At 31.7% G+C, this 239864-nt stretch overlaps 34 protein-coding genes and 4 pseudogenes across 53 annotated transcripts; 18 read left to right on the top strand and 20 right to left on the bottom strand.

Annotated features, from left to right (window-relative positions):
- Positions 1 to 722: 722 nt before the first annotated feature.
- Positions 723 to 27700, bottom strand: LOC128396169 (homeobox protein DLX-1-like). Of its 3 annotated transcripts, none has more exons than XM_053356708.1 (4): positions 27549 to 27700; positions 27076 to 27376; positions 26525 to 26709; positions 723 to 2547 (listed from the first exon to the last, which is right to left on the bottom strand). In XM_053356708.1, exons 2-4 carry the CDS (start codon positions 27368 to 27370, stop codon positions 1732 to 1734), a joined length of 1296 nt encoding a protein of 431 aa, XP_053212683.1. In that variant the 5' UTR covers positions 27371 to 27376; positions 27549 to 27700; the 3' UTR covers positions 723 to 1731. The 3 variants fall into 3 exon arrangements, with proteins under 3 accessions (XP_053212683.1, XP_053212684.1, XP_053212681.1); XM_053356709.1 differs by having other exon boundaries at positions 723 to 2111; positions 2202 to 2547; positions 27076 to 27698; XM_053356706.1 differs by having other exon boundaries at positions 27076 to 27697.
- A 9764-nt stretch (positions 27701 to 37464) lies between these two features.
- On the top strand, positions 37465 to 38624 carry LOC128396186 (NADH dehydrogenase [ubiquinone] 1 beta subcomplex subunit 3-like). Its single transcript, XM_053356726.1, is given in 4 exon segments — positions 37465 to 37882; positions 37981 to 38152; positions 38299 to 38381; positions 38384 to 38624. Coding segments are annotated over 3 exon segments (348 nt in total). The 5' UTR covers positions 37465 to 37882; positions 37981 to 37994; the 3' UTR covers positions 38491 to 38624.
- Positions 38625 to 38746: 122 nt separating this feature from the next.
- Positions 38747 to 40876, top strand: LOC128396162 (GPI transamidase component PIG-S-like). Its single transcript, XM_053356700.1, is given in 3 exon segments — positions 38747 to 39299; positions 39302 to 39586; positions 39652 to 40876. Coding segments are annotated over 3 exon segments (1677 nt in total). The 5' UTR covers positions 38747 to 38935; the 3' UTR covers positions 40680 to 40876.
- Positions 40877 to 41108: 232 nt separating this feature from the next.
- LOC128396181 (transmembrane emp24 domain-containing protein 5-like) lies at positions 41109 to 42958 on the top strand. The gene is made up of 4 exons (XM_053356722.1): positions 41109 to 41424; positions 41579 to 41699; positions 42250 to 42395; positions 42473 to 42958. The coding sequence occupies exons 1-4, from the start codon at positions 41227 to 41229 to the stop codon at positions 42707 to 42709; spliced, it is 702 nt and encodes a 233-aa protein (XP_053212697.1). The 5' UTR covers positions 41109 to 41226; the 3' UTR covers positions 42710 to 42958.
- An 837-nt stretch (positions 42959 to 43795) lies between these two features.
- On the top strand, positions 43796 to 47739 carry LOC128396151 (uncharacterized). Its single transcript, XM_053356689.1, is given in 4 exon segments — positions 43796 to 44524; positions 44594 to 45864; positions 45867 to 47249; positions 47340 to 47739. Coding segments are annotated over 4 exon segments (3216 nt in total). The 5' UTR covers positions 43796 to 44030; the 3' UTR covers positions 47408 to 47739.
- A 52-nt stretch (positions 47740 to 47791) lies between these two features.
- Positions 47792 to 50171, bottom strand: LOC128396188 (leucine carboxyl methyltransferase 1-like). Its single transcript, XM_053356728.1, has 4 exons — positions 49045 to 50171; positions 48485 to 48753; positions 48201 to 48410; positions 47792 to 48124 (listed from the first exon to the last, which is right to left on the bottom strand). The coding sequence occupies exons 1-2, from the start codon at positions 49737 to 49739 to the stop codon at positions 48492 to 48494; spliced, it is 957 nt and encodes a 318-aa protein (XP_053212703.1). The 5' UTR covers positions 49740 to 50171; the 3' UTR covers positions 47792 to 48124; positions 48201 to 48410; positions 48485 to 48491.
- A 177-nt stretch (positions 50172 to 50348) lies between these two features.
- Positions 50349 to 51446, top strand: LOC128396259 (procathepsin L-like; annotated as a pseudogene).
- A 3-nt stretch (positions 51447 to 51449) lies between these two features.
- Positions 51450 to 53810, bottom strand: LOC128396176 (uncharacterized; annotated as a pseudogene).
- A 1076-nt stretch (positions 53811 to 54886) lies between these two features.
- Positions 54887 to 57013, top strand: LOC128396170 (NIF3-like protein 1). Its single transcript, XM_053356710.1, has 7 exons — positions 54887 to 55103; positions 55208 to 55327; positions 55398 to 55484; positions 55555 to 56120; positions 56186 to 56300; positions 56368 to 56506; positions 56583 to 57013. The coding sequence occupies exons 2-7, from the start codon at positions 55232 to 55234 to the stop codon at positions 56855 to 56857; spliced, it is 1278 nt and encodes a 425-aa protein (XP_053212685.1). The 5' UTR covers positions 54887 to 55103; positions 55208 to 55231; the 3' UTR covers positions 56858 to 57013.
- Positions 57014 to 57724: 711 nt separating this feature from the next.
- LOC128396159 (actin-binding protein WASF3-like) lies at positions 57725 to 62717 on the bottom strand. The gene is made up of 4 exons (XM_053356697.1): positions 61447 to 62717; positions 60184 to 60432; positions 59385 to 59506; positions 57725 to 59292 (listed from the first exon to the last, which is right to left on the bottom strand). The coding sequence occupies exons 1-4, from the start codon at positions 62564 to 62566 to the stop codon at positions 58918 to 58920; spliced, it is 1866 nt and encodes a 621-aa protein (XP_053212672.1). The 5' UTR covers positions 62567 to 62717; the 3' UTR covers positions 57725 to 58917.
- A 91-nt stretch (positions 62718 to 62808) lies between these two features.
- Positions 62809 to 64722, top strand: LOC128396189 (transcription factor TFIIIB component B'' homolog). The gene is given in 3 exon segments (XM_053356730.1): positions 62809 to 63439; positions 63554 to 63921; positions 63923 to 64722. Coding segments are annotated over 3 exon segments (1305 nt in total). The 5' UTR covers positions 62809 to 62940; the 3' UTR covers positions 64361 to 64722.
- A 1057-nt stretch (positions 64723 to 65779) lies between these two features.
- On the top strand, positions 65780 to 67026 carry LOC128396178 (uncharacterized). Its single transcript, XM_053356719.1, has 4 exons — positions 65780 to 65998; positions 66070 to 66202; positions 66268 to 66407; positions 66488 to 67026. The coding sequence occupies exons 1-4, from the start codon at positions 65950 to 65952 to the stop codon at positions 66910 to 66912; spliced, it is 747 nt and encodes a 248-aa protein (XP_053212694.1). The 5' UTR covers positions 65780 to 65949; the 3' UTR covers positions 66913 to 67026.
- A 1594-nt stretch (positions 67027 to 68620) lies between these two features.
- LOC128396260 (uncharacterized membrane protein DDB_G0293934-like) lies at positions 68621 to 74734 on the top strand. The gene is made up of 3 exons (XM_053356816.1): positions 68621 to 68869; positions 68932 to 70081; positions 74589 to 74734. The coding sequence occupies exons 1-3, from the start codon at positions 68621 to 68623 to the stop codon at positions 74717 to 74719; spliced, it is 1530 nt and encodes a 509-aa protein (XP_053212791.1). The 3' UTR covers positions 74720 to 74734.
- Positions 74735 to 104897: 30163 nt separating this feature from the next.
- LOC128396153 (homeobox protein 5-like) lies at positions 104898 to 112449 on the top strand. Its single transcript, XM_053356691.1, has 5 exons — positions 104898 to 104938; positions 105174 to 105198; positions 105531 to 105729; positions 107025 to 109756; positions 110540 to 112449. Exons 1-4 carry the CDS (start codon positions 104913 to 104915, stop codon positions 109211 to 109213), a joined length of 2439 nt encoding a protein of 812 aa, XP_053212666.1. The 5' UTR covers positions 104898 to 104912; the 3' UTR covers positions 109214 to 109756; positions 110540 to 112449.
- A 3956-nt stretch (positions 112450 to 116405) lies between these two features.
- LOC128396157 (phospholipase DDHD2-like) lies at positions 116406 to 118783 on the top strand. Its single transcript, XM_053356694.1, has one exon. It carries the CDS (start codon positions 116635 to 116637, stop codon positions 118771 to 118773), a length of 2139 nt encoding a protein of 712 aa, XP_053212669.1. The 5' UTR covers positions 116406 to 116634; the 3' UTR covers positions 118774 to 118783.
- Positions 118784 to 118904: 121 nt separating this feature from the next.
- On the bottom strand, positions 118905 to 120717 carry LOC128396165 (cytochrome P450 2J5-like; annotated as a pseudogene).
- An 89-nt stretch (positions 120718 to 120806) lies between these two features.
- Positions 120807 to 123568, bottom strand: LOC128396156 (general transcription and DNA repair factor IIH helicase subunit XPD-like). The gene is given in 3 exon segments (XM_053356693.1): positions 120807 to 121292; positions 121382 to 121986; positions 121989 to 123568. Coding segments are annotated over 3 exon segments (2277 nt in total). The 5' UTR covers positions 123427 to 123568; the 3' UTR covers positions 120807 to 121058.
- A 92-nt stretch (positions 123569 to 123660) lies between these two features.
- Positions 123661 to 125006, bottom strand: LOC128396183 (uncharacterized). Its single transcript, XM_053356724.1, has 2 exons — positions 124744 to 125006; positions 123661 to 124633 (listed from the first exon to the last, which is right to left on the bottom strand). Exon 2 carries the CDS (start codon positions 124622 to 124624, stop codon positions 123980 to 123982), a length of 645 nt encoding a protein of 214 aa, XP_053212699.1. The 5' UTR covers positions 124625 to 124633; positions 124744 to 125006; the 3' UTR covers positions 123661 to 123979.
- Positions 125007 to 125152: 146 nt separating this feature from the next.
- On the bottom strand, positions 125153 to 128949 carry LOC128396154 (uncharacterized). Its single transcript, XM_053356692.1, has one exon. It carries the CDS (start codon positions 128821 to 128823, stop codon positions 126532 to 126534), a length of 2292 nt encoding a protein of 763 aa, XP_053212667.1. The 5' UTR covers positions 128824 to 128949; the 3' UTR covers positions 125153 to 126531.
- A 275-nt stretch (positions 128950 to 129224) lies between these two features.
- On the top strand, positions 129225 to 131460 carry LOC128396161 (negative elongation factor B-like). Its single transcript, XM_053356699.1, has 3 exons — positions 129225 to 129367; positions 129510 to 129864; positions 129947 to 131460. Exons 2-3 carry the CDS (start codon positions 129510 to 129512, stop codon positions 131305 to 131307), a joined length of 1716 nt encoding a protein of 571 aa, XP_053212674.1. The 5' UTR covers positions 129225 to 129367; the 3' UTR covers positions 131308 to 131460.
- On the bottom strand, positions 131421 to 132147 carry LOC128396184 (SWI/SNF-related matrix-associated actin-dependent regulator of chromatin subfamily E member 1-like). The gene has a single exon (XM_053356725.1). It carries the CDS (start codon positions 132047 to 132049, stop codon positions 131525 to 131527), a length of 525 nt encoding a protein of 174 aa, XP_053212700.1. The 5' UTR covers positions 132050 to 132147; the 3' UTR covers positions 131421 to 131524.
- A 192-nt stretch (positions 132148 to 132339) lies between these two features.
- Positions 132340 to 134465, bottom strand: LOC128396174 (serine protease 30-like). Its single transcript, XM_053356715.1, has 6 exons — positions 133681 to 134465; positions 133480 to 133580; positions 133296 to 133402; positions 132949 to 133223; positions 132716 to 132867; positions 132340 to 132649 (listed from the first exon to the last, which is right to left on the bottom strand). Exons 1-6 carry the CDS (start codon positions 133982 to 133984, stop codon positions 132488 to 132490), a joined length of 1101 nt encoding a protein of 366 aa, XP_053212690.1. The 5' UTR covers positions 133985 to 134465; the 3' UTR covers positions 132340 to 132487.
- A 2898-nt stretch (positions 134466 to 137363) lies between these two features.
- Positions 137364 to 139526, top strand: LOC128396173 (2-oxoglutarate and iron-dependent oxygenase domain-containing protein 3-like). Its single transcript, XM_053356714.1, has 3 exons — positions 137364 to 137872; positions 138466 to 138763; positions 138850 to 139526. The coding sequence occupies exons 1-3, from the start codon at positions 137499 to 137501 to the stop codon at positions 139288 to 139290; spliced, it is 1113 nt and encodes a 370-aa protein (XP_053212689.1). The 5' UTR covers positions 137364 to 137498; the 3' UTR covers positions 139291 to 139526.
- A 1-nt stretch (position 139527) lies between these two features.
- LOC128396150 (putative uncharacterized protein DDB_G0277255) lies at positions 139528 to 165573 on the bottom strand. Of its 2 annotated transcripts, XM_053356688.1 has the most exons (4): positions 165346 to 165573; positions 162588 to 165008; positions 142476 to 142862; positions 139528 to 140951 (listed from the first exon to the last, which is right to left on the bottom strand). In XM_053356688.1, the coding sequence occupies exons 1-4, from the start codon at positions 165383 to 165385 to the stop codon at positions 140329 to 140331; spliced, it is 3471 nt and encodes a 1156-aa protein (XP_053212663.1). In that variant the 5' UTR covers positions 165386 to 165573; the 3' UTR covers positions 139528 to 140328. The 2 variants fall into 2 exon arrangements, with proteins under 2 accessions (XP_053212663.1, XP_053212662.1); XM_053356687.1 differs by lacking the exon at positions 165346 to 165573 and having other exon boundaries at positions 162588 to 165126.
- On the top strand, positions 145776 to 148193 carry LOC128396177 (trypsin-1-like). Of its 2 annotated transcripts, none has more exons than XM_053356717.1 (4): positions 145776 to 146285; positions 146448 to 146808; positions 147144 to 147549; positions 147763 to 148193. In XM_053356717.1, exons 1-4 carry the CDS (start codon positions 146231 to 146233, stop codon positions 147943 to 147945), a joined length of 1005 nt encoding a protein of 334 aa, XP_053212692.1. In that variant the 5' UTR covers positions 145776 to 146230; the 3' UTR covers positions 147946 to 148193. The 2 variants fall into 2 exon arrangements, with proteins under 2 accessions (XP_053212692.1, XP_053212691.1); XM_053356716.1 differs by having other exon boundaries at positions 145778 to 146285; positions 146445 to 146808.
- On the bottom strand, positions 151139 to 153308 carry LOC128396171 (leukocyte elastase inhibitor-like). Its single transcript, XM_053356711.1, has one exon. It carries the CDS (start codon positions 152523 to 152525, stop codon positions 151284 to 151286), a length of 1242 nt encoding a protein of 413 aa, XP_053212686.1. The 5' UTR covers positions 152526 to 153308; the 3' UTR covers positions 151139 to 151283.
- LOC128396168 (myb-like protein AA) lies at positions 156696 to 160757 on the bottom strand. Its single transcript, XM_053356705.1, has 2 exons — positions 158371 to 160757; positions 156696 to 158274 (listed from the first exon to the last, which is right to left on the bottom strand). Exons 1-2 carry the CDS (start codon positions 158374 to 158376, stop codon positions 156934 to 156936), a joined length of 1347 nt encoding a protein of 448 aa, XP_053212680.1. The 5' UTR covers positions 158377 to 160757; the 3' UTR covers positions 156696 to 156933.
- Positions 165574 to 170938: 5365 nt separating the features above from the next.
- LOC128396167 (proclotting enzyme-like) lies at positions 170939 to 173432 on the top strand. The gene is made up of 6 exons (XM_053356704.1): positions 170939 to 171184; positions 171405 to 171905; positions 171996 to 172075; positions 172165 to 172452; positions 172532 to 172795; positions 172867 to 173432. The coding sequence occupies exons 1-6, from the start codon at positions 171103 to 171105 to the stop codon at positions 173026 to 173028; spliced, it is 1377 nt and encodes a 458-aa protein (XP_053212679.1). The 5' UTR covers positions 170939 to 171102; the 3' UTR covers positions 173029 to 173432.
- Positions 173433 to 176523: 3091 nt separating this feature from the next.
- LOC128396163 (serine/threonine-protein kinase WNK3-like) lies at positions 176524 to 179372 on the bottom strand. 2 transcript variants are annotated; one of them, XM_053356702.1, is made up of 2 exons: positions 179215 to 179372; positions 176524 to 178821 (listed from the first exon to the last, which is right to left on the bottom strand). In XM_053356702.1, the coding sequence occupies exon 2, from the start codon at positions 178750 to 178752 to the stop codon at positions 177091 to 177093; it is 1662 nt and encodes a 553-aa protein (XP_053212677.1). In that variant the 5' UTR covers positions 178753 to 178821; positions 179215 to 179372; the 3' UTR covers positions 176524 to 177090. The 2 variants fall into 2 exon arrangements, with proteins under 2 accessions (XP_053212677.1, XP_053212676.1); XM_053356701.1 differs by having other exon boundaries at positions 179069 to 179357.
- A 1429-nt stretch (positions 179373 to 180801) lies between these two features.
- On the bottom strand, positions 180802 to 191854 carry LOC128396192 (inositol hexakisphosphate and diphosphoinositol-pentakisphosphate kinase-like). 9 transcript variants are annotated; one of them, XM_053356735.1, is made up of 14 exons: positions 191613 to 191854; positions 191413 to 191544; positions 189934 to 190442; positions 188506 to 188609; positions 185548 to 187018; positions 184657 to 184779; positions 183981 to 184102; positions 182877 to 183908; positions 182502 to 182633; positions 182178 to 182370; positions 181716 to 181919; positions 181512 to 181598; positions 181351 to 181440; positions 180802 to 181248 (listed from the first exon to the last, which is right to left on the bottom strand). In XM_053356735.1, exons 4-14 carry the CDS (start codon positions 188533 to 188535, stop codon positions 180971 to 180973), a joined length of 3762 nt encoding a protein of 1253 aa, XP_053212710.1. In that variant the 5' UTR covers positions 188536 to 188609; positions 189934 to 190442; positions 191413 to 191544; positions 191613 to 191854; the 3' UTR covers positions 180802 to 180970. The 9 variants fall into 9 exon arrangements, with proteins under 9 accessions (XP_053212710.1, XP_053212711.1, XP_053212708.1 ...); XM_053356736.1 differs by lacking the exons at positions 189934 to 190442; positions 191413 to 191544; positions 191613 to 191854 and adding an exon at positions 189391 to 189409; XM_053356733.1 differs by lacking the exons at positions 189934 to 190442; positions 191413 to 191544; positions 191613 to 191854 and having other exon boundaries at positions 184678 to 184779; positions 188506 to 188927.
- Positions 191855 to 191998: 144 nt separating this feature from the next.
- On the top strand, positions 191999 to 193198 carry LOC128396196 (uncharacterized). The gene is made up of 2 exons (XM_053356743.1): positions 191999 to 192158; positions 192287 to 193198. Exons 1-2 carry the CDS (start codon positions 192113 to 192115, stop codon positions 193045 to 193047), a joined length of 807 nt encoding a protein of 268 aa, XP_053212718.1. The 5' UTR covers positions 191999 to 192112; the 3' UTR covers positions 193048 to 193198.
- Positions 193199 to 194215: 1017 nt separating this feature from the next.
- LOC128396194 (flotillin-2-like) lies at positions 194216 to 197465 on the bottom strand. Of its 2 annotated transcripts, none has more exons than XM_053356740.1 (7): positions 197170 to 197465; positions 196953 to 197034; positions 196620 to 196834; positions 195948 to 196508; positions 195025 to 195215; positions 194795 to 194941; positions 194216 to 194692 (listed from the first exon to the last, which is right to left on the bottom strand). In XM_053356740.1, the coding sequence occupies exons 1-7, from the start codon at positions 197216 to 197218 to the stop codon at positions 194657 to 194659; spliced, it is 1281 nt and encodes a 426-aa protein (XP_053212715.1). In that variant the 5' UTR covers positions 197219 to 197465; the 3' UTR covers positions 194216 to 194656. The 2 variants fall into 2 exon arrangements, with proteins under 2 accessions (XP_053212715.1, XP_053212716.1); XM_053356741.1 differs by having other exon boundaries at positions 194216 to 194674; positions 197170 to 197462.
- A 131-nt stretch (positions 197466 to 197596) lies between these two features.
- Positions 197597 to 198501, bottom strand: LOC128396197 (mpv17-like protein 2). Its single transcript, XM_053356744.1, has one exon. The coding sequence runs from the start codon at positions 198209 to 198211 to the stop codon at positions 197624 to 197626; it is 588 nt and encodes a 195-aa protein (XP_053212719.1). The 5' UTR covers positions 198212 to 198501; the 3' UTR covers positions 197597 to 197623.
- Positions 198502 to 198731: 230 nt separating this feature from the next.
- On the bottom strand, positions 198732 to 199972 carry LOC128396195 (UBX domain-containing protein 3-like). Its single transcript, XM_053356742.1, has one exon. The coding sequence runs from the start codon at positions 199874 to 199876 to the stop codon at positions 198815 to 198817; it is 1062 nt and encodes a 353-aa protein (XP_053212717.1). The 5' UTR covers positions 199877 to 199972; the 3' UTR covers positions 198732 to 198814.
- A 1138-nt stretch (positions 199973 to 201110) lies between these two features.
- LOC128396068 (TBC1 domain family member 2B-like) lies at positions 201111 to 206764 on the top strand. 6 transcript variants are annotated; one of them, XR_008326759.1, is made up of 3 exons: positions 201430 to 201845; positions 202236 to 206402; positions 206458 to 206764. XR_008326759.1 is itself a non-coding variant. In XM_053356588.1 (2 exons), exon 2 carries the CDS (start codon positions 202236 to 202238, stop codon positions 205059 to 205061), a length of 2826 nt encoding a protein of 941 aa, XP_053212563.1. In that variant the 5' UTR covers positions 201111 to 201270; the 3' UTR covers positions 205062 to 206764. The 6 variants fall into 6 exon arrangements, 3 of the variants coding, with proteins under 3 accessions (XP_053212563.1, XP_053212564.1, XP_053212562.1); XR_008326761.1 differs by having other exon boundaries at positions 202236 to 206257; XR_008326760.1 differs by having other exon boundaries at positions 202236 to 205186; positions 205261 to 206764.
- Positions 206765 to 207329: 565 nt separating this feature from the next.
- On the top strand, positions 207330 to 209249 carry LOC128396069 (ceramide-1-phosphate transfer protein-like). Its single transcript, XM_053356590.1, has 3 exons — positions 207330 to 207814; positions 207912 to 208090; positions 208396 to 209249. Exons 1-3 carry the CDS (start codon positions 207687 to 207689, stop codon positions 208740 to 208742), a joined length of 654 nt encoding a protein of 217 aa, XP_053212565.1. The 5' UTR covers positions 207330 to 207686; the 3' UTR covers positions 208743 to 209249.
- Positions 209250 to 211327: 2078 nt separating this feature from the next.
- On the bottom strand, positions 211328 to 212897 carry LOC128396065 (uncharacterized; annotated as a pseudogene).
- A 511-nt stretch (positions 212898 to 213408) lies between these two features.
- On the bottom strand, positions 213409 to 228425 carry LOC128396261 (serine-rich adhesin for platelets-like). The gene is given in 15 exon segments (XM_053356817.1): positions 213409 to 214451; positions 215276 to 215350; positions 215436 to 215615; positions 215688 to 216886; positions 217343 to 217441; positions 217760 to 218025; positions 218118 to 218786; positions 218825 to 221098; positions 221101 to 221288; positions 221320 to 222270; positions 222273 to 225227; positions 225320 to 225520; positions 225600 to 226367; positions 227755 to 227796; positions 227945 to 228425. Coding segments are annotated over 15 exon segments (10149 nt in total). The 5' UTR covers positions 228045 to 228425; the 3' UTR covers positions 213409 to 214269.
- Positions 228426 to 239864: the final 11439 nt, after the last annotated feature.

Consider the following 239864-nt stretch of genomic DNA (forward strand, 5'->3'; position numbering starts at 1 on the left):
AATCGTTGGGCGCGAATCTAATTCATTCATGATTAATAAATCATCAAAATGATTATCTCATCTAATCAGATTAACTATTTTCATGAGATTTAATTTTGTTAATCTCTCATTCAAATCAATGTTTTCATCATCATTTACATTGTTACTATTCAATTGCTGTTGTTGTTGTTGTTGATTTGATTTTAATTACAATCAATTTGTGAATAAATTATGCTAATTGTTGTTGACTTTTTTTTTACTCAACTAATTATATTTGGTACCTTTGTTGATTTAAATAGACTCGGATAATTAATTAATTGTTACTCTGTTTCCCACTTGATGTCTTAACTTTGAAAGTGAAACAAAATTACATCTAAATTGTTACAATTAATTATCTCAGGTAATTATAAATTCATTGTGATCATTTTTTTTTCCTACTTCATATGATTAATTAGAGTTATGAATTTTTGATTAATTAACTAATTAACTTTCTTGCTTTTGATTGATTTGTTTACTAATCATGTTGACACAATCAAATTTCTTGATTTTGTCACCAATTGATTGTTGATGTTACAATCACGTTGCAATAAATATTAAGACAAGACAATTTGTTAATTGTGATCAATGATTTTTGTGTTTATTTTAATTTGTCTGAATTCATTAATTAGATCGCAATTGTCCAATTAATTAGTTAATTGTTGGTGAGAAAGAAACAAAATACAATAAACAGAGAGAGAGAGAGAGAGGGAGGGAGAGGCTTATTTACTATTTATTAATATATAATTAAATTGTTAGATTGAAACAATTGATAAATTGTTAACATTTAAGGTTTGATGTTTTCTTCTGATTGTGATTTAATTTGATTGTGATTATCAATTGCTGTCGATGTAATTAAATCAGTCTCTCTTTAGATATCATCTCTTTTTCTCACTATTGGAGAAAAACATTGAAACTTTTGATTGTGACAATTAAGTTAATTGTTGCTGATTCCAGGATTGCGAACAGGTAAACTTTTGGTTGAGTTTGTAAAAGTCAAAAATAATCTTGGATTAATCTGTTGTTGATTGAGGGGATTATCTTCAAAAAAAGATTAAGATTAGATGAGAGGTTTTGTTTTTCGTCTTCGTCTTCATTGATTGTGTACTTTTTATCATTTTTGCAGATTAACATTGATGAAAATGGATAATGATGATGGTGATGAGGATAAAAATGATGAAGATAATAACTCGTTTTTTATAATTTTCCATCAGCAAAAGTTTTGTTTTATTTTTCCAGCATCGCTTGTTATATAATTAGATTTTTGAATTAATCTCTCTCTCTCTCTCTCTTCTCTTTATCCAGTTGGAAGAGATTAAGATTAAGGAAATGAAGAAGCAAAAAAATTGTCTTTATCACTGATTATCAAGCAAAACAATCAAGCCTACAATTTAAAAGATATTATCATCTGTTTCTAAGGTAAATGATGAAGATGATGAGGGATGAGGATGAGGATGAGGATGAAGATGATTTTTAATAGTTAATCAGACAACTTATGTTAACACTGTGATAAGATGAATGAGGTTGTTGATGTTGATGATGATGTTGTGTTGATGTCTTAGGATCAATTAGTTGATGATGATGAAGATGAAGATGATATTTTGTTATAAGCTAAGCTTTTTGTATTGTTTTGTATAATGATGATGATGATGATGTTTTTTGTTGATGTTTGTTGTTGTCGCATCTTGTGTATAATCAATTAATTGGAAGGGGATATTAATAAATTGTATTGTTGACTGGTTGATCTGAATGATACCAATAAGGTGTATTCATGTAACCATTGCTATACATTGCTGGAGGTGGAGGTGGATAAGGTATGCCCCCAGGGCCTGTTCCTCCCAAGGAAGATGTTGATGATGAAGATGAAGATGATGAACCCAGGCCCACACCGACCTCTTGTTTAGGTGTTATCTGACCCATTGAAGACCATGAATTGGGATTATTATTGTTATTATTATTGGCGGTGTTTGAAGGTGTCGATGGTGATGAATGAATGGTTCCAGGTGAACTTCGAGCAAGATTTGATGGTGTATTAAGTGGTGATTCTTGTTGATAAACCGGAAGATTCGGTGAACGAGTCAATACAGGACCGGAGGCTGAAGATGATGATGAGGAGGAAGAAGATGATGAGACTATTGAGGAAACAAGTGAATTTCCTAGTGGACCTATTGGTCCATTTATATTACCATTAGGGTTTCCACCGCCACCACCACCTCCAGGATTTGAACCTAACGATGAATGTAACGGTGTATGGCTTTCATTTGGTACTTCGGGTGAGTGCTGAGGGATAAAAGGTGAACCAGCTGATAGACCAGCTCCTTGTTGAGTATCAAGTGATTGCTGTTGATTTGAAAGAGTTTGTTGTTGAGCTTGACCTTGCTGTTGTTGACCTTGTTGACCACCTCGACCTCTACCATTTCTACCACCGCCACCACCACCACCCTGGGCACCATTAACTGGCCCTGGAGGGCCATTCATAGCTTTCGCTTGTTTCTTGCATTTTGAACGTTTATTTTGAAGCCAAATTTTTACCTGAAAAATTATGGAAAAGAAGAGAATTTTTTTCTATTATTATCAAAAATTCGATAAAACTTTTTCATTAGAACTTTTTTGTTTTCATCTGATACAATGAACACTTTGATCTTTAATCACACTTTTATTATCTTATTTGTTTCATCTCTCAACATGAAACCTGAAATGATTACTGATCATGAAACTGAAATCATGAGATTATAATGGTTCTTAATCCGATCAACTGATTCAACCAATTTTTATATTCTCTTTACATGATATTATTCATCATGTTATCGGAATTTGTTCACAAACGGATTAGATTAACATTTTAATACCCAAAGTGATTAAGCATCATTTTTTTTGCTCTTTACTCCCAGAAATCACTTGAAACCATCTATAAAAAAAGAGCCATGATCATGATGATGAACATCTCAGATCTATACCATGAAGGTTACTCCTGGTCATCATCATGAAATTCACTCACTTTCTCCCTGCCTCTTTTTTACCTTTATCATGTTTCGTTTTTTTTGTTCATCATCTTCACTTTATCAGTTCAGTTGAATCTGAACATTGGTGAGCAAGCGCATGTAAACATGATGATCATCATGATAAAGATGAGAAAAAGAGATAATAATCTGAGAGAAAATGATGGAAAATAAAAACAAATAAGCGACAGAAGATCATGATAATCAGGTAGATTCATTGAGATTAGAATTTCAAATAGACACATGATAATGAAACAAGAACATGATGAATATGAAAAAAAAAGTCGAGAACTTTCATCAAACTGATTCACTTGAATGAACCTCTAATTTTTTTTGCTTTTGTTTTGATTGATTGAAAATCTGATAAAAATTGAGATTATCAATAGAAATTGGAAAATATCGTAACTCAATTTTTCAATATTCATCATGATTATTATTATTTCGCCATGATATTAATCATGATTAACTTGGTGAAAGTTGTAACAGGACAAAATGTAGGGAAAATGAGAATGTTAAATTGCTGATGATTAAGTGGTTTTTGATTATTCAAACTGCAATAACAATCAGTTAATAAGGTAGAAAGTAGTAATTGTAATCAGATGAGAAAAAGAGAAATTATTAACTTTTCCAATTGAGAATTAATTATTATTTGAATAGTGAATGAAGAAAAAAAGTTAATACAAATCATATTGAATTAAAATGTACTGATTGTTTGTTGTAATCATGATGAAATTGTTCAGTTAAAATTGAAAATTAAATGAAAATTTGTTTCATTTTTTATTCAGTTTTCTTTTTGTTATTCGTTGTACATGATTTTCATGATATTATTTCAATTGAATTGTAACTGATTAAGGTAAAAAACGTTATCTCAGGTAAATGGATAAAATTGGGCGTGGTTGATTGATTTGTATCATAATTGTATGTAAATGATGATTGGTGAAAGTCATGATGAAGAGATAAAATTAATGAAATTGAATCAAAGAGAGAGAGAGAGAGAGAGGGGAACGTAAAAAGTTCTGATTCAGTTTTCTGAGTAAAAATTGAACATTGAGATTTTGATGACGAGATTGTGATGATGATGATGATGTGAATATATAACAGGGATGATAAACTTGTTTGATATTTTTGTGAGTAAATTAAGATAATTGAATAATTTTTGTTCTTCTTCTGTGTTTTCATTAATCGTGAATCAGATAAATCATGTTAATAGTTGGGGATTGATGTTTGATTCATGGGGATACCAAGAATATTGTGACATATTGTAACCGTTATGAATTGTTTCTTGCTTTGGAATTGCATGTTGACCCATATTCCAATTGGTCAAAGGTGGACTTGATAAGGTTGGTGATGGACAATTTTTAATCATATTGTTTGGACAATCATCTCCACCACCACCACCACCAACTGAATTATTACCCATTAAAGGTGATGAGACACCTTCATGCATTTCAATCTGTGAGGTGGGTGTTGTTGCTGTTGATGCTTGAGATATTGAAGTGTTTCCATGAGGTGGTGGTATCAAAGATGAATTATCACCACCACCGCAATCATCGGTCATTGAAGACCCACCGATACCATTATCATCAAGTCCAGTGATACCAAGACCACCACCAAGATCACAAGATGAATTCCCTTGGCTGTTTACCCCGGAGGGACCTGAACTTGAGGCTTTAAACATCTTCTTAAATTTAGATCGTCTATTCTGAAACCATATTTTAACCTGAATATGAAACCATGAATGGAACAAGGAAGAAGATGAAGAAGATCAATCAATCAACAGACAACCAAATAAAGAGAGAGAGAGAGATGGAAGAGTGTAAAATGATGAGTATCAAGTGAGAGAGAAAGAAAGAAAGAGAGAGAGAGAGAGAGTGATGAAGATGCTTTTTTTTGCAACTTTTCGAATGAAAAAATAATGATCAAAATAAATAGAATATCAAATTAGAATTAATTATTTACATGTAAATAATATTAATAAATAGAGAAAAAGAAAACGATAATGACCAAAAAATTATCGAAAATTTTTTAAAAAATTATTGGGTCAACTATTTACTCTCTATCACCACGCCCTCTGGTCAGTAAATATTATCTATCGGCTCGATTTTATCAAGTCAATATTTACTATTAACATCATTATTATGCAATAGTAATAATAGTAAATAATATTGATCGATGAAAGAGAATTTTTTTTTCTCTCTCTTTCTCTCTGTCTTTATCTTCTTATTTCTCTGTCTCTTGTCGGTGTCTGTCAATTGTTTGCATGCCCAACTTTGATTTACCTCTGTGTGTGCGTTAATTGTAACAATTAAATTACAACAATCAGTAAAATTAGTTCAATATGATTACAACTTTTTGTACTTTTGTCAATCAATTTTTAGTTTGGTTCCTTACCTGTCAGGTAAGGTAATGCTTAGTTTGGTGCTAGATGAATAAAAAATGTGTCAAGATGATGAAAATTAGCAGGGTAAGATTAGCATGATGATTGATTAAGATGATGATAAAAAAATTGGTGAAAGTTATGATTGTTGAGAAGGAGAAAGAAAAAAAATTCTGATTCCAACAAATGATATGAATTGTGTATTTGTTTTGAATTTAAGATGATGAAAAGATATGATGATGATGATGATGGAAAAGAAGAGGATGGGAAAGGTATGAAAAGATAAACAAAAACTCTGATCATGACTGAGCAGAAAAAAAGAAGAAAAATTCATGATGCCCACAGAATTTTAATTCAGCATCTTTCATCCTTATAATCATAACTCTGAACTCATGCCTCCCATTCAACTCCCCCTTTCATATATCAGAGAAGAAGAAGAAAACTAAATAACAAACAACAAAGTGACCTCAAGGCTCTTAGTGTGTTGGAGCATCAGCACATCAAGATGCATGAAATCAAGAAGAAGATGAAAAAAAGATGAGGATGATGAGAGAAAGAGAGAGAGAATGGCAAAAACGCATCCAAACCACATTTCTGTTTTTTCATCCTTCTGAAACCGGCACATTGAAACATTGGTCCAAGAGCAGAAAAAAGAAAGAAAGAGAGAGAGAGAGAGATTGTATTCTCATCATGCTTTCTTAGTTTCTCTCTCTCTCTCCCCTTCCACCCTCCCATCATCATCTATTCAGAGTCTTGCTCACTCAATATCATTCAATTCATATTCTCTCTCTCTCTCACACGAAAAAACAAAGTTTGACTTTACTAAAATACTTAACCTATATAACAAGGCACTATACTGAATCAAGTATAAATGAAACCTATATAGAAAAAGTGAGCTCAAGAAGATAAGTGAGAGAGAGAGGGAGGGAGAGGTAGAGAGCGAGAGAGAATGAAAATTTAAGAAAGAAACTCAGAATTTCATCTTTACTTTTAACAAAAAATCATGGAAAAAGTTTTAACGTTACAAAGTCTTTCCAACGAATGACAAAGATTTTCAAAGATAAATTGAAAATAAATTGGACGAAAAAAACGAACTTGGATGATAAGTGAGAGAGAGAGAGAGAGACAGACAGATATGAGGATGGAAGCAGTGAGAAGATGATGATGATGCTGAAAGATGAAAATGTAAACAGAGACAAAAAGGTAACTTTTCTCTTTCTCTTCGAATTAGTTATTTTTTGTTTGTTCTATTCTCAATTCAATTGTTGTTATCAATCTTATTTAGAATATAAAAATATTAACTTTTTTACGCTTCTTTTTGTTATGTTATGTTCGTAAAATAAACTGTCTCCTTTTCATGTTTCCCATCATCATCATCATCGTCCAGTGAGAATGAAAAACGACAACAACAAAAAGATGATGATGAATTGAAGATCGCGTGTAGATTGATGCAGTTATGTGAATCGTGAAATCTACTTTGCGCATCGGAAGATGAAGGATGATCAACATTTTACCTTAAAATTAGTTTAACTTTTTCAATGAAAATTAGCCTCAAGTGATTATCTTTTTGTGCAACAATAAAAGATGAAGAAAAGAAACCAAAATGAGAGAGAAAGAGATGATCAGCATAGATTGACACGGAGAGAGAGAGAGAGAGAGAGAGAGAGAGAGAGAGACTACATTGTTTGGAGTGTTGCTCTCTCATCTTTCTGTCTCTTTTTTCAAAGAAAATACAGTTAATCGAGAAGACAGAAATTATCTTCTCTTTATTATCCTTTTTTGAGAGAGAAGAAAATGAAATAATGGAAAAGCCTTTCTCTCTCTCTCTCTCGTTACTATTGACTTTTCTTCATTTCTTTTTCACAAGTTACCTGTTCATGATGATGATAATTATGATGATAGAAAATGATCAAGGTATTTTCTACTCGTACGAAAATGAGGTAGCTTGTTATTCACTTGTTGCTTCAGGTTGGTTTTCTTATTGTTCTGAAATATGAACACAAAAGAAGGAAAAATGATGGCGAAAAGAAAAGTTCTAATCCAAAGTTTTTCTTATTCTTTTTTTTTTGTTATTCTCTTTTTCTCTTCGAATTGAAGGAAAATTTTCATCTTCTTCTTTTTGTTTGTGTGACTTTTTTTCTCTCAAATTATGAAGAATAAAAATGATCATCATGATGATAATTAAAGAGAAAGAAAAGAATAAGAGAAGATTGAAGAAAATTCTATTCTGACAATTTTTTTCCTTCTTCAGAATAACAATGAATTAATCATGTGATTCAACAGCTCCAGATAAAATTCATGCATAAAATTTTCTCGTGTACAAGTTTATCAATTCAATAGATTGTTGTTGTTGTTGTTACATGATGAGGATGAACCATGATGATAATGATGATAATTATGCAATGTCACTTTTTTTCCAGGTAAAAGGTGGAAAAGGTAAATTGTGCAAATGAAATGACCAAGAGGGAATGAAATGGAAATGAGGCTCAACATGAGAAGACGAAGATGATAAAAATAAAAGGTATGAAAGAAGAAGATGAAGATGATGATGATGAAGGAGAAGGAGAAGAAGGAAAAATGAATAAGATGTAGCAATGGGAGGGGAAGATGAAGATAAACATACATTGAATTTCAGAATTGAAGCCGGATGCAAGTTTGGAATAAAGAAGAGGATGATAATGAAGAGAAAGAAAAAAAAAGGAAAAGATGAATAGTAAAAATAAAGAAGAGAAAGAAAGAAGATTGTAAGATGATGTTTAGAGAAAAAGAGAGAAAAAGATGAAGATGAAGATGAAGATGATGATAGAGATGCTGTGAGACTGTGACCTGTAATTTGACGCGTTCCCGTTTCGACTTTGCCTCATTTCGTAAACAAAATTTTTATATCAAACGTTTTATCCTCTTCATGAATAACCTTTACTTTGACCTAATCTCATTAGGTGTGGTCAACATCAGGTAAACTTTGGTAACCCATTGGGTTCATCATCTTTGACCAGAAACAGAAACGATTGACCCAAACTTGTTGACAATTCAATTCACTTCTGTTATCATCATGGTGATACTATTCATCAATCTCAACCCTTCACTTTTTTTTTGCTGTTCCACCTCATGGTTATTGTTATTGATCACCCTGAATTCATGAATAACAAATTTCCAGATGAAACTTTTACTCGTACAAAGAAAATCTATCAGATTACAAAGTTACGAATAATAAAAAAAAGTTCTGACAAAAAAAAAAGTTTTTCTCTCAAATTTTCTCCTCATTGAGTTTATATTATAATATTATTCGTATTTGTATTCTTAATCAATATTCATGGTGGAAAATTTTCCCCATGAAGAAGCAAAGAAACAAAAATATTGAAAACATTGTTATATATTGACAACAAGAGTTATAATAATAAGACTCACACACATCACAGGTAAATATGATATTATAAGCAAGGTAACAACAATAAGAAGCAATAATAATAACAAATGAATATAATATGTTTGGGATAATAAAATCATGATTCTTAGCCTGAAGTCTGAATAAATTCCCATAGAAAAATGAAGACAAAAGGAGGTGCTAAGGGTCAACCTTGACAACAAATAAGAATGCAAGAGATGCAACAAAGAGAGATGAAGATAAGAAACCAGAGAGAGAGAGAGAGAGATGATAAGGTAGAGAAGATGAAGACAAGAATAAGAGTTTGCATGTTTTTCATCATCTTCTTTTTATATATAAACACAGTTCTCATCTCCTCCTCTTCTTCATCTTCTTTTTCTCTTCTTGGTCTTTTTTTCGTTCTTTTTTTCTACTTTTTTTTCTTATTCTTATGTCCGCCTTTTTTTCCTCTTCTTTCATTTCATATCTTCTCTTTTTTTCATCTTTCTTTCGTTTCTAATCCCCTCCCACTCTCTTTCCTAGTCCTTCATTTTTTGTTGCTTCTTTTCTCTCTCTCTCTCTCTCTCTCTCTCTCTCTCTCTCTCTCTCTCTCTCTCTCTCGATACATTGGGAATCTTTTCTCTCTCTCTCTCTATCCACATTACAGTCTCTTTCTTTTGATTTTCCTCTTATTTCATCATCGCCATCATCATCCACCTCTTCATGTCATCACCATGATGACCCTTTTGCCAAAAGACAAACCGGAAGTTGTGAATAGAAAAGAATAAAAAATTTCCTCTCAACCTCAACTTCACCTTTTGTAAACCAATAACCAAAATGATTAGTTAATTAATGAATTGAGTAACTCAAATGATATCAACTGATACAATACAAGGTTAATAATTACTCCCTCGAATAGTAATTATGTTAATTGTTGTGAATTTATTAACATTCAAATTGATACATAATTCCATTCTCAATGGTTTGTTACCTTCAAAGCGAAAGCACAAAAAAATCTGAATAATTAATCAGATTAATAATTTATGGTCTCTAATTGATTAAAAGAAAAACAATTCGATTCGAAACTTAGAACAAAACAAAATATCAAAATATCGAATCGGATAAAATTGAACAAAATTTCTAATAAAAAAAAAATATTGAAAGAAAACTATTCATTCAGATTAACGATATTTCCTCAATCATACAACCTGAGGATTTACCTTGATATTTATCAGTAACAAGATGATAATGATAACACTCCCTCGACTTGAGAGAGTCAGCATTTAATGTATTGATAAGATCTCATAACAGAGCAAATTACCTTTATCATCTTTATCATCCTTATCATCTAGCTTGTCTTCACCATAATGTACCAAGCCCCTTAAGGCCAAATACCTGGATAATAACGATAACAATAATTGCTGAATTTGAGAGCGAAACAGAAAATGATTGAATTTTTTACCATTTAGCTAAATATTTAGCCTTAAATTAAGCTCAACGATTAGCTTGGTAACCGGAATCATATCTTAGCCTTACCTTGTCTGATTATCAACTGAAAACATGATAATCATTTGTTATCGAATTGAAACTTTCAATTTTTCTTCTTGATTGTAATTTATGATTTTTACTCGTGATAATGAATCAAGATAAAGAATCTTAATGAGTTAGTTATTAATTTACTCTTCTCAGTCTGAGAGAATCAGAATTCTGAGTTTTGTTATTTTTTTTCGAATCGATGTTTCTTTTTTTTCTTATTATTATTATTAACTTTTTTATCTTAATTGTAACAATTTATCATGATAATTATGAAATTAAACTTCCATTGATCTTAATTAATGAATTTTACTCCTTCTCCTTCATTTTATTTTACCCGCAAGGCTAATTTTGATAATAATAATAATCATAACGATGATGATGTATGTTAATCAAAAGTGAGCATATTTTTTTTTATGAATGAATCATGAAATTTGATTGTGTCACCTGATTAAGATTTAGCTGAGATAATTATCAAACTCACCTTGATGAACAAAATAAAGTATATATAAATTAATTGATCAGGGGGGTGAACTAATGACATGATGATAATAATAGTGATTATGGTGATACAGTTTAACGATATTAAGTAAAACAATTAATGAATAGTAAGAAGAAAGTTGAATCAATTAATAGTATTGTAAGAATAAGTTATCAATGAATTTTGATCGTTCTCATCAACAAAGGTAAGAGTGAAATCTATCAATGGAATTGCAATGTTAAGGTGATTCTTTCTTTGAGTAAGAAAAGTGAATTCTATTGATGAATATACTCAGAGAATCATCATCTCATCTTCATCTTCTCCAATAATCTGTAATTATAGTGAAGAGAAAGAGAGAGAGAGTAAGAATGACGATGATGATGATGGCTTCTTTTTCTTGTAGAAAAAAAAAATCTGGTTCTTAATGGTTTTTTCACGGGTGGCGGATTTCAAGGAGCAGAGGAATATCCATCATCATCATTGACTCTTTCTCTTCCTTCCTCATCATCATCCTCTTGAAAAATATATGTATTAGAATGAGAGTAATATAAAAAAAGGAGATACTTCAAGTTACAACATGATGAATATGATTTATCATAAAGATTCTGAGAGAGAGAGAGAGAGATGAACATTTTAAAATAATCCAAGCAAGAGAGTGGGAGGAGGTGAGTTTTATGTTGCAATATCATTTCAACCCCACTTCTCATCATCATTTCGTCTTCTGTCACGTGAACAGTCATCACGATTTATATGATATCATTTCTATGAGAAAACCTATATGGTTCTATTTTTTGCTTTTCTTTTTTATCGAATATGTACTTTTTTCCCTCTCTCTTCATTTCCATCCTCTTTTTATTCCCCATATATCATCATCTTCTTCATCTTCATCATCATTACCATTGACTTTTGACTTGAAATCATTTAGAGTAACTGACTTTTATTTTCTTCACTTCATCATTTGACCTCCTCCACCTACTCCTTGTCCTCCACCCACTTTGACATTTGCCTATTTGCATAAGACGAATCAATATTATTAATAATATTATCTAATTGTCTCTTTCTGTCAGCATTGATTGTTGGTTTAAGTGCGCGTGCAGATAAACATAAACGCGTGTTCCAGATTTACCGTTATAATGATAAGGTGATCCACATTGTTATTTAAACAGATTAATTATCCAATATTATCTCAAGGAGGATTCAGGCTTGTTAATGGGAGAGTGAGTGTGATCCTACCTTGAAGCTCACAGAGTTTTTTTCATCCTCTAAGATGAGATGATGATGATGATGATGAAGATGAGCCTTAATTTAACACATTAAACTGTAAATTTTAATTATAAATCATCAACTTTAAACGATAATTATATCAAGTGAACCAAAGCAACCTGATGATAATACTTGTTAATTATTATCATGTTAATGATAACAATGAATAGTAAATATTAATCAACTTTTCTAACTTTAAATTGATCAATTAATTTGACAAATCAATTAATTGTCTGTAGTAAATGATTAACAATATGATAATAATAATAATAATAAAGGGATAGTCAATGGGGTTTTCATGTTGTGGTGAATCAATGATTTTTTTTTTCTCAATGAACTGAAAACAAATGTAGTAATTACCTGATTGTAGTAAATTGTAGTTGATTAATTGTAGAGTCATTTTATCATTTTGATTTACAATGATAATGATGATAACAATATCTCTTGGGTATTATTATTATTGTTATTGCTTACTAAATGTACATCAATCAATTTTGATTATTTTTGATTGTTGTTGTTTGTTAAGTTAATCATTAGAGTTGATGATGATATTGATTTGATTGAATGATTGATTATTGGGATGAAAAAAAAGTAAACACATCAAACATTAAATTGTTATCAATGGTAAAAGGTAAATTGAATGAATCAATGAATGAAAGTAACAATAACATTTATCATTATCTTTTATCATCATCATCAACCTGAGCATCTTCATCTTCATCTTCATCATCATCATATCACCTTTGTTGCTACTACTAAATATGATTTTAAAGATGAAAACGTTTTCATTGAAATGCTTTGATTCACATTGATTGTATTCAATTGATTGTTAAGAGAAAAGTTAATTGTAATAAGTATTATATTTACATAACAGTCAACTTTAATTAGCTTCATTTTTCATCATCATTACAATTAATTGTAAGATAATGATGATGATGAGTTTTAACACTCCATGGGGAGTTATCATCATACAGAATGAGATTAATCAAATCAAGGTGAGTGATCAAAATCTTATCATCATTTAAGTATTAAAAGAAATGATGACAACCGATAATTATATACACACCTTGATGATGAGGACAATATGATGATGATGATGATGATGATGATTATCATCATCATTTGTCTTGTTTCATTTTCTTTTTCGAATTTTTTTTTTGGAATAAAAAATCAATCAATGAAAGTGAGGTGGAGATTTATCTTCATCATCACTAAATTAATTGCACTTGCATTCAATGTTACATTTACCACCCTCAACTTACTGACCATTAGTGACCACACAATCTCAGAGATTTTAACAGGCAAGTTAAGCTCACACCCTGTTGATCAACAAACTCAATTTAGTTTTTGCAGTAAAATATTTTCACCAAAATGATAATCAGGAAAGTTTATCATCTCCTTGTCAATCATATCAACGGTAACATCAAGAAACAATTGATAAACACACAGATGTTCAGGTAAATGAAAGAGAACAGGTAAAAATGTAAACAAACATTTTGGGTTAACAGCAAGTCCAATACATTTAATTGCAAGTCTACAGTTTGCGCTCAAGTCAAAAAAGTGCTTCTGTCCAGGTAACTGCAAGAGTTTGCACCCTGTACAGGTAACTTTTTGCAAAAAGTTTTCTTCTTGCAAATATCAATAGTTATTCTGTTTGCAGGGTGGTGATTATAAATGAGAATTGTGAATTAGAATCAAAAGTTCAGGTAAGTTTGTTACCTTTCTCTCAATGGGACAACATTGAGAGTCACACATGAGAATAGATTTGTAAACATTTCGACTTTTTTTTCCCGTTTCTTTCAATCAATTTCAGTGAATAATATTTTCCATGTTAATCTAATCGGAAATCAATTGCATGTAAACTGCTTATGGGTCATTGATTGTTACAAGAGGCCGGAGATCAAATTTTAAGTGTTTAACCAAGTTAACATGATGACCATTGAGCCTACTATCAAAATCTATTGACCTTTTGTAATCTTTTCCATCTCTCTCTCTCTCTCTCTCGGTCTCTCTCATCATTTCAATCACTGTTATCATCACATTCATCATCTTCTTCCTCACCAAACCAACATAAATCACAGTAGCAAATGATGATGATGAAAAATAACTCATGTTAAAGTTGCAATGATAAAAATGATGAACATGATGATGATGATACAGAGGGGAAAAAGAGGTGAAACCTCTTAGAGGATAGAGTGAGGGAGGGAACGATGTTACATCGAGTATGTCTTTCACTTTTCAATATATAAAAGCAGTAGTTTTTTTCCCATAGTTTCATCTCCATCCTCATCCTCATCCTCATCAGTAAACTCATCTCTCTCTCTCTCTCTCTCACGCCTACTTTTCCTGTAAAGATTCCTGTTCATCCTCTTTCCTCCTTATCCCTAAAGACACTCGCACATTTATTGATACACAGCATCCTCATCATTTCCCTCACACAACCAACACTCTCTCTCAACTCTTATACTCAACAGAGAGAAACAAAAACCATTCAATGTTATATTCTAAATCTCTTGACAGTTCCATGGACGCCCACAGAAGCATCATGATCCTTTCATCATCTTCATCTTTATCATCATTCTTAAAGATGCTCAGAATTTCATCTATACCACTTCTTTCATCTTTAATTTTCTTCTTCTTCTTCTCATCCTTCCCTTTTTTTCTCCATCAATTTCTTTTCATCCTCATTTTTTTTCTTCTCTCTTTTTTTATCACCATTATCATCTTTTTCCTTCTCTCTCTCTCTTCATATACCTATAGAAAATTTTTCCATCTTCATCATCACTCCTTTTCTTATACAATTTGTTATTCTCACTAAATAGATATATTCATATAGTACAGATAAACTCACATTCTGTATGAATACATATCGTCATTCATCTTGTAGCATATTATTAGAACCCGTTGAGCAGAAACTTAAATGCTTTTTATTTTTTACTATTTTTTTTTATTCTTTTTTCATCATAAAGAAGTTTTGTCTTCATCATCATCATCACCTCTTTCTCTTTCTCTTTCTTGCTTCCCTTGCCTACCTTTCTCTCTCTCTCTCTTTGCTTGTTAATCACGTTTAAGGAAATGATTCAACGCTCCGTCAACTTAAAACTAAACTGGCCTCAACGGTTCCTTAGGTATGAAGACAGGAAGAAAAAGGAAGATGGAAAGAGAGAGAGAGAGAGAGATAAAGAAGAAAAGAAAGAGATATCATTTTTTTTTCTTTACTTTCTAGTGTTGCACCAAGAGTAACATGGGAACGTGAGCTAAGCCTCTAATCTAACTGAGTCTGGCGAAATATCATCATTATCATCTCCCGCGCTTTCCTTGTATCCAAAGATGATCAAGATGAAGAGAAGACAATATTTAATGATGATATGCTTTGTTAATCTTGATTCTTTTTCTTTTTCTTCTTTAAGTAATGCTCATTGAAGAGAGAAAAGGATGAGAAGGGAATGAAGGATGATGATGATGGTGGTGATTATCATGGTATCTTAATATATATAAAGAGAAGGGGACATTTTCTTGGACACTCTAAATATTAATCAAAGTATTACAACAACTAACCTTGTGAAAGAAAAAGACTAATTATTCAAACAAGTTTATTCGAAAAAAGAACTTACTTCTCCATCATCCCATCTCTCTCACTCTTTTATTTTCTATCATTCTTCATTTCCTTTGCATCTTCATCTCTATTGTCTCATGTGTCCAGTGTCCAAAAAGGTGAGATGATAAGAATCAAATGGAAAATTTTCCGCATCAATCGTAAAGAAAGTTTGAAACTACAAATGAATAATCATTAACTATGCAAAAGGAAAATAACTGCATCATTAATAATCAATTTCATCTCTTCTCCATTATCATCATCATCATCATCATTAGTATTTACCATTAGTAATACAATTATCAATTACTTTTCACGTCTCATCCTCTTTATCACCTTTAAATAATCACTTTCAATGGTGGTAAAAAAATGAAACTCCACAATTTAAGTTAATTAATATGAGAAGAAAAAACAAAAAATTATCATCAAACTGAATTAAACTTGCAAATTTCATCTCATTTTGACAGTTCAGAGTTTCACCCATGAGAGACATGAGATCACAGAATCATCATTATCATCATCATCATCCTAGAAAATTGATTCTTCAAAATTTTCGATAAATTAATCGATTGAAAGAAAAGAAAACTGAATCAGTTTGGAATTTTTTTTTCTTCCATGATAAAGATGAATTTATATTCTGATGCAAAAATATAACTTTGGTTTTCTTTTCATCTTTGAAAGTTTCATGATAATATGAGAGAGAGAGAAACATTATTTTTATCATCTTTTCATCATGTAAACAAACAAGAGCTCACACCATGATAATGATAGTCAATTGAATCGGAATTGAATTGAATCAATGGATGTGGGTTTTATCATCAACATCTGATTATATTATCAATTGATGGAGATTAAGATTAGGATGAAAAGATAACAGTTGACAGTAGGTATCAATGAATCAACGTATTATTATCATGAAATGTTAAAGTTTATTTTTTTATCAATGAGATGATGAGGATTTATTTTTATCTAAACTTTGAATAAACATTACGATTTTTCAATCTTTTAACTTTTCCTTTAAATAATATCAACAATTGACAACAACAATTTACGATGATTAAGATCAGTGTAAAGATTTAAATTATATGATGGTCAACACATTTTGATTAGTTAATGATGGACTTGGGATCATCATCATCATCATCAATGTGATGGGTCAAGATTAAATAATTCAAGTTATCAAGAGGGATGATGATGATGATGATGTTGTTGTTGTTGATTCTGAATGAAGATGAGGATGAAAATTATGATCAAGAGGAAAGTTTTTTTTTTCGTATTTCAATTGAAACTAAATTAAGATTTTACCTGAATAAATCTCGAGAGTTACTCTTGATTTGATTCATCTCAATCATTTCCTTCATCATCATCATCATCATCTTTTCATCCTTCACCTGAATCAGAAATGAAGACTCTTGCAATTATTACAACTTCATTGATCAGATTTCCAAACATGAACTTTGAATGAGTTTCAATCAGAATTTTGTTTTTTCTTTCAACACTAATAAAGATCAATGTTTATTTAATCAAATCAACACAATTTCTAACTGTAAACTGATCAGATCAAATTCATGATTGATTATTGATTTTTAATCAACTTTCAAGATGAAACATGAAAAGATAAGTGGTTATGATTGGTTAATAAGCGAAAGAAATAAAAAAAAAGTTCATTTTCATTTTCTCTCAATTATTGAATTTCATTTAACATTTCATTCTGAAAAATTATCGATTTCGTCCTAATCATCATCGAGTAAATATCAAAGTGGTAAACGAATCAGGCTAAGGTCACAAGTTAGGGTTCACCGTGGGTAAAAGTCTTGACCTGATTGTACCTAATGGACAATCACCGATTAATTGGAAAACCTTGTTTACCTTGATCGATAGTTTTTCGTACGTTCTAACGATCCTCCTAACGAAACAACAATAAGATGATTACGTTTATACACAAACGAAAACCCAATCTACTGATATCATTGAATTGAAAGAATCTCGAACTTTTTTTTTGTTCTCAACGAAATTTCAAATTCTATCTCTATCTCTTTCTCTCTTTTATAATATGATATTTTAATAACTTTTCCATATTCTTGATCACCTTGGAATCTACAACTGTATTCAACATACTCTTTTTTATATATTAATCGTTTTTCATCAGAACTTTTTTTCTATCAAATTTTATTTTTCCATCACAATTAAACTTGTAATGATATTGAATCAGCTGATGTTTATCTTTCGCTTTTCCTTTTGTTACAATTATCTTTTGTTACGATTAACAAGGTAGAAAAACAGAAATGATAATGATGAGGATGATAAATTTCTCATCATCATTTCTTTTCTTTTCTCTTCTTCATCTTCTTCTTTTCATATATTCGGTGGAAGAAAAAAATAATAATAAAATGATAACAGTTTTTTTTCACGCTCATATTCACACATAACTTCCCATTAGCACCTTTCTATTCCTTGTGGCTTCATCATCATCATCGTCATCATCATAATTATTATCATCATCATCACTGAATGTAAACATATAATACAGGTAACCTACTACTCCACCCCCACCTCCCATTTGGATGAGAAAGAGATGAAAAACAAAATAGATTGAGTTTTTTTTTCTTCTTTTGCATTCATGATTTTGGTTCTTTTTGTTACAGAAAAAATGTATTTCTCATTGAAATAATTCTCAGCTGTTTTTTATCCCATCAAAGAGAGAGAGAGAGAGAGAGAGCTCACCAGCTACAGCTCACAGAGGAGCAGTCGAGGTGGAAGGAGGCGGTGGTAGTTGCTGACAGAGAGTGGGAGGAGATGTAGGAGTGAAAATGAAGACAGACCCAGATGAAAATATGGACAGAGAGGGAAAACTTGATCATTAGAATAAATTTGATGATAAATGTTGCGATTTCTTAAACAATTAGAGCGATCAACATGATGATTATTAAGAGAGAAATTGAAGAATCATCATCATCATGTGAGTCAATTGAAATTCAGTGTGAAATCTGTCAACTGAAATAGGAGAGAGAGAGAGGGATACAGATGAATGATGGAAAATATGAGAAGACGAAGAGGAAAAAAATATGAGAACAGAAAATCAGGTAAACATGATTGATGTTTATTTCTAGTTTTCCTTCATCATCATCTCCTCCTTTTCTTTATCCTTCATCATTTTTTATTATAATTCATCATCCATACAACTCTGTCTCTCTCACCATCAAATTTCATCATCATCATCTTCAATACAGTTATCCAGTTAATCTCTTGAAAGTTGAACATTCAAAATTACCAATGAGTTTGTTTCAGTTTACAAAATGATATTTACACTTTAACCCTTTTTACCTTTCAGAACTGACCTCAAATGATAATTACAAGTAATGAATATAATTACAGTTGTTATCAATCAAATGTTGACCTTGGTCATTTACTGTTGTTTAGCATTCTGATGATAAGCTTTTGTCCTACTTTTTCAACCGGTTATCACCATCATCATCATTTACCATCAATAATATTGCAAGAAACCAACGTAAAAGTGAAAACTCTGATTCCAGGAATTGTGATCAAGTAAGAAAAGGTATCACACCATCAATTGGAATCTCAATTGCTCATCTTCATCTTTTACTCGTTTCTTTCTTAGGTAATGAAAGGAGTAACGAGGAAAATGATTGTAGGTGTTAAAGGTTACCGATTCCAACGAGAAAATTACTCAATTTCTTGAGAATTTCATTTAAAGTCAAAGCGAAAAAGAACAAAAAAATTGTTTAAATTTCATCTTCTTCTTTTTCCAGGTAACTTTTTCCTTCAACTAACCAATTAACCTCAAATCTCTTGAAAGGTTACATGGTATCGATTATCATCTCTGTACCTGACAAGGTCATTTTCCAGGAAATTATTACCTTTACAATTGAACAATTCAATTGAGTTCACAAATATAACTCACAACATGAAAAACGGAACAATTAACAACCAAACTGAGAATCATTGATGAAATTTTAAAGTTCATCTCATTGACAGAACTTTTTTCGTTCACCTAATTAACCATGATGATATTAATAATATAATTAGTAGTAAATAAGTGGTTACAATTATCAGAGAATCAGGGTTAACACTTAATCATCGTTGATGATTGTTAATTAATCCATTTTAAAGTGAGAAGTAACGAAATAAGATTTTCGAGCAAAAAACAGTTCGATTTAAAAATGTTCACGGAAGTAAATGGATGGAAAAGGAAGAAGATGATTGAAGAAAAAAATTATTCCAATTGATTCATTTTCGTCAGTGTCACTTTGTGTTCATGAGATTATCTCATGCATGGTAATTGGTATACATTTTTTTCATCTTATTGTAAACAATCAACAACTGATCTGAAGATCAACTCACTTACTCTCTCTCTCTCTCTCACTAATTCGTAATTCTGATGAAAAAAAACAAGGTAACTTTTTCCGATTTACTGATCCACAGCATCGACAGACACTACATGAGCTTTTTTGTCATCCTGAATATCATGAAATCTTCAGAAAAACTCACTTTCTAAATCTTACAGTTCAATCCTTTCTCATTAAGCTTGTTTTTCATTTCGAAACCATGAATTGTATGAACAAGGAAAATAAAAAGTTCTGATGAAAAACATGCTCTTTTTTTGTCTTTTTTTTCATTCATTTTCAGATTATCAGAACTTTTTGGAACTTTTTTCTTCTCTTTCTTTCTTAATCTTAATCTTCATCTTCTTCCAGATAAAATGAAGTTTCAATTCTCATTATATATCAACTATTTTTTTTCCTTCTACTATTCATTCATTTCCGAGTTGGCATCAAGTTAAATCAATTCATTTGTTGATTAGCTTAATTTACAATTTACTTTGATTATCTCATTTTAAGAAAATGATTAAGATAAACTAAGCATCGTTCAGATTAACTTTAATTGTTTTGACAATGAATCTTGATCAATCAATGAAAACAATTAATCAACTATCATTAGGATTAAATAATTAACCAACTAATTTTAAATAACATTGATCATCGATCAGCTGATTTTTTTTCCGTTACAATTTGTCATCAAAACAATTAAATCCCGACAAGAGGATAATCATCACCAGTAAGATTAACACAATTAATAGGAAATACAAAGGTAAACAATGATGATGAAATTGTATCAACAGGTAAAAGTGTTAAGGTAAATTTATGATTAGAGATTCAGTTGGTGAGTTTTCAGAACTGATTTATTGGAAATAAATTCATCAGGTAGAGACTAATTGATTCTGATTCGATTGATGTATTGGAAAAATTCATTCTCGTACTGATCAACCGATTCCCAACACTTTTGCTCTGAGCTTTGGAATCAGTTAACTGTTACTGAGCTTGCATGATGATATTGTCAATAATATTGTTCGTACGTTTCATTGAGGCAAATAAAATTGTTCCCAACTCATTTTTCCCCCGATTTTTGTTACCTGTCTTCTTGAACTTCGTTAATAATGATAATAATTCAACATGAGAACATTTCGTCAAGCTTGAAAAGGTATTCGTGCGAATCCTACCAATAGATTTACTCACTAATGTAAACTTTCCGCTAACATGCTGATGCAAATTCATCGACAGAAGCAACAAAAATAACATTAGCTGTGTTTTCATCGTTGCAAAGGCGTTTGTTGATATTATTTCAACGCCTTTTCTTGCAAAACCCAAAATGAAAGGTGAAAAAAGCAAACCAAATGCCTGCAGATCATTTGGTTGACCAGAGGTCAAATGGGCTATTATATGACAATTTAGAGGCAAGAAAACAGATCCACAAGCTAAACTGGTCATTAGAATTATTATCATTCGATGAGGAAATGATTGTGATGATTTTTCATCGAACTTTTTTTTCTTTTGTGTATAAGAAATTCAGTGAGAAAGGTAAGAAAGAGTGATATGTTTCTGTTTACTCTGATTTTCTGTTTTGTATATGTTAGTTTGATATCTTTTTTTAGATGAAAAAAAAACAAGTCTGATGTTTATTTGTTTCTTGAAAGTTGAAAGCAAAAAGAGAGTAACAAATATCCCTTTTTACTTGTAAACTTCATCTTCTTTTTCATCTTTACTCAGGTATTGATCGTACTCACGATGTTGCAGTAAACTGGAAATTCAGTCGACTGTATACAGGGTAAGGAAAGAAGAAGAGAGAAAGAAAGTAAGAGAGAGAGAGAGAGAGAGAGAGAGAGAGAGAGAGAGAGAGAGAGAGAAAGATTCAAGTGTGTGTATGTGCTAAAGTGAAATGGGTAAGGTAATAATGGAGGAAACTTATCATCAGAAACAATATTGGAACCAAATTTTACGCTTCAAAAAGTTTTACCAATACATTTATACTGAGCTAATACTTAAGCTCAAGATAAGCTGAGCTAATTGCTGATAAGAACTGGATAAGATTGGATAAAATAGTGAGAGAGAGAGAGAGAGAACGATATAAGATGTAAGAGAGGACAGGATACAAAAAGTGATGATAGAAAGAGAAAGAGAGAAGTTGAAATATTTGAAATAAAAATTGAAATCGAAGTCACAAATTCGGTGAAAGGAAAAAAAAAAGTTGAGAATAGAAAAAAAAGGTTGTCGAACTGAACTATCACAACGAACGTAACGTCACCAACGTTATAACGTATTATCAATGTTTTAGACCAAAAACTTAATTTTATCTTCCGTTTGGTTCATACAAAAAGTACACAAACGGATTAATACGATTTAGAAAGTCGAATGAGTCGAGAAGAAGAAAAATAAACTTTACATTTCCTGGTTTTCGATGAAAAATCCTTTCTTTCTCTCTCATCTTAAGGCTCACTATCTTTTCGCAATCTACCGTTAACTTAAACTCGCCTTAAATTGAGCTGAATTAATTGTAAAACTTTCAACTTGACTAACTAACTACAATTGGTACCAACGAACCAAATTTAACCAGAACATTGAGAAAGTAGTAATCAAAATTATCGTTGGGATGACAGTTTCCAAAAAAAAAGTTCTGGTCAACATAAAAAAAAAGAAACCACTGAGAGGGTCAAGAGCATGGAACTGGAAAATGATGATCATGATGATGATAACAGGTAATGGTCATCTTTCTGGAATTGAATGAAAAACTGAGACTAAGTTAATTAAATGATCCAATTGGAGACACTTAATGGTGGAAACGGTGATGATTGAAACAGATAAATCTTAATGACTATTGAAAGTAGTTACAATTAAGTTAATTGTTATCCTACTAAATTTATATATATAAAAAAGAGACTGATTGTTTCAATGAATCACTTTGATGACCGTGTAATTGTGGTTAATTGTCCCTTAAATAATGATCTAATCAATTTAGGTGGCCTTGACTATCAACGGTAGCTATTAAAAGTTGATTGTAAGTCAACAAGAAGGATAAATAACTAATCATACTAAATGATGATAAAGATGTTAACCAATATGGTGAAAAGAAGATGAAGATAAAAGATGATAAGGTGAGAGAGAAGAGAGAGAGAGAGAGAGAGAGAGAGAGAGGAGAAAAGTGAAAAGTTCCCTGCTGAGCCGATAACATGCCACTTCTTCATATCGAAAACAAGGTGAGAAAAAAGGTGAGAATAGATCTTAATACATTCTGCAGATGAAGATGAAGATGAAGATGAAGAGAGAACAAAGAGAAAAAGTGAATGAGAGAGAAACAGGTAAGATAGATCACTTAAAGGTAAGATGAGAAGCTCCTAAAGATGATGAAGATAACCTAAAGGAAGAAACAAAAAGAAAAAGGAAAACAAAAGGTGAAGAAGAAAAAAAAATGTATCAAGTTATCATCAGCATCTTTTTATCATTCAAATGAATAAACAGTAGCCATGTAATCAATCAGCTCGAAAATATTAGGCAAATATACTCAAATAGAATCAACAAAATCGGAGATATATGAATCATCAAAAGTGGACAGGAAATGACCAGGTAACAAATTCACTGAATCGAGGTTACAACTGATCTTGAAGGAAAAAAAAACTTTTCATATTTTTCCCTAAACACTTATTCTTGGTGCTAATATTTTAAGAACTCAAGTGAACATGTAAACATAATCAACAACATGAACCATCAAGAGATATTTAGATATTGCGTGAGGAACGAATATATCTGAGTATGAAAAGGGAAGAAAAAAAAAAGTTCTAATAAAAATTTTATTCTATTTCCATTGAGTAACATTCTCATATATATATATATGAGAGAGAAGAGAAAAACAGGTAAAGAAAGAGAAGAGAAAAAAGTTCCCTTCTATTTTTTTTTCTTGTTCGAACAAAAGAAGATGATGAATTTTTCGATGGACAAGGTAAAGAAATATTCTTTTTCCTTGTAGTGGAAGAAGAAGAAAAAAAGAAAATATTATGATGATGATGATGATGATAGAAAATGATGACGAAGGTAAAGGCGAAGGCGAAGGCGAAAAAGAAGAAAAATAAAAACAAAATGAAAGAAAAGAAAATGATAACAATGGACTGGCCCATAAGAGATAAACACGCAACTGACCATTCATCTTACAGGTAATAAGTTAATCAACATTTTCTGTATATTAACATACATTTTTCTCCATCATCATGTTGACTATCAACAGAAATGATAACAAAAGTTTCATGTAGATTTTCATATATAATATTTATTTTCATTTTCTTATTCACTGATAATATTTTCATTCTGAACTTAAACACGAACCTTTCTCACTCAATCAATTGGAATCAGGTAACTTATATATTATCATTTATTGTCATGATTATGTTGATTGTATTTTCAGCATTTGCTTGTCGGCCTTCAAGTAAATTAACAGTAACATTTTCATTAAATGATTAACGATAATAATCTGTTAATTGTTCTCATGTTAAATATTGGGTTACCTGTATCAGAATTTGAGTTTTTGTTTTTCACCTTTTCATTTTCCTATTTCAGTTGTTTTGTTTTTTCATCCAATTGGTTGACAATTTAACTAATTGTGAATGTGAATGTTTGGTTAAACATTAAAATACTATTTGATTGTGATGATGATGTTGATGTTGGTTAACAAATTGGGAACTGGTTATTTAGTTGATTGTGTCCAAGGACAATTATTGATGTTGTTAAATCAAGTGGAAATTAGTTCTTAGTTAGTTAACTAATCAAGTTGAGAAAAATGTTTTCTTTTTACTTTCATATTGATTGTCATTTTAATTACAATTAAATTTAATTGTTTGTTTGTTTTTTGCTTCTTTCTGCTTGTAAAACTTTTGATTCAATGTTTATAATTTAATTATTAGTATGTTAATCCATCTTAATCAATCAGTTACTGTTGTAAGTTGTAATTGATTAGTTTCATTGTGACAATTAAGTGTTGGTATCTTTTTTTTTCGTTCATTAATTAGCAATTTAAATTTGGATTTATGTTAATCTCTCTTATGGTTAATCCTTGACTTTATAATCATTTGTTTTTTTCTTCATATTATCTTAATGAATGAGATGAAATTATGTTTGCATCTCATGAATTTATTGTCAACATTGTTGTTAATTGTTACGGGCAAAGTGAAACAATTAACTGTTGATGAACACATGAAAGTTACTAAATGATGATGATGATGAACAACAACAAAAATCTTATGAATATGAGTAAACTTGAAAGAGGAAGAAGGATGATGATGATGATGATGAGAGATACAGATGAATAAAACCATGAAGACAGTAACAACAATGCACAATGATGAGAGAGGATGATGTATCATCATCTCCCTCACTCTTGGCCTGACCATTGGACCATCTCATCCATATGAAGGTTACACAGAGCTGTATATTCACAGCATTAGTATAAAAAAAAAGATGATGATGATAAAAAAAAGAAGAGATAAGAGAAAAAAGCCTGAGGGCATTTAACATGCAATGAAATTTGAAGAAAAAAAATACAAGCTTGTGAGAAGAGAAGGCGAAGAAAAAGAGAGAGGGAGAGAGAGAGGAAGAAAGGAAAGGAAGAGAAAAAGAAGAAAAGATGATGATGATGATGATGAATAAGATGAAACAGCAAAGTAACAACAAGCACAGAAATTGAATGCAAGGGCGAGGATACCCTGAGGGCATCAAGACTCGGAGGAGAGCGGATAAAGAGAGAGAGAGAGAGAGAGAGAGAGAGAGCTGAGAAACTTGATATGGATAAAAAACTACGCATGGCGGTAAAAAACGCGCTTTCAAAACAAGATGATATTATTCAAGAAAATGGTTATGAAACTTTAGCACTCAAACTGAATTGTGATAAAATATCAGCTCAAAACTGGGAGAGACAAATGAACACGAAAAGTAAACACAATTAAGCGCGCAAAAGTTGATAAACTGTTTCATCTTCCCGATAATTTGATAGTAAACAAAAATAAACTTCTCAATTTAGGTTAGGAAATTTGGGGACGAAATTAGGACTCTACGATTCTGGGAAACCAATTTAAGAACGAATTAGATATTTATCGTCATATCGAACTTGAAACTGTTCTTATTGTCAAATCAATAGAAATTCGAGAGATTCTATTCTTGTATTCGAACACAATTATTTGGTTAATCGTTTTTCTCCACTGAGATGTTTAGTTGATATTAATCATTAGAACTTTTCGAAATTGTTTTTATCATATGTTCATTTGTCGATTTTGGTTCAGATTGAGATTAATAAGTTGATCAATATTTTTTTTTTTCATCTCTTCTCTCACTCTTTTTAACTAATTTCGGAACTTTTTTTCTTAAAGATCAAGATGATTAACTAAATCACCGGTGTGATAATTTTTATAATCACTAGATGAATTGGGAGATTATCATTAATCTATTTTTATCTCTCGCTTTCTTTTCTCTCTCACTTTTAACAGATCAAATAAAAAGTAAAAAAAATATGAAAACAAAAAAAAACGTAAAAATGATCAATGAAAAGGTAAACATTTCCTTACCTGTGTCTGGGTGAGTCCTAAAGACGCTGCTAGTTCAGCTCTTTCGGGTAGAGCTAAATATTGTGTTCGAGCAAATCGTCGGTTAAGTTGTGCGAGTTGATTGCTTGAGTAAATTGTACGAGGTTTCCGGTTCTTTTTTCCTTTTCCGTTTACACGAGTTGATATTCCTTCCAATTCTGGTTTCTCTGTTGATCGTTGAATCGCCATTGATTGTTAAAGTTGATGAAAGAGCGGAAAAGGTCAACACAAGAAGGATAAAAAAAAATCAATCCATTGATAGATCACAATTAACAAATCACAATTAGAAGAGCAGTTTAGTTATTATCCGTTAATAGAAATGGAATTGGAATTGGAATTGGAATCGTTTTGATTGTTGTGGTCGCAATTGTAAATGGTCAAGTTGTTGATGATGATTATGATGATGGTGATGGTTGAAGATGATGATGAATAACAAGAAGAGATAAAATTTCATTAATGATTTGGTGATTGTTTTGGTTAATTACTTTGTATTGTTGTTGTTTTTTTTTGTTGCTGATTAATTGTCTACTTACCGTCTCTTGGAGGAGTTGGACAGGGTGGACATGATGTTATATTGTTTGGATATGAACTCATATAATGATGTCCAGTATGATGAGTATATGAATTATGTAAAGATGAATTGTTCATTGATGAAAAAGGATAATCACTCATTGACATTGGGGATGATTGAGCTTCACCGAAAGCTTCATGAGCCGATTGAGTTCCAGGTCTTGAATAACTTGGACGAATTGATGAATAAGCATTTTGATGATGAGAACTCATGTTTATTTGCTGTTGGATATCCATGAATCCCGATTTATTGGACATTACACACTGAATCAGTTAGGAATCAAGTGAAAATAATCAAGAGAAAATGGGAGAGAAAATAAAAAGTAAATAAAAATAAAAATAAACCAAGAAAACGAAAAGAAATTCTCACAACATGAGCAACAGAATTTACAGAATTTTTTCTATGAAGACCAATCAAAGTAAACAATCAACTTACAAATCACTAACTATGATTTAAGATTGTTGTTGATTGTGGCGATTGTGATGATGATAACCATACATATAAAAAATACACAACAACAGACTGATGATTATTATAGTTGTTAACTAACTAAACTTTCAACATACGAAGTGTGTATGTGTCTACAATCAAGGAGAAAGTTTTTCCTCAAACTGAAAACCATTCGTTGGGAGGAGTTTATCGAAATGCGCAGGAGTCGAATAACTTTACTTTTCTTCAGAAAATATTATCATTTATTTTCTGGTTTCGAATGAGAATTCCCATTGACTGTAAGGGTACATTTTCTGTTCCAATTGTTTCTATTGTATCATTTTTCTCCGATTTTCTATCTCATTTTTCCAATGATTTTTTTTCTCTTTTTACATTAGATTTTCGAATAGAATTTAAAGTTTTCTTTTTCTCTTTTTTGTCAAATTTTTCTTCTTCGACTATCGCCATCTGGTGGATGTTTTTCTCTCTTTTCTTCTAAACATTAATGATGATAAAGTTTTCGCTTTTTGGTTCTATTGGTCAGTTTTTCTTTTTTTCCTTAATCTTAATGGACATTCGTTGACATTTTGAAGGGTTTTACTGTGTGTTGATGTGATGAGAATGTTTTCTCAAATGTCAAGAGTTTTGTTTCTCTCTCTCTCTCTCTCTCACCACCTTAACAATAAGTGTGCGAATATGATGATGAGAGAGGGAAGACAAGGAAGATCAGTTTTTTTCTTCTCTTGTGGTTTTTTTTTCTTCATCTTCTTCCAGAGATTAGTGAACATTAATCTGGATTGATTTTTAATCGCATTACCCAGAAGCACTTATTGTCTATTATGGTGAGAGAAATGAAAGAGAGAGAGAGATGAAGATACAAAACTAATGATTGGATACCTAAATTAACTTGATTGATTTGTAACAATTTAATAATAATCACTGATAATCTCATGATTGTCATATTTTTTACCAATCATTAGGATATCAAGTTAATCCGTTTGACTTAAGGGCAACCGTTAGGTGATTATCTAATTGTAATCAGTGTTTTCTCATGATTTTTTTTTCTCGTATCATCGAGCACGTGTTTTGATTAGTTAAACAACAATTTGATTATTAATCTGATTGTTTCCTATTAATTTCTAATCAAATACCTAATCACATACAATTACAATTTGCCTACAAAGTAACAATCGCCCAATTACATTTCCGATCAACATTTGATTAACTTTTTGATATTCACCAAGTTATTGTTATTAAAAGTTTGACCAGTTGAAATTTCAAACAAACTGACCAATCAATTGAAACTGACCATTTTCAAGAAGCAAAAAACCTTCAATCAAAATTGAAAGAATATATTTTTTATTCTGATCATACAAAATTCATTATCAACAATTTAACTTTTTGATTGTCAAGACCTGAAAAAATTAAAATTAATTGTAACCTGTTGTATTAAACATGACGATGATTACAATGATCCATTCAATTGTTAAATAAACCCAACAATTAACTGAGCGAGAAAAAAAAGTAAATCAAATCTAAATAATGATTAACAATATTTTCACAAATAAACTTTGATTGAGTAAACAATTAACTAACTAATACATCACTTAATCATTAGCATTATTTTATCGGAATAATATGAGAATTCAAAACTTTATTGTCCATCAGAATGGTCAAGGTAAAAGTGACCAAAAACAGAGTAATAATTTCAATGGAAAAGGTAAATTGTTTCCAGGTAAGAATAACTAATCAATCGATTGATCATCATGATTAGTGATTAAATTTGGAGATGTAAATTGTCACCGAGATGAAGTAAACTAATAGTTGATCTCGAAGATGCTACAATTGAAGTTACTCCATTTTCCAATCAAATTGTTTGAATGTATTTTCATTTTCTCGTTCATTATTATAATCATCATGATTAACTATCCTCATCAATCAGAATTGTTAAGATTTTTACAACAAAAAGGTAATCACAACAATCAAAACAACAGTAATACAATAATAACATGTAAACACATTGATGTAAAAAAAAATTAAGGTGATGCCGATTGGTATTAATTTATTTACAATTTACTGATTGTTATTATCATCTACGTGACTTGTTGATTGAAGCGTAAGTTTATCATGAAATAGTTGATTGTTGATAATACTGATGATGAAGATAATAATGATAATGATGATGATGATTGAAGATAAAGGGAAAGTGACCTTGCGTGTGAGATTTCATTCATATACCTTGGGTCATTTTTAGTAAACTTTCATTCATCTTTACCTGAGTCATTGATGATTTTGTTTTCTCAATCATCATTATCATCTTGTTGTTGTTGATAAAAGTAAAGGTAACAAACTAACAATGAATAATTTACCCAAATAACAACAAGGTAAAAGTAAATTGACACTTGATGTTGTTTTCAGTGCGAGTCCTTGTTACCCTTCCAGCTCGAGTTACCTTTGTTACTATTCACTGGTCAGTCTTGACCTTTGTTACCCTATATTCGTATGTATTTTGACTCGTTTAGTCCTCAGTTCAGGTCATTATTAGCTCTCTCTCTCTCTCTCATAGTGACCTCCCGATCTTTTTAAATAATGACCTTTCACTCTTTACGTTTTCTTACCTTTCGCCTTTACCTTGATTCTTTTTTCTCTCTCTCTTTGGAATAAAAAAGAAAAGGTAAGTTTCTCCTTCTTGTGTCTGGTATCTGTCTCTCTCTCTCTCTCTATTTCTATTTTCTTCCTTCTCATCTTCATCTTCCTCCTGATCCTCTTCTCAACCCTAACCCTTTTCACTCCCTCTTTTCGTTGATTGTTTTCACTTTTACTTTTTTCACTTTCGTTTCATTAATTTACTTCGCTCTCTCTTTTCTTAACGATACCTGGCGGCAACATCGACTGCTCCTGACGCCGATTCTGTGGTGTTGTCGTCGCGATCAACACAATATGCAAATGAACCGTAACTCAACAGTTAAATGTTAGTCTGATTCCTTAATAGGTTGAGTTAATCATAAAAACGATTCCGGGACCACACCGTAAGCAACCAATTGATCACAATTCATTCATTTTCACTCCAATGAGTTTTACAATTTACTAAATTAATTTAACTTTTTTACTCATTTTTGCAAAGCATCAATAAACTCTGGCCTCCGCTTGATTATCAATCATAATCGTTATTATTTTTATTGCTGATAATCAATTGATTATCTGTTAATTACTTTCAATTTTTCACCTACTAATCAATACAAATTTTGTTGTACTCATATAATTTCAAGGTTATCTTTTAATTGTTACTAATATTCACTCATGTGAATAGGCAAATATCACAATCAATTAATTGTTCATTTCATAAGTCTCTTGTTTTTAATGTTGTTTAATCAATTGATTGATTGATTTGATGATAACAATTAGGGATGAATTTGAAATAATCATATTGACAAACAGTTTGTTGTTTAATCAATTGCAATTTAGTTGCAACTTAATCAAATCAGGAAGGTGCAATTTAATTTGATTATCAACCTTTTTTTTATATTTCAACCATTGATTTGATTGATTGATCATCTCACTAATAAATGATTAACTAATCAAGTTGCTTATAAACATTGATGATAAATTGTTATTTTATCACAATTTAATGTATACAAATTTTTTAAATGATCAATTGAAACTAAATTAATACTTTTAAATTGTGATAATAAATGTCCAGTAAATTGTTTATTAAATTGATCAACTCTAATCAAAGTTAATCGTTATATTAATGGTTCAGCTTTTCAATAGGATATGATATTGATTATCCAATTATGATTAACTAATTGATCAACAACATGACCTGACCTCTTCATTCAATCAAATTAACTTTAATCATGTTTCAATCTGATAATTGGTAATAACAAATTAGACTTATTAAAGGAGCAATTTGTTAATCTAGAAATGGAAATGGATTAAAATCAAATTGAGATTAATCCTTTTCTCTCACCTTTATGGTTAATCTGAAATTCATTGCAACAGATTATCATGAGATTATCATTACATATTGAGAGAGGATAAATTATGAGAGCGAGAGAGAGAGAGAGATGGAAATATAAACCCTTAATCTTTATCTTCTTACAACATAATCTTTCATCTTCATCCTCATCATTTAAATGATTATCATTGACTTTCACCTTTATCATCTTCTTCATCCTTCATCATCTTCATCATCATCTTCATCTTTATGTGTGTCGGCAAACAGTTGATGAGAAACTAAAGCTTTGTTTCCTATTCGATTGCACTTTGGTGGTCTTTTTATCTTCTCTTTCTTTTCTTTCTTATCATCATTATCATCTTATTAACTCTTTACCCTGAAAGACTTTTACCTTAACCTTTACCTTTTTTTTTCTTCTCTCTCTCTCTCTCTCTCTCAAACTCTCTTTCTTACCTGTTCATCAACTCGAATCCCAACCTCATCTTGTAAATATTGTTTTCTACTTTCAAATGGACAATCCTATTGATCGTTTACAATTAGTTAAAGTGTAGCTTGTCCCATAGTAAATAATTAACATCTATTAACAATTATTATCATAGTTACTTCAAGTGATAATCAACTAATAACAAGAAAGGGATTGATTAAGGGATTAGGGTCTTAATCTTCAATCTTTAGCTTTTCCTCTTTTCATCAATTAACATCATCGAATTGATCAAGTTAATTGTTAATTTTGTTTTTTTCTTTCGTTCTAATTGATTGGTTTGCACTGATTCCAATTGATTTCTCCAATTGTAGTGATAACTTTTTCTCCCCTTAATCTTGATAACTTTCACTTTCGCTATCTTTTCTCACCATCTTTCTTGTAATATCGCACTCGTATCTCATTAATTTCCTCCTTCATCATGTTAACAATACTCACACTCGGTGGGGTTTCCGAAGTCAACAGCCACGCCTTTGTCTCATCACAGGTAAGATGATCATCGGTAATGATAATGAATATGATGGGTAGACAATAGGAAGACTACAAGGAAGAGAAGATTATTATTTTTCTGTTTTTCAAAGAGGAGAAGATGAAGAGAAATCGATTTGTTATCATTGAGAAACAAATGACAGAGAAAAACCAAAATGATGTTACTATCAAGTCTCCAATGTTTATCCTTTAAGAGTAATGAGATTACCTGAGGACAGGTAAATGTTTGAACAAAGTGAAAGTTACCAAAAGGGCTTACCACAGGTAAGAAAACAAAGTGATTAGTGGGACTCTCTCTCTCTCTCTCTTTAGTCAAACTTAACCCAAAAATGTCACCTTAAAAATCAATCAGTTTCTTACTTATTTCTGTTGCTTACTAATGATTATAATTAACCAGAAATATGACAAACTTGTTTTCAGTCTTACCTGTTAATCCCTAATCTTAATCCTCAATTGGATAAGCTTGACCCTTCTACTTATTTTTATATTTACGTTGCAATTTTTTTATTTACTCACAATTTGTGTTCACCTTTTAATCAATTTGGATGACAAATGCAAAGGTAAACAGAACCTACCTGGTTAATTGTTACTTTTAATTGTGGACATGATTTGAAATTGTTTACAATTGCAAAAGTTATTAAAATTAAATTAATCAAAATTTTGTGGCAAATTGTTTTTTTCCTACTCTCATTCATTTGTAAATTATTTCTTCATCATTCTTACCTTTCTGTCTTTCCCTTGATCATCATTATCCTCATCATCCTCATCATCATCATCATCATCATCTCCCATCTCAATGATACTTTTTCACGTGAATTTGTATTGTCCCTCAGTTAAGATAATGATAAATGAAATGAAAGACAATCAATCAAATTTGGGTTACGTCAGATTGTAATTATAAGCCTAAAAATCAACATGAAGATGTATCATGATGAGAGAGTGAGAGAGATAATCATCTTCTCTCTACTTTTCGTTTTCTTCATGAATTATTTTTTTACTCTTTCTTTTCTTTTTCTGTCATCATGTTCATCTTTCCATCCACTGAGAGGTACAGAAACAGGGAGATGTAAGATGAGTATCTTTTCACAACGTTGGCATTTTCAAGATGGAAACAAACAGTAGGCACAAAGGAGAGAGAGAGAGAGAGAATCTCACCCTTATCTTCATCATCTTCATCAGAATCTTCACCCACATAATCATTTTCATCACTTTAGTTTCTCATATTGAATAATATGAAAGTGCGATGTGATAAAGTAAGAAGAGATGGAGAGACAGTAAAAGATGATGAAGATGAAGAAGGTGACAAGAGAGAGAGAGAAGCTCGAATGTTATCAATTTTCTTCATCATCACCAATACCAAATGATGATGAAAAAGAGACTAACTAGTGAGTCTCGAATCTCGAATCTCGAATCAAATTACCGTATAATAATGTTCTTATTAGGAAAACGCGTGCCTATGGAAATCGGATACCTTGACCGTAAGATTATATCCTCTTATCATCCTCTTCCTCCCTCTCATCCTAATCATCATCAGTAACAACAAAATATCACTACCTTTTCCTCATCATCTCCATCTCTCTCTCTCTCTCTCCCTCTATTTGCTTTGCTTCATTTGATTCATCTTCTTCTTTCTGATGGGATCAGGTAACAAATTATCTTCTCAAATCGGACTCTCTCTCTATCTATCTTCCAATAATGATGATGAAGATGATAATGATGATGATGATGCTCTTTTCATCTTCCTATTACTACAGTCAGAAAAAAAATTCTACTTTCATGTTTCCATTGTTTCCAATTGACTTGATTTGTATTGTTAAATCATCTTTTGTTATCCCTGCAATCCCTTTAACTGAATCAAAGAGTCAATTAGGATTTAACCTTAATAAACCAACAGCATATACACATACACACATACACATTATTTATTAATGATTTAATAGACTAACAACAAATAGATGGTAAAAAAATCAACTATTCAACCTCACAATTGAATTAACTGATCACACAATTTAATACATGATAATCCAAACATAACCCTAATTTTTTGCTTCCCAATAGACTTTCAATGAAAAAGTTACTAAAAACTTTCTCATTACTTTGGTCACTTTGATTGTCCATTTGTTCAGTAATTTTATGCTCAATATCAATTAAATGCATGACTAATTGACGATAATTATATTGATTTTGATGATAACAACAAGATAAGTGTAATAAACTGATCATCAACTATGTAAATATTGTTCACCACAATAGGTTGACATTATCATTTACTAATCTTTTCATTGTTAACAACAAAAGGTAATTGAAATTAACTGTGAAATGATGTGCATATATTTACAATGGTTGGTTATTATTATTATTGGTACAGGTAAGAAAATGATGATGATGAAAAGCTAGAAATTATATATTTGATAGTATAGAGAGTGAGAGAGACTGAGAGAGAAAATTACTTCGTTTTCTTGTTGTTGAGAAAAAGTTAAGAAAATAAATATTACTTTGACTAGGAGAAGAATTTTTTTCTCTCTCATCATCATCATCATCAACTTATTCTTGAAACTATAACCAGGAACTCGCTAAAGGTATGATGATGATGATGATGATGAAGAAACAAAAAAATCTGAAGAAAGATGAAGTTCCTTTTATAGTAATATGAGAGGGTCACTTTGGGATAATTGCTGTCAGATGATGAAGAAAAAGAAAAGAAAATGATAATGGTGATAAACCTTCCTTAAAGGTAACATCTCTCTCTCTCTCTCTCTCTCTCTCTCTCAAAAGTTGAAGATGAAAATTTATCATCTTTGAGATTCGATGAAAATTCAAGGGACTTTGTAAGTTTACGAGTAACAAGGTGATCGACTTGCAATCGATTGGCCTTTCTAACTTGTAACACATTTTGCTATTTTTTCACAGGTAAAAAATAAAACAAAAATTAAGGTTGAAAGGTAAAAATTTGGTGATGATGATGATGAGAGTGAATAAAAAAGTCAGGTAAGTGAAACTAGTGTTTACTGTAATTGTAGTGATATCGTATCCTTAATGATGCGGGTTGTTAGGCCTTAAGGGTAACAACAACATCGGAGACACCCCAACACACGGTAAATATACTGTATGATGAGGATGATGATGAGGATAAAGACAAAGGTAAATTGAAGGAGGAGGTAAAAAAGCAAAGAGTATATTTTGTTTTCATCAAACATTCGGTAAGAATTTCTCTCTCTCTCTCTTTACCATATTCTAGTACTCATCATCATCATCATCATCATCATCATCCTCTTGTACATCCTTCTCATCATTACTATGTGGTTAAAAGCATTTTCAAGATGATGAGAGTGAGAGAAAAGTTGTGAGAGAGACAGAGACAGAGTAAAGGGTAAAATTATCTATTTGGAAAAACGTCAAGAAAAAGAAGACGAAATGTAAAGGTAAAGGTAAATAATCAAGAGAAGAGAATAAAAAAAAAACGAGAAAAAGGTTAACCTGTATTTTACATATTTAAGAATTTAGAACCTTCACTTTGCTCATCATCTTCATCTTTCTTCCATATTCTCATCACTTATCATCCTCATCATCCTTGACTTTGTTATTCTGATCAACTCGATTTATAATTAATATGATTATTCAAATTTACTCTGAGCGCAATTCCATTGATTAATAGTTATTGGTTTTCATTTTCTCATCCAACTTGTTTAACTTAATTTTCTGGTTTCATTAAAAATTCACTTTCTAATTGTTGCCTATTGTTTACATAACAATTCACAATTTAACTAATTGCTGGTTAACAGAATAAATTATCTAGTAACTATTATAATTGTCTAATAAATTGTTGCACAAAAATAATTGATAATCGTGAACATTTGTCTCAAAAGGTGAACAAATAAAAAAAAGTATTGATATTATTATTTTGGAATCGATGTTATTATTTTTGCTTTTGTTTCGAGTTTGAAATTTTGAAATACTTTTAATGATGAAAAGTTATTGATAATTTTTACACATCAATTTTGGGTACTGGGCAGTTTGGTCATCGATATCAGGTACATATCTAGAATGATGGAAACACTAGTGACCGATGAGGGGTGAGCTTAATGACGGGTTTGGATGGACTTAATTCCAGTTATTTGCCATTCTTTCAATCGTGACTTTAGGCATAATCTTTCACTTCAATTCAAACAAAATTATATTTCTATTTTACTCACTTCTCTATCATCATCATCATCTTCTTCTTCTTCTTCATCTTCTTTTTCTGCTTCTCTCTCATAACTTTCCATGCAAATCGAGATCTTCTCTCTCTCTCTCTCCATCCTTCGCTTCCCGCCCTTTGTCTTGGTGGTAGAGAAGATTATATTTTTCTCTTCTCCTCCAACCAGAAAAAAATATTCTTCGTCTTCTTCACCTTTTCTCCCTCCTTTTCCTTATCTTCTTTATCATCTTTCTATTTTTTTTAAGACCTAAAGACTTTACATGATAATTTTCAGTTAGAATTCTCTCTCTCTCTCTCCCTTTTCGTATTCGTGTATGTCTACAATGTTGCTCTCTATTTTGGGACATCAATCATTCAAATGATAATTTTCTTGTGAATTTATTACCATCAATAAGTTGCACCTAAGAATTTTAATATCCTCGAACTTTCGGTAAATTTAAATGACAGAACTTTTTCTCAGAACAAAAAGAAAATAACAACAACAGTTGCAATCGAAAATATCATAATATCAACTACGAATCTCTCATCAAACATGTTTATTTTCTTGCACAAAGTACTGAGGAAATTCTTCACTAATCAAATCACTTTAATCTAACCAAATTCAATCAATAATCAATCAGTTCGCTATCAAATTAATTTTCAGTTTTTTTAGAACTTTTGTGAATGGTGGTGCCATCTGTCGACCAATTTGGTTAAAAATTCTTTTCCAATCAAATTTGCCGCTCAAATGATCACGTGATCGTTTTGTTGACTTTGATTAAAAATTGGAATTGATAATTTCTGTTGAAAGGTTTGTTACTTTTGCTTATTATTGTCCAATTAAATTGTAATTGTGATTAATATTATTGTTGTTTTTTGTCCTTTAGATGATCATCAATGTCAACAGAAGGTGATCAACCATTGGGTGAACATATAATATCAATTTTTGAACCAGTTTTGGTTAATTTAGAGGATCAGGTTTGTCGTGTTGAAAATAGTCAATTGGCATTGAAAGGTCAACTTGATGCTCTTCTGGACGCGTTAAGAATTTTAAAGGAGAACAGTGAAAAAGATCAATTTCTCAATATTTTAGAGGAAAAGTCTCGAAAATTGATTGCCCTAAAAAGGAAATTAACATTGGTACACACCTTATTGCAGAATAGTAACGAGCGTTGTCGTAAATTACTCGCATCTCATCCGATTGTTGAACAGTCTTAAAGGTATAAACAACAAAGGTAATTCTAATTCTAAGATTATTTTTGCTTTTCTATTCTAATCTTGGTTTTATTCTTATTTTACTTTCTCTTTGAATGATATTCTTTTTATGGTTTAGATATAAAAAACAATATGGGAGGACATGATGGTCATGGCTCAGGTCCCAACTTTCCTCATGGAGTTAAGATGCCTGATCCAAAACAATGGGATAAAATTGATGAAAATTTCCCTGAATTGATTAAATATCGTGATAGATTAGCAAGGAAAGGTCTTAAAGATCCATGGATTAGGTGGGTTACTTGTTTTAAATAGAGAAACTTATTAATATTAGCAGAGAGAAAGAGAAATCTAAATCAATTAATCAAGAAACTGTTTTCTCTTATAAGTAACATTTTTGGATTATAATTTTTTTATTCTTTACATGATTAATTTACAGAGATTATGCTTGGGCCTATGATGTAAGAAAAGTGAAACCTTGGGATGGATATAAAGCCTTTTTCAGTGGTTTCAAAATTGGACTTGCATGTTTCGCGCTATTGTTATTAAGAAAACCTTTTATGATAAACCGATTGACAGAACTGATCGTTATCCATTACTCCGAGAAAGGCAAGATCGCGAGTTCTCCTAAAAGTAGTAGTAAATTTATCAATCAAAAGTTAATTTAGTTTCTGTCATAATCAGAAAAACAAATGGATCCTTGTAAAATTTACTAAATCTTAATAATCTAAATAATTAAAGTTGAATCAAGAAAAACACTCTAAACCCAATAAACCTTTAACTCTTTCAATTAAAACCAAACGCGAACACAATAATAATCCTCTCTAATTACCAATAAGAAAAAACAATCAACCAAAATCAGAAGAAAACTGAATTAATTCAGTTAATCAAAATTTCACTTGAAGTTGTTTGGTCGACCCCCAATCATATGTTTACCTTCAAGTCTCAGTCTCAGTTGTTGATCTGATCGGTTTGTTGTGATTTCTAATTGAATCATTTGGATTTAAATTGTTTCGTTTTTTTCTGGTTAATTTTTATCATTTTTCTTTCCTTTGTGATAATTACAAGTGATCATCATGAAATTTGAATTAACTGAGAATTTGGAATCAACCGGATTGGATGAAAATAATGTTCCCGATGGTGAAAAGAGTGATGGTAAACATGATGGAGAGATTAACAGACTTGGCTTAATTTCTGCAATTTTCTATTTAATTGTTATCGTTTTGATCGGATTACCTGTTTGGATTAAGACTACATCACCTTCTAGATACAGTTTACCCGATGTGGCCTCTTTAATGGTCCATCTTCAAACTACCGTCAATTTGGTTGACATTAGTGTGGTTGTTTCTGTTGATTTGGATAAGGAATCATTGGCTTCTCAATTACCTCGGAATCATATCACTTCTGATGGCGGTGTTGCTTTTAACATCGATTGGAGGGTCAGAAAATGACCGCCGAAGAGGAGAAAGTTTGGACAAAGGCCAAATCATTGGAAAACTTTGACCGAGAATTGGGTAAACTGGAATCACACCAGAAACCTGGGAGACTTTACATCTTTCTGGTTGATATGAATTTCATACGGAAATTGGGAAAAACTGTGACCGTTTTGGGGTCGAATCGATTTGTTTACATTGGTGTTCGTGATGAAGAAATGAGTGTCATCGATGTTGATGAGGATAAATCGCTGGTCATGTTGATCTTGGACACTCTTGAGACAGTATTTGAAGGTAAGAACAACCCTTGACCTGTAAGAACAATTTTTCTATCATTGATTTTCTCTCTCATCTTCCAGGTAAATCTGATTCTTCATCGCTGATTTCCAATGACCAAGAAGAAAAAGAGAATATCAAATATCTATTAAATCGTGAATTAGATGTGATTGTCAATTTCATCAGTGAAAATATCGAAGATGCCGATTACAAGACGAAACAAATGATCTCAACCGCTCGGAAACTCGGCGAGGAAGCGTTTATCCAGCAAAGTGGAATATCAAATTTAATCTGGATCAATTTCATCAGTCAAATGGTTTATCATTGTTTTGATTCACAATTTATCGAGAAAAATTTGATCAATTCTGATGATCCAAATAGGAAGGAGCGTTTATTTGACCAATCCCATGTTGGCCTGTTACTTAATTCAATTGAATCAAGGATAGTTGAACCAAATACGAAAACAAGTTATCATCTCCATGTAATTATACCTTCATCATCATCTAGGAATCAATCAGTTTATTTTTACGATAAAAGTACCAAAGGAAAATCATTTGCCGTTTCAACCTCTCACCGAGCGGGTATATTTTTCTGGAACAAGGAGAACGACTTTAATCTGGCCTTTAAATCATTTGCTAGAAATTTAATCGGACTTTCATCAATCCAACCAATCAATTCAATAACTCGAAACATTTTCTTCACCAAATGGGAATTAGATTATCTTATGAGACAAATGACATTACAACAATTAGCGAAGACACTTTCATCACTCGAATCACTTGATAAACTATTGATTAAGGTGAAAAATATTGTCATTCTCAAGGAGATCGCCGATAAAATGAATCAAGCTGCTGATCTTTCTCATAAATCGATTGACCTTTTAGCCCAAGGGAATCTAATGAAAGCCTACGAATTAAGTAGTAAAGCCTTCGACGCCTCAGAAAGTGCTTTCTTTGATCCATCGCTACTTTCGAGGTTATATTTCCCGGAAGATCAAAAGTACGCTGTTTATTTCCCTCTTTTCCTGCCAATGTCCGTTCCCTTGACTCTATCAATTTGGCAGATAATTAAGCTCTATCTAAGTAAAAGAAAACACATCAAGCAAGATTAACCTCTTAATCCATCGGATTAAAGAGCGACCATCAAAATCTATCCCCATCTCTGTATATAATTTATATCTCTATTTATATACTTGATCAATTTTCCACGTTTACCAACAATCAATTAAAACGGGAATTTTAATTTTCACAAGTTAATTGTGATAATACAACAAAAAAAAAACTTCTTCTCTCCCAATCAATCGACTCACTTATTAATCTAAAAAGTTGATGAGAAAAAAAAAGTTTCTTTTCATATCGAACTCGCAATCAGACTAATTACATTGATGATTATTGTTGTTAGTTAATTACTCTGGTAATTAATGGAACTTTGTAAAGAGAGAACAAGATGGAGATGATGATGATAATTAGAGGAAAATGAGAGAGATGAAGGATGATGTTGGAAGATAAACTCGCACATTGGATGTTGCTTGTTTTTCTCAATTTCAACCAGTTGCAGTTTAGAATTGAAAATGAATACAAACTGAGAGTCTTTCGGTTCATCTGTTTACTTTTTGTTTCTCTTTTTTGTTTCGTTTGTTTTTCTTTTTCTTTGTGATAATGGCGAATGATTTTATTAATTTAACCTTAATTACTCTTTTGATTAACTGGACATTCGGTTTAATTGGTTGTGAAACTTATCCAAGTCCAGAGAAATTAGGATTTGCTTACGAATTCAAGATCCACATTGATGCAGGTAGAGAAGAGTGTTTTTACCAACTGGTTCAATCCCATTCAACTCTCTACGTGGCATTTCAGGTAACCTTTTTTTAATTGTTTTCTTTAATTTTCTTTTCTTTCTATTTAATTTATTATTCGTTTCTCTGTTGGTTTTACCTGTCGATTGTTGATTAATTGTTTTCTTCTCATTGTCTTTTGTCTTTTTGTCACATTTTCTTCCATATGTTAACAGGTTATGAGAGGTGGTGATAGTAAAGCTGGATTCTTAATAAGAGAACCTACTGGACAGACAATTTTACCATATAAATGGTCCGAAAATGCTGAACACGAGGAATCATCCGTACAAAATGGAGGTAAACAATCAGTTTAATCATCAAGAAAATCACTGAATCAATAATCTAAAGGGTTAATCATCAGTGTTGTTGTCAATCCATCAATAGGAAGAGACAAAGACAATAGTCAAAATTGAAGAGAAAATATTAATTTTTCATTATCTTTTCTATTCTATTTTGACAATTAGTTATCATCCATCTTGATTAGAATTGATTATATTCAATCAGCTATTAATTCCTTGTCTGATTGTCTCATTTAGATGATTTTAATGGTAGTATTTAAGGTAAACAATACCGGCTTCATCTTGAGGAAAAGTCAAACATTTGAGCGCAAAAATTTCAAATTGAATTTTTTCAGATTCGATTATTGATTTAATTGTAGTTATCATTTCTGATTGATTTCTACGATTGAATTTTGCTTTGTGGTAGAATGGTTATTGGTGTTAAATTGTTACCGAACAATCAGTTGATTCACATTAATTCCTTGATTATGGTTAACCAAAGTTTCATTAACCTTTAACTCTTTCCACTCAAAGAAAAAGATGATTAATTAATTACTTTTTTCTTACAGGTTATTATCAATTCTGTATTGACAATTCACTTTCACGATTCGCATCTAAATTGGTCAGTCTCTATGTGGCCTCTTACAAGAGAGACGAATGGGACAAATACATTTCCGAACTGACAGCAAATGATGTGACCGTTACCAACTTTACGGTAATGAATTTTTTTCTGTCCAATTGTCGATTTGAACATTTCAACTTATCGATTGGTTTATTTTTTGATTCTCTTAGGCTTCGCTATCAAATGTTGATAAAAACATTGGAACCATGTTGAAAAATTTGGACCAATCTCGTCGTCATCAGTCCCACGATTGGTACCTTGTCGATGGTAACAATAGATACATTCAGAATTGGTCGATCGCTCAGTGTTTGATTATCGTTATTTCATCGGTAGTCCAAGTATTTGCCGTTAAAAGGTTCTTCATGGCCGATGAGAAATCTTCCTCTTTCGGAAAACCTCGAGCTTAAAGATAATTAACTAATTAATCTTATCGTTTCAATCGTCACATCACAATTATCACCATCATCATCCAAGATCTTCAGTCTCTCTCTCTCTTTCTTTCAATCTCCAATTCCAATTCCAATTTGTAAATGAAATCCTTTTGTAATCAACTCTTATTTTCATCATTATGATTTCAACAATCAAACTAAACTTGTTAATTGTTATCAAAGACAATTAATATTCATCCATGGGTATTAAATATTTTGCAAATGATACTGGACAAACTCATCATCACCATCATTACCAATTAGTATTACATTTAAATTGTTCATCATAATTATCAACTGTTATTCAAATTGGCCAATTTTAAATTGTTGATTTAATTACTGATGAAAATGTAATTTCCAAGCTAACAATTGGTGTTAATTTTTCTTGTTCCAAGTAACAATTTAAATAATCATCGTGATCCAACTAATCATCATTTTTTTGCCAAAATCATAAAAGATAATTGTTCAACCTCTCTGATTCTGTGTAAATTAACAATTAACAAATTGATCAAATTAAAATGAATAAATTTCTTCAATGAAAACAAAAAAAAGTCCAATGAACTTTTCCACTAGTTAACCATCAATGTCCATTTGTAATTGTAATTAACTAACAGAAGGTAAATCATTCTAATGATGCAGAAAATAACGTAATCATGATGATAATTATTCCAATTGTATAACAAGTTAACCTTCAATCAATTAATGAAGCAATTAAATCCACAAGGTGATCAAGATTTACTAAACCAGAATCCCGATCAAGACAAGAAGGACATTTGCTCGTAAATTGTACTAATTGTAATCCAAATTGCAACGAAACAAATATTAATCTTTGATTAAGAATGTAAATTAAATTTCCAACCAAAAAACAAACCGAAAATCAACTAAATCAAAAGATAATCAATGGAAAATTTTTATCAACAATTAGGATAATCAATTTAATCTCAGTAACAGTAACATGTTTGCACTTTACTTTGTGTGTGTGTTTGCTCATTGTGTCTGTTAATCTGTTAATCTGATCAATTGTGCTTAAGAAAAACAATAACCAATCATTCATCCTCTGTTGTTGGTCTTGTTGTTGTTTAGTTGTTTTCACATTTAAAGCTCAACTTTTTGTTGCTTTGTTGTGATTTTAATTTTCCTTGTGTCACAATTTAAATGTTGATCCTCAATTGGAAGATTAATTGTTGATTAAATTGTTACTTGTGTGAGTTTAACTCGGTTCCTTTACTCATCCAATCTCTTTCCAATTGCATCATTTTTGTTTTCATCTTTTCTTTGTTGAAAGTTTTTTTTGTTGATTATGAACTCAAAGGATAATAATGTTTCTTGTGAATTTATCTGTGAATGGTTTGATTTCCTGAGAATTTGGATTAATCATGATTCTGATGATCATGATGATGAAGATGATGCTGGTTGTTGTCAGGGTGTTGTTGATTTCAGGATAAATAATACCAAAAGTGACCAGGATAATGATGAAGGAGAAACTTGTTGTAATCTGACCAATGGTTATCAACATGATGGTGGACATGATGAGAGTCCAAGAGTGACCAATGTTTCCTGTTTTAATTGTGATGATAATTTCCTCTACTTTGGTACAAATACCGGGTGGATTTATTGTTTCCCTCGTGGGGAAAAACAGGCCAAAGGTCCGCTTTTTGAACGTCACCCAGTTAAATGTCAAATCATCGGCATCGACTTGCCCGATGAAAACGTTGTCTCACTTTTACTACCTCATGGATTCATCATGTTCAATTTTGTCCGAAATGAGATAATCTATTCCTGGTCAATTCCAAGGTAAAATTGTCTCACTATTTGCTTTGTTCTGATTAGCTAATTGTTTCCAAATTTCTCTCCTTCAAATAGATCCAGTGATGAATCAAATCCTCTTCCTTCAATGGTCACTTCTAAGTGTATCTATGATAATACTCGACATCGATATCATGTTTTCACCGGTGATTCTATTGGTACAATTAGATGTCACAATGTTATCGAAGATGAAACAATGACCATATTCAGTGAAGATAAACAGGAAGATGACCATGACCATACAATCGTACAAATTGATGTTTACAGTCCTGATCTACTTTTGGTCTCTAGTTGTTTCCGATCACTTATCCTTTGGAAAAGTTTATCCGATTCTTGGTCAATCATTCAGATTGGTCGAAATGTTAGAAAAGTTTGTGGTCAGTATGGGGCAGTTTTCCATCGAGAGGGTAACACCGTGATCGCCTCTCGTCCATCAATGCACCTGATTAAGGCCAATACAACCGATGGAAGTGTCGTTCAAACATTTAAACTGAAAAATGTTGTCCCATTGAAAACATTGAATCTCTTTAAGGAACCGGTCACTCCAGAGGAAAATCATTTACCCTACAGATCAACAATGACCACAACAACAACGACAACAAACCAAACAACACCTTCATCAACAACGACAACACCAAACTTATCACCCGCTCCATCAACTTTATCCTTAAATTGTAACAATTTATTCAACTTTGGTCATCTGATGCCGATACAGATTAACGATGAGGATTACATTTGCTCATGGAATTCACATTCATTGTTGATCATCAAAATGGACGGCACTTTGCTGGTCAAGGAATATTCATCGGTCAAGATAATCGATGCCAATGTTTCCCGAACTCCAGGTTATCGGGATGTTATTATTTTACGTGAAGATTGGACTTTGTTTCGAATCCGTTTTCTGATCAAAAAAGAGTTCGTCAAATCAAAGGCCACTGATTATGGTTTAGGTGAAGTTCTGAAAGGTACACTTGGTATTCAGAATTTAACTAATCTTCCAACTCAAGCTCTTAATTCACTTGAAGGGGAAATTAAAAAGATTTACTCGCTAATGTCCGATAAGATTTACGAAGGTACAGAGAAACTGTTGAACTATACGACCTTCGATCAGCTGAATGTTCTTCGTCGAAATAGTTCAGTGGAAAATGAAAATTCGGAGAGAGATGAACTTTCTGGTAAAACAAGTTCATTGGAATCATCTGAAAATGATCAAGAGGCTGAAGGTAAAAACGAAGATGAAAGTTTGTTCAAATCAACGAGTCCTCTTTATATCCATGAGAAATTATCGAGAAAAAGTTCAGTCAACTCTCGATTCAAAGTTGATTCTGAAGCGAGGAAAATATTCTATTCTCAAGAGATTCTCATGTTCGATCATCATCAATTTCGAAGGAGGTAATCGCAGACTCACAATCGACGAAAGATGATAATCAAGTTACGAACGAATGTTGTTTCGACAATTGTGATTCTCCCCAAGATGAACCTTTAACTAGTCCAATGAAAGTAAACAATTCTGACGATGATGAGACAATTGAACCAAATCAACAATCAACAAGGAAAAGTTTGGCCTCCGAAGTATTTACTCTTGATGGCCTAGAATTGACCAAAAAGTTTAATCAATCAAGTGGATCTTCTTATGCATCCGAAATCAAGACTGATATGATTCGCGAAGGTGACATAATATTCAATAATATTGGATTTTTGGACAAAAACGATCATCTTGAAAGTCGACACTTATTGGACTGTATCGATTCTGGTCCGAAAATGTTGATCGATAATTTTTCACCGGATGAAACAAATTCTGTTCAGGAATCAACTGAGAGATCAGATGAAACGGATTCGCAATCAAATATTATCGAAGTAAATTGTCTTCCAATTCGTGAAGTCCGACCAATTAAACATGTCGACTGGCAAAGGGCAATTGAAAGTACTCATAATTCAGACCAATTTGAGATCAATCGTTTCTGTGCCTCCGGTTATTCCGATGTGGAAACTTCGGCCTACGTTTGGTTATCTTGTATTTCAAAGGGTCGACCTAAGCTCGTTTATTATCCCTACTTTGAATCGCTTCGTCTTCCACCGGGTAACAATAAAAGCTTCACCGTTGGTGCTAATAGGAATAAAATTTATCTACTCAACGAAGATAATGAACTTTGGTTCCGTGAGGGTGTTGACGAACCAGGATTAGCAATAGCTCCAATTTTAAGCACTTTAGCTACAAGATGGACGAAAATTAGTAAACCAAAATCAACGATCAACTTTCACAATTTTTCCCTCTGTTCATCAGATCAACTTGGTTGGTTTTGCGACACTAACGGCGATGTCTGGTTAAACAAACTGCTAACGGGATCTTGGAGTAAAATTCACCACGATTCTGATAATCGTTTCCATGTTGATAATGTTCAAATTTGTCCAACAGATTCATCAATGGTTTGGTGCATCGATAATAGAAATCAACTGTTCGTGAGAGCGGGTATATTTAACACTCGAGGAGATGCCGATGAACATATCGGTGGAATGGCCTGGTTACCCGTACACACCCCGGTTGAAGTGACCTCAATCACTGTCGCTAATAATAGTGTTTGGATTCTTAGTAGTCAAAGTAATCGTATCTTCAAACGGATCGGTATTCAACCTCCGTCCAGTTACGTTGGTACTGATTGGCAAGAAATTAGATCTCCCACCTTGATTAAAGATTCACTAAAGGATATCTCAGGTAATTAACTTAATTCTCTCTCTTAATCACTGTAACACAATTAGATAATTTATCTGAGTGGTTAATTAATTTCTTTTATCTTTTTAATAGCTTCGCTAAATGGTGATATTTGGTTACTTACTCAACAAGGTTCAATTTGGCAACTCTGTGATTCTTAATCAACTTGATTGTCTTTAATTCAATTGGATTAGTTACTTAATTAAGGTACAAATTATTTCGTCCCTTCGACAATAGGCCACTTAATATATCTGCTTAAATCGATGCCATTAATTGACAATTTTTGTTAAGCTCGATCTCAATTCAAGAGAAATTAATTGTTCAACAATTTCTTTATTGTCTTTATATATACAATAGATTTTTTTTCCTTCACAATTTGTTAATTGCTCTCAAATTGTGTCCTCTATTTTTTCATAGTACATGACTAACTTTTTGATATATCGATCTCTCAATAGTAAATTGAAAATTAAATGAATCATTTACGATCAATTGATTTTGGTTTGTTTCTTTAATTCAATTCATTTATATTATTACAATCAATTTAATGGTAATACTTGTTTTATATTGACAACAATAAGAAAATGAGATTTGATTAAATATTTAAATTGAATCAATTATTAGATGAACACTTATTAAAATTTAGAAAGACAAGACAATTTATGGGTTAATTGTTGTATCGGGAGATATTATTACAATAGAAACATTGATTCTCATTGTAATTAAAAATATTCTCATTGATTGTAATGGACTGAAAACGAAATTCGGACGAAATTATTTTTTAATCAACATTCAAATTCCAATTCTTGAATCAGGAAAATGGTTCACACAATATCGATAGGAAAACGAAACCAATCATATTCTTAATTGTACTCGATCATCTGGTAAAATTGAATAAGAAATTAAACTTTTTGTTTTCAATTGAACAATCAAATCAGTGGAAATTCATTCACTCACCATGAACAATTTACAGTTAGATAAGTTTGATTAGTGTCCAATGGATAAAATTGAAACGAAAATTAATAATATTCATTAATATTTGGCATTAAATTTGCAATTAAATTCCGTTCATCAAATGACTAGAAATTGAATACGAGAAAATTAATCCAGTGAGTAAAATTCAATCTCTTGTTATGACAATTAAATCACATGAGTCCAGAATCATAACTGTAAATATATAAGAAGAAACAACAAATTAGATGTTAATCAATGAGACAATTAAAGTGGAAAAATAAACTTACAAATTGATCAGAATTCAACCTTAAAATTTGGGAGATTTTTTTTCGCCACAACAAGACAATAATGAGTTAATAGTTGTTCCAATAAATTGGCTTCATCGAGAAATTCAATGTTCTCAATACGATGCAATTCGTTAGGTGGAATTCCGAATCGATAAACATGGTACATGTCCCAGGCTTCGACATTGTCCCAACCATTGCAAATGAAACGGGACTTTTGACTTTCCAAATCTTTACACGAATCCAAATCAAGCAGTTCGACATCTCTTTGCCTTAAATTATCAACCATAATTTGACCAAATCGGTCAAATATGTTGATCTGTTCATAGTTAATGAAAGCGGGTTGAGTGAAATTAGCTGATATCCAGGCGATTAAATTGTTTGAATGTTCAACCGTCATGTAGATGAGTACACACTCGGCGATAAATAGGTTGGCAATTCTTTATCAAGATGACATCATGTCCCAGGCTTCGACATTGTCCCAACCATTGCAAATGAAACGGGACTTTTGACTTTCCAAATCTTTACACGAATCCAAATCAAGCAGTTCGACATCTCTTTGCCTTAAATTATCAACCATAATTTGACCAAATCGGTCAAATATGTTGATCTGTTCATAGTTAATGAAAGCGGGTTGAGTGAAATTAGCTGATATCCAGGCGATTAAATTGTTTGAATGTTCAACCGTCATGTAGATGAGTACACACTCGGCGATAAATAGAGTTGGCAATTCTTTATCAAGATGACATTCGGTCAACAATTTGGTTGATAAACTATTTGTATCACGTAGGTCAACTGGTATCAATTTGTAAACATTTGATTGCAATTCCATTGGATTAAATTGAATATCATCACCAAGGGAAGATAATAATTTTGGACGATGTCGAATGTGAAATATTTTCCTTGATGTGATACCATATAAATCAACATCAACAAAGTGTTTAATTAAAGATGAATCAACATTTCTATCGGTATCACCGCCATCATTGTTGTCCATTAATCTCCAATAAAGTGTATCAAATCCACATCCTAGGTTAACAATTTGACACTGTTTACCTTGACCTTTAACGGAGGCAAGAAATTTCTCAATAATTATCTTAATTGCGGCAACACGAGCAAAATAACCTCGATTAATTTCAGGAGTTTTTCGTTCAATATGAGGAGTCCCTCTGGAGAAAAGATCAATATAAGGATCTTGCCAATAACCTAATTTGATTGCAGCTCTTTTACAGTTGGTACAATCATCGTTGGTAATCATCTTGGAAGGGAACAAATCAATCAAATTAAAATGGAAACGAAAAGAAAAAAACTAATACAAAAAAAGAATATAAAATTTCAAGGAAAATAAATAAACAATTTAAAGAAATGAGAAAAAAAATCACATGATCGAAGCTTCGTCAAGTGTCTCCACCTGTTGTGCAGATTTTAAACCAAAACTCGAATTCACATTTGCCCAAAGAGATCGATGACTAAAGGCCCTTTTTGCAGCCCTGGGCCTTATAGATTGTCAAGGTGATACTAAATTGTCATAGTTAAAATTCAAGGTCATTTTGGTCATTGATGAAATAACATATCTCAAGGTCATTTGAAGGTATTTTCTTAAAGAGACATATTTCAAAACATTAATGTAAAGTTACTAACTCGACTAGATTCTAGAACACCCCGACCTCAGATCTTAAAAATCATATCAAAGATCAGAAAAATTTTCAAAGTATAGCTATATATCCACATACTAGTCACATTCATTCTTTTCTTAGTCCACGAAAACGTTTGGTTCGAAAGTAACAGTTCACCAAAGTTGTATTTTTGCAAAAACCCTATGGGAGAACGAGAAGTTTTATATCTTTGTATTGAAACATATAAATAGATGACAAATAGTCCCAGTCGTCGAGTTTGGTCATCAGATGACCTTGAAACATTAAATGACCATAATGACCTTGATATTAAAATGTAACAATCGAGTAAGTGATTGAATAATTGATAACTTCAAACATTAAAATCGATTTTCAGTACTAATCTGGAAAAAATTAATGCCCATAACCGAGAAGCTGACAATGGAGTTCACACTTACCAATTGGAAATCAACAAGTTTGCTGATTTGTTAAGTATTCAATTAATCATCTACTTGATAGTTTATACTAAACGGGATTTTCGCTTCCACTGTTTAGACCGCAGAGGAATTCAAAGTTACTCGACTTGGTTACAAATCAATCCACCGAAAGCCCGCTCCCCTGACTCACAACATCAATTTTACCCAATCTGTTCCTGAATCCATTGATTGGCGAAAATCAATCGTCACAGAGTTCAGAGATCAAGGTCAATGTGGTTCAAACTGGACATTCTTCTTGCAGCTAATGCACAAAAAACCGGTAAATTAGTCTCACTTTCTGAGCAAAATTTGGTTGATTGTTCATGAAAACAAGGAAATCAAGGTTGTGATGGTGGTTTAATGGACTACGCTTTGGATTACGTCAAATCCAACAAAGGTGTTGACACTGAAACCATTGGTAATTTTCAGTCACTTGAGATCAATCGTATTGCTCGCATTTCTAATTTCCTAATTCTGTTCCTACTGTTTCAGATTCGCTCCAATTCCGCTCATGTATATCTATTCGAAGTATCAAGTTCAGCTATCGTTTTTTATCTTCGATCAATCTTCCAATTGACACTGTGAGTGTGATTGCAAAGTTCTAACTCGAACTTTTTAGTAGTTAGTTTCAATTTCTACATTTAATATTTAATAAGAATTTCAGATTATTGGTAACAAGTTGAAAATAGGCTTTTCTTATTTTCCCCCAATACTGTTCGAAACGCGAACTAACGAAATGTCCGCTAACCGTTCAGCTTCTCCTTTATTGACTGAATTTGGCGGATTATTGAAAAGAATCCAGTTGATTGTTTGTCTTTTCAAAGTACCAAGTTCAGAAATTTGCAATAGTTTATATAGTTTCTAATCGACAATTGGCTAAGAATATTAAATTTTTGTTTTATTCAATTTTTCCAAATAGTCATGGATCTAGCTCTCTAGCCAATTGAATTGATTGTTCAATTGATTAATTTTTTCATGAGATGTTGATACAATAATAAATGTTTCATAAATAGCAATTTAAACGAGGAGTTTACAGTTTCAAATGCTGGCATTTTGATGTTGCATGAAATTAATACAATTTAAGCGAAAATTTCAGGTTGGAATGATGATCGATTGTTTTGAGATGATTAAGATGAGAAGGAAGTTGATTGTTGCAAAAGGAAGAGGAATGTTAATCATATGGATTTACAGCGAAAAATGATCAACATGATGAGAGTTTTGTTAATAGTATTCCAATAAAAGAATGATTAACTTTGCTTCTTTTTCTTGTATCAATTAATAATCGAAACTTGTTAAATTGATGTCCAGTTCTTCGTCGAAGATCTTGAAAAATTCAGAATTAATATGATAAATTCCGCACTTGGCAAGAAGTCGATAAAGATATTGTTTCTCTCCTGGTCCAGTTTTCAAACGAAGGTGATTCTTTTGCTCATCAACGATCCTCCAAATGCTTTCCAATCGAAACCAGTTCGTTTACTTTTACCCAACTTTTGGTGGAAAGTTTTTACCAGATCAACATAATCGTCTTCTAATCTCATCCCGAGATCTTTGTAAGTTTTGGATAAACGGGTAACATCAGTCCAATAGTTCGGTGTGTCGTCTTTACTTTCAAAATCACATTCTTTGGTCTGAGAACGAAGAGAGAGAAAAAATCAAATTAATATTAACAATTAAGACAAATCGAAAAGTCAATCCAGAATGAAATCAATTCATTCAATGAACGAGATCAAATGTAAACAAGATAAATCAACAAGTTTCTTTGATAATTTGCTAATTGTTTTGTACATCTTACATATTGATTACTCATTGTAAGTTGTTCAACACAATTAGTAAATATTGAGTTGAAGAAACAATTAAATCAGACACTTGAGTATCAAATTGTCAACAAGCCAATAAGATAAATTTCCAGAAATATAATAAAGCTAAGTGTTGATCAATTTTTCTTACTCTATGGTTAATATAACAATCAATTGACCTTTAAGACAATCGATTTGATTTTTTCTTGTGATTTTCCTATCATGTTAATTACCTCAGTTCCAGCGGTATTATCACAATGAGCAACGAACTCCCATCGCTCTTTAGGTGTACAACTTTTCGCAGGACTAGGAACATCGCAACAAACAATATCGACATTATTCAAAGCGGTATCATCTGAAAAAGAGAATAGAAAATGTTGTTGTATTAAATGATGGTAATTTCCAGTGAACAATTGATCAGAACTGGAGAATATGCTACTCACCATTATCGAGAACATCTTTTCTTTGCCAGCTCTCAACTAATGTTCTTAAGCCACAAATTGCTGTTCGCCTGGGGCACAACGATTTAGTTAACCATTTACCCCAAATGGTACCATCACCTTCATGAACCAATCGATCAGAACAAATCATCCGAAGGTTATTAGCAGCAGTATCATCTAGGATTCCTTGGCTTTTCTCAACTCTCAATTGAATTCCAATTGCTGTTGAATTATCAACACAAGAATATACTTGACCCCATGTTCCCCAATAACCTTGACGAGAGGTGATAAAGTGATTTCTATCAAAGGTTTCACCAATTTCTCCACAGAAGAATCGAATTGAATTTAATCCAGTATCATCACCAAATTCACCTCTCGGTGATTCAACCTGTAATTGGAAAGCATTGACAAACTGACCAGCAGGACAATATTCCCAATCACCCCAACTACCGAAATCAGAGTATCGAGGTGTATAGATAATGTGCTCACCAAGACAGATTAGGAAGCCTAAATGAGAATAAAAAAGAAAAAAAATCAAAAACAATGACCATTAATTGAAAGGAAAAAGGGAAAACCATTGATACGGTTTACATAAACAAAGAAAAACATTAAACATAAGGCTCAATTTAATGAGAACTTGGTGGATTATTGAAATGTAATTAGAATAGTAAACTGATACTTACACTGAGCAATTGAAAGAATTAAGAAAATGCTTGAGACAAACATGATTTATGGCGATCTAATTGTGAGAATGGAAAATAAAAAATAAGCTTAAGAGGCTTTTCACTTTTGGTTGTGTTGTTTGCGCTGGAAAATTAGTTAATCACATGAAATTTAGATTCTAAATTGTTGAACTTGGAAAGGTCAAGATGAGAGAATGTATCAGTTAAAAAGGATTAGTTAATTGTGATAATTGTGGACAACAAGGGGAGAAATAAAGGAAGAGAGAGAGAGAGAAACATTTGATTTCCAAGAATCAAGAAGTTGTTGTTGTTGTTTTGAGAAGAGAAAGAGAAATGAAGAAAGAGAAGAAAAGAAAGAGGAGAAAAAAAGAAAGAGAAAAACAAGGAAAAGAATTTGATTGACAATTAATGGTTAGAATTTAATTGTCAGGGTGATAGGCGATTTGGTGAACAAGTTAATTAAGATGAGAATCAAAGGGTAATCAAGTTATCGGTCAGATAATTAAGAAAATCAATTAATTTAATTCACTTACCGATTGGAAATCAATTGAAATTGTTATTCAAACTTTTGGAAATTTAATTTTGTTTTTCTCGTTCATTTGATTTACTAATCGTTTAATTGTTGATTTAATATTAATTGTGAGTGTCAATTAACAGCAGATGAGTAAATTAATTGTTGGAATGAGTTTATTCATCATTTAAAAGGGTTATGATTACATTTCCTTGTTTAGTCACTGATTGAAATTCAAGGAAAATTAAATTAAATTACCAATGGAATTAAATTAATTTTCTTAATCTTTAAATTTCCTATTTTCGTATGTTTTTTGTTTCTATTTAAATTCAGTATTTAGATTAATTCTTAATTGTTGTATTGTTACAAATTGTTAACCTTGTAATTGTTAATCGACGCAACAATTAAAACTCAACCTTGGGTTGATGATTTAACTTTTTCCTGACAATTTCCAACCGTGTAGATTAACTTTTGTATGATTATCATTATTTTCAAGTTAATTTCATTTATTTTAATTTACTCAACCTAATCAGATTAATTAATATGATATCCGTTTTAATTACAATTAAACTTTGGTGTTAATTGTTTTTCAATTTTCATCATTAATCATGTTCATCTTTCATCATAATTATAATGATTATTGAAGAAAATTAAACAATCTGATATGATACAATACACACAATATTTAATTAATTGTTGATTTAATGAGGATTGATAAGTAATCGAATTCAAATCAAATTAATAATTAGAGAAAATTAATTATTCGGGTTTATTGATTTTCGCGCTTCTTTTGTTTCCAGCGACATCTTGAGATTAAAAATCGAACATCAAATTCATTTAATTTTTTCTTTCAAATTTAATCAAAAATCAAAATTGATTTTCAAACGTTTGTGTTTCCTTTGTGTTTTTTTTCATTAATTCATTTTAATTGTTGATTAAGGGAATTTTGTTTAATTGTTGATAGTCTTTATTAGTTTCTTCAATCGATCGTTTATCTTTTTCTTATGTTTAATCGTATCGGGTAATTAGAGTTGGTTATTGATTAGTTTGTTTATTTTTTACTCTTATGAAATTAGATCAATTTACTGATTGTTTGATTACATGTAAGTGTGAACATTTAATTTTGTCTGGTTAATTTATGGATCATTGTTTAGATTAACTGTTACTTAGTCTAATTATCTTATAACAATCTTTTCTTATCTAATAGTTTCCCTTCCGGTTGGATGATTTTATGTTTTCTAAACATAATATTTTGATTTCTTTACGATCCTCAACTTGGACTAATCTACTTGGACAATTTAAGTTTCATAAATCTTCAATTGAATCTGTTAGTACATATTTAATTTCTATTACTGATCATTTGTCTCATTTATAACTGTCTTAATCACTATTTACAGGCATCATTGGTGAAAAAAAATCACATCGGTTCACAGAAGATTTTTGCAAACAACTTGTACTCAACTCACACCAAATCAAATTTATTTGTAAGCAATTGAATGTAAACTCAAAATTAGTTACAATTTCTAATAGAATTGACTTGTTTCTTGGTTTTAGGGTAATTATTCAAGTCAACTAGGATCTCGGCATCAACGATTTACCAGTAAAATGGACGTTAATTACCCAAGCCTAGAAGGAGTAATTCGTGTTCTCAATGAAATTGCACCTTTACACTTAGCGGAAAGTTGGGACAATGTTGGACTACTTGTTGAACCATTTACGACAATATCTATTGGTAAAATTGTTCTCACCATAGATTTAACGGAAAAGGTTATCGAAGAAGCTAAAACCTATGGAACCGAGTTAATTATTGCCTATCATCCACCCATCTTTCAACCAATCAAGTCAATTAACCACAGAACTTGGAAAGAAAGATTATTATTGGATTGTATTCAATGTGGAATCGCCGTTTATTCACCACACACTGCATTAGATGCCATAAAGGACGGAATCAATGATTGGCTTTTATCGCCGTTTAACATCAAAGAAGTGAGGCCAATCAACCAAAGTTCAATGGACACCCGATCAACGAATCACTACTCTTATCGTTTAGAAACTGTGGTCGCCAATGAGAATGACAATAAGCTTCTCGAAAGAATCGAAAAATTAGGAAAAGTGTTAAAGTAAACCAATTCAACCGTAAATTTGATTAATCAATTTACTAATCAATTCTCACTTGATTTCACAGGCTTCCTTCATCCGCTGTTATTTATACCGAAGATAAAAATTTACCTTTAATCATAAACATTTTATCAGAAAATGTCTCAACAAAAGCTTCTATTCACCTTTCTAAACTTGACATTGTAAGAATTTATTTTTTCTCCACTAATTATACTTCATAATTAACTGATTGATTGTTTCTCTTTTCAGCCTCCATTACCTGGTTTCGGTGTTGGAAGAATAGCCAATTTAACCCAAGAATTAACCATTCAGGAGATAATTAACAGAACCAAACAACTACTGAAATTGGAACATGTTAGACTTGCTCTATCACCTAAACATAAATTAGGTAAACCTAATTAACTCTAAATTGTAATTTATCAACTAATTCATGTTTCCTTTTTGTTGTTAACTCAAATTTACAGAGTCAACAGTCAATAGTATCGGAGTTTGTGCTGGTTCTGGTGGATCAGTTTTACGTGGATTACCAGTTGATTTACTAATTACTGGAGAAATGTCTCATCATGAAGTTCTAGATGCTCTTTATGCAAATGGCTCCTCGGTGATACTTTGTGAACACACCAACACTGAACGTGGTTATTTACAAGTATTAAGAGAAAAAATAATCTCTAAACTAAACAATGGTAATGTTGAAATAATCGTCGCTAAATCAGATGCAGATCCGTTAAATATAATCTAATATAATTAACCAATAGTCGATTCAATCTTGTTGTTGTAGTAATCAACTTAAAACTACATCAATTTAGAAGTGTCTTTTTTTGTTTATTATCGTTTTGATTAGGAAGCCAAATTGAGAGTTTACTTAATCAGCATATAATAAATATTTTAAATTAGATTTCAGTCTTGTTGTTTATACACTTGAAAGTTTACTTGGTAACTTTTGTAACAACCAACGTTTAACTGCGGTGCTCAACGACGCCTCTTGTTTAAAAGCAAATCGGATCCAAATATAATCTAATATAATTAACCAATAGTCGATTCAATCTTGTTGTAGTAATCAACTTAAAACTACATCAATTTAGAAGTGTCTTTTTTTGTTTATTATCGTTTTGATTAGGAAGCCAAATTGAGAGTTTACTTAATCAGCATATAATAAATATTTTAAATTAGATTTCAGTCTTGTTGTTTATACACTTGAAAGTTTACTTGGTAACTTTTGTAACAACCAACGTTTAACTGCGGTGCTGCGACGACGCCTCTTGTTTAAAAGCAAATCGGATCCAAGAAAGTACCAGTGACAATATTTCGACAATATTCGATCAAAACGAACCTTAAGCCGAAAAAAAAATCAGCTGAAAATTGAAAATATCGAGCTTACCACTTTACCTAATTATCTTTGATGCTCTTTCATATTCACCAATCAGATGTTCCTTTTTCGCGCCAATTTTGAAAAGAACAAAAGTAATCATTTGAATTCGTAATTAATTGTCGTAATTAAGTTAATTAATTTAAAACAATTTCAATTATTTTCACGAGAAAATTGATTCTTATTACATCGAGAAAGAAAAAAAAAATAAGGTAAAAAGTGGAAACTTAAGGAAAATCATTTTTCGCTACTTGTAAGGATCAGATGAATTATCGTTAATATTAATAATATAATTAAATCATGATGGCAACATTTTTGGATGAGAAAAGGTGAGATGATGATGATGATGATGATGGTGATGAAATTGATGATTAATTGGCTCCTTTAAAAGAGAAAATAAAATATGTAGAGAGAGAGAGAGAGAAAGAGGAGAAAAATCATAAGGAAGAAGGAAAAAGTTACAAAGGAAAAACAATCAATAGTTAATCGGTTGATTTGGCTGAGAGAAATTAATCATCAACAGTTAATTCCTACTGCAGATCATAAATATTAATAGTTGGTTTATCAATAATTGGATTGAATGGAAATTGCAAAATGAATCCAAACATCGGTTGATATATTGTAACAATTTGTCGATAAGTGTTAATGTATATTGAGGGAGATTTGTTGATTAATTTTGACTGATTAGTGATCGCAATTTACACACAATCCAATTTTCCTTTCGCAATTTAAAGCTTTTGTTTACAATTAGAGGAACCATTTTCCATTGCTAATCCTGTATATCAGTTGGTGAAGCCTTTCAATTGTTAATTGTTGCAACCATTGAGAGATGATCTTTTGTTTACTTCTTGGTTAATTCATCCAGCTGATTGGTGTTGATTATGTTTTTGTTTTAAAAATTAGGTAACAAAATAAAAAGTGGACACAATTGACCACAATACTGTTTCAGAGTATTCAAAGTTCATCATGTACTGTTATCTGCATGGACATTGATACAATTAATTGTGACGATGATGGTGATCGATGAAATTGAAAATCAGGTAAACATCATAAAAGATAAAAACTAAAAGACAAAAATAATTATCATCTCTCTTTTGTCTTTAGTTTTCTTTCATGAAGATTATGATGATGATGAAGATGATGATGATGATGGAGCGATGGGAAGATAATCGATAGGAAGAGATGAAAAATGATTATCTTAAATTTACCACAGTTTTAACATAGAATACAGTTGTAGGTGATTTATATATTCTATTACAATTAGAATTTGTTTCTTTTCAGTTTATGAATATTTTTTAAATAGCTCGAAAGGTGAGAATCAAAATAATAATAATAATAATAATAATAAAAAGGAAAAACAGAGAATAGAAAAGAGAAGAAAAATCAAGGTAAGAATTAGGAAGAAAATTTTTTTTGCAATTAAATTACTACTATTAACATTCACTTTCATCGTCATTCCAGTTATCGGAACCACTTTCATCTGAGTTACCCGCTTCTGACTCGGAATCTGAATATTCCATTGCTTTTCGACGAGCCAGAATTGATGCTACGTCTAAAAGAGGAGTTGATTTCTCAATTTGTTTTTGCTTATTTTCATCCACTTTTCTCAATATGATACCTTCCCTAATGGCTGCTAAAAGATCACTTCGAGTATCGGCCTTTTGTAGTAGATGTTGTGGTAAAACCTTTTTCATGGTGCTTGTTTTAGATTGCATTACTTGAGATTGTTTTTGAAGTATTTCTTGAGCTAGACTTGATCCTAAACCATTTTTCATACTATTATCTACAGAAGATCCATCCTTTTTAATCTAGAAATATATTAAAGATAATTGGAAAATAATTAGAACACATGAAACATTGGGAGAAAAGGGAAAATCTTGAGTGGTAACAGTTAATTTACCTGTGGATTGCCTAAAAGTCCTTCGGGTGGAGGCGGAGGTGGAGGAGGTGGTACTGAGGATGATTGATTAGGTAAAGAGTTATCGCTTGGAATGTAAGCTTTTGGTGGACTCATTATGGCTCCTAGAATGGAAGAGAAAAAGAGTAAACAAAACAATTTAAATTAAATTATGAGACAATTAATTCCATTTCAAATGATGAATGAAAAATTATAAATGTCAATTGATGCTTGACAACTTGTACAACTAAATTTGTTGATTGATGGGGTGATTATAAATTATAATAATAAACTGTCTCGATTGTTAAAGTTGTTGTTGTTACGAATCATTTGAGAAATTGGATCCCATCGATAATCAATATTGTAAAAGCTGAATTAACAATCATTTATGTAAATAGAATGAGGTCAAAGAATGAAATTAATTAAAACGACTCTTTTTTTTCTCTTTCTTCTTCATTTGCTGAACCTGATTAAATTGTTATGATTAAAAGACAGATTTCAAGGGCATCGCCTTATAGATGATGAGTCAATCATCCTACACTAAATCAGAATCTTGCGTGTGAAGTTTGCCAGCGAATTGAGAGCACAAATGAAGCTGTTTGCTGAATCGGGAAGAGTCGTAAACTGAGCGAGACTTAGAGCTGATATTTGTTTAAGTTTCTTTGATTAAATAACAAATACTAAGAATTGAAATCAGAATGAAGAGAGGAGAGAGAGAGAGCAAGAAAAAAGAGATAAAAACAAAAGGGAGACTATTTATCCTTGACTGGATTATTAACTCAGCCATTTCAGCGAAACCAACCTGATGGCGGAGGAAGTGGCAATTCGCTGTCTAAACTGTCACCTCTAACCACACCATTCATTCCTGAGCTTGGTGGTGGTGGAGGAGGTGGAGGTGGAAGACTTTCTCTTGTAAGTGATTGACCTCGGGATCGAGATGGTGTTCCAACTGCTGATGTTCCACCAGATGAACTATTCGATGAAGGTGGATTACTGGGAGGTGCGGGTGGAGGTTGTGAGGGGCGAGATGTGATTGATGCTGACGATGATCCTGAAAAGAAAAACAAAATATCCGATTAGTAAAAAATATCAACACAGTAAATGTTTAAAGTGCGTTGGAAAAAAAAGATAATCTCTAATCATGTTAAATTGCAAAATATTGATGCTAATTACATTAAAAGATAAACTTAAACCATAACAAAAATGTTAGTTTAAAATTTGGTATAACAAATTTGTATTTAAGATACAATGTAACAGTGTTTAGCTTAACCATTATTATCTTAAAGTAAATCATTAAAGATTCCAGAGCTGAATTGAAACTTGATTTAAGTTGATTGAAAAGTAGACAATTTAATATGAAAATACCCATAGAAAAGCAAAGTATATGTTTGGTGTATTTTTTCAAATTAGAGGCTCATTTAGTTTCCAACTAAAGTCGTTTATGTACTGGGAAAAAGGCGGAAGGAGAGCAGGATATCAAATACGACTGGTTGGAAGTGAGAGAGTGAGAGAGTGAGCGAGAGAGATTTGAGTTTGATAAACAAAAAATAAACTAAATGATTTAATCCAACGGAGAGAAAAAATTATGGATTAAAATGATGAAAAGTAATGGGAAAAAGTTGATTAGTAAGATTGAGAATCTAAAGTCAAGAAAATAAATTACCTCATCACAAGATTTCAATCATTACTCTTTCAAGCAATTCAAGTATTGATTGTCAAATAGAAATTAGAGAGAGAGAGAGAGAGAGAGAGAGAGAGAGAGAGAGAGAGAGAGAGAGAGAGAGAGAGAGAAGGAAGAGAGATTTAAAGTATAAACAGAAATATCAATGTAATCAAGAATGATTCTAATTAGCTTTTGTTGCCATTGACATCAATTAGCAAAGATATTTGGTTTCGCTAATCATTTGTTAATTAGAATGTTGTGATGACGAGTAGGCGTTAACCTAAGCCTAAATAACAACTACAATCGTGTTAACAATTGTTGTATTAATAATGTTACTACTTCTATTGATTAATTTGGTTTTGGATTTTAAGAAGATGTTAATATAATTGGAATAAACTCTACCTTGGGAATTAATTCTTCTTGTTGGTGTACCTTGATTTAATTGACCTCCTGTCATCTGATTAATAGAAATCATTGAATCTCCGGTTCCACTTCCAGGAGTAGCAAAGTAAGATGGTGGTGGTGTATGACTACCTGTAGATGTTATCTCATTAATTGCTCCTTGATTTCCCGTATGATAAGGATTCTGATTCATAATACTACCAGGAGGATAATAAGCTGGTGGTGGATGATTTGGAATTGCTTGTGGTATAGTCATTGGATCCATATTATGAAAACCATCTATTTGATATTGATTAATACCCAATGATCTTGGTCTTTCAAGGGTTTGTGAATAATGTTGAGGTTGACCATAATGACCAACACCTTGCATAGAGCCATTGGGCTGTTGGTAGATTTGTTGTTGGTGAAGATTTTGTTGTTGCTGTAATCTAGTTGAATCAATGAATTCAGTTGCTGGAATTTTGGCCATAATATCTCTTGCGGTATTCTGAGGTTGCCTTGGTTTACCTCGACGTCTTTCATTAGGTCCTAAATCTCCTTGGCCTTTATTGGGTCCACGATGAGCATTCTTTTTACCACTTTTCTCTCTTTCTGTAGCTTCAAGCATCTCTCTACTCCATAATTCAAAGAAATAATTAGGATCAGTATAAAATTTGAGTCCATCTTTACCATCATCACGGTAGGCGTTAAGCTTTTCAAGAGGCGGCGGCCGATCACAGGACATGTAAATCTCTTTAATTGATTCAGGCATAGTGGTACGAGCGACAACTTGCTGATCATAGCTGGCACATGATCTGAATGGTTTCCTTAATTGAATTTCTTTAAGTGATACTTCTTCAACGGAAGAATCCAATTGAGTTACTCTAACAGCAAGTCTGTCAATTCTACCCTGAAGTGATGTTGATCTGGCTATCAGAAGAGTAGCTTCATGAAGGATACCAGCGAAAAGATCTTCAGCATATTTGGAAAGACTTGACAGTTGACGAATAATATTGGCAAGGGTTCCATTGGTAACACATTCCAATTCATTGGGTATTGATATCGGATTACCCTGACTGTCTAAGGGTAATGATGAACGACTAATTAAAATTGGCTTGATCACTCTTTGCTCCAGTGGCATCTCCCACTCTTATATGTTTATTATTTTCAAGATGATTTACTGTTATTACTGGTACAACAACACTAACAGGTAACAACTCTAACAGGTATCAGTAGTTAACTAATTAATTGAGAGAGAAAAAAGTAATAATAAATTAATCACAAATGACAATCAGAATTTTTTCAAAACTGAAACCATTTTGATAGAATCGATATGATCGATAATCGAATGAAAGAATTTCGATCAACAGGTGGAGCCACAAATGGAACTGAATTTGAATTCTGAATGAATTTAAAAATAAAAATTGAGTTCTGTTCTTTAATTTTCTCCAGCTCTCTTTAGTATTCCCTAATTAAAAACTGTGAGTCAACAAATAATCATCCGATTTTACAATTATGTTTCGACGATCTCGAATTAAGATCACACCAAAGATTCCACAAGCCAAAACTCCAGCAACTGAGTTGATTGATTCAACTAGATTACAGCAACAACAAAATCTTAACCAGCAACAAATCTACCAACAGCCCAATGGCTCTATGCAAGGTGTTGGTCACTATGGTCAACCCCAACATTATTCACAAACCCTTGAAAGGCCAAGATCATTGGGAATTAATCAAATAGATGGTTTTCATAATATGGATCCAATGACTATACCACAAGCAATTCCAAATCATCCACCACCTGCTTATTATCCTCCTGGTAGTATTATGAATCAGAATCCTTATCATACGGGAAATCAAGGAGCAATTAATGAGATAACATCAACAGGTAGTCATACACCACCACCATCTTACTTTGCTACTCCTGGAACCGGAGATTCAATGATTTCTATTAATCAAATGACAGAAAGTCAATTAAATCAAGGTCAACCAACAAGAAGAATTAATTCTCAAGGTAGAGTGTATTCCAATTCTTTTAATATCTTCTTAAAATCCAAAACCAATTTAAATAATAGAAGTAGTAATATTAATAATAATCTCTCTCTTTCTTCTCTTTTTTTCTTTTCAGGATCATCATCAGCATCAATCACATCTCGCCCCTCACAACCTCCACCCGCACCTCCCAGTAACCCACCTGCAGGTCAATCACTTACAAGAGAAAGTCTTCCACCTCCACCACCTCCACCACCACCAAGCTCAGGAATGAATAGTGTGGTTAGAGGTGACAGTTTACACAACGAATTGCCACTTCCTCATCTTCCATCAGGGACACCTGTTGATGAAGATGCTCCTGTTAATGAGCACGGTCAGCCATCAAAACGAATAAGATTAACACCAGAAGATTTACTTAACAGAAATTCCATCACAATTTTTCACCTCATTCATGGTTCCATTTCTCGGACCAAAAACCAAAGGAAAAGAAAACCACTGACCCGATGCTGGAAGTAAAGATCCTGAAAACGACGAAACTCCAAATATCGAAAACGATGACAGTATGATCATTGGACCTCGTGTAAAAGTTGGTCCTGATGGTCAGATAATAATTGATGAAGAATCTTTGGTGATCAAGAAAACAAAGCCCGTTGAAACGACATCAGTTGAAGAATCAGTCAGTGGTAAAACGACATATGCCTCGTTTCGTAAGCGACCGCCGACCGCTCGATGGAGTAAAACGGAAACAATTGAATTTTATACAGCACTTAACCTAATTGGGCCTGATTTCTCATTGATGTCAACCCTTTTTTTTAACGGAAAACGAACTCGGACAGATTTGAAGAACAAATTTCGACGAGAAAATAAATTAAACCAACCTGTTATCGAGAAAGCCTTATACGAGGCCGATGTCGATTATTGTTTAGCTCGAGTAGCCAGTTGATTGTTTACCCAATTATATATCATCAGTATTCATTTTTCCAATCTTAGTTAGATTGTTGTTTTAATTTCTCACTGAGTTGTCATCAAAATCTCCTCAGGCTAAAAGTGAAAATCAATTTCTCTCTTTCTCTTTACCATTTATATGAAAATCATACACTCGATGGAAAATCTAATCGTTGTGATTGTAATCTATTAATTATTGTATCATCGATATGTATTTAATCAAAGAGACGAGACTTTGACTTGCGATAATTTATCAACTAAACAATAATCGTAGTTAATTGTGACAATTGTATTAATAAACCTCTTGTTTCTGTTCACAATTAAACAGATGAAAATCTTGTTTTCTCATTTGATCAACAACAGTTAATTACAATCAGTTGATTACAATTTCATCTCTTAACAACAAATCGGATAAAAAGAAAAATTTATTTGAAAACAATCTCGTTGGTGATTAAGTCTCTCTCTCACAATTAATTATGATTGAAGATAATTTCGATTCACAATTAAATTTGATTTTAATTACAAGGGTTAAGTAGATTTTTTCAAGGTTTTCAACTCAACGATTAAACTAATTGCTTGAAAACAAGTTAATTTGGAAACTAATTATCGGTGATTAGATTAAATCAATCACAACAACATCTAAATCACAAATTGTCATTTCTTTTTTTCGTAATCATCTCGATCGTCATATCCAGTGATCAACTGATTCACTAAATTACACCAACTCCAAGAAATTAACACCTTAGGAATTAAATTGTATCTCTATTGATATTAAGCAACGTTGCTAGTAAATTGTTTCAAAATTAAATAAATAATTTGCTAAGCAATGATTAGTTAATTGTCTGTTATTAACTACATGAAAAGGTTAATAACTTGAAGATTCATGTCAATGTACTTGAGGTAAATTCATAGTAATCAACTGATTAAACTTATTTCTTGATTACAACCATTTAGATTGAATTAAATTGTAAACAGAAACTTTAATTTTCCAACAATGGTAACAATTAATTTGCGAAGTAAACAATTTAATTAGAAGACGAAATTGATTCAATATGAGATAATTTTCCTTTTGAATGAATAAATTTCAATAAATTGTCAAGGTTTCGAGAATTGTAGTTAATTGTTGAGTTAATTACGTAGATTGTGATGAAAATAGTAACTAAATCGGCAATTAAGTGATAAACGATTAAAAACTAATAAGTTTTCACAATTCGTCAGTTTAATGTCACTCCTATTAACTTTTCCAATCGTAATTAGATTGTTGTTGTAATTTCTCACTGATTTGTGATCGAAATGCCCTCAGGCGAAAAGTGAAAGTAATTTTCTCTAACAAACTTTAATATTTATCTTATTCTCAATCTTCTTTATCATCTTCATCTTCATCATCATCATTATCCATCTTGAATATTTCCAGTTTCTCTCAATATCTATCCTTGATTATCAAGCTTTAGATTCACATTTGAAAAGTTTCCAAAAACAAAGTTAGTTGAAAAATTTTCCAATCTCTTAATTGTGATTACTTGATTGTCACCATCTTCACTTAAATAAATATCTAATTCTCATTCATCAACAATTAACATTACAATCATGTTCACTTGTGTTTTTTGTTTCCTCATCCCGTTCACATTGATTTCTAGTAAGTTTACCGTTAATTGTGTTACATTGAACCAATCGTAATTTATTGTTAATTGTTAAATCTTAATTTAGTTACCCAAGCAAATGGAAACAGTTCTTGCGACAAATCAATTGACCGAATGGACAAGATTTTCAAAGAAGCGCTTTTCATTAAACAAGGAATCAAATTCCCATCTAATGATAAAGAAATTGATGCTTATTGCAGGTAAGTGAATTAAATTATCAACAATTAACTTGTAGTTAACCTTAATTGTTCAAATTAATCCATAGAAATGGTAAATTGTTTTCAAATGAGGCAAAAAATTTCAACAATTGCGCTAAACCATTTCCTCGGCAAGTTGTCCAAATATTGGGTAAAAGTTTGGGACGGACAATGAAGTCCATGTGTAAACCAGGAAAACCCCGTCAAGGTAAAGTGATTAATTGCTCAAACAATCAGCTAATTGTTGCTTACAATTAACAACTAATACAAATCGTAATCTCCCTCTAGATTTGGCCGCCGCTTTTGAATGTGCAACAACCTCTTACCATAAAGATTTACAAGATTGTGGACTAATTTTGGTCAATCAAATTTACCTCTCATCGAGTAATATGACCTCCGATCAATTGTTCCCGTTAATCTGTTGCTCATTCCATGAATTGGTTAATTGTATCAGATCAGCTGCAGTTCCTTCATGTACCGATGAAAAGTTTCATCTAACTAATTTTTTCATGGGACATATCAACAGATTAATCAAGGATTTGATTGACCTTCTCTGTGGCAAATGGTCAACAATTGAACAATGCCAATTGTCAGCGCCCGAAGTTTTTGATCATTTGGCTAAATTAAACAACGTTTCGAGATTTAATTCAGATGAATCACTACTTGGAACCATATTAAACATAACAGCCAAATTATCATCGGAAGATGAATGATCAACAATTAAGATCACAAGTCGATTTGATTGATCCAATTTTTTTTTTCATTATTTTACTTATTTCCAACTTTTATAAACCCAATTAAATATACTCATCGTAATCGTAATCAAATTGATTGTAATTATTGTATGAATGATGTTTAATCAAAGAAACGATATTAATTACTGATGATGATGATGATGATGATTTACAGTTAACCATTGAATGGTTTAATTTAATTAGGTTACTCAATTTACTTTCTCTAATGGGTTATTTACCTGATTAACTGTATCAAATTACTAGTTAATCAAATGTGAATGACAAAAACAAAATTTACTAAATTGTTGTAGTTAAATAGGAAATCTGGATTAGGACAATTATAATTGTCGACTCACTATTATCACAGAATTACCTGGATTTCTTATTATTATTATGATTAAACAATCAAGTATTAAATTGGTTAATAAATTGTTACGTTGTTCATCAATTGGTTAACTGATTAAATCAACGCAATTAATACTTAATTATTGTATAATTGTAGAGGAAGAGGAATAATTGAAATTGTCCCCATGATAAATTGTCTTTTAAATTGCTGATTCATTGATTGCATGATATTAATTTGATGACAGTTAATTGACTAGACTGATTCTCTTAACCAGATTAACTTTTGTTTAATTGGACAATCATTGAGTTAACCAATCAACAGAATTACAAATAATAATAATATATTATTAACCTAATTGTTGTAACAATCAACTATCAATGATATCGTTCATTGGCCTACCTTTTAGTTTTTTGTTTTTGATTCTACTATTTAATTGTTGCTGGTGATTTGTTGATTATTTTGTTTATTAATTGATGGAAAAACTGAAAATAATTACAATTTAAATGAAAATCAATCAATTGAATTTCAATCGATTATTAAAACCATTTAATCATCAAATTGTTTTGCTTTGTTTCGTTTAAATTGTTATCATTGAATATTAATGTTTCCGTCCGGTGATATGCTAATCATTTTATCTAATCAACAAAGGAAATTGTTAATCAATTGTTAATTCGTATTTAAATTGAATCTTGTTTTTTCCTTCATCATCTTAATTGTTAACAATCAATTCTAAAATCAATGCAACCATCGAATCCACAAGAAAATAGATAATCTCACATAATCTCAAATCCTTGAGATTCTTATGATTAAAACACAAGAGAGAGAGAAAAAAAAGAAGAGATTAAATTAAGTTAATCAGGAGGCGAAAATTAAATGACGAAAAATGATCCAAATGATTAAAGATAATTTAAAGAGAGAAAGAGAGATTTAGATTAACCAGTAGAATCTGTTGATTTTTCTCTTATGAACAATTCCACCAATTTGACAATTGAAACAAAAAGAACCAATGAAAATGCCAAAAAAAAGAAAAGAAAAAAAGCCAAAGTTAATTGTTCGCAATTAAGAAAATGGAAACAAATCAACAAATGGATTAACCGAAAAGAAGAAAATGTTTTCTAATTGTGTCGACAGATGGAATTACTTTCCAACTCTGAAGCGAAGTGTTTATGTCACGTGATTCGATCTTCTATTTGCTGGTTTTTTTTTCGCTCGCTGTAAATGTTGTTTTATTTTCTCTCTTTCTCTTTCTCACTTTGGTTCATGAAGATAATGATTTCGGAATTTGTTTCTTGATGTTGTTTTTTATTAATGTTTTGATGGTTGTTTATGTTGCACGCGCCAATGGATTACTTAGATTGTGCTTGTTTCACAGGACGAACAAGTATTCCAATTAGATGTATTGTTGAAAGGGTTAGTCCATTGGTTAGTAATAATCTCACCTCACCATCTTCACCAACATCACCACCAACAAATGTCTCTTCAAATTCAACTACACCACCAGTGACAATAACAACAACACCAACCTCACTTTTACCACTTTCATCTTCATCTTTACTTTCACCTACAAGTAATTTGACAACAACAACAACAGCAACAATAACAGTAACAACAAATTCAACAACAACAACAACAACACATTCGGTAACCCATAGTACTACAACTACTACAACCACCTCTCCATCATCATCATCAACCTTACCTGTTTACCAATATTTCCAATAAATTGTGGTGGATCATCGATTGGATCAACTTCTTGTAATCCTAATGCTAATTTAACTACACACGAATTAATATCGGATGGTACAACAATCGATTCTAAAACTGATCCATTGGCAATAACATCATCATCATCATCTTCATCATTATCATCTGTTACACAATCAGTAAATTGTTTCAATACGATAAACAAGACATTGTCACCAAGTCTAATATCAAAAGAAAATTTAATTACACCAACAACATCATCATCATTATCATCTGCTGGTGATAAAAACTCAGGTGAAGGAGGTTGCACTGTAGGGAGTGAAAGTGTTGCTGAATTAAAATCAGTTAATTCAACCAGCACCAGTAATTGTAATAATATTGTTGATGAAAATATTGATGTTAATCCTGCCAATTTAACCAATAGTAATAATAATTGTAATCTTGATGAGAATAATATTAATAACAACAACAGCAACAGCAACAACAACAACAACACCAGTGGTAGTGTCAATGTTACCGGTAATATAACATCAAATGGTGATTCTTGTGTTAATCTTACAATAGGAGAGAAATCAATCAATAATAATACCAGAAGTCCTGATAATAATAACACAAGTAACAGCCCGAACAATCAACGACAATTAAACATTTCCCCGTTACAAGATTTAAGTAATAAAATCAATAGTGAATCAATTTCTGTTGGACAATTATCACCAACATCAACACTTCGTAATCTATTTGGACTAAACAATAATCCATTCCAGTTGAATCATTTAAATCTCAATCAATCACCTCTTAATTATCTCAATCATAACAACCATCATCATCATCATCATCATCATCTTCACCATCATTCAAACCTTTTATCCACAAATTTTGAACATTCCTCGACTTTAAATCAACAACAACAATCAAACGGAGATTCATCACCAGGTAATTCTGGTTCATCAAGAACTTTTCCAGCCTCAATATCTCCATCGGGTGTTGTTGAACAAGATTCTTTTGCAATAATTACTTCGGGAATATTATTTTCCAATTTAGTGAAAACTGCCCTTCTACATTTAGGATATTCAACATCCGAAATCACTGGGGCCAAAGGTAAATACAATATCTTTACTAATCTCTATTTCTCTCCCTCTTTATCTTAATCCCAAATCCTTAATCGTATTGAGAAATTTATATTATACAAGGAAATGAATTGCTAATGTTTTCTCGGTATAGACAATTAAGTCTCTCTCTCTCTCTTTCTGTTTATGAATTAAGAGAAATGGATGACAGAGAGAAAGAAAGAGAGAGAGGAAGAGAGGAAGAAAACAATAACAATTAACAGTGAAAAAGGAAAAAACAACAAGAAAAGAAACCCAATTGTTCATAATGTTCATATGAATATAAACTTAAATTCTTTTCTCTCATTGATTTACACAGAATTTTTTTCACTTCTATTCTGTGTTGACTGTTTTCATTTTTCTGCTTATTCTCTTTCTTTTTCTTCTCTCTCTCTTTCTCTCTCTCTTTCTCTTTACAAGATGACAGATGAAAGGTGTAAAAGGCCTTCAAACCAATCAATTGTTCGATTCTTTTTCTTTTCTTTCCTTTCCTTTTTGCTTTTTATCTTATTCTTTATCCACCTCTGTCTATATTTCTTATTCTCTCTGTCTACTTGTGTCTATTTCTCTTCTTGTTCTTGTTCTTCTCTCTTCTCATATGTTTACCTACTTCTTTTCTCCCTTCTTTTTCTGCTCCTTCTTCTCTTTCTCTGGTACTCTTTCACTATTCCTCTGTCTGTCTCTTTCTTTCTATGTGTATATATTATTCAACTATTGCTTACCTGATTTTCATCCATGATTTTTGATGACAATCATCAACCTCAATCGTCTCAAGAATCAACAAGAAAACATCAATATCAACATGAACTTTACTGCGATTATTTATTGTCTGTGTGAGATACGAGTGAAAGAGAGACAGAGAGTGAGTAAGTGAGAGTGAGAGTGAGAGTGAGAGTGAGAGAGAAAGAGTTGTATGAGAGACAGGGAGAGAGAAGAAAAAATTACCTGATGGAAAATCTGACAAAAAAAAATTCTACGATAAGTGACTCAGTTAATTAACTATTATGATCAGTTTTCCAAACAACTTTTACCAGTTAATCACACAGTGAATTAGCATTAGCTTAATCATCATGATCCGATCTGAATCTACTCACCTGTCAACAATTTAACTCTTTTCTCTATTTATCTACATTCACTAATTAAAGAAAATTCAATGATGTCTTCCACTTTCTCTCCCTCTCTCTCTCTCACTCTTTCATGATGATGATAATCAAATAAAATAATTGATTTACATCACAATTGTATGATAAGTACAATTGATTTGAAAATTATTACTTTTCTCCAATTATGATTTTTTAGGCTTCTCTTGAATAGTTTTTTATATTTAATTCCTTTTGTAATCAGTTGATTCAATTGAAGTTTTAAATATATTCAGAATTGACTCTGTCTCTCTCTCTCTTTCTCCTTCGCATTTACTATCAAGGTTGACGATTTTTTTCCTCTTGATGATGATGATGATCGTCATTATCTCTCAATCCTATTTAACATGATACAATTGACTGGCAAGTTTCAAGTTTCTGAAAAGTCAGAGGTCCAGTTAGAGAATCAGATTTTCCTCTCTCCCTCTCCCTCTCCTCTCTCTCTCTCTCTCTCTCTTCCTCCCTCGATATGATTTTTGATACATCGACAGGATGACTGTTTATAATCACTGCCCACCAATGATACCGATCAATTTGACGATGATGATGAAGATAAATACAATAATGATAAACTGAGTAACCCTAATAAATGATAATGATTAACTAATATAAAAGGGGTGACAAAAGCAAATTGGGAACAATAAAGAAAAATAGTTGCAATGGTGACAAAGCGCATTTAGAATGAAAATAAATGATTTAATTTCTGATGATTACATTTTTCATTCTCTAACTGTAAATTGTCCAATGAATATTTAACATGATGATGAAAACCTGAAATTCATTATTCACCATCAATGGTTCATTTTTCTCATCATCATCTTTCAATTACCTTTCCTTTTACTCCCTCATTTCTAATTTTCATGATTAAACACTCACACTAATAGTCCTCGACACCCTGAAACCACAATTACAGGTAACTCTTTTTCACCTAGTTGCATTAAATAGGAAAACTGTAGCATCTTCCTCTTTCCCCATCACTTTTGTTTTTCACTCTCAATGGATCATCATCATCATCATGTTAATCATAATCAACAATCAAGAGCAATAAAATATATTAATCAAAGTCAACGGTTGATAAAATAAAACTAGACCACAACGAAATGAATTAAACTCACACTAGGTTGTCTTCCTATTGTTTCCGTCTTAAGAAATTATCATCCTCATCTTATTGAGCAATTATCTTCATCCAAATCAACTAGTGTTTGTGTATATTTATAATAATAATAAAGTATATTAATTTGAATAGAAAGGAACAAAAAAATCAAGGATGCTGACGATGACAGAAAGAAGATGATGAGATGTGTTTACATGAGTGTTTATATCATGATGATAATAACAATAATAATCTTGATTAGTAAATAACCATAGATGATTGTGAAGAAGAAAAAAACTAATGAATGTTTATAATAGTTTTCTTACCTTCTCTCTCTCATTTCCATCATCCTCATCATCTCCTCTGCCGTCAATATTGTTTTGCTATTTAACGAAAATCAATCAAAGTTACATCTCAATTAAAATGTTACTTTGACTACCTGTTGTGTTCAATATTGGTGATTGAATGAAATGATTATTATTTCATTGATTCTAATTCTCTTTTGCATTTATATTAACAATAATTGTAATTATTATTTATTGTTATTATCATTTATTTGGATCTTCCCGTTATTATTATTCATCTTTTTCTCCCAATCATTTAATAATTTTTTTCATCTTCTTTTCGCTTCTTCATCTTTTCATCATTTTCTTTCTTGTTCATCACTTAGGTAAAGAAAAACGCCTCAAGGCATTTTCTTATTCTCTTTTTCTTCGTTCATCATTGCATCTTCTCTCTCATTCTATTTGACTCCCTCTCCTCCCTCTTTGCTTTGTCTTTCCTTCTCAAATCATCTTCATCATTTTATCATCTCTCTCCTTCATCATCATCATCATCCTCTGGTTTCTATTCTGTTACCATAAAATAGCTTTTAACTTTACCTTATTTCTTGCTTACTGTTTGCAAATAAATTCATTTGCAATGAAAAACTTATTACGTTTATTTTTTTTTTGCACAATCGCTGCAAATGCTTATGCAATTTGCAGGTCAGTTCTTAGACCGGATGGGCTTGAACTTATTGGTTCCAATAAAATGAAATTGACCGACATGAAGCATAGAGTTTAGAATAACAAGAAAGATGAAGATGCGATGATGAAATTGGCTGAGTTTTAGGCCTCGCCTTGCAAAGGAAATGAGCGAAATGAGCAAAAGACATTACAATTCAAACTGTGAAAACTACCTAATATTTTCAATCTAAAATTGTTATTTTATTTTTCTCATGTTTTTTTCCTTCTTATTTTTCATCATTTTTTTGAATTATCTTCATCTTCTCATCTGCATTTCCGATTTATAAGATAATCATCCTTATCCTCATCAACATCTTAGCATATTCATACTTTTTTTATCTTATCTTCTTCTACTTTCTTATTATTTGTAGAGGAAAAGCTGATAAATTCTTGCTTCTTTTTCATCCTCATCGTCTTTTTAACATCTTTTCTCCTTTATTTCATCATAATTTACACCTTAGAATCCACTCACCTCCACCTCCTCTTCATCTCTCTCGGTCTCTATCGTTGATCCTCATCCTTTTCTTCCCACTTTTGGGGGTCAGATTTTCTAGCAAGATATTTCAATCTTTACGTCAATTCTCATCATCATCCTTTCTCACTCTAGCTCTCTTTCTCTTTCTCTCTTACTTACTCCCTCATTTCTCTCTCTCTCTCTCTCTCTTGCTTAATATATAATATTTTATATAATAATGTGTTGAGGATCAGAAAACATTTATTGCCTTTTGAAACGAGAAAAGTGAAAAAAAATTTACTCAAAAAAAGGAAGGAAGAAAGATGATGAGGATAAAGATGATGGTGATGCGGATGAAGATGAAGATGAGAAAAGATGATGATGAAAGGTAAAGGTAAACCTACAAAGAAAGTGAAGTAAGATTCATGAGATGTTTCCATAGTAAAGTAAAATATGGTTACAATATAAAGTAGTTTTTTTCTTATGCATTTTCAGAAAGAAGATGATGAAGATAAAGATAAAACTAAAGAGAGTTAGTAGAGAGAGAGAGAGAGAATAAGTGAGTGAATAATCTAGTAATTGTTGGTTTGAAAGAGAAACATTCAGATATAACAGACAGAGAATAGGAAAAAGTAAAAAAAAAAGAAAGAGAAATGATGATGAGTAGCCAGGAATCGCCTTCATCTTTACTTTTAACACTTTACGAGTGTGTAAATAACAATGATGCTCCTCCATCTCTCCCACCACCTCCATCATGCTTCATCTCTGTAACTCAATTTTATCATTATCATCTTTTACTCTTACAGGATTTATCCAATTGAGGAACTGGAAACCATTAACACTGGACCAAATAACTGATTCAGTTGATGCCACTGTGGGCGACATAATGGGAGATATTAGTTCAATTGCGAGTCTAAGAATCATTTTGTCCAAGTAAGTGTCGCACAAAATGTTCATTCATTAAATCAATAAACTCAATGTCAACTTGATTATAAATTAATGATGAAATGATGATGTTTTTTACTTTTCGTTTAATTGCTTTAAAAATGATCATTTAAATTGATTAATCGTCGTAACTATTATCATATCTTTTCAACACCATAAACTTTTCTAAACCTGTTGTGTGTCAATCCAGTGAAAAGTTACTTATCTCTTATCCTAATTTCTCATCAGTATTTTGATTCCATTTGCAATCAAATGTAATCATCTCGTTAAAACTTATTACCTGTTGACCCAAACATGTCTGATTTACGATCTCTCACCATTATTTCATTGATTCTAATTTCTTTTGCATTTATATTAACAATAATTGTAATTATTATTTATTGTTATTATCATTTATTTGGATCTTCCGTTATTATTATTCATCTTTTTCTCCCAATCATTTAATAATTTTTTTCATCTTCTTTTCGCTTCTTCATCTTTTCATCATTTTCTTTCTTGTTCATCACTTAGGTAAAGAAAAACGCCTCAAGGCATTTTCTTATTCTCTTTTTTTCGTTCATCATTGCATCTCTCTCTCTCATTCTATTTGACCTCTCCTCCCTCGCTTTGTCTTCCTTCTCAAATCATCTTCATCATTTTATCATCTCTCTCCTTCATCATCATCATCATCCTCTGGTTTCTATTCTGTTACCATAAAATAGCTTTTAACTTTACCTTATTTCTTGCTTACTGTTTGCAAATAAATTCATTTGCAATGAAAAACTTATTACGTTTATTTTTTTTTTGCACAATCGCTGCAAATGCTTATGCAATTTGCAGGTCAGTTCTTAGACCGGATGGGCTTGAACTTATTGGTTCCAATAAAATGAAATTGACCGACATGAAGCATAGAGTTTAGAATAACAAGAAAGATGAAGATGCGATGATGAAATTATTGAGTTTTAGCCCTCGCCTTGAAAAGAAATGAGCGAAATGAGCAAAGACATTACAATTCAAACTGTGAAAACTACCTAATATTTTCAATCTAAAATTGTTATTTTATTTTTCTCATGTTTTTTTCCTTCTTATTTTTCATCATTTTTTTGAATTATCTTCATCTTCTCATCTGCATTTCCGATTTATAAGATAATCATCCTTATCCTCATCAACATCTTAGCATATTCATACTTTTTTTATCTTATCTTCTTCTACTTTCTTATTATTTGTAGAGGAAAAGCTGATAAATTCTTGCTTCTTTTTCATCCTCATCGTCTTTTTAACATCTTTTCTCCTTTATTTCATCATAATCTTACACCTTAGAATCCACTACCACCTCCACCTCCTTCATCTCTCTCTCGGTCTCTATCGTTGATCCTCATCCTTTTCTTCCCACTTTTGGGGGTCAGATTTTCTAGCAAGATATTTCAATCTTTACGTCAATTCTCATCATCATCCTTTCTCAGTATTATTATTATCATGAAATGATGATGATATTGTTATCATCATCAATAATAACAATAACATTTTCCCGGTAAAAAAAACTGAAAACTTACCATGAAAAAAAGCTCATTTTGTGTTTTTATTTTTTTACCTGGAAGAGAAAAAAAAATTACTAACTTTTTTCTTCTTCTCCAGAACTTGAAATTATTATTTAAACTAATATAACAACAATAATAATCATATTAATAGCTACGGAATCTTAGTTAATCACCGTTATTGTAAATTTGCACCCAAACTTTCAATATTGAGGTTTGTTACATGTTGTAGTTATTTCCTATTGGAAAAGCTCATGAATGAACCTTAAAGGCCTTGTAGGTGTAAAGATATTGGTAACAATTTGTTTCTCTGGTAAAGATTTTGCTTCTTAAATGATAAAAAGCAATAATGATTATCATAATAGAGTGATAATAATGATTGTCATCATCAAATCGTTTCTATCATTAAAGATTACAAGAGAGAGAGAGTCAGAGTGAGAGTCTTTTCTTGAGGCAAATATTACCATGAAATCTGTTTTTACTCATCATGAGCAATTCAGTTTCAGTCTTTTAGTTACACTTTAAATGATTAACTAACAACAGACACCAAAATTTCATTGCATCCTATTAAAACTTTGATCCGTTTATATATTTTTTTTTATCAACATGAAAAAAAAAGTTATCACAAAAGATGAGAGCACATAGATGATACCCGGCGGGTATTAGATAACCAGATAGCCGTTATGGGTTTTCAAATGCTCACCTTATTTTACCACCCAAATGATAATACCTTTTGAAAAAAAACGACAACTTTAAGTTAACATCATCATCAACTGTTTGGGTGATAATGATGATCACTCTCTCACTCTTACACTAACCATTAAGATCTTGATATAATTCAATTGATGATATAAAACCCAATACATGTTCATATTATTTGTGATAAAAAGGTGACATTAAACTTATCCCTGCGGACAATTTAAATCACCTTTAGTTATTACAAAGATATTATCATGATATTAATACTATTATTTTCATAGTTAATATTAATAATTTCAACCTTTTACTCAATCAACAACATTTTCCATGTCTTGATGATAGAAAAAAACTTTTACCAATCGCCAATCATTATCGATACACACAATACGAAAGTTCATTGAAACTTTTAACTTTCGACGAAAGTTTATTTATCAATCGATTGCAATTGTAATTTCTCTCATCTCCATATCGGTTAACTTTAATTGCAATTAGATTTTAAATGTTTAATTTGATAGTTTACTTCTTATATTCATCAATGTTTCAATTCTCAATTTTTTGATTTGTAACTTTTCCCCCTGATTCAGATAATAATTTAGATTCATCATTAAGTGTTACTTGAAATGAGCAAACAATTTCATTGAGGTAATTTAACCAATTTCACCTTAATGATCATTATCAGTTACAACATTAACTTTAATGATCTTTGATTACGTTGATTATTGTTTTCTTCTGATTGTCTTGTAATGATTTTTCACTTTGATTATCATGAAATCTTTTCACTCAATTTATTGATTGTAATGATTAACTTTTTTTGTTTTCTTTTCACCAATATCACTTTGCCTTTTTTTTACCGTTGATGAATATCTCCTTTCAATAGTAAATTAATTGTTTAACTTTAATTGTTTGCAATGAAGTCAATCAAATAATGATTTTGTTTCATTAACCAACCTGATAGTTTGTATAATAATCAAGCTGATTCTGTATATTTATATTAACTACTATTCTTGTAACAATTAAGTTAATTTGATTCTTTTTCTCTCTCTCATTCTAATTCTCTTTCTCAATTCGATTGATATTATTATCAAGCTAATTTCATGATTTCATGAATTTCTCCTTCTTCTTGATTAATCTTCGTGAATTAAATGGTAATTTTTAATTGCGTGTTAATCATTGTTTACATAAGATTTTTAATTTATTGAAATTTACAATCATTTTTAGGCTTAATTGTTATAATCATGGATATAATCAAGGTCTTTGGGACAAGTTTATCATTATTGTAATTAACTGAATTTACCAATATTTATAAATAATATTAACACTTTGATGAAGTTTTTGGTTATTTGAGTTACCAATTTTATACCTAAAACCTCATGGGCATGATTTCTTGTCCCCATGAACAGAAAAATTTAAGAAGATGAAGATAAAGATGATGATGATAAAGCTAATGAAGAAAAGAGGAAAGCCTTGAGAGTTAATCAGTCAAATGAATCAGATCTTAGTTACATAATACGTTGGATTGTGTGTGTGTGTGTGTGTGTAGGGGATCCACAAGTAAGAAAAGTGAATCTTAAGCGATGTATTAAAATACGAATGAGAGAGAAAGAGGATTTTCACTCCTTCGGGATTGAAAAAGAAAGGACGGAAGAAAAGGATGATAAAAAAATGATGATGAAGATTGTTTTAAGACGGAGAAGATGAAATTAGTGAGATAGAAAGAGAGAGAGAGAGAGAGAGAGAGAGAGAGAGAGAGAGAGAGAGAGAGAGAGAGAGAGAGAGAGAGAGAGAGAGAGAACCAGAGAGTTAGAGGCAAATGTTTGTTTCATGTAGTATGTTGAGTCTATCCAAGGTTAACCAGTCTAATCATTTGCCTGAACAAGTTGAGATGATTAAGAATTAGTTGGAAAGAGTTAAGAAAATGATGAAAAGGGAAAGGGAAACAAATAGTTGTCTAACAGCTATTATATCATAATGTCAGAGTGAGAGTGAGAGAGTTAGAGAGAGAGAGAGAGTGCGAGTGGATTTACATCACTTTCCCCTAATTATTATCATCTTCTTGTTGTTAATCATTGCCAGAATTGTGAACAGGTAGACTTGATATTGCTAATATGAATTGTGAAGAGATGATGAAGATAAAATAATATGCAATTAGTTAAATAAAAGGGGAAAAGGGATTGAGAGAGTTAAATGTAATTTCTATTGCAAAAGGGGTTCATCTTAATACTAAAGATGCTGGGGGTGATTATCTTCATCATCATAATTACTATCATCTTAATGATCTCTCTCTCTCCCTACATTGAACTGATAGGAATGGGATGATTGCCGTAAGCAGATGAATGAAAAGTTATCATGTTTGTTAACAGAGTAAATTAGAAAAGTTGAAATTGATGTTGGTGTAGTTGCATTAATATTATATTAACAATGATCATCATCATCATTCAGCAGATGAAATTTAAGACTTTATTTTTTTTTTATCCTGGTTAAGGTAATTTTCAATGATTCTTGATAACAACTAAGGTAGAAAGTTTGAATAATTAATTAATCTGACAAATTTGAATTAGAAATTAACTTGATTAAAGAGCTTATTTTCCCAATCAGAATCCGAAACAGTGATAATAATCATCATGTGTGATTGATAATAATAAGGAAGATAAAATGATCTCGTTTGAGTTTTACTTTTCTTCCTCTATTATTTTTTTCCATGGTGTAATTTGCTGTTTCTCAGGAAGGTAAAATTATTCAATTTTCCTCTCACTCTCACTCTCACTCTCTCTCTCTCTCATTCTCTTCCCTTTATCATCATCATTGTGTCTTGAGTTAATTTAAAACGTATTGAACAAAAAAAGGTAAACAATGAGTCGTGTCGCCATCTATTGCCAATGTCTCCCTAGACGATTAATCATCCTAATCATCAACACAATTTTAAATCCATTATTTCCTGGTTTTCCCCTTTTTTTCTGGTCATACCTTTTTTCCCCTATCCCTCTTGAGATGATAATCTTGTTTGAATATTTTTTTCACATTATCTTTATCCTTGATCTTCTTTATCATCATCATCATCTTCTTCTCCTCCTTGTTCATTGTTTTCATCTCAGTAAACATAGACTCAAATTACCTGAACATTTAATCCTTTTTTTTGTATATTTCCTTTTCATCCTCATCTCTTTTTAATATCATCATCTTAACAAATAGCCCAAAATATAATATATATAAATCTTTGTATCTTCATCCCTAGTAAATTTTTGAAACAAACATTCAACCTCACTCTCGCTCACTCACTTTATCATCCTCCTCATAAAATTGTGCCTTTGCAATAGCTTTCGTAATTGCAATGATGATAAAAACAAACAGAAATTAATATATCTATGTATTTATTTAAAAATCTTTCACTTGAAATCTTGAAGCAAAGAGTAAGAGTCTATTCATATTTAATTATCATCCATCTTCATGATCATACACCGGCAATTCAGTCATTTTGAAATATTGCTCTTCCCCCTTTCTTATATTTCTCTCTCTCTCTCTCACTCCATCATCATGAAGATTCAGTTGACTCTTAATCATCGTGAATCTTAATTTGATTTACTTGTTTAGACTTGTCAAGTTTTCACATGGAAATTGGAAAAATAAATAATATTAAATAGAGAATTAAAAAGAAAAAATAAATCGAGTGCAAATCAGCTGACCTTCGAGCTTTTTTTTTCTTCTCATCGAATTAAAATGTTCTGTTTATCCCTTCGAATCTTAATCATTCATTCATCGATTAGATATTATCATGTTGTCATACTGGTTTATCTAATTCTTTCTCTCTACTTTTTTTATTATCATTACAATGATGATTATCATTATTTTCAATTTCTGCTGATACCTTTGAATATGTTGATGTCGATTGAACAAAAACAAGCATAATAACCGCCGTAGGGAATTAAATTTTTATAAAAACATAGGAAAAAAAGGGAAGATGAATAAGATGAAAAAGAAAGAGAGAGATGAAGAAAGAGTGAGTAGATGAGAATCCCCTTTTTTTTCATCATCGTCATCTCATCTTGATCATCTTACGTTTTCTCACTCACTAATCATCAACTCGATTCAAGGTTATATCTTATTTAATATCATGAAAAATAATAATGATAAATTCAAGTTGCATTTAATTTCAATCAGATTTTTACAGGTAATCATGAAAACCCTTTTATTTTTCATTTCCAATTGTAATGCATTAATAGGAAAAGAGAATGAAAAATTTAAACCAGATTATCATTTAATCCGGGAGTTTTTTCATCTACGATTAATTCACTATCATCCATCATGATTTTACATGAAGTGTATCTTAATTAACTTACAAAATATTCATCAGACAAAGATACTCTCTCTCTCTCTCTCTCTTCAGTGTACTTTTTTTCATGTTATTCATACTCTTGCATCATTAATAAGTGTGAATAATATTAATCATTGAATTTCATTATGCTTTTTTCATGATTATCATGATTCTTAATAACATTGACAATTGTGATTTTCGGGTTAGTCTTGATTGTTTTTAATTGTTGAGATGATTTTCTCTCTCTCATTTAATTGAAGTTTTTCATATCTTGATGATTGAGTTAAGAAAAAAAAACAACTTATGTCATCATCTATTGTCACCATGATAATGATGATGATGATTTTGAAAACAGTGTGTACATTTTTTATCCTCATCATTATTAACACAAAGATCCTAAGCTCATTGAATATTGGATTAGACTAAGATTGTCGATAACATTTTATTGGATCATTATTGAATAATAATGATGATGATGATGCTACTGAGTCAGCTAGTGTGTCTACCTGAGTATATTGATATTGTTGATTGTAACTTTTAAAAGATTGTCTTATTTATATACTTTCTAGTATCATGATTATCATTAGAAGTAAAAAAGGAAGCAGCAAAAAAAAAGATGATAAAGAGGAAGAAGAAGATGATGAAGATGTAAAATAAAAGGGAGAAAAGAGATGTTAGAATTTGCAATTTGTCGTAACTAAGCAAAGTCAAGCAATCATGATGATAATGATGATGATTGTTCATGAAGATAAGTTAAAATAGTTAGAGAGATGATATTGTTGATTCGATAAATAAGAAAATAGCTTTTTGAAACTCTTACTCTTAGTTCACCTTAAGGTTTTGTTACAGGTAAATGTTGATTGTTATTCATACAAAATGTTGAACTCAAAGGATGAATACACTTCTCTATATAAATATACATATTTATATGAAGATGATGAGAGAAAGAAGATGATATTTGTCTCTCTCTCTCTCTCTCTCTCTTCGTCTCCTTCCTTTTCATTTCTTACGAATGAACATTCATTTACTTTTAGACTTTTTAAAAGGAATGTTTTTACTTTCTCTCTTCTCTCTCTCATCCTTTCTCAATCTTTCTCATTAGTTTTCAGGGAGTGAATTCTGAATAATAATTCCAAACCCTATATATTCATGATAATAGTGATAATAATGATGTTGATGATAATAACTGCGATGATGGTAAAAATGAAATAATGACAATGATGAAATAATGAAAAGAATCAAATTGAATCGTTAATCCAATCTTATTATATGACAACTATTATTTATAACAAAGAGAAAGTAACTTACCTTTTATTGACTTTATTTGAACATTTTAATTGTTCACTATTGGTTTTCAATATAATTAGAATAACAATTTATATTAATCTTAATCTGAATAATTAGTTAATTGTTGTTACCAATGTTAATTTTATATATATATTTATTTATTATTAGTTTGATGAAATATTCTCATTTCCATAATCAATAACAATTTTGATGAGGTTTTCATATGCATTTCAATTTAAATGAACGATTATCATTATTACAAATAATTATCATGAAGATAATGATTATCCAAATACAGTTAATAGTTTATTAAGAATTGTAAAAAGGTCCATCAATCCACTTTTTCCAGGGAAAAGTTTCTTGTGATTCAGTAGAAAATGAATTTATTCAAATAACCTTTATGGTAATTTGGAAGATAGATTTTATCACCTTTATCATTTCATCATCATCTCCATCAACTCATTATCAACAGTTTCAACAGAATTACAGAATTTTTTGAATAATAATCATGATAATAATACATATATAAATCTGTATAATATTATCTCAAGTATTATCTCAACTGTTGATATTTTTTCATGGCTCCCACTTTCACCACCTTCTCTCTCCTCTCTCACTATTTTTTATCCTCATCATCATCATATGTTTATTCAGTAAAGTCTCAACCTTGATCAGTAGATGCAAATGAATATACACAGACTCAGCTGAACGATCTGAATCTGAATAGTTGGAAGAATCAACATTAAATGAACTTTTTCCTTTTCCTCATCATCAATATTGATACAAAGTAAAATTCATCTAGAAAAAAAAGTGCACCTTAAGAAAGACAAGAAGAGTGAAAAGTGTTAGAGAAAAGAGTGAGACAAATATCAAGATATCTCTTTGTAATTTAGTATTAGAAGGGAGAATAGGATGAGAAAGAAAAGTTCTAAAAGAGAAAAGTTTTTCTGAGAGAATAAAAAAAAAAGAGATTCATTCGATTATGCATATGCATGGAAAGAACTTGGAAAGAAAAGAAGATGGCGATGATGATGATGAGAGTATAAGGAAGATAATAATGATGAAGATGATGAAGAAATACAAAAAAATGATGATGACTGAAAATGAAAATATAAATGAAAATGAAATGAATGTGTAGCCAAAGAGATGATAAATTCTAAAAAAAGGAGGAAGATGATGAAGAAGTAATAACAAAAAAACTATACATACATTGTTAGAGTTATATACTAATAAAAAGTTGGAAGAATCAACATTAAATGAACTTTTTCCTTTTCCTCATCATCAATATTGATACAAAGTAAAATTCATCTAGAAAAAAAAGTGCACCTTAAGAAAGACAAGAAGAGTGAAAAGTGTTAGAGAAAAGAGTGAGACAAATATCAAGATATCTCTTTGTAATTTAGTATTAGAAGGGAGAATAGGATGAGAAAGAAAAGTTCTAAAAGAGAAAAGTTTTTCTGAGAGAATAAAAAAAAAAGAGATTCATTCGATTATGCATATGCATGGAAAGAACTTGGAAAGAAAAGAAGATGGCGATGATGATGATGAGAGTATAAGGAAGATAATAATGATGAAGATGATGAAGAAATACAAAAAAATGATGATGACTGAAAATGAAAATATAAATGAAAATGAAATGAATGTGTAGCCAAAGAGATGATAACTAAAAAAAGGAGGAAGATGATGAAGAAGTAATAACAAAAAAACTATACATACATTGTTAGAGTTATATACTAATAAAAAGAGCATCCTCATCATCTCTCCCCCAATTTTATCATCTTATTTCTGTCTCATCATATTTTTCATGCCTTAGTTGCTTTTATAACTTTAACTTTTCAAGGAGCAGGTTAAAGTGTATACACTTATTATCATTATTATTATTACTCTCAGTCCATACCTGATTAATCTCACTAGAAACAAACCTTTTTCTTTAAAATGTCATCCTCATCTTCCTCATCATCATCATCATCAGGTAGAAGAAGAGAAAAAGAATTCTCTTATCATCTGATTATTATGGAATATCTTTAGACACCTTGGAACAAGAGAAAAATATAATTCTTATATTTACTATTCTCTATGAACTTTTATCTACTTACTCTCTTTTTTTTACATTTTACTTCATCTTTTCTTTATCTTTCTCATCATCATCATCATCTCTATCTCTCTCTCCATCAATCAATTAGCATAGAATACCTTTTACTCTCCCTGTCTTCTTATGAACATATAATAATAACAATCATCTTCATTTCATCTTCCATGCTGAATTCTTACCTCCTCCTCCTCCTCCCACTCCTACGAATGCCTCCTTTATATTATTTCATTTCAATTCATTTTTTTTTCTTCACTTACTCCTTCATACTTTTCTCTCCTTGTTATCTTCATCTTCATCATCTTCATCATCATTACTTTTACATCTTCTCGTCTCTATCATCCTCTTTTTGTATTTACTCTTCATTTACTATTTTTTTTCCTTCTTATCAACTATTGTCTTGTTTACCTGTAATAATAATGATGATGAAGATAATAATAATAATAGAAATGAATGATAATAATAATAGTAACATGTTAGTAGAAAAGTTTTTTCCAAAAATTAATTTCTCTACCTGTTGTAACATCATGGATACGGTAAAGGTGTAAAAATGAACTGAATGATCAACAAACTGAATGAAGTTTTGTTGTTGATGAAAAGTTTTTCTCCCTTCATTGTATTTATGTGAGTTACTTGTTGAATGCTCTCAACTTTATCATCTCATAGCAAGCGAAACTAAATACCTTGTTTATCCTCCCTATCTCCCTATTTCTCTTTCTCTCTCACTCTTTCATCTGACTCCCTTGGGCTATCCTATACACTGAATACCCCTTATTATCATGATGATGGTGGTGATGGTGATCAATATTCTGAAAACAATATTTCAAGTTGTTTGATTCAATTGATTGAAATCTTTTATCTGGACATAACAAAGATGTAACTTGTTTGAATTGAAAAATGAACTTTTACCCTCATTAAGCCTTCACTCATCTTCTCCCTCCCTCCCTTCCTTCTCTCTCTATCTTTCTCTCTCAATCATATACTGTTACTTAAGATGAGCATCCTCCCACTACCTCATCCTCATCATCGCCTCTTTTTTCATTTATCTTTCTATTCATTTATGTTTTGCTTTTTGTAAAGTAAAATATTTTTCTACAAGAGAGAGAAGGGAGAGAGTGAGAGAGAACAAGGTGGCAAATGCATTGTCTCTTCATTATCATTATCATTCTCCTCCTCATCATCTATGGCTTTACCCTTTCTTCCTATTAAATATTTTCTCTTCCCTTTTTACTTATTCTTCTTCATCATTTCTCCTTCTTCTTTTTTATCTCTTTCTTTTTCGCTTTCTGCTTTCTTTTCCTTGACAATCCTCTTATTATTTTCCTTCATTTCATGATGCTGATGAAGAAGAAGATGATGATGATGATGATGTACCTTTCTTCTTATTTTCATTATATTATTTCATCTTATTCCAATTTATCAAAAGCTCCTCCTTTACTCTTCATCTTTTCCCCCCTTTTTTTCATTTCTTTTTTCCCACCCTCTCCTCTTCCTCCTTCTTTTACCTCATCATCTTTATTTTTTCTTCATCTTTGTCGTCATCTTCATCTTCATCCTCTCCTCTCTCCCTCTTGATCTCATCATCTTTCTCAAGATTCATATTCAATCCACTCCCCCACCTCGTACACCTCATTTAAACTCATAACTCCCTAATCACCTCCCCTCTATTTTAACACTATAAACATAATATATACCTTTTATTTTTAACTCTCTCATCTTCATTCTTATCCCTTATTTCATCATCTTCATCTTCATCTTCTTCGATTCTTTATTCCTCCTCCTTCTCTTAGTTTTTCCGTCTCTCTTGTGTCTCTCTCTCTCTCTCTCTCTCTACACCATCCCACCCTCTTCATCCTCCTTCTTATCCACGAGTTTTACTTTAATTTGAATAGAAATGCTTTCTTTATCTTTTCATTTAATTATCTAATATGATCTTGTCAGTTTTTTATCATCCTCATCTTCATCCTTGATATCAAACCATCAAGTCTAAAGATGCTTTTGGATTTGCATTTCCATTGATCTCCCTCAGGCTTCATGGTTTTAATCAAACTTCCTTGTCTTTCATTGCTTTATCTCTCTCTCTCTCTTATCCCTTTTTACCTCATCCTCCTCCCTTCATCTTCAACCCTCTCAAATCTCCGTCATCATTATCTTCCTCATCATCTCAATAATATCATCTTCATCATGAGATTTACACAAAGAGAAAGTTGATTTTTGTCAAAAAAATTACATCTTCCTCTTATTCACCATCACTTGAAATGTATCATAAATTAGTCATTTAAAACATTGATTGAAAACAACGAAATTAATCAATGGATTAAATCATTTCCTCTTAGCAACAGAGATTCAATTGTCCAGAGCATTTTAAACTTTCAATAATTAATAGATACAATCAGTGATAATCTTAATTTCTACTCTTAATCTGGATCAACCTGACTCTCTAAAGTCCTACAAGATTGATACTTGATATCACTAATCAATTGCATAAATCACCAATCAATCATTTGCAATTGTTGACATTTTTTTTCCAATCGTTAGTTACAGTATCCATATTCATCAATTGATTTTCAATTCAATCAATTTCACCAATCTCTTGATTACTATCCATTGAACATGGTTGACGATTAAACTTATATCATCAATAATATTATAAGTTAACATTTCCACTTGAGCCACTAGATGATTAACTGATTAACATTGCGAATCAAAATTTCATCCAGATTAACCAAAAATCTACCATATGAGTTAATTACCATTGGAACAACAATTATAATAGTTAATTGCAGGGCAACAGAAATTCAATATTAACTGATTGAGAAACAAATCTCATTCATTTTTATATTGACTCAATATAATCAGTTAACTGAAAGATTAGATAATCATTATAACGGTGATTATAACAATTTATCAATCAAAGTCTCACAATTATTGATTAAATTTTTTGTTACCGATTATTGATTTGTAATCACAAATAATTACAATAGTAATAGATGTAAATTAAATCTCTGGATAATATTGGGATAACTCAATTTTAGTATCAAAGCTTATCATCAATCTAAACGTGCTAAAGATTATCTTATATTATTATTATTGTGAGATATTTTTCCACCTCCTACTCATCATGATGATCATCTTTCCAACCATTTACCCTCAGGCATCAACAGTTATATTACAGTAGCAAAAGAATGAGTAAAAAAAATATGAAATATCAATAATTCTTCAACTCCTCAGGTTACCATTTACCCATAAGCTTTTGGAATACTTTTTATTATATTTATACAGTTTTCTCTATGTATCCATTTCTTTATCTCTTCATCTCCTCATCTTTATCTTCATCTTTGCTCTCTCCCTATTTTTCTTTCTCTTGATCCTCTTTCTCACTAATCCATTTCGATATTTCTTTTCGATTATTCTCTTGACAATATAATCAATATTTAGTCTAATCCGTAATACTTGGATTCTAACAGAGGATTATCTATCACCTTATTTTCCTTATTTCACCTTTCATCTTTCATCTTCATCTTCTCTCCCTCTCTCTCTCTCTCTCTCTCTCTCTCTCTCTCTCTCTCTCTCTCTCATCCCTTTCGCCATGTTTATATATCTATCTATCTGCTGTCATTGTGTCACCATGATACATCAACCTCCCCGCAGACTTAAGCTTTAATTGGGGATTTGATTTTGTCAACATTGCTTCAAGTAAGAAGAAGAAATGAAGATAAAAAAAAAAAAATCTACTAGAGAAAAAGAAATAAGATGGAGAAAGAGGATGAAGAGGGAGAAAGACAGTGAGTGAGAAGAGAGAGAGAGAGAGAGAGAGAGAGAGAGAGAGAGAGAGAGAGAGAGAGGGTGTAGAGTGAAAAGAAATAATAGAGATGATGATAATGATGATTATGAGAAGATGAGGAAGAATAAGGTGATGAGGGAGGGAAGGTCAACTTCTCAATGAACTCTTTAAGAACCTTTATTTTTTTCATCTTCATCATCATCTTAGTTAAGATATTGGCTATTTTTTTACCTTAATAAGCTGCCATAACTTTTGCTTGCAACATCACAATAAATAAGTTGAACTTGTTGTTGAAAAAAAAAGTTTTCCTGTGACTTATTGATAGTGGGTGAGTAAAGTGGGTGGGATGTGTGTGGTGGTGGTGGTTGATGGAGGATATAAGAGATGGAGATAAAAGATAAATGAGGAGAAATGTTGTTTTCTATCACTGATTGACATTGGCTTCACTAATTGAAGATTCTAATCTCAATTAACTGGACATTTTTCACCTTCATCATCCCCGAATCATTTTTTATTGCTGTTTCTTCATTTTCTTTTATTTTTTTATTTTCATCTTCTCTCATCTTTCCTATAAGAGAAAAACTTAAGTATTCTTATCTTTATCCTTATCCTCATCAATTTTGTATCAATGAAGAGAAAAGAAGACAAAAAAATCATGTTATCTGCTGAGTAGAGATAAAGTTGTTGGGTTAGGGCGATACAGAGAGAGAGAGAGAGCTGAAAGACATTTATAACTGTAAAAAAATGACAAAGATGAAGAATTGAAGATTTCAGGAATTATCTTATTCTAAATGTTTTCATCCGTAGAATGATGACCAAGAAGAAGATGGACGATGTGGGAGCAGGGAGAGAGGTGGAAGATGATATTAACGAAAAGGTGATGATGAAAGAGAAAAAATTTTCAAGGTGTGAAAAAAAAAGATGCGAGATTCAGATGAGAAAATGATGAAGATTTTGATGAGATTGATGATGAAATTGATTCCATTGACAAAGTAAAATGTAAAAGGGATGTTAGTTAATCCACCAGGGAAAAGTAATCTGTGTAAGAATAAGATTTCATGAAACAACTGAGGATAGAAAAATTATCTTCCAAAAGGCCATTGATAAGGATGATGATGATGATTATCATCCTTATTATTTCATCATGATGATTGGCATAGACTCATCATCATTATCATCGTTTTTCTTACAGTTGATGTAATTCTGTTGTGAAAAAAACGATACATACAAAGAAATCTTTTCAAATTATCATCTTTTAATCATCCTCATCATCTCTGTATCATACTTATCATCATCATCATCATCATCATCCTTTTCATCCGATTTTGGGTCTTCTCCTTAAAAATGATCATCTCTTTTTCCTCTCTCTCAAAAAAACGATAAATTAATTTCCTTCTTAAGGATTACACTTTTTTTCTTCTATTAAGTTTTTTTTCATTCATCGTAATTATTTTGATTACTACTAATCATTAGAATTAGAATTAGAATCATCATCTTAATCAGTTTGGTGATTTCGATGTGTATCCTAATCAGAAAACTCTAACAGGTTTCATATTAGATTTTTAGACAATTTAATTGTATCCCAAGTTATTAATTCTCATACGAAAACTAAATGATTAACTTCAAACAATTAAGTTAATGATATTAACTATCATTCAATTTGATGGTCAAATCATTAATCCTAATTGTTAATATCAATACATAGATTTGATTGAATAACTTTTTTGTTTTAACTTTGATCAGTACAAACTGATTAACCTTTAAATTGTTATCCGAAGTGTTAACAATTTAATTTGTTTTTTTATTATTAAGTTTGACTTTGAAACAATCAGATTGATTAAAAAGTTGCAATTAATTAAACGAGAGTATAATTAAATCCTTGGTTGATTATCTTTGCTATTCCAATTGAAGATGAGCCGGTTAATTGTGATTATAATTGTCGGCTTACCATGAATATCAATTTTGTGACAATATAATAAAATTTAATTAGTTTACAGCTTAATTAAGTTGATTGTTAATCTAGATTAAATTTATGTATTGGAAAGGAGGAAAATAAATTACATTGATCATTGTGTGTCCCATAAAGATTAATCGTTGATTGTATCAACAATTAGTTTGGCTTCTTTCATTGATTATAATCATTTAATAAGAAACAATTAACAAGTTAATTGAGTTGTACATTTGATTATGATTAACATTTCACCAATCACCAGTTTTTAGATTAACGTAAATACATTTTCATGTTTAGTTTTTCATTGATTAACTAACACAATTGACATGTACCATTTAATTGTGATTACAATTTTGATTGTTTATTTAATACTTTCTCGTATTGTTTCAAACGATAACAATCAGTTAATCACTGATTTAAAAGTAAAAATTAAGTTAATCGTTATTAAATTGTTGTAACGTCTTACGTATCCCTATTAAAGCATAACAATTAATGATAATAATCAAATAGTGATTTAAAAAGTTGATTGGTGTTTTCACCTTCACAGTTAACATAATTTACCTTTTGATTATATGTAGACAATAGTAATGATTATTATCTTAATTGTAATTAAACAACAGATTAACTTTATCCTCTCTCTCTCTCTCTCTCTCTCTTAATAACGAGTCTCATATATTGGTAATCAATTAAGTACAACAATTAAATTAACTAAACTTTTTTTTGTCAACCCAATCACTTTCAGGCCTTTTGACCTAATTTCTTACCGTTAATCCATATTAAATTATTAATGTAATTTAAGAAAATGGGATATGAAGGAAGAGAGAAAGAGAGAGAAAAGTTTTTTTTAAATCTCGGATTAGGGTAGATTAATTGTAAGCTTAATCATGATGGATTAGATTGTAATTTTTTTCCTCTACTTGGTTTATTCATTGGTTTATATTAATCAATTGTAATCGTTTTTAAATGACTTTCTGTTGGTAAAAAACAAAAGGCTGTAAAAACGTAATCAACAATTACCAAAGTTTTTAGTTGATCAATACAATTGATTTAATCACGTAAATTATTATGATCGTTATTTAACATCACCAATCAATGTGAAAACCATTTCAAGCCAATTACAAGTCTTTTTAGACGAAACAATTAACTGATTTAGTTTTAATGTTAATCACACAAGGACAAACAATTTGAATTACTCTACTTTTTTGTTTCTTGGTTCCATGATTACAATTAATTTGATGATCAGTGATCACAATTTATGACAATCACTATTACATTTATTACTATTAGTAAATATCCTGATTGATAAATTAGTCAACTAAACTTGAACAATTAAGAATGTGTAATAATCATATTAATCATAATAATGATTATGATGATGATAATACAATTAAAGACAAGATTATAAGGTAGATTAAGACTAATTTAAAGTAATTTAGTTCAATTAGTTATTATTGTTGTTGATTAGTTTTTGTTTTATCAATAACCAGAAACAAATGATTAACTAATTGAAATGATAATTATAATGTTGATTATCTTGTCGTCGTGATCATATTAATAACTGATTCTGTTGTAATTAATTTTGATGAAACTTGATTATTGTTGTGTATTTTTTGCTCAGTAATTGAATGAAAAAAAAAATTTATGTAAACACATTGATAAATTTTGATGGTTAATCAATTTAATAATTACAGATAATTAGTGATTTGAATTAAATGTGACGTTAATTAGTTTAACATTAATTTGATTGAAAAAAAAACGTTTAATGATTATTTATTTGCAATTGAATGATTAATCCTAAAGGCAATGGGATAAGTATTAAAAATGATAATCTTAATCTGAAACTTTTTTCCAAGTGAAACAAATCAATTGTTAATTTAGTTTAGTTTTTATTATCATTATTGTGGTGATTATCTATTGATTAATTTGATTGCAGATTAATATTGTTGATTAGCTGTCTTCTTAGTAAAAGATTTACTCAGTGTACTTTTAAAAGCTCGCAAATTTTAATCCGTCCAAGGATTAAATGAACAAAGGTAAGATAATCTTTAAAGGGAAAGAAAAGTTGGAAATATTAATTTGATAGGTTTTTCATCATTACTCTGATTATCATCATTGTTATGATGACTTTTTATTATCTTCTCGCTTCATCTTCACCTTTAATCGGACAAGTTGTAAGATTATCCGATTTGATTACTACTACTATTGAGGTAATTTTTAAGGTGTCTTGGGAAGACGAGAAGATGATGAGAGAGAGAGAGAGAGAGGGAGAGAGTTTTAATCTTAACAGATAATAAGACAAAGTATTATCAAAACTGACAATACTATCTTGATGATAACTGTGTCATCGTTTTGACACTCAGATCGTCCGGACGAAATAACTTGTAACGAAATGTTGATTCGTTAAGCTGAAATAAGATTTAGATTGGAAAATTTTTTCACCTTTAAACATGAATGATGTTTTTTACTCATTTGTTTAATATTATCCATTGATGATCAGGATGATGATGATGATGATGATGATGTAGCTTGAGTTGTCAGCAAAGTCGCAAGGGCTTCAGTCATTATGATGATGTCTGTAATTCTGACAATAAGATTTGATTACAATAGCTGACAGTCTTCAATATCTTCTTTTTTATCATCATTATCATCTTTCTCTCTCACACTCTTGCTTATCCATTTATCTCTCTCTCATTCATCCAATTCCCTTGTGAGGGAGGTAGTAAATGAGAGAGTGAGTTACAGGGGAGTTGATTATCTAATACTTTTTCATTTTCAAGCTTCTTCTTTTATCTCTAATCTTTTAAAATAATGTCTAAGCATAAAGTGAATATCAAAAAAAAGAAAGAGCCTCCTCATCATCATTAACATTATTATCTTCTCTTACTTTTTACATCTTCTTTATCTTCTGTCGACTTTAATCTTCATCACCATCAAACTTTATCTTCATCATCTTTCCAACTACTACTAGTACTTTCTTAACACAGTAGCCATCATCTTTCATCTACCTTTCCTTTTTTTTCTGAACCCGATCTTCATCTTGTTCATGATGATAATATACTTTTCATCTTGCTCATCCTCAAGATAAACTTGATAAACTCAAGATAATCATCATCACCATTATAATCAATCCGATAGAATATAAAAAAAATCGTTAATCTTGTTTGCATATCTTCCTATTAACCAATCAACTCCCAATGGATTCTCACTTGATAGCACTCATCTTATGGATTATGATTATTGTTATCGGTGAAAAATGTTGATTTGCAAACAATCAGATCATTTGATTATAATTGAATCTTGTTTTGATTTTTTCTTCCTCTCATCATCTCTTTTGTGTGATGAAATGGAAAGAGACAAGAGAGAGAGAGAGAGAGAGAGAGAGAGAGAGAGAGAGTTACTTGAGTTTCTTTTTTTCCATTCTAAGATTCTTAGCATCCTCATCTTTTCCCTGTATAAGATTCACTTTGCATAATGTTTTCTTTTCAGATTCTCTCTCGTTAACAAAACTTTGTTAATAATAATATAATATTTTCAAAGAAACAAAAAAAAAATTCGCAAAAAATTATATGATCTTAACTCCTTTTTCTGCTCATCCTCATCCTCTTTCCATCTCTTTACCCTCTTTTTTTCCAAACTTTCTCATCTTCTTCATCACTTTTTTTTTCTTACGAACTACTAACTGTCAAATTGTATTCATTGTTTATTATTATAGGTTATTCACAAATCTTTGTAATGAATATCAACTTTCTTGATGATAACTGTGTCATCGTTTTGACACTCAGATCGTCCGGACGAAATAACTTGTAACGAAATGTTGATTCGTTGCTGAAATAAGATTTAGATTGGAAAATTTTTCACCTTTAAACATGAATGATGTTTTTACTCATTTGTTTAATATTATCCATTGATGATCAGGATGATGATGATGATGATGATGATGTAGCTTGAGTTGTCAGCAAAGTCGCAAGGGCTTCAGTCATTATGATGATGTCTGTAATTCTGACAATAAGATTTGATTACAATAGCTGACAGTCTTCAATATCTTCTTTTTTATCATCATTATCATCTTTCTCTCTCACACTCTGCTTATCCATTTATCTCTCTCATTCATCCATTCTCTTGAGAGGAGGTAGTAAATGAGAGAGTGAGTTACAGGGGAGTTGATTATCTAATACTTTTTCATTTTCAAGCTTCTTCTTTTATCTCTAATCTTTTAAAATAATGTCTAAGCATAAAGTGAATATCAAAAAAAAGAAAGAGCCTCCTCATCATCATTAACATTATTATCTTCTCTTACTTTTTACATCTTCTTTATCTTCTGTCGACTTTAATCTTCATCACCATCAAACTTTATCTTCATCATCTTTCCAACTACTACTAGTACTTTCTTAACACAGTAGCCATCATCTTTCATCTACCTTTCCTTTTTTTTCTGAACCCGATCTTCATCTTGTTCATGATGATAATATACTTTTCATCTTGCTCATCCTCAAGATAAACTTGATAAACTCAAGATAATCATCATCACCATTATAATCAATCCGATAGAATATAAAAAAAATCGTTAATCTTGTTTGCATATCTTCCTATTAACCAATCAACTCCCAATGGATTCTCACTTGATAGCACTCATCTTATGGATTATGATTATTGTTATCGGTGAAAAATGTTGATTTGCAAACAATCAGATCATTTGATTATAATTGAATCTTGTTTTGATTTTTTCTTCCTCTCATCATCTCTTTTGTGTGATGATGGTGATGAAATGAGAGAGAGAGAGAGAGAGAGAGAGAGAGAAAGTTACTTGAGTTTCTTTTTTTTCCATTCTAAGATTCTTAGCATCCTCATCTTTTCCCTGTATAAGATTCACTTTGCATAATGTTTTCTTTTCAGATTCTCTCTCGTTAACAAAACTTTGTTAATAATAATATAATATTTTCAAAGAAACAAAAAAAAATTCGCAAAAAATTATATGATCTTAACTCCTTTTTCTGCTCATCCTCATCCTCTTTCCATCTCTTTACCCTCTTTTTTTTCCAAACTTTCTCATCTTCTTCATCACTTTTTTTTTCTTACGAACTACTAACTGTCAAATTGTATTCATTGTTTATTATTATAGGTTATTCACAAATCTTTGTAATGAATATCAACTTTCCCTCTCCCCCGACCACCACCTCCTTTTCCTCTTACTTTTCCTCTTTCTCTCTCATCATTTTCTTTTTTTTCTTCCATGTTACTTTTGTGAGATGCTTTTTATTGCTCCAAAGTAAAGTTAAGAATTGAATCAATCTTGTTTAATGAGCATTCATCTTTAAGATTTTTCCATCATCCTCATCTTCAAACTCTTTCTCCCTCCCTCCTTCTCTCTCTCTCTCTCTTTCTCTCTTTCTCTTAAGATGAACACCTAATTTTTCACTTTCTTTTTCTCTCTCTCAATCTTTCTCCATGTTTATTCGTGTCTTTCTTACGAAATCTTTGTCTCTCTCTTTCTTATCCTCATCCTCATCTTCATCCTTTACCTTGTTTGTTTCCATCTCAAACTTTTAGCAAAACAAATTTACCTAAACACTAATTACCTTTTCATCTCTCTCATTCTTGTGCGTGCTTAAAACGTCTCCTTGATCATTTTTCATATTTTTCTGCATCATCATGATTATTATCATGGAGATGATGATCTTCTTCTGTTTTTTTCTCTTCTCTTTCTATCATTATCTGTCTATGTTCACTGTCTATTCCCATTCATCTTATATTTTCACATAGAGATTATTAATAATAACGGCAACTCCATTAAAGATTTCAGGGTAACTTATTATCATTGATTATTTCATTTTCGATTCAACTCTAATTGTTAATTTGATTCTTTTCCTTCATCTTTACTTTCATCATTTTCCTTTATCTTTTTTTCTCTCTCTCTCTTGTGCTTCTTTTTTTTCTTCTCAATTTTTCTTCCTTTTCTCCATCTTATATTCATAATCTTCTCCTCAATCTCTCTCTCTCTCTCTCTCTCTCTCTCTCTCTCCTTTTTCATATTCATTTGAATTCATTGTAAAAAAGTAATAAGAGTAGAAATAATTTCTAAATCATCTTGTTGATAATTCTTCAAACGAATAACTTCTCAATATTTAATCCGCTTCCATCTTTTTCTCTTCTCTTTCATCAACATGATGATAATCATCATTATCATCATCATTTTTCCTAATCTTTGATATGTATTCTTTCCACCTGATCTTTTTATCCTTCTTTTTCTTTAAGATTCTAATCATCATCATCATCTACAGGATTGATCATCATTCATCTAATTTGAATTGATATAATCCTCGAAAACTTCCCCCCTCCCCCTCTACTCCCTCTTTTTTTTCATCATCATCCATGAACAGCAACATCTCCCCTTTGACCATCATCATTATCTGCAAGAAAATTTCTCTTTTTCATCTATCATCATCTTGGCAAAAAAATAACAACTTTCAACATGTTTCAGAAAAAAACCTCAGCCTTAATCCTTAATTCCTAATTTTCAAACTTGATTTGCATCATCGTCATCATCACCTCCCATGTTACCATTAATCGACCTTGATTATAAACATCATCATTATCATCTGCATCTTTATTTACGTCTTCACCTTTCTCTTTACTCTTTCTACTAATACTAATCGAATCCCTCTTTTGTCTCTCTCTCTCTCTCTCTACTCATCCCCATTTTTAAACCTAAACCCCAACTCCCTCTTAATCCTCTGGAGTTACCAAAACTCATGAAGCCATTTTTATACCATTGATGCTTAACCAATGATTTCCAATGTGTTTAAGCAAAGGTAATCAAAAAATGATGATGAGGCACAGCAATCAACAACATTAGTAACTATTAACTTGTATTATTATTGAAAAGCAAAATGAGATAACTAAATTTTTGATAAAATTATGACGAGGGAGCTTTGATCCTTTTTTATCATAATCACATTCTTGTGATGAAATGATAAAGATGAAAAAGATGATGATCTAATCCTCATCCTTGAATAGCCTGGGTTAATCGCCTTCCATGGTTGATCCTTTAATACGCTTTCATCTGAATTCGTGATCACGGTGTGATGCGGTTATTAATAGTCGAACCCACCTTATCTCTCTCTCTCTCTCTCTCTCTCTCTAGTTTATCATCACCATCAGACTTCACCCTCCTCTTGACTCTCCCCTCTATTTCTCACTAATTCTCATTCTCTATCATCTTCCTCCCTTGTCCACTCTTTTCACTGTCTAAATACCTTGTCTCACTCAAACAGATTAAATTGATTCTTTTTGCTAAATCCGTTTCTGAACACGTCAGCCTAATCAATCGTACGATCCCTCTCCCTCTATCTCTCTCTCGCTCTCTCCTTCGTATTAAATTTATTAAAACCTGTTAATCCCTTTGGATGGAAGATCAAGGTATATCTTGTCTTAGAAAAAGTTTTTTTCTTGTCAATCTAACTTTCTGTCTTCTTTTTCCTTCTTATCCTTACTCTTGAATTTTTTATCATCTTAATAATCCTTACTCTCTCTCTCTCTCTCTTCTTTCTTTTATACCTTTACTTTTGATAATCCCAAATTCTGTAATTAGTTTGATCCTTTTCACTTTTAAAACAAAACAAGAAACTTTGTTGAAAAGTTCCCATGATCCAAGATCGTAAATTCAACGAAATGATGGAAACTTTTAACCACAGAACTTTTAATTCAACTCAAATGATAGATAATTAAATGTTAACCAATTATCATCACCCTCCAGAACCTCTGAATGTGCGTAAATCTTTACCGGAAGTATTGTGATAATAATAATAATCTTACTCAATTCATTCATATAAATTTCTATTTATACCATTTAGTTGAATATCTTCATTTCTTTAATAAGTTTTATCATGAGCTCATCTCATGTTTCCGTTGATTGTTTTCACGGGGACAAATATACAAATCAACTAATTTATAAATAACAATCAAATTGTGCAACAATCAAGCAAATAGACAAAGAAAAAAAAAGTTTCAAATCAATACGATGATCATTTTTTATTTACATGAAATGCAATCTCATTGGCAACAAAATATGAATCTATTAATACATTAATCAAAAATTAATTTACTTTTGATTAAAATAATTTATCCTCTTTCTCAGGGTAACATTTAATCATATATATTATTATATGAAATATTCATGAATAATCAATGTAAATAGAGTTGGATTTAGATATCATTGAATGATTATCATGTTGAGAAATTATCAATATGATTATCAAAGTGGATGAGAGATAACACCAAGTTTATCACTGAGAATTTGTGATCCTGTTGATTTTGAGACAAAAAAAATATAAGAAAAAGTGATGAGGATGATTAAGATGATGAAAAATCAGGATGTGGATCAAGTAAAAAAGGATAAGGAAGAGATAACAAAAAGGAGAGAGAGAGAGAGTTGATGATGATGATGAGAGTGGGTGAGATTGGATGACACTAGATATTGTTGAGTACATTACTTTATATTATCATCTATGTGATATTAAAGCTTGAAATATATTGTTGCCTGAAGTGAATAAGATAAGAATGCTTTTTATAAAGAAAAATATTCCAATGAGAATGCTTTTATTATTCATACATTTAGATGATGAAGAAATGAGAGATGATGAGGAGAGATGGAGAAAAGAGGAGGAGAAGGATAAAAAGGGAGGAAAGGAGTAAAAGTAGTGAAAAAAAAGTGAGAGAAAATGTATATTCACAATCATCTTAGTGAGAGATGAGCAAATAACTAAAAAAGATGATGAGGATGAGGATGAAGATGAGGATAAGACGTTGGGTGGGGTGAGTTTGATATATAAAAAAAAGATGAAGATGAAGATGAAATGAGAAAATAGAATAAAAAAGTTATAGAAACATTCTCATCTCTAATTAGTATTCTTTCATCTAAAATCTTCTTAATTTATCTTATGGAAAAAACTCTTTTCTTTTCATCTTCCTTATTATTCATTAGCGTTCATCCTCATCTTCTAATCATCATAATCATCTTTCAGATTGATCTTCATCTTTATCGACCTGTTTATCTCCTAATATTTGAATTTATCCCCTGAACTTTTTCAGTTATCACCCTGGAAATAATTTCTTATTGATTTTCAATGTTAACAATTATTTTCTTTTCTTATTTACAATATTGAAACTTTATCCTCATCACTTTATTGTTAACTGTTGATTTTATTTTGATTTCTTGTTTTTAACTTTTTGTTTTCTTGTTTTTCTGTTGATCGTCCAAACCTTGTAACGTTTATCATGTTATATGTTATCGTTGGTGTTTTATTTGCTAACGAAATGTTTTTAAGCCCTTGACCAAGTTAACTGATTACAATTTATTTAGTTGATTTGATTTAATCGGTTTAAAACTAATTTTTCTTACTTGACAATTCATTTTCAATCTTTAAACAAATCAATCAAGTTAATCATGATAATCAGTCAACTGATTATCATGTTTCCACAATCAAGTAAATCATATTGATTTTATTTCGTCATGATAATAATAATGATAATTGTTATAATCGGTTTACATTAGTTTTTTTAATTCTCTTTATAATTTTTTTATTCCATTTTGATTATGATTAGAATTACTTTCTCTATATATTGTAAATCTTAATCACTGTTAATCTCTTCCGTCAAGTCAGTAACGAACTCAAGTCTAATTGTTGGAGAAAATTTCTTAATCAGAATCAAGTCTTAATCATGATAACTTTTTAATAACCTGATAACTTTACCTTTGACTTAATTCAGTTTGACAATAGCAAATAAACATATTCATTTATATTAAATAAATTGTTGTCAGTTAGTTAACAGAAATGAACTTTTCTCAAAGTTTGTTTTATATATTTTTTTTCTCGGTGTTTATTCATTTTTTTCCCAGTTATGAGACAGATGAAGGTGAGAGTGGTGATGATAATGGTGGTGATGGTGATGGTGGTGGGGTGGGTGGAGTAGGAAGAGGAAGAGTGTGAAAAAAAAGGAGTGAACTTGATGATGGAGAGAGAGAGAGAGAAAAAGATGAAGTCACTATTGAGAGTATAATAAGCATTTGTGACTGGCAGAAGAAATGGAAATTAATTTACATGGGAGAAGATGAAAATGATGATAATGATGAGGATGAAAGTCGGAATGTATCATCTTCATGATTGATACAGCAGCAGGATCAACATTGATATAAATGAAGCAGAACAGAGGAAGATGTAAGATTCATAATAATAATAAAAAAAAGAGTTCATTTCATTGAGTATTTTTTTTTCATTTCTTCTTCTTCTCCTTCCCTTGTCTTCATCACACTTTGCTTTCTTCATCTTTTATCTTCATCATCATCATTTTCAATGATACAATATTGTGATGGAAACAAAGACTCTCTCATACTCCCACTCCTCCCTTTTCCTCCACCAAGTCGGAAGCTGTGAATTTATCTTTATATTTATATTACAAATTGGACAAGTCTATGTAAAAATTTACTCAACAGTGTAAGAGAGATGATAAAAAATTATTAGCCAGTTATGAGTTTTTATATATCAGTTGTGATGATGATATTTAGTTGAGTGAGTTCAGTGTTATCATCATTATTTCAATGAATTATTTCCCGGTGTCACCCTGTAAATTGAATGAAGAAAAAGTGAGAAGATGAAGAAAAAAAAATGTCATGCTCAGTTTTTCTTAATAAACTCGACGTTTTCTGTTTGCTTTTTTTTCATCATCATCATCATCATCATTATCTTCATCAGATTGGTAGAAACAAATATCTTCATCTTTCTCTCTCTCTCTCTTCCTCCAACAGGGTTACTTTCATTTACTGTATTATTTTTTGTTTTATCTTCATCTTGTCTCATCTCATCTCCCTCTTTTGTTGTCATCATCATTTGACTTTGCGCAATTTTTTATAATACACTTTTGGGTTAACATACTAAAGTTAAATTGAAGTATATAAGATGATGAGGAAGATATAAGAAAGTGGATAAAAAATATACTAGATGATGATTATGACGTTGACGGGAATTACATCTTCCTATCATCATCTGTAACTTGGTCATATAATTAGTTGCGATAAAAAAATCACTCCCTCAACTCACTTATTCTGTCTCTCTCTCTCTCTCTCTCTCTCTTGTCATCATTTTCATCATAATCATGTTTCGTTATTTATCTTGTGCTCTAATTTTCAATTTACCTTTGACTTTCTTTACATGTAATGGTTACATGGGAAGCGACATTATTATTACATTGAATTCACTTGTTATTAACACTTTGACATAAGGTGAAAAAAAGATGATACCTCGTACACTTAAATAGAGAAGATAATGATTATGATGAAGATGGAAAAAAATCATCATTATTAACATCATCATCTTCATCACTTTCTGCAAGAAGGAAATGATTAGCATCATATTCAATTATATAAGAAGATGAGAAGGAAAAAAAATACATTGTACAAAAAAATTGACATGAACTGATTTAGATTTAAACAGAACGATGTCAATTTAATTCAAATTGTGTAGACATTTAATCAGATACTCTATTCTAATTGTAATTAACTTTGTTTTGTTTTGTTTTTTTCGTCATGATTATCATGACAATTATCTCAAAGACTCTGCTAGGTCATTTCGCTGTTTCTTCATGGTGTTATCATGGTGATTCTGATTCTGAAAAGGAAGAGGAAAAAATCCTTCAAGATTTAATATTCATGATAATTTATCAGCTAATTGGCTTATTTTTATCATGATAATCATCATCAACATGATGAATTCAATATAATTTTCATATGTTACTTTGTTGATTTTACCGGAAATGAAAGTTAACATTAATTTAATAATATTGATGAAGGTTAATTTCTCATGTTGATTATGATGATTAGTTGATAAATTGACTGTTAATTGATTTTCCTTTTATGTGATTGTTAATTTTTTTTTTATTCTTCACAATTAATTGTTACCGATAACAATGTTAATGTTTTATTATATTCTGATGATAGTTGATTGTTTCCAACCATAATGTTATCCCAGTTGATTGTATCAATTAACTAATTGATTTGTTGATTGGATACTAAATCATGTTAACAATTAATTCATTACAAATAAGAATTGATGAAAATCCGTTGAGTCTATTGAAGATGATGAAGTGATGAGGATGATAATGGTCATAATAACTGCTCTGTTGGCGGTTATCATCATTATCATCAACAGTTTTTGAGAGTAAAAGTTTTTTTGCCTTCTTTATATTAGCCTGAGGGCAAACTAACTCAAGACGGTTAATCAACACCCAATCTTGATTTAATTACCTAACACAATGAGACTAATTATGTTGATTATTGTGACTATTATACATGATGTTGTTGCTTTTGTGGGTGGGAATAAACAACCTTGAGATTTTGTTGATGCTTCTGATTTACTGAGTTTTGTTTACATTCTGTGTAAGTTTAGTTTCTGTTTTCAACTGATTATCACTGAAAATTTAATCATTATCATCAATGTTACCCATTAAGTGAGAATAACCTAATTACCTTAGGAGAGAGAGAGAGAGCAAAGCAAGATGAAGATAATTAAATATCTTCTACTTAATCCGCGGCTCATCATCATCTTATCTTCTTCTCATCCCTTTTTTCACATCTTTTTGTGTTGCTCAGGTGAATAGCATCAAGTCTTAAAAAATTATCAACATGATAACAAACAACAAACTGCATCAGTTGAATTTCATCATCTCTCCTTTTCGTTGGACTTTTTCATCTTCTTTTTCTTTGCTTGTTTTTAACAAGTTTTAATGTATATCTGATGAAGAATGGGAGAGAAAGAGTGAGAGGGAGACAGAGAAAGAGAGAGAGAGAGAGAGAGAAGGAGATGAAGATGATAATCAGATGAAGTGAATGAGAGAGTAACATGGGGATGATGCTACCATTGTAAAGAAAACAGATTGAACTTCATCTTCTAAACTGATGAATGTAATAATATATTTTTCTTTTGCTTCTTTAGATTGGAAGCAATTGTTGAGACAATCAATAAGACCTCGAAAATGAGTTGAAGATGTTTTCTTTTCTACAGAATAAGAATGGAAGATGAGAGGGAAAAGGGAGGCGGAGGAGGAAGAAGATGGAAAAAAAGAGACAAAGACAAAGAATTAAGATTATGATGATGATGATGATGAGAGAAAGAAATGCAAAAGGGGAGACTGAAGTTACTTTTGGGTGTATTTAGCTTGAAGATGCTGGTTTTTAATCCTTCTTATAAAGCTGATCTCCTTTGCAAGTTTTTCTTCATCATCATTCTTATCATCATTTCTCCTTGGTTTTTTATTCTCTCTCCATTCTCTCTGTCTTTTCTTTGGTTGCCTCATTAATAGAAGCAAATTTTAAATTGGAAGGGATCAAGATCATCCAATCATGTAGTCATCATCTTCTTTACTCTTTCTTTTCTTTCCTTACTCTCTTTTTTCATCAACTCATTTTGTCTTTACATGACTTTTCATCATCATCATCATCATTATTATCATCTTTATCCTCGTCTCCATCATTTTCCATCTTCTTGTGACTCCAATTTGCTCTTCACCCCCAACTAATTACCTCCATCGTCTTATAATCTTTTCAATATGCTTTTTTCTTCACTAATAACAAACTTCATCCAAACTTTATCCGTTTATCTAAATTTAAGATTCTTTTCTTAATATTTTTTTTCGTTTTCACGCAAAATCGTCAACACTTTTCGTTCAAGATTAACGTTACAACGTTACTCTTACATGTACCATGAAATAGCTTAGCGAATGTTAGTCATTTGAGTAACATTTTCAATCATCTTATTGTTATTAATGATTAACTTTTTAAATTATTGATTGTTGTTGATCTTTAATCTCTTACTTGATTAGGATAAACGATTTTCTTTCACATTTTAGCTTCTTTTTCATGTTTTTCTTTCCAAATCTGTATTATCACTTATTTTAAGTTTTTCCTTCATCTTGATAACGATCACTGTTGTTATCGCTGTTGTCTTACCTGATATGATGCTCAGTTAATCTTGACACCATCAAACGTTTTACTTTCACGTGATTCTTATTCTTTATCCTTATCCTGGTTTAATCTTTTCTCTCTCTCTCTCTCTACCTGTTTTATATATTTTCGTTTGCTCAGTTTGCTTTTTCTTCTGTTGGCTTACTGCTGAGATTAGCTAACATCTTAATCTCTCATAGGAATTATCTTCCTTTCTCTCTTTTACATCATCTTTTTCAGCTTATCTTCTTCAGATTCTTTCTTACTCTTCTTCTTCTTTATCATCATCATCATCATCATCATTATCATCTTCATCTTTACAACTACTAATCCGTTTACCATTTTAGTTTCAGTTTTAGTGACTATCTATTTATGTAACATTATACAAATATAAATTGTTACCTTTGCAAAGTCAACATGAAACTTATATATCAGCTAAATGTGATTAGTTTTTTTTTTCAATTAATTTCTTTTTTCGTTCACAATTAGTGATTAAATACCAATATCAATGATAATCAAATTGACCACGTTGCTTGATCCCATTAATCCATCATTTTCTCTAATGGATGGATTAATTTTTCAACATGTGTAATTTGAATTTAATTATTAATAAGTATTGGAAATAATTGAAACACAAATTGATATGAAATCTAATCAGCACCAGAATTTGTAAATAATCATTTTCAAGAACTTTTTTACCTTCGATTATATTATAAAATATCCATTCACCATTTTCATCTTAATCCCTATCTTAATCTTGATCATCTTCTTTATCTTTCTTTCTTATTCTCTCTCATTGACCCAACATTATCATCTCCCAAAGGTGGAAAAAGCTTGTTTTTCTCAAGGTAAAACGGATTAGCAGGCAAACATTTAAATCTTTGTATTACCCAACCTATTGTTACATGTTATTAGGTTGCTACTTTATCCAAATGAACCTGATTAAGGTGAACAGGGAAAAATAAAACAAGAAAATCACTTAACCTTCAACATATACGAGATGAAAATAAGACTTAAAAAAAAATGATGAAATTTAATTGTATTCATAATATCCCAATGGATATTAACTGATTTTCAACAATAGAAAAAGAATAAGAAAAATGATTCTCATTTTGATAACTTGTTGATTTATTAACAAACTTTTCTAATTGTTAATTTGTTTACTTTTTATTTGCCTTAGAGTTTATTGGCAGCTTTAATAGGTCGTAATAACAGATCGGGATTAGAAGCTGAACTTAACGAGGAGACTCGTGGTAAATTTGACCAATGGTACATGCAGCAAGTATTCAATCAATATCGTCAAATGGCAACTTTGGCTGCAGCTCAAGCCCACCATCAACAAGCAGCCGCTGCGGCAGCGGCAGTTATGGCAGCAACAAGTAAGTTAACAAATTAGAGAGCAAGAAAGTGATAATAACAATAGATAAATAATCAAAAATGATAATAATAACAACCTTTCAAAACTATAAAGACAACAAAAAAAGTACCTTTACCTTTTTTTCATCATCTTTATCTCATTCATCTCTTGATGATCCTCTCCACCCCCTTATCATCTTCCTCCTCCTCTTTCTTTTACTCTCTAACTAACCTTATCTCCATCTCTCTCTCTCTCTCTCTTCTTCATTATTATTATCATCATTTTTTTCTTATCATCTTCATCTTCTTCAGCTTCTTAATAGATTTGTTCAAATCTATTTTATAAAAAGCTTACAATATGCTCATCATCATTTGGAAACAAAACTAACTAACTTAAGAGAGCTAACTAAGTGAGAGAGATGCAGAGAGATAGAGACATGATAAAGAAGCTGATGATGATAATGATGATGATGAAAAAAAAGAGAAGGATTTGATTAAGATGCTCACTTCTCTTCATTATTATTATTTCTCTCACTTATATTATTACCTTTATCTTTTTGAAAGCTTTTCAAGTTTATTCATTTGTGTGTGTGTATAGATTTTTACCTGTCAATAATATAATATTTACAGAATCAAACAAAAAGATGAAGAAGAAAAAAAATTTTCTCAAGAATAATTTCCACCTCCCTCTCATCTTGATTTGTATATCTCTCTCTCTCTCTCTCTCACTCACTTTACTTTCTTACCACCCCCTCACCCTGTAATGAAACAATATTTCGTGACTTACCGAGAGCATCTTTAAAACCCTTGAAACTTATTGAATGCAACACCATCGCCATCTCCTCATCATCTTGATCAATATCATGCTTGACTCTTTCCTTACAGTTAGTTACTTTATTGTTGTTGATTGTTGATAGTTTTTGGTTACCTCAATGAAAGATGATAAAATTGATTGGGATGTTCACTCCAAGGGGTTTTCATCGGGAAATCCAATTTAATCCACCCACAGAATTAGCAATAATAGATGATAATAATATCATTATTTCATTTTCTGTTGATTGTTGAAAGGTTTTTCGTGAATCTTGATTTTTTTTTACCTTCTCATTTATATATAATTCATTTGATTCCATTGATTATGATTGTTAAGATGATGAGTACTCAATCTGATCTCATTTTAGATGATGAAAGAGCCTCTCTCACTTACTCTCTCTTGCAATTTAATATTTAATTTAATTTGATTGTAAAAATTGTTGCATAAATCATTTTAAATTGATTTTTATGATTACTCTTTTTTATTATTATTATTATTATTGCTCAGGTCAACAACAGAAACATCAAGCAGCCGCAGCAGCTTTAGCAGCGGCGGTTAATGCTGCTGCAGCATCAGCTGGAGCTGGTGGTGGTTCAGGTGGAGCTGTTGATGGTTCGGTAACTGATCGTAATCGTGGTGCAGCAGCGGCAGCCGCAGCAGCAGCCGCGGCCGTTGCAGCGGCAGCAAATTGTCAATCGTTGTTAAACCTTGATTTGGATGCATCAAGTTTAGCTTCCAGTGCAAGTGCTTCAGGTCATTCCAATCATTTAAAAGATAATCATCATCATCATCCTTCAAAACATCATCAACAACAACATGAACACCATCACTCTAGGGGACCAAGTCTTGCCTCTTCCTCTTCATCTCATCTTCCCTTAATTTCAACCGGAAGATCATCCGATTCAAGTTCAGGTGAGAGAGGAGGAGGTATTGCTGGAGATAGAATTAAATCAGAGGGAATTAATTTATCATCTTCTAATAATTCATCTTCTGGTAGTACCAATAGTAACAATAATTTGAATAACAGTTCTAAAGACAATGGTAATAATAATTCTAGTAATAGAACCTCACCGAATGCGCCTGGACAATATGTTCGAACTCGAATAAGAACTTCATTCGACCCGGAAATGGAGCTTCCCAAGTTACATAAATGGTTTAGTGAGAATCAACATCCAACTCGACCTCAAATTCAACAATTTGTCAAAGAATTGAATAGTCTTGAATCACGAAGAGGTCGAAAACCGTTAGACGTAAATAATGTAGTCTATTGGTTCAAAAACGCTCGAGCAGCTCATAAACGTCACGAATTAAAACTTGTTAATGGTTCTCAAAGTCCAACTTTAAGCAATAACAATGGTAACAATAATAGCACCAATAATAGTAGCAATTTGTTGAATAGTGGCCTACCCAGTCATTTACGTGATCCATTTGATGGGCGACTTGGTTTAGGTTCACGATCCCGTTTGAGTGCTGGTTTAATTCCTGGTCTGATTGGTGATCGTATGGGAGGAATGGGTAGTCTTGGTTCTGGTCGAGGGGGAAATGGTAATGGCGGAGAAAGTGAATCTTATCCCGATTCCAATGGTAACGAAGATCTGTTAGGTCAAATGTACGATGATGAGGGTTCCGATGGCGGTGATTATGATGGTGATGATATGATGATGGACGATGATTGTTCATCTCAAATATCTCAGACTCTTGACTTATCGGTTCGACCTGTGAAACGCCAAAGGTCAGATTCATCTCCCCCTGGTTCACCGATATCAGGACCTTCATCTTTATCCGATTTAATTAGAGGGACACCACCTCATACCGTGGCATCAGCATCTTCGTGCCATTCAAATTTTAATGTTAAAGATGAACCACCTTCAGATGAAGATGATGATGATTATGATGATGATATGGATGAAAGAGATTATTATCCCGTTGCAACCGGAAGACATGGATTAAATTTACAGCAAGTAAACAGTAGTATCTCTGGTAGATCATCAGGTGATGCTCATAATTTAAGTTCTGGTGCAAATTACCTTGGATCTGATGGTATTAATGGTGGAATAGGTGATCTATCAAGTGGTAGGCATCATTCATCTTCATCTTCCTCCCATGAACGTCATCACCAGTCATCTTCTAATCTTAACAATGGCGGATCTCATGGTCAACCAGATTCACCGGAAGAGGGACGTCGAGCTCGTCGCTCTAGAACTTTTATCGATCCCACAACCGAAGTACCCAAATTGGAACAATGGTTTCATCAGTGTACTCACCCAACCCATCCACAGATTGTTCAATACACCGATGAACTGAATAGTTCACCCTATAGACTGAAATATCCAAAATTGGAGCCAAAAAATATCCAATTCTGGTTCAAAAATAGAAGAGCCAAATCGAAGCGACAAAATGTTCCAATGTCTAGTTCAAATACATCTCCATTAGCATCAACTGCTACCGGATCAACAGGAACCTCGGGTGGACCAAACAATAATCCACCATCATCATCATCCTCTTCATCTTCAACTAGCGGTCCACTTGCTCCAGTCACCACAACAACAACATCATCCTCATCCTCATCATCTTTATCACCATCACTTGCATCTAATTGCAGTGTATCCTCATTATCCCTTGCAACATCAACCGGACCAGTTTCAACATCAGTTTCATCATCTGCATTAACCATTGATCGACTAATTGGTCATTGATTTAATCAACTAATCAACACACACACATACACATACATAGACACTCCAAACACATCATTCAATTGTTTTAAATGATTAACTAATTGTTGTTGACCAAAGTTTCTTCTTTTCCTATTCCTTTCCAAAAGAGATAACTTATCTTTCACCTTTTTTCCCTTTCTCTTTGACTGATCTTTTTTCCCCGGTGATGATTAATCAATGATTAGTAAATCATTTAACATGATAGTTAATTAATTGTAATCAACTATCAAATTAGCATCATGTTAAGACACTAAACACTTTACATAGTATAAATAGTTACTCTCTTTTACCTTTTCCAATGTTTTTAGTTATTATTGTTTTTTTTTGTTTTCTTTTTTACTTCATAAAAATGCCAAAAAAATTAGCTTAACTATCAATGATCAATCAATCAACTATCAACAAGCCCATCAAACAAACAGAAATTAAACTTTGTTACCTTGTAACAATTAACTAACAATATTTGGTGGATCCTTTTTCCAATGGTTATTTAATCCATGATGTTAAAGGCAATTAAACAAAAAGGTATGTTAATCATTTGGATATTAAACTTTTAATCTACTTTGTTTTTCAATTGAACATTAACTTGATATATTATCAATTTGATGATGAATTTTGATAATCACTAAACTAAGATGATTAGTTAATTGTTGGTATTAGTTTTTCTGTTAATACATCAATCAGTCATCGTTTTAACAGCAACAATTAACAACTACAAGTATTAATCCCTTTCTCCCCTTAGCAATCAGATACATTTCTCTCTCTCTCTCTCTCTCTCTCTCTCTCTCATCATCTTTTCATGTAAATTGTCAGCAAGTATCAGCAAGAAAAGATAATTTTCTCTCTCTCTCTTACTCACTCATTATCATCATTATCTTTTTCTAAATTATTAGTAACCCTTTAAGTTACTTCGGTGGATAAAAATTTCAGCCCTCAGGGTTTAGCCTTTTCGAATATTTTTCCCTGATGATCCAGTCATGAACATGATGATGGTGATGGTGATGATAAACAGGGAATCCTGAGGATCATCATCATCATCATATTTGATTCTCATGAATTAAGAGTCGCGCCTAGTTGATTATTAAACTGATTTATTAGGCCTCCCAGATGAAAATCTGTTGATGGTTACAATTTAACCTGTTTTCTGTTGTTGTTGTTTCCATTATTACATCAATAACTTCAAATTACATTAACAATTAAATCATTAATTGCAATCATTAATGTTCAACAAGTAAAACAAGTTATCATTACACACACACACAATCGAAGTTAATTTACTAATTAAATTGTCTCTTCTTTTTTTTTCAGGCTCTCTCTTTATCTTTACACTGCAATCGTCTTCCTCCTTTTCATCACTTTCACTAATCGCATTTTTTTATATTCGTGGTCACTTACTGATGATAAACTGATGATTTACAACAATTAACAACCAATCAACTGAGCGAAGCAATCACACCACCGATGATAATAATAAACAATCAATATATTATATTGTAAGCCCACCAACAAGTTATCAAATAATCAACACGAAGCTTATTATCAACTATAAGATACCAATGGCTTGCGAATGGCAATAATAACGATATCAACTGTTTCGTTAATTGTTATTATTTAATAACTGAAAGACAAAGACTTATCACAATTTACTAATCAATACACATCAATGGACCTCATTTCCATCATCACACTTTCGATCATCAACTTGGAATAAGGAAACAAAAAAGAAACAAACATTTGATTAACAGCATTAACTTTCACATTCTAACTTAATAATATCAACAATCAACGATTTCCAAATCTTTGATTACAATTAACTTTGCTCTCTCTCTCTCTCTTCTATCTCCCAATTGTTTTAAATTTAATAATCAACTTTTGTCCAATAATCAATTGTATTGTTTTACAAAAAGCTCTCTATCCAATTAACTATTCTAATTAACTTTAAATTGTTATAATCAAGTGCGAGCTCATAGCAATCAGACAACAAACAAAAACTGTGCTTTCTCATATTAATCAATTTCTTCATCATTCCTCTCTCTCTCTCTCTCTCTTTTGTTTTCATCTTAGTTAATTAACACAAAATTGTTATCAAATTGTAATTGATTGGATCAAACCAATCAACCTAAACGTGTTAACCTTTCACCCTTGACCCAACAATCCAAACCATCATAATCATCATGGTCTTTGACAACCAGCCAACAACATCAACAACAACAATATGCACACCTTATATATTATAAATATATAAATATGTATACATAACAATATATATACATACACACATCAAGAAAACACAACAATCCATCAACAAATAGAGATGATAATTAAAACCATCCTGAGGCTATCAACAATCAACATCATTCCCATTTAATCATTCCTTAAACAATTAACTAAATTACACAAATTTCCCACCAAAATCAATTTGTATTGTAAAACTGTTTAGTTTTGTTTTCATCTTTTTTTCCTTAATTTCTTTCCATTAATTAATCTTGATTTTTTTTTCTGTTGCAAATCAACAACAATTGACCAACAAGCAACTTAAACAACATTGAATACACAAAAACAACAACAACAACATACATATTATAAATATTATACATATTACTAGTCTAGGCAAGAGAAACTGTTCAATTCTGGTTGATTGTTACAGCAATCAGTTGATTCAGTTTTTTTGTTTCGTATTGTTAATCATTTTTGTTTAATTTGATTGTCCTTTCCTCCTACTTTCCTCCTAAATCATCATCGTCATGAAAAACACCAACACATCAACATGGACTTTAAAACGGATGATTAATACAAAAAAAAACACCAACAACGTCCTGATAATCAATCCAATGGATTAACCAACAAATCAACTTGTTTTTTTAATCGTCGATAATCAATCAATCAATCTGTAAAATCGATTGTCCTTCTTGATTAGTTTACTTTCCTTCTTTATATTTTCTCCCTCTCTCTCTCTCTCTCTCTCTCCATCTTCATCTTCATCTTTTTTCCATATTTATCACAATTTATATTTTCTTCTTCTCTTTTTTTTCTTCTCTTCCTTAATTGCCTTTACTAATCTGTGTTAATCTCTTTTCTCATTACTATCATCATCATCATCATCATCATCATCATCTTCTCCTCATCCTCATCCTCATCCTCCTCCACCCAACCCACTTTTCACTTGTGTTCTATGATAATAATGATTATAAAAAATAACATTCCCTTTAACAGAATCATCATAATGTGTTGATCATTTATCCCTTTTGATTGCAAACAATTTGATTACTTTTTTACAATTGATTACAGTTATTCTGATGGTGAAATGATTACACAATTAATAGGCTTTAATGATCACAGAAAAATTAGATTGCATTTAAATCTCCTTGCAATTAACTGGCTAAGACTTAGATGAAGACAATTAGGTTTGACTTTATTTTAAAACGCGAAAATCAATAATTGTTTAAATCGGTAACAATTAACTTTCTCTCTCGTTTTTAATATGATACAATCATTAGGAATTAACAATTTGGTGACAATTTTGATTATTATTTTTGATAGGTAAAAATTATGAGTAACACAATTTAGTAATTAGTTAAACAATTAACAATGACAATTGATTTAGTAATTAATGTTACAATTGACAATCTTTTTGCTTTATCATCGGAAACTGTTGTTAATTTGATTAAATTGATTTACCACTTGATTGTAAGTTAACCAGTTTATCAATCAACAACAGTATAGCAAATTAATGGTAAATTAATCAGTTGATTGTTCCAATAATTAACTGACTGAATAAAAGTTTACAACAATTTGATACAAACAAAAATTATTACAACAAATATCATTGAATCTGATTTTCTGATGACATTTAATTGTGATGATAATCAAATTTTATGAATTAAAAGTTGATTTAAAAGTTGCAATGTTAATTGTTAAATATTAGATAGGAAATTAATTATTCTAATTGCTGGAAAAACAAAAATTAAACCATTGAAAACTACGCCCTTTGAATACAACAATTTAAACAAGCAGCTAATAGATGATTTTACCCTGAGGCAAATTGAACATACTTATTATCATAATGGTAATGATTAGTTTAATTAACATTAAACCAATAAAATAATATTGATATTTAATAATAACATATAAATATAAGTAGCCAGTGGTAAATTGTAATGATTAAATTGGATTGAATTAATTGTTCCCATTCAAATTGAAATTCACATCATCATCATTAAGATTATTATTAACCCTTTACATATGAATTTACTTTTAATTGTTGTTATGATTTGGTTACAATTATTATTTAAACGGTCTCCATCATTATCGTAATCACCATTATCATCATGGTCGCCATTTTCCTCTGTCAGTCCGATGAACTGTGTCTTCAAGGTATAACTTTTTTAATGGATTGAAATTGATAAACTTTCATCCCTTTCACCTGAATTTAAAGACTAATTCAAATCAAGGGTTATGTTGTTAATATAATTAACAACAGCAAATGATAATCATCATCATAATGATAATAATAATGATAGTAAATCATAATTGGAGTTATCGAGTTAAGTTTTGTTTCAATCTAATCGCCGTAGGGATAAAGATTTATGTAGTTGGAAAGGGTTTCCAATAAATGATCAAGAGCTAACGAAGACCTGTAATCATAATCATCATCATCATCATGATGATGAGGCCTCTGATGAAGATAATGATGATTTTTGTTAAATCTTCTTCTCTCTCTCTCTCTCTCTTCATCCATTGATGAGTTTTCTTGACTATCCTTTTTTACATTGGACTTATTTCATTATTAGAGTTGGAGGTAACTAAAGGATTGTCAACTAAATGATTTGTTGAGAAAGAATTACAAATCAAGATGATAATCATCATCATCATAATGAAGATGAGAATGGGAATGATGATGATAATGATGATCCATCGTCACACCTCCTTCGAGTCATTTCAACTATTCAAATGATTACAGAACTTTTTTTCTTATTCTTCTTACTTTTATCTCCATGATTATCATTGATTAGATTTGAACACAGTAGCTTAATCATTTTCCTTTATTTTTCATCATTATTATTAGCATGATAACGATGATAATGATTAGCATCTTCATCTTCATCTTTTTTTTATCGTTCGAAATCACATTCCCCAGATTATGCCCTCGGGCAGTTTAATGTCTTCTTCAATCCTTTCACTTGTTTCTATCTCAAACTATTATTTATCTAGAATGACAATTAATACGAATAATGAAAGATGATGATGATGAAGATAAGATATTTTTTATCTTCATCATTATTGTACAATTTTTTTAGTTTTATCATCAACAATTAATCAAAATCTATGGATTGATTATCCCTTTGTGACCATTAATTTAAATCTGGTAAAAGAATCAATTTATTGAGGAGTAAATATTAATCTAATTGTTTATTAATTTCAAAGGAAATTACTTTCCACTTTTGCAAGTTTAAATGATGAATTTGTGCAGTTTTGATTAGCTGATTAATTGATTAGCTTGGTAACTAAATCATGATCATCTTTCATAATCAATGTGTGTTGATGGTTGAAACCCCTTGGGCCTAATTGTTTCATTTTCTTACCTTTCAAAAATTGGGAATTTACCTTTTCCTTAATTTCGTAAATATTTAAACATGTAAATTTTAGATTGTCTCAAATTAGCAAATCAATTTCATCAATGGTTTTCTAATTCAGTTTCTATGTTTATCAATTGGTAACGAGAAAAGTGATTAAGATTCAAGGCTTATTGATGTCATTAAATATCCGCATTTACCAAGACTGAATAGTCTACTTTCCTCAAAGAGTTACAATTGAATTATTATCAACAATTAAAGAATAAAAGTTTCATGATCAACTTGATTAAAGAATTTCAAATCGATCTTTTGTTTCAAATCAATCAAAGCATCGGTTTGAAGAAATTACTGATTCTTAATCTTACATTTATGTGCTTCTTGTTCATTGATTTGATTCCTTAATTAGCTTTTAATTTAGTTTTTTCGGTAGATTTTTATTCAAATTGTCAATAATAAAATCAGAGATTGATATTCTTGACATTCTTGTCTCTTGTGGGAAATTTATCCCGAACAATTTATTTACATGTAAGCTGAACGGGAGAAACTCAGTTGGAACCTTTAAATTTCTCACTATTTGAAAATCGCGCCAAAAATGCGAAAAAACTTTAAACATAAACACAAAGGTCGCCCCCTTATGAACACATTGTTAACCAGTTTTGAAACTTGACAATTAGTATTGAATATTTTTGATGAATTAATTGTTGATGGATGAATTGTACAATCACATTATATGTAATTCCAGCAATCATAAAGATCAGCTCATTACCACCAGGACCATGAGGACTTCCGTTTGTTGGATATTTACCTTTCATTGGAAAAACAGATCAATATAAGGACATTGATCGATTGGCCAAAAAGTATGGACCAGTTTATTTTATTTGGTTGGGAAAATTTGATTTAATTGTGGTTAGTGATTGAGTAGAAAATTCAATCCTTGAATTGTACAGAGGTTACATTGGTTCGTGTCGTCGTAGTCTATTACAACCTCCGCCATTGTTATTTCCAGAGGATGGTGATGATGATTTATTCAAATCTAAAGATGATTAGATGAACAACAATTTAAATCGATGATCATTCAATAACTGCCAATCTCTTTGTGTCACCCCTTTGGACCAACAATAACAACAACAATCGGAAAAGATTTACAAAGACTTACACCTAAATCTAATTTACATCCATAATTTAGTGTCAACCTAAATCAATATTTTCAATTTGATTCAATTTATTTCATTAATTGATAAAATTATGTCAAAATGTAAAACAAATTGTGTAACCATTCAAGTGACAATTTCAATAGTCAATCTTATTGTCTCCTCATCGTCAATCAATTAAACGATTGGATTAACAATCTATCAACAAAGTAAACCTTATAACCCTTGATAACAATTAGAGTGGACAATTAACTTTGACCGAGGAATAAAATTCTAGTTAGATAAACATCATCAGGTAACCATAGGAATTTGTGAATTTCTATTATTAATTGAGAAGCAGAATTTACGAATTTAACACATACTGAACTATCATGATTCTTATTTGGTTTAATTCTTAATTGACAATCAACAATTCAAATTGTGTTTCAATAGATTTACCGGTGAAGAGGGAAAAAAGAAAAGGGGAAAAAATGAGAAATCAAAACAATCTGAATGTTTGTTTACTTTTTTTACTCTCATTTTGTGATTAATTTTTTCTGTTTAATTGTTGAATCATTTGTTTCTTTTATTAATGTTAATCATCAGTATCCTTGTTAAAATTTGTCTACAACAATTTAATCGTAAATTGTTAAGAATTAAAGTTAAATAGGATAACCTTATAATTTAACTTTTCCATCTCATGACATCAACAATCAATTCTGTTCATTGGTTTCATCGGAAAACAGAATCAACTGATGATGATTGGCAGCCATTTTCTAGATTTGATTCTAATCGTTTAGAGGAAGCATATCAATCAACTGATGAATACAAATTGTCTTCTAACAATTATTCCAATCACAACAATCAAAATTCAAATGATAAAACGGTAAACACCGGGGAAAATATTGACAAAAACAAAGGTAACAATGAGTATATTGTATCAACGAATGGTGGTCGATATGATGTTCACCTGAAGTCAAGATGTCGAAGGTCAATTTATTGGCCGGAACCTGATAGTTTGGTGCTTCGGGCAACATGGTTCTATCGACCTGGAAGTCGAATGAGTTATAAACCGTTCAATGAAGAGGCTGTCACCTTATTGGAAAAAGCATATCAAGAAAGTGTTCAAACTGGAAATTGGAATCAAAAGATTTATCTTTCTTCGGGAGATACGGTCATTTTTCACAATTCCAAGGTTTTCGTCCATTACGAGGCCGATCATGTACCATTTACCGATGATTGGAGTAACATTACCGATAACTTAACGAAACCAGGAAAGGTTTGGCGAGGAGTTCATGATCTCGTCTTTGAAGAAGGTGAAATCGATTCAATTGATCATTTAGTGTTTGTTGTTCATGGAATCGGTGAAATTTGCGACTTAAGGTTACGAAGTTTAATCGAGGTTGTTGACGATTTCAGAAGATTAACCAATAATCTGGTGAAAACTCACCTTGCCGAAGAGATTAAATCTCCTGGACGAATTGAATTTATTCCAATCTCTTGGCATGCAGCTCTTCATGGAGAAAAGACTGGAATTGATAGTAGACTTAATTTAATTACTCTCAATGGAATACCTAAATTACGACACTTTAGCAATGATACAATTCTCGATGCTCTTTTCTACACAAGTCCAATCTATTGTCAAATTATCATCGATACTGTTGGTAATGAGCTTAATCGAGTTCATGAACTGTTCATTCAAAGGAATCCCAAGTTCAAAGGAACTGTCAATCTAATGGGACACAGTTTGGGCTCTTTGATTATTTTCGATATTTTATCCAATCAACTATCATCATCATCAACATCAATCAATCAACAAAACGCTAATGATACTGTAAATATGGAAAAAATGACCTCTCAGTCTCTGGAAGAAATTTTCACTTCGATCGATCTCATCGAGTACATAGACTTATTCAAGAAGGAAAAGATTGACACTCGAACTTTAGTGAATCTAGAAAATAAACATTTGGTTGAATTAGGACTCGAAATGGGCCCTAGGGTGAAACTATTGAAATTCATCGAGAATCAGGTGAAAACTCAGAGCGATCCTGATGATCCATCGAAATCTATTATCTTCAGCAAGATGAAAGCTCGAATAGGCCAACCGAACATCAATTATCCTTTATTATCATTCAATACAAAATGTTTCTTCGCGCTTGGTTCACCCGTTGCCGCTTTTCTAACGGTCAGAGGGATAACGAATTTATCCAATGACAATTTCCACCTTCCAACTTGTGGTCAAGTTTTCAATATTTTCCATCCTTTCGACCCGATAGCCTATCGTTTAGAACCATTGATTGATGAGAATTTCCAGCAAATTTCTCCATGTCAAATACCCCATCACAAAGGCCGTAAACGAATGCACCTCGAACTAAAAGAAAATCTAATTAAAATGGGATCTGATCTGAAAGAAAAAGTTTACAACTCATTAAAACCCGTTTGGGACTCACTTTATGGCCTTAAACGAGTACGAAATATAACCGCTTCGACTGAAGATCAATCGTCTTCTCCATCAACATCATCATCATCAATAGTAAACGAAACATTGGTCAAAGAAAATCAAGATGAACGAATGGATTCACAAGTTAATTGTGAAAACGATCCAATGGAAACCGATGATAGAGAAAATCAAAATATCGATCAAACCGAAATGGTTGATCTTTCCGATCAAAATCATCCCTGTTACAAATTTAATTCATCAGGACGAGTTGATTATGTCCTTCAAGAAGCTCCGATTGAATTTTTTAATGGTTATATTTTTGCATTAGCGACACATACTTGTTATTGGCAATCGGAAGACACTTCACTTTTTGTTTTGAAAAATGTTTATAAAAATTGATTCTCATTGATCATGACTGATTATCCAATAATTTATATCATAAATCAAGTTCAAGGAATCTAATCTCATTTCAATGAAAGTTTAACAATTTACTGTTATGATCTGATAATCAATGAATGTCATTTGATAAATTTCCGTGAAAAAGTTACCATGTTGTTTAATTGAAAATGATTAACTGTTAACATTGAGCTTATTTTTTAAGTTGATTATCTGTATCAACATGAACGTACACAATTAGTTTTAATTGCAATTTGATTTTTCAATTCAATCTTTTTGCTGGTCAAGTGGTTCGAACAATAATTTGGGCATATTTTTCGGACGTCGTAATGTTGTATATCCTGTCTCAAGTGAGATTGTCGAGCCTGGAGCTAATCGAATGCGATATTTTTGTACAATGCTCACTAAGTATAAAAATAGTTCGACATTCGCTAAACCTTCACCTGGACAATTTCGTCGACCACCACTGAAAGGTACAAGGAACGGAGGCTTGACCGCTTTCGTTTCGTGTTCAGCTAAGAATCGCTTTGGATCAAATTGCTCCGGGTTAACCCAAAGTAAAGGGTCTCGATTAAGAGCATAAAAGTTGAACATGACCAAGGAATCTTTTGGTACATGGTAATTACCAATGTTTGTATCTTGAGCAGCTCGACGAAACAGATTCACCGGAACAAGAGCCGCGATCCTGTGGGTTTCGTAGATGAAGGACATTGTCCATGGCATGTGAATTCTATCCGAATAATCTGGTTGTCTTTCATAACCGATAACTTTTTCAATCTCTTCACGAATTTTATCGAAATATTCAGGATATTTGAGCAGGTACAAAATGGCCCATGTCAAGGTGGACGATATGGTCTCCGTTCCGGCTGAGTAGAATGTAACTAAATTTTGTCTCAGAGTTTCCAAATTAAATTGAATACCATCAGTCGATTTCGATTTCTCACTTTTTCTTGTTCTACAAGGTAACCACCGATATAATCCTCGAAAATTTGTGATCTTCGACCTCTCGATTTGTGAATTTCAATCTCTTTTTCCATGTAATTTGCAAATTCTGCGAGTGATTTCAATATTTTGGGAAGTTTCGACTCACTCTCAAGAGGATTATCTTTTACCAGCTTAGGAACAGATCCAGAGAATACATGAAATAGCGAAGAAGATTCCCCGAGGGTGAGTAGAACGTTGTTTAGTTTTTCGCTGATTGGATCGTCATATTCAAGTCCATGGCCCATGAGAAGATTGGAGATGTTGTTCGCAACTGTGGACATTAACTTCGGGAACAAATCGATTGGGCCAGAATTGAGAGTTGGAAGAAAATTTTCAATTTCTTGTTTTACTTTCATCTCTAATTGTGATTTTCCCATACCAACATCACGAAGTATGTGTAAAGATAATCGCCGATGGGCTTTCCACGAGTCACCCGACATTTCGAGGAGCGATGGTGATTTAGGATTAGACGAGAAATTTTCCGGTCTATAGAGTAGATCATCGTTTGCAAATGATTCTTTCACATGTTTCCAATCACTAACAACAATTAAATCAAATTTCCCAATCGAACTGAATAAACTGGTCCATACTTTTTGGCCAATCGATCAATGTCCTTATATTGATCTGTTTTTCCAATGAAAGGTAAATATCCAACAAACGGAAGTCCCCATGGTCCTGGTGGTAATGAGCTGATCTTTTTAATTGCTGGAATTACATAAGTTATTATAAAGAATACAATTAATCCAATAACAAGATTCCACACTAATTGTGAAGTTTCAGAAAAACTGGTTAACAAAGTAGTTAGAATCATGTTCAGAGAATCACTGATAAAATAAACTACAAAACAATTAACAATAAATAAGTGATTAGAATTATTTTCAAATATATAACATCATAATTAACTTGTAACATTAAGCATAATCCAAAGTGATTATTACAATTAACAATCATAATTAAAATGAGTCAAACTCCCCGATGAGATTAACTTTTCTCGGAAATGTAAACAAACCAATGAACAACCTAATTGTATTCAAGATTAGATTGTCAGATAATTGGATAATTAATAAGTTAATCTAATTTGTTACGTTAATAGAATGAATCTTTTTACAGAAAATATAATACATTTGAACTCTTGTAAGTGTACAAAAAAAACATGAATGATTAAATTAGAATCTGTTGAATACAAATATAAATGAGGTGGTAACAATCAACCAAGACACGAATTGAATTGATTTTTGATTCTTAATGATTGATGGTGATGAATGGAATCACAAATAATCAGACTGAATGATTAACTTGTAACTTTAAGATGCAACTTTATCTATTATATTTTTCTTAATTTCTTCATCCTGAAGTTGTTCATATGTTAATAGTGAAATTCCAAGTTGATCTTCTCGAGTGAACGGCTGAGCCATTTGACGTAAAAATCGCTTGGCCAGTTGAACTCCTTCTTCGATTGATAAATTACACAGAGAATCTTTAAGATGTTCTTGAATCCATTTGGGTAATTTTCCTCTTTTATCGAACCTTGCAAATCTCTAATAATGAGGAAAAGAATCAAGAAAAGAAAAGATTAATTTATGTCATTCACCAAATGTAATAAGTTAATTTTCTCGTTAATTGTTACCTTATCAGCGAAACACATAATACCATAATCGGTTTTACCCCGAAGAGCTCGTCCAACACATTGAGCTGCGTGTCTCATTGCATCAAAGGTAAGAAAATCATTCTCACGAATCTGATAATTGTCTCTAAGATATTCGAGGCGAGCTTTTAAAATTCGCGATTGAGTGTACACATATGGAATGCCAAACATAATGACCGCTCTACCAAGATGATGGTCGAAATCAACACCCTCGGAAACTTTACCACGAGCCACGGAAAGTAGGACAGCTCCTCGGCCGTTTTCACAAGCTTTTACGTAATTGTAAAGCGCTAGACTGGTTTCGGCTGCATCGGTCGTTTCGATGAAAAGCAATTTCTTCCGTAATAGTGAATCGATGATTCCTTGTTCGTACCAAGAGGCAACAACCGTCTCCAAATAAGCGTAACTGGGAAAGAAAGCTACCAAGCCGTCTGGAACAATACCCGACATTTCAACAAGAAGAATACCAAAGTTACGGATAACAGCGATGTCATTACGAGATTCAAATTTAGATGACATTGAGACTTGGTCATTTCCTTTGGCCACAATCATCGGGAAAATACATGGACGTGCAAGAGTCATCGTTAGGAGGTTATCGTAACTGGACGGAAGTTCAATATCTTTGGATACATGTCAAGAGGTGATAGTGTTCCCGATGTTATGATGACCGTTTGAAAACGCTGGAAAACGGGCTTAATAGCGAGAGATGCATCCATACAGCTGAAGTGAAGAATTGGATTGGAAATGGTCGGCGTACGATCATCAAAAGGTTCAATAATCAAACTGAAACCTTGGGTGTAAGTACTGATTAGAGTTGCGAAATTACAAATGGTAACTAAAGGTGAAAAATCTGTTATTTCGGTTATCTCTAGGGTCTTGATTAGTGATCTTAGTCTTTCGGCACAAAATCTCAAGGGTTTCCTTTCAATGCAAACTTTGGCAGCGATGTCACGTAAAAATCCCGCTGGACTTTCCTGGACAACATGTTGAGTCCTTAATCGGGTTTTAATATATTCCAATAGTCTTTTGAGAAAATTAATAAAATGTTCCGCTGTTCTGATATTGCCTGGAATCGCTCCTTCCAATATTTCACTGGGAAGAATTGGATTAGCCAAAATTTGATCATTCTCACGGGCTATGTTGGCCTCTCTTAATCCTTGTACCAATCTTTGATATTCATTTTTCAATCTCTCTTCATCAGCATCACGAATTCCTTGGATAGTTGAGGCAAGAGCATTGACATTTGCTTGGCCTCGTTCAATTGTCCGCTTGGTAATGGTCACCGACAAAGATTCAATACAAACATTGTCGATATTATGAGCTTCATCAAAGACCACAATTGAATTACGGGACATTTCTTTCGAGACTAGATCGGCAATTTTTGGGTCTAAAAGGTAATAATAACTGTAAACGATAACATTGGCATAAGACATAGCATAACGAGCGGTAAAATATGGGCAATATCCTTTGGCTTTTCCAAATTCTTTGAGATCATCAATTGAATAAACACCATCGGGTAAAGGAGATTCTCTTCCAATAGCGTCAAATTTTTCAAAGAAATTACAGATTTCGATTGAGCTATCAGTTTTAGCCAATTCCCTCTTGTGGCTTGCAGTAATTGCATAGCATTTACCATCAATTACTTTACCATCTCTCTCCTTACTGATCACCGGATGGATACATAAATTTTTTCGGCTGGTTAAACAAAGACCAACAAAAGAGTCATTTCCTTTACCATACTGTTTATAATAATTTCGCAATCTTTTCAATTCTTCAACACACTTCTCAATCTCAGGAACAGTTCGTGAACAGTAGATCAACTTATTTACGTTGTAAGGATGAGCTCTTTGGTAGGCGATGATCAATGACAACAATGATGCAGTTTTACCGGTGCCTGAGGGCATTTCCAATAGTCCATGGCCTTTGCTGTCAATTGCTTTTTTCACCTCACACATGTAAGCATATTGTTCAGGGTAGATGAAGTCGTAAGGGAACAAAACTTCAAGCCCATCAATTTCCAATTTCATTATTGACAATTTAAACACAAATTCTAATAGTAATAAACTAAACAATTGAAAACAAACCAAACGAAAACAATATGACAATATTTTGGTTCATTTCTATTCATACAAAAAATGGAATCGATATCATCACATGTAAACTCCGATTCTATCGAATCATAATCGATTCCTAACCAATTTCTCGATCACAATTAACCTTTTCTTAATTGTTCTGGTTAATTGTTATCAAGGGTTATAAGGTTTACCTTGTTGATAGATTGCTAATCCAATTGTTTAATTGATTGACGATGAGGAGACAATAAGATTGACTATTTGAAATTGTCACTTGAATGGTTACACAATTTGTTTTACATTTTGACATAATTTTATCAATTAATGAAATAAATTGAATCAAATTGAAAATATTGATTTAGGTTGACACTAAATTATGGATGTAAATTAGATTTAGGTGTAAGTCTTTGTAAATCTTTTCCGATTGTTGTTGTTATTGTTGGTCCAAAGGGGTGACACAAAGAGATTGGCAGTTATTAGATGATCATCGATTTAAATTGTTGTTCATCTAATCATCTTTAGATTTGAATAAATCATCATCACCATCCTCTGGAAATAACAATGGCGGAGGTTGTAATAGACTACGACGACACGAACCAATGTAACCTCGATACCATTTAAGTGTTGAGTAAAAAAGGTAAGAATTACTAATGATTAAAGCAACTTTAATCATTGGATTTTTGAGAAAACCTTTATTCATCCAGATCATATAATCGGCCACCACTAAGGCCATTCCGATGACCAGACCTAAAGCAGCACCGACCCAAGGAAGATGACGATCAGATGATTCTTGTTTCATGGCTTTGTCTTTACAATTATGAATCAATTCACTTAATGATGAATCTCGGGTTAGATGATAAGCTTTCCGATAATTGGATAAGGCCAGTCGATAGTTTCCCGTTTCAAATTCAATTGTTGCTCTTTTAATGAAGCCTGAGGGATTATTCGGAGCCATTAGAATTAAATCTTTAGCATCTTGATAAGCGAAATAAAATTGTCCAACCTGTAGAAACGATGTACACCTTTTCTCAACCAGTCGATACTCTCGAGGCTTTAATTTAATCGCGTGTGTATAATGAATCACCGCTTCTCCGTGATTGTCCTTCGATACACAATCATCACCCAATTCCTCTAATTTGACAATATTATCCATGGTTAGAATCTAGAAAATATCCAAAATAATCAGTAATAAAAAAGAAATGAACAATTATCGAAATGTAAACAAACCATCAGTTGGTCAATAGAAAGACAGAAAAAAATTTGATCACTTACATGAAAATGGAATGTTTTTTATTCAATTTACTTCATTAACATCAATTTGATACGAATTTTGATTAACTGATTAGTTGCACAGTTAAATGGTTGGTTAGGGACACTAATTTATTTTAATTCTGTCAATTGTCAACAGAGAAAGAGACAGAAACATAGACACAGAGTTAAGGTTATGTTGTCAGATGGAAATGTAAACAAAAACTGTCAACATGTTGGATGGACAAAAGATTTTCAAACAACTAGAAACTCATAAACTCTTAACATTTGATTAGCAATTAACTTTCATCTTGATAATTATCTTAACCTCAACAGATAAATAATCTAATCTTACAGTTATTTAGTAAACCGTTGGAAATGGTTACCTGATTGTTTTCCGCAATTCTGTTGGCAATGATGATAAAACAAAATGTAACTTCAATCAATTGTTTTTATTTAAATTGGAAGAGAAATTGAAATGAAAGAAATTAAATTGTAATGGTTTCGATTTATAATATTGGGTGTTGTTAGAATAGCGATTAATAGGGAATTGGAAATTGGATCAACAATTAGAAACACTTTTGTCTTTCAATCTCTTTTCGAAGTGATTTAATTAGGAGAATCTTTTTTTTTTGTTCCAATCAATCCTTTATGTTACTTTTTGGTCTCATAAATTCAGCGACTGGTGATTTTGATCCTTGGGGGAAATTTCTGATTCGACCGATAAGTAGACAGTTAATTAGATGTTTTCGCAGTACCGATGGATCGTCTGAGAATAGGATATCAGCTGGATTACGGGATGAACAAAGTGCCTTCGCGAAAGCGATCGCGTATAAACCACACTGAGAATTGTCACATTGTTGGGTAACTTGTTCTTGGTAAAATTTAATCGCACCAACGTTGGGTAACATGGCGAACACTGGCTTCAGGGTCTCATCGGTATAGTCTTTACGATCGTTACATTTTGAATCGTAGATGGAAACATGGGAAGGCTCAGAACGGTAAATATTTGATACGGTGAACCAGTGGTTCTGATTTTCGTTTAATATTTGGACAAATTTTCCTTCCACTGGTTGGAATCCTTGAATTTGGGTCAATAGGACATCTTGAAATCCTCCGATGTTCGGATACTCTTTTTGTAGTAAATATTGACAAGCGTTAATTATAGAATCGGTTATCCATTCTTTCTCGGTTTCGAGGACCATCTTATCGAACTGTGTTAATGTAATCGAACCAATTTTCAACCAGACACAATATTCGGGTACATTTGTACCGTTCGCTGGTTCCGATGGCTTCTTTTTTTCCATTTACATGTTAATCGTCTTCTTCCTTGTGGTAATTAAAAGTTTCAGTGTAATTACAATTTTAAAAATGGTTGTGACATAAATTTAAGTTGGATTGTCAATTAATATTCGAGAGTTAAACTTAATTGTTGAGAGAAGAATAAAAAATCAACCTAACAATGTTTTTCTATTTCTTTGCTTCGGTTGTGTTGACATTTTGATTCTTTGTTTTTCCTTTTGTTTCGATGTAATTTTAATGAAGAAAAAAATCCAATCAATCCATTAAAATTACAAGGGATTCTCAATTAATGTGATTACAGTTAATTGGGTTTAGTAAAAAAAATTGATTCTCATTTAAAAATCAAAAATTTAATTTGTGGTTGTTTCTTTTTTTTGTTTCTTGTCTTGTATTGTTACCGTAAGTGATTCATTATTTCAAATTAATTTGATTGTTGGTGAAAAACTATTTGGAACAAGGATCAAGTCAAATTATTTAATTGTGCTAATTGTGATTTACTTGAGGGAATTTTCAAGTAGATGGGGTCGGCTCTGATTCCTGGGCTGGAGCTTGGTCATTGTCATCACTTGAAGTTGGTGCTGATGTTGGAGGTTGTGGTTGTGGTTGTTGAGGAGGAACTGGTGGTGGCGATTGATGGGAAGGTTGTTCCTGTGGTGTAGGAGTTGGTTCTGGATGCGGTTCAGATTGTAGTTGGATCTGTGGTTCAGGTTGAGGTTGGGATAGTGATGAATCTTGTTCTGGTTGTGGTGGTGATTGAAGTGGTGGATGTTGAGGTGGAGGTGGAGGTTGAGGTTGAGGTTGTGGTTGAGGTTGTGGTTGAGGTTGTGGTTGAGGTTGTGGTTGTGGTTGCGGTTGTTGAAGTTCTGCCTGCTGAACTTGTTGTTGTTGTTCTTGAACAAACTCTTGCTGGGAAGGTTGAGATTGCAACTGGGGCTCATGTTCAGTTGTTACCTGAGGTGGTAATTCAGGTGGTATCTGTGGAGCAATCGGTGGTGGTGGTGGTGGCAATTGTGATGGGTGGTTTGTTTGGAATTGGTGAGTTTGATCTAATTGATTTTGTGGTTGTGGTTGTGGGTCAGGATTCGGCAAATGCTGATGAGGTGTTGATTGTAACTCAGGTTGTGCTTCAGGATGAACCTGTTGGGCCACTGGTTGAGGTTCTTGATGAGGTTGAACGGATGGTTCTGGGATGGAAGGATGAGGAATCATCTGATGAGGTTGATGCATAGAATGAGAAGGCTGTAAGTGTTTATCCTTTTCTTCGGGCCTTGGTTCAATAGCGGGAACCGGGGTGATGACAATTTCAGTTTTATCTTCAAACGATTCGTTATCTTGATCCTTTGATTCGTCAATATCCATCTTCTCATCTTTTGATTTAAGCATATCGATCTTTGGAGGGTCAGGCATAATTACAGGTTCTATTTCCATTTTATGTTTATCATCATCATCAATCGGTTTAGTTTGTTGCATGGCTTGATTAGCTGGAACAGCTTCAATTTGAATAGTAGTGGTATTAGAGCTTTCAGAAGCAGCGATAGAAACAGCTGATGGATGCTCAGGATTACTCAAGTGTTGAGAGTAAAGAGTAGATTGTAATGTTGACTGTTGATTGAATGGTGGTAATGGTTGTTCAACTGGAGGCAAATGTTGATGATGTGGAGGTGCCTGGACCAATTGAGGTGGTTGAGGTGGATAGTCGGAGCGTTCATCAGGAATCGTTGGTTGAGACCATGATGGTATTTGGTGGTTCAAGTGTGACATGTGTGGGTCCATGTGAGATGATGGATGAGGAGGCATCTTATTAATCGGTTCAGCTTGAATTTGATGCTGATGTTGCAATTGAGGTCTAAGCTCAGCTTGTGTATATTGACCTTGGGCAAGTTGAGATTGATCGTGGACTTGAGAATGAGAAACTGGTGGTTGAGCTATAAGTGGAGGCGGTGGTAAGGAAGCCGGTGGAGGAGCTGTGGTGACAGACACTGGAACTGGAACAACGGTTGTCTCAGTATTTGTTACAGGAGTTTGACTCATTGGTGATTGCCCATTATTGGGCATCTCAGATGGATGAATAGTGGTAGTAGGTGGTGGATATGAACGAGGACCAGGAGCGGGTTGATTTGGGTCGACTGGTCGTATGTCCATAGTAGCCGCTTTTTCTTGGGCTAAAAGTGCCGCTTGTCTCTCCTCACTCTCCTTCTTTTTACGAGCTTCTTCCTTTTGAGCTTGTTCTTTCTTTATTTGTTGGAAAGCTTTATCAACCATTGCCTGAAAAGATGCCGGATCAACTGGTTTAATTAAACAACGTTTCTTCATTTCTTCTTGAAATGTTTCACTGGCTTCCAAAAATTTTCTCTTCTTTGAATCAAATTTCTCTTCAATCTGTTGTAATTCAGCTTCCAATTTTTTCTGATGTGTTGTCAATGATTGAACTTGATTTTTTAAAACCTTCATCCTTGCAGTTGTTACAACAGATCTAACATCAGGTACCACAGTGTCACTAAAAATCTCATTGATTAACTTATGATTCCGAGTGAATCTTGCACTTGCAATATGTTTAATCGAAAGTTCATCGCCATCTTCCTCTTCTTCAATACCTTGTATTGAAACTTTACCATCATTCTGTTTCTGAGGCGATTGAAACCCTTTTCGACCGTACCTTGCATAAGGAACCACAGGTTTGTCCGGAGGTTTGGGTGGTTTGGCTAACCTATTTTCCGAACTAGAAGATCCTCTTGATCCAATTTTCACCGGATTAAAACTCGGATGACCATGAGCCGAGACAATAAATGGATTGTTACTCATAATGAGTAAAAGAAAATGTCACTTTTAAACAAGAAACAAAAAAAGAAAAATTGATTTAAATAATTAAATTGATTGAAAAAAAAAGAAAATAAAATCCAAGAGAATCAAAAATCCAACAATGAAAACCAAGTTGAATCTGCGCAGACTCACCAAAAGAAAGAAACTCTTTCTTTTTGGAAGAAAAAGAAACCGCCAAGTTTGAAGAACAATCAATTCTCTAATTAAATGGATTTTCAATTTTATTCCAATTGAATTTTTCTTAAACTCAATCAATTAATTAATTGTTTCCATCCAATTGAAAAGTAAAATCTCTCAAAATTACTAATTTCTTATTCTAATTTGTCATCCTCAAAATTCCCGCTCAAACGGTTGCCTAGCAACGAGAACATTGAATTGAATTTTTTTGTTTTTCTAAAAGTAAATAGATTGTCAAAAATTCAAATTGTCAACAATTAAATTAAATTTCTTTTCTTTTCTTTTTCATACTCTTTGATTATTTTCTTTTTTTATATTAATTAATTATCGTTCAATTAATCTTTAAAAGGTAAGTAATGTTATGTTTGCTTGTTATTCTCTTTTTTGTCTATGATTATGGTAACAATTATGTTCTGCTTTATGTTGACACTTTTTTTTCTCATTTCTAATGTTTTGCTTTTTTCTTTTCTTTTTGATTGTTCTTTTTGTAGATGAATGGACTTGAAGAAGTTGGTATTCCTGGAAGAGAATATCTCCGTGAGGCATTAACTAATTGTAATGATCCTTTACAAGCTATTCAAGAATTCCAAGTGGAAAATGGTATTCTATTACCTTCACTGCGAACGATTTTACCTTTGTTGGATTTACATGAAGTTAGACGATTCGATTTTCACCAATCAGTTTTAGAGGAATTAAAGGATAAATTACTTAAGCAAATTGATAAAATGGCTAAATCAGAGTCTAATGATAAAGAGAAAAAGATCAAAGATTTGTTGGAGAAAAGTTTCCCGGTCATAAGAATTCAATCATTACAACCTATTGTTATGTCTTTGCTAAAAAATTTAGGTAAATATTTAAGAAAGAATTGACTATAATTATCATCTAATTGATTTGTATTCTTTTCTTTTCTCTCCCAAACTCTCTTTAGAACGTATCGATGACAAATATTTGAAACAAATTGTCGCAGAAAAAGATTTATATGAAAAATGTGACATATCGGTGAAGAGACAAATTTGGCAGCAACATCAAGGATTATTTGGTGATGAAGTTTCCCCTTTGTTTAGTAAATATATTAAAGAAAAGGATACAATGCTTTTCTCCCTACAATCGGGTTCGTTTTTCGCCTTAACACCCAAACAACGGCGACAAAGTGAAATAATTCAAAATTTGGTCAAGATAATTGGTCGAAACGTTTTACTCTATGATACATGTTTACAATTTTTACGAACACTTTTTCTGCGAACCAAAAATAGTCACTATTGTACATTAAGAGTTGATCTATTGATGGCCTTACACGATGCCGATGTTCAAGATATAACCTCAATGGATCCTTGTCATAAATTTGCTTGGTGTTTAGATGCTTGTATTCGGGAGCAAAATGTTGACCAGAAAAGGTCACGAGAGTTACAAGGATTTCTTGAAGGTGTTAAACGAGGTCAAGAACAAGTTATCGGCGATTTATCAATGACCCTGTGTGATCCATATGCTGTTAACTTTTTGGCAAACAAAGCAATCAAAATCGCAAACAATTTAATCAACAATGAAAGTCTTGCCCGTGAAAATACAGTTTTAACGTTAATCTTGCGAATGTTAAATTTAGGTTTACATTCATGGGATATACTCAATTCTCAGGTTTACCGAGAACCCAAATTAGATGTTGATCTGGTTACTCGATTTTTACCTGTTCTAATGTCGTTAATTGTTGATGATCAGGTTCGAGCTGTTAACTCAAAATTACCACCCGATGATAGAGAATCAGCTTTAACCATTATTGAACATTCTGGTCCTCCACCTGATCTTTATCAGAAATTTATCACTGACGATAGACTGGCAACCGAATTAGCAATTTATTATACTTTACAAGTTTTACGACAAAAAGATCGAACCGCAGTTGTAAGAGTATTAGGATGTTTATCTAATTGTCACGATAATCGTATATCAGATGATCGTATCCTTCACAGTTTAGTTTCATTTTTAATTCCAATGGCTGATGAATTTTCATTAGAAGATTTTTGTACCGTTGTTTTCGATGAGATTTTCCTTTCCAATCTTGACCAACTTAATGTTCCCTATCATCTGATCAAACTAATGCACCATGTATATAATCACCTTCCCGTCCATCGTCTTGATTTATTGATAAAAACACTAACTGCTTGTCCAATCGAGAATGATAAAGCCAAGGAGATGCTAATCGAATTGGAAAAGAAAGTAGAACAATTCAAAGCCGAAGTCGACGCGAAAGGAGAGGAACCACCACAAGAAGACATCGCACTTCCATTACCCGTTTAAGAGGAAAGAGAAAGAAAAATTTCTCAAATTCAATTCATTCATCTTCCATAGTTTCCATACCTGTAAATCCATTGAATTTGACCAAATTCACCCAATTTATAAATTCGTAATCATTACAGTTTTTCACCTTTAATGAAGCTCAAATTTTCTTGATCTTACATTTTGTCTTGGAATAATTTTTACACATAATCAATGTTAGAAAATTAACTTTCTTTGTCTACAGATTCAAGAATTTCATCTTCTTTGCCTCATGTTTATCTTCAATACTCTGGATTTCGGCTTGTAATCTTTTATGATGGTTGATCAAAACTTGCACGTGATTCTTTAAAGTTGTCATCTTTCCCGTTGTTACAACCGATCGTAAATCAGGAACTACAGTGTCACTAAAAATCTCATTGATTAACTTATGATTCTGTTTGAATCGGGCAAAAGCGAGATCTTTAAGCGAAACTTCATCATTTTCATCTTCACCTTCATCTTTATCTTTATCTTTATCTTTCTCTTTTTCTTTTCCTTTATCTTCCTCGACACTTTGAATTGACACTTTCCCATCATTCTGAGCTGATTGTAACCCTTTCCGTGGATAACGAGAGTTGGACATCAGAAGAGATTTGGACGTTGATCTTATCACCTTGTTTTCCAATTTTGTTACCTTCGATTCATCAGGTACTTTTTTCCCCACTTTAACTGGATTGAAATTGGGATTTCCATGTAAAGAAGGAATAAAAGGATTAAAACTCATGGTGATTAAAAAGAGGAGAAAAATCAACAGTAAACAATTAAGATTAACGGTGATTAATTGGATCAAATCACATTGGAGACTCTTTTGAATTTGAAAGAGATTTTAAATTTAAGACGAGAAAAGTTTTCGCAGAAAAATCAAATCAGCGCAGCTTCTTAATCGGGGAACAATTAACTCACCGCCATCTTCAAATCAGTTGATTATTTTTCTTTCAATAATCAATTGATTAACTTGCTGATTATCAAACTGGTTCATGATTCTAATAGAGATAAATTTAATTAATTCACTAATTTAGTTTTTGAGAATTAAGGTCGATTTTTTTATTGAAGAAAAAAAGGTTTTTTAATCACAAGAAAAAGATAAAAGAGAAAATTGGAAATAAATTAATAGTCGTGATTAAGAAGAGGTAAAGAATTAAGTTGAGAGTTAATTGTCTCTTTAGTAAAGTGTCTTGATTTGATTGATCCATTCAAGGAAATGAGTAACTCGAGTATAAACATCGGGGAATCCTGGCTTAGCACAACCCGATCCAAAGGAAGTGATTCCAGCGAGATGCCATTGATTGCCGACTTTACATTGAAGTGGTCCACCAGAATCGCCCTGAACACAATTAATAAGAGTTAATTAGTCATGATTGACAGATCATTGGACGCTCGAAAGACTTACATGACAAGTTCCTTTTCCGCCTTCCTTGGTTCCAGCGCATAGATGCCAATGTCGAATTGAGATTTTGAATTTTGGAAAATACGCTTTTTGACATTCTTCATTGTCGAACACCTTAATCTCCACTTTCTGTAATACATCAGCGGCTCGTTTATCTAAATTTCCAGGAAAAAAAAAGGATAAACAGGATTAGATAATCTGTTCCCCAATCGATTGATCAATTTTAATCACTCAACTGTAATCAACTTTTCCCCAACCAGTAGCAACACATTCAACGTTATAAAAGTCAAAATGTGGATCTTCAGGTAAACATATCGGCGAAACATGTTCATTTGTTTCAACGGGTTCGCTTAATTTCATGAGGGCGATATCATTATCGTATCCACGGTACCATGGATAATGGAAAAGCTTAGTTACTGAATAAGTTTTCTCATGAGTTTCAGTTAATTTCATATTATGTTCACCAACACGAACTTCCCAGAAAATGGGTTGAGGTAAAGCAAACACGGGGCTGAAAACACAAAGAGTATAACAATTAGTTGATTGTTCCAATGGTGAAAATGTCTCTTTGACAATCACTTACTTTAACATACAATGAGCTGCGGTCATAACCCACTGTCGATCAATTAAAACCCCACCGCACCAATGGCCAATCTTACCGACTTGAGGATGGATCAGCCGAAGTGATACCTTTGTAATTAGAGAGAAAAAAAAGTTAAATTAATTATTTCTCTCAACAATTAACTTAGAATAATGATAAATCTTACCTGCCAAGGCCATTCTCCGATAATTGAGTTATTACCACCAACGATACGTTCCGTTAATGGACTATCATTACGATATTGATTATATCCACAGGCTTGTTGAGCTTTTGAGTTAATTGTGATCACAAATGAAAAGGAAAATGAATAATCATAAATTAAGATCAACGATCAACAAATTAACAAAGGTAAATCTGAATATCATACCTCGAGGTTCAGATGATTGTGTTGATGGTAATGGTGGTGTTGTTGTTGATTTGATTGTTGTTGGGATTGGTGTTGATGTGGAGGTTGAAGATGTTGATTGTGATGAGGATGAAAAGGTTGATGAAGAGGCGGTTGTGGTGATTGAAGGTGGTGTTGATGTAGATAAATCATCATTTACTGTTATTGGTGTTGATTGAGTTGTCATTAATGTCCTATTAACATCACTTTCTGCCAAACAATTAAGGTTAAGGTAAACAATTAAATTAAACCATATTATGGTTAGTAACTTTTTTCCGGGTTCCATAATTCAATGAAAAGTTTTGTTGTTGTTTAATTAGTTAATGATAAGATTTTAATTTGTTGCTAAGTGTTGATTTAAAGCTGTAATTTGGTTGATTAAGACGATTAATCCAGTTAATCCTGGGTTAACACACAAACAAACAAAATGAGATGAAAAAGTTTTGTTTTTGTCTAATGAAAACAATTGGGATTTGTTTATGGGATTAAAGGATTAGATTAATTTAGATGGACAATTTAAAGTAGCAGTTTAATATTGTTGATTAAAGGGATTGGGATCAACCAATTTCAATCCAAGATCGATCACAGTAAATTGTAAACACGTAAATGTTGATGATTGTGATCATTTGTGAAGTTGATTGTGACCACTTAAATTACGGGAATTATTTATCGGCAACTCTAACCACTTTGTAGGGTCTAAATTGTTAATTTAATTTGATTTTTTTTACGCAATCAAAAAACCGAATCACATCTTATCCGGTTTACTCCATGTGGACTCTGCCTTTTTATCAATAAATTGCTCCTGTTGATCATCATCATCTCTCATCATCTCTCATCTTCATCCTCATCATCATCATCAGGTTGATTTATAAAAGATGATGCGGATGAGGTAAAACAAGAGCAAGGAAGATACTGAATGATGATAAAGATGAGGATGGTTAATGATCACCTTGGGTTGAATGTACCTCTGAATGGCAAGAATTTCAATTCTCAGTTCTCCTGTGAGATTTTAATTGCTGATTAGTTTGATTAGTCACACAGGGTTAATTCCTTTGATATTATTAGATAACAATCTATATGGAACCTGAAATATTCTGAACTTTCTTCAAGGAGAGAAAGAGAAAAGTTTTCATTTCTTGTAAATTTGTCCATTGATCTTGATTAGAAATCAGCTGATTGTATTTTCAATAATCAGTGAAATCAGAAACTCATCTCGAACTGACAATTATGATCAGTGTTCAGAACTTTTTTTTGATTGAAGTTGAGGAAAATTTGACAGGAAGTTCAGAGGTTTTCTCTTCAATCATTTTCTACAACAACAAAACTATTTGCTCTCAATCGATTATCATTCTAATTGAAACAAGAACAAGAAATCAGATGAAGATAAAATGATGATGAAGATGATGATCGATGTGAACGATCTAACAGAATTAATCTTGATTACTAAGACCGGTCCTTCTGGAACGTGAATGAAATACTCACATTAAGATGAACTTGTCATCAAGGATTCAGAATTTTGACTTAAAATGATAATATTTTTCTCTCTCCTTCTCTCAGCAAACTCACCAGATGATGATGATGATGATGATGATGATGAGAGAAAGAGAGTAAGAGAGAGGGATGATCTTGTGATTAAGATGATATTCCAAGTCCGGTAACCCTGATCCTCATTTCTAAGTTCAATCAGCTTTCAATTCAACAAGAGCATCAATCTCATTCTTAATTCCGCTTTTTCTTGCAATAATTAGATTAAATCATCATCAAGGTGCAAGAAATCAAGATTAAATCATTTCTTTCCAATAAAATTAATGCATTTCTAATTTACTAATTTGAACACCGAAATTAACACAATAGGTGAACTTAATCTTATTAATTGTCACAATTAACTTTCTCATCTAATTCTATATGATAATAATGTTATCATTACGATTGACTAAATTTTATTTCTACAATGATATTGATATAAATTGTTAATGTAACTGTGATTGCATCGTAATTGTGTTACAATTAATCAGTTATCTGAATGTTGTATTGTTGATAAACTTTAATCAACTAAACATATGAAAACAAGTTAATCAAAAAACTTTTAGTTCATTTTAATTCAGTTCATTTAGTGACATCTCTTGAACTTGATGTTAACCAAAATCGGAACAATTTGATCAACTCAATCATTGAAATAAATTGTTATCATTTTAGTTGTGGTCAATTTAGAAAACGATTTGCAGACTAATTAGTTTGATTCATTTATTTCACTAGATATAATCACAAGAGTTTGATTCATATTTTTATTAATACCAATTAGTGAGAAAAATTTGTCGATCAAATTTAATTAGTGTACGTAAATTTTAGGACAATTAAGGTTATCAAACTTAAGGTAAGTTTACAACCAAGACATGGAAATAGATCAAAAAATCACAATCGTATTGTTAATACTTGTTTTAAATTGCAAACGATTAACGAATTGATTTAGAGATAATTTTATTGATCGATTGAACAATTAAAAAGTTTCTCTTTTGATCCAACAATCAAATTTAGAACTTGCTGATTGGATCCAAATCAGAATTTCGATGATTCTCATTGTTGATCAAGTTTCAAATCGATGATTTTCAAAACGAGATATTCGAAATGAAAAAACTAACCAACTTCCGTTTCCTTTTCCCATGGTTCGATATACGATTCTATCTGGAGCAAAATTCTTTGAATCAGATCAATGAATGGAGAATCATTGAATTAAGGCACAATTAAGGTACAGATTTGGTGATCAGACAGAAAGAGAAATTTTTCTACTCAGTTTGAAAACTTTTCGAGTTCATTAAACTACAAACTACTGTAAATCTAAATCACATTGGACGAGATTTGATTGTTTCTTTTTACAATAAAATCTACGGTTAATTGTTATCGAATTGATTTTAAGGTGAAAATGTAACAATTAAAGAAAATGTTTACAATTGAGTTGTGAATTGAATCAAACAAGATAGATGAAGATGAAGAAAAAAAAGTTAATTATAACTATTGAATTGACCCACAATTGAGATTTCCAATGAAGGAAAAGTGAAAAGCCCGAAGAATCAAATGAAGTCGAGTCTTAATTTTTAACCTAAATTGTTGTATTGTAGCGAAAGTGAACTAATCAACATCATCATCATTTAAATTGTTACCTGATTTAGCTTCATCTCCAATTGATGTCAAATAGAAAAGGTAAATTATCTTCATCATCATCCGGTTCCAATGTTAAGGGTGAATGTAAACAACTTCGAAAACCTGAATTGTGAGGTCACTTAAACGGGAGTAAAAGTATCGACCAGACGAAAGAAATAAAGAAAGACGATGAAATGGACTTTCTCTCTCTCTCTCTCTCTCTCTCTCTTTCTATTTCTCTCTTCACTTACCTGTTTTCGAATTTGAAAAACTAACTGTAAAAAAAGATTTTCAACTTCACGAGCAACTTTTACGTTCTAAAAGTAACCTCAAAGATTCGGGTTCAAACACCAGTTACTAATTCGATCATTATTATTATCATCTTTCTGTTTTCTTTTTCCATCATCATCATCTTTTTATCTTCTTCTTCTTCTTCTTCCTCCTCCTTTCTCTCTTTATTCTTTACCTTAATTTCCAACCTTTTAATGTCCCAATTTCTCCGTTCACATCTCTCGTTATTCTTAGCTCTCATTCCATTTTCTTCCTCTCATGATTCGAGAAGAAAACAAATCATAATTTTCTAATTTCTTCTTCATTCCAATCGTTTTTTACCCAAATTTACTCTTTGTTTCAAACCAGTGTTAATAATCGTGATTATCACCATGGTTAATTACGATTATTGGTATAAATTGTTCGATACTGCCCTAGTCAATCGTCGGAATAAAACAGTGACCGGTAAAAAGTCAACTACTAAATCCAAATCAACTGTAACCTCACCAATAGAAAAATCTAAATCCGTTGAAAATGAAAAATCGACGAATCTTAAGTCCGTTGGTTCACCGACTTCAATCGTAACACTAATCACCAATGTGCTGTCCATTTGTGCGGTCAGTGGACTGCTGGTCACCTTGTTTTATGTTGTCCCATGGGAACAATGGGTATTCAGTGAAGATGAACTCGAAAGATTATCGGCCGGAGATGATCTGGAATACAGGAATTACCTGGCGACTTCTGAACAACAGATCGACGAAATCAGGTAACGTTAATTGTTGATTTCTTTCATCTGATTAGTTAATTTGATAATCATATTAGATTAGAATCTATCCTTTAACTTGTTTCTCTTCATTTCTCTCTTTTCCCTGATTAGTTTTCCTCTTAATTATTAATAGAATTAGAAATTAGAACTTAAAAGTTTCTCGAACTTTCAATTTTCTTTTGTTCTAATGTTATCATTTTTTTTCGAATTTATTATTTTCTCTTCACTTTTGTCCACAGAGATGATTTTTTTGATTAGCAACAATCAACTAGTTCTTTTCATGGTGGAAACAATTCAAATTGCTGTTTAATCATATTCTTCGTGATTAAGTTGAAACCAAATTATCAATAATTTTACTAATCATTTTCACTCTAGAAAACAACAAGTTAATCTAATTGTTTAATAACTACAATCAAAACTGTACTGAGTTAAAAATACTCAATTCTATTAATAATTCAATGGAAGTGAATTAAAATTAAAACAATTAACTTGATCATTGTCTCTCTATCAACTCAATGATTATCAAAAGCTTTTCTCTCATTTGATTGTTGCCTAATTTTGGTTTAATTGTTTCTCTCTCTTTTCATTAACAGCATCCATGAGGCTCCTTGTTACGAAAAGGCTTATTGGAGAGAGAAGCGATTGAATGTACTTCCGGAACAATGTGGGGTCATGTTGACTGATGCTCTTCTTCCGGAAGATCAAGTTCTCAAATTAAGAGCACTGGCAACCAAGTTAATCGACAAAGTCGGCGATACAAGTTACGCTAATCGAGAATCAATTAATCTCCAATGGATTAACCTTCACAATCTGTACAAACGAAATGCGACCAGAAAAGTCCTAAAAAATTCGGAATTTGACCTTATTCGAAATGCTTCAATAGCCGCGAGGGTAAATTGATTGTTTGGAAGAAAACTAAATTAAGATTCAATCAAATTCTCATGCTAATTGTTTTCTCTTTTTTTCTTTGTGATTAGGAAGCTGTTTCGACGGCTTTTGGCCTTCCAACTAACCGATTGTTTTTCAATACGGTTTCACAATTCACTCGATATCGACCTTTGGTCAAACATAATGAGTTTCGACACGTTGATAAGGTCCGTTCACCGGCCTTGATTGTTACCTCCATCTTGTGGCTTTCAACGGCTAATCTTGACTTTGGCGGTGGACACACTGAATTCTTGAATGGACCTGGACCTGAACCTTTCTCACCAGTTCTAATTGAGCCTAAAATAGGTCGTTTTGCCGCTTGGACTTCAGGCTTTGAGAATCCTCATGAAGTTACTGAACTTTTTTGGGGAAATCGATTGGCACTTATCTTTGCTTTTACCGTTTCTAATAAATTAGGTTATGAATCAATGGAAACACTTCGAGACTGGGCAATCAACGCAACCCAATCAGCTACTAATGGTGGTTATTAAAGTCACTTCAGTGCTCACAACACCATCAAGATCTCCAGAATTAACTACAATTAGCAGTTAATCGTCACAATTAACCAGCAAATTTTCAACCCATTTTCATGTTCATCAAACTAATAGATAATTACAAGCAATTGTTTGACTATTTTGCCATTTGTATAGTCGTTGGTTGAAATCACTTTTATCAGAACTGAAAATATCGCCACAATTTGTATATTAAATGAAATTGATTCCTACGAATTTTAAATTAACAGTTATTTTATTAATCTCAAATTGACAATATGTTAATTTCCCAAAACAAAAAGCTCATATTAAATTGAGCCGCTTGTTGAATCGCTAAGACGATTCTTGGACTCGAAAGTGTTTCCATGTCAATCTTAGTCTGTTTGGAACATTTCAGAACTTTTTTTTCTACGAAAACTTTAGATAGTGGGAAAGAATTCGATAATGAGCATTGATAGAGTCTCTTAAATATCGAATTCCAATTGATCGCCATCAAAGCTTCCATGAGATTGGCACGGAAAGTGAACTGAAAATCTAACCGAAAAGAGAACTTATTTCCTTTCGGTTGGATTGACGAATTACTTTCGAAATCTATTCGAAAAATCTATATAATAATACATGTGTTTAGAGAAAATTTGATTCCATTTGAAATTCTCGCCTCCTTTGGCTCAATTCTTTAAATGGTCCAAAGTGATATTTTCGAATCCGTTTGAGTTTCGATATTTCGAGATTAACATTAACATTATAAATATAAATGTAATCCATTAATCGTGTTGGTCAATCCTTTTGGAGGTCAATTACAATCAAGTTAGGGTCAGTTAAATAGAAACAATTACAAGCTTGATTGTCAATCGATTGAGAGTAAAAAAAACTAATTTCATCAGCACTTAATCAATAATGTACATTGGACAATTAATTATTACAAAAAATAGAGAGAAAGAGACAGAAAGAGTGAGAGAGAGAGAGGAACAAAAAAAAATTCATTTTCTAGGGTAGATCATCTTCCATGCAAAATATTGGTCTTTCCACGAATTTGGGTCAAACATGAGCAAGTATTTGAACCTCCGAATTGCCCGAAGTTGAGATCGAAGGGTTAGGTCCACTATTAAAGGCTGGTGTCAATAAATTCTCACTATTTGAGGTCAAAGTAACAGCGGAAAGTGATGTTGTCGACGATGAATTTGTATTAGATAACATGTTAGCGTTAATTGTATTGTTACGATCTGTAGTCTCATCATTTGATTCATTGGTCATCGGTGTTATGGCCACGATATTGATTCCATTTGGTGTACAAACGGTTGATGTTGTATTTGTTTGGTGAATTGTTATCCTATTTACATCATCCTTATAATTGGAGGTTGTTGTTGTGTTAGTGGTGGAATTGGTGGTTGGGATTGTGCTGTTTAAACCACCGGTACTTGTAATAGGTTCTTGGGATTGTTGACTAGCATTGGTTGAGGTTGTGGTGGTGATAAGACGAGATGATGAGTATATTGGATGTCCAAGTGAATTATTGTTATTATTTCCGCTGCTGTTTAATTGTCCACTTAATGAACTATTGTTATTATTATTCACAGAATTTTGGTCAATAATAGATCGATAACTTGGAGGTCGACTTATGGGTCGTGTAAGTGTGTTACCTCCCGGTCGATTCAAGGTTCCTATTGAGAGAGAAAAAGAAAATAAATAAATAAAAGAAAATTAGAAATCCAGATTATCTAATGTTTGCTATAAACACAAGGATTTAAATAATGAGATGATGATTATCATTAATACTCAGAGAAAAATAATAAACATAAACAATTAGGATCCTTAATCTGTATATTTGTTGACTATTACATCTCATAATTCAATTCTATTGCTTTGTTAGCTCATGGATTTGCTTGGTTAACCTCATTCAACGAGGAACCACAAAATTATCACCTTAATCATCATTTAATATGATAACAGAAAGAGCTTAGTCTCTCCATCTCTTATTTTTGGGTCTTTTGTTTGCAAATTTAGGTCTATGATAGCAGATGATGATGATGATGATGATGATAAGAGGAAAATGTAATAATAATGATGACTTATAATACTGGTGAGAGGATAATAAGTGATGCGGCAAATTTACTGCAGAGAGTCAATGATGTTAACTGAGATGTTGATATTGTTGATAATCATTATACTGTCTGGTTGGTGTTTGTTGATCAACATCTTCATCTCTCTCACAGTCAACAACAGTCTTAGTTAAACTCCACTGAGTTCAAGTAGATCTTTTTTTCCCTCTTCGTCTACAAGATCATCAAGACTTCTAGATTTCAAATATTCTGTTTTTCATCTGAGAAATTCTGTCAACTGAAAAAAGAGAAAAAAGTTTTCTTTCCATCAGGATTGGATTACTTTCTATTCATCCCAATGAATCTCTAATATTACATGATGATGATAAGAAGAAGATGATGATAACTTCTCTTATTTCTTTCTTTTCTTTTTCATCATCATTATCAAACTTCATCTTCTTTTCGCCTCTAAACTGTTAATTTGCGTGCTTTTAATCATCGCTTTCAACCATCATCATCCTGATAATTAGTTTCGTTGCAATTTAAAACATTTTCAAAGTTAATCTGTTATCCTCTGAGGATCAGCTGGTAAATGAAAGGTTTACAAGATGATGATGATGATCTACCTTTAAGCAAGTCAATCAAATCTTTTAATCAACTGCAGAGATACTTGAAAATCAAGATTAATGAGAAACAAAAACCATCATCATTATGTATTGTGAATGTCAATGTACCGAAACAGGTCAATTGATGGGTAATGATAATTTTTTCATGTTAAATACTAATCATTATGATAACGATAATTACGATGACAATGATTTTCTTTATCGATATAATCATGATAATTATAAAAAAAAATACTAAATCAGTGAGAGGAGAGAGAGAGAGAGAGGTTAGTGATGGTCAATAGGTCAATATTATCTTTGAATTACAAATCATCATTATACATTTTGTATTAAGACATCAACAGAATCAAATTGTAAATCATTTTGTTACTCAAATTAATTGTTCAAGATTGTTTAATCTTCTTCTATTGATTGTGAGAAAAAAGTTGCAATCAACTTATATGATTTGAACTAAATTTACGGCGCATCATCATCACAATTAGATTAGAATTTGTTTATTTGGATGGATAATGATACTTACCAGCAAGACTTGAGGCCGCTGAGCTTCGGTAAGTAGGCGGAGGTGAGACTGGTGAGAGGGAGGTAGGTTGTGTGTGAGAAGATGATCTTTCCAGGAGAAGTAGCCTGAGGCGATATTCTTGCATGGATGCTTGGTATGATGGCGGCGGTGGACGGTATTGAAATTCAGGGTAAAACATGGCCCCGTAGGGATGATGGTGAGCACCTGAACGTCCATGGGGATCGGGTACACGGGGTAAGAATCGTCGACCAGTTGATTCCAATGAGCTTCCCGATGTACCAACGATACCTGGAATCTCATCCAGGCCAAAGAGGCTTCTCCATTCAGATCCCGTGTTGATTGCTTTCCATGTGAGGCCACTAATTACTACCAATACTATGCCGATACCTAAATTAAGTTAATCAATGGATTAGATGAAAGAGATTAGTTTTTTTTTACAATTACAATTGATTTGGAAACAAAATCCCAAAGTTTTCAAGGTGAATCGATTTTCTAATAATTTCAATAATTCTCAAAATCTCAAGAATAATTTGATTTTTTTTTCAATCAACAATTTGCATGATAATTTAATTGCAAGAAAATCAATTGGTTACAACAATTGATTAATCTCAAGGATAAAATTATTGATGATAATTTTGGTTAGTGAATTAATTTCACAATTGAATTAACCATTTAAAACTTTAAATTGATTCAATTTTTTTTTGTTATTCATCATTCAGATAATCAGAATTCAACAAAAATTGAATAAACTTAATCATGTCAAGGTAACAAAGGAAAATACAACATAATTGATTACGATTGTCAAGTATAGTGTAAATTGTGAATAATTAAATTTAATTCAATTAGTTGTAAAAATGTTCAAACAAATAATAATCATCATCAACTTCAATTGAAACAAAATTAAATTAAATGATTACTCAGTTATATCAATTACAATTAATGATAACTAGTGACTTAGTTACATAAATAAAAGTAAATCATTGTGATCAAAATGAAAACAAATTAATTCATCAACAATTTACAATAATTAAATCCAAGGCTGTCAATGATTAACTTACGTGAGTCTAATACAAGTATCACAATTAACTAATTGTGAAAACAAAAGGATATTGACAAACAAGTAAAACTTTCAATTGTTTGGGCTAATAAATGAAATTTAAATTATTAAATTTGACAATCAAGAGCAATGATAATGTTACAATTAACAAGATAAAAGTTTCCAACCTTGGGCAAGATTAAATTACCTTGAAAAATATTCAATTACAGTCTTAACCCTTTAACTAAATGTTGATGATTAACTTGAAATCTTTAATTATTGTAAATATATTTAAGTTAATTCTGTTTGTTAACAGTTGACAGGATATTTATGTTGCCATTTACTGTGATCAACAAGTTAATTGTTAACAGAAATTTAAACATAATTATATAGAGAAACATTGAGACGATCTAGTTAACATGCTGATGGTTAGGAAACAACAATCAAAAAATGACTTTCATGATGATAGAGAGAGAGAGACTGGTAGATAACAATAAATTTAAATGTTTCTTTCATGATGATAATCATGTTACCTGATGATGAAGATGATCATTTTGTCCTAATGAAAAAAACAACAACATAATTGTTAACAAAATTGAGGTGAAAATAAGTTCAGGTAAGATTGAATCATATGGATTCTCAATGAGAAGCATATAAATGATCAACTCAGGAGGATTCTTCATGATGATGATGATGACAAGTTCTGCATGCTCAGCCAACCAATATCTTGAAATTATCTTCATTATCATCATAATTTTCATGAAGATACTGTTTTTTTTTTCTGTGTACTTGTTGGTTGTTATCTCTTATTAATCATTTCAAATGAATCAACAATCTGCATGAAAATAAATACTCAATTCTTGCGTGTTGGTTAAAAGCTGATCGTCATGATTAACATGATCATCAAAGGTAAATATTTATGATTATCAAGGTGAAAGGAGATACGATATGATCATTGATCAAGATGATTGCTAATCATGATCAACAATCAAGTAGCTTGTTAGTTGATCATGATAATCAATTGTAACCAATTCATGAAACCGTCATTTTGATAATAAAAATTTATAATTGATTTAAATTTCAAAATTATTGATAATATTTAAACTTAGTTGAATGTTTTAATTGTAATAACAACAATCAGCTGTTTGACACAACATTCAATTGTAACAGGTTAATTAAGGCAAAAGAAATTAACTAATTATTTAAATGATTGATTCAAGTTTCAAATGATTATGTCTCTGGGTTATGATTAATGTAACTTTAATGATTAACTTGATCGTTGAATTTGGTAAACGTGTTTAATTGTAATCAAGATGCTCAATCAGTTGAACATGTTACAACTAATCAGTTGAGATTATCTTTAACCTGGATTTAATATCCTATCACAATTAAATTTAATTTCAACGTTAAGACAATTAAGATGGGTTAACCCAACAACGTGAACATTTTCATCGAGATAATTAAAGGATGATCAAGGTTATTTACTGTAAATAAATCATAATCAAAGTTAACCATCCAGCCCAAAGATTAAACTTATTCATCAACAATTAAACTTACACTGGATTAAGGAAACGTTCAATTCATTCACAATTAAGCTAATTAACTTGTCTTAAGAAATTTAATTCAATCAACTTATGTCCTCTTTTTTTTCACTCAAAATTATTACAATAATAATAACAAATATGATGATTAATTTGATTGTTGATTGTTTATTTTTTCATCTTAATCATTACGTTAATTTAGATGTAGGTTAATCTACATCATTAAATTATAACAATAATAATAATCAAAATTGATTGAAAATGATTAATATTATGAATATATCATTTAATATAATTGTCACTTTATCCAATGACAATTACAGTTACAATTACGTTAATCAGTTAATTACAATTAACTTAATTTCCCTTTACTGATTAATAATTTAAATCAACTAAAAATTCAATGTTGAGGTCAATTTAAAGTTCCCATTGGATGTTACCTAACAATTAAATTAACAAATCGTGAGGTAATTTAAATCCAACAATCTGATCAATTGATTTTTACTATCAAATCCTCAATTTAATTAGATAACAATTTAGTTAATCGTAATTGAAATAATATGAGAAAAAAAGTAATAAGTAAACATTAAATTGTTAATAACAAACAAATCACAAACTAATAACTAATCTTAATGTTTACAACATTACAATTAATTAACTAAACTAATACAATATCAGATTGTGATCAAGATAATGATTAGTGAAGTTGATTAATTGTAAAAACTATAATAGTACCATCGCTAAATTGTGATTACACCTGAACCAATAATTAAACAAAAGGGTAAACCATTTAATAGTAAATATCGAAGGCCATTTAATCAACAATTTAATGATAACAATCAAGAGAGACACACTCACAATCAACAGTACAAAGTAAATCAATGAACAGATACAATTGAAAATTTTCATTCTCAATCAGATTAACAGGAATGATGATGATGATGATGATGATAATAATAATGTCCTTTTGATTATCTTCATCATCATCATATTATTACAAAATAATAGTATCATTATTATTGACTTATCTTCATCATCATCTCACTTTCAATCCAATTTCATGTCTCCAATCAGTAGTAATCATTATCATTTATCTGATGATAATGATGATTTTATTATTAATTTACGACAATTTAATGATCAATAGTAACGATAGTTAATCAACTAAATAGTTAACTATGAACAAAGTGATCATCATGTTAATCATCATCACAAGGATACCTTTTGATTCAGGTAAATTGAAAATGTTGATTGTTGATGATTTTTTTTATATCACCAAGTTTCCAAGATGTTGTAACAATTTAATTTTAAACCTTTTCTCCTCTATTTTTGTAATCATTGTTATCTAATTGTTGTTGACGATGATTGGGATTTTAATTGTGGTTTAAACAGAAGGCTTAATGGAGTGTGGATTACGACAAAGTGCTCGTGCCAAAGCCAATCGACGTACAGCACGAGAAACAATATCAACAACAACAACAACAACAACACAATCAACAGTTAATAGTGTCACAACTAATCAACTTAATAGTTCAATGGTTGATTGGGCTCGTGATAGTGATCCGGAAATGGAAATTGAAATAAATAATGCACATGAAATTAATGGTCAGCAACATTTAGCGGCCATTGTCGGTGGTTCGTTTGCCGTTCCCGGTGATTTCTGCTGGCAATGTTCATTAACACTCAATGGAAGGCAACATTGTGGAGCGACAATAATCAATGATCGATATGTATTAACTGCGGCTCATTGTTTAGTGTTAGTTGATTAACTTATCGTAATCGCGATTCTGATTTTTTTTTTCATCTTCATGCTTCTTAATCATCATGATCATTAAGATGATGATTAAATCCATTAATAGAAAATGACATTATCCAGAAGCTTTTGTTCATGTCAGAATCATGCTGCTTATTGACCTTTTTCGATGGTCAATAATAACTCATTTCAATTTCAACGGCAACAGTCAGGGCTTAGAGATTATCTTATTCATTAAGAAAATATTGACTATCGTTAGCATTTCATCAGAAGAAAAGTTAATCATGAATGTTAATCATTAAATATTAATCTTATTTCATTATCATTATTATTTTAAGGATTCCAGGTAAACGTGCAGTTAAAGTTGGTGGTTTGTTTTGGTATAGTGGAGTTACTTATCCAGTAACTCGGATAATTGTTCATCCTGGTTACAGTTCAAACTCAATGAAAAACGATATTGGATTAGCTGAATTATCAGAACCAATTAAATTTACCAATGGAGCTCGAAATGGTAATGGAGCAATTTGTCCGGTTTGTTTACCTGATCAGGATCAAGAGTTCAGTGGTACCCTAGTAGCATCCGGATGGGGAGCTATCAGAGAGGGTGGGAGTAAATCTGATAAAATGAAATGGGTTCAATTGTCTTGGCTACGATCAAATATATGTACAGACGCTTATCCTCATTATAAGGCCAATACCCAAATTTGCGCGGGTTTTATTACTGGGGGACGAGATACGTGTCAGGTAATAGTAACAGTACTAATATCGATTAAAAATGTTTAATGATAAACATTAGTAGCTTTAAATTCATGATTGATTCATTGTTTACACCGGAAAAGGTAAGGACATTGAGGTCAAAAGCCTTTTCGAGTAAACAATGAAACAGAACCATTTATGTAGTATCACGACTAACTAATACTTAGAATGTGCTTTGCTTTTGTTTACGGGGTCAATTAGGGAGATTCGGGTGGACCTTTGGTAAAATTTGCGAAAATGAAACCAGATGAGAAGGAGAAACGAGCCTTTCTAGTGGGCATTGTATCAAACGGAAACGGATGCGCTCGACCGGGTTACCCTGGTATCTATACGAAAGTATCATCGTACTTGAGTTGGATTCAAAGCCATATGACAAGGAGATGATGAAACTGATAATCAGGATAATTTTTTTCCTGTTTAAATTGTTTAATTTAGAGAGTAAGTGAAAAATCAATCAAATTGTATTATAAAAACTGGTCAAGATAAATAATCAACTTTTTTCCTTACAATCAAATAATTGATGATAATCATCATCATCCCGATTACATTTGAAATCATCATCATCCGATGATGATGATGGTGATTGTTAATATATTTTTTACTATTACAATTAAATAAACACACTAAAAGTGACTCAACAAAATAATGGACATTGTTTGTTGTGGTCAGTTAACTTTTTACCCGAAAAAAAAAGTTAAATTTACTTTCTATTTCTCAATATAATCAAATGATAATCAAATGATTAGTTGGTAAAGTAACAAAATTAACTGATTACAATCAAAATAAAAGGTAAATTTATAATAAGCAATTACAATGTCATTTTAGTAGGTCAGTTATAAACACAATAACAATTAACTAACTATTGATGGGTGTAAATTAAATACTTGTAGCAGATTGAAAATGGTAAAAAGTGCAACAATTAATAGTAAAATAGTAACATAGTGTTAACTGTTAGTATTACAATCAACGGAAATCAGTTAAATGTCAATTTTTAAGGGAAGGGAAGATTTAATTGCAATGTCTATTGTAGGTCACACAATTGGTTAACACCTATTTTTTACTACAGGGAGAGTAGAAATCACCCTGTAAACAACAACAATAATGTAACATTATTATCATGTGTTGACAATGGATTAGAGTCAAATTATATTGAATGATAAAGGTAAACGATTGACACAATAGATTATCGTTTCCTGAACATATTATCACAATTATAACGAGGGGAAGATGCGTGAAGATGATAAAAGATTATCAGCTGAATAAGCAGAGAGAGAGAGACAGGAAAGACTTTAATCAATTTGATGATGAAGATGAAGATGATGAAGATAAGGACCAGAAAGATGCTAAAATCGCATTGCAATTGTTAAATTGTTTGCATGTCCCTTTTGATTGATGTTAACTGTAAAGCTATTTTGTTGATGGTTTTGTTTATGGTTTCAATTTGATTGTCAGCATCAGTTAATTGTGTTAATTTATTATAACTTTGTTAAAATCCATTGTATTCAGACAGTTAAGGTGACCATTGAATTGTTAACTTTAAATATTCAAATAATCAGAGATGCAATTTCATCATCACTTTCAAATATCAGAATATCTTGTTTCAAGAAAATAACTCAGCCTATTCAAGTTACAATACAATGAGTTCAGTGTTGTAAAAAAAATGATTAAATTGTTGATGTTAATGGTGAGAGTTAATATTATATTAATAATAATTATTACAATCAAGTTAATACGGTAAATTACAATACAATGTGAGATGATGATGATAAACAGTAGCTAATCATTTGAATGGGTGAGTGTGAATGAGATGGTCATAATTAAGTGACATTGTTATAATCAAATGATGATAATGAGTATGGTCAAAACATAATCATCATCATGGTCAGTTAACAACAACAATTTCACTTTTTTTAGCTTCATCAACTTTACAATGATAAAAAGACAAACGCTCAATGAAAATTGAGACAATTACAGGATAATGATTATCAGGCTCGTTTTTTTTTCATTCACTTTTATTGTAATGATGATAATGGTCAGTGAAACGTTGAAATGAGGATGAAAAAAATAGAAGATTTTTTCATTTCAAATACAAATGACCAGTATAATCTTCAAACTGACCAAACAAAAGTTTTAAACTTTCATTTTTTCAATTGAATGTAAATATAAACTTACTGTATTTGAAAAGAAGCAGTAAAAGTGATTATTAGAAAGTGAATTAATCTTGTAGATATGAGATGATCTCATTAAGAATAAGCAAAAAACAATGAATCCATTTCGAGATGACCTTTACTTGGATAGTGGACACATCGAGAAGATTAAGGACAACTCTGAATCAAATCCTCACATAGATTGAGAGAGAGAGAGAGTTTCTGAAAATTGTAATACAAATCTAATTGAACAATGAGCTTAGTTTGAATTGTTGATGTACAACAATTGAAACAATCTAATTGCTTTCAAGGTTCAATGGGAGGGATGATTACAAATGATCAGTGTTTATTGAACAATTGCATTTATAAAGCTCGTGCTAAATTCATAACTAATTTGCATAATGCTGAGAAATGGTTTACCCTAAGGATTGGGATAAAAAGATGAGGATAAAAATGATTAATATGAGAAGAGTATAAGTTAAAATGGATAAGTGGGATAGTCTTGATTAAGGGTTTCCACATGGATATTAAACTAATTAGATAATTAATTGCATCAATTTGCATTGAGTTAAATAAACACAAGGGAAATAATTAATTAAATGAAATAATATTTACAGTTTAACATTTAATTACAAATCAACAGACTGATTGTTGATTTTTTCAAAAGAAAAATGGTCAAATTAAATCAGTTCAAACAATTGAACATCAATTTCATGTACATTGAATTCACAATTAAAGGTTCGTGATACAACTTGACATTAATTCATCTGATTAATTGCTTATATATAATCGCCATGATTTACTGAAAAGGGTTGAAAATCAAGGGGTTAATGTCAATGACAGTTAATAGATCCGTAGGTTGATATAATAATAATCTCTTATTTCAATAATGTTTCAAGGTGTTGATTCTTGTTGATCTGAGTACGAAAAAGTTATCAACACCTACACAGAACTAAATTTGTCGTTTCAAATTGAATGAGGAAGAGTCAACAAAACAATGAGCCAAAATCGTACCATGATTGACTATTCACACACCTTAAAAATTAATGCAAAAGGTTAATTGTTAACCATTAATTGTTAAACTTTGATTAACCCTCTTCATCAACAATCAACAGTGTAAACTCTCATTGGGGAAAAAAAGTGACAACCATGATGATGATGATGAAAGACATTGAAAGTATCTTTGTGAGGCGCGTTTGTTGATTCTCACAAGAAACTGACCTCAAGTTGATGAAAGTTTATCATTATCGTGTTCATCATCATCACTTTTGTAGCTTATAGAGAATGTCAATGAAAAGATGATGATGATGAAAAAAAAAGTGATGAAGTTACTGAACTGAGTGGAGAAAAATTTTTTCCATGTCATAAACAGTCACACAAATTAAAGCAAATAAATCCAACTCATCCAAAAATAGTGAAGGTTGATTAAACTGATTGTAAAGTTATTATTAATAAACAAAATAATAATAATAATAATCGAGAGTGAATGATGAGAAAAAAACTATTAAAGTAATCAAGGATAATGAATGTTTTTGCCAACAACAGCAACAGAGTGATGATGATGTTTGATTGTTATTACATGTTTTCTTGTTTACCAATAAAATGAATCAATTGATTGGTTACATCACGAATCATGTAGATAAAGGGACGATTAACGATTAATTGATGAACCTTTGATATGGGAATTGATTTGTATCCTAAGGTTGTCAGAGAAGTTACTGTTCCCAGAGAAGCAAGTTCATCCAAGTGAAAAGATGATACTTGGGATGCGGATGAAACATATAATGATGAATCCGGTGAGATACCAGATAGATTTGCTCTAGGACCAAATATCTCAGTTATCCCCATGGACGATGCTAATAGTTTAAGATCATATTTACCAGAGACATTGAATTTAGGTAAAGACAAGTCAATGGTTACTTTACGTGAGTTTCGTAGTTGATTGTCAAGGGAACAAGGTTCAATTAGATTGAATAGTGAATTGATATCATTAGATGATGATGATGATGATGGAAGAAAAATATCTAACATCATATTAGCCTTATATGGAATACCAATGATTGAATAATTTGGTGTCTCTGTTAGATCAAAGTTTCCAGTGGTTCTCATGAAAGTAACTGAAGTTTTTTCAATCAAACCTGATGAACTGTACCAGGGTTGGTTGTTTGTAAGATTTTCTTGAAATGGGGTTACCCAAAAACCTTTGAAATAAACACCATTAAGTAGAGCAAGTTTGGTCAGTGAATCAAATGGTTGAGAGACAAGATTATTAATGGTTCCACCAGTGTTTTCTGAGGCCCATGAGTTGATATTTTTTAGTAAAGATGATTGATCGGAATTCATGAAGTCAACATCATCCACATCGATTGAATAGATTGAGGTTAAGTTGGAACGAAATTCAGAACGAAGACGAAAACTTTTCTCGATAAGAAGTTGATGAACTGATCGAAGGATAATTTCATCTTGATTATTTTCAGTTCGATTTAAACGAGATGGAATAAGAAGTTTGGACATTATCGAACGAGCTTCTTCAATCGAATCAAAGTCAAGGGTGGAAAGTAATTGATTAGCAGTTGATCCACCAGAACCAATTAATAAGGTTGATAAAAGTGTAATCACATTAATTGGTGAGAAAAATATATTCTCATCATTGTAGATTGATGATAAATGAATTAATGATTGCCAAGAGAAATTGTTTACAATTGAAATGTAATCAGGAATTGTTGATGTGTTTATCGGTAATGGTAAAACTATTATTGGTAAAAATATCAACACTATTTTCATCAACATTACGTAAGGTGATTGGATTAACATCATCGTGATTATATAATTCAAGTAAATCAACAGATTAACTGGTCAAAATGATATGTGACTTATCACTGATGATCTGATGAGAGTTCAACTGACCTACACCATGATGGATATATAAAGTGAGAGAGGCGGAAGTGGATTCAACAAGGAAAGGGGAATACCCGAAATAGAATTTAAATTGTTTAAATTAATCAATTAGAGATAATCCATAGAAAAAAAAGTAAAAGTAGGAAGTGAAAGTTATCAATTATCTGGACACAATTAAAATCATCATCAACTCATGTTTATAAAGGTTCAGACAATATGAATTCAATTCCCTTATTCATTGCTGGACCATCAACAATAATCTCATGAAAAGGATGAAAATTAGATAGATAAATATTAATAAAGGGATAAATTTCAATTCTATTCACCAAATGAAACCATAGTAACTTGAATATAAAATCAGAACTTACAACTAGGTCAGTAGTCAGTAAAAGAGAGTGTAAATAGTTAATGATGAGAAAACCGGATGCCTAAAAGTTTCAATTTTCAGTGTGAATAGTTCATAGATTCATGATGATAATAATAATATAAAAAAGAGCATGGAAAAATATTAATAACATATAATGAATATCAACCGACACTAATCAAATGTGCAATCTTCAGATGAGTTATTCCGATTATTATATAATATGAATAGTTTGGTGTGTAAGGAAAATAAAGTTCATAGTGTGAACAAATAACGATTAACATGATCGTCAACTGAACCGTGTTCATATGAATGATATGAATCTATTATCATTTAGTATTAACCGTGTGATCTGATTTAGAGAGAGAGAGAGAGAGAGAGAGAGAGAGAGAGAGAGAGAGAGAGAGAGAGAGTGTTAAAACTGATGAATGAACCGGAAGATGAAATAAGATGATCAGATGATGATATTGATACACTTTAGTAAACATACTCATGGATGATAATGGTTATCATGGAAAGTGAACAAATCAAGATTTAGGATTAAAGCCAAACTATTGAAAGTCAATCAATTACTCAAAGTGAAATTGAATCAACTTATTAATAGATAAGATTGAGAGAAAAAAGTTTTCAGTTATCATGAAAACAATGAATGAATTGAATGGATAACATGATGAATGGATAAAAAAATTGAATCTTTAAGGATGAAAACAAGTTTTTTTTTCATCATCATCATTTGAATCTCAATCTATTACCTTTGATAGGTAATTGTAGTTGATTGTTATTGTTGTTAACAATAATCATGTAATTAGTGTTGATCATGTTTATTATTGTTAGGATAACAATTGGATTCATTAGTTTTCATGGAAACCTTAATGTTACATTAACATGAAATTTCATTCATGAAAATTAAATCAGTCAAATTTCATTCAGTTACCATGATTATCGTCATCAGTATTATTGTTAAGTGAGAGTATATTTTGTTTAAAGTGAATCAAATTAATCAATAATCATTTATGTATATAAATGTATCAATTGAGTAACGATAATGATATTAAAATGAATCAATGGATATGAATTCATGTCAGAACTTTTTGTCTAAATGTTTGCATTTCTTTTCTCAATTTAATATTATCATTAAGATGATTTATTCACATGATATGAGTTACAAACTGACCAATCAAACGGTAAAAACAATAATATATCAAATATATTATATCATAACTGATGAATATGTAAATATGGTTATTAGGTGAATAATGAATCAACATGAAATCGCAATTGTATCTACAGGGAGATTAGAACTGGTTTCATTGATAATCTTCATCATCACTCATAACAAGAACTATGTTAACTTTCAATTAATCATGTAGGTTCAGTTGATTGTTCAATATTGATCAGAAATTTACTGCTTAAATCATGATACTTTTCAATCATCATGATAAACTTTTGTTTATCAAAATGATTAACCTAATGAATCAAGGAAGTCAACGGTTCATCATTCAGTATCTTCTTATTGATTTATCAAATTATCTTCAACCTTTTACTTTGGATTCATTTTCATCATCATGAACATCATCTTAATACTTTTTTTTTGTTTTTTTCTTCACTATTTATCAAATGATGACCTGAAAAAAAGATGAGGAAAGAAAAGGTTTTCTGATTAACTTGATGATCATTTGGGATAAATTAGATTGTGTTATCATCTTTTCACATCATATTCATGAAAGAAACATCATGAAATCCGTTACCATGTGATCAGAATAATCGTTAGTAAAGTTGAACATTTGGTTCATTGAGAATTTGAGTGAAAAAAATAAACTTAATGTTCATCAAAAAAGTAACATAATTTAGAGACATCATGAGAATCAAATGGAAATAATTAATTTACTCAATGGTCAGAGTGAAGAGATAATCATTTAAATTGAATTGAAATTAAATTCATGTTTCAGATTCAACTGATTACCTTTGGGAGTGAGAAAATTTCATTATTATTTTTCATTAATTGCGATAATTTAATCATTCAAATGAGAGTAAATTATCATCACAATCAAACAAATTACATCTCATCATCATCATCATATAATAAATATAATTTTTCTCTGACAAGTGATGACTATTTTGACTTTTAATTGTAAATATACAATTAACTGTGTTAATTGTAGTTTGATTAGTGAGTAAACAAAATGATGAACTGTTAATATGATTACCATTGAATCAGAATTTAAGATTACTATTAATCTTGGCATTGAAATGAACAGTTGATTGTGAAAAGTTAATTAATGAGTCGTTTGAAGATATCACCAAATCAACAATAAGATGATGATGATGATGATAGGAAATGATAATCAATATGAAATATGAGCCAAAAGAATGAAGTTTGTTGTGGTCAACATCATTATTTTGCTATCGTCACATCGAAATGACAAAAGATGTGGACATTATCTTTCATCAGAATGAAAACCTTGGGTCAATGGCATGATAGTAATTCACCCACCCAGTTTTTTATTCATAAATATGATTTATCATTATTATGATTTTAGAAATCAGTTGTTAGTTGATGGGCTGATAGTTAAACTGGTTGCTGATGATGAGATTGTTTTGTTGATCAAAATGTTGATTTTTTTTGCTCGTTGGAGTTGAAGACTAACACTGATTGAATAGGAATCAACATTTGAGAACATGTGAAAGTAATCAGAGTCAATGAAAAGATGGAGAGAGAGAGAAAGAGAGAGAGAGAGAGAGGAGCTGCAGGCGACGATAATGTAACTAATTTCATTCTGATTATTTGAGGATGAATAAGTTTCCTATTGTAGTAAAAGGTATTAGGATAATCAGTAGATAAAGAAAATTATCTCAATGTTAAAGGGAAATCAAAGTAATCATTGTTACTTCAATTGAAGGCTAATTCTCATGGAGATTCAATTGACTACCTTAATACTAGATCATCATAAAGTCATGATCATAAGAAAAGGTAATGATAATTGGGAATGAGACAAAATCTTTTGTGTCTGTTGACAATCAGTCAGGTACAGTTAACAATAGGATTTGACAGTCAACATCATTTTAATGATGATAATCAACCAGAAAACATCAAGAGAGAGAAATAAAATAAAAGAAAAGGAAATAGAATAAGGAAGAAGAAGAAGATGCAAGATGATATTGTCAACGCAAGAAAATTACTCTTTCTCTGTAAATCGTGACCCCAACGATCATGATAATCATCATGATCTTCATGATGGAAGATTTAAAAAAAATGTTCTAAAGACTAATAAGTATAATTCTGATTATTGAATATTCTGGTATCTCTCTGTTAAAACAAATCCAATGGTTCTCATGAAAGTTACAATTAACTTTGCATACATGAGATTCACTGAAATATATTAACCACACAATGAACATCATGAAATCATTTTAATGATCACAATCATCATAAGGAATCATCATTGTTAATCTTGTGGTAAAAAGCGGTAAATTTCAGATTCTCATGGAATTAGTTCACCAGGGTGAGGTTAACATCTTTCCGGTTTTGATTTGGTCTGATTAACGAAAACTTTTTTTTACAATCACAATTAAAATACACTATCAACATCGTCATCATTAATTATCTTACCATGTTGATCATTTTAATAGTATGTGAAATAATCATGACAAAATATCCGTTATAAAGGTTAATAATTCATCGACTAGAAAAAAAAATAATAAAGTTAATCGTGAGAGAGTCAAGATAATCAGTTGATTATTTTGTTAATATTATTTTTCCGTAACAATTTGTCCAATTTAAGTTGTTATCATTTGTTACAATTACCCATTAATAATTGGATGATAGTGGTCATTGTGATGACGGTAAAACTTATTGATCAAAATTGATAGTCGATCTATTGATTATACTATTATTTGTTTCATTCATTATTCTGGTAGTAAAATGATTAGTAGATTAATTGAAATTATCATCATTCTATATTTTTATGCTTTACCTAAATTCATACGTAACATGTTACCAGAATATGAAGGTGAAAGTGTTTGCCTTACAATTTGCTGGGAATTTTGATAATCTGTTAATGGTTCCATGTTAACTGAATCATCAGCAACGTTTTGCCTAAAATTATCATTTGATTGATCACTATTACTATCTGATCCAGTATATACTGGGCCCGATTCTTTAATCATTTGTTGATTTGCTGACTGTCCAGTTGTCAAACTTGTGGTCATCTTGTTAATCATTGAAGATTCGCCCAAGGCAAAGAATGGATCATTTTGTTCAAAAGAGAAGCGAGTTGATTGTTGAGGTAAACTACGTTGTCGTGGTTGTTGATTAATTAACTGATCATCAGATTGCGGTAGGAAATCTTTCTTGGCGAAATCAAATTGACTTGATCCATCTGATAAGATTAAATCATTGGCTGATTCTGAGATTGGAGGAGTTGATGAATATGAAGATGAAAAATTTGGAGAATCAATTGTTGGTTGAAGTAATTGAGGTTGTTGTTGTTTTTGTTGTTGTTGATGATGATGTTGATGTTGTGGCTGTTGGTGGTGGTGATGGTGAACTTGATAATGTTGCTGAGGTTGGAGCTGTTGTTGTTGTGGTGGTGGCGGTGGGGGTGATTGATGATCAGTTAGTAGAGATTTTCGTGGGTTTGATTGCTGTAAATAGTTATTCTGATTATTGGGTGAAAAGGATTGTGATGATGAGGGTTGTGACACTGTCGGGGTTGAAGCTTCTAATGGTGGAGAGTATCCTTGAATATTACCCATGAAACCAATTGGCCGACCACCAGAATAACGGACAACACTCTTGGCCTGTTCAGAATGTGACCTTACATGGGGTTTATTGGATAGTTCAGATTCTTGAACAATCGCTGATCGTGGTTCCTCAGTGACTCTTGTCTCATCTCCACTTGATTCCATACTCCATCCATTGTCAGTATATTGATCACTACCTCTACCACTAGAACTACTACCACCACCATCACCTCCTCCTCCTCCGTCAGTTTCATGCTCATGTTCATTATAATTAGAACCAGAATCACTTGAACTATCCCTTCCCTCTGACCAACCAGCATTATCTGGTTCAAGTGATTGAGCGTTAACACTTATCGCTGGAAGTGTGACTTTCATTGGTTCACGAGGCTGGTTTGGCCTATGGATTACGGCGGTTACTTTAAGTTTGGGAAAATTGAAACTTGGTAATCGAAAGGTCATCGTAGGCAAATTGATACCAAAATCAAGTTTAAGTGGTGATGTACTTCCGACTGACCATTTAACATCAGAACAACAGATTAAAATCAATATATGGCAAATAAACTAACGACCAAATAACCGAGAGAGTAACAAACAACAAAAGGAAAATTAATATCAACCAAATGAAATGAGATTATCAGAGTAATAATTAACACATACCTTCATGTTTAGTAAATTGTGAACAACTAGTTGATAAAATATATTCTTAAATTATATCATAATCACATACAAAATATCAAGAGATCCAAAAGTTAACAGTTGAGACGAGAAAAGTTGATCACAATTAACGATATTCAAGTAACAATAGTATACAAGTTATGGAAAATTGTTCGAATCTTGACAAAGTTAGTTCTAAGTTCTAAGTTCTAAAACTGATGAGTGATGATTGTTCAGTGTAACGGACACATTTTGATTCTTGATAAATCGATCAAGATGACAAAGATGATGAAGATAAATGATGAAGATGAAGGATGGTGACAATTATGATCAACATTTAAAGGTATCAAAAAACGACCTTAAAAACAAGATGTAAACCAAATCAAATGGATTATCCTCTTTCTGATATTTTAACTCAATTTTTTTCTTAATCTCGTTCCTTAATCTAAGTGATGGATTTAATCAACATGTTGCAAAATAATTGGTAAAAATAATAACTAATAACAATCAACCGGCTTGGTGATCATATGTTTTTTCATCATTTTCTAATATTCGAAATTTTTTTCTCATTCAATTTTTCAATCAATATTTTTTTCTCTCTAAATTGTCAATTTAATCAAGTTTTTTGCTTCTCTGCATCAACATCATCTCAATTCTTAACAATTATATTGACAATTAACTGTAAGAATGATTAAAAAAAACATCTAATTGCTTTTCATTAGATTTCTGTATTTACAGTTGCACTTTCAATTGTCAATCATTTAGATTGTCACTTTCTTGATTAATTGTGTTTCATTTTTTAATTAATATTAATTTATATATTGTGGTTAATTGTTTGCTCTATTTGAAGGTGTTGAGTAATTGCAAAAAATTAATCCGGATTAGAGATTCAATAATTGATTATCAGTTGTCAGAATCAAATTTCAATCAATTTCTGGACTTAATCAATGGATATTCATTTCCTGATCAATCAGTTGTCATCATTATTAATTGTGATTAACAATGCAAAAAAATTAATCAATTTTGCAAATTTGTAAACGATAGATGTTAAATTAACAAGAACTAGATTTTAATTGTAATGCTAAAATTAGATCAACAATTAGGTAAACAAGGATAAGGTAATTGTGGGAGTCCAATTAATAGTCAAGGACAATGATCATAGCAATTTCATCAATTCTGAATCTTAAATTGTAATTAAAACCTTAATTAGCAACTTGTTGACTGTCAACTAATAACAAAAGTTAACAATTGTTGATCCAAATATCCTTTCGGATGGTAATTGGTAACAATTAAAATCAAGGCTGTGAGATATTGGATACTGATTGTTGGTATACTACATGTACAATTAAGGATAGGGTTACACATACTCTCAATTATAGATTTGATTGTATTTAACATACAAAAAAACAATCCTTAATTGTTGGTTAATTGTTGAATTAATATTGATACAATATTGTAATTGAATACAAACAATCATATTCAACAGTCAACAATCAGTTTGTAACAAATGATTTGTTTAGAGGTGAAAACTTTACAATCAAATTGCTTAATAATAAATCAATTTGATAATTATGTCAATACATTCAAAAGTTATCAATGTTAAGTAAACTGTCAAGTATGATTACGATTTAATATCAATCAACAATTAAGCATTTGTCTCAATTAATGATTTTGTAGACAATCAACAATAAATTACTCTTTTTATGTAATCAACTGGTTAATTGTTTTCAAGCTTTAAGTTAATTGTGAGTTGTTGTCAAAATCACAATCAAAATTGACAAGATGTATTGAGAAAATAAATTGTGTCTTAACAATCAACAAAATTGATCAATTAATGATGATTAAGTGATAAAATATTACAAATGTATCATCAAGATCTTGATATTAATGTTACTTAATATCCAATTGATCAAAAAAGAAGACAATCTTTACTAAGCAATTAAGATAATCGATTGCAATGAAAAAAAGATTAATGCATCAACGTGTATTTAATCAACATTGACATGGATTAAATTAGTTAATACACATGATGATGAGATGGAGATAAGGTTGATAATCGCTGCGTGTTGATTAAAATAATCAACAAGGTAAGAATCAAGACTAACAAGTTATCATTATATGAACAATAGGACAATAGTATGATAATGAATATGATAATTCATGATTGAAAAGCGATTCATGAAAGCAAATTGAAGCAAAAAAAATCATAATTATTGTTTATCAACATGAATGATGATGAAATATTGGCTTTGTATTTACCTTATTTTTGGGTTAAAATGAGGATACAAAGAGATGGTGAAGAAAGGGACAAATCTCTTGCTATTGACCAGGGTCAAACAAGAGAGAGAAAATCACTTGAGGTCAATATTTTTCGACATTTACAGTAAACAAAGAGAGAGAGAGAGAGAGAGAGAGAGAGAGAGAGAGAGAGAGAGATGATGATGATGATGAAGATGACGACGAAAAGAAAGAAAAAGGGAAAGGTCAAAAGCTTTAAATTAACATAGAAAATTTTCTTGGTAGAATATTATATACAAAGAATATATTTGATATAAAGAAAACTGAGGCTTGGATAATTTGAATACAAGATGATTTTGGAAGAGGATGGATAAGGATAAAGAAAGATGATGATGACGAGGGAGAATAAAAGAAAGAAACTTATGGTAACTATTGATAAACTGTGGCAGATTGGGTTCACCTAAGAATCTACGTTACCTCTCTGTTGCTCTCTTTCCATCTTCTCTCTCTCTTTTCATCATCATCATCATCATCATCATCTCTCTACAAGAGAAATTATCAGAGAAAAAAACATTTTCTTCTTCTCTCTTTTTTTCTCTCTCTTTGTCTAAATAACAAGTCATAACCTTCACCTTTGCCACGAAGAGACTTAAACGCTTTTTTTTTACTCTCTTATCAACTTTCTTCATCTTCTTTCTTATTTTGCCCATTTTTCTCTCTCTCTAGTAAATTCCCTCAAGGCTCAACACCGCTCCTGAGTTTCTTTGCTTGACTTTCTCATTGGTTGTTGTTGATGATGAAAAAAAAAGATGATGGTGTAAGTAAGCATTGAGTAAAAGTAAGCAAGAAAAAAGATGAAATCTGTTGTGTATGTATACGCTTGAAAAGTTTTAACTTATCAACCTACAATTGAAGATAATGATGATAATGATGATGATAATAATAATAAGAATGAAAAAATGGCCTAAGAAAAATAGATTCAAGTTAAATGGACAAGTGACTTGGGTAGAAAAGGTATTTTTTTTGTTGATCGTCAATGTTAATACGAAAGGAATGTTATTTGTGTTGAGTTTATGTGGACATGTTGATGTTGATTGTTCACCTTGGTCTAAATCGGTCAGGAAAAGGTAAACCTTTAAAAGTGATACTATTGGGTAACAATTTAATCATCTATTTAAACCTAACAATTATCTGTTTAAAGCTTTAATAGTTTAAATCATTATAATAACGATAATAATTAAATTAATATTATTACGAAAAATCAATCAAAAAGTTTGTATCTTAAAGTGCTGGTAGTTGGTGGGGTAAGTGTCATAATTGCTGTTAATTTGATTGTTGATTGTTAATCTAATGATTTTTGATTGAAATTTGTTGTTAAAAATGATTTAATTGTTATATCAACAACAGAAAAAAAAGTTTAATTTGTTTCTGATGTGTTTTGTTTTTCCATCAAAAGAAAAGGAAAAAAAATATTAGTGTTAAAAGGTTAATTTAGTTTGGATGTTAATTGTTGATTATAATGACAATTAATCGGTTCTAATCTCTATGTAAGTGAGTTGTTGCATGATGATTGTAATGATTATCAATCAACTAATAGAGTTTTTTTTCCTTGAGAATTAATGTTCCCTTGAGAACAATCAATCTAATTTCTGCGGTTTAGAAATGAGGTAAACATTTTAATTTGGACAACAATTAATTGACCATTAAGGGTCGTAGTTAATTGTTGATGGAAAGTGTAATCAATTCGTTGGTACTTTTATAATGTTCAAGTTGTTAATTAATTTGTCTGTAACTTTGGTTACTATTTTTATCCATTGGTAACAAAAAATATTCATCAAATTATTAAATCAATGGGAAGATTATGATGACAAGGTTGAGAAAAAAATAAAAGAAAAAGTTCAATTGATTCACCATGAAAAATTGAAATTCGAATGAAAAAAATAGTTAATCACGATTAAGAAAAAAAATGAATTTCGACTTACATATCATGGTGAGGGAAACTGTTAGATTTTCCCTGCCCACTCTGTCAGAAGATCCTAGGAAAGTGCCGACGATTGTGAAAATAACGCCGATGAATGAGATTGTAAGGAGAGTCCATTTCAAGGTGAATCGAGTGCAATTAAAACATGATTTTGTTGTACTTGTTTCAGCATCACTATCACGAGAACAGCCTGACCTAAGGTAGGGATGATGATGACGATGATTTGAAGGATGGCTTGTATGGTGGTGGTGGTGATGATGGTGGTGGCTTGATGAATGGGGTGGTGGCAGGGAAACTGTTGGCGGGGATGGATGCGATGTGGAGGTTGATGATGATCCGGATGGAGCTGAATGGGGTAAATTGGATGTAGAGGTTGAAGATAAGTAATTGTTGTTTGAGAAAGATGATGATAAGGCGGCGGCGGTTGAAGCTGAGATTCCATTGGTTCCATTGTTTCCACCGGAAGCAACAATTGGAGCATAATTTCTTCTAGAAGGGAGTAATGGACGTCCGGGTGACACAGGTTGACCTGAAGATGGAGGAAGAGGGTGTGAAGAAGGCACAGTGTTCAGACCAAGAGGTGATTGTGTCATTGAATATGAGCTAATTGTGGGTAGAAAGGGTGTTGATGATGGATTTATGGAAGATGAACATGATAATGGCTGCGAATGATGATGACCAGGTTGACCTGAGGGATTACAAGATGATTGAGTGGCAGAAATTAACGTATTATTATTATTGTTATGTGATAAGAGTGGTGATCGAGGATAGATGATTGAAGGATGACCAGGAGGGGGTAAAGTTGAATAAGGAGGTGGAGGAGGTAAATGTGAATTAAGGATATCTGGTAAATTAGATGAATCCATTAATGGTGGTGGGCGATAAATAGGTGACCCTTGGCTAGAACCATTTGTTGTTTCTATTGAAGTATCACCAGTAATCATCAAGGTTGAAATATTTTGTTGATCATGTTGGTGTTGTTGTTGTTGATTGTGTTGACCATTGTTGTGATCGCCATTCTCATCTCCATCATCAGTTGTTTCATTTGAAACATTAAAACCATTGTTATTGGTAACAACATTACCATTGTTGACTGAATGGTTACCATCATTTGTTAATTGATGGTTGATGTTGTTATTATTGTAACTTGAATTTAATTGTTGCTGTGGATTATGGTGGTGGTGATGGTGGTGTTGTTGTTGCTGTTGATGGACATTATGAGAAGGTTGTTGTTGATGATAATGATGATTACTCTGATTTTGGCCTGAAGTTCTCATTCCTTTAATTACATCACATAGATCGGAATAAAAAACACCGATTCTTTTTACACTTTTAACTGTTGTCTTTGGCAATTGACTTCCAATAGAGTAAAATTTATTTCTACTTGGTGAATTGGTTGTTGTTGTTGTTGATGATGAAGGTGATGAAATAATTGCTGTTGTTGATTGTGTTCCATTTAATGGTGATTGTTGCTCCGTTTGACCATTTTTCTTTTCTTGGGTGTTGTTGTTATCAAGCTTGTTGTTAACTGTGGTTAAAGTTGAGATATCAACATGAACGCAATCACTTGTAGACTGATTATCATTCAATAAATCACTTGGCTGATTATTTTTGGTATATTTACAATTTTTAAATTTTTCTCTATCCTTACACTGATTATTATCTGATTCAGGTAAATTGTTATTACTAAAACTATCTTCTGATGGAGATAAATTGTTCAACTCTTTCAATGGAACTACAGATGAATTATTTTCTTGGGAAAGTAATTTTTTCTTTCTACTAAATTGTTTTGTTTTCTCTTCTTTTCCTAAACAGTTACTATTTTTATCGTCATCAAGATATTTAGATTGATTGACTAAATTCCTCTGACCATCATCATCATCATCATCATTATCCACATCGTTATTATCATAATAGATTAATTGTTGATGATTAGATTGTTGCACATCCAAATAACCATCACTTGAATTGAACACGAGACAATTATTTTCACTGAAAGATGAAACTTTATCAATACAATTATTGGTTAGTTTATCCTTTTCTCTGGTAGTAGATTTTTCAACAAGTGAAATTTTGTTATTCCAAGTAGAAGATGATGATGATGAAGAACAAGAAGAAGATGATGAAGATAAATTACCACAATTGTAGGTAGAAGATGAAAATCCTGATTCTTTGTTACCGTTGACTGGTTTAAATGGTTGACTTTTAATACCACCAATTGTTTGCTTATTGTAATTGTTGTTTCTCAAATCACTGTAACCAGATGAGAGTTTACTGGTTATCGGTTCTATTAAATTATCCACAAGTTGATTATCACAATTAGTTGATTGTCCATGGAACGGGTTACTAGGTGATTGTCGAACACTTCTATTAACATGGAGCACCTCAGGTCCGAAAGGTAGAGACGAAGATGATTGACCAACTGAAAGTAAAGAAAGAAAAAGGAACACAAAAAAGAGAGAGAGCTTGTAAATGTTGTGTTTCCATTGGCAACGAATGTCTTTTGTTGTGGAGAAAAAGATCATCTTAGTTGGTGCGCATGCGCAGAAAAGAAAAGAAACAGAAAAGAAAGAGAAAAAGAAAGAGAAGAAAAAAGAAAACCAGAAAACCAGAATTCGACCGGATTGTTGTTGTTGTTTCTTTCTCTCTTTATGTTTACCTCTCTCTCTCTCTCTCTCTCTTTAATCATTTTGACCGGAATTTAATCCGGTTTTCGTTAATTCGAGTAATTTAACTAATAATTAATTCGTTTTTCTTACCTTGATCAGTAAATTTAACTTCCGTTGAGAGTTTGTTCATCTTTTGATTAACTACCAAAGGTAATTTGTCACTAGACTTTTGTTTCTGTCTATTGTTGTTCTTGTTGTTGATGGTTAATCCTGTTGATTGTTTTGCTGTTGCAACTTCGCGATTTTGGTAATTTGTTGATGTTGATGGTTGACAATCAATTAAATTTAAAGACAATTGGTTGGTTTCTCTTTTATCAATCAACTGGACATCATCATCTTTTCTTTTCTTTCCTCTCTGGACTTTGCTTTTTTCTCGTTCTGTTGTTACTTTTTCTTCTTCCTCTTGTCCTCCTTTTCTTCCTCCTCCTACTCTTTCTAGAGATGAAGATGATGACAATAATGATGAAGAAGATGATGGTGATGATAATTCACTAGATTGTTCTACTAAAAGTTTTACTTCTAATTGGATTGACGGTTGAATATTACATGTCGAGTTATCTATTGATTGGTGATTATCTTTTTTGGCTTCTCCCATTTTTCTTGATAAAGTGACACAATTTTCTTGACCATTGGTAATATTTGAGTTCTCATTAACTTGGTCACAACTGGTTCCCTGTTGACCATTTGATTTATCCATCAATTGACCATCACCATCTTCAGTCAATCCTTTGTTTGTTAACAACTGCCTGTTGATACTTTTATTGTTGACCTTTGGTTGATTGTTTGGTCCATTTTTTGCTTTCTGTTGATTAGATTTGCCCAATTGATTCCAAGTTGTCGTTAATTTTGTTGAACTATTGCTGGACAATGTTAATTGATTACTTGGTCTAATTGTGGTTGTTGCTTTTGGTGTTGAAGTTGGTGATTTACCCTTTCGACTTGGAGGTTTGGGCGATTTAATCATCGATATAGTTGAGCTGTTGTTGGTTCGATTCGCTGTAATATTTGATCCTACATTTCGATTGTTAATTGTCTTTGGTTGATAAACTTTCGATTGTTTAACAGTTGATTTACTTTTCCGTCCTCGGTTCTGTCTTGGCGGAGGTTGAGGTGTTCCCATCGATGGATCAATGTCAACATTTAAGACTAAACTCAAATTCTCGCTACTCATGGTGATTCCCTTGATCAGAATCAACTAAAAAAAACAAAAAGTAAATTGCAAAGATTCAAATGGATTGCAAATGAAAATTTGACGACAAAATCAGCTGATGAAAAAATTATAATCCAAAGGGAACAGTAATTGAATCCATGGTAATAAACAATCAAAACAGACACAAAGATTAATCAACAATCAATGGAGTTAAAATAATCTTACAAAACATTGAGATGGATGTTGAAAAAGTTGAATAACAATTAAATTGGTTACTAAGTCGATTGGATGGAAACAATTTAGTTAATGGTGAAAAAATGTCAATATCATGAAACAACAGCAATAAGAACTTACTAAATCCGTTAACTGTGATTAGTGTTGATTGTTACAATAATAGCAAACTCGCAATGATTGTTACTGTTGTTGGATGATGATGATGATAATGATGAACAACGGAAGAAAAAAGAGAGTGAGAACAGTGAGCAGAAACTTGGTGAGTAAAGTGAGATCTCGATACAACGAAGATACAACATGAACACCGTCAGATTAACGCATTCAACGCATCGGACTGTAAGGTCACAATGAGTAAACTTTTTTCACCAAATGAGGTCGATACACACACAAAAAAAGGAGAAGATTTAATGAAAAAAAAGAAGATATATTCAGAAAAGGGGAGAGAAAATGATGATGATGATGATGATGATAATGGCGTTGATGACGAGTGAGAAAAGGAGAGAAAAAGAAAAGGAGGGATTTTAAGAGAAAATAGACTGTGACCCCCGATCTTTCTAACGGAGCATTAACGAGCCACGAGTTTTACCCGCTTCGAACCTTCAAGTTACCACCCAATATGGTTTATCTTTGGAAAATAAATTGATGCAGAAAAAAAAGAATGGAGGACATTCAGCTCACTCTCATCTTCATCCTCCCTCGGCGTAAATCACTCTCTCTATGGTTACATCGTCATCTTCAAGCCCATCAAAAAGACGCTAACCTTTAACATCTCTTTCTCTCTCGCTCTTCATAGATATTGCTCATCATCCTCATCCTCCTTCTCTTCCTCCTCTCACTCTCTTCCAGCCGTTATGTTTACCCACTTTATCGCCCTTTGCCCCCCGTTATCCTCGAAGACTTTATTGTAATTCGGACTTGGATTGGCCAATGGATCTTTTGTTCACCCAAGATTAAAAATCTCCAACGGTATTTACATTTATCCAATTTTATCCATTCGATATCATCTCTCAATTATAAATGATCATTTACTCCCTCTCTCTTCCTCCTTCTCTTCCCTTTCATCCATTTTTCTATCAAAAACTTATCTTCTCACTCATCTCTCTCTCTCTCTCTCTCTCTCTCTCTTTCGCTTCAATATTCTTTGTCTAATAACATAAAACTTTCCCTTCATTTGACCTCGACCTTTTTTACATCCTCATCTTTTCCTCCTCATCCTCTGTGTAATTTTAATATTAAGCCTTAAGCTTTTTCTCTCTAGTATCCGAACATATGAGTTTCATTTTCTTCTTCTCCTTAATTCTCATGGAAATACAACAAACATGGCCACTCAACGTGTCCCTACAATCAAATTGCAGCTTAATTAAAATCAATATGGAATTAATTCACTTAATGATCTTCATTAGCAATCGAGAATCATCTTAATTTCCTTGGATTTTGAAGAAAACTTTTTTTCGCTCCAAACTTATGGTCAACATACAGAAAACAAAATCTTTTAACCAGATTTGCAATTTTCTGCGAAATTTACACCAAAATATTATCTCTCTCTTCTCACTAATCATCCAAATTTTAAGCCTCATCTTCATCTTTCATCCTTCATCTCCATCTCTCTCTCTCTCTCTACTTTATTACCAAAATTTACTGATGACGATGATGCTACAAAGATGATGATTAAGATGAAGATACACCGAAGATGATGATGATAATGACATGACTTGGTTCCACTTCACACTCACTTCCTCTTATAAAGTTACATCCACAAATCATTGATTCTAAATACGTTTACCATGTTATCTTATTCATTATTACCATTAATCATTATTCATGTTCAATCCGTGACCAATTTACTGATTATCATTGATTGCGAGCAAAACAATAACAATTAATTCACGGTTAACATTTCCTATTATCGCAACAATTAACGCAAATAACTCGAAATATAAATTCATGTCTCTGTTTACTTTTATTTGTATTTAATTTGGGAAACCAGAAAGTTATCAAAAATCAAAAGAATCATCAATTTTATTAACAATTTGTATCAACAACAATTAACTCTCATCTCAACCTTATAGCCCTTTTCTTTTAATTGTTACAATTGTTAATTGTTCACCAATTACAAAAGATACAATTTACTACGGTGATGGTGCTGTTTAATTGTCTCATCTTGATCAATTGTTGTTAAATCATTCAAATTGTCACAATGGAAAAGTTTTCACTCCAAGATAATCAAATTTAATCTTAATCAAAGCTCAACAATTTGCAAACTTTTTCGTTAATTGCTGATAATCAGTTTTCACAAAAAAAGGTTCAATAGTTCAATTTAAAGAGTAACAATTTACATATTCAATTAATTGATTCTAATGATTAGGTTTACGATCACTAATCAATATAATTTAAATCATGATTTAGTAAATTTACTTTAAATCACGATATTTTTCATATTTTTACTCTTTAAGAACAATTAACAATTAATTTACATTTTTAATTCTGTTGGAAATGATTTAATTTGTTAAATTGTTCAATTTAACTTTTGACAAAATTGATTGTTAATCAATGATTGACATTGGTTTGAATTGGTGCTAATTTTTAATCAACTAACTTATTTCAACCAATCCTTTTTTAATTTGATTAATTTGCTTAATTGTTGTTTACAAGTTTTCTTGTTTAACTAACAATTAGATTGGTAGTGATTAATAATTTAGGTTAATTCCTCACGGCAAAGATTAATACAACAATTAACAGTTACAATGTATTTGATTATCATCACGATTAACTAGTTGATTAACTTTGATATTGTTTCTTGTTCTTGATTGAAATGATTGCCCTGAAATTTAGTTCCATTATTTAATTATTCATCCCAATTGAAAATTCACTTCTAATGATTAACCCAAAATATACAACAATCAGTTGATTTTTAGTAGAAAAGTAAATAAATGTAACTTTTTTTTTTCTTAAAACTTGATCATTGATTTTTCTGATTGACAATTAATTGATTCTAACAGATTACTTTCTGGTTGGTTTTTGATTATTTCAAATGAAATTGTTTCAATCACCAATGTAAGGAGAATGGAAAATGTAATTAAGAAAATCTAATTGATTTAGAACAATTAATTGGACATCATTTCGGTTTTTGTGATTCTTTTAGAAAAGTTTGAGATGTTTTCCCCACATAGAATAGCCAAAGTTGGGACAAAAACTGTTGCTTTTTGAAGGAAGCGGAAGTTTCGGTGTTGAAATCAACGCTCGAGACCCTGGATCTAAATTTTGAGAGTCTAATTTAAGGTAATGTCCATCAAGAGTTCCTGAAGTTATATCGATAATTGGACCAGTTCGATATGATGACCGTCCAGTAGCTTTTTCCCATTCGGTATCGGCTTCAATCTGCGTCCAACCACAAAGTCCAGTTGATCACCTGTGATTATCGCCATGATTTCAATTCTTTGGTTTACCTATTTGTGGATTAAAAGTATTAAATATTTCCAATAGCTTTGAGATCTACTCTTGATCTCGACAAAAACTGATCTTTAATTCACTTCGAGTTTGGACCAAAATGTTCATTAGTGATGTCGACCAGATGATTATAAATGATCTTAAATTTACCTGAAGTAGAACATCAATTGTAAACAATTAAAAGACTTACTTTCTCTTAATTGTCCTATCAAAGGATAATAAAGGATAATTATGTATTGGTTTTAATTGTAACTAACTTTTTGGTTTAATCAAAATTATTGATTATCCATAACCATAGTAACCCTTATGTATTGGTTACCTTTTTGCGATTGAGATGTTTTCGAATCGTTATCCTAGTAACTTGTCATTTCCACAGGATTTAATTCTAATTCTTGGTAACTATCATCTTCTACTTATATTCAATCAATTCAGAGAGAAAAAAAATTTAAATTGTCGTTAATTGTGTTTCAATTACCAATTGAATTTAATAAAAGCTTCTTATCACAAGTGCTTCCATCTACTGAATTGAAAAGGAAAAAATTTGGAAAACATAAGTAACTCCATCTATCGATGAGTTAAATAGATGAAATGACGAATTTTTTATTTCCAATTATTGAATATTTTAGTTGATTTCCAATTAATCAATAATTGGAAATTGTCACTGAGTTTTAATTGTAACTTAGAATTTCAGTTCATTTCCTCCGACAATTTATTTCCGCTGAAAATTAATTTCCATGTACAGTGGAAATTAGATTTTTTCTTTCCTCGCTAGATGTCACTAGTTACGATTTTCTTTTGGAAAGTAAATTTTGTTTGTTAATCGTTTTTTCATCTTGATTGTTACTTTTCAATTTCCAAATTAGTTTCGTTTTTTTTTGGTTAATTAATTTGAGATTTAATTGATTTTCTCTGAATTTCAGAATATTTTTGTCCCAGTTAACTGTTTTATTTAATTTACATTCTAATTGTTGCTGTTCGTCTTCATTTGATTACTTTTTTTTCAATTGTCGGAAAGAATGAGAATCGTTGGTTTAATTTTTCTAATTGTTAATTTATTTCTTTTACAATTAGCAAATTGTCTAGTGGTTAAGAGACAAAGTAAGTTTAGTAATTGAGAACTGGAGAGTTTTTTGTTCTATTGTCTTCGGTTAATTTATTTCTGTCATTTGGAAGAAAAAAGAAAAATTAACCCATTGGTCATCTTTTTTTATTTGTTCTCTTCTTAATTTTTGGCTTTTTCTTTTTCTTTTCTCTTGTTTTTTGTTCTTTTTTCAATTTGTTTATTTGTTCTTCTGATTATTTGTTCTTTTTTTCCTAGTTGTTTTCCCATCTGATGAAGAAGATAGTAAACCAGAAGATAATTTGGATGGTCAATTGTGTAAAACATTTCAAGGTGGCCGAGGAACTTGTTTACCAATTACTTCGTGTTCCATCTTGAAACATGAGCGTAATTTAAATATTTTAAGAGGTTCAATTTGTGGTTTTGATGGTGTTACACCTAAATTGTGTTGCCCTTCCTCAAATGGTTTTGATAACAATGGAAATGTAAATGGTGGTGATCCATTGGTACCTTTACCTTCCAATAAACCATCAAAAGAATCATCAAGTATCAATCCCCATGGTGTAGTCCCCGAATCTCAGGTTAATGGTAATGGTGAAGGTGAGAATGGAAGTGAAGAGGGAAATGGTTCCTCTTCCCATGTAATTGTTACACCAAGACCACAACCAACTAAATCCACTTTTGAAACTTTCAATAAACCAAATGGAAATTTGAAAAAGGAAGACATTAAACTCAGAATCCCGGATAAATTACCTTCTAGTGAGTATTATGTACATTGTTTCATTTTTTCCTCTAAATTATTACATTTGTCTATTGAAATTTTATTTCTATTCCTTTTTATCCATTTAGCCGAATGTGGTGTCAATAAACAAGCAGAGACGCGAATCGTTGGTGGAGTTCCCGCTAAACCTGGAACTTGGCCATGGATGGTTAGATAATCTTCTATTTTTACCTACGTTCTTGCTTACTTGCGATGTAATTTAATTGTTTACTTGTTTATTTCCTTGTCTTTCGTTAGGCTGCTCTCATGTTTGATGAAAACGGCGCTAAAACCTCCCAATGTGGGGCAACTTTGGTCTCCGATAATGTTATTTTAACTGCTGCTCATTGTGTCTACGAATCTTCGGCTATCGGTTCTGTTCGTGATCCATCAAAAGTAATTGTAAGATTAGGTGAACATGATATTGAAAACGATTCTGAAGATGATGCAGTTAAAGATTTTTCAGTTCAAACAATCAAAATTCATGACGCATTTGATCCCAAGACTTATAGAAATGATATCGCTCTAATTGTATTAAGCGAAAAGGTAATTAATCAATCTAAGATTTTATTTACTTTTCCATATAAAAAAACTAATAGATTAATTCTTTTGGAACTTATTTTAGGTCACTTTTAATGAAAGAATGGCACCAATATGTTTACCTTATGATTCTCAACTTTTTCGATTTGGAAATATAACCGGACGAAGTGCTACAATTACAGGGTGGGGTCGAACCTCGTTCAACGGTCCATCAAGTCAAGTATTACTTCAAGCGAGTTTTGAAATTGTCCCCCAAGAATATTGTAAAGATGCTTTCAAAAAATGGGTTCCAATTAGTAATGTTTACCTTTGTGCAAGTAATGTTGGTGCTACACGAGATTCGTGCCAGGTAAGAAATTAAATTCTATCATGGTAATTAATCAAATGATCCATCTATAATTATGATATTAATATTTTCAGGGTGATTCTGGAGGTCCACTGGTTATGTTTGATAATTCAATGAGAAAATGGTATTTGATGGGAATAGTTTCATTTGGACGGAGATGTGCAACTCCTGGTTTTCCCGGTGTTTATACTCGGGTTCCTGAATTTCTCGATTGGATTGAGAAGAACCTTGAATAGTGAAGAGGAAATCGATCCTTATTTCATGATTAAATTTAAATGGAACAAGTAAATTAATTACCAATCCAAAACAACTTTCATCCAAAAAAAATCAAAGTCTAATTTCACTAATGGTTTAGTGTTTAATTTGTTTTCTCCTCTCGGCAAAGACTCATCTTAATTATTTTAAATCTTCATAATTTTTGTTTATTAATCATCATTATTGATGAATCTACTTCTTCCAGGTCAAATACTCACTCGGAACTTTTATAATTTAGATTACAATTAAATTGATTGTACTCTCAAAAGGGATAAAACTTTAAAAATTACAAAATTGTAAATATCAAAGTTTTTTCAACTCAATGACAAATTGATTTCAATTGTTTACAATTAAAGATAACCATTAAACTAAACTTTTTACTCGATTAGTGTTAAGTTTAATCAAATTTTAACAATTAAAATTGATTGTCGGCAGCTACCGCCATCTATTGGCAAAAGGAGTAAAAAGTTGACAAATTTATTTCTCAATAGTTGATTAATTCAATTGTTTATTATTTTAATGTTTCAATTAACAATTATACTCTGATTAAGATTAATTAAATCACTCAGAAAACTAATTAAGTTAAATTATCTGAATTTGTCTTTGTTTTCGTTCCTGATTCCAACTCATCTCTTTTTCCTTTGATAATGAAGGTTGAATAAAGTTGATCATCGATTAATTAACTGACATTATCAGTATTAAATTGATGATTATTCAATTTTATTGTTATGATTACGTAGATTTAGTTGACTTGATTTAATCATAATGACAATCAACTTAATAGATAATGTCATTTGAATGAAAGTAAACTGATAATAACCAAGTTAAGACTTTGGGTAACCAAGAGCAATTTGATTGTATATCAATTAATTGTCACGTTAATTAATGTAAGAGAAATATTTTCTTTCTCTGATCAAGAAATTTAATCATAAATTGTCATCAAATCGTAATTACAATTAAAGGTATTTTCTAGTAATAATCTTTGAATAATAACAATCACTGATAAACAATAATAATCAAACTAATTTTATCTTAACCATTATGATTTAATTGTCGATAGATTGACTCAGTGAATCAAATTAACCTTTCGATTGTTTTATTTGCTCAGACTTTTCTAATTTAAATATTAGTTAACTAAATTGTCTCCTTGTTAATTGAGATCATTGATTGAATATCATAAGATTTGATGTAGAACAAAAAAGTTAATCAATCAGATCGATTCATGAATCAAATTGATTGATGTAATTGTCAATTGATTAGATTTACTCGCCAATAAGATGACAACAATCAAATGATTACTTCCAGTTAATTGATTAACATTTCCCCGGACGGGATGTCACATAAATCTGACCTTTCTACCGCTCGAATGGTCAAATTATTGCGACGAAATATCAATCAACTTGACAATTATCTAATTCTAATCACATTAAGATTAAATTGTCATCACTTTATAATCCAATTGGCTTAATTAATCAACTAATCTTCAGTTAAATCTCTTAATCAGTTGATTAACTTTCTGACAACAAACAGAATCTGATTGATCATCATTGTCAACAATCAACCAACAATGAAAAATAACAAAAGCAACAATTTACTTTGATCAACTAAACATTAGATATTTTTTTCATTCAATTAAACTTGAAGGACACACAATCAAGGACAATTAAAGTAATTACTATCAATTTAATAATTTCTACAAGCTTCTTCCGATATGGATAAATTATCAGTAACAATTAACGAAAAATCATCAATAATTAGAGGATAATTTAATCCACTAAGATGAAAACTATCAACAATTAGAGATTAATTTGATTAGGTTAACCAGTACACTCGATGGTTAAACAATCATCAACTTTTAATTAGAATTGTTTAGTTAAACTATTGATTATGTTAATTTTACAATCAGCAAATGAAACAATCAACCATGAATTTTAATCATTAGACTTAAATTAACACTTATTAGTTTTTTTATCAAGTTTATCCTTTTGTCGTGATATTTGATCAATTGATTGTGATTAAACTTCAATCACATGTTTAGTGAGTGTTGATTAGATTGATGATTAAAAATGTCTCTTCAATTTTAGACAATTTATATTCACAATCAAGGACAGTAGAGACCCAATTAACGTTGGCAATTTACAATCTAATTTAATTGTTAGCGAAACAAAATAAAGTTACAATTAAAAACGAGAAGGTTGAAAAATCAGGAAGTCATTGCAATTAAAAAATAATGTAAGCAATTAAGTCAATATCATTATTATTGATTGAATTTCATTATGACTCATTCATGAAAATTAACTGATTGTTTGATATTTGTTTGGTATTTTAAAATAAATCATCTGCAAAAAAAAATAATTAATTGTTGACTGAATTCAGAGGGAATTAATCAATCTGTAAATAACAATTGAAACTTAAATTGTCACAGAGTGTTAATAGCTTAATCCACAATTAATACCTTAATCAAACCTTTAGAAATTAAGAAACAATTAAATGCAAATCATTTCTGAGCTCGATGATGTTTAATTGTCATTGAATTGTTGACAACAATTAACTTTCCATGTATCTAACTGTCTTTCTTGTTTGATTTTCCAATGAGAAATAAAAATATTTAATTGTTGAAACAAATCAATTTATTTTTAATTTGTTTCATTACTTTTCAATTAATTGGTGTTGTTTTTTTTTCACAACAATTAGAAAAACAATCAATGCGAATTGCTAATTAGATGAACACATGATTGACTATCTGATTGAAAAATAATTATTAATTTACTTCCAATTGATATTCATCAAATTTAATGAATTCACAGTTGATTGATTAACGAATCAAACTACGAATCTATGATTGTGATTAAGTGATACACTTAATCAAATTCAATGAGAATTTGAATAACCATGAAATTTTCTATTCGAATTTGAAACAATACAATTTTTAATCGAAAAAAAGAACGAAAAAAGAGAAAGAAAACCAACTATCATTTCAAGGGTTCGAATATCTAGTTAATTAATCAACGACAATTAAGAGAAAATAGAACGAGAACAATTTGATTGTTGAGAGAACAAAACAAAAAATAATAGAAAAAAGCATAATAATAACAAGGAAATTATTTGTTATTTTCTCATGTTAATTAACCTTTAACATTAATTACAAAGTGAAGGACATTTAAATTCCTTCCAATGGAAGATTAATTAATCACAATTAAAAAGAAAACTCGAAAAACCGATTCTTCAAGTTCGAAGGCGAAATGACATCAATTGAGAAGAGTCGTTCTCTAATTAGATGTTGATTCTGTTATGATTTTGATCGTAATTAAATTGATTCAATTAACAGATTTTGATTCTCAATGAAAAAAAAACCGATGGATCATCTGATTTTGAAGAAAACAATTAACAAAATGATCACAATTTGTTCATGATTTACTTAATGTAAGTAATTATATTTGAACTTACATGTTCATTTAATTGTTTTCTACTTTCAATTGATTGTTTGTATAACTATTTATAAATTTTAATTGTTTAAAAAGGGTAATCTTGATTGTCTAAATTAGAGTGTATTAATTATCATGCAAGAAAAGCAAATTTCAATTAATTAACTTTTTCTTTTGCCAAATTAATACACACACATAGAATTTTAAATTGTTGATCATTTCAAATGATCGACTAATTTTTTTCTTCTTTAATCACCAACCATTACTTTTTCTTGTTGGAACTTATTAAATATAAAAAATTCTTTTTTTCATTTTCCGGTCGAAAATTTCGCTTTTTAGTCCAAAAATGTTCGAAAAAGTTTTCTCGCAATTTGATTACTGGCGATGACGATGATTAGTAATTAGATCACTTTAGTTTCTTCTCATCTTCTATCATATGTATTCATCTGTGTTGTGGTTAATGGTTGAATCCCTCGTGTGCGTGTGTGTTTGTTTATATGTGGATGTGTATGTGTGTGTGTGTGGGTGTGTGGGTGTTGTTGTTGTTGATGTTGTTGATGTGGTTGTTGTGGTTGTTGACAGAAAAAAGAAACAGCATCACTTTAAAAAGCATCCTCATCATTTACCAGCATCTCCCATGATCACAACTGGATTGGTATTTACACCAACATCGGTTGATAATTTAGATTCAGTTTGAGTTTCTGCGTCTTTTAATTTACTATTAACTAATAAGGTTGTTAATTTATGTAACTCTTGTTTTAAATTTTCTATATGCTGTTGTTGGTGTTGCATTTGTTGCTGTTGTTGAGCTAATTGTTGAAAACAAACTTGAGTATCCTGAGCATTCTGAGCATTCTGAGTTTCTTGAGCTTCTTTGGCTGCTTCTTGCATGGCTTTATTTAATTTCTGCTGTCGATTACGAAGTAAAGTGCTCAACTGATTACGAATCAATAAAGCGACCGTACGAACATCTTCCTCCATCAGGAAACCCGTTGCCACAAGGGCCAATGCGACCTCATCCGCGTTATCCTTATCGATTTCAAAGTAAAACTGTATTGCTTCATTTTCCTTGTATTTATCTGATCTCTTTTTGGGATCGGTAACAATTAACCGGAATTCAATCTTATTACTCGAACTGTTAATACTTTCCTCTTCGTTAACAAATTCAACCTTAAATCCAGTATTCTCTTGGAAAAAGTCCATTTGAAGAAGCTCTTTAACCGTTGGTCTTTCCATTTTATCCAATCTAATGCACATTCCAATTATATCACGAATTTCTTGATTCTCTACCTTATCAAAACTTGCCGGTGGTACACCTGAGGTCACCTTCTTATATATTTGCGCTGGACCGGAACACTCTGAATATGGATATTCTCCTGTGGCCATTTCCAGCATACACATTCCAAAAGCATAAACATCAACCGATTCATCATAATGCTCTTCATACATTTCGGGTGCCATAAATTCTGGTGTACCGATAACACTTTTGGCAAATGAACGATTTTTTAATGTTGCAAGTCCAAGATCACCAATTTTAACTGAACCATTAGTACCGGTAATAAATATATTGTCACATTTAAGATCTCTATGAATGATTGGTGGTGTTCGTGAATGTAAAAAGTTTAATCCTTTTAAAATTTGACGGCACCAAGATTTTAACACTTTAATGTTTATCTTTTTAAAACGTTTTAAGTATGTTTTAAGGGTACCAGAGGTCATCAGTTCCGTTATTAAGACTAGACACTTTCGGTTTGGCGTATTAACCTCTATATAATCATAAAATCTCACTATATTGAAATGTTGTAAACCTTTAAGCATTTCAACTTCCTCACGGAATCGTTGTCTCTCACATTTAGATAGACTTTCTTGAAGCTCACACCAGGCCACAGCGGCTCCAGTTTGGGTATCCAAACCCTTATAGACTGTTTTAAATGATCCACGGCCAATTTGTTCAAATTTAAGAAATCGCCCATCGGGAGATGATTCGGCTGCATTTATTTGATCTTCTCCATCATCACTATCTTCCACATGATTATTGTTACCATTTTTCACTGGTTTCTCTGTTTCAGTTTTCTCCATGACTGTTGGTTGTTGTTGTTGTTGTTGTTGATCAACAACAACCTTTTCATCAGACTGTTCTGCTACCTTTACATTTGGCTGTTCTGTTACATTCTCGTTGGACTGTTCTGTTATTTTTTCCTCGGTTGGTTCACTGGACTTTTCATCGGGCTGTTTCTTACATCCGTCATTGACAAATGGATTGTCAGGATACATTGCCATTTGCAGTAAAATAGAATTTTTTTTAAAAAAAAGGGATGAAAGAGAAGAGGATAACTGGTAAACTGGAACCTGTTACAACACCAACCAAATAAAAGTCCAAGAATATAAGAATAATAATAAGAGATGGGAAGAGAAAGAGAGAGAGGATGCAAAGTTGAGAAGAAGAAAAAGAGAATTAAAGAGAAGAGAAAAGAAGAAGAGGAAGAGAGAAAAAAGAGAAAGAGAAAAATGAAGACATAAAACGAAAAAAAGAAGAAGAGGAAAATAGATAGAAGATGTGAAGAGAGATGTGTGTATGTAGACTGATTGACTCAACTGATTCAACTGGTCCAATTAATGAGCATCATCATCAACATCATCACGATGATGAATAATGATGATGATGATGATGAGATTAGTAAAACACAATATTAAACAACTTGAGATAAAATTAGTGTGAATTAAAAAGAGTCAATATCATACCCCAAGTAAAGAGAGAAAATTTTTAGAACAGACAATTAGTTAATTTGAAGCACAGTAATTACGACACAATTAATCAAAATAAAAACAGAAATGAGATGAAAATAAAAAAATTGATGTAACATGAAAATTGTTCAATTCTGAGTGAACCAAAATTGAGAGTAATCGGTAAAGTGTCGCCCCTTACGTGCGATTACAGAAGTTTTACTCGAGCGCAATTTCAGGCGAATTTGAAAAAACTCAAGTTTCTAAAAATAATTTTTCTCTTATTAAATTGTTCAAGATTCTTTATATTAACTAAAAGATGTAATGAAAATTCTAATTAACTAATGTAAGTTAATGATAACATGTGATGATAAAACTGTTATTTAGAAGCAACAAAGCAGAACATTAATAAAATGGAAAAAAAGAGAAAAAGAGAAAAAGAAAAACAATCAAAATGATAAACGAACAAAGAAATCGGCGAAAGAGAAGCTGAGAAAATAGAATAGAACAAAAAAATGATTATTCTTTTGTAGAAACGAGTTAGAAGAAGAAACTCCAAATAGAATAAGCGATAAGTTGCTATTAATTAGTCACAATTAGAAATTGTAGAAACTAATGAAGAGAAAAATTAATCACTGGTTAAGATAATTAAACAGCAATCAGAGGAAGAGAGAGAAATAGAAACTGTGTAACTAATCAAATTTATGTGTTTCGATCTTCTCGAACTCGATCGAGTTCGGTGCAGCTTATAAAGTGCCGCTTACAATTTCTTGTGTATTATTGATAATGATTGGGAATGTTTCGTATTCGAAGTACAAAGTTGGGTTGTTAAAAGGATAATAAAATAACTTATGAAGTTGAAATCAGGTAATTTCAGGTATAAAAGTTTTTAAAAACAAAGTGTTTCGATATTTTGTCCAACCATTTTCTCGTTTGTTCACTTCTATCTATCTTTATGAATTGGGGTATTGTTAGAGTTACTGTAATCTCAATCTGTTTGCCGTCGGGTCAATCGAGTGCTTTCCTCCAGAGGCATCAATGTGTGTGTAGTTTGCTTCGGTTGGCGGGTAAGGTGAGAGGTCGTTGATGTTCAGCATATTCACAACTGCAATTCATTTATTACGATGTCTCTTGTTGATATTGGTTGACACTTTCTCAATGTACTCATGAAGCGTTGACACGCATGGTGCATAAGTCCCCACGATTTAAGTCCCAATTTGTACAATTATTGACGATAAACCGATTTTGTGGTATTTAATCAGCTGATTCCTCTTGACTATTACGGAGATGTTCTCATCGTTGATAATACATGTAGTATAATTACTAAATTCCAGGCTATTAATATATTAATAGTTTCAATTTGGTTCTTGTAACTGGTTAGTATTACTAAATTAAAAAATTAACGTAATTAAAAATTACGAAATTAATTTTTGAACAATTAGCAATCATCTTAATTTCCTTAGATTTCGAAGGAAGCTTCTCTTCGCGATTTATGGTCAACAAACAGAAACAAAATCTTTCAAGACTTGGAATTTTCTGCAAAATTTACACCAAAATATTATCTCTCTCTCTCTTCTCACTAATTATTGAGTAGTGTCAGGAAAATGGCAAATGTAATTAAGAAAATTTAATTGATTTAGAACAATTAATTGGACATCATTTCGGTTTTTGTGATTCTTTTAGAAAAGATTGAGATGTTTTCGGATCGTTATCCTAGTAACTTGTCATTTCTATGATATCATTTTGATAAAAAATCAGCTTAGTTAAGAATCGTTCATGAATTTGGTGAACTTTGACCACTGGATGAAACAATGGACGATGGACCGGAGAATCCAAAGGAACTAGTTGGCGACAGAATCGGAAGGCTATTGGCTGAGAACGATGTTGACGACGACCCATTTCCGGACATTTGAGCCAAGAACGAAGGTGAAGTGTTGGCTGATCGACTTCCAGTAGCGGTCATTCTTTCAAGAAATACGACTAATTGTTTCAAAGACAAAGCATTATGAAGAGTCTCTAAAGGCCGAATCGATGGTATATTAGGAATTCCATCTGTAAATATAGCAACAACAATCAAGAAAAAACAAAATCGTAATAATTAGTGAAATTGGCGAATCAAAACTCAGACAATTAACAACAAAGCAAATGTTTTACCTGAAGGCGGGTGAAGAACATCTTTCAACTCTGGAGCACTAGATGACCCACTGATGACCGCAGTGCTAAACAATAGACTACTAGTTGAACCTGCAAGAATATTGATAGAAAAATAATCATAGATGAATAATCACAATTAACCACAATCGAAATGAACTCACCATAATGAGGTAAATCAGCGACACTACAAAGACGTAGATATGAACTTGATTGTCCATGGATTGAATGTCGATGAGGTTTGTTACGACCTGCGTTTGGAAAAGTTGAGAAACTGATTAATAGTCGAAAGAAACGAGAAAACTTGACAAGACAATTGACAATTTCTTCGGGTTAATTAAAGAGTTAATGGTTAATTAAAGGATTACCTAAAGTTTTACTAAATTTGCAAACATTGTCCAAACTTTTGGCATGAGAATTCATTCTCTCTTGTCTTAGACTATCTATCGGTTTGTGTCGCATTGACGTTGATTGATTGGGACAAGAAAAAGAGACGGACATTGAGTTACTTCGTAATAAGACTTTAGATGTTGATTCGGCTTTAATTTCCGAGGCTATTTGAGTTCCATCATCTGAGATAGTATTAGTATTATCAATGGTATTAGTGCAAGATGAACAACAAGATGATAAAATATCAGTTGAGGTTGAAGTTGAGGTTGTGGTGGTGGTGAGAGATGTTGAGGTGATGATTGAAATTGGAGCGGTAATTGTTATTGTGGTTGGAGTGATATTATCGGTTGTAGGTAAATTAGGTGTTATATTAACATCATTGACTGAAATTGATTGACTAATCTTAGTACAATTAACTGGTAATTGTTCACAAGACTCACTCTTTAATTTTGCTTCAGGTAAAAGTAGATTGGAATCATCATTAGATGAACCTGATTGCGGGACAGATAATGGAGGAGATGATAATTTTTCCTTCTCTTTTTCCAATCTTTCATCTTCTTCTAAAAGTTCAGTGAATTTAAAATCGTGATGTAATGAATGTGGTTTACCCTCTTCCAGAATTGTCGGTGATTCCTGAACAGAGAAAAAAAAAACGATATCGAAATGAAAATAACACAAAAATTATTTTATCGACTGAAACGTCCAATCAGTTGGATGAATAGTCGTTCGTGGAAATGTGAATACAATCAAATGAATCAACTCACGGGCGTACTACAGGCATTGGTACTACTTATTGGACTTTCATAAGAATCCAGATCATCATCGACGGTTAGTTCGTCAGAATCTTCTTCTTTAATTGGCATGTTAGAGGAATGCGTATTATGTTCAGAAAATTTCTGCAGGCAAAGAGAGAGAGAGAAAGAGAGAAATTAACACCATCAACTAATCGGAATAGAATCAGTATCGAGGAGGATATGTGATGAAGGAAAATATCTGATTAGTTTGTTAATCGACGTTGATTGGTTGTGAGGGTGGTTAGGGTTATATTCGGTTGGTTTTTCTCCGCCGTTGGCAGGGTCGGTATTAGTAAAATTTAGAGCGAAAGCCGAATCGTCACTGGCAGGGAAACGTTCACCTACCTTGGAAAGTGCATTACGGGAGTGTGGACGAAATCCTGGCCCTTTGGGAATGTTTTTCTGGACACAACAAACGACACCCGGACTGAAATGTAATTCAACATGGAATCTGTCATCTGATGAGGGATCTTTCGTTGGATCTTCATATAACATGATAACAATTTGCGTCATGTAATTTAGTTCTGAAACCGTTGAAACATATTCCATTGCTCGTCTCCATTGTTCATCTTTATCGTCAATAAGGCCACCATAATGTAATACGGAAAGTAATGAATGGATATGACTTTCACTTGTAAAGTAAAGACGAGTTCGTACATGTCGACCTGGACTGGAAACTCCATGGGAATAATGAGGATTGAGACGATTAACAGTTTCACTTTCCTCTGATAAGTAATCCCTCAATAGATCACTACGAATCTTTTTCAATAAGGGTGAACAAATACCCAGACCAATGGTCAATTTTTCGGGTTTAGTTATTCCATATTCTTGAGGGATAACAATATCAGCTAAAGCTTTTGAATAAGTATACAATTCTTCAGCATTTGAGAATTGTAAAATATGCTGATTGTGCTGTAAATCGTATTTGATACAATCATAAATATCTGGAACTTTGCTAATGTCAAATGTACCGATTTTCAGTTTAAAATCTTTCTCCAGCTTAGCCCAACGTCTTTGCATCAAATCCCAAGTTTCGCCATGATATAAATTGCACTCTTGAGATTGGAATGATTCCCGTCGTTGTTTTATCAGACTATTCAATTCTTGAACCAGTTCGTAAACATGTTCACAGGCTCGAAAAGGATTTTTAATGAAATTGAGAGCGTTTTGAATTGACCTGGACCAGGTTGGGTTGAGAACGGCTAAATCTTCCTCCGTGAAATCGGAATCACATTGAAGGCACTCATGAAGTCGCTGTTTAACAATATTCTTGAATTTACTCGAATCTGAATCGTTATCAAGTAGACCATTGGTATTGGCACTTTTCACCATTTGAACCAAGATTGGAGCAAGTTCGCCTTCCAATGCAAGTAAACCCTGTCAAAAGAAAACATGAAATCTAATATTAATGAGATTCTTTCATAGATCTAAATCTTATAACAATCTAACCTTTGCAAATGCGGCAGCGGTCATTTGAACACGACCTTCGTCCGAAGCATAGATTTTAAGATCATGTCGAAAAGTACTATGTAATCGTAACAGTCCAAGACCTTGAGTTCCAGCGTATTCACCTGTAAAAACGTAAAATTCAAGTTAATTTCTGATTAATCATTGGATGATAAATAGGAATAGGAAACGGAAATCAAGGTAAGATCGGAATAAAATCATAAGTGTAATAAAAATAATAATAGAAATGCTTGAAGAGATGATTGAAAGAGATCAACTAAATAAGGGAAACAAATATCAACAATTAATTACTGAGACTAAAAAAAGTCCAATTAATTATCAAAACAAATAATAATGAAGGCAAAATATAAACAACAAAAAACCAAAATTAAACATAAATCACAATGAACATGAAAAAACAAGTAAATTAATCAAACGTAACAATTAACAGTAACATGCTAATTAAAATAAAAACCTCAATTTCATGATAGAAAATGATTAACATTAATGATTGGTTTTGTATTAATAATGAAATAAGGACAGTAACATATTCAGAACACAATTGGTCAGTTGGCATTGGTCACTAATTAAAAGACAGTTAGAAAGACAAGACAGAAAGACAAAGGTTAATCGGGATTAGGGATCAGGGATTAACTTAGTTAATATCTTTCAAGCACACCTTGGCCCCCGGGGTACATACACCTAAAAACACGTCCGAGCTCTTCAGCTTGGACTCTTCCGGCTGGGGTCAGTTCGCCGCCCCATTTGAGTATCAGTACCAATGATGGATCTCGAGGTAAATCTTGAAAAAAGAAAGGAAAACAAATGATTAGTTTTTGCGAAAATAATTCATTCTAATTGTGATGATTGGTGCTGAATAATCATATCAAGGTTACATGATGAAAATGATTACAATTAATATGAATGACCTTGGATAATGAGAAACCTTAAATTATATTTACTACGAAATAAACTTTTGATATTTTATGAATGAACTCATAACATTAAACAATTACATCGTCACGATCAAAATTTTTGGCAAACGACAAAAGTTTGAATGAAGAACAACAATTAAGTGACAGTCTGATCACAATTAACTAATAAGGTATAATTTTCCATCAACGATAAGAGATAAATTTAGTAAATTTTCAAGACAATTTGTGACTTTTGATTGTTATTGTTGAACAATTTAAATCAAATTGTCAATCAAAGTAAAAAGCACAATTTTGTTTGGATGGTTTTATTTTCATAACTCAATGGATTCAACGATAACTTCAGTTTCCTAAAAATAGATTGAAAATTTTGATCATGTTGATATTTAACTTGAAACTATTTCCGAGTGAAAAGTAAAACAATCAACAAATTAGTCTATAAATATATGTAATAATTAACCATGGGAATTAACACAAGGGAAAACGACTAATTATCGAGGGAGCAATCGAAAAGGTAATTCAACAAGAAGTGATAAAAATAGATAGTAAAAAACGATCAACTGATTGTTTATGATCGGGTGATGAATGATGATGATTATGGCGATGGAATTACAATCAATTTAATTGTGATAAAATACCTTCTTCACTTGATGATCTTCGGGGTCTTCCTTTGGGTTGATATTTGAGTTCGACCTTACGATTGATACCAGAGAAGTGACCATACATTTCGAGGACTTGTTTTAATTGTTCGATTTTCGATTTATCTTCTTCTATGTCAAAATCGGGATTCTTTTCGAGTTCACTCAACAGGTATCTTGAAATGTCCAAAATCTCCTGTAACTGATTAGGTTTTTTCAGCTTAATGTGACCCAATTTGTAGCCATCATACTTTTCAAATATTTCGAAAAACTTTCGATTTTTAACCTCCATTTTCATCTTCTGTTTGGGTGTTCGATCTCCGTGCCGAATCACGGCTATGACACATCGAAGTTCCATCATTTTGCCGAAGGTTGTTGGTACTATTGGTGGATCATCCAATTGGAACGGAATTGACCAGGGAATATGTAATTGTGGAGCTAAATTGCGAAGTATCATGTTACCCAGTATTTTGGCACAATCGTCGTAGTATTTGATTGAACTTTTAACGAAATTGAAACCGTTTACATCACAAACATAAGATTTTCCGTTTGCTCGAAGTAGATCAAAGCCACAAACTGTTTGCTCGAAGGCAAGACAAACTTTACGAGCGATCAGTTTTTCGGCGTTACTTAAGATTATCGGGTAGCGAATTTCTTTACCATCTTTGTCCCTTTCGACTTTACCGTCTAAAGCAGGCGATTTACGAGCCTCAGCGTGAGCGTAATCGGGACCAACGGTGTAAACCTTAATATCGGTACCATCGGTCGGCATGAATTCCTCGTAAATGTAAGAACCAGTTTTTCGAATTGATGTTTCCGGTGAATAAACTGAACTTCGATTACCAATTTTACGGAATAACCTTTGAGATCCTCCGCCGGCTGAGGTTGGATAATAAATGTAGATATTGTGATCTTCAGCGGATATCGGCTTCTCCACGAATGGCTTATTAAATACTTCTCCTTTTATCTCAATGTGATCTTCTTGTTCAATGATTTCTCTTTCATCGGGATTAAGTGAATCTCGATCCAAGACCGCGTATCTTGGTAAGGCTATTCCAGCTTCTTCGAGTCTACGATAAACCTTACGACGATCTTGCATATCGTATTGCATGTGAAGCTCGTTAATTAAAAACGGTTTACGTAGTTTGGCATATTCGGTGGCTTTGGCAAGTGGAAAATCTTTAGAGAAAAATGAAATTAAACAATCACATTCAGGCCACTTTTCGACGGGCTCTTTTAGGATTGTCTCTTCGGGGAAGATGATTGTTTGAATATATTCAAATTCCTCGAGGCGACTTAATATCTCTCTCATTGGTTTACAACCAGATTTCTTGGACATGGCACAAACACCGACTTTGACCTTATTGGCCGTGATTGGTGGGTCATCCTTTTCGATACTTGTATTATCCATTTCAATTGAGGAACAGCAACTTCGGGTATCGTAACAACAGTCGTCCTCCTCTTCGGGTTCCTGTGGATCCATCATGAAGATACCGGAAGTGTTCACGTTCATTGGAGATCGAAAAGACAAGACAAGGTCAATAATAGAATAAAAAAAGACAAAAAGAGAGAATAGAAAACAAATAGAAATTAGAAAAACAGAAAAACAGAAAACAAATTCAAGAAAATTATTGTAAATGAATATCAATGTTTCCAATCAATATCACAATTGAATTGAGGTTCTCTCATTATTGATCATTCTGAATCATTTTCACGGTTAATTGTTATAACTAAAACACCTCGTGACACCAGCGAGTAGTTTTTACTATCGTAACTCTAATCTGATGATGAGACTAAATTGTCTGCAATTAAAATTATTAAACCATCAATACTCTGGTTCACTTTTGATTCTGTTCGTGATGCAACACGTTATCTTCACCTTTCTCTTTCTTTTCTTTCTTTCTTTTTCTTCCATGTTATTTTTTTTTCTTCTTCAATTACATACACGTTGAGAGAGAAACGATTGACAGTAAAGGTGAACTACAAGCTCAATGGAAACACCAAGATGATGATATAAAAACAAAAGGAAAAGATCAGAAATGGATTAACAGATCAACTTCAATTTAGATCAATTCAATTGTTTCTATGTATTTGAGAAAACTTAATCAACTAAACACAAGATATAAGAGTAATTAAAGTAATTAGAGATGAAATTCAATGGTGAAACTGAATTAATAATAATTGTCAATGAGTTTAAGAAATGAATTAAAAAAAAGTAAACATGAAAAGGACTTTAAATGAAATGAAATGGATTAACATTTGAGATTTAAACAACCAAAAAGGTTAATCAGTTTGGTTGTTTAAATTGTGTTGATTTGAGTTGATTGGTTGCTAATGAAATGGTAACGAGATTACATAAGCCAATAAAGTAAAGGTTGAACGTAATTTAAAGTGTAAAATTAACAATATTTTGATTGAACAATTAGTTGGATAACAACTTGTAATAATTATTATTCTGCATGGTGAATGTGTCGCTTTTCATGGTAATTAAATTGGTTCAAGGGTAAGAGTTAATTATAATAATAATTTTATGCTTTAAGACCTTGAAAGATGATCAATCTAAGATAATTAGGTTAATCATGGTGAATCTTTTGCTTTCATATTATCATATTCTCAGTCCAATCAACACTTAATAACAAGATGAATTGATATAAATTCTGGTGTCTCAAGAATCAGGTTGAAATGCCGGTAAATCGTTATGAATATTGTGATAGCCTTTCGTGTTAATTGTTGTTAATTTGATTTGATTATGATAAGATGAGTAATCATATCAATATCAATTGTGAGATTAGAGGAAGACAAAAAAGCCAAATGATTAAATGGGTGCAATTGGTTAATTGCTGGTTAGTGATGATGATTTGTTGTTGAGCGCTTGAGTTAACCAACCGATTGGAAAGGTTAACAGTTTCATCTTGAATATATTTCAGTTAAATTGTCAACAATTTAATCACTAATTACCTTGGATGATAATCGCTGTTGTCTATACATATCATCTCCTATGTAAAATTTGGGTCTTGAATCTGAATTGTTTTCAACTGGCGATGAACGGGAATCCTTTATATCTGTTTGGATTCCATGGGTGGACATTATTTAGTTAATTCGGTGAAAAAGATGCGGATAAAAATATAAATAAGAGCACAATTAGTTGATGAAAGACAAATATGATGATGATGAAGAAAAAAAAACAAATGATAATCAAATCAACAGGGAGAAAACAATAACAATAATAAGACAAGAAACAGAATAAAAGGAAAATAAAGATTCGCAGATATGATGATGGAAATGATGATTATTCAACTGTGATAATCATGTTTGGAATTAGATTAGAAGAATAATTAACGAAAATATCTAACAAGATTTTCTAATAACAATAAAGAGATGGAAAATTGCGAAAAAAGAGAAAACCTAAAAAAAAAGAAAAGAACAAAAGAAAAACAATAACATAGAACAGTAGATGAAGAAAAAGAAGATGATAGATCCAAATAGAATAGAATAGAATAAAAAAGGAGAAAGAGAAAAGTGAAAGTAGAATAGAATATGTAAGTTCTCTTTAGAATAGAAAGAAAGTGAGAGAGAGAGAGAGAGAGAGAGAGAGAGAGAATGACAGTTATGTTTCCATGTCTTTGGTTATTTCAATCATTCTCTTGGTGATACAATTCATTTCCATGGATATAAACACTGAGATAAACAAATGGACATGAATAAGAGTCGACAAGGTGAACGACAATCAAGTGAAACAATGGTGATGATTAACTGATTAGAAAATTTTTCTATCAAAGTGAATGAAATATTATCGAATCTACAGAAAATGAATGATAACAAATGAAGGCGAAAAGAGGTTACCTCGAATTCAATCAATTGATCATGTTGATGGAGACTTTGAGATACGAGACACAATTAACTGGGAGAATTGGGTTGATTAAAGTGAACAATTAGATTGGATGATTTTGTTGATGGAGAAAATGAGAAAGAGACAAATCGAAATGTAGAAAGTCAGAGAGAAAAATAAGAAATTAGAATCACTGATAACCAATTGACCTAAACACTCAATGGGAACAATTTAGAATCACAAGAATAATTTGATTAGGATGATATCGAATTAGATTAACATAGAAAATGATATTTATATCTTTCGCTATGATTGTAAAGAAAGAGATGAAAAAAAGGTAAACAACAGATTGATGACCTGCGAACCCTTGATGATGAAGTAAAATTTTGATTCTGCTTGTTTCATGTCGACATTGTCAAGGTTATGTGATGATAATACAACATGAGATGAGAGAGAGATAACCAAAAGGGTTATCCCAGTAAATCACCATGGGGTCAGTTGGATTATCTCAATGATGATCAAGTCATTTTTACAATTGTCAATTTTTATATACTAACCAGATTGGATCACAATCCATTCATTGAATGAAAAATCAGCTGATAAGATTTTGAATAATCTTTAAGGTGTAAAGGGTCAGATAATTGTCGTTGTTGTTGTTGTTGTTGTTGTTGCTGTTGTTGTTGTCGAGGATTAAATGGATTCCAATTAGTTGATTATCATCCAATGTTTGAATCACAATTTGATCAGCCTGAGAATGTGAAAAGTTCAAGTTGATTTTACACATATGATTTGAAGATTAGAAATAAAATTGTTACAATTTTCTGAGATATTTGTGGTTTAGGATTTAAGATTAAGAGATTAAGATTTGGAGTCTACAAAATCGTAGATAAAAGTTCACTGATTACAGAAAATGTAGAAAAAAATAGTTAAGTGATTAAGGAAAATAGCAAGATTATTGTGGATGAGGATTCTGGTGATGATGAAAGATGAAGATGAAGATGAGGATGATCCTGGTAAATGAAACGTTGTGAGGGCGGTGTAAGAGTGAGTTTGGCTCATCTGTTACCTAAGAGAAGGAGAAACAAGCAAAAGAATTAATAATAATTAAAGTAAACAGAGAGAGAGGGAGAGAGAGATTTAATCAATAGAATCAATAGTATTTGATTGTTTTGATGGAAAACGATAGCAATCAAATTCGCTGGTTTATTATCCTGAAAGAGAAAAAGAGAAGATAATGTTCATTTATCCCGAAAGAAAGGTGAACATTTTAGATATTTGAGAAAAATATTCTTTCTTTTCTTTCTCGGCATCATCATCACATTTTCATCTTCTCTCTCATCTTTGCAATTGGATTGATTCCAAATCAAGAGAGAAACTTTTTCGCAAATTCGCCTCAATGTGAAGATCATGTTGTTCATCCAAAAAGGAAAACATTGCTAATCCAAATTAAGAAATTGAAACAAAAAAGAAAAGGTAATTTACTTCTTGTGTGGAAGAAAATTTAGTAATTTGATTGTTCACTAAATTGATTAGAAACAATCAATTACTAATGTTCACTATGGTTAATCAGTTTTCTGTCTGTCACTGTTTCTTCATGAGCTTCATGGTTCTTGTAACTCAGGAAACAATAAAAATTATTTTCGTCTAAACCAAAGGTAATTAGAGGATGATGATAGTGTAAACATGTGATGATGATGATGATGATTAAATTGATTTCATGATAAAGGAATCAAAGTGATGAGCATTCACAGTAATTCTGGTTAATTATAGACTTGGGGTCAATCTTAGGCCTAAGATTTTTCATTAGAATGTGACTCTTTTGATAAGCTCTCAAGATTGACATCCTAAGAGAATAATTAACAGTAATCAAGTTAATTTTGTCCACAACATGATCAACAATTTACTGAATTTCACTGGAATCTTAATCATCACAATTACCGGTTGATTTTCCCTTCTTTCTTTGGGTGTTGTCTATATGAAGATAGGAATAAGTTACATAGGAAAAAATTAGTAAATTGACTAATATGTTTACTTACCTTTGGTTAGATGATTAACCACCGAAAGACAATCAGCCTGTTCTTATGCGAAATACAATTAAATCTCAAGGACCATAATTAACACCAAATGATTGTGTTAATTGTGATTCCAAATTTTCCTTCCAATTGAACCTACATGAGAAAAAAGAGTGAAAAAGAAAAACGTAAATATGAATAATTATGAGAAGAGAATCACTTACCAATTAAATCAATTGACAACTAAAATTAACTCTACGAGCCAATTTAATAATCCTCGATTCAAGTCAAATCACGATTATTAATCAACAATCAATAAATTGAAATGAATCATTTGATTACAATTAGTTGTGGGTTAATAATTATGAAGACATCACCCAAATCTGTTGATGATGATGAGAAGGGAAAACAAAAAGAGTTACACTTTAACTTAATTTAGCAATTGTAATTAGCAGAATAGAACAAAGTAAAAGAGAAGAAAAATTAGAGATGATGATGATTAGCTAATTAATTAAAACAGTAATTAATTAATTAGTAAATCAAGTTACTTGGAAGCAAAAACAAATTCCAATCAACAAACCAAACGGTTTTCTCAAGGCTGAAAAAAAAATTGGAGGGAAAATGTTTATATAAAAAAGAGGAAAAATCAAAATTGATCATCAGTTGAAGTTTAATTATCCAGGAGACAATTAGTTAATTTCTACTTAATCACTGGTTGTTGACAATGTTTTCTACTTACAGTTTAATTGTTTCGACTCTTATTGGACTTGGTGAGTTAATTGATTCTCTTTTTTAATTGGAAAAATTTTCTTTTTTTCTTGTTTTCTATTCACTTTGTTTACTTATTTTCTTTTGTTTTTGTTTTCGTTTTCTGGTTTCCTGGTTTTCTGGTATTCAGTTTGTTCACAATCAAATCAACCTGTGATCGCCTCAACACCCATTCCAATGCCCACCTTAGGATCGGCATCTTTTAATGGTTACAGTGTTTGTCTTTCAATTGTTAATTCAGCTCTTCAAACATTAAATTCAACCTTTGAACTTCAATCATCAACAACCGGCTCACCTTTTGATTTGAACCTTTTGCCTGTTGATTGTTTTTATTTGAAATCATCTGAATCTACCTGTAAATCATTTCCCCCTGGTCTTAGGGATATGTTTTCAATGATGCTCTGGGTAACCCAGTTAATTCAACAGTGTAACATACCGGGTTCATGGGCTGGTTATCCGGAAACAATTAACAATCTTAATCCAGGAGTTAGACAATTTCAAGCTTCATTAAGTTCAAGTGGCTCAGCGGCACCGGTGGGGTCACTTGGTGTTAGTGGTTCTCTTGGTACCAATGGTGGATTAGGTTCAATGCAAATGGGCAATGGTTATGGTCAAGGATCGGGTATGATGTCCAATGGCTTAGGTTCGGGTACACCGATGATGATGGTTCCCGTTCAAGCGGCGGGATCAATTTCAGCCGTTCCACCAAATCCATTTTCCACCATGATGGGAATCATTGGTTCATCGGTTGGACCTCAAGGAATCACAATCAGTCCTGCGACAATTGCTGGTATTTTATCGTTAATTAATCAAGTTGTTGGAATCGCTGTTCAATTAGCACCAATCGGTGGAGCCGTTGCTGGCCCACTTTTGGCCGGTGCTCTTGGATAAAATTTTCAATTTCATGACAAGAAATGCAAATTATTGTTATCACTTTTAACCTCTTTTTGTTATTAACTAATTGTTGCAATGACAACAATTTATAATTTATTCTATCAATTACTGATCAAAGTAATTAATAAAGTCAATCTTTTATCGTTGAGCTATTGTTAGGTTTCATAATTCAGGCTTATAATTGATTATCTTAATGATTAACTTGAATCAATTTGGATGAATAAGTTGTACTTTGCAAGCTTAACCAATTGTAAATTTAACTATTGGCTGATTGTGTGGTTTGAATTACGGTAATATTTACCTGATGGAAACTTAATCAGTGTATCACCTGTGATTAAACTGGATGTTTTTATGGAAAGGTAATTCGTTGATTAAGATAATTGCGATTCTGATGTGAATCCAATCAGCGTCGTTGATTCCATATGCTGAGCTTCAGATGAGAATCAAGTGACGACATTATAACGGAAAACATTAAATTGGTTAAAAGTTACAATCAAACAAAACTACGGAAGGAACAATTGACTGACCTTTCAATAAACAACAATATCAATAACATAAAACTATTACCATGATCTAGAAAACTCAGAAGATGATCAGGGATAGAAGAATATGAATGACGAATCGATGCTAAGTTATAAGAGAACGCGGAAATCGCGATGACAAGTTCGAAATTGAAAGAATAACGGTAACAGAGCTTAAGAAGGATAAAGAAAAAGATGAGGATGGAGATTATGTTATTTCCTTTACTGGAGAAAAGTCAACATCTTCACCTTTAATTAATTCACACAAAGGCGACAAAGGAACCAACGAACACGAAAGTGACCTGAATTCGCTTGAGCATTGGCCACATCGTTATTATCTTCATGATAAATTGGTATAATTCGTTCATCTTTTTCTCCATTAATTCATTTCGAACAGAAGATGAGGATGATCGCGATGACCAATTGAAAACAGAAAAAGAGACAAAAAAGTCTGAGAATTTGAAATGCTCGAGTTGGTTTCCATTGGCAACGAATGTCCAACGAAAAAAAGAAAATTAAAGTTCGAACAGTTTTTTGTCCATCTTTCTGTTGAGTTGATCACTGAAACAATAAAATACTGGTTAATTTGATTGTCATCATTATGATCGACATATTTACAATACTGATTCCAGAAAGTTGATAAATTGTTATAGTAATTGTTTTTGTTTCTTTATATTTAAATACTTTGATTGTAAATTAATTAGGGGTTTTTTGATCAGTTTGTTTTTGAAATTAAGATTAAAATACAATCTGATTGAAAAATGTGATTGTTAAGTCAGTAAGATGGAATAGTTAATCATTTAAAATCAGTTTTACAAGATTAGATTGTTGATCTTTGGTGTAGAAAAAAATTGGAAAATTGGTCACTACAAAAATGGTTGGAATCATTGATGATCAATATTCGGCTTGTGAATTATTTCCCGTTAATCACGATTAATATCCAAAAGCGTCTTCGTCTATTATTATTATGCAATCCATTTAAATTTATGCAAGTAATAAATTGATTTATAAAATTTCTCAGTAATTAAATAAAAATTATGGCTTAATTTGGTTTGCATCGGCGATATTTGGCTTCAGTTGATTGGTTATGAACTAAAAAATTTCTGAAATAAAGAATAGGACTGGAATTAAATAGAGGATTAAATAAAAAAGAGTTAATTTTGTTAATCATTGATTAGTAGATTTTTTTTTTCTTCTCTCGAAAATTAACCAAATTAACTCACTTTTTTCACATCTAGTCCGGTGAGTGCTTGAACTGTCGATGGTATTTCACTGACGAGTTGAGAAACCGATCCAGTTATTGCATTATTCCCACCCAGTAAGACGATCTCATCGGTTTTAGCCAAAGGAGCAGCGACTTCGGCAGCAACCTAACCAGAAATAAACCAATACAAACAAATAAATTAATAAATCCAATGAAATGACCAGTAGATGTTATGGTCAAGAGGATTACCTTGGGAAGAGCTTCAAGAGTAAGTGAAAGTATCGCAGCTTCACTATATTGTTTGTAGGCTGCCGCTTTCATCCTCATCCTTTCGGCCTCAGCTTTACCGATCGCTTCGATAGCGGAAGCCTCAGCTTCACCTATCAGCTTAATTTTCTCAGCATCTCCACGAGCCGCTTCCAATGTTTCAGTTTTAAATGCTATTTAGAAAAAAAGAGAAAATAATTGAATTAAATTCCAATCAAAACTGTAATCATCATTATCATACTCTTGATGGTACTAAAAGATTATCAAAAAGCTTAATGATGGTTATTAATGAATTTGAGATTGTGTATCATTAGACCCAATTAACTTGCTTAACATAAATTGCTATACCCTTTACATAAATTAGTTATCTATTAATCATTTACCTTAACCATAATTATAAATAATCAATATTCCAATTGTGCTAATAAAAATACTGAAAGAAGCCTAATAAATAAGAATAAAATTAAATGATTTAAATAACAACATTGGAGTGAATTGAAAAGTAAATCAGTCAAGTTATGATCATGATTAAATTAACTGGATAAAAAACAGACCGATTGATTTTTTTTTCTGAAGGAAATCAAAAAATTAATCATCAGGAAAGAATCGTGAGTAACCTTGACAAGGGTAATCACAGAGTAACATTATATTCAATTAGGATGAATACAATTCTGATGTGTGCCTATGTTATTTAAATGATCGTGACAATCTGATATTAACAATTTAATAGATAAAGGAAGTTAAGATTTAAACGATTAACTTTTGATTGTTATGTAGAAAAGCAAATGAGAGTAAAAGTTTAAAGTTAAATTGTCAAGTTAAATCAAAATTGCAATGGGGAAAAAAACTACTTCGATTGTTGATTAATAAGACTTGATGTTTTTAAATGGAAATAGTTAACTTACCATTGGCAAGTAAGTCTAATTTGATTGCTTCAAAATCTGCTGGTAATTTAACTGTTGATTGAAGTTCTTTGTCTTTTCGAAGAACTTCTTTCTCTCCAATGGCAATTAATTTCTTTTTTTCGGTTAAAACGATTTCCATCTCTTCCTTTCTGATCTGTTGTTGCATTTTGGCTGCTTGGAGTTCATAGGCAAGTTGCGCTTCGGCCTTTTTGGTGTTCACCTCTTGATCAAATTGAGCTTTTTGCAATTGAAATTGTCTATTAGAATCTTCGATCTTGGTATCAGCTGAATATTTAACATCTAAAGCTGCTTTTTTACATTCAGCTTCCCTTATTCCCGCATCTCTTTCAGCTTGAGCTACACCAACACTGGCATCTCTTTTAACAGCAGCAATACGCGCTCGACCCAAAGAAGCGAGATATTCAACATGATCGCAAACATCTTTGATTGTAAAACTAAGAATCTCAATTCCCATTCGACCCACATCAGGAGATGCAACTTCTCTCACCAGACCAGCGAATGTGTCACGATCTCTATAAATATCTTCTACATTTAAAGTACCTAAAAGATGAGGGAGAAAAAAAAAGGAAATCCAATTAATGAGAATAGAAAATTTTATCCTGGTAACCATTTTTTTTTACTATGATTAAAGAATAATCAATGAATAATTACCTAATATAGCTCTCAAGTGACCCTCCAATGTTTGAAGTATAACTGATTTGATATGATTGACATCTTTTCCAAGAAATTGTTCGGCTGCTATGGTAAGAAATTCTTTCTCTTTCATTACCTTACACTGAGCAACACCGGTAACAGTTAACGGAACTCCTTGAAGGGTCTCAACATTTTCACATTTAGGTGTTAAGGTCATCACCTCAAGTGATAATCTAAGTAAGAATCAATTGTCAAGAGAGAGAGAGAGAGAGAGATCGAAACAAAAGGTTAATATAGAATAACAATCACTGAGAGAGGGAGAGAGAGAGAACATTGAACAACAAATCGAACCTTTGAACATCAGTTAACAAACACCAAGACCAGGCCCAACCACCGACCACCATAATTTTCCTTGCGGAACTACAACAACCCCCTTTGTACCGAAAAAGAGAAAAGAACAAAAAAAGAGAAGAAATTGAGTAACAAGACTTAGAATTAAGGTGAGCACAGAGTAAATGGGAGGGAAACAAATTGATGCAAATGTCACACAGAAAAAAAATGAATTTACCTGAGATAATAAGAGCCTCATTTGGACCAACAGTATTTATGTTACCCATTTGTGTCTATTGAAAACCATTGACAATTTCAACACACAAAACCAAAATGAAAGATTATTGATAGAAAAAGATTTTTATCTCAAATGAAAGACATGCTGATGGTGTGGTGATGATGATGATCAATTGATGATTTTGGTTCCTTCAAAAACAGAAGATCAAACAATGTAAAATTATAGGTCTTTACCCGAATTTTGGCCCAAACAATTGACTAGAAATCGAGAAAGTCGAAAATGAAAATGATCGAGAAAAGAATCGAATCCAAATATCGACTAGAAAAATATCGAATACAAAGATCTTTGTCTATTCTCACTAAATATCAGTGAAAATAGAATTAGAATTAGAATTTGCTTTTAATCAATTTGTTTTCTATTCTATTTGGTGTTTATCATTTTTTGATTGTCACTTTTATTTATGGAAAATGTAGGACAGAAAATTGTCATAGAAAAAGGTCAGTATAGCGACGCAAAGGTAACGATACTTTGGTGGTAAAAGGTAAAAGTTGAAGGCCTGAAGAGGTAAAAAGCAACACCACTCGGTGAAAATGATATAAATAATTGTTTCCTTTGCTGATTTGTACCAATCGATTGTTGATTTACCTTCTACTCTGGCGACGATGAAATAACAAAGGGAAACAAATGGTGGACCAATTATCGCCTCACAAAGTAATTTTCTAGTAACACTGGTCATCGATTTACCTGGGAATCGTTTATCCAAAAATCCATACCAATAGTGACCACCGAGACCGAAATATAATCCACCGGCTGCCATTCCAATTGATCTGTTATTATCATGGATATAAGGTAAATCAGCAGATTGTTTGGCTCCTAATTGCTGATCAGTTGGTTTAGATGGATAAATATAATGGGCTGAAAGTTGTTGAACCAAATCAGCTCCAACCAAAGCACCAACACCAATTGTTGTATTTGTTACCAACAAATAACGAGATGAAAAAGCCAAGCTAATGAAACGTTTCAATTGATTTTGGAAAATCATATTAATCGGAACAATTTGTTGAAACGTTCCAATCAACTCAATGTTTCATGAGACAGGAGGTGAGATGTTTATATTTACACAATTAATGTACAATACAATTAACCAGAATTTGGAAAATTGTTTCTTTTTAGTTGATGAAATATCAACAAACATGAACATGTGATTGTGAGTCCGACTCACAAGTCATGTAAGTTTGAAAGCTAAATTTGATTCTCATTAATTTGGTTGATATTACTTTGGATTAATTAACTAATTCGATTGAAATTGGAGCTACAGTATTAATGTTAATCGTGAAAGTCTGAATTCATTAATCATTATGATGAGAGATTAAATAATTTTAATTCTCAAAATCATTTACTTTCTAATCGAAATGTAAAAAGTTTTCTTTCAATTTAAATTGTTACTGTTGAGAAATGGAAACAATTAATTAAGTGAAAAAAGTGATTATTAATGTTTTTTTTTCTAACGATTGATTACCAATCAAAATGAATAGATTACAGTAATTATCAGAAGTTTTTAGTTTTAATTGTTGACACGTTAATGAAAATCGATTGGCTTTTTCTTTTAATTTGATTGTCATCAATTGATCTCGATTCAGTTAATTCACCTTGATTTATATGCAAAATCTTCAGGTCTCATCGGTGATCTTGAGTGTGGTGGACCAGCTGATCGTTGTTGATTAGCAGCAAGATAAGCAACTAATTGATCATAACTCGCAGGTTCATTGTTCATTTCTGAAGATTCATTGATTCCAAAAGTATCTTCACCACCCTGATGATGAGAAGGTGAATGATGATGTTGATTATGATTACGATGATTATTGTGATTGTTATGATTATGATGATGATGATCTGTTTCACCGTTAGGTTGATGAGGATGAGGATGATGAGGATGATGATGACCATTGTGTTCACTTGCATGCATTTGCTTATTCCAAGGGCCAGGATCACTCGCTGCCCCGCCATTGGCCCCACCAGCGCCGTTCCCTGGACCAGTTGCTGCTCCAACACCCATTCCCATGGATTCCCCGCCATCCCAATGAGTGTTTGAATTTTGTCTCATTTTGGGTTCCCCACCAGCGTAACTTTTACCTCGTCCGTCAAAGTCAAAATCATCATCGAAAGCGGGATTATTGAACCTTGTATCATCGTCCATTTCATGGCCTCGAGGTTCAAACGAAGGTGAAAAACCAACATCTACCGAGGATCCATCAATTGGTCCACCACCATGACCACCTCGTGGTCCTGAAGGTGAAGCAGAAACGGTTGATTGTGATGGTGTTATCAATGGTGTTGGCTGATGATGATGAGGCGGTGGTGGTGGTGGGGGAGATAAAGGTGGACCTTGATGATCATGTTGCTGAGTAGTTAATGGAACAGGATGACTAATAAACTGTGTACTTGATTTAGGTTTAGTTGCGTAATTAAATACAATCCGTTGACTGTCCTTCTCCTCCAGGCCATATGAACCTTGTCGATTACCCGCTCCGTCCCCAGATTCTTGTCGGAATTTAGTTGAACCACTTGGTTCGTGAACAGTATAACCAAAGGAATAAGTTCCGTCGGTATCACGTCCTTGATAAGTTTGACTTCGAGGTACAATCGCAGGTTGACCTGAGACACTCGATGATAAAATGACCGCTATTAGAACACTAGAAATAAACATTTTCACCAATTATGTTTATCCAAATTTTTAGTAAATTTTGTTGATTGTTTTTGTCACAATTACGATGATAACTTGATTGATTGAGTTGTTGATTGTTGACAGATTTTAATCAAACTGATCGGTTTATGATCAACTTTTGATACTTTTATACATAATAATAACAAAAATCTTAATCATTTTGATATAAATTAAATTTCTAATTAATGGTCCGTGTTAATCATTTGCAAACTTTTCTGTGATCTCACTGATTTACTTTTAATTTGATTCTTTAATTTTGTCATTTAGAAATTGATGATTCCAGACAATTAATAAATACACTAATAGACTACCGGTTGGTTTCATTGTTATTATTATTGTTATATTGACAATTTGATTACGTTAATAGTAATAGTTAAGGGGGTTGATTGTAATACCTTAATGATTGTCATTTAAATTACAATCAAAGTTTAGTGAATTTAATTTGATTCCTAAATTGTTGTTGTTTCGCTTTTTTTAGGAAGCTTTTTAGTTTCTTTGATCATTAAATTATTGATCAATTTACTCAATTGGTGATTGTGATTTAATAAGATTGTTGTAATTTATTTTTGGTATCAATAAATTTTTCATTATTTATTAGTAATAATCAATTGTTTCCCAAATTATTTCCTGTAATTTGTTTTTGTTACAATCAAAATTGATTTCTGATTGTAATCCAACCTCAAGTAATTATTTAATTGTTTGCATCTTGTAGCAATTAAGTTATTAGACAACCAATTAAGTGAATTAAGTTTTCGTCTATTAGTTTTTTTGTCAACTCTCTGGTTATAATTAACCAATACAATTAAGTGAACTAATTAAATTTAAATTATTATCTAATTGATAAAATGGTGAAAATATTAAGGAATTGAAGTTAACAATAAGTTGATTTCTGTTCTTGTCATAATTCAATTGATTGTTGATGTAACGATTAAATCGAAAGTCACAATTAGATTTAATTTAATTTTCTCTCTTTGATTATTTCGATAGTGATTCGAGCGATTTGATTTTCATCGAATGTCCATCCACTTGCTTCGAGTTCAATCAGTTCGAGAATCGATTACATTGTGTTCGAACATTTTTCAATATTATCGATCATAAACAAGAAAATTTTAGTTCTCAGATCATTTAATTAAATTCGTTAAAAGATCGTTCGTTTAATTGTTAATCGAAAATTTTCGAACTCGCCAGTGGCTCCATCTCGTGGTGATCTTCTATTCGATTTCTATTATGACTCTTTTTCTCTCTCATCTTTGCTTCAACTCTTTTTCTTTTGTTTTTGTTTATAATTTTTCTCTCAATTTTATTCGCCTCATAATTGTCACTAAATGTAATTAACCGGTAATCAATTAATTCATAAAACATGATATTCTCACAAGGTTCGTATTAATTGTTAACTTTTTCCAATCATTTCAATGTTAACACAATTTACTGTTTTCATTTTTTCTCTCTGTCATTCCAATTGTGTTGACATTTTAAATTTTGCTCTTTTCTCTTGTTTTACTTTTTTTCCCTTCTCTCTCTCTCTCTTATATTTAATTATAATTACTTTCCACTAATCAAATCAACCTTGATTGTTATCATTTTGTGTGGTTCAATATTAATAACATTGATTAACTGTAACAAATGACTAATCCTATTTGAATATCTATACGTTTCTATTTTTATCTGAATAGGAATAAACCACCTTCCAATTAGATTTATACATGAAAGGTAAACCACACAAATCTATAGTTTAACAATCAATCAGTTGATTAATTACATTTTCTCCTAATTTGGTTTAAATTGTCCCAGTTAATATTTCTGTCTCTGTTGAACAACATTCTAGTTGTAGATCTGTTGTTTCTTTATCTTCCATCAAATGAGTTCCATGTGATGTTCAATATATTCAGTGTTTTCCAATCTCTCAACCATCATTATCATCATTTCTACCTTATCAAATTGATCACTAATTGTAAATATCCATTTATCTTAGCTAAACCCATCCTTATCTTCAACGTAAACATTATTCATCATCATCTTTTTATTCATCAATTGTTTCCATTCTTACAACTTTTCTCTCTCTCACTAATTAATCTTTTCTTTTCCAATCTGTATACGTGTTTATACCTTTCAATTGAAATGATATTCGATACTCTCATTAACTTGATTAGTATTCCAACTGTCAACTAAAAGGATTACCATTCGATCATAATAGTTACACCTCTTTCCCCTCTCTCTAGACAATCAATCAATTAGTTTTTTCTCAGTGTTTTCTGATCACCGAATCACATTGATTTCATATAGTTGTATTTAACACCCACCTTGATTTTTTTGTCTCTCTCTCTGTTTTAATACAATTTAGATGTCGATGGATTTAATAAGCTTTGACCAATCTGATGGAGACACAGAGCCACTGACCAATGGTTATACATGTAATGGATCTGATGAAATGTTAAACGATGACCAAATTACTGATAAATCTGAGAATCAACCATCAGAGTCATCCCCAACAATAATTATCTCATCATCTGATGAAACATTATCAACAACAACAACAACACCAACAATTTGCTTAAGGCCAAGATCTTTTTCCTCTAATTCGGTTACATCAACTTCTTGTGGGACAACAACATTATCTGGTTACTTTAATAAGCTTGGTATCAAGGGTGGTATTCGTAGTTATAAACGACGATGGTTTACCTTTGATGATCAAAGTGGAAAATTGATCTATTATCGTGATCCAGAGGAACCAACACCTTTGGATTCAGTTGACATAAGAAAAGCAACATTCTCACTACACCCACAGTTCAAAGACTCTAGTTTCATTATAAAAATATCGAATGATAAACCTCTTCTATTGGAAACAAATGATAGATCAGTTGCCTTACACTGGTTTGATACTCTACAAACATTGAGAAAAAAATACATCATGGATGATGATTTAAACTCAAAATCTTCCCGAACAAATCAACTTGTTACCAAAGAAAATACCAACAATAACACCTCATCATCCCGCTTAGATCCATCAAATGGTTCAGTTTTTTATGATACAAATGTATTTGTTGGTCGAGAATGTTCACCAATACCATCTAAAAGTGACCTAGAACCAACAACGGAAAGTAAACCCTCCAATCGATTATCAGTTTTTGGTCGTATCAGGTCAAGAAGTAGTTACCTGGTTAGCGGACGAAAAGAGTCAAATAAATCATCATCATCAACCAATGGATGTAATCAATGTAGTGAATATGAAAGTAACATTGTTAACCTTCATGATGATTTGAATGCCGTTGAAAATGAACTTGAAGCTAGTCGTGAAGTAATCAAAGTATTACAATTACAATTGGAAGCCGCTGTTAGAGAGAAAGAATCACTTGTCGAGATTTGCAAAAGTCACACAATTCCAGAGCAAATGATACACACGTTATCCCAAAGGGAGAAAGAGTTAACCCTTAATGAGTCTCGATTACGGCAAAGTGAGAATAATATTGAAAAATTAACTCAAGAATCTCAACGATTAACGAAAGAAAAGGAAAATACCAAGGAGGAATTAAATCTAATGAAAGAGTTAATCCATGTGAAAGATCAAACTGTCATGTCGTTGACGAATAAGATTTACGATCTTGAGAAGAAACAAAAAGATGAATTCGCTCACAACGAATGGAACAATATTCGTAAAGTGGATCAAGATGAATTGGAAAGTCTAAAGGATTCGGTTAACGCTTACCAATTACAGAATAAATGTCTTAATAAAGAGATAATTGCTCTTAATGATATAAGACACGTTTTGGAAAAGAAACAACAAGAATTACAATTAAAGTGCTACGATTGGGAGGCTCGTTGTTGTCAAATTCATAGTAAACTGTTGTCTCTATTGAAGGAACTTAATCAAACCATTGAGATGAGTGAAAATGCCGATGAAAATGATCAGCAACAATTAATTTCTAGTAATCAATCAGTCAAAGCATTGGTCACTCGGCTTCTCGATGAAAACTCATTGGACATTCCGTTAAGTTGGAAACCAGGTAATCGAAAGAGGAGCGATGAACATGCCACATCTTCTGGTACCGATTTAGATTATGATGAACTTGGATTTTCCTTGAAACAATCAGACTGTGAGATTGAATTTGGTGATAAATTGAGTGGTAAAAGTGAAGCATTTAATAAGATTAAGAAAGCAAATGATCCAACCAATCAATCGGAAGCTGGACGTCAACAATTTGAGTGGAAATACCGATGGGATTATTACATTGGTAATTTAGGGTCAAATGAACTGTCCAGAAATCTCGAACTTAAAGTTCTTCTTAGAACTGGTGTACCACAAGAATATCGATGTAAAATATGGAGAATGTTAATCAATATTCGTATTCGAAATCTTAAAGATCGTCTTGGTTCAGGTTATTATCAAACGTTATGCGTGAAAACAGTTGAACGTAAAGTAAATCCTGCGGCTAAACAGATCGAACTTGATCTACTTCGAACTCTTCCCAATAATAAACACTTTGAGAACATTAAATCACCCGGTATAATGAGATTAAGACAAGTTTTAACCTGTTACTCTTTACACAATCCAGCCGTTGGTTATTGCCAGGGAATGAATCGCTTAGCAGCGGTCGCTTTGCTCTTCATGCCGGAAGAAGACGCTTTCTGGACATTGGTCGCTATCATCGAAAACATTATGCCACCAGACTATTTTACCGCAAATCTACTTGGAGCTCATGTTGACCAATATGTACTTCGTGATTTACTCACCGAGAAACTACCCAATCTTAATAGTCACCTTGAAAGACATGGAATTGAATTATCGCTTTTCAGTTGGTTTCTTACCTGTTTCGTTGATAACGTTCCGAGTAACATTTACCTTCGTATCTGGGATGTCTTTTTATACGAAGGTAACAAAGTGCTATTCCGATTTGCTCTCGCATTCTTAAAGTATCATTCATCAACCATTCTCACCATGAACGATTCACTAACCATTAATCAATACATTCGTCTACTTGGATATCGGACAATTGATGTTGATCATCTTTGTCACATCTCATTTAATTTACTCAATCCATTTAGAATGAGTAAAGTTAAAGCTAAAAGGTTACATTACACTCAATTGGTGACCAGTGAACTCAATAAATTGGACACTATAAGGAAAACTCTACCTGCCCATGAAAATAACGATAACTCAGATAGTGATTAAACTTTTATAATAAATTGTAATTTTAAAAAAAAATCTCAAGTGAAATGGTATCACAATTGAGGCAAAAGACACAACAATTAACTTGCTGGACCAAAAACTGTTTTTACCCGCGCAGAGAGTTCGAGGTGAATAGGTTTGAACGAATTGGTCCCGAAAGTCTCATCACAGATCAATTCTATCGTTAATTGTTTCGCTTTAGGTTTAGATATAAGATTAAGGTAGAAATCGACGAGGAAGGCACAGAATGTAATCCAATGGACTTTCTTCAGATTTTAGTTCGGTTCTTGTGATGCCTTCAGGGTCTAAGGGATTTCCTTTTCGGACAAAGTGTTGCAAACGGTGACCACAATTCGAGGGAATATCGTTATTTTATCTCCGAAGCAAATGTTAACCAGAATCAGAGAGAAAGATCGGATAACTGTAAACGTTTTTTTCGAATTCTTTGCAACAAAGAGTTTCCGATATTTCCACTAATTGTCCAACTGTTAGAAATGTCGTATCAGCGATCACGGAGGGAACAAGGTTCGAAAAATCTTCAGAAAATCCCACCCTATCTAACGCGATACTACCGGGGATTAAAAGGTCATCTTCTTCAGCCGATGAGCCATTCGGTGAATTGACGCTTTTAACACCTTTTGGACTCATTTCCAATGAAACGATTGGATTGATTGTCAGGCCTAATTTCTAATTTCTAATCACAATTAAGCTATTGGAAAGGTTTAGGGATGGGCACAAATGATCAGAGAAACTGACCAACAATGTTTGATTAACTTTAATCAAGAGGTTAATTAGAAAAAAAATATTAGTTAACTGATTGTAAGTGGTGACGATTTAGGATTTTCATTTGTTAACCAATCAAAAAATTAATTCTCATTTTTAAATTTCCATAAATTGTTGTAAATTCAATTTTTCTCAGCAATTAAGGATCACAATTTAAATTTTTCTTTCATTAATCGTTACCATTTGTTGCTCTTGTCAACATTCAATGAGAGTTGAAGATTAATCCTCAACCTTATCATTCACAATTTAATCTAATCCAATTTCTTGACATAATTAACAAAATCAATCCTCATAATTGTTGCCACTCCGACAAATAATCAACAATTAAATTAGAATTGATCAAAATTAACTTTCATTGGAAATCAGTTGTTACAATCAATTAACAAGAGAATCAAATTAACTTTAAATAGCTTCAGGTAATAATAATTTCCCACAATTAGAAAGTGAATTAAGTTAATTGTGACAAATCAATATTCTCAAGCCTAAATCAACCCAATTTTAGATTAGAAGCTCTAATCATAATCTCCTCAAAATAACAACAATTAATCTAATACTGTAAAGGTAAATCAAGTTAATTTTCCTCAACAAAGTAATCAAATTAATCCTCTAATTGTAGGTAAAAAAATTACGATCTCTCCACAATTAACTTTACTTTCCTGTGCACCATCAAGTGGACAATATCCTTGGACAAACCGGTTTAATTGCCATCATGTTAGTTTGTTGATTAATGACATTAATTAGATTGTAAACTAATCATTTCAAGTGTCACAATAGAAGGAAATTTTAATTCGTTAATCCAGTGATTAGTTTCCCAAAGAGAGAGAGAGAGAAAATTAAAGCTCTAAGCAAATTGAGTGATTCTTAATTCTGTGTCAGCAACAGTTGAAGAGACTCTTGATCATATGTTCATCATTCAATAAAAGGTAAGTGGTTGTGTTTAATTCACAGAATTTGATTCTCAAACAATTTACCTTTAATCATCTTCTAATCAAGACAATTAACGTTTTTTTCTCATTGTTATTAGAAAACAGATCAATATCTTGGAGAGGATAATCTCCTTAGGAAAATAAAGGTAAATAAAAATTTCATTTCTCTTTAACCTTATCCAATATCCTTAATAATCTTTGAGAAAAACAATCAATCTAATTAACTATTGTCAATTTAGATTCTTTAATGTCATGAATATTATTGATTCGTAATCAATATAACAAATTAATTCGATAGTAAAATGTATTGAATTACCAATAGAATTGTCTCTCAATCAACATAAATAATATTCTCATTCTAATATTTTTTTTTCTTCTTTTACTCTACTTTTTCTGTCTTCTATTTTTTTCTCTTTCTTCATCTCTGTCTTCTAATTTTCCTCTCTCTCTCTCTCTATCCTTCATGTCTTGTCAACAGAATCATCTGTTCATTGATGAGCCAACGATCAAAAACATCAACAAACTCTCATTGAAACACTTCCATCAACTGTATGATTATATTGTCGTTCGTCCTCCCATTAGTTGGTTCAGATCATCAGTCAACCTTTTCACCGTCAACACTAATCATCAACCTGAAACGCAACAATCAACAACAATCAAATCAACGCCATTAAAAGCAATCGCTCATTTCCATAAGCAAATTACTGTTACTCCTTGTCAACCATTTTCCTCCCTTCTCACCACCACCTTCATCTCCTCGTCTTCCTCTTCCACCACCAACACTTTTCCACCTCTCGTTAAATTTACTCTACTTTTCTGTTTGTTTATCTTTTTCTATCTCTTCAGTTCATCAATTTATTTATCAAATTCTCATTTTAAATCATCACCATCATCATTCAGTAACCATATTGTTCAAAGAATGTCAAGTGATACCTGTAAAAGTTCATTCGATGTGGACAAAGTTTGTAATTGTCTCAGAAAGTACAACGAAGATCCAAATGCTTCGAGTCTCGATCTTTATATCGAAGCTTATAAGGAATTACAAAAGTACGTGTTCATGTTGACTATTAGTTTTTAATTGTTTTCGATTGATTGTCAATATTGTAAATCTTTTCGTTTTGTTTTTGTTTCTTCATTTTTTTAGGTTCTTTGAATGTCTTGGAACTGTGTTCTCATTTGTGACCTCCGATGTCGAGAGTAAGATCAATATTCTTGAGACCTATCGAAATGATCCTAAGTGTAACGATGATTATGTTACTCTACAATCAATGATGGAGTACGAAGCTAAACATAATCTACTTCGAAGTGAAGAAAGACCTTCAGGTGATTAATCTCATCATTTTCTTTCGTCTATCAATGATTATTTTCATCTGTTTTCAACGTAATTATTGATGATTATTATCATTTGATTGATTGCCAATAATATAAAGAAATACATGTTTATAATTAGTGTACAAAGCCACGTCAGAATATGGCGATTGTCTGTTGATCGTAATGATTTCCGACCAAATTTTTTGGAGAAAAGTTCTGATCAATGGTCAGAACTTTGACTTTGGACATTGAGAAATTTGAGAATATTATGTTTAAACTAATTAGATTTTTTTCTTATTCTTTTAATTGTTGATTAGGTGCTCGCACATTGTTGAGATTACATCGAGCTCTTGCATTTATCTCTAAGTTCATCTTGGAAGTGAGTAAACTTGAAGATTCGGCGGCCACTGGACCAGCGGCTCGAACTGCTTACCAGGCCACTTTAGCTAAATATCATCCGTGGGTGATCAGGAAAACCGCTTCATTAGCCATGTATGGATTACCTAATCGTGAACAGTTAATTGTACGAGCCTTTGGTGGTGAACCAGGGGACGATAAGGATAAACTCACCCAAACCATGATAACTTTGGCTGAACTATCGGAAACCGCTTATAATATAACCAATAAACTTTACGAAGACAACAATTTACTTGATTTACCTTAAAGGACTTGAAATTGATGCCACAAAGGATTAATTATCAATCGTCTCATCGTCATAATCAACAGCAATCAAGATCAAAGCAACAATTAAGTTTCTCATCATTAACCTGATCAATATTAATTTTCTCTCTCTTTCATTGATTGTGACATATTTTTATTTTTATGGCAACTGTAAATCCCTATTTCCGTTTCCTCCTCATCCGCATCCTTATATTTACCAATCACCGGTTCTGTTGGTTAATTGTTTTTCCCTTTTCACTATTTGCAATTTGTTAATCATTCATTTTGTCTGATTGGTATAATTTGTGATTATCTTTAATTTAGTTCTTCTTTTTTTTCCGAGGAATAGACGTAAACGAACAATTAATTTTATTAATACCATTAATTGGAAATGATTTCAATTACATTTGCCTTTTAGTGTTGCTATTTGACAATTAGGAAAATTGTAATTAGTTAATTTTTGTGCACTTGAATTTATCCAAATAACAATCCCGAATCCTTAATCAAACAATTGTGATAGAAACAAATTGCAACCATTATTTGATTAATCAAATCGCCTAAATCAATTATCTCAAGTTTATGATCAACAATTAATGATCAACATGATATTTCAAGTATTTAGTAAATCACAATTAGATTTATCTGATGATCGGTAAACAATTTAAATTTTTGCTTCTCCCTTAATTGTTAAATTTATTTTTTATTAACTCGTATTTAAATTACTCTGTATTTTTATTGTAGTCCCTTAATTTTTTATCACAATTATTACTCCTTGTTGATCAAATTGATTATTCAAAATTAATTTTCTTCCTTAATTGTCATAATTTTTTTTAATTACTTCTTTAATCATTTCCAATTTGATTGATTCCCTTTTGTTTTCATCACAATTTAATTTTTCGCTCAATGAACAAAATTGTAACAATTTCATGATTTCTAGAATTAAACTGCTCACAATCAAACCAAAATTTAAAATCATTGGCAACAATTTATTGATATGATACGAAAAAAGACAATCATATCAAATTGTGTTCGAGTTAATTATCAACCACATGAGAGAGTTTTTATCTTTTTTCTACATCAAAGTTTCTGATTAGAAATTGAAAGATATTATTGTAAGAATTGTCACAATTGGGTAAGAACAATATGAAATTGAATAGATTCTGACCCTCAAACAACCTTGAAACTGTATCTTAGCAGAATGACCTTAAATGATCTTGATATTCAAATATGACAATTGAAATCTCTTCCACAACTCGAGTTTTAGAGGTTTAATACTCAAAAGCAAAAAGGTTATCCAAGAAAAACTTGTTGGAAACTGGGTAAAATGCCCTTTGTTTCACCCTTGATTGCTATTTTTTAAAAATGGCTGTGGCTTCTTTGCATCATCAGCAGAGAAAATATCTCAACTCAACTTTTTTAATCGTCATGATGGTATAAAAATCGATTGGGATAGGGAATATGGCATATTGAAATTCTTGGCAGCTTCCACCTACTGGCACTCATGGTTTTCGGAATGCAAACTCATTACTACTCCATCACACAGGGGATTTATAATGGACTGAATTGTGTTGGTATTCATCATGGTTTCAAAAATCATTTTGATAAACGGGATATAGACCTTGAACTGGCATTTGATCCAGACGATAAGTTTCTAATTTAGTAAAAAGTTTCCGAAGGAGCTTTTCTATATTAGTCACCGTCTGAGAATCCATTCAAAATTCAAAAACAACCATATACCCCAAACAAAAAGGTTTCTCGACTTAAACTCTCTTTTTTGAAAGGAAATTAATGAGAATTGGCTGAAAAGCTTCTGAATCATAAACAACTAAACATGTCTCAAAGTTATAACCTCGTTAGTAGCTTCATCATTGAGTCTAAATTTGATTCTGGCCATCAAATGACCTTGAATTGAAACTGTATCTATGCAGAATGACCTCGAATGATCTTGATATTAAAATATGACAAGTGAATACCATCTAAACTTCCTCAACTCGAGTTTGAGGTCTAATCCCTGGCATTTGGCATTCATTGTTCAAGATGAATACCATTGTTTACTTGCTTACCGGTTTGAAAGTCGATAAATCTTCCATCTTGTTTAATATCGAATTGGTAAACTATACAAAATAAAAAAGATCAATAACAAAAAATCAAGCTTACATGAAACACGTTTATTTGCTAAGATTAGATTTACTTTAAAAGAATCATTTAAAATGATTTCTTTTTCATTATGACCAACAATTAAGCGCCATCTGCCTAAGCTAAGGGGTTGATGAAAAAGATAATGACATTTAACTAGAGCCAAGTTCATGATCAAGATTAATTGACTCATGAAAGTTTCTTGTACACCTTGAAAACGAAACATGTATCTATGCAGAATGACCTCGAATGATCTTGATATTGAAATATGACTAGTGAATACCATCTAAACTTCCCCAACTCGAGTTTGAGGTCTAATACTCACTAGAAATTGTTGGGAACTAGGTGAAATGCCATGTAGAACTAAACTGCTCACAATCAAACCAACAATTAAAGTCGAAAACGAAAAAATCGTCGGTAACAGTTTATTGATATCGAACGAAAAAAAGATATAAACTCAGATCCAATTGTGTTCGAGTTAATTAACAATCAGTTGAGAGAATTTTGATTTTTTCCTTAATCAAAGTTTTTGATTAGAAATTGGAAATTATTGTTGTAACAATTTGTAAGAATTAACAGTTAATTAAGTTACTTGACGATTCGGTCAATTAGTTAATAGAAAACGAAAGTAAGAAGTCAAATACTTCGTGATCGGGTTATTGGTCATCGAAGGGTCAAGAGTTGCGCCATTAGCTGGATAAAGGGAATTACATCGAGATCCATTGAAATTGAATTCGTTTTGTTTACAAATCATGTTGGTTAATCCAGCGAATGCTTTTTCCATGAAATTAGTTAATGCTTCACGTCCTAATCCCTGGCATTTGGCTGAGGTCATTCTGAGATTATCGTGATAATGGCAATTGGAAATAATAATAAAGAGTTGGTTAAGAAAAGATCATCATCTCTATCGTTAAATTACCGTCAAGGTATCGAAAGATTAAGATTATAAGAGATCTTATTGAGATAATTAATTCACAAGGTAAATCGATGGACAGAACTTACTCAAGGAGACAGTTTTCCCAACGATTGTATGAACAACATGTAAGGTCAAGTCGATCGTCAAAGTCCTCAAATTTGTTGACCTTGTCGATGGACATTAAATAAGGTTGATTACAGTTCTTTTTGTATTCGTCCTTGGACAAAATATTATCGGCAATACATGGTGAATGTTTCAAGAATTCTGGATAAATATGAGAAAAGAATGAGATGATTAATTGACCAAAGGTGATCACAAGGTTAATTGGATTGTTTAATTGTTAGCGAGATAAAATAATCAACCTAATTACCTTCTCGTAACTGTCCAGGCTTACAAAATTTATCGATTGATTTTTGAAATGATTCCAAAGCAAATTCAAACATCTCCTTTTGAATTGGTGTTCCACATTTATCAATGTGATCTTTCAAACAATTAAGACCTTCCAATGAGTTTCTGTTGATTAAATTCAATTATTTTGATTAACTTTAATCATCTCTTATATGTAAGTAGTTTGTTGATGGTCAGGGAGCTCTCGATTAGCTGATTGTTATATTATTATGATATTGGATTAGGGATGTTGATTAGTTGATTGTTGTACTTACGAGCAAATTTCATCGATTCCTCTTGATGTGGTGATTAATTTGTACGATTGAGTATCATTTGAATAACGATCAACTTTTTCAATACAATCTTTAAGTTCCTTGAGGTGACAATTAACATTTGGACGACGATCTCTGAATTTGTTTTCTTTTTACTATTAGATTGACAATTGACAATTGAGATGATTAAGACAATTAGAGTAATTTGAATGAGAAATTTTCTCATAATTGTTGTAATTCCGTTGATTTTGATGAAACTTGATGTGTTTTCTTAACAGAATTAAGTTAACGTTGGAAACATTTAAAGTGTAAAGAAATTAAATTGATTGTGACTTAAGTGATTAAATCATTTTGGAGGATAAATTGAGAGAGATGATAAAATGGGAGGATGATTAAAATTGGATGATGAGGATGAGGTGACAAAAAACTTACACCAATTGATTACGATCTTAATTCAATGATTACCTTGGATTAGCGGAAGGGTTTAATTAATTTACTCATAATGAGAGTAAATTGATTGAATTGATTGTTGAATTTTTCTGATGTGAGTGAAATTTTTCATTGATGACAAATGTAAAAATAGCTTAATCTTAATTACTGTCTACTAATCATGTAACAATTAGCAAAAAATCCTTATTTATTTTGATAATTAAATAAATTCACTCATTAGAGAGTTTTAATTAAACCTACAAAGTTAATTAGTCTCTCACCTTTATCATCAAATTAATCCTTTAATTTTCCTCTTAACAGTTAATCCAAAAATCTAATCATTAGAATCAAGCTAATTTCCAATGATTCTCTGATTGTTAAGGTCATGTAATCTTAATCGGTTGATTGTCTCGACACAATTATACCACAATCAAGGAGATTCACTATTGAGAAATCAAATTAAATTCGCAATTCATATCAGATCAATTCAGTGTAATTGTGATGATTAAATTGTGATGGAAACTTTGAAATTTTCGAAATTTGTTTTCTTTATTTTGTTCAATATGATAAATAAAAGGGATAAGGAAAAAAATGGGAAAATATACTCATGAGAAATGATTAAGACTGAGAAATTATCGTTCAATTATTCAATAGTACAAAGGGTTCGAAAAGAAGATCACTTTTCGGTTAATTGTTTTTTTCTTACAAAATACAAATGAGATGAATTAATTAGCGTCTATTATAAGATCCCCTTGAAATAGACCCTGTGAGTATGTCGGAGTTTTTTTTACATGATAAATTCAGTGATATATATAAACCAATTGTTGTCATTGATAAAATGAATTAGGAATTGGTATCAGATAACAATTAGGTCAATTGTCCCGTTGATCAATAGTTTTGGCACAAAAGTCTCGGAAAACGGGGCACGGAGATTCCCAGAAAGCTTGACCACTGATCTGATATAATATTTGACAATTTAAGTTAATACAATTGAGTTAATTTTTTTTCCATATTCTATTCAATAAACACACAATAGACTCAATTGCTTGAAGATGATGAGGTGAATTTGGCGATATGATGATGAGCATGATGACGATGAAAATGGTGAAGATGAGGATGAGAGATGATTAGATTAGACGAGAATCAATAATATTAATGATGGTAAAATGGTCACAGAGGAAGATGATTAAAAGTGATGAACATGATTTGAGTTGAGCTTTCGAAGTGGCAAAATTGCAAATTGATCAAATAAATTGTGTTGACTTGATTATCCTTTTGATTGATTTTTATCCAAATGATTCTGCGAATTGTTGACAATTATATTTGATTAATTCTTTTCAATGTTATTGATTATTAATCATTTGAAATTTTCTTCTCCTTTACCAACCAGTTTAACGTTTACTTGTTGCGAAAAAGTTTCGACTCATTCGTAGTAAAAGCGGCGATTGCGGTGAACAGTTTTGTGGATTACATCTCATGACACCATCGCTTTCACACTTACACTCCATACATGGGCCACTGGCCGGTTTTATGACCTGTCCAAGCGGATACATCGAACCATTTACTTCACAACCTGTGGAATAATAATTAGTAAAAAGTAATTAATAAAAAGCAATTCAATCGAAAATCAAACAACTAAAAGTGTATCTTGACCATTGACTCTAAGGTTGATTAAGTTTCTTAATCCCATTAATGAGAGAGAGAGAGAGAGAGAGAGAGAGAGAGAGATTTGAAAAGTTCGTTAATCTGAAAGGTAAACAAATCGAAAGTAAATTTTTGATAAGATTAAGTGGATTGATAGATTTGTAATGAGATGAGATTAGTTTTGAATTTATAATTTGAGACGATGAAGCAACAACAACAAAATTGACTTTTACTTGTGGCCTCAGGTCAAATAGTAGGTCAAATTGATGGCCAATGGATGTATAATATTTATAATCATCTTGTAGGAATAAAAAAATGTTCATCATCAAATTAAATGATAAAGATAAAGATGATTAGTGAGGTTTAGTTCACATGATCATAAGAAAAGTATAAATTTCTCTCTGTCAAACAAAATCTTCCAAAGGTGTTGGTCATAAATCCAGTTCTCATTGACTTTCTAATAGAACTAAATTAGTCCCAACTAATCACAATCAATTCTAAATCTCTTTCGATCAACTCACTCAACCTCTCTTTCTCCCTCTATCTGGGCATCCAAATCATCATCATCTTCATCTCCAATTTGATAAACTTTGGATTGATCTCAATTTAGATCAACCAATCAGTTTCTTATCAACAGCAACAATCAATACAATCAGGTCAATCAACTAAATAATTATATCCATTGATTTGAGAGGATACGCAATTTCAAAGGTCAATATTACGGTGGTCAGTCTTTGGACATTCAATACGTACCTTTAACTTGAGTAGTTGTCCTTAAGAAAGGCAATGGTGTTGTTGATGTTACATTGACAGTTGATATGTGAACAGCTAAATTGTTGGAGGAGGAAAAAAAGTTTAATTTGATTAGATAAACATGATCACTAATTTAGCCTTAGGGTTTATTTGTACTTACGACATTCATATCGAGGGCAACAAAAACCTTCAATTGTTGTTTCATAACAATTTGGTATCGGCGGTGGGCAAGTTTGCTGGAGGCAAATGATGTCGCCTCGGAAACAGAAACAGAAATCACATGGATGAGGTCTTGGGATCTGTTCAGCTGATTGGTAAATTTTACCATTGAAAACACAAGCTAAAAGTGATCAAAGAAACGGGAAAATTAGTTATTGGTACCAACGAAATCAATTGATTGATATGAACTTACATGAATCTTCAACTCCATCCGATTGACTGGTCATATTATCGTGTTGGATTGTCGTTGTTGGAAGCTCAGTGAATGTGGCAGCCGTGGTGGTGGTTGGGGTTGTGGTTGTGGTTGTGGTTGTGGTTGTGGTTGGTGGCGGTTGTGGTGTTGTTATTTTCGTGGTCATTGAAATTGTCGATAGTTTTTCAATTAGACTTGTGGTTATATTACTTGGACTGATTGGAGTGGACATTTCTGTTTCTTCCCGTGAAATTGGCCTCAAACTTTGTGTCGTTGATTTTTCAACTGAATCAATTGATCGTGAGGTAGCTGGAAGATCAGTGATTGATTTATTAACAAAAGATGCGACATAATCTTGTTTGGTTGTTGTCTGAATCGGTGACAATGTGCTAGTCACAAAAGCGCTGGTTGTTTGTAAATCTGGAGTAACTGAACTGCCGATAGGAATTCGTGTGATTGATGAATTGAAAGTGTGATCACCATCATCGATTCCACCGATTGTATATGTGGTCAGGTATCGGTCAGAGGTTTGGGTATCATTGGGTCGATAAAGACTTTCAACTGATGTAACGGGTTTTTGGGTGACGTTTGTCGATACCACGGTCATTGTAACTCGAGTCTCTTTATCTTCCGTTCGTGATTCAACTGGTGCTTCTGGAGTTACGACTGTCGGTGTTGAAGAATGACCTGAATATGTTTCGGTTGTCACATCATTTGGTTCTGTGACATTTTGAGATAATTCAAAGGATGTTGATGAAGATTGTGGTGTTGTTGTTGACAGATTAGTTGAAGTTTCTGGTGTAATTGTTGAGTAAGTTGTATCGATTGAAACTGTCGACGATGATGAGACTTGTTTGTCTTCTGGCTTCATTGTTTCTTGTGCCTTAATTGTTGATGCAGGTGACGAAGAGACATAACTTTGAGTTGTAGTTTCACTTATTTCGATATCACCTCGAGTTGTTGTCGATGAGAATTTGATTTCTGATTCTGATGATGTGTCAACTGGAACTGTCGATGATGATGAGACTTGTTTATCTTCAGGTCTCATTGATTCTTGTGTTGTAGGTTCTGATGATGAAGATGATGATGTCTCGGTAATGTCACTCAAAGTAGTTGGTAATTTATCGTCAATTTCACTCTTGATCGTTGTGGATTTAGATGTTGATACAACAGGTAAGTCGATGAAGACAATGTGGTTACTTCAACCATTCAGGTAATTTGGATGTTACTTCAACAGTATCTTCCTTCGAGGTTGTAGATGGTGTGGTCGTCTTCTCATCTTCAGGAATAGATGATGTTGGTAATCGCGAAGATGGAGTTTGGTCCGTTTCAGAGAGAGTAGTCAGTGATTCATCATCTGATACTTTGCTCTTGGTTGATTGAGTTACAGTTGAAGTTGCAGACGAAGGTGAGGATGAGAATGAGGATGGAGCTAAAGTTGTGGTCTTCTCATCTTCGATTGTGACTGTAGACGAAGAGAGAACCGAAGGTGATGAAGTAGTTACCGATTCACTTAATTCATCCTCTGATTTCGATGATGATGTTGTAGTTGTTGTTGTTGTTGTTGATGATATGATGATGATGTTGATTGTGATTCGGTTTCTGTGCGTGACAATTTAGTTGTATTTATATCATCATTTGTCTCTGTTACTGACTCTGAAGTAGATGATGTCGATGACGGGGTTGATGGTGTTGATGATGATTCCAATGAAGATTGAGTTGTAGTTTTCAGTTCATCTCCAACATCATCGATACTTTGAGTAGATGATGAGCCAGGATGTGATTCAGATTTAATTGTTGTTGATGACAAATGAGAGGACAATGTTGTTGTTTCAATTGATACGATTGATGTTGATAATTTAGTCGTTAAATCATCATGTTTACCTTCAGGCTCAAGAGAAACTGATTTAGTTGTAATATCTTGTACTGAACTTGATGTAGTGACATCCAAAGGTTCATCGATATCACTAATTGTCGTTGGTAATTTATCATCTGATTGACTCTTGATTGTTGTCAAGTATCATATGATTGGTGAGCAGGTACGGATGGAGATTGAGTGGTTGTTGCATGACAATTCGTCCATTTCTGATACCGTTGTTGATGGTACTGAGGATGAGGTTACTGTCGATTGAGATTGTGTTGTTGATTTTTGTGTAGATGTCGATGTCGATTGTGATTGTGTCACAGATGAAGGTGATGTGGATGTTTTCTCTTGTTCATTGTCGGTCATCATTGTCGTTGTATCTGAATGTTCAAAGTCAGATACTGATGATGTTGGTGCTTTAGATGTCATTTCTGTTGGCGATGGTGATGTTGAATGGCTTGTATCATCGGCTTTCTTACATCTTGTATTTCAGTTGTTGTAATCTCAGGTAACGATGTTTCAGAAATATCACCGATCGTTGTTAACTTATCATCTATCTTACTCACAATCGTTGTCACTTGAGTTGAAGATACAGCTACAGGAGTCGAAGAAGTCGATACGATCGTAGTAAGGTCACTTACTTCATCTGATGCTGGTGTTGAACTCATCGGTAATTCCGTCGTAGATGATTGTGATCTTGTTACCGATGTTGTGCTTGTTGCTATGATTTTCCTTTCTTCGTCATCTATGGATTCTGAAATTGTTGTCAATGATTCGGAATCTTTGGATGATCGCTGTGTAGTTACGATCGAATCAGGTGACGTTGAATCTTGTTGACCAGCAATTGTTGTCGGAATGTTATCTGTTCTAGAGATTGTTGATTTACCTGTTGTTGATTCGGCTCTTGTTGAAGTCGTTGTGACTTCAGAAACTTCATCTCCATCATGTGCTGTTGATGGTTGCATAGACTCTGATTGTGTTGTCTTGTAAGATTCAGTTGTTACCTGATCGTCATCAGAAACTGAAACCGATGAAGATAATTTTGTTGTTCTGCTTTCTGATTCTGATGTTGAGGTTCGAGTTGAAGTTACTATCGGCAAAGAAGTTGTTGTTTGTTGATCGATATCATCATCTTTGACTGGCGATGAAGATTTTCTTGTTGATGATTCGGGTGACGTTATATCTTGTTGATCATCAGTTCTTGATGAGGTGTATTCTGTTGTTGTTTCTGGTGACTTAACTGTTGAAGGTTGAGTTGATTTTTCTGTCAAACTCTTGCTTGATGTTGATGAATCAGGTAATGATTGAGAAGTTGTCGTAATGTCATCAATTGAAGTCGAAATTGTTGGTTTTCACCTTCTTCGTCAGCTGATGTCGTTGAAGATAAAGGTTTAATTGTTGGTTGAGATCGCGTCGTTTTCAAATCACCATCAGTAGTAATTTCGCTGATTTCATCATCGCTTCGAGTTGTTGTTGAAGGTGAGGATTTAACTCTGGATTCTGTTGTTGTCTCAATTGATGTTGGTGAAGTAGCGTCTTGTTGTTCATCTTCAGTTCGCATTGTTACAGATTCTGTTGTCGAGTCTCGAGTCTTAGTTGTTGTAACCTCGATTGATTTATCATCTTTATCACTCTTCGTTGTTGTTGTTGATGATGATGGCGATTGAGTTGAGGGTACGTCAGGACGAGTTGATGAAGAAATTGTTGTTGTTTCACTTATTTCATCTTCTTCTTTGGGTGAAGTTGAAGATGATGAAACAATAGCTGATTGAGTAACTGTTGTTGTCTTAACATCTTCATCTTGGATTGATACTGATTGAGATGTAGAAGGCGATTGAGTTGTTGTTTTTACATCTTCACTTGTTTCTGATGACGATGGTTGGACGGTCGATGATGAGGAGGAAGATGGAGAGTAAGTTGTGACTTCATCTGATACTTCATCTTGTAATTTAGATGTTGATGATGATACTGATTGTGGTGTGGTTGTAGATGTTGATACAACAGGTACTTCAGACCTAGAAGTTGATTGAGTCGTTAAATATTCTGATTCAGTTATATCACTGGACACTTTTCTCGTGGTAGTAGGAATGTCATCGATTGACATTGGAGATGAAGTTGTTGTTTTTTGTTCATCTTCGTCAGTCAATGTCGATGATGAAGATGAAGATGAAGATGAGCTAATTGTAGATGTCGATTGAGTTGTAATTACTGGTTCATCTAATTTAGTGGAAGATTTTTGATCATCAATTGTTGATTCAGATGACGAAGAGACATAACTTTGAGTTGTAGTTTCACTTATTTCGATATCACCTCGAGTTGTTGTCGATGAGAATTTGATTTCTGATTCTGATGATGTGTCAACTGGAACTGTCGATGATGATGAGACTTGTTTATCTTCAGGTCTCATTGATTCTTGTGTTGTAGGTTCTGATGACGAAGATGACGATGTCTCGGTAATGTCACTCAAAGTAGTTGGTAATTTGTCGTCAATTTCACTCTTGATCGTTGTGGATTTAGATGTTGATACAACAGGTATGGTCGATGAAGACAATGTGGTTACTTCAATTTCTTCATCAATTGGTGACGAAGGTCTTAAAGTGGTTGGTTTAGTACTTGAGATCGTTTTCAAATCGGAAACTGACGTTGTTGTCATTTCCTCGACTTCATGAATTATTGGTGATTGAGTTGTTACGACTTCTCCTCTTGATAGATCAACAGGTGAGTGAGGAACTGAAGTTGTCGTATAAATATTTTCATCGTCGATTGATGGTCCTGGTGATGATGCCAAAGTAGATGTTGATTTCGGAGTAGATGAAAGTTCAAACTCTTTTACAGTTACAGGTAAGTGAGTTGTTACCTTAACTTCATCATCTTCGTCCACAACTTGACTCTTAGATGTCGATGATGAGACAGGATAAGGTTTCGATGTCGTTGTTGGTACTACTTCATCTTCGTCCACCACTGAATCTTTTGTTGGTGATTCTTTCGATGAAGGTAATTGTGTTGTTACAATGGAATCGAAAGCATCTCCTGGTGTTGTTGTTTCTACATCATCGTCAATAGAAACTGATGAGGATTTAGTAGTTGTAGTTGTTGGTGTCGATGTTGATGTTGCTGGTGATTGTTGAGTGATTGTTGTAGAATCGAGATCAGTTACTTCAGGAGTTGATTTTGTCGTTGATTTAGCTTTCACATCTTCGATTGGTGAAAGTGTCGATGAAGTGGAAGAGGTTTGGGTTGTAACATCACTGATTTCGGTGTCTCGAGGAATTGTAGTCGTTGTTTGGATTCCTGGTTCAGGAATATCTCTTAAGGTAGTTGGTAATTTATCTTCATCTACACTGTGAGTTGGTGGTTGTGTTGATGTTGATACTTTCATTGTAGCTTGTGTTGTTATCGCTTCGTCGTCAGTCTTAGTTTGTGTCGTAGCATCAATGATTTCTGTATCATCCAGAGTAGTAATTGGAGAAGCTGTCGATGAGATGAATTTAGGTGTTATGGAGCTGATATCAGTAGGTTTTCGTGTCGTAGTTTGGTCTTGTTCATTTGTTGAAGAAGCTGTAGTAACATCTTCTTGTTTCTGTGTTGTGATTTGTGACGATCCTTCAATACGAGTTCCTGGTCGTTTTCCTCAGATTTGATTTTCGTCGATTGAGTCGAAGATGGAGAGGAAGTTGTTGACTTTTCATCGTCCTCAATATCACTTATAGAGGTCTGTAGATCGTCATCATCTGAAACTTTACTCTTGGTTGTTGTTGACTGAGTTACGGTTGATTGAAGCTGTGGATGAGGATGAGGATGGAGCTAAAGTTGTGGTCTTCTCATCTTCGATTGTGACTGTAGACGAAGAGAGAACCGAAGGTGATGAAGTAGTTACCGATTCACTTAATTCATCCTCTGATTTCGATGATGATGTTGTAGTTGTTGTTGTTGTTGATGATGATGATGATGATGTTGATTGTGATTCGGTTTCTGTGCGTGACAATTTAGTTGTATTTATATCATCATTTGTTTCTGTTACTGACTCTGATGAAGTAGATGATGTCGATGACGGAGCTGGTGGTGTTGATGATTTCAATGAAGATTGAGTTGTCGTTTTCAGTTCATCTTCAACATCATCGATTCTTTGAGTAGATGATGAGCCAGGATGTGATTCAGATTTAATTGTTGTTGATGACAAATGAGAGGACAATGTTGTTGTTTCAATTGATACGATTGATGTTGATGATTTAGTCGTTAAATCATCATGTTTACCTTCAGGCTCAAGAGAAACTGATTTAGTTGTAATATCTTGTACTGAACTTGATGTAATGACATCCAAAGGTTCATCGATATCACTAATTGTCGTTGGTAATTTATCATCTGATTGACTCTTGATTGTTGTCGTTGTCATAGTGGTAGTGGTAGTTGTTGATTGAGTTGGTGATTGCGATGATGATGGTGGTTGTGTAGAGGATACAACAGGTATGGATGGAGATTGAGTAGTTGTTACATCGACCGATTCGTCCATTTCTGATACCGTTGTTGATGGTACTGAGGATGAAGTGACTGTCGATTGTGATTGTGTTGTTGATTTTTGTGTAGATGTCGATTGTGATTGTGTCACATATGAAGGTGATGTGGTGGTTGTTTTGTCTTGTTCATCGTCGATCATCATTGTCGTTGTATCTGAATGTTCAAAGTCAGATACTGATGATGTTGGTGCTTTAGATGTCAATTCTGTGGATGAAGTTTCCTCTTTCTGTTCAACAGTTCTAAGCGTAACGATTTCTGGTGTTTCAAGCTTAGTGGCTTTTGTTGTTTCTTCAAATCGCTCTTCAGTGTCTCTTTGAGGGAAGGTGTTGTAATTTCAGTGACTTTACTCTTAACTGTTGTCGATTGCGTTGAAGATAAAATATGAGATAATGTTGAGAAAGTCGTTGGTACTTCATCTTCTGTATATTCTGACGTTGATGATTTTTGTGTGATTGTTGACTGAGTAGTTACAGAATCAGGATCTCTAGTTTGAGATGACAATGTCGTCTCTTTAACTTTGTCTACGATTGATGATGTAGACGAGGGTAATCGGGTTGACGATGATGAAGGAGCATAAGTTGTTATTTCATCGATTATTTCATCTCTTGATTCTGATGTTGATGATGGAGCTGATGAAGATTCCTTAGTATGTGGTGATTGAGTCGTTAATGGAACCTCAGTTTCATCAAATTTAGTTGACGATTTTTGATCATCAATTGTTGATGCAGATGACGAGGAGACATAACTTTGAGTTGTAGTTTCACTGATTTCGATATCACTTCGAGCTGTTGTCGATGATGATATTTGTTTATCTTCAGGTCGGCTTGTTTCCTGTTCCTTAATTGTTGTAGGTTCTGATGACGATGTCTCAGTAATGTCACTCAAAGTAGTTGGTAGTTTATCATCAATTTCACTCTTGATTGTTGTGGATTTAGATGTTGATACAACAGGTCGAGAAGGCGAGGTTGTCGTCTTTTCATCTTCAGGAATAGATGATGTCGGTAATCGGGAAGATGGAGTTTGAGTTATTTCAGAAAGAGTAGTTAGTGATTCGTCATCATCTGTTATTTTGCTCTTGATTGTGGTTGGTGGTTGAGTTGAAGTTGAAGTTGTCTTAATTTCTTCAATTGGAGTGGATGTTGACGAGAGTGAAGATGGCGAGGAAGTTGTGACTTCATCAATTCCAACATCTTTTGATTCATCACTGGAAGATGAAGTTGTGGTTTGAACAGTTTCATCTTCAATTGAGACTGTTGATGATCCAGTTGAATAAGGAACTGAAGTTGTCGTATAAATATTTTCATCGTCGATTGATGGTCCTGGTGATGATGCCAAAGTCGATGTTGATTTCGGAGTAGATGAAAGTTCAAACTCTTTTACAGTTACAGGTAAGTGAGTTGTTACCTTGACTTCACCATCTTCGTCCACATCTTGACTCTTAGATGTCGATGATGAGACAGGATAAGGTTTCGATGTCGTTGTTGGTACTACTTCATCTTGGTCCACCACTGAATCTTTTGTTGATGATTCTTTCGATGAAGGTAATTGTGTTGTTACAATGGAATCGAAAGCATCTCTTGGCGTTGTTGTTTCTACATCATCGTCAATAGAAACTGATGAGGATTTAGTAGTTGTGGTTGTTGTCATTGGTGCTGATGTGGAAGTCGATGTTACTGATGATGATGATGATTTTTGAGTGATTGTTGTAGAGTCGAGATCAGTTACTTCAGGAGTTGATTTTGTCGTTGATTTAGCTTTCACATCTTCGATTGGTGAAAGTGTAGATGATGAAGTGGAAGAGGTTTGGGTTGTAACATCACTGATTTCGGTATCTCGAGGAATTGTAGTCGTTGTTTGGATTCCTGGTTCAGGAATATCTCTTAAGGTAGTTGGTAATTTATCTTCATCTACACTCTGAGTTGGTGGTTGTGTTGATGTTGATACTTTCATTGTAGATTGTGTTGTTATCGCTTCATTATCTTGATCTGCTGCTGTAGGTGATGATCGAGTCGATGATGAAGGACTAGTTGTTACCTCATCTGCTTCTGACGAAGTTTGAATAGTTGTTGATGATTTAACTCTGGATTCTGTTGTTGTCTCGATTGATGTTGGCGAAGTAGCATCTTGTTGTTCATCTTCAGTTCGCATTGTACAGATTCTGTTGTCGAGTCTCGATTTTTGTTCATCTTCGTCAGTCAATGTCGATGATGAAGATGAAGATGAAGATGAAGATGAGCTAATTGTAGATGTCGATTGAGTTGTAATTACTGGTTCATCTAATTTAGTGGAAGATTTTTGATCATCAATTGTTGATTCAGATGACGAAGAGACATAACTTTGAGTTGTAGTTTCACTTCTTTCGATATCACCTCGAGTTGTTGTCGATGAGAATTTGATTTCTGATTCTGATGATGTGTCAACTGGAACTGTCGATGATGATGAGACTTGTTTATCTTCAGGTCTCATTGATTCTTGTGTTGTAGGTTCTGATGACGAAGATGATGATGTCTCGGTAATGTCACTCAAAGTAGTTGGTAATTTATCGTCAATTTCACTCTTGATCGTTGTGGATTTAGATGTTGATACAACAGGTAAAGTCGATGAAGACAATGTGGTTACTTCAACCATTCCAGGTAATTTGGATGTTACTTCAACAGTATCTTCCTTCGAGGTTGTAGATGATGTCGAAGAGGATGATGGAGAGCTTGTTGTTTCTTCATCAATTCCTTCATCTCTTGACATTGATGTCGATGAAACAACTGAAGATGGAGATTGAGAGGTTTGTGTAGTTGAGCTTTGCTCAATTGTCGTTCTATTATCTTCGGTGCCAATAGAAGATGTTGAGCTTATCGGAATTGTTTTAGTCGTTGGAAGCTCTGATTCTGTAACATTAGTTACTGATGTTGAGGTCGCTTTAGTTTCCGTCGGAGATGATTCTGTGGTCGTGGTTGTTGATTTAGCTCCAGTTACGGTTGTTAGATTGACTTCAATTGGGGTGGTTGATGTTTTAACGGTACTTGGTACGCTCATTCCTTGATCTTCCGTTCGCACCAGAACAGTTTCAGCGGTGGTCTTAAGAATTGTTGTTCGTGTGGTTGAAACGTCGCTAATGGTTGTCGCCTTTCCATCAGTTCCATTAATAGCTTCAGACGAAATTTTGACTGCAGATCAAAGTTAAATACGGAAAAAAAGTTACTTAGAAAATTCGATTTTCAAAATTGTTCTAATCGAGCATTTAAAACTTAGTACTTACAACAATGGTAGCGGGTACAACATCGATCTGCGTGTTTAATTGGTACACATTTAACGGTTGGGTCGTTATTTTGATGAGGTTCACAAAGGATCTCATCGCAATAGATGACACTGTTAATGCAAACACAGTACTCGACACAAGGGTCACTATTGGTGACCTCTTCGCCGTTTTGGTAGATTCTTCCATTGTGTCGACAAATACCTAAAGGTCAACAAGATTAAGAGAGAGAGAGAAATTGTCAAAAATCTTAGCAATATATTAAGAGAAATGATCGATTTACCTTCACCCGGAATAACACCCGGAGTTGGAGCGGGTCTTTTATTGGGCTCAGTCTTTTTCCAAGTGACTCGAGTTGGAAGGTAGCCTTCGGTAAACGATTCCATGGGTGAAAATGGTCCGATCTCTTTTCGTGGCTGTGAAGGTTCATTGCCGTTCATTGGACGACGAGAAGTTGTCGGTAAAATACTCGTTGGGTGAGAGGTTGAGGTTATATCCATCATCGTGTATTGTGTCGGTGTTGGGTCTTTCTTTTCACCCTTTGGTGAACTTGACCTTACACTCGAAGTCGTAGAAGTTGAAAGTCCACTTGGAGTTGATTTACCATCATGAGGAAGATTAATTTCATCTTGACGTCCATCGACTGGTGATTCCGATCTTGATAACATTTTATCTAAACTTGTTCGTGGTAATTGAGAGGTCGTTGTTTCGGGAATTCTGGTTGTAGTAGTTGACGTTAACATCGTCGTCGATTTAGTCAATAGCCTATCAATAGGTGTTCGAGGTAAGGGTGTTGTCAAGTCTAATAGTTTAGTAGTTGATGTCGGCTCAGGATCAGATTCTGGGTCAATATCGGTCTCCGGACATGTTACCCTCGGGCAACACTCTCCAGGTACTTTTTCAACCAGACAATTTTCATCGACGGGCCTAATGAACGGGCAAACCCTCAGGTAGCACATTAACATGCTATTAACACAGGTACAGTTAAGACATGGTTCATTTGTCTGAATTTGCTCACCATTTTGATAATGTTTTAACATAAAGTAACAACCTAATCAGAAAAGGGAGACACAAAAATTAACAAACTATCAACAAATGATTAACAATTAATCAATTGACACAAACAACAATCGATACACTTGATATCGATTGACAAAAAAGTACCGTTAGTTTGAAGTAAGTGACGAACGATCAATGTTTCAACCTTTAATTATTGGATAACAAACTGATAATTATTATGATTATCAACAATTAACAAGGTCCCAATGAGAAATTTATTTGATTGAATTGAAAAAAAAGTGTTTGTCATTGATTTAAAGAGGATAATCAACAATTAACTAACTATCAACATGTTAATTTTTTGATTAGGAAGTGTAATCATTATAATGATAAGACCTGAGAGTTCATATGATATCACTGATACCTTTATGATAATTGCTATTTACAGTTAACAATTAACTTTAATTTTGTTTTTCCTTCAGGGGTAAAGTTGTTTACTTTGTTTGTAAGTCACTCCGGTGAAAAAATTAAACGGCAATTAAATTTAATTACCGTTTAATTTAATTTTCTAGTTCCGTTCAGACAAACAAACCACAAAAATAATGTTATCATAATAATAAATATCATATAATAATAATTAACATACTGTACAACATTTTATAAACTCAAGCAATTAACCTAATCATTAACATTGTCACATTGATTGTCCACAAGGATTAGGTTAATCATTAATCAATATTATCCGAGTAAATTAAGGATAATCATTAATTTGTAACTTAAACATATGAGAAAAAAACAAATTGGGATTAGAGATTAGGATTTGATTTAAATATTAGATACTAATAGTTACTTTTACTTATGGCCTGAGGTCAAATAATAGACCAAATTATGATGATCACTTTCATCTAGATTAGGAATTAGATTGCTAATCTAATCTAATCATCTAATTATCAATAAGAAAGTAACATTTTGATCAATGAAAAGTTTATAATCTTTTAGGAAACTTTAAATTTCTGGTTCCAATGATTATCCTTTTTGACCATTGTTGAAATAACCTTAGGGTTATCAAAGATTAACTTGATTAACTTAATATTTTTCTCATGATTAACCAATCAAGAAGTCTATTAATCTCATAATCAGTGATATATATAAATCCAGTTCTAAGATGAAACCAAGAACCAAAGATCAATGATTTCCAACGATCACACAATTGAAATGTAACAACGACAATCAATAAAAAGAGTCACTTGTTAATCATCATCACAATTAACACGATAATCAACCTGTTTGAAATATCGTTTAGAATTGGTCAAGATTAGTTTTCGAAACTTTTTTTCCCCTCTATTCGATTGGTAATTGTGTTTTCTTTTTTCGTTGATTAAAACTAATCAATATGATTAACGAAAGTTTTTTATATCGAAAAATGAACGATTTCTTACCTTTTTCTTTCGGAGATCTGACTCTTCCAAACGGGAATGGAGCTGAAGAAAAATCGTTGAGAAAACGTGAGCATATAAGAATAAATACTTTTACTTTTCTCTCATGATTATGATAGAAAATTAATCCTTAATTGTGATCCAATCACGAACACAATTAACACACAAACTAAACAAATAGACAAACACTTACCTGAACTAACGTAAGTGAAACATATGACCAGAGAAATGAAAAGAAATATATTTTTGGCACATATTATATTCCTGGGTAAGAGTCTCGTTAGGTTTTCCATAACGATTAATGGATTAACTTAATCTGTAGATTATCAATTATTATCTATTATCGTTTGTTGTTGTAGGTCAATTTTATTTCAACTATAAATTGTCAACAAATTTACCAACAATTAAAAAAAAAAAGAAAGAGATGAAAAACTTTTCAGGCACAAGGATAATATTGAATTAAAGCATAACGATAACAATTGATCTGAGGTTGATATTTGATGAGAAATCAGTAAACGATATAAAATAACAGTTAGAGGGTTAAGAAGATGAGAGAAGATGAACTGAGAGAGAAAATTTGAGAGAGAGGAAGAGAGAGAGAGAGAGAAGATGATGAAGATGATGAGCCTACGTCCCTAGCATAAGATGATCAGATTGAAAGATATTCAGCAAGTTCTTACCATGAGTCCAAGTGAATTTAGCAGAAAGAGAAGGGGAGAGAGAGAAAGAAGAGAGAGAGAGAGAGAGAAAGAGAGAGAGAGAAACTGAGAGAGAATGAGAGAGATGATGATAAGAATTACGCCTTATGAAGATTCATCGTAATGTTATTTTTTCTCTAGAAGGAACTTGTTTTCTTTTCTCTCTAAAAAGAACAACCCAAAAGAGAATTTTCTTATCCCAACCTTTTCTATTCTTACATATTTTTTTTTCTCATCACCACAATACGATATTTGATCAGATAATCAATTGATTATCATCTGCAAATATCATCATCATCTTTATCCATGATAATATAATTTGCAATATGAATGCATTACCATTTCTTTCATTTGATTACTTTGATGATCATTTTTTTTTTGTTTAATATTTTGATGGAGAAAAATTCATGTTAAGGTTTAACAAGGTAACTGTTCATATTTGCATGATTGATGTTCATGAAACCGTTTTAGAAGACAAATTAAGCCTTTAACTTGATTAGTTTTCAGTTTTACAAGTTCAGTAAGTTCAAAAATCTATGAAACTGTAAACAATATACATTCATAATAATACAACTTGTTGGGCAACTTTAATTATTGTTATAATATCATCATCATGATGAAGATAAAGGAGTTTACAATATAGAAAAGTAACCCTTCCAAATAACCAGAGGCCAAAAACGATACAAAGATGATGATGATGATGATTAGGAGGAGAAACCTCTCTCATTAACTCTTTCTTTCTTCTTCCGGGAATCAATCTTAATTTACTTTTTAACCTTTTTCTTTGCTGAATTTTTTTTCTATTTTTCTCTCTCTCTCTCTCTCTCTCTCTCTCTCTTTCTCCATCTCCTTTTTCACCTTGACGATGGAGATGAATGTCATCAACAGGTAAGTCTATTGGTCGCTTGTTGTTAGAGTGTTACTTTTTGACTCAACTGTCAATGGTCAGTATCGGTCACTTTTCAAACGGGACTTTGCAATTGTGAGGATAACTTTGTAATAGACATTTGCCCGGCGGGCAAATGTTAACCCTTTGATTCCGCTTTTTTGTTGTTTCCCTTTTCTTCAATTCAAGTTTCACTGATGATTATCATGCTGATCCCCATGATTATCATCAACTGTCAATGGTCAGTATCGGTCACTTTTCAAACGGGACTTTGCAATTGTGAGGATAACTTTGTAATAGACATTTGCCCGGCGGGCAAATGTTAACCCTTTGATTCCGCTTTTTTGTTGTTTCCCTTTTCTTCAATTCAAGTTTCACTGATGATTATCATGCTGATCCCCTCATGATTATCATTATGGTTCAGCTGATCAAGATAAACCTTGTAGATTTGAAATTATTCAGGAAAATATGAAAACATTTACATTGACATTTTTATTTTTTTCATTTCTGTCAATCAAAATTCATTAAAAATTTTACTATTATCAACATTGGGTTACCATTACCTGGGAAATTTTAATTATCATCATTAAATATTAAAGGTACCAAGCAAAACAGTTTGATAATCATTATCATCATCATCATCATTAGTTAATTGTAAATTGTTTGTTAAGTTTCCTTATTGAAATGAAACATTAACCCATTGCTTACCTTTAATTGTTGTTGTTGTTTATTTGTTTGTTTTTTGTTGATTCTTGTTAATGATTCAACTTATTCAATTTATCATTATTAACTTATTGATTATATTTCATTGTTAATTGTTTGCACAAATAAATCATAATCAATGTTAATTTACAATTTAAAACACGATTTTGACCGGGTAAACAAGATGATCAACTTTAATCATTCAACTTTGATTATCAATATTTAATGATACACCTTTGTTTTTATTCAATCATTATAATTATTGTCACTAATTGATTACTTATAATTATATACATGTAATCATATTAACTGATACTGTTAATCACTGTTATAATCAAGTTAATTAAATTAAACCCATTGCCCGGTTACCTGTGATCGGCTTTGGATAAATTAAATATTTTAATATTAATGACAGTTTACAATTAAGTTAAACACCTTGGTGGTGCTCATCACCTAATCATTAACTTATTTGAATCACAATTAACTTTGATTAGCAATTCAACAGGTAATTTCCGATCTCAATTGATTATTTTGATGGACCAATTGATTTGAATATAAACAAAAAGCAAAGATTGTTTTTAATTGTATCATAATGATGATCTTAATTGTTTGTGTGATAATTAGAAGAGAGAGAGAGAGAGAGAGAGAGAGAGAGAGAGAGATCAATGAAGGTAATTGATTGACCAATGGTTTAAGGTCATTAAACTTAATTAATTACATTAGCGTGATGAAGGAAATGATTAACACAAATGTAAAAGGATTAGTTAAATCTCAGGATAATAACCATTGGTATTATCCATTATTAAGAGATGTGACAAAATTATGCTATTGGCAGTTAAGAAAATCAATTGAACAGGTAAGTTTAAAAAGAAAAATTTTTACAGGTAAGTGATGAATTCATGTTAACAGATTCTCAATAGAAAGTATAATAATCTAGTAAATTATTATGGGAAAGGAAAAGGTATCAAATTATATGATGGAGAGAGAGAGAGAATAAGAAATTGATCATTTTCATCTTGATGATCAGGGTAAAAGGTAAATGCAAGTTCATCAAATTGGAGATGAAGATGATGATGATGATGATGATGATTTGGATGCCCAGATAGAGGGAGAAAGAGAGGTTGAGTGAGTTGATCGAAAGAGCTTTAGAATTGATTGTGATTAGTTGGGACTAATTTAGTTCTAAATGTATTAGAAAGTCAATGAGAACTGGATTTATGACCAACACCTTTGGAAGATTTTGTTTGACAGAGAGAAATTTATACTTTTCTTATGATCATGTGAACTTAACCCTCACTAATCATCTTTATCTTTATCATTTAATTTGATGATGAACATTTTTTTATTCCTACAAGATGATTATAAACATTATACATCCATTGGCCATCAATTTGACCTACTATTTGACCTGAGGCCACAAGTAAAAGTCAATTTTGTTGTTGTTGCTTCATCGTCTCAAATTATAAATTCAAAACTAATCTCATCTCATTACAAATCTATCAATCCACTTAATCTTATCAAAAATTTACTTTCGATTTGTTTACCTTTCGGATTAACGAACTTTTCAAATTTCTCTCTCTACTTATAATCTTCCATATTAATCTTACCTAATTTGAATCAAGTTAACCAGTTAATCATGTTAACTTGACAATCAGTTGATTGGTAGACAACAATTAGCTTAAATATGTAAGCTGATTTAATCTGTAATCAAGGTGATAATACAAACGATATCAAGTTTTACAATTACGATTAGACTTTTACTTAGAGTTAATTGTTTGGGAATTATTTTCTAGTCTGTTGATTACAATACCAATTTAAGAGTTTAAATTTGTAATCAATGGAACTCGGAAATTGTGAATTTTACTAACTAACTAATTGAATGAATGGATGAGTCAAAAATCGTGAAGAAAATTAAATGTCTATGAAATTTTGAGAATCGGGTCTTCCCCATGTTAATCATCATCTTCATCTTCATCCTCAACCTAATGATTAACATTTACTGATCAAAGTGTATTCATGAATCAACAGGAGTCATCTCAAGGTAAATCATGTAATACATGTATCATTAAACTACAATCAACAATCAATTTCTGCGATTAACTATTTCTTACTTATCATTGTAACAACTATTTCCAAGACAATAACAACAATCAACACTTTAAATGAATGGGAAAAAAAAATTATGAATGAAAATGAAAAGTGAAACGTAAATATTAATAGTTTCACCATTGGAATCCCTTGATTTCCAATTTTTGATCAATCTAATTGTTAGAAAATATCAACACATCAACAATCAAATTGTTTGATTACTTTTGACAATAACATTTAATACTACCTGTCAAAATAATACAACCAATTCAACACTTTCACTTTTATCATCATTATTAGTACTTTGTTAATCTGACAATTTATTAACTATCATGAGGATTAAGCTAATTGCAATTAAACGGCTTCCAAATGTAATTTAATCTTTTTTATTTCTCTTATTCCTTAATTCGGTTACTAATTTAATAATAATAATTTAGTAAATTCTACAGGTAGTTGATAGAATTAATATTAACCTAAGGTGACCTTGAAAATAGAATTTGATTATTTTTTTCTCTTAATTTTCTTTCTTTTTTTTCGAATATCTATTTTCTCTCTTCTCGTAATCAATTCACTGAATAAGAATAAGAAAACAACAATATGAGCTTGAGATTTATCTCCACTTTCCCCCTGGAATTATCTGAATACCTGAGTAATTTTCATGTGAATTATTGGATAAACAAGAAACCAGTTTGTGAATAACGAACAGAATAAAATAATACCTGAAGAAAAAAAATTCTCAAAGAATAAGAATTTTTTCTCATGATTCATCTGAATTTCGATTCATGATAAACATGATGATTGGTCATCTAATTGTAATCATTTTCATGGTGAAAACATATAAATCTTATGGTCATTTACAATCAACATGATCAGTTAATCAATGAATCAACAATCAACTTATAATCTTTGGACATTTGATTTGATAATTATCTTGATTGGTAACACTATTAATTAAATTGTTCCTTTAACTAATAACTTTTCAACCTTAACCCTTAATAATTCAGGGTGATTATCATCACCATAGTTGATTATCTGATGATAAAAGTTAATCCAGTTCACTTTCAACTGAGTAATTTTCTTGCTCTTTGCTCATTTTAATTAAGTTAATTAATTGTTCCTTTCAATTTAATCTGATATGAACATGATAATTTCTGAATCTAGTTAATCATCACAACACAATTTACTTAATCAACCAGATTCCTATTTAAATTTTTAATACACTGAGCACTCCTTTAAATCAACTACAGGCTAATTGATTTGATTAAATAATAAATTAACTCTCATTGATTAACTTAAATCATCAACTTTGTTCAATATCTAAAGGGTTAACATTATTATCAAAGACGAGCAATTAAATTAAAATTAAATTATCTAGTTGAATGTCCTATTGATTAATTGAGTCAACAATCAATATGAGAGACTAATAATTAATCAAATCTACCTGGTTAATTATGTTTAATTGTTTTCCAATTGATAACAATCAGCACTCTCATATCTAAGTCTAAAACAATTAAATGAAATAATAATAAATCATCATTGAGAAGGATAAAATTTAATTGAAACTATTAATACACTTTAATTAACCAATGGAGCAACAATTTAAATGATTATCATGAAACTACAATTTAAAAAGTTACTAGTTTATTAGTATCAATGAATTAGTGAAATGATTAACATTAAATTGTAATCAAATTGTTAATTATCATGAAACATGATGATGTCCTTGGTAACCTGATGCCCTTTTAATTGTAATTGTAATTGTATCAATTTTAATTTTGATCAACTTATAACCAGGTAAGGTAACAATTAACTTGCTAATTTGATTGTTACAATTGTTAAAATGTTCACAATGAGCCAAATAATAATAAAGATATTGAGAGAAAGTTAATCAAAAATTGTAGACAGGAAAAAGTTAATTAAAGGTTAACAACAACAGCAACAATTGGATACAATTTACTAACCATTAATTACCAAAGGTGTAATATAAAGTAACATGATGATTAAATTAAATTGTTATCAATATCAACAATTGAAATAGTAATTCAATTTATTGAAACATTGTATCAATTGAGAGATTGTGAAATAATTGTTTACCTTTCAATCAATTTCCGGGTTTTTCAAGGTGAGTGCATATTAAATAATGATAATAATGAATTGTGATTGTTATTGTCGATGATGTTTAATTGAATCATCATCAGTGTTGATTAAATTGTGAACTTAATTTTCTCAGGTGAATAGAGTCTATGTTGAGATGATTGAAATGATTAACATGTATGATCATGAAAAATGACAACGAACTGGATTAAGATGATGATGTGAGAGAGGAGGAGGAGGAGATGATCATTGTAATTTTACCTGAGAATTGATTGAAAATTAAATCAAGATTAAAGCCCTTTGCTAATCCTTTCGGTTTAATATTCAACAATTAACAAAAGTTTTATCAATTTAACAGGTAAATCAGGATAATCAGGAAGAGTAGGAAGTTGCGAGAGTGAAATATTAATTGGGGAAAACTATCATAAGAATATTAATCCATCAATCATTGCGAAATTATTGTTTTTATCCCTTGTGAGAGAGTGAATGAGAGATATGAAGATGAGGATGATAAGGATGAAGATGAAAATGATGAGGAAAAAGCGAAAAAAAAAGTTCTAAAAATGTTATCGGAGGAAAAAGAAAAGGAAAAGGCCACTGGATGAACTGGATTGCTTGATTAGCGTAATTAAAGTTGTGTTTACAAAATGATCATCTTCATCTTCATCTTTATCTTCATCCTCATCATCATTATCTTCATCTTCATCTTCATCTTCCTTTTATCTTTTTCTTTTTTTCATCAACATGTTGCTACTGGGCTCAAATCATCAACATGCGAGATGATGATAATTCAACTTGTACTCATAATCATCTGACCCTTAACCCACCCACCCCTTAAGCCTTTTCTTGTTGTTATTTAATTTGCTAATCAACTCAATTATATGTTGATTAAATTAACAATCAAGGTAAACACTCAGATTACCTGATATTAAATTGATGAAATAAAAAAAGAACAAAAAAAAAAGAAAAACAAAAAAAAAAGGTAAAGGTAATCAGGCGATTGTCACGTCTTCCGATGATAATGTTAGCCCAATATACCGGAAGTTTTAACACTTTGGATACTCAAGTTTCCATAAATTTCACCAACATTTTCAATCATTTAATTACTCTCATCCTCATCTTAATCATCCTCATCATCCTCATCATTATCATCTTTGTTTTCTCTTTGCTAATTGTTAATTTGTTTTTCTTAATATATTTTTACAACGAATTGATCATTATTACAACTAATTGTAATTCTTAACTGGCTAAGAATTAACTTAATTTCCGTATAATCTAATTACCATCATTAATATAATTAAAAGTACTTGATATCTTCTAATAGCTGATTAATTGGCTAATTAATTAATGAACACTCAATGTATTTAATTTTCCCCTAATATTAATAATACATATATGATAATAATATTAATCTGTTGATTATTACGATGAAATTAATGATGAAAATTAACTGGTCCTAATTAAATACCAATAGCTGATCAATAATCAATAGTTGAATGACATTATCACCGAGAAATAATCAAATGAATGAAGTAAATCAATGAAATGAACAACAATTTACAAGTTAAATTGTTAAATTGATAATCAGAGGGAAAACAAATTTAACAGTTAATTGATTATGATGATGATTATTTATCACTTTATCCTGTAATTGTTAAAACAAATCACGAATAACAAAAAAAGTGTGGAAACAATTAAAAAGAAACTAAAAATTGTTCAAACAATTAACAACGAGAAAGTTTTAATTGTTGACAGAGATGAAGCAAAAATAAACAGAAAACTGAAAACTTTTCATCAACTGAAACAAAGACCTTGAAAGAAAATAATAATTATCATGATAATATTAATAGAAGAGAGAAAAAAAATTGAATATAATTTATTAATTATCATGAATATATATTAATGTATTTATCTAAGCAATTGATTAACTATCATGTTTAATTGGAAAGGGATAAAGAGTTAACAATTAGCTAACTATTAACATGAGGGAGAAACTGAAACTTTCACTTGAGAAATACATTGGGTGAGGTTATCAACTCATAGTAGATAAAATTTATTACATTGATTATTATGGATGTGATAATGTGCTGATGTGATTAAGTAATTAAACTTTTCTGTTACCATGTTGGAAATATTATCGTAAATGTAATATTTATATCTGAATAATTTAGCTCATCTTTTCTTACAGGTAAATGATGATTTACTGGCGAGAGAAAAGTTAAATTGTCACATTTATCATCATCATCATCACAATTTAATTATCAGGTTAATCACTTATTAGTTGATTTGGATATATAATATAATATATATTGGAAAAAATCATCAATATCTAATCATGATTAACGTTCATTTATTAGGATAATAACAAAGGTCTACGAACTTATTATTGGAAAGTAAATTAATGAATACAAATTGTTGATTAATTTTTTAGTTGATTGTTGTTGGTTTTTTTTTGTTTAATTTTTCTTCTTCTTCTTCTACTAATTTACTGTTTAATTAACATGGATAATTAATTATTATCTATTCATTTTGCTTGTTTTCTACCTTGATTTTAATGTATTAATGAATTTTACCAAAGGTAAATTGTTGTTTTCTTCTTGTTTCGAGTTTAAATTGATTACAATTAACATATTGTTGTTTTTTATTTGATTGTTAATCCAATGAGGATGATTAATCAGTGCGACCTTTATGTTATTTTTTAACTTTTTCTTTCTAACAATTAATCAATTAATTTGATGAGACGATCATCATGATTATCATGATGATGATGATTAATATCAGGAAGGAAATCCATTGATGATCAAGGTCTCAGATGATGATAATGTTAATTGGACAATTTGATTGCTTCCCTTTACCTGCCAAGGTAATTACATTTGATGCAACAATTAACTTATTGTTGTGATCAAATTTAATTGTTTACATTGGTTTTTTTTCCTCAGTTAAAAGTAAAAGGAGTTACAATGTCCATCAATGGAGGGAATTTGTTTCTTTTTCACATTTTTAACTATCCTTTTGGTCATCATTCAGTTGATCATGATGATTATCATCTGAATGAAATTATTATAGTAAATGCTTACATCATCATCATGGACAATCGTATCATCTTGGTCTCTCTCTCTCTCTCTCTCTCTCTCACGAATTCATGTGAATTTCTCAATGAATCACCATGAGCTCATCAGCTCGATATGAGATTTTTTTTCATCCATCTACTGAAACCTCATCAAAATAATGAAACAAATGAACCTCTTGAAACGATCAAATCGGATGACGTAGCCAAATGAATGGACTTTGCCAAATTGATTGGTCACTATTATAATATTGATCATGATATATGAGTTATTTATACACTTATCTGAGCTTGAGACTTTGAGAGATTGAAAAATGAACTTGATTAACAATTCAAATCATGAATTAATCTGAGGGAAAAATAACAAATTTTCAGGTTGAAAAAAAAGTGACCATGATTGAGATTAGTGATCATGTTTTTATCTAATTATCACAATCAGTGACAACGGTGATTATGTTGCAATTAAGATAATTATTACCAATGATCAAGATTTAGTTAATCAATCTGTTAATCATCATGATAAGTTATCAAAAGTGTTGATTTGTCTTTGAAAAGTTTGTTATATGTTTGAGGAAGTTACAAATTTTTTTTCAATTTGATTTGATTTAAATCTGATTAAAACTAATTTGATTAATATTTACATCAGCCTGTGATGATGATGATGATGATGATGATGATGAGATTCAATCAAGATGAGGGTTTATGATGATCATTATTATTTAATTGCCCTCAAGGGGTTCGCTTTGATTTAAACTGATGCAACATGTTGATAAATCAAATGAAAGAGTTAATCACCAATGAGATTAAACAATTAAATCCTAGATTAAAGATTGAAGATAAATCATCTCAATAGTTGATTAATCAAACTGTTGATTAGTTGAGGGAAAAGTATTAAAATAAATAAGAGATTAGGTGAAAATCTTCAGGTCAAAGTGGACAAAGGTCAGTAGATGAAACGAATCAGCTGAATTGGAAAAGAATTGGGAAAAATGAGGTATCAGTGAGAGAGATTAGAAGATATCAAAGATCGTGAGGTGGGTGAGAGAGAGAGAGAGAGCAATTTGACAGAGAAAAGGAAGATGAGAGAGCTCATAAAGTAGGTGGAGATAAATTTCCAGGGAGGAAGAGAGAATGAAGAATCATGGTGGATAATGATGATTCCATGAAATTATCTTGTTATGATTTAAATTTCTTGATTTTTTAAGAATGATAATTATCAAGGTAAGAAGATTACAAGGAGAAATTAAAACTTACACTTCCTAGTCCTCCCCCCTTTCATTAAGCTGTCAATCACAATTAACTTAATTAAGTCAAATGAGTAAAGGTAAAAAAAGTAAATTGAACCTGGCAAATAGTAAATTAAGAAACAACTAATCAAATCAAATTAACAAATTGAATAAGTTCATTAGCAAAAAGAGAAAGAAAAAAAAAAGTTTTATCCAAAGTTTTGTTTTCTGATATTCATTGACAAAGACAAACACATTATAATATACACTTGGAGACTGGTCAAGCCCAAACAATTGACCAACATTGTAGCATATTAGACATGGACAAGAAAGGAGGATAATGATGATAATTTGTCTAACTATTAATCATTTTGATAACAATCCAGGTAAATATTAATGATGATGAAACTTGTCTATTGGCAATGTTACTCTCCAATCCTCTTCATCTCTTCTGACCAAAACCCCGGAGGGTTTTCTGTAAATATTAACATATTTATTATGATTTTTTTATCTTCTTATACATATATACAGTCTGGCACATTATGATGATAATATATTAGTTTAATTCAGTGAGAGAGAAAGTGAAGAAGAAAAAAATTCTGAAAAGAAATAAATAAATTCGTGACTGAATCATGTTCACCAGGTAAATCACTGAATACTTTTTGATATCTATTCAGGGCTAAACGTCAATGATTTTTTTCCTGCTCTTCACAAAACAAACCTTTATCATCATCATCATTAGAATGATGATTTCAATGGAGTTTTGGAGCTTTTTTTCTTGAAAATTTCCTCAAATAAGAAATATCAGAATTCTGAATAATCATGATAATGATAATAATACAATGATAATAATAGGTAACCTTCTGAGTGGGAAATGCCTTTCACTTTTTATGTAAGAATAACTTTTTTATTTTTTTTTCCATGTGTGATGTTGTGAATGAAACAACAATTTAAACTGTAATCATATAATAATCTTAATAATAGTAATGATGATTAGGATGATGATGATGATGGTGATGGTGATGGTGATGATAGAGATTTTCAGAAATTCATTGACGTTTAACCCTGAATGAAGGTTGAGAAAAGTTCCAGTGATTTACCTGAGATTGAACATGAATCAGTCACGAGTTTTATCATTTTCCTTTTTTCTTTCAAACTTTCTCCGATAATTAAACTAATTGTTATTACTATTATTTGAAAATTTCTCTCGATAATATGATATTTATTGGATAAAAAGAAAAGAGAAACTTTTTCTTCTTCTATTAATAATATTCTTGGGAACAAGTTGATCGATGGGGTTAAAAGTTAATCTCAATCTTCACTTAATCCATTAATTTCTCATTCTTTTTACT

The sequence above is a fragment of the Panonychus citri genome, unplaced genomic scaffold (assembly GCF_014898815.1).
Source record: "Panonychus citri isolate SS breed McGregor unplaced genomic scaffold, ASM1489881v1 Contig00143, whole genome shotgun sequence".
NCBI classification, from domain to species: Eukaryota; Metazoa; Arthropoda; class Arachnida; order Trombidiformes; family Tetranychidae; genus Panonychus; species Panonychus citri.

What these genes read in the sequence shown, in the direction of transcription:
- LOC128396169 (XM_053356708.1), bottom strand. Translation starts at nt 27,370, where the DNA reads ATGTCCAATAAATCGGGATTCATGGATATCCAACAGCAAATAAACATG. An exon ending in TCCAACTCCTCCAAGAGACG is followed by an intron (nt 26,710 to 27,075) that starts GTAAGTAGACAA and finishes AACGATCAACAG; the next exon opens with AGAAACCAGAATTGGAAGGA. An exon ending in TAGGACTCACCCAGACACAG is followed by an intron (nt 2,548 to 26,524) that starts GTAAGGAAATGT and finishes ATAATTTTTCAG; the next exon opens with GTAAAAATTTGGCTTCAAAA.
- LOC128396194 (XM_053356740.1), bottom strand. Translation starts at nt 197,218, where the DNA reads ATGGGTAACATAAATACTGTTGGTCCAAATGAGGCTCTTATTATCTCA. An exon ending in TTGTTAACTGATGTTCAAAG is followed by an intron (nt 196,835 to 196,952) that starts GTTCGATTTGTT and finishes ATTCTTACTTAG; the next exon opens with ATTATCACTTGAGGTGATGA. An exon ending in ATTAGACTTACTTGCCAATG is followed by an intron (nt 195,216 to 195,947) that starts GTAAGTTAACTA and finishes TTTTCTAAATAG; the next exon opens with CATTTAAAACTGAAACATTG.
- LOC128396177 (XM_053356716.1), top strand. Translation starts at nt 146,231, where the DNA reads ATGAACAAAGTGATCATCATGTTAATCATCATCACAAGGATACCTTTT. An exon ending in AAGGATACCTTTTGATTCAG is followed by an intron (nt 146,286 to 146,444) that starts GTAAATTGAAAA and finishes TGGTTTAAACAG; the next exon opens with AAGGCTTAATGGAGTGTGGA. An exon ending in ACTGCGGCTCATTGTTTAGT is followed by an intron (nt 146,809 to 147,143) that starts GTTAGTTGATTA and finishes TATTATTTTAAG; the next exon opens with GATTCCAGGTAAACGTGCAG.
- LOC128396170 (XM_053356710.1), top strand. Translation starts at nt 55,232, where the DNA reads ATGTTTTCTAAACATAATATTTTGATTTCTTTACGATCCTCAACTTGG. An exon ending in ATAAATCTTCAATTGAATCT is followed by an intron (nt 55,328 to 55,397) that starts GTTAGTACATAT and finishes CACTATTTACAG; the next exon opens with GCATCATTGGTGAAAAAAAA. An exon ending in AAATTAGGAAAAGTGTTAAA is followed by an intron (nt 56,121 to 56,185) that starts GTAAACCAATTC and finishes TTGATTTCACAG; the next exon opens with GCTTCCTTCATCCGCTGTTA.
- LOC128396154 (XM_053356692.1), bottom strand. Translation starts at nt 128,823, where the DNA reads ATGAGTAACAATCCATTTATTGTCTCGGCTCATGGTCATCCGAGTTTT.
- LOC128396173 (XM_053356714.1), top strand. Translation starts at nt 137,499, where the DNA reads ATGGTTAATTACGATTATTGGTATAAATTGTTCGATACTGCCCTAGTC. An exon ending in CAACAGATCGACGAAATCAG is followed by an intron (nt 137,873 to 138,465) that starts GTAACGTTAATT and finishes TTTCATTAACAG; the next exon opens with CATCCATGAGGCTCCTTGTT. An exon ending in ATGCTTCAATAGCCGCGAGG is followed by an intron (nt 138,764 to 138,849) that starts GTAAATTGATTG and finishes CTTTGTGATTAG; the next exon opens with GAAGCTGTTTCGACGGCTTT.
- LOC128396159 (XM_053356697.1), bottom strand. Translation starts at nt 62,566, where the DNA reads ATGCCACTGGAGCAAAGAGTGATCAAGCCAATTTTAATTAGTCGTTCA. An exon ending in AAGAAGAATTAATTCCCAAG is followed by an intron (nt 60,433 to 61,446) that starts GTAGAGTTTATT and finishes TTTTCTTTTCAG; the next exon opens with GATCATCGTCAGCATCAATC. An exon ending in GCCACTTCCTCCGCCATCAG is followed by an intron (nt 59,507 to 60,183) that starts GTTGGTTTCGCT and finishes CTTCCATTCTAG; the next exon opens with GAGCCATAATGAGTCCACCA.
- LOC128396260 (XM_053356816.1), top strand. Translation starts at nt 68,621, where the DNA reads ATGGATTACTTAGATTGTGCTTGTTTCACAGGACGAACAAGTATTCCA. An exon ending in ATTTGACAACAACAACAACA is followed by an intron (nt 68,870 to 68,931) that starts GCAACAATAACA and finishes GGTAACCCATAG; the next exon opens with TACTACAACTACTACAACCA. An exon ending in CGAAATCACTGGGGCCAAAG is followed by an intron (nt 70,082 to 74,588) that starts GTAAATACAATA and finishes TTACTCTTACAG; the next exon opens with GATTTATCCAATTGAGGAAC.
- LOC128396181 (XM_053356722.1), top strand. Translation starts at nt 41,227, where the DNA reads ATGGCGAATGATTTTATTAATTTAACCTTAATTACTCTTTTGATTAAC. An exon ending in CTCTCTACGTGGCATTTCAG is followed by an intron (nt 41,425 to 41,578) that starts GTAACCTTTTTT and finishes ATATGTTAACAG; the next exon opens with GTTATGAGAGGTGGTGATAG. An exon ending in ATCATCCGTACAAAATGGAG is followed by an intron (nt 41,700 to 42,249) that starts GTAAACAATCAG and finishes TTTTTCTTACAG; the next exon opens with GTTATTATCAATTCTGTATT.
- LOC128396174 (XM_053356715.1), bottom strand. Translation starts at nt 133,984, where the DNA reads ATGGAACCCGGAAAAAAGTTACTAACCATAATATGGTTTAATTTAATT. An exon ending in ACAATCATCTGAACCTCGAG is followed by an intron (nt 133,581 to 133,680) that starts GTATGATATTCA and finishes TTAACTCAAAAG; the next exon opens with CTCAACAAGCCTGTGGATAT. An exon ending in GCGGAAAAGGAACTTGTCAT is followed by an intron (nt 132,650 to 132,715) that starts GTAAGTCTTTCG and finishes AATTGTGTTCAG; the next exon opens with GGCGATTCTGGTGGACCACT.
- LOC128396196 (XM_053356743.1), top strand. Translation starts at nt 192,113, where the DNA reads ATGTTTTCTACTTACAGTTTAATTGTTTCGACTCTTATTGGACTTG. An exon ending in TTCGACTCTTATTGGACTTG is followed by an intron (nt 192,159 to 192,286) that starts GTGAGTTAATTG and finishes TCTGGTATTCAG; the next exon opens with TTTGTTCACAATCAAATCAA.
- LOC128396167 (XM_053356704.1), top strand. Translation starts at nt 171,103, where the DNA reads ATGAGAATCGTTGGTTTAATTTTTCTAATTGTTAATTTATTTCTTTTA. An exon ending in TCTAGTGGTTAAGAGACAAA is followed by an intron (nt 171,185 to 171,404) that starts GTAAGTTTAGTA and finishes TTTTTTTCCTAG; the next exon opens with TTGTTTTCCCATCTGATGAA. An exon ending in CTACACGAGATTCGTGCCAG is followed by an intron (nt 172,796 to 172,866) that starts GTAAGAAATTAA and finishes TAATATTTTCAG; the next exon opens with GGTGATTCTGGAGGTCCACT.
- LOC128396184 (XM_053356725.1), bottom strand. Translation starts at nt 132,049, where the DNA reads ATGAGTTTTAATCCTTTTATTCCTTCTTTACATGGAAATCCCAATTTC.
- LOC128396161 (XM_053356699.1), top strand. Translation starts at nt 129,510, where the DNA reads ATGAATGGACTTGAAGAAGTTGGTATTCCTGGAAGAGAATATCTCCGT. An exon ending in GTCTTTGCTAAAAAATTTAG is followed by an intron (nt 129,865 to 129,946) that starts GTAAATATTTAA and finishes AACTCTCTTTAG; the next exon opens with AACGTATCGATGACAAATAT.
- LOC128396197 (XM_053356744.1), bottom strand. Translation starts at nt 198,211, where the DNA reads ATGATTTTCCAAAATCAATTGAAACGTTTCATTAGCTTGGCTTTTTCA.
- LOC128396068 (XM_053356588.1), top strand. Translation starts at nt 202,236, where the DNA reads ATGTCGATGGATTTAATAAGCTTTGACCAATCTGATGGAGACACAGAG.
- LOC128396178 (XM_053356719.1), top strand. Translation starts at nt 65,950, where the DNA reads ATGTTCACTTGTGTTTTTTGTTTCCTCATCCCGTTCACATTGATTTCT. An exon ending in CCCGTTCACATTGATTTCTA is followed by an intron (nt 65,999 to 66,069) that starts GTAAGTTTACCG and finishes ATCTTAATTTAG; the next exon opens with TTACCCAAGCAAATGGAAAC. An exon ending in ACCAGGAAAACCCCGTCAAG is followed by an intron (nt 66,408 to 66,487) that starts GTAAAGTGATTA and finishes ATCTCCCTCTAG; the next exon opens with ATTTGGCCGCCGCTTTTGAA.
- LOC128396069 (XM_053356590.1), top strand. Translation starts at nt 207,687, where the DNA reads ATGTCAAGTGATACCTGTAAAAGTTCATTCGATGTGGACAAAGTTTGT. An exon ending in GCTTATAAGGAATTACAAAA is followed by an intron (nt 207,815 to 207,911) that starts GTACGTGTTCAT and finishes TCATTTTTTTAG; the next exon opens with GTTCTTTGAATGTCTTGGAA. An exon ending in AAGTGAAGAAAGACCTTCAG is followed by an intron (nt 208,091 to 208,395) that starts GTGATTAATCTC and finishes ATTGTTGATTAG; the next exon opens with GTGCTCGCACATTGTTGAGA.
- LOC128396163 (XM_053356702.1), bottom strand. Translation starts at nt 178,752, where the DNA reads ATGGCAATGTATCCTGACAATCCATTTGTCAATGACGGATGTAAGAAA.
- LOC128396150 (XM_053356687.1), bottom strand. Translation starts at nt 165,111, where the DNA reads ATGATCTTTTTCTCCACAACAAAAGACATTCGTTGCCAATGGAAACAC. An exon ending in AGTTTCCCTCACCATGATAT is followed by an intron (nt 142,863 to 162,587) that starts GTAAGTCGAAAT and finishes AACTTAATTTAG; the next exon opens with GTATCGGCATAGTATTGGTA. An exon ending in AGCGGCCTCAAGTCTTGCTG is followed by an intron (nt 140,952 to 142,475) that starts GTAAGTATCATT and finishes CTCTCTCAATAG; the next exon opens with GAACCTTGAATCGACCGGGA.
- LOC128396157 (XM_053356694.1), top strand. Translation starts at nt 116,635, where the DNA reads ATGACATCAACAATCAATTCTGTTCATTGGTTTCATCGGAAAACAGAA.
- LOC128396195 (XM_053356742.1), bottom strand. Translation starts at nt 199,876, where the DNA reads ATGTTTATTTCTAGTGTTCTAATAGCGGTCATTTTATCATCGAGTGTC.
- LOC128396188 (XM_053356728.1), bottom strand. Translation starts at nt 49,739, where the DNA reads ATGATTACCAACGATGATTGTACCAACTGTAAAAGAGCTGCAATCAAA. An exon ending in ATTATGGTTGATAATTTAAG is followed by an intron (nt 48,754 to 49,044) that starts GCAAAGAGATGT and finishes TGATAATTTAAG; the next exon opens with GCAAAGAGATGTCGAACTGC.
- LOC128396171 (XM_053356711.1), bottom strand. Translation starts at nt 152,525, where the DNA reads ATGATGTTAATCCAATCACCTTACGTAATGTTGATGAAAATAGTGTTG.
- LOC128396192 (XM_053356731.1), bottom strand. Translation starts at nt 188,634, where the DNA reads ATGTCCACCCATGGAATCCAAACAGATATAAAGGATTCCCGTTCATCG. An exon ending in CCCGTAATGCACTTTCCAAG is followed by an intron (nt 182,634 to 182,876) that starts GTAGGTGAACGT and finishes CTTTGCCTGCAG; the next exon opens with AAATTTTCTGAACATAATAC. An exon ending in CAAATTTAGTAAAACTTTAG is followed by an intron (nt 181,599 to 181,715) that starts GTAATCCTTTAA and finishes TTCCAAACGCAG; the next exon opens with GTCGTAACAAACCTCATCGA.
- LOC128396183 (XM_053356724.1), bottom strand. Translation starts at nt 124,624, where the DNA reads ATGGATAATATTGTCAAATTAGAGGAATTGGGTGATGATTGTGTATCG.
- LOC128396153 (XM_053356691.1), top strand. Translation starts at nt 104,913, where the DNA reads ATGGATGGATTAATTTTTCAACATGT. An exon ending in AAAAGCTTGTTTTTCTCAAG is followed by an intron (nt 105,199 to 105,530) that starts GTAAAACGGATT and finishes TATTTGCCTTAG; the next exon opens with AGTTTATTGGCAGCTTTAAT. An exon ending in GGCAGTTATGGCAGCAACAA is followed by an intron (nt 105,730 to 107,024) that starts GTAAGTTAACAA and finishes ATTATTGCTCAG; the next exon opens with GTCAACAACAGAAACATCAA.